The sequence below is a fragment of the Amblyomma mixtum genome, chromosome 1 (genome assembly GCF_055824585.1).
Source record: "Amblyomma mixtum isolate Tamu chromosome 1, ASM5582458v1, whole genome shotgun sequence".
NCBI classification, from domain to species: domain Eukaryota; kingdom Metazoa; phylum Arthropoda; class Arachnida; order Ixodida; family Ixodidae; genus Amblyomma; species Amblyomma mixtum.
The window spans coordinates 67,646,746-67,934,564 of NC_143012.1; the positions used below are offsets into that span (position 1 = coordinate 67,646,746).

Here is a 287,819-nt window from a genome sequence, read left to right on the forward strand (position 1 = left end):
GGGGCCAGCTTCTCTTGCCGTTCGTACGAGATGCAGTATTAAACCTTGTTCTTGTTAGACGATGCCATCGTCCTCTGCCGGAACCTGCCGATGCTCTCCGCGGGACACCGGACCGCCAGGTCAACGCCTACCTTTGGGGCTAGCGTGCGACAGCGGTGGGATGTCGCAGGCGAGCCCCATGTAACAACCGGTATAAGTCTACGTTTGGTACGTCTATGTGCTTAGACCGAAGCGGCGAGCACCGCCGATCGGGCGAACCGCATCAGCTATCGGGAAAGATCTGTTGAGGTATTTTGCGGGGTCGCAGCGAAGCACCAGAAAGAGACGACCAGCGTGGCAGGCTTCTAGTTCCGGACTGCCCGTGCCGGGCGTGCGCGCCCAGCACGCGCTGTTCATCTTTATTTTCCTCTAGCGCGGGAACGCCGATCTCAGCGCCAGCGCCGCCGGGCGCTACAGGGCCCCCCGCCTAGACGGAACGTCGGAATGTGCGCTCGGTAAAAGAAAAGAGAGTAGAAGTGTCCAGTAAGTTCATGTCAGGAGCCGGGAAGAGCTGTCGGGTGGAGTGCGCGGGCTCAGGTGGACGAGCCTGGCTGCTGCGCAATGGGCGAATGATGCAGGGTGTCCAGCTGACAATGGACATCGGGGCAGGAGAGGCCATGATTGGGCCGGCACCGACTGTAGTGCTGCCCGCTGGCACAAGTGTCATCAGTGTCGGAACGTTGCAGCAGATGCCGATGGGAATCTGACGCGCCGAGTACACGATCACAAGCACAGGAGCGGGCGAAACAGCTCCATGGACTGAATGCAGCTGTGCTGCGACAGCAGCAGCTGTAACAGTATTTGGCACAGGTGTGACTGTTGACACAACGGTGAGAGCCGTGACGAAGGTGGAGGAAGTTGCGGGGCTCATTGTCAGGTGCTTGGGTGAAGCGGGATCGACAGTCTGGAGCGGTTGGCCAGGGATGATGCGCGTGTGAGCATGGTCGGCGGTAGGTGGCTGCAAAAAGGTTGTTGCAGTGACAGGCCGTGCAGCTGAGACTGCGACATCAGATGGCTGGCTGGCAGCAAAAGACACAGGTGGTGGTTCGACAGTGGCTGCACTACTCGGTGTGGGTAGTTCGACCATTTGCTGCTGAAGGTGGCTCAAGTCAGGCCCCAAAGCAGACGCTTGCTGCAGCGGTGTCGAGCTGCCAGGGTCAGAATCCGAGAGGCAGTTGATCGTACTGAGGGCTTGGGGTGGGGCCTCTTGGGCAGGCGGTGTGGTCGCCAGGGTAGTGGGGCTGGTATGTGGCATATGCTGCGGTGGCGGCGGCACCCTCACAGCAGAGGTCTGCAGAGCTGTTGGCGGTAGTGACGAGGTAGATGGGGATGCCGGAAGCCTCGGCACGGCTGCTGCCGCAGAGTCGTCTTTGGCTGCAGGAGGCTCTGGCGACAACGCCACTGAAGCGCAAAGAGGCAGGGCCAGATACGCGGGTCGGATAGTAGTGGGAGCAGGACGCGAGGCGGAGCTCGTGCGGATCCCACCTGGTGTGGCGTCGAGAGAGACAGCCGGGCTGGAGACGCTGGACGGGAGTGGCGGCGAGGCGGCGAGGGGCTGCTGAGGCGGGCCGGGTTCTGATGAAGGCTGCGTGGGCGCGAGCGAGGCCAGTCCAGGGACAGAGGCTGGCGGCGGCGAAAACGGGTCCGCTGCGTCGCAGAGCGGCGGCGGAATGTAGTAGGCGCCGAAGTACGCCAAGACGGCCGCACGCAGCTCATCGTATGGCCGGCCGCCGAAAGCAGAGTAGGTGAGCCGACGCAGGAGGTCGGCCGGGAGGATGTCACAAAGGACTTCGTGTTTGAACGGCTGGATGGTGATGCCGTTCAGGTACATCGCAGCCTCCAGTTGGGCGAACCACCCGCCGACGCCTGCAGGCCGGAACGCCGGGAGCGGCGGGTCGAAACTTGGGTGCTGCCAGTACGCCATGCTAGGACGCCGCTGGGTAGAAGGCACGGTTCGCCGGGTCACCACTGTTGAGGGTTTGCGGGGTCGCAGCGAAGCACCAGACAGAGACGACCAGCGTGGCAGGCTTCTAGTTCCGGACTGCCCGTGCCGGGTGTGCGCGCCCAGCACGCGCTGTTCATCTTTATTTTCCTCTAGCGCGGGAACGCCGATCTCAGCGCCAGCGCCGCCGGGCGCTACAGATCCAAGGGAGGGAGGGCGCTGCCCCCCCCCCCCCCCCCGGAAAAAAGTTGGGGCCGCCCCCTCTGCCCCCCCCCCCCCTGTTCCGGAGTCCCTGGGCGCTGATCAAGCGAACGGTCGATGCTCGCGTGATACCGTGAAAAATTTGGAAAATTTGGAAGCCCTAATCCTTACGTAATACCCCTGAATAGGGGCCTTAAAAGAAAAAAAAAAGTTTAAAAAATCTAATGTGTGACTAACCCTCTCCTAGCAATCGTCCAAGCTTTCCGCGGAAAGCTGTGATACTCTTAGATAAAAGGCACTTCTTTATATGACTTCTGGGTAAATGAAACATCAGCCAGTTCTTTAGTGGTGTTCGCTCTCCAGGAACCGTAACTGCCGTAAATGTCTTAAAAGCAGTTTCAGACTTCTGTTTCTGGTGTTTACCGAGGTTCGAGAACAAATCCGGAGGAAGATGTTGCCGATTGAAGGGTTATTTCAAATACACAAAGTCCGAACAGCTAACAGATAAAGACAGCAGTCGTAATGGATTATCTCACGTCATTTCCGTAGATGTTTGCGATGAGGTGCAGGTTGGGGACGAAGCCGTCTTCCTTGGCACGGTTGCTGATTATCAGCTGCCATATCCGACGTCCTGGAAAGCAAAAATAACATTCCAGGCATTGTTTTCTTCCGCTAATTTCAGACATGTAACGACTTTGAACCCACTTCCTGCTCGTCAAAATTGAGACGGTGTGCGGTAGTATATCGAAAATATTTGGCGAACCTTAAAAAGCTAATTAAATATTGTGCACGCACTAGGTTCAAACAGAGGATGCCGAGAGATAGAGATCATGAGTGTTTTAATGAAAATGACGCTTGTAGTGCACTCTAAACGAATTTTCACCAAATATGCACTGTCGTTGCCCTAACGTGCTTCATCGTTGTTCGCGGCACCGACAGTTTCGTGGAATACATCCGAGGCGAGGCACATGCATTGCTGCCTCACTACCAATACGTAATTACGTGTCCGGCTCACATATGACCGAATCTGAGCGTCGGTCATACGCATCAGGGCACACAGTTGTCAGGAATTCGGTACAGCTGCTAGCTCAGCAACTCTTCCCCACCCTATTCAACGAAAAAGTAGTTTTTTTATGGTTTTTGTGGAATTAACGGCCCAAAGCGACTCAGGCTATGAGGGACGCCGTAGTGGAGGGCCCCGGAAATTTCGACCACCTAAGGATCTTTAACGTGCACCGACATCGCACAGTACACGGGCACCTTTTGAGTTTCGCCTCCATCGAAATTCGACCGCTCGGCCGGGATCGAGCCCGCGTCTTTCGGGTTCAATCCCGAAACGAAACCAGGTGGTTGCGATTTCCGGAGCCCTTCACTACGGCGTCCTTCATAGCCTGAGTCACTTTGGGACGTTAAACCCCAAAAAACCAATAAAATAACCAAACCAAAGAGACAGAGATAGCCATTGAAATATGTGAAGTCAACAATCGCGTAGCAGAATGCAGCACTCAGGCTTTCGCCTTTCAGCACTTTAGCCGCTAAAGTTCCTCGTAATTTTTTTAAGGAACAATTTCCCAGTTGATTCCAGATGGCTCCCAGCTGAATTCCAGTTGCATCCAACTGGTATCCAACTGGAATCAACTGGGAAATTGTTCCTTAAACCAGTTAGACCAGTTGCGATTTTCACAGAACGCACGGCAAATTGTAGGCCTCCCACAGATGACTACAACGCGATACCACCGCGAGGATTGCGAACGGGATGTGCTCCGCACCCTTGACGGTGTTCCCCAGGTACTGCAGGGTGGCCAGCGACGCGTGTTCCGAGGCCACGTGGTGGACGTACGAGTTGACCTCCTCCAGGCTGTGGTACTTGAACTCCATGCCCGCGACTGCGGCCACAGCAGCTCCCCACAGCACCAGTATGTGGGCCATGGCACTGAACATGCTAGATCAGGCTGCGGTCAACGGCGCCGCTGACGATGTTGGTGTTATGCATATAAAGAAGTCAGCGAAGTCCTACTTCTTTGAACAGCAGAGTACCCAGCCAGGCACAAATGCGAAAGCGACATCATCAAGAAGTTCAGATGGCTGTCGAACTGTAATTTTGAGTTCAGAGGGGACGAAAAACTGGTTGGTTTGGTTTATGGGGTTTAACGTCCCAAAGCGACTGAGGCTATGAGAGACGCCGTAGTGGAGGGCTCCGGGAATTTCTACCACCTGGGGTTCTTTAACGTGCACTGACATCGCACAGTACACGGGCCTCTAGAATTTCTCCTCCACAGAAATTCAACCGCCGCGACCGGGATCGAACCCGCGTCTTTCGGGTCAGCAGCCGAGCACCTTAACTACTGAGCCACCGCGGCGGACGAAAAACTGTGGGGACGCTTAAATCACCTGAAGTGTGGAATGCGACAGCATGATTTCACACGTTGCATCTTGTGTTGGAACTTTTGCACGCGTTTTAGTCAGTTTTTTCGCAATTTTCAGTCCATCGACCGACATATTCGGACTGATAGCTGCAGTAGCAGGTATACGTTATGCTTTGACGGTGCAGACACGTGCATATTTCACTTTTTTTCTTCTTATTCTTCACTTCGACTCTCCATCTAGGTTGCTGTCTAGGAACTAGATTCCAGTGGGCAGATTACGACAACGTAAGAAGATCACGTGATTGCTCGAACTAATCAATAATTCAAAGGCCACCTGCCACGGTGGACAGATTGTGATGGCGTCACGATGTCATGTGACCTATCTCGACCAAACAAGGTGGCTCATTAGAACACGTCACCTCACTAGACCAATCAGCGAATTTCGCTCGGACATCGGGGGCGATTCTGGCGTGACAACTATATGCTACCGCATTAAAAGTGAGTACCTCAAATATGCCCAGAGAAGATGCGCGATGAAGATATTCTGGCGTGCCTAGCGCAGAGTCAGATCTGAAGTTCAACGGAAAATAGCACTGTATATGAAAGGCTGCACGAAGTGCACGGCAAGTATGCCTTAAGCGGCGTCATGTGCGCTACTGCGTCGAAATGAGCCGCGTACGATGTGCGGCAACGCATGTTGTCTTAAACTAAGTTCAATATGATTCGCTTGCACTAAAATTTGTTAGAACTAGACTCAATTTCACTCATTTGCGTACTAAATTTTATGCACAAGCACCGGTGGAACAGGCTGAATTCAATGCAGTCAGTTCAGAGTATTTCAGTTATACTAAGTTCAAATTAAGTTGAGTGCAAATTTCCAAATGCTGCAAGTGCCGCTTCACGGGGCAAACCCCGTCGATGCAGTCGGTGATGGCAAACTTGCCTCAGTAAGCAACACATGGAAATGCAGAGAAAAAATCAAGCGCTGAATTCTGACCGCCAAAAGAATGGGAGCATTGAGATTCTGTAAATAACTATCCCGAAATACAACATTAAAATGAGCAGCTCGATGTCGTCAGAACGTATAGCCCGCAAACTACCCATCTTATGTGAGGGAAGGATGTAGAGACACGCAGGTTTAAGAGCTACAGCCATGGAGGCAAATCAAAAAAGCGGTGGTTATTTTCCCCAACTATCCCGAGTTAAGCCTCCCTCTCGCGCCGAGATCGCAAAGCGCGTTATAGGAAATAGCGAGAGTTTCCTCAGTGCACAAAGCCTACGACTGGAATGTCCAACCCACTAAGTGCTACAGTTTCTAATTAGGGGACCTGAGAGAAGTTCGAGTCTCCAATTACAAGACCAGTGCTCACCGAAACGTCTTTAGCGAGTCAAGGTTCAGTGGCCTCGCAGGAGAGATCTCCCTTTCTTCTTCCTCCAAACTAGAGCGTGATCGTTGCCGGTGGTTTCAGTACTTGCAAGGGGCCACCCCAAAAAAGAATTGTTCATGAATTCTCGAAAGGAATTGAGACTGGTCGAATTCATCCATAAGACCGCAGTAAGGTTGTAGGGAGTGTAATATTGGGCAATTGAAAGTATCACAGTTGTAGAAAGGTTAAAACTAATTTAGCTTCCAAGGACCGCATTTTTTCACTCCAGCATGTGTGGCACCTATATATTTCAAATCTGTCCTGAGCACGCGGCAAATATTGGCCCAATTTGAGATAGTCTTTTTTTTTTGTGGAGCGGGCGGACAAAAATGGCTGTGGCTCAACTCGACTGCAGGTTATAAGGAGCGGCACGCAACCTTATCAGTGATCGATGTCGACGCGGAGACGTTGGCAGCATCCGCTGCCCTTTTCCGCTCGAGATACTCTCGTTGCCCGAGTCGCTGCTTCTCCGGACATACCTCCTGTTCTTCATCGGTTTTAATTCAATGAGCCCGCTTTCGCGACTTATTTCTGGCCATCGCGGTTTCGTTACGTTCTCTGTAGCAGGGATCGCTAGAAGCAGACCGCGGCGCCTCCAATGCGCAGTCAAAGAACCAGTCCCGGTTGCCGGTTCTAGCCCCATGTCCCTGCGGTGTCCAGGCGGCGAGAGCTGCTTTTTATTCAGCAAGGTCGCAAGTGACGTGGTATGGACTCACAGCCACACCTGTGGCGAGCCTCCAGTCAGATGTCAAATCTAAGCGCCATTTGACCTTAAGCTATGCATGCAAGAAATGGAGCTTTTTCGCTCCAAAAAAAGCGCGGATAAAGAGAGTTGCGGACAAAGAGGTTAGGCTACAATTTTTATCGCGTAAGCAATAATGCGCCAAATTTCGAGCCGTCGCGTAGCTCCCGGCGGTGGCCACAGTTGACCTTTAGCGGCAGCGAGGTCAAACAGATGGAGCGCCGTTGCCATAGCAACCGTTTCAGCCATGCTCCACCAGGCGGCAGGACCGTCACTGCGCCGCTAGGGTGCCTCGATGCCAGCGCCGCCGTACAGGGTGGAGACAACATCGCGGGCGCCGCCATATTGAATCACACGGGATCAGCTGCGCTAGCGTGTGTAACGGCGCCACTCTTACTTTCGGCGGGCGTGAGAGTGCTTTTGACTGGAACTGTCTTTTTCATCAACATCGCACTGCGTATCTTTTCACTCATAATAGCCATTTTAACATCCGAGGGTCGAAGACGTAATGCATGACTTAATTTTACAGCCCCAGGTGGTCGAGGTTGAGCATTTACTGTTCCGTCTGTTGGTTTGAAAAACGCGCTAATATTTTAAAGATCTGTTGCCGGGCAGGTGCTGCTGCTCTATGCGGATAGAAGAAATCGCTGCCTCTTTTTTTTTCACGATATTTTGGATTTTAATTCCCACGTTCTGTTAACGCCCGCGTGTTGTCAGCCGCTCGAGCGCTGCGGGTGGTTTCGCTATCGTCGTGCGGGCTGTTTCCGCTTCTTCTGCTCGCAAAAACTGGTGTCAGTTTGCTTTCTAATCTTTCAAAGGGTAACTGCGAGTTGCTCGCCGTTTATGGCTCACAAGGGCGCAATTACATCTGCTTATGGGGCGGGCGCTGGTATATACAAATGATGCCGCCGTACACCGACGTGAGGGGCGCACAACCACCGAATGTTCTTGCGTGCGCACGCATGCACACTTCGCTTGCGCCCTCGACATACCCACCGGTTGCTCTCCTGCGATTCCTCAGTTTGTGAAACACAATTCTACATATATTTTTATATTTATTTTATTCAAGCCAATCGGTATTCATTAATGAACCATGCATGTAAACCTGCTCAAAAAAGATCGGATTTTAGCCATTAAAAAAACTGGAGTAATTCTGAAAATTTTACATTCGAAATCGAATTAATCGACATGACATTGAAAAGTCACGCTTTTCGGAAAAATCTACCATAGAGGGTTTTGTTAAAAAAAAACAACGCGGTTTTTAACGTTCGCTATCCGTGTATTTCCTATTCTGTCTACAAAATTGTGTGCTGATGGGTTAGGCTGTTCGAAAAATAACTCCTACCTAAAAGTTGATCTTTATTACTGAGGAAGACAAATATGTAACATAGCCTTTCAGCCTACCCTCTTACAGAGTGTACAAAGAACAAAACAAAAGATAACGCAAATTAATCATTTAATGCCAACTGTAATTGCAGGTCATGAAAAAAACACGAACTACAATATAAGCAAGCAAGACATTGGGACAGAAAAGTGAGGCATATACCGTGGGGTGTAACCTTAAAGGGAAACAAAAGCAAAGCATGAAAAAAGGTTCAAACCACGAAATCAGTCAACAAGATTTAAGGGAAAAATGTTGTTGTGCACAGTGTGGTGCAACCTTCGCCGCAAACATGAAAACAAAGTATGAAAAAAAAATGGTGCAAACCACGAAATAGCAGAACGAGACAGAGTGGTAAAAAAGCACAGTGAGGTGTAACATTTAAAACAATGTACTCTAGAGCTGATCCCGCTTTACTTGAGCTTCCCATTTTTTCCTTCGCTCGGAGTCTCGGGGAAAGCGAAAACAGCGTAGGCCTTTACGCGTTGACCCGGCGCACAGTGGCACACAGCAACCCGTCATGCTGCCACCACCGATCGTCCGCAGCCACTGGGCCTCGAAAAACGGAAGCTCAGCTGCTTGCACCAAGCAACTGAGACCAGCCCGACCGAACGCTGTGATTCAAAATGGCGCCGCAGGGAGAGAGAGGCGGCGTTGGAGCGGTCAAAGGATGGCACCACCCTGAACGGCGGCGCTGGCATCGAGGCACCCTATGCGCCGCCGCCGCTGTGTCGGAATGTGGAGAGAGGAAGCGGGAGGGAAACGGGGAATAAATACGCGCGTTCGCCTCGGGCAAAACAGTTGCTGCTTGCTTATGCAACTTGCCCAGTTTACCAGAGGTAAACCTCAGCTCATTTTTTTTTAATCTGTAGAGATTTTTTTCGAAAATCTGTAAAAGACAATGAGGTCTATGCAGACATTGTACAGCGCGGTATACTTTACGTCTGTGAAAGTATTAGAGATTGTACGGCATGGTATACACCGTGACAGTATTTAAAATTGGATTACTTCGTTAAGTAATCAACATTTAATTTTTGGTTTTGGGCGGAATATCATACGGCGGAATCGGAGGCATTCAAGATCTATGGGAACTCACTTCTTAAAAATTTCTAAATGGACGCTGTGGTTCGCGATATTGAACCTGGAATTACGCGCAAAAAAAACGACCCCGCACTGCCCCCAACGCGCGACATGCAGTAGTAGTAGTATAACGCATCACGCGAGGAAGAAGCTCTGCTTAAAGTGCAGTAACGACAGGCTAAGCTAGGCTTATGTCTTAGCCTGTTTTACAGACAGTTGCGCAAATCAGAGAAAATCGAAGAAAAATTCTCTCGGCTTAACCGCGCGTTTGTTTGGGCTCAAATTTTGCACAGAGGTTGCATTTGGTGGTCAGTTTTGTTTTATACTACATTTAGGTGGGGTACTTGCCTGATTCAGTCAGAATTTTTTGGAAATCCCCATCGTATGTGGCGACGACGATCCAAAACTGAAAGACATCGCAGCAATGGTACCCGTAGCGCCATCTCGCACCCACCGGAGAAACCCAGCTGTGCTAAGTGGAGAGCTCGTTTCTCCGATGGCTGCGAGATGGCGCCACGCGTACCATTGCTGCGAAGTCTTTCGATTTTGGTTCTCCGTCGCCACAGACGATGGGGATTTCCAAATAATTCTGACTGAATCAGGCAAGTACCCCACCTAAATGTAGTATAAAACAAAACTGACCACCAAATGCAACCTCTGTGCAAAATTTGAGCCCAAACAAACGCGCGGTTAAGCCGAGAGAATTTTTCTTCGATTTTCTCTGATTTGCGCAACTGTCTGTAGATTTGAGCGGCAGTCATCCACAGAGTACCAAGCCGGCACTCCGACCGACTGTCCGAACGACCACCCGCGGCAAGTGCATGACAGCACCGCCGCTCTGACCACAGACACCAAATTGGACAGCCTCCAGTGTTTTGAGGAGATAGGAATGAAAATCGAGGAAACAAAGACTTGAGGGTTTAAATAAATAAGTTAAAAAGTGTATTAGCAATAAATAAGTAAATTTTGACACGGAAAGAAAAAGTGTTAACACAAAAACCTCCGGGTCTTGATAACATACCTGGGAAAAAGCTCACACACCAGCATGCGTGTTAGCTTCTTCAGGTCTGAAGACTCTTTCTTTGCTTCTTCACTTGTACTGCTCGCAAGAAAAAAATACAAGGAACAAAGAAGAAATATGGACTCTATTGAGCTTCCAATATCGCCTCATAATCTGGATTGGATTTAAAACCTTTTATTATTGGCTTGAGTAACAAGTGAATTAGTTTATCTTGCTAGGTGGACATCAGTGGAGACTTCTTGGGCTCTTGTCACAAACTCCACTTCCGTTTCCAGGTCGGAGCTGAGCAGCAAGGTCTCCCATGGGCCCGGGTGCGCGAGCCTCTGAAGCGATATTGATGGGGGATATCTGTCTGACAGTCCCAGAAGATGTGGTCTATGGTGCCTGTAAAACTCTCCCTAACGGCGGGGTTAGGGAGAGTTTTACTTTGGCGTTGTCTCCACACTACCTCCTGTTCTTTGGTTAGGTTTTTATGCAGAGGTTGGAAGATTAGCCTTTCTAGCCTGTAATGCTGGGTGATCTCGCGATAGGTATTAAGGCCGTCTCTTGTCATTCTGAAGTCCGGGTAAGCATCCACAGCTCGGCCGATAGATCCTCGAGCTTTATCGTGGCCTGCCTCATTCCCCGGGGTTGGCGAGTGAGACGGTGCGTACCAATTCCACGTCTTTCCTGTCTATCGGGTAATTCTTGAGAATTCCCAATGAGGTGTGAGATATTCTGCCCCCGGGCAAAATTTTCAGTGGCTGCTTTTGGATCTGTGACAATCACTTCCGCTCGAGGGTTTCCTGCTTTTTACCTACCTTTGCATTAAAGTCGCCCATCAGTACAGTGTACTGTGATTTTACTTTGGTCATTGCCGATTCCACATCCTCATAGAAGCTTTCAACTATCTGGTCATCATGGCTTGATGTAGGCGCGTAGGCCTGCACCACCTTCAGCTTGTACCTCTTATTAAGCCTAATTACGATAGCTGCCACTCTCTCGTTAATACTGTAAAACTCCTCGATGTTGCCAGCTATATCCTGATTAACCCAGTAGGGACCAAGAAAAATCTAACAGAGGGATTTTCTTCATTTTTAGCACATAATACTCTCATATAAAGAAAAAGAGATTCCTGAAATTTCGTCACGATTGCTTTATTCCTTCCAGAGGTTACACAGGTGTACTTTTTATAGTACACTGGGTCTTCCCCATAGCACATGTGGCTACTTCACTGCATTCCTACTGGCGGCGTGAATTTTGTTGTCTGCGATTTTTACGCAGGGTGATATAACACTTCTTGCAGGCCCTCATGAATATTTTCTGGCTATACTGGCACCGCAGTTATCCTACTTTGCACGGAAAGCTTTCTCCTTTTCAAAGAAGCATCAGATACGATCGAGCCAGAGTGTCTGCGAACCGCTGGTTACTGCATGTCAAGGTGTAGATAATAATGAGTAACGTTCTTACCAAAGTAAAAATAGTCAGCAGGCTCGTCTCTAGCAATTTGGCAGATTGTTCAGGCTTTCACAATTGCAAAGTTGAGCATTGGTGTCAACAACCACTATCACTTTTTGTCCCTGATGCTGATATACTGGCAGTAGATGGCTTGATGCGAAAGGTCAACACCTGTCATACAACTGTTGTAAAAGGAAAGGAGTTTTGGCTTAAAAAAAATCTGTTTTTCTTGTGCTATAGGCAACCACCACTCTACAAAACACGTAGGCTCACTGCTGTTATAGTTGAAAGCCATAGTTACTATACTGTTGATCGTAGACTTCAATAAAGGTATGTAACCTATACTACTGAAGCAAGAATCGATGTTTCATGGCTGCTTCCATTGCATCGCTCTCTTTGGCCCGAGTGAACACTTCCTAAACCCGTTTTGGCGAACGGTTCCTCTAGCCCTAAATTCCTCCCAGTGGAGCGTTACAAGAATGTCTTGAGAGGTAAAAAAATTACAAAAAAAAGATGAAATGGTCACTAAGCGTTGAAAGCACCTCACAGGACAACACACGCTTCCAAAAGTTTCATTTCTGAACTCAAGTACTTTCCGCAGACGGTGTGAATGGCATAACAGTAACTGTCTTCTCTGCAGAACCTTCAGTTCTTATAACCAAACTTTATTACAACCAATTAAAATCATACCATCATCATACTCAAGACCGCTAGCGGCAAGTACAGCAGCCTCCGAGGCCTTGCTGAGCAGACAAAGTGATTTTTCCGAAAAAATGGCAGGAACTATAAGATCTATGAACTGGAATAAATAGGCGCCGTTCTGCACACAGGAAGACCCAGTGTACTATAGAAAGTACAGCAGTATATAAATCATCACAGAGCAAAAAACGCCAAAGGTGAGGGGCATTCAAAGCATCCATTTTTACTTTCGTCTTTCGTGCTGCTCTATACTTGAAACTAGCGTAATATGTACATAAATACGGCCGTGAGAATATTATAAGCAAGCAACTACCGGTGCAGTTCGTGGGAAACAAACATCCTGAAATTCACCACGGAAAGCTGACATACTGGGCAGAGGAAGTGCGCCAAATTAGTTAAGGGTGGTTGGCCAATCCCCTGTTGACAAAAGCATGCCCTACTTGAAAAGAAAATTGCAGTCTTTGGTGGTGAACTTATAAAATTAACTGTACTTTTAAAAGTACGCTGGGTGCTAATGGGTTAATGAGGAATCCCACACCTAGTTCTCGCCTATCTGCTAATCCACGATAGCACAGTACATGGCTGTTTATTATAATAAAAAAATGAAGGGAACAGATGTTGCTAGCCGCGGCATCTGCCATCGAAACCTGAAGCACCTGAGCTGCGGCTATCAGAAATAAACGGACAGAGAGAAGACAGAGAGAGGAAAAAAGGGGGCAACGATAGAAGAAAGGGTAGAAGGGCGGCAATATAAACTATGTAGAAATGCAGAATATATGTTTATTAGTGCGAATGACACTTCCGACATCTTGCTGTTCAATTCTTTGCACTTGAACACGGATGTTCCATTGGAGCAGTCGCGGTAGTAGCGAATTATACTCCGCTCGGGTCGCTTAACGGGCCTTTCTCGCTGGGTCTGGAAGGTGCTGGCGATGAATCAGACTTCTCACACGCCGAACAGTGTTCCTCGACGTACGCCGTCCTCACCACTCGGACGTGCCCGAGGAAGGCACGCTGACGAAGAAGCGCTTCGTAGTTGTGTAGGCGGTCGTTTCTGGACTCCTGAAGGCTTCGGTGCCTCTCTTTCACGACCTAAAAATGGGCACCAATGAAAGACAGAGTATGCATGTTAGTCAGATACAGGATACACTGTCATGTGCTTGTGAGCTTGCCTAACCGCAGAAGGGAGCAGCTATCTATGGCTGATTCTATAGCTGTCACCCACGCAGTGCTGCAGCACTGAACACCCTAGACCTCCTGCATAGCCTCAATAAAGATGAATCAGCTTCACATTGCCGTTATGGGCCACAGTGGCTGACGATCACATCGTCCGTGCCGCCATTAGACATGTATGCCTCGAGTCCAATAATCCAATACCTTACTTCAAATATCGAATTCAGTATTAGATACTGAAGCGAAGACGCATTATTCTAAATGGCATTCTTATTTACCTATGCTGGAACATTTACTTCGTTCATAAACAGCCCCCTCGCTGAGGTGGCTCAGTGGTTAAGCGCTCGGCTACTGAGCCGGAATACTCGTGTTCAATCCCGGCTGCGGCTGCCGCATTTAGATGGAGGCGATGGATGTGCTCTTCGTGTTCTTCACGCTATACCTATACACACACGCACGCCTTGTGTTGTGTGCTTATTCCCATCGGTGCTCCAGCACAGTGGGCTCCTATCGTGAAAGTGTACGACATGGGGTCTGCCTCCTGACTAAATGCACTGCATCCTAGAAGGCGTAACAAAGCAGCTGGCAGATATGTGGCTCTCAGCAACTGGGTCGCCATACTATATTGGGCGCCAGCTGACACTTTCAGAACGTTCATTTTGGAAGGCTACAGAATGGAGGCACTGGTTGCTATTTTATAGCGTTCCTTGCCTTTCTGGTGTGTTGCCCAGGGTTTTTTTGACACATTTTTCTCTATTTGTTCGAGCAGTCTTTTTGCTGTTGTATGGCACTGTCTCTATGACATTCAATGTTCACCAGTTGGTGCACGTCGCAAGAGCTCCAAGTATGTTCGGGCCCATATGGACCTTCTCAACCTTCCCTTTTGAGGATGGGAATGGGCATGCACTGGAGCTGATTTCAGCCACTAAGCTTGTGCCGGTGCAAGTAGCAGAGAGGTGCATCATGCGCCAAACATACCACGATCTGGAGAAGCATGTGCAGCTCACAGGCCATCTTGCAACAGCAACAAAAGTAAACATTGAAATGAAGTACAAAAGTCCATTCCAGACGTGTTCTTGGAGTAGCACAACCAGCCATGTGCATGTCGCCTCAGCTTTCAGGACTGTTCAGGAAAAAGTATGGCTGTGTGCCCCCATTATCCAAATATTTTAGAGCCCCGATTGGCAGCATTATTCTTCATTCCGTTCATTATTCTGTGCCAAAGAAAACTTGCTCCTCGTATGTGAAAATGGGTAATGGCATTTACTGTTCTGTGCTTGGAATTTATGGTTTTGAAGGGTGCATCGCACTTCATTGTCAGGAGCTACTGATTACAGAAAATGTGTTTGACCTGCCACATGTTTTTCAGTGTCAGCATCCACCGCCTATTGAAAATCACTGTATATACTCCTCTGATGATGTAGCTATGCAGTGTGTTTATTTAACTGTGGGCAGTGTGTCATACATTTGTGAGCTGCCAAACCTGAAAGAGAGAGATTGAGCTTTTTGTCCACATTCTGTGCACTATGTCTAGGGGCTTGACTTTTTGATTTAAACAGAAAAACTCCGATAAAAGTGGTCAGTATTCTTGGCGTGCAAGGCATAGCTAGCTGGCTGTCGAGTATGAGTTGTACTCAATCATAGTTAACGATTAATAAAGAAATGATTTTCTTGGTTTCTTAGGGTTTAACGTCCCAAAGCGACTGAGGCTACGAGGGACAGTGTAGTGAAGGGCTCCGGAAATTTCGACCACCTGGGTATCTTTACCGTGCATTGACATTGCACAGTACACGAGCCTCTAGAATTTTACCTTCATCGAAATTCGACTGCCACGGCCAGGATCGAACCCGCGAACAAAGTAATGAAGTCGGGGGCATGATGCACTGGTGGCATTGTTGAAGTAGCAGTGTAGTTGTTTGATTATAGGTATTGCTTTGCTATCGTACACTCCTCTGCAGACCAGGGAACACCACCTCCTCACCACCATTTATAGCTAAGTGCTGTTCCCTGTCATCACCTGCTTAGGGCAATTAGTCTGCTAAGTAGGTTTATTAGGTGCACATACAACACTGGCATAAAACCATGCATGGCCGCCACGAAAAATATCATGTTCTGGCTACTGTGATGATTTAGCGGCACTTCCATCACTATCATCCACACGTAGACCACGCGATTCTCTGTCCTCTTGCTTAACCCAGCGGTGCAATCTGGCAATAACACGTCAACCTAGCTCTTAGAAGTAGACTGCCACTTGTGTTTTTGTCTGCTGGGGATCTCGTTTATGTGGGTGACTTTTTGATGATGGAAGCAATTCCATCTACACGCAACTCCAGATACTACCATTTGCACGTCAAGTAATATTCACCGAAAAAACCTAAACTTGCATTCTGAAATAAGATCTGAAAAGTCCAACCCCTAAATATGTCCAATGTGTGTTGACAGGTTAGATTTGTTGTGACGGTGTGCTGCCATAAAGAATATTGAATAGTTTGCAAGGGCAACCAGCTCACTTGAAATTCCATGTATTAGCTGTGGCTTATTTATATGCTGTGATGAATACATACTGCAATTTGCTCCGTGGATAACACTGTCTATATATAGTATGTATATGTGGAGCTAGAGCGGAAGCTTTGGTTTTGTGGAATTTCATTTGCTTTTTTACTAATGTATTAGGACAGTGCAAATACAAATATCACAATGAAATTGGAACTGTGCTACCTAATTGTATGTGAGGAAAGGAAATGGCCTAATGAACCCTTAGAATGGCAACTACTTAATCAGTGCTCACCTCAACAAAACACTGATTGCTTTGGTAGCTTGGCCCTTCATGTCTTGTTGCACAATATAAAATTTCTTAGTCAAAAGTTTAGGGGTGGATGTCAATGAGTAATTACTCTTACTATAAAATTTCTTAATGTTTTGATTTCTAGCAGCAGTAAATTTTCTTTTCAGTATGCTAGCCTTTCAATATAACCAGGCTAGCAGGCTGTGTCACATTGAATACGACATCTAGAGTTCATTTTGAATGACTTGGTTGCAAAAATCACAATAAATAGAAATTGAGTACTGATGGTATACATGCCAGGTGTCTCCATAATGCTGGAACATAATACATATTGTAACTATTAACTATATGGCCCAGACAGTTGTGAACCAAGTTGAATAATGGCAGTTTTTCTGGTTATTTCTAGCCATACAGTACCACATATCACACTATAACACAGCCAAAAATACTCTAAATTTAACTTGTTTCTTGCAGCCTAAGAGTGCAAATTAAGTTGCCATGTACATACCGTTTTAAGATCTCCGGCTCATTGCTGTTATGGGAATCAACTACTTAAAATTAAGAAATGTTTCCAGCTGTATTTTCACATTATACCTGCTTTGTGTTTGGAATGGACGTGATTTAGAAATTGCTGACCAATAAACCAACCAACCGCTACTTGTATCAGTGCATGAAAGCATATATGGCAAGAAAGATTTTATGGGCTATATGCAAGTTGGCCTATGTGTTACCTTCAATATGATGACATGACTTGTACGTCGCTAAATGGTATTCTTGTGCTGATGGTTTGCTCCCTTTCTCGCACATCTGTTAACTGTCTGATGAAGCAATGCCCTTTTATATGCTGGCATATTCAACGGTGAGCAGCAGCACTTGAAAATTACTGTGCCTCGCTCGTTTATGAACCTTGTGTGTATTTAAATGTTTATGCAACCATATACAGAGAATTCCGTTTTTATGTGCGGGAATTAAAAAAATTCCTGTGAGCAAACTACTGGCCTAATCGAGAACAAACTTCGCTCACGGGGTAGCATATTATGGTCTACGTTATCTGAGATGTAATTAAACGTCGGTACTTGCCTGCATTTCCTGAAATTAAGAAGAAACTGCTGTCAACTGCGAGTAAAGCTGTCGCAGACGAGAGCCGAGCAGCTGGTTTGACGCGTTTGCCTCGCCTTCCGGCAGATGGCGTGCCCTGTCAAACCAGTTGTTTGGCTCGCGTATAGCTCTCGTCTGCGACAGCTTTACTCGCAGTTGACAGCAGTTTCTTCTTCATTTCAGGAAATGCAGGCAAGTACCGACGTTTAATTACATCTCAAATAACGTAGACCATAATATGCTACCCCGTGAGCGAAGTTTGCTCTCGATTAGGCCAGTAGTTTGCTCACAGGAATTTTTTAAATTCCCGCACATAAAAACGGAATTCTCTGTATGTTTTCTGTTTGTGATGAGGGTCCCCGCAGGGGGGCGTCTGCAGCATGCAGACGCTGGTGAGTGGCGACACCACGGGGTTAACCCGAGCATCCGCAGGGACGTCCCCGCAGGGGGATGATGGTGAACAATGCGTCACCACGGACCCGAGCATCCGCGCTTAGCCGTGCGTGGCATCGCCGTGTCCGGGGAAAAGGGGATCCTGGTGGTTGAGCCGATGCCGAGTGTTTGGAACCTTAAGGCCCCTCGGCGGAGGCAACACACCACTTTGGCCCCAGCTTCCTGCAGACGGCACCTCCGGCCTGACCCAACCGGAGGAAATCGGCAGTCGCCTTTTCCTGTCCGCCCCTCTATCTTTCACTTTCCTATTTCCTTTCTTACAACTTTCCTGTATCCTCCTCTCTTCTTCGTTTTTTCCTCTTCTTCCTGGCGGCGAGAGTTAACCGTGTGTGACCAACTAACTACCCTGAGTTGAGTCATATTAGGTTATATTTAAGGTGTACAGCTGGCGTGGGCAGGACTTTCTTTCAAGTTCCTGCCGCGTCCCCTTGTTGGGTTCCATGGTGGGTGGCTGGCACCATGACCGAAAAACCTTAAATTTTTATGGCTCCCCCCTTTCAAAATCTGATCACTCTCTCAAGAGAGGGCGGAACGAAGCAGAGTACTTTTTTTCCAAAAAGAGACCAACATTCGCCAAATTCCATGTCGTCCACGGTTCAGTTCAAGATAAACAGGCCAGAATTCTATCCCCCTTCATGGTATCGAAATGCTTAACAGAAGCTTTGGGCCCCGGCTACAAAGTATCGAAAATGACCAGTAGCGATTTATAGCTGGAACTCCGAGAAAATGTCCAAACCACCAAACTGTAACATAGTGTCTATTGGGGACACACCGATCACTCAATACTGTCCGTGGCGTCATCTCAGAAAATGATTTTCTACACCTTACCGAGAAAGAAATGCTGGAAGGGCTTTCCGAGCAAAATGTCACTGATGTATATCGAATCAAGATCCGCAAGGACAACAAGGAAATAGATACCAAACATCTGGTTCTGACTTTCAACACATGCACATTGCCTGAAACAGTCGACGTTGGATACCTTAAAGTAAATGTAAGGCACTCCATCCCTAACCCCCGAAGGTGCTTTAACTGTCAGAGGTTTGGCCACGGCTCACAGAGTTGCCGCGGCCGCAAAACTTGCGCGAAATGCGCGTCAAAGGACCACCATTCTGAGGAATGCGACGCAGCTCTACGCTGCGCTAACTGCGAAGGCGACCACGCTGCGTACTCCAGGGCGTGTCCGTCCTGGAAAAAGGAGAAAGAAATCATCACCATTAAGACCAAAGAAAACATTTCATTCAAAGAAGCCAGAAGGCGTTTTGCACTGACAAATACATTCTCTTTCACAGCCAAACCAAACTATGCTGATGTGGTGCGCGGGGGCGTAGCACCCCACAGCGCACCGGCACCTGCCGCGGCCACTCCCACCGCGCCTGCGGCAGTGCCATCAACGCCCCAGGCAGAGACAGCCAAGGGTGCTCTGCCAACTACAAGCCAAGGAGTGCCAGCCCACGGGTCAGCAACCCGCAGGACTTCCCCCCGTCGGGGGAGGCCCGACACCAACACATCCGCGGCTTCGCGGTCCTCCAGCACCTCTGGTGAGGTGATGGATACAACTACCACTCCGCCCGCTTTGCAGCGGCGGACCGGCTCTCACGAGCGAAGATAGAACCCCGGTAACGGGCCCAGAACAGTAAACTTCTTCCGTTCCATTCCCACCCAAAAAAACAAACATGACATTTGTGGTTCAATGGAACTGTAGAGGAATGTTGAGGAACTACAGTGATATAACTCATATTCTAGGGTCAGTGATGCCTCTAGCTCTATGTCTTGTCACGCCTCAGCAGTGACAGAACCGCACCACTCCCAAACACACGGGCGCCACGCCAACAACAACCTTTATTGCCTTCTCCTATCTCCCATCTCCCCGTCTACCACCGCCGCCGCTCTCCCTCCTGATGATGATCACTAGGCGATCCGCTAGCGCCCTCTCGTTGCATCCCCCGGAACTAGTCCCTCCGCCACCACACTGTCCTAACAGTCTCCAGGAGACCAATCTTGGTCCACAACATTCAAATATCTTAAAACATTATACAACTTTTAGGCGTGATCACGAACATGCAAATAGACTGTCGGGAGGCGTCGCAATCATCATCCAAAGCGGCGTCCCGGCTCAAGAAATCAAACTGAAAACAAAACTTGAGGTGGTTGCGGTTAGCGTCATCAGCTACAAAACCATAACAATATGTTCTGTATATCTTCCCCCACACATCACATTAACATGCCAAGATCTAGAAGGCCTGATCGATGAACTGCCGGAGCCATTTCTGGTAGTTGGCGATTTTAACGCTCACTCTCCGTTTTGGGGAAGCGAACGCTGTGACTCTAGAGGCCAAACAATCGAAGATTTTATACTTTCGAATAATATCTGTCTTTTAAATACGGGAAAAGCCACATATTGCTGTCCAAGCTCAGCAAAAATGAGCTCTCTCGATTTAGCTTTCGCATCACCATTACTTTTTAACGATTTTAAATGGGATGTTTTAAATGGGCAGCGATCACTTAACTACCGTCATCAGGCTCTCATCATCCACTCCAATCATCCCCACAAGGCCACGGCGCTGGAAAATTCAGCTTGCATATTGGTCACTTTTTACAAAAAGAGCTACTCTGGAAAAGGAATTTTGTGACAACCTTAGCACAGATGAAATTAATGAGAAGTTTACTGAATGCATAATATCGGCCGCAACACTCGCTATACCACAAACAACAGGACTTGCACAAAAGAAACACATAAAAAGCGTGGCAGTCATGGAGATCCTGTTCATTTTATCTAAGGTTCGCAACAACTGCAATGTCCTTATTGCAGCCAAAACTGCAAAGTCGGGCAAAACTGACGTTTAGTTTTTGCAAGGTGTGTTTTGCCCATACGTTTCTTTATGCAGGCTCTATCACGCACTTTCAGAGATCTCCACACTGTTTGTGTGGCTCTAGATAAGATCTTTTCTGCCAGTAACCTGATTTATCTATTTGGTTGTGAAATTAGCGTTCTCAGCGACTGGTGGCAAGTCATTGTGCGCTTGCTGCGACAAAGCTAGTGCAATTGACATATCTGCACAGAATGTATATATAGCATTGCCCGTTGTTTCGAGCAATCACTGTCTTTGGTTTTCATGCAAGCATCTCAATGCATCCAACAACACACAGCAGACGCGGAGTGGGTAGGCCCATGTGTCGTCAGCAATCAGAGGTTGCCAGACAGTCAGTTCGCAAAGGAAACAAAAATCGTTTTAAAGATATCTACCGCACGGAATCAACTGAAAGTTGGGGGTATTGTAATTTAATGTGTTGGGAATTAAATGCTACAACAAGGGTATGCACGAAAGTAGGCTTCATGGCCCCTTTAATGGTGAACATTTGTTTATGTATTCCTGACAATGAGAGTGGTAATTCTGAATCTCACTTTTGCATTTATCATGCATCTAGTTGTGTTCAAATGTGGCCTATTTTTTGTTCTATTGTACCGCTCTGTTTCATATCTACATGGGAGACGTACCACAGGAGCTTGCAGAGAAGAGACTCAAAGCTGTTCGCAAGCACCTCGCACAGAAGCTGGGGGACCTACAAAGAAAAATTGGAGGTCGTGATTGAGTTTTTTTCAGTTTATCATCCAGTTGCATTTCTCTGTATAAATTCATTTTTGTCAGTATACATAGGTTTCTTTATTTTATAATAAAGCTTTCGTTTGCGCTAAATCCGGTTGTCAGTATATATATCGTAGGGCATTACAGACCCTTTTGGCCAGCTTAATTGGAAAATCTTATCAGTAGAAAGCGCTGCCTTTTTGCAACAGCTTGCAATGCACTAATCGAAGAAGCTAAGTTATCATGCGCAATGTGCAGCACACATTTCTGAGTGATGAAAAACTTACCTATGGTGTGCCATAAGGACTGGCGTCCCTCATTAGGCCTAACACTATCCCGATACCTGCAAGCAGGATCTGTGCCAGCATGCTGAACCAACAGGTCTGACACCGACAGGCCCATCACCATCAGGCCCATCACTAACAGGCCCATCACTAACAGGCCCATCACCAACAGGCCCAAATTACGGGTTCCTTCAGCCTTCAGACCGGTAGGCTGAAGGAATTTTTGACTGGGTAGCATTTCTCTTGATACGTGCGGAACAGCAGGACGTTAGGGAACAAAATATAAGTTGGTGAATATATTTGAAACTTAAATATAGACGAAACCGGGTCCTCTGAAATTGAGGTATCTTAAGACATCATTTGTGTTACTCCAAAGGCTCCTATGACAACTTGAGCACAGTCAGCCACTCAGACGTGATAGGCTCAAAGGCCTGCAACAACACAGGATGACAGGAGACACAGCACTGTAGTACTCACTGCTTCTAACCTCACTGTTGTGTCTGCTTCTGCAGTCCTGTATTGTTGTTCTTCGTGTCTGTCGTATCATACCACGCGGCCTAAACTACCCCCCCCCCCCCCCCGCCAGGCTACTACAGACCGCAGTAAACGTATATCAGTTGCCTGTTTTCTTTCTTTCTAATCAAATGACCAGTGGCCGGCGACTATTAAATGAGACGGTGACAAAGCTTGGTTAAAGGGACCCTGCAACAACTCTGTAGGGGTGGTCTCAGGACTAAATGTGAGGAATGCCTCAATCTCCTATTGATTAGCAAAGAAAAGTCGGAGGTATTAAATTTAGCTCAATTCACTCTCCTTAAGGAAACGGGGGCCTTTTGTACCCTGCAAGTGTGCTGTATCAGTTTGTGGCTGACCTTTAGAATGCCTTTACAGCATGTTTCAGCTTAAACGAGCTGCATTCAGACAGCATTTTGGATGTTCTGAGTACATTAACAGCAAAGAAGGAGGAGGAGGGGTGGATAACCAAGAAACCCCGCAGGCCCCAACATCGGCCGCTCCGACCTCCCCTCCCACCAGAGACAGTGGACAACTTGGTGGGGACCGTGCTCTTTTGTCCATGTAATAAGGACACCTCCTTCCGAAAGTGCAACAAGTTCAGCATTGCTGCGGAGCTGTCCTCCACAGAAGGCATCGCCTCCGTGAGGATCAATCCCTCGTGGAACAACGTGGCCGTGGATGCTGTCACCCTGAGGCCATGGCAGCTCTCCTAGCCCTCCACACCCTGGCTGGCATGGCTGTACAAGCGAGACCCGCTGCGGACAAGGGCACCTCTACAGGCTTCATACACAGCATTCCCTGCTGAACTGGAGGATGCCGAGGTCCTAGCAGCCCTGGAGGCATCAGTACCCATGTTGGGTATCAGGCGTGGCCAGGGCAACACCCTGCAGCTACGCTTCAGAGCGCCACAGCCACCATCTCATGTGGTGCTCTTCAAGCTCAGGATGCCACTGCGGCCAGCCCTCCCACGCCCCATCCAATTTGGTCGTTGCGGCCGCTTAGATCACGTGACAGCCAGCTGCACCCAACCAACGCGCTGTCACCGCTGTGGCCGCCACCACGAGACCAGCACCTGTGATGCCAAATCACCACGGTGCATGAACTGCGGTGGAGGCCATTCCGCAGACTCCTCCACCTGCAGCGGTGGAAGCCGCCACTGAACCTGTCTCTCGGAGAGCGGTCAGGACTAGCCTCCGTACCGATGAGCGCACCTACGCACAAGTTGCAAAGTCATCACCACAGGCACTCCAGCCTGTGCAGGTGTCCACCGACCTAGGCTCTTCTCATCCCCAGAGGGCTGCAATACCTGCCCCCCTGGGAGGACAACTGGAGCAGCTCACGGCGAGCCTGGCTGGATCCCCTACCCCCAGATGTCCTGGCCCTGCAGGAGGCCTACCTCCATCCAGACGAGACTCGGCTGCCGGGCTATGTAGGATACTACAGCAGGACCTGATGCTTCCTGAACACCTGCATGGCGGACCCCTGCCGTGACCACCTCCATCCACCTGGAAGATCCTGAGCGGTCCTCTTCGTCTGCTCGGCCCTCCCCCAGGCAGAAATCCTGGTGAGTGATGGGGTAGTGGCCCCCATGGAGTGTGTCTGCGTTAGAGTCAGGCTAGGGGGGGTTGACACGGCAGTCGCAAGTGTTTATGTGCGTCCCGTAATCCAATGGGATGCTCAAGCCTTGCCACAGCTAGTAAGCCTTATAGGCGGCGACTGTGCTGTGCGGGGACTTCAACGTGGCCCATCCGCGGTGGGGCTCCCGCAGAGCAGATCGCCGAGACCTGATCCCCGCTCTGCACGGTACATCTCTTCATGTATTGAACACTGGGATTCCCACGTTTGTCCGGAAGGGTGGTGTCCGCTCGTGCATAGACCTCAGCATTGTGACGCAACGGTGTGTCTATGAGTGGACGCCCTCGCAGGACACGTGGGGTTCGGACCACTACCCAACGCGACTGAACATTCGAAACGGTTGGTAGCTTCTCGCTGTTCGTTCGCAGGTCAGCGCGCGGTTGAAGTGTACTGCTGTGCCATGGACTCAGATGCGAACTCGATGGATTTAGACGTGATAGACCAAGACTGGATGGACGACATTTGGGAACTGTCTCAAGCTAATGAGGACGAGAACGAGCCAGGGCCAAGCAACAGCGTGCCTCTAGACTTGCGTCCGCTAGCTTTACATTACGGCGATTCAAAGGCCGAGGAGTTTGAGAGCGATGAAAACAACGAGCCCGTTCACGGTGCCTGCTCAGACTGTCGACATTGGCACACTCTTTATGCCAGAGGACAATGACGTCAATGACGCTGAAGAGGACAACGACGCCGAAGATGCTGAAGATGAGTCTCCTCTTGGTAAGTATTTACATTGATGCGTCGTCAAAAGAAAAGTTATGAGCAGTTGTAAGGAGTGTGAATTAAGCGAGCCCCAGTGAATGCAGCTTTCGGATAGCTCTTTGTTGAATACACATACGTGGACGGTGAGTTCGACAGCGATGAAGATGAGCCCGTTCACGATGCCTGCTGAGACTATGTCGACATTGGCACACTCTTTATGCCAGAGGACAACAACGTCAACGACGCTGAAGAGGACAACGACGGAAACGACGCCGAAAATGCTGAAGACGAGTCTCCTCTTGGTAAGTATTTACACTGATGCGCCGTCAAAAGAAAAGTTATGAGCAGTTGTAAGAAGTGTGAATTAAGCGAGACCCAGTGAATGCAGCTTTCGGATAGCTCTTTGTTGAATACACATACGTGGACGGCGAGTTCGACAGCGATGAAGACGAGCCCGTTCACGATGCCTGCTGAGACTATGTCGACATTGGCACACTCTTTATGCCAGAGGACAACAACGTCAACGACGCTGAAGAGGACAACGACGTAAACGACGCCGAAAATGCTGAAGACGAGTCTCCTCTTGGTAAGTATTTACATTGATGTGTCGTCAAAAGAAAAGTTATGAACAGTTGTAAGAAGTGTGAATTAAGCGAGCCCCAGTGAATGCAGCTTTCGGATAGCTCTTTGTTGAATACACATGCGTGGACGGTACCGTTCTCGGGAGCCTAAAAAACCCCGTCATGTCTCTTAGCACCAGCACCGTGGAAAGACGGGGTGGTGGCAGGCATTCATTACGCGTATTATGATACTGTGATGCACGCATTGGGATGTGCGGCTGCTTATTGAATAACTTCACTACACTGCGCGATTTTTAAATGAGCACTGAAACAATATATGCTGCGAGCCAGCGGTGGTCTGTACCCCATCACTTGGCGTCCGAACGCGAACGCGTGTTGCCGCTGGAGGATGGGGTTTGAATGTGATCGCACACACTGAGTTGTTGGGTGCTGGTTTGTATTCTGGATTTGTTCTTGTTTTTTAAACTTGGGAAACAAATGCACATAATTTTTCCCCTTTGCTCAGGCTCTAGCAATACGGAAGCACCTTCTTAAAATGTCAAGACCAGGGACAGGCAGTGATAGCACTGGGTAGCTGCAGCAGCTCACTAAACAGAATTGAGACTGCTAGGAAGCTTGCACTACCCAGGGGAAAGCCCACCAGACGAATGCCAGGAGGCGGCCAACTGGATGGCCACAAAGCTGCGAAAGCTTCCGGCAAGAAAACACTCAGAGATACTGTTTAAGATTCATTCGCTTATAGCACAGATTCAGCCTTGCTATATGGTGATAAAGAGTTGCTCTCACAAAAAGACATCAAAAACTTTAACATGGCCCTTATGACTTGTACACAGAGGGAAATGTTGCTCCGCTATGGCAGCAAGGCTGTCTATATTGACTCAACTCACGGCACCAACACCTACGGGTTACAACTTACAACTGTGCTTGTAATTGCAGATGACGGCACAGGCATTTCCTTGTGCCTATCTTCTCTCTCAAAGCACATCGAAGCAAACTGCGGTTCGGTTTTTTCAGAAAGTTAAGCAGAGTATTGGTCAGGCACTTTGCTGCGAGGTCTTCATGTCTGACGACGCACCAGCGTACTGCAGTACTTGGCAAAAGGTAATGGGGATCCCTCAGGGACGCTTGCTCTGCACCTGGCATGTTAAGCGTAGTTGGAACATGAACCTCAACAAAGTCAGTGGCAGAGAAAACCAGAAACAGGTGAGCCACACTCTGCACACTTTGATGGCCTGCCCAACCATACCGGAATATGAGGCCCTTCTTCAAAAATTTCTGGTGGCTAAGTCTGAGGACGAGTGTAGAGCTTTCGCAGAGTACTTCGAAAGGGTTTATGCAAAGCGTCCTGAACAGTGGGCACTTTGCTATAGAGAAGGCACTCGGCTCAGAACGAACAACCACATAGAAAGTATGCACAATGAGCTTAAGACTGTTTATTTGAGAAGAAAGCAGTGTCAGCGCCTGGACAAATTGCTGCATACTTTGCTGGAATTTACGAACGACCGCCTCATCAAACAGCTCATTTCGCATGTGAGGCCCATGGCAGGCCACCGGACAACAGAGTGCTACAAGAAGCACTGTGCAGGTGTCGAGATCGCTCAATCTGGCGTGAGCAAATCACCCAGATGGATGGCGGTTGTTGCAGTCTCAGTGTAGCTGCAAAAAGTCTAGACGAGTGTAGAGCTTTCGCAGAGTACTTTGAAAGGGTTTATGCAAAGCGCCCTGAACAGTGGGCACTTTGCTATAGAGAAGGCACTCGGCTCACAACGAACAACCACATAGAAAGTATGCGCAATGAGCTTAAGACTGTTTATTTGAGAAGAAAGTGTCAGTGCCTAGACAAATTGCTGCATACTTTGCGGGAATTTACGAATGACCGCCTCATAAAACAGCTCATTTTGCATGTGAGGCCCATGGCAACCAACCAGACAACACAGTGCTACAAGAAGCACTGTGCAGGTGTCGAGATCGCTCAATCTGGCGTGAGCAAATCACCCAGATGGATGGCGGTTGTTGCAGTCTCAGTGTAGCTGCAAAAAGTCAGTGGACAAGTGTAGAGCTTTCGCAGAGTACTTCGAAAGGGTTTATGCAAAGCGCCCTGAACAGTGGGCACTTTGCTATAGAGAAGGCACTCGGCTCACAACGAACAACCACATAGAAAGTATGCACAATGAGCTTAAGACTGTTTATTTGAGAAGAAAGCAGTGTCAGCACCTGGACAAATTGCTGCATACTTTGCGGGAATTTACGAACGACTGCCTCATCAAACAGCTCATTTCGCATGTGAGGCCCATGGCAGGCCACCGGACAACAGAGTGCTACAAGAAGCACTGTGCAGGTGTCGAGATCGCTCAATCTGGCGTGATCAAATCACCCAGATGGATGGTGGTTGGTGCAGTCTCAGTGTAGCTCCAAACAATGCTAAATATGTATCCACATGTTCCAGTGTGTGTGCTTGGATACAAGCAGCACTTGAGTTTGTGCAAACATATCCATGCAGTTCCTCAATTTGAGTGTCAAAAAAGTTACCATGAAATGCTGCAAAAAGGTGCACAGTTCGAATAGTCATAACAGTGCTGCATTTGCTTATCAGGCATAGTGCACTAAATGTGGTGTTGGCCGCCACTGTGCTTCAATTGGATGTAGCCACCTCCAGGGCTTCCCGAGAATGCTGCCTAGAGTTGTGTAGAGTGTTACCTAGTGGTTTCTATGCTAGGCTGGAAAATGGATGATGCGTGAGTGGGCGTACCTCCATTGTTTGCTGTGTGGGCTGCCTGGGTATAGTTTATTTTCCTGGCTGTTCCGGCTGCTGCGGTTCGGCGAGAAAACAAACCATCTACGTAGGCAGAAGGCAGGAAATTGTCACCCTAGATCGCGTAAAGCCAGCGCATTTGGAAACGGTTATCCTGTCCCCTTAACCGTTTTCATTTTTTTATGCCTATGCCTAGTCTTTCCTCTTCTTTGCTTTGCACTCTAGAGGCGGACCAACACCCCCCTGACTTCCAGGCCAAAGCGCTCCAGCTAATCACGTGATGCGCGTTATCATCTGGAAGTGGCTGCGGGAGGTTGAGGAAGCGATAACCGCCGCTATGCTGCCGCCGCTCGAGTCCAGACATGGCCGAGATCATTGACATGTTTGATAGCTTTTGCAGGTGCACGGGAGGCAAGTGAATGGAGAAACACGGGTTACCCGAAAAGCCGCGTTCGCGGGATATTCATTTGCATCCGAGTTACATGGCAAACCTGCATTCTTATTTCGAAAATAACGTATGCTAAATGCCAGGATTGTCCGAAATCGCAAGCCAGTGCATCGCACCTCTCTCAATCTCACAACTGAACTTTTACTTGATGAAAGATGATCGAGTCAGTTGTCTTCATGTGCTGGAGACGCGCTGTCAGTGTGCTGCCCATACAACACCTTGGGTGCATGAATTATACCAATGGCAAGGGGCTGGTCTTGCTTGTTCTGTTGGGCAGCAGAAGAGTTGAGCACAAGCAGGACTTTCCTATTTTTTTCAACAAAATGATCGGACTCAACAAGCCACTTGGTGGATGCGTCACCTCTTGTCCCGATACCTTGTCTAGACTTGTGCTTAGTGCACAGTTCTCAAACAAACAAACAGACAAACAGAAGAGCACCGTACAGGGCTTTGTGTCATGCCTGTAGCATATGCAACCACAGCTCCCAGAGCACTGCTCCTTGTGAGACTTACCAATGAAAAGCGGCAGCTACCAGTTAGTTCATTGCTAATGAACAAAAGGATGGTGAAGTGAAACTAATGTCGTTTACTCCAGTACTGTGCACTGCCTTTCATGGCATGTATTTTTGATGGCTGCATCAGATAAAAAGTTTTGCACATATCTCCGTTATTTTTTAAGACTTCCTTAGGTAATGACATTCGTTTCGTAGAACGGGGGGAAGGGGTTGTCGTAAAGCCTTGGAGGCATTTGTCGCTCTTGGCTCCTGCAAGGCTGCAGGGCTGAGTTTGTGCAGCGCTTCCTCATTCGCGTTAACCAATTTGTGGGGGACACTGTTGTTCATTGCATCTATTACATGAATGATGGTGAGGTAGGATTGTGGCTTGTTCATGGCATGTGCTTATGGTATACAGGATGTTTCACCTAAGACTTTCTGCTATTTTTAAAAATGGTCTTTTTGAGCGAGAAGAGTGCTTTTGTCAACATAACACTGTCAGCAGTGTAGTACATCAGAATACAGCTTAGACGTGCTGACTACCAGGCTGGTTTACTAACTTTAAATAGTTAAGATTTTAATTATTACTGTTGAGCTCCTTAATTATTGACAGCCATGTAGCCCACCATAAGTAATATCCATATCACTTTTTAGAATTTTGAAAAATGCAGTTGCCTCAGCGCTGTGGCCTTACAGGTTTTGGCTGAATCACACCAAAATACATGTGGTTTTGAGAAGCTTTGAAGCAAAGCAAGCTCTCTATTGCATGTAACATGTTGAAGTAGCCAAAATTTGTTATGCCACAGCATCAAGGATAACCACATTTTCTAAAAAGTGATATGGATATTACCTGTGGTGGGCTACATGCGTCTCAGTATTGAGGAGCCTAATAGTAATAGTTAAAAGGCTAACTATTCAATATTATTTAACCAGCCTGCTACTTAGTACTTGTTAGTTGTATTCAAAGGACTGCACTGCTCACATTGCTCTGCAGAAAAAGCGCTCTTCTAACTCAAAAAACCTATTTTTAAAAATAGCAGAAAGTCTTAGGGTGCTTACATGAGGTGCCCTCTACAATGAGTCGTTCTGATTTAATACTTTCAAGGAGCCAACCTAGAAAACATGTAAATGGACTGCAGTGGCATGTTGCAATGTGAAATTATAGTTGCTTTCGATAAATGTCAAATTACAGGTACCACAGTCAACAAAGAAGGTCCGGAAGGAAGTGCAGCAGAAGCATGAACAAGAGCTGCTGCACGACCTGCAACAGGACCTGCAGCATTAAAAGAGAAGCTGCGTGCCATGCAGATAGAGCTCACTGAGCTCAAAGATCGCATGGCAGAAAGAGGTACCATTGATGCTCCCCCTCATGACTCCTGTGCATGTACAGAGGAGATGGAAGAACTGAGGAAAGAAGTGGAGCTGCGGGCTCTGAATGTAGGCCTGCAGAAGTCTCACACAAAAAATATTTGCATGTGGTAAGTGCATTATTTGGTTATATGTTTTGGTTACCAATGTTAGCCATTTTGCAATGTGGACAAAATGTGCATTTACATAGTATGTAAATGCATGCAAAAAATGCAGTTCAGTGTGCTGAAGAACAACTTACTTCAAAGTTCCCACCACTGTTTCCATTTGGCATCTGTTAAGAACTGCACAGTAGTGGTGGCATGTTGCAATTAGGGGTAGGGTAACGGATTGGAGATAATGGTGGTAGGGTGTTCAGCATCAATTTTAGGCTCTTGTTGCATCAGATGTGGCCTATTTTGTGATGTTTCAGAAAGCAGAGTTATCTACGCTGCGTCACTTGATGTTCGGGTCAACTCTGGAACACATGGGCCGACTCAAAGGCAGAAAGGCAAGTGTGCTTTCTTGGAAAACATTCATGATCTTGTGCTGTTCAAACCTAATTCCAATTGCTAATTGCAGTCAGGCACCTACAATAAGTAAAAAGGGTAACGACTAGAATTTAGTAAATCACTTAAGTGCCTAAGTCATCGACTATGCTTATAAAACGACTATGCAAGCAGCTATGTGAAATTGCATTTGCTGTAGCACCTGAGACAGTTTGCTTTTTAGGGATCCTTAACACGCTGTATGAAGTCCAAAAGTGTATCTTAATTCTACCTCTCTCACAGCACTGCTCCTAGCAATGCGATCTACTAGGAGCCAGAGTGGCTCACTGGGTTGGGCTAAATGCAGTGAAAATATAAATGGAAAATAGAATGGAAAAACTCCATAATGCAGTAAAGGCAGTTCTGAATTGTGACTCCTTGTTTAGTGGGCTAAAGCATTCGTCATGTTGGTAACGGCAAAAGAGGAGGAGGAGGGGTGGATAACCAAGAAACCCCGCAGGCCCCGACATCGGCCGCTCTGACCTCCTCTCCCACCAGAGACAGTGGACAACTTGGTGGGGACCGTGCTCTTTCGTCAATGTAATAAGGACATCTCCTTCCGAAAGTGCAACAAGTTCAGCATTGCTGCGGAGCTGTCCTCCACAGAAGGCTTAGCCTCCGTGAGGATCAATCCCTCGTGGAACAACGTGGCCGTGGATGCTGTCACCCTGAGGCCATGGCAGCTCTCCTAGCCCTCCACACCCTGGCTGGCATGGCTGTACAAGCGAGACCCGCTGCGGACAAGGGCACCTCTACAGGCTTCGTACACGGCATCCCTGCTGAACTGGAGGATGCCGAGCTCCTAGCAGCCCTGGAGGCATCAGTACCCATGTTGGGTATCAGGCGTGGCCAGGGCAACACCCTGCAGCTACGCTTCAGAGCGCCACAGCCACCATCTCATGTGGTGCTCTTCAAGCTCAGGATGCCACTGCGGCCAGCCCTCCCACGCCCCATCCAATGTGGTCGTTGCGGCCGCTTAGATCACGTGACAGCCAGCTGCACCCAACCAACGCGCTGTCACCGCTGTGGCCGCCACCACGAGACCAGCGCCTGTGATCCCAAATCACCACGGTGCACGAACTGCGGTGGAGGCCATTCCGCAGACACCCCCACCTGCAGCGGTGACAGCCGCCACTGAACCTGTCTCTCGGACAGCGGTCAGGACTAGCCTCCGTACCGATGAGCGCACCTACGCACAAGTTGCAAAGTCATCACCACAGGCACTCCAGCCTGTGCAGGTGTCCACCGACCTAGGCTCTTCTCATCCCCAGAGGGCTGCAATACCTTCCCCCCTGGGAGGACAACTGGAGCAGCTCACGGCGAGCCTGGCTGCAACCCTTGAAGCCCTGAAACTGCTCCTCCCAGCAGCTACCCAGCCATCACCAAGCGCGGGGCACGGACCGCAGCAGACCAACCAACATGGCTAGCCTACCACAGGCGACCCCTCGTCCATGGGTCCTCCAGTGGAACTGTTGCGCCCTGCGCCCAAGAAGAGCGGAGAATTTTTTCCATAATCCAGATGAAATTGAAAAAAATTTCATCTCAAAGAGAAGCATTTCTAGTTTAATATTCCAGCTGCAAATGCGAATATTCCGGCTGGAAAAGTCACTCAGATGACAGCTTTCTTAGCTAGAACTGCTTATTGAATAACTTCACTACACTGTGTGATTTTTAAATGAGCATTAAAACGATATATGCTGCGGGCCAGCGGTGGTCTGTACCGCATCACTTGGGCGTCCGAACGCGAACGCGTCTTGCCGCTGGAGGATGGGGTTTTGATTGCCTTGAATGTGATCGCACACACTGAGTTGTTGGGTGCTGGTTTGTATTCTGGATTTGTTGTTGTTTTTTAAACTTGGGAAACAAATGCACATAATTTTTCCCCTTTGCTGAGGCTCTAGCAATACGGAAGCACCTTCTTAAAATGTCAAGACCAGGGACAGGCAGTGATAATAAAAGAAAATAAAGTAAACTGAAACGCCACAAGCAATCAAAGAATAACGCTCCTTTAGAGAGCCGCGCTAGTATGCGTAGGCACGCGCCGACACCAGGCTAGGCAGACCTTTTTTACATACACTTCTTGTTAGTTTTAAGAACGCCTGGATCACTAAACGATCTCATAAAAGGAGAATGCTTATCGGTTTTTTTTTTTGTGTTTCAAGAAAGACCGGAAAAAGAAAAAGTCCGCTGTACTACACATTAGGAATGGACGCATGGGAGAGTGCAAAAACCACGAGGTATTTCCTCAAAGCGAGCAATTATATGCTTGGACGATTGACGCCATGTTGTGGAACAAGAAATACCTATAAGACCCCTAGGATTTCTCTTGATACGTGCGGAACGGCAGGACGTTAGGGAACAAAATATAAGTTGGTAAATATATTTGCAACTTAAATATAGAAGAAACCTTCTGATATTGAGGTATCTTAAGACATCACCTTTGTTACTCCAAAGGCAACTTGAGCACAGCAAGACAGCCACTCAGATGTAATAGTTAGACACTTCAGCTATGCAGAAAGCTCTTGCGGAATCTGTTGAGACATTTCATGAAGAGGAAGACGCAGAGGAAGACAGCTAAAGATCTCGTTCTGGCACACTATTGAGTGGCAATGAGCAGATTATTCTCATCCACATCATTGAAGATGAGGCCCCATGGATTAAGTATTCTGTGCCCATCAAAGCGGACTTGGCCGTTATGTTAAACTTCATGAAGAGCTTGACGACGAAGCTTGGATCTTGCTTAGTCGTTCCAGCGACCGCAAAGAGCAAGAGGGAGCTAGAAGGATTTCTCAACAGCGTCCAAACATGGTACAGCAAACTGGACTCGGCCTCCGAGAGATCCATCCTTTTCCTGCTCAATAAGCTGTGTGACACAGAAACAAAGGTCATGCCGTCCGATTCATTCACGAGCAGTTGAAGTTGCTCCTAGTGAACAAGATTCGGGGGCGTTATTCAGCTGAATTTATGGTGTTTTGCTGACTTTTATTCACAATTTCGCGCCATGCCTACAAAAATATGCGCAGCTACAGGAACGTCATCTTGCCACACCCAATGACAATTAGGTCTATATGCTCATCCTACAGCACGAACCCTCTGCTAGAACACGAAGATTCTGCGTTCCTGAAATACATGGCCACACCGATTTCCGACTTGGATTAATACCAATGCCGTGTCACCCTGACGGTAGATGAAATCCATATTAAACCTTTCTTTGATTGTAAAGGCAGTGGTATAACTGGCGTCGCCCACAATTCGGCTGAAGCTGTTAGCAGTGCCCTGGTTTTTATTATGCAGAGACTAACATGCAAATTCAAAGTGGCCCACATGGTGCCCGTACGTGGCGCCGACGGTAACTTCTTGCACAGATTACTGAAGCCATAATATGTGGACTTGAGAAGATCAGTTACAAAATAATATGTGTTGTAGCCGACAACAACAAGATTAAAGGGAAGGCAATGGAAAATTTCAGGAACTCTGCTCCTTGCCTAGGCAGCGATCACCCCACTTTTCTTTACCCGCATCCATGCTCAGCCAAGGCCACTGTTCATCATTATCGACACTATGCACTTACTAAAATGCATCTGAAACAACTGGATTCGGCAACGCAATGACCAACATTGCTTCTCATTCCCGGAATTCGATGAAGGGATGTTTGCAAGAACAGCGCATGCTCTCTGCATCTTTCGACACCTTAAGGGACGTCACAAAATCGAGCTCGGCCAGCTCTTTAGGCATGTGTATACATTGTCCAGAAAAGGCCTTTTTCCATCTGACATCGAGAAACAAAATGTGAAGCTTGCTTTGCAAGTATTTAATGACACCCTGCCCCCGGCCCTCCGAGTCATTTCAGAGAAAAATAATTTGAACCACGTTGAAGGCACCGCCAGTTTCATAGCAATAATTGTGAAGTGGTGGAAGATTGTAAATGTGAAAACTCCGTGCAAAGCCACTAGACCAAGGGATCCGTTTCAAGGGCCAGTGTTTTCTATGGACGATACAAAGATAGTTTTTCTTTCCAACCTGCTCAACTGGATAGACGAATGGAAAGAAAAAGCAAAACATTACAACTCCGGCAAGCTTACCAAAGAAACTCACGGAGGCCTTTATCAGACTACCTACGGCCTCATCGAACTTTCCAGGTACTGCCTTGATGAGCTCAAACTGTCTTACGGACTGCTCGGGAAAATACAGACGGATGGCCTGGAGGACCGCTTTGGGAAGTACAGGCAGCTTGCAGGTGCTCAGTATCATGTGTCCATTCGGCAAGTGTACGAATGCGAAAACAAGCTCCACCTTCAGAACACTCTGCCTCTGGTGGCCACAAGATCTAGAGACTGCACCGACGAGGACCAGCAGTGAGATGGACTTCATAAGGAAAATGAAAGATCGCGGCCAATATGTGCAACGTGGTAGTCTCTGATCACACTGACCAAAATCAAAGACCTTATTCCAGTACTGGTGTACGTTGCAGGATATGCCGTTTACGCCATGCAAAAAAGCTCAAGTGTGAGAGTTGCCAGGCCGCATTGACTGTGAACAAGGAATTAACAGTCAGCATGGAGGAAAAGCACTATGAACTTATTAGAGAGATGAATTGAGGCGGTCTGGTACATGCAGCGATGTTTGTGGTTAATGCTGTTAACTATGCAGTAGTTGAGCAGCTGTCAAAGAACAGAGACTTCCTCAGTATGCCATGCCAGTGCAAAGTTGTCACAGACCTGACAGTGGAGCTCCTCACAAGTGAAGACAGCCAATAGTTCGACACTTCTGACAGCGGACACACTAGTGAACTGGTACTGAAGCACGTGCTATGGTATAGCATCAATATCCTGCTAAAAATGTTTGCTCCAGGTTGAATGACAAGATTGCTGATGGCAGCGCCAAATCTAAAGAGAGAAAACTGAAAACACTCACTAGCAAGTAAGTGGGCGGGCCCCGTAATGAAATGAAATTTTGTTCTTGGATTACTCAAAGTGTCTCTTTTGTGTTATAAATTATCGTTGCTTAAACAGTAACAAAAACCAACTCCAAAAACAAACGCGTCTGCTCAGCTACATCAACCTTAAAAGTGCCCAAAGACCTCAACAAAGCCTTCGCAGTCATTGGCTCGTAGCGGTGTTATTCGTAGCGCTTTCACTTCTTACAGAATCGGGCCTACGAGACCCGCTCAGGTCACCCTTCCCGCTCGCATACCGGTAACAGGCCACGCACCCGCCTACACATCGTGACATTACGGAGGGAGCACTACGGCGTTAGCAGAGGCCTGTGGGGGCGCGAGGAGAGAGAGCCGAGCTGGCGCCGCAGGTGCTGCGAGGAGGGGTCGCTGGCTCACCGGATATGTGCCTCGCACGTGTGCTCGTTGGCGTCTTTAGCCGCTCGCTCCCCTTCTCCCCGCGGCAGGAACAAATGGCTAGCCACTCTGCACTATCACCGCTTTCTCTCTGTCTATTCCCCTCTATCCTGTTGTTCACTTTCTTCCCGCTGGCGTTTGTTGGACGGAAAATAAACCAGTCTGCACGGAATCTCTACGCAGTCGACACGTCTCTTCTTTTGCCTCTCGGACGAACCTGGCGTGCGCTACAGCATCACTGCCAACTGAGAGAAGACTGAAGCCATCACAAAGATGCCACTGCCAGAGAACACACCAGAACACAGGTGGTTTCTCGACATGGTCAATCAACTAGTGAAGTTTCTCCAAAAGTCGGCAGCGAAGACCCAGCCACTACGAGAACTGCTACGCAATGAAGCGAGTTGGTGTTGAAGCCAGGTTCAACAGAGCGCATTTGAAGCAATCAAGAAAGACGATATCGACTCAAGCACTGTCATGCTACGATCCACAGAAGCCTTTTAAAATATCAGAGGATGCATCGTCTTAAGGCATAGAAGCGGGACTCCTGCAAACAAACAGTGAAGGCAGGTAGTAGCCTGTGACCTATGCTTCACAAGCAATGATGCCAACAGAATGATGGTCCAGTCAAGTGCATTGAGCTTGACAGCCTGCTTAACAACACACCATTGGTCCAATACAACCTTGCCCCATTCGATGAGGGTGCCAAGCAGGAGGAAAAATAATAATAATACTGGAAAAAATAAATAAATAATAAAAATAAAGTTAAATAAAAAAGATGACATGATTATGACACGAAAAAAAAGAAGAGAAAAGAAAAGGAAAAGAGAAAGTGGTATAATGTGTATGAGGTAACGTGAATCATGAAAAAAAATAAAAAAAAATAAATACAAATCGATGACACAGGAATGAAGTCAGCAGGAGGCAGAAGATCTTGAAGACCCTTGAAAAAGTCAATAGGAAAGCGGTTAGGTTTTCTACACTAGAAAGCGGTGGATTTTTACACTAGAAATCCACCGAAAGATTAATAGAATGGTATTCTTGTTTAATAGTTTAACAGGTAAAAATAAACTGAAGCTTCCGGAGTGCATTAAGCGTCCTCTAGTGAGAAGGACTCGGAACGTTCGTGAACATTCACTTACTCCCCTTTTCGCCAAAACTAAGTTTTAAATACAGTTTTTTTCCTAGAACAGTGCAAGATTGGAATTCGTTACCGGAATCTGTTTTTTCCTCGCAAAATTTTTCTGAGGCATTAAATCGTCTACTTACCTGCTAATATTGTTTATATGTATGTTTTGTATCCGTGTGCTGCTAATATTGTATAAGTTTATCCTTTTGGTTTTATTCTTTTGGTATCCGTGCGCTGCTAACATTGTATAAGTTTATTCTTTTGGTTTTATTCTTTTGGTTTCCGTGTGCTGCCAATATTGAATAACTTTATTCTTTTGGTTATGTAAGATTGTATGTTCACTCCTGCTTGGGCCAAGCGGTGGCCTGCAGTATTATGAAATAAAAATAAAATAAAAAGAAAGAGGAAATCTGAAGAGAAAAGCGATAGAAGAGTAGCGGAGAAAAGTGTGCCAATTCACATTAATGTGAGTGTGCCTTTGCTGTATGAATATGATGAAAGAGCGAAAGAATAGTGGCCGGGAAGAAGAGGAAAAGGAAAAGAAAAGTATACGTAAGGAGGAAGAAAGTGCAATATTGGTCGATAGCATTTGCAGTGTAAAATTGGAAAAGGATAAGATGTAAGGTATGTGTAAGTGTAGTGTAGGAGCATTGAAAGTGATGTCGATTAAAAGAAAAAATGTATTGTGTAAATGTGATGGGTGACTGCAACTCGCCGCCACAGGAAGGGAGGACACATCAGCATCCACCCATAATTGGGCCAAATGTCCCCCCTGAGGAAGCGGTACACAGTTGTGTGCGTGTGTGTGGCTGGGATATGTGTAATGTTTTAATTGTGGCGTGAATAATCTGGGAGCGACTGACTGACTGAAGCGACTATTCGAAGTAGTAAAGCGACGCTGTGACGATCATCCAACCATGACCGCCACACCGCACTGGTATTTGTTTGTGTGTTGGGGTGTGGTAGGCAGTTGGCAATGTTTTGTGTAATAGGACAATGTGTAGATAAGGAATGGGAAACATCACCGTTGGGGTGACCGCAGGGGCACGATGATGATGATGCCAGGCCGAAACAGTGAAAGTATGATGGGAATATGCCATGTCGTGTGAGTAGTGTTGTGGGAGGCTTCGGTGGAGGAAATGTGTCAGGAATGTTGTGTACACTGGGTATCCAGGAATAAATTCCTGTACCTTCGTTGTGTACACCACTGGTCCAGTACAACCTTGCCCGCCGCAGTTATCCTGTTTTCGTTTCGAAGCATGGATTAACAGATGAAGTTTGCACTGTGTTTCAGAAAGCTACAATAGAGTTGGAACAACGAATTTCCAACTGGTTGCCAACCCTGGAGAAGGCAAGATAACTTAAGGGTAACGGAGTGGATTCCAAGAGAAGGCAAACGTAGCAGGGGGCGGCAGAGAGTTAGGTGGGCGGATGAGATTAAGAAATTTGCGGGAATATGGTGGCCGCGGCTGGCGAAGGACAGGGTTAATTGGAGAGACATGGGAGAGGCCTATGCCCTGCAGTGGGCGTAGTCAGGCTGATGATCATGATGATACAAGGAAGCACATCCTAATGAATATTTTTTGCACTCTCCTGGAACAAATTACATGAAAAAAATGCAATACATACACGAGTGAAAAGTTCTGATTTGGCTATTTACATTAGGGCAGTGCAACATAGAGTCACATTAGTCTATAGACACTGGCTACTGATAGTGCTCCAAGCATTCCATTTATAACTTGGCTCGCTAGAACGTACAGAGTACTTGACGTATCTGTTAATGCCTCTGTAAAGTTGAACACCCCACTTCAGTCTAGATAAGCCAACGTATTCACATTTCAGTCGAGTGAGCTTTCATTTGAAGAATCCTCATTGCCTTTTTCTTTGCAGTATATTTAGCTCTTATTAAATGGTAATATGCTGGTTTTTACATTATTTCCGAAGTGCTATGACTTTTTCTTGTTCCTTAGGCTTTGGAGATTTCCTGCGAGGAAGCTGTAGCTTTGATCCATGCATGATCCATGCATGGAAAGCAGCACGCCGTCACCATGTGACAGCTTCATCATTCGGAGTTGTCATAGAGCGTACAACCTGGTCAGAGAAAGGCTTGCACAACTTCACATCTCAAAAAGACTATCACGAGTGCGATCAGTACAGTAAGCATGCTTGAATATTTCATTTAAACCTTCACGGCAGTAACAAGAGTCGCGGATACATTTTAGTTCATTGTTATGCATGAGCATATTTGGGCTGCAAGCCTCATCGTCCAAAAAAATTTTAAATGTCTCTCGCCTAGTTTGTGTCCAATAGAGGTGAAAATAATAGCAGCGGCTAACTGTATTGTGTTAATCTCTGAACATGAGTTACTGTTTCACTTCCCATGGCCCTTGTTAGCATTAATTAACTTAATGATAGTACTTGCCGACAACGACATTCAGCTTAATTACCAGTGAAAATTTCATAGATGTAGCAGCTTGCTAGACATTTGGATGCAGCAGGACTAACCGAACCTTCTAGCCAGAAAAAAGTGCAATTCCATGTGAGGTCTACGCTCATATTTCTTAGCACCTATTGTGCATTACACTGTTTGTAAACATTGTAAAATTTGTTAGGTACCGCAACTATTAGTTTTGGAGGAGTTGCTTACTTATGTAAGCAACCCCCAGTTTGCTTACTTATGTGATATGCTCGAGTGCGTCCAAAATAATGCTGCGAGATTTGTGTCCAATAATTACAGCTTCTCAACTAGTGTCACGTCTCTTAAAAACCACCTAGGCTGGGGATCTTTAGCTAACCGTAGGAAACATTTGAGATTACAATTCATGCATCGCATCTATTTTGGAAAGCTGAGCATTGACAAAGACCGGTATCTGCTTCAACCTCATTTTTTTTCTAGACGAGTTGATCATCAGTGGAAGATCCGAGAGATTAAGTGTCGCACAGATGTTTACAAAACCTCGTTCTTTCCACGGACGATCAATGAGTGGAATAGGCTACCAGCCGGCGTCACTGAGTGCTGCACAGAAGGTCAATTCCGCGCATTTTTATCTGATGTGTGACGTGGCGCGCAGTTGTCTTGCGCGTGTCTTTTTCATTTCATTAGTGTTATTTTATTTCTGGAGCATGGCTGTCTTCCTTCAGTGCATGTTTTTTCTCATCTATTAGTTGTGTGATTATATTTCTGTTATTACGTGTATCTTTCGGCCAAATGAGCAGACGTTATTGTGTTTCCCCCCCTGCAATAATGCCCTTGGGTGCTGCAGGTATCTGTAATAAATAAATAAAGAAATAAGTTCTGTCCTGGTCACCTTCAGCGGGCTTGTTGTAGTTTGTTCAACTTTCCCAGTAAACTTTTAGCACCCCTTCTCCCACTTCCACCCGTGTGTTCAAAGCATAAAATTATGTGCCAATTGCCAGTTTTGTTAATTTTTCACAGGTACGGAGTTGGCAATGAGCAGCCAGCAGTGCACAGATACATCTACACTATGAGGACAAGAAGCCGCGACACTGAGGCTTTTAGGTGTGGACTACTCGTGGACCCATCCTGTCCATGGTTGGGAGTGTCACCTGACTGCTACATCTTTGATCCGTGTGATGAACCAAAGCATGGCCTTTTGGAAGTGCAAATACAGCTTAAAAGGCAAGGCACTAGAAGAAATAGGAGACTCGCACTATATGAAAAAGGATGAGCAAGGTGTATTCAGGTTGGACCGTAGCCATTACCAAGTACTTGGGCAAATGGCTGTGTCAGGACTGAGCTGGATTGATTTTGTTGTATTTTCAGAAAAGTTTATGATTGTGGAGCGTATCAGGTTTTTTGAAGTAGACTGGGCTGATGCTATGGCTAAGATTAACCCCTTCTTTTTTTCTGTACTGTTGCCATAATTGGCATCAAAACAGCACCGATATCTAAACCGAGGCACAATCATCGAATCAACATTAAGTAATAATTATTGGAAAGCCAAGCTCTATAGCAGCAACGACGGTCCCCCCCTGCAGGGGGTCTCTCACGCCCCAAGTTCATCTATATGGATTGTCGTACATTGAAAGCGCGGACGAATACTTCGCACTCAATAGCTTACCGGAAGAGAAGAAATTGCGGCCATAATTACAAGCATGAGAGCGAAAACTTACGCTATTCTTCGCAAGCTGACCACGCCGAACAAAACTTCAGAGAAAACGCACGCAGACATAACAAAGTACTTGGAAGACTACTTTTCACCTGTGCCACTTGAAATGTCTGAGCGACATCGGTTCTACAAGAGGCTCCAGAGAGAAGGTGAGTCTGCTAAGGAGTATATGGCAGAATTGCGGCGGCTTTCACAGGACTGCAACTTCGAGTATTTTTGGACCAGGCACTGTGGGATAAATTTGTGTGCAGTCTTCGCTACGTGCAAGTCCAGCAGAGATCACTAACCGCAAAAAAAGATTGCACTAAGGCACGCCCTTGAAGCAGTAGCACATGAACTTGCCATCAAGGACATCGCCGAATTCAACAGCAGGGAAGAAGTGCCAGCTTCTTCGACTATGAAAGATATATATAACATAAAGGACAAGTACAAAATTGGAAATGAGGAGCAGAGAGACCCCGATGACTTTGTCAGTATGCAGATGTGGATCCATGACCTGGAGGAAAGCACAGATTCAGCCTTGCTATATGCTGATAAAGAGTTGCTCTCACAAAAAGACATCAAGAACTTTAACATGGCCCTTATGACTGTATTGGTCAGGCACTTCGATGCGAGGTCTTCATGTCTGATGACATGCCAGCGTACTGCAATACTTGGCAAAAGGTAATGGGGATCCCTCAGAGATGCTTGCTCTGCACCTGGCTAGTTAGTTAGTTACTCATATGGGGTTTTATGGCACATAAGCAACTATGGCTATCATGCGCCAAACACAAGGTTAGATGATGTTATGATAAGTGTATAGAGGTTACATTATATTAAATTTAAAACATTGGCTTTCGTTAGAAACTTACAAACAAGTGAACACTCAACAAGTGTCTGCTCGCCTAAAAGCAATGCGGGATGCAATGGAATGTGTTCATTGTAAAATACTCTGCACCTGCACCTGGCATGGTAAGCGTAGTTGGAACAAGAACCTCAACAAAGTCAGTGGCAGAGAAAACCAGAAACAGGTGAGCCACACTGCACACTTTGATGGCCTGCCCAACCATACCGGAATTTGAGGTTCTGGTGGCTAAGTCTATGGACGAGTGTAGAGCTTTCGTAGAGTACTTCAAAAGGGTTTATGCAAAGCGCCCTGAACAGTGGGCACTTTGCTATAGAGAAGGCACTCGGCTCACAACGAACAACCACATAGAAAGTATGCACAATGAGCTTAAGACAAGAAAGCAGTATCAGCGCCTGGAGAAATTGCTGCATACTTTGCTGGAATTTACGAACGACCACCTCATCAAACAGCTCATTTCGCATGTGAGGCCCATGGCAGGCCACCGGACAACAGAGTGCTACAAGAAGCACTTTTCAGGTGTCGAGATCGCTCAATCTGGCGTGAGCAAATCACCCAGATGGATGGCGGTTGTTGCAGTCTCAGTGTAGCTGCAAAAAGTCTGTGGACAAGTGTAGAGCTTTCGCAGAGTACTTCGAAAGGGTTTATGCAAAGCGCCCTGACCAGTGGGCACTTTGCTATAGAGAAGGCACTCGGCTCACAAAGAACAACCACATAGAAAGTATGCACAATGAGCTTAAGACTGTTTATTTGAGAAGAAGAAGAAAGGCTTCGATCTTGTTTGGGGTCTGCCTCCTGACTATATGCACTACATCCTAGAAGGTGTAACAAAGCAGCTGGCAGATATGTGGCTCTCAGCAAATGGGTCGCCATACTATATTGGGTGCCAGCTGAAGCATTTAGATGTGAGGCTATGTGTCTTTAAACCACCTATAACATTTTCAAGAACAGGCCGACCTCTTTCAGAACGTTCATTTTGGAAGGCTACAGAATGGAGGTACTGGTTGCTATTTTATAGCGTTCCTTGCCTTTCTGGTGTGTTGCCCAGGGTTTTTTTGACACATTTTTCTCTATTTGTTCGAGCAGTCTTTTTGCTGTTGAAAGATGTTGTCTCAGCAGATGATGTGTCGGAAGCCAAAGCCTTGTTCTTGAATTTTGTGAAGCAGATGAACAAGTTGTATGGCACTGTCTCTATGACATTCAATGTTCACCAGTTGGTGCATGTCGCAAGAACTCCACGTATGTTCGGGCCCATATGGACCTTCTCAACCTTCCCTTTTGAGGATGGGAATGGGCATGCACTGGAGCTGATTTCAGCCAGTAAGCTTGTGCCGGTGCAAGTAGCGGAGAGGTGCATCATGCGCCAAACATACCACGATCTGGAGAAGCATGTGCAGCTCACAGGCCATCTTGCAACAGCAAAAGTAAACATTGAAATGAAGTACAAAAGTCCATTCCAGACTTGTGTTCTTGGAGTAGCACAACCAGCCATGTGCATGTCGCCTCAGCTTTCAGGACTGTTCAGGGAAAAGTATGGCTGTGTGCCCCCATTATCCAAATATTTTAGAGCCCAGACTGGCGGCATTATTCTTCATTCCATTGATTATTCTGTGCCAAAGAAAACTTGCTCCTCGTATGTGAAAATGTGGATTTAGACGCGATAGACCAAGACTGGATGGACGACATTTGGGAATTGTTTCAAGCTAATGAGGACGAGAACGAGCCAGGGCCAAGCAACGGTGCGCCTCTAGACTTGCGTCCGCTAGCTTTACATTACGACGATTCAAACGTCGAGGAATTCGAGAGTGATGAAAACGACGAGCCCGTTCACGGTGCCTGCTCAGACTATGTCGACATTGGCACACTCATAATTTATGCCATAGGACAACGACGTCAACGACGCCGAAGATGAGTCTCCTCTTGGTAAGTATTTACATTGATGCGTCGTCAAAAGAATAGTTATGAGCAGTTGTAAGAAGTGTGAATTAAGCGAGCCCCAGTGAATGCAGCTTTCGGATAGCTCTTTGTTGAATACACATGCATGGACGGTACCGTTCTCGGGAGCCTAAAAAACCCCGTCATGTTTCTTAGCACCAGCACCGTGGGAAGACGGGGTGGTGGCAGGCATTCATTACGCGTATTATGCCACTGTGATGCACGCATTGGGATGCGCGGCTGCTTATTGAATAACTTCATACACTGTGCGATTTTTAAATGAGCATTAAAACGATATATGCTGCGAGCCAGCGGTGGTCTGTACCGCATCACTTGGCGTCCGAACGCGAACGCGTCTTGCCGCTGGAGGATGGGGTTTTGATTGCCCTTGAATGTGATCGCACACACTGAGTTGTTGGGTGCTGGTTTGTATTCTGGATTTGCTCTTGTTTTTTAACTCGGGAAACAAATGCACATAATTTTTCCCCTTTGCTCAGGCTCTAGCAATAGGGAAGCACCTTCTTAAAATGTCAAGACCAGGGACAGGCAGTGATAATAAAAGAAAATATAGTAAACTAAAACGCCCCAAGCAATCAAAGAATAACGCTCCTCTAGAGAGCCGCTCTAGTATGCGTAGGCACGCGCCGACACCAGGCTAGGCAGACCTTTTTTACATACACGTCTTGTTAGGTTTAAGAACGCCTGGATCACTAAACGATCTCATAAAAGGAGAATGCTTATCGCTTGTTTTTTGTGTTTCAAGAAAGACCGGAAAAAGAAAAAGTCCGCTGTACTACACATTAGGAATGGACGCAGGGGAGAGTGCAAAAACCACGGGGTATTTCCTCAAAGCGAGCAATTATATGCTTGGACGATTGACGCCATGTTGCGGAACAAGAAATACCTATAGGACCCCTAGGATTTCTCTTGATATGTGCGGAACAGCAGGACGTTAGGGAACAAAATATAAGTTGGTGAATATATTTTCAACTTAAATATAGAAGAAACCCTCTGATATTGAGGTATCCTAAGACATCACCTTTGTTACTCCAAAGGCTCTTATCGCAACTAGAGCACAGCTAGACAGCCACTCAGATGTAATAGGCTCAAAGGCCTGCAACAACACAGGATGGCAGGAAACACAACAGAGTTACACACACACTTAACCAGGTGAGGGAAGTCTGACAAAAAGTGCAAACTTCTCTTGTCATCTGCAGGGTGCCGGACCTTGCAGATCGTTTTGCCTCCTGTTCCTGTGATCTCAAACGACCGCCACATGCTGCGGTTCTAGGATGCAGCATCCGTGGTGACAAAGTTCACAAACAAGCCGGACTTTTCCGCTTCCGTGGCGTCAACAATGATTTTGGAAAGCACGTCTGCCTTCACATTACTGTGGGACCCGAAGACGCCAAGGATCTGCTGAAAGTTGCCAGAAAATGGCTGGAACAATACTACCACACCATGGTCGCAGGTGTCCATGTTCTGATCCGGGGAGGTGTACGCATCCAGGTCCACAAAGCCCTCAATAAGCCCACTGCCTGCTACTTTCAGGCACTCCAACAACTTCATCTCATCAATTAAGATGCCTCCGTGTCTCTCAAACTCGTCCATGTCCTTGGTTTTTCTGCGATTGCCGGAAAAACATTTTCATGCAGACCGAAAGAGCTCTTATACCCCTTCATGTAGCTGTGCAGGCAGCTCTTGCCGGGAAGCACCATTATATTGTGCCTGCGAATGTGTTCATAAAGCTTGTGGCTTTTTATCTTCATTAAAATGCACTCTAACATTGACCCCTGACTGTACTTCATTCCCTGCATTCCTTTTCTTTTGTAAGCTTGAAAGCACGCTTGCACTTGCTGTCGCTGCTTTTCAGATAGTCCAGTGAGGCTCTGTTCAAGCTTCCCTTCGGACATTTGTCTTGCTTCATCCTTGCAATTGTGGTTTGAAGCTTACCAACCTTCGCCTTTTCGCGACGCAGTTGTAGGTGCCGTTTGATTAGTTTTTTCGACACACTTGCTGCAGAAGCTACTGTCATCTTCTTTTTGTAACAGGATTGGTTCACCAACAGCTTCCTAAGGTATCTGCACTGCACATACAGCCTATCCTCTTGTGATACCCCGGGACAGTCTGCTGTGCAGCTTGTTTCCATGCAGCCTAGTTAGCTTGGCTGCAGCTACCACGTTGTTCACCGGGCGCCAAGCTCTGCTCAAGCCCAGGGCACACAGGCATTTGTCAACAGAGCGAAGAATATTTTCGACAGCTTCGGTGTCAAGCACATCAACTTTCTTTAGAGTTGCGCCTTGCACGAAAACGGAGCATTGATAGTGCTATCTTCTGCCGAACACAACACTAGCTTCCTGAAACAAACACTAAATGCGAGTGTTTTTGGTGCTTCTGCAACTAAGTTTCTGGACCAGTTTGAACTTGGAAGCTTTTCACTTTTCAAGTGGTCTAAATTTTCCACGGTGCAGGTGCCATGAAGCTCTGTTGGCTTGTCTGTGGCCACGGTTTTGTCGGCGCTGTCAGCCCCGAGAACAGCAGATGCACAGGACGTACCGTACATGGGTTCATGGACGTACATGGGTGTAATGACGCTGGATGAATGTCTGCTCAAAGCACATGAAACACACTCGCTAAATGAAATAGTTTATTACTTACAAAGATGGATAATAATGCATTGCATAAATTGTCTTGCTGGCAGTAAAATGCTGTGCACCACATACTGGACGTTTCATATCCTATTGTCTCATCGAAACACATTCTCTATGTATTTCAGCCTGCTCAGTCCAACCCCGACTGACGCTGAAGCATCTTCCGGGTGAGCTTGTCTCAAAGCATGTTACATTGCACCTCTCTTAACAGATATTTTTCTATTCATGCGTCACCAAGGTCCAACAGTGGCACAAACAGAACCCAGCCGCCAGTGCAGCCTTCCCAAGTGCGACTTTCCTCGACACCACAGTCTCGGTAGCTCTGCTGTTCATTTTTCCTGCAAAACATTTTGTGTGTGTGTAACTGCCCATGAAAACTGCGGCATTGTCATTACAGTAAAAGAAGAAAGAATGACACAATCGAAGAAGCTGTGCAGGAAGCACTGGGTAGCTGCAGCAGCACACTAAACAGAATTGAGACTGCTAGGAAGCTTGCAGTACCCAGGGCCGAAAGCCCACCAGACGAATGCCAGGAGGCGGCCAACTGGATGGCCACAAAGCTGCGAAAGCTTCCGGCAAGAAAACACTCAGAGATACTGTTTAAGATTCATTCGCTTATAGCACAGATTCAGCCTTGCTATATGGTGATACTCACAAACAGACATCAAAAACTTTAACATGGCCCTTATGACTTGTACCCAGAGGGAAATGTTGCTCCGCTATGGCAGCAAGGCTGTCTATATTGACTCAACTCACGGCACCAACACCTACGGGTTACAACTTACAACTGTGCTTGTAATTGCAGATGACGGCACAGGCATTTCCTTGTGCCTATCTTCTCTCTCAAAGCACATCGGAGGAAACTGCGGTTCGGTTTTTTCAGAAAGTTAAGCAGAGTATTGGTCAGGCACTTTGCTGCGAGGTCTTCATGTCTGAGGACGCACCAGCATACTGCAGTACTTGGCAAAAGGTAATGGGGATCCCTCAGGGACGCTTGCTCTGCACCTGGCATGTTAAGCATAGTTGGAACATGAACCTCAACAAAGTCAGTGGAAGAGAAAACCAGAAACAGGTGAGCCACACTCTGCACACTTTGATGGCCTGCCCAACCATACCGGAATATGAGGCCCTTCTTCAATAGCGCCAGTACTGACAGCAGTTTTTAACGAAGCCTACAAAGAAAATGAATTGCCCCCGTCTTATGGTAAATCCCATACAGCGCTAATCCCTAAATCCGATGACACAGAAAAGTTAAAGCAGGTCACAGCATATCGTCCTATCGCCCTCACAAACGTGGATTATAAAGTTTTCATGAAGATTTTAGCCTGTAGACTACAGTCAGTAATTCAGGATGTAGTCGGTCCCCACCAGACGTGTGGGATCAAGGGACGCTCTATTGTTTCCAATATTCATAAAGCGAGGTGTGTGCTGGAATGTTGTGATTACACAAATAGCTGTGTAGCCATCCTTCAGCTAGATCTTGAGAAGGCATTCGATTGTGTTTCGCACGATATCCTGTTCTGCATACTCGACCATGTGAATTTAGGGTCCATTATTTGTGAGGGAGTGGCCTTGGCGTACCGGAGCTGCACAACAAGATTAATTGTAAATAAGAGTTTGGGGGCCCCCATTAGCCTGCAGCGTTCGGTGCACCAGGGTTGTCCCCTCAGCCCTCTTCTATTCTGCATTTACATTGAAGCGTTGTGTTTGAATATCATGGAAAGTGAAAAAATTCGAGGATTCCAGCTACAGGCAGCAGAAGTTAAGCTGCTGGCTTATGCGGATGATGTCGCGGTGTTCACAGTGAACCGGGAGGGTATAACCGAGGCCGTGGCATGCGTAAAAGAATTCACCAAGATCACCGGTAGTAAAGTGAATTGGTCAAAGTCCCTGGGGCTTTGGCACGGAGAATGGCCAACGAAGCCCGGCAATTTTGCAAACGTGTCCTGGGTGACGACCCCAGTAAAGTACTTAGGCGTTCCACTGGACGGTTATCGCGATAGCGATTCGTACTGGAAAGCACAGACGCAAGCCACGCGTGAAAAGGTGGAAAGGGCGACACCTTTCAATTTTCGCAAGGGCCACAGTGTGCAATCTGTTTTTTATGTCTAGGCTGTGGTACGTGATGCAAGTGTTGCATTGTGCAAGGATGAACGTACAGAGACTGCACCGGAACTTTGCCGTTTTTGTGTGGGCTGCGGACTGGGAACGCTGTAGCCGGACCAATTTGTTTAGGCGGGTGAAGGATGGCGGCCTGAGTCTGGGACACTTATTTCTGCGGCAGATTGTAAGCAGATTTTGTTTTGTGCGCGATGTAAGCGATCCGTTTTTGCGCACTGTGTGCCAATTAAGGCTCGGAAATGCACTGCCGGACTTTGTTGTCACAACCGAAAGGTTCTCGGGACGTATTTTTGGTTACTTTAGAGAGGTTGTCGTGAGTGTTCGATTCCTGTCTGTTCGATTTTCGTATGAATATTTATCTTCTGTTAGCAGGAAGAAGTTGTATAAAGATTTGTGCGATGTAGTTCTTCCACAACCTATGTACAGGGCCTTATACAATGGAGGCCAGGGACGCGACGTACTTAAGCGTGTGAAGGCGATGCAGGTGCCGCCAAGTGCAAAAACTTTTTTCTTTAAATTACATACCGGAACACTACCAGTAAAGGAATTCTTGGAAAGGAAGCAGTTATTTCTACCTTGGGGATCACATTGTTTAATTTGTAAACAACCAGAAACAATAGACCACGTTTTTTTGCACTGTTGGGAGGGGGTATACTTTTGGGACATTTTGCAACGGACTTTAAAAAAGGAATTTCCGCTCGACGCTCATGGTATTCGGTACTTGCCTGTAGAGAGTGAGGATGGGACACCATTCGACCTCATTATGCTAATGGGCCTCCATTGTATTTGGCGCTCCAGAATGGCAGGATATCATTGCGATCCTGATGCACGGCCAGCACGGATCTATTTTCGGGAGTGCATGCATAAGTATATTGAAGTTCAGAAACTTGCTCCTGAAGCTCCCGAGTGGCTCGAAAGAGTCGAGCCTTTGGTGACGCTTAAGGAGTTTTAATATGATGAAGCCACGCACCCCCGGGCGGATAGTGTTGTTAATTATTGCTCATTGCGCTCTGTAAGTGTATTTGTGTACTGTGGTTCTTGCCGAAGTCAGGCAATAAATAAAAAAAAAGGCTAGCAAGAACCTTTTTTCCTTTTTATTATTATTTAATAAACTACTCCTACTACTCAATAAATATGTGCGAACGAAGTGGTCGTATTTGGGAGTACTTTTAGTTCACTGCAACGTCGAGCGATGCTGGCCCATACCCTCTATCCAGGGAGCTGCCACTGCTAAGTCAAAACCAAATTAAATCTGAGGCGGAAGTTTCTGAGTGTGCAACTTCCCCATCCAGGTTTAACAAGTTTGAACTCGACCTACGGCAAACTGCATGCACCTCATTGTTGTCATGTAAACTGACTAAAAACGACTCTGTTGGGTTTAGAAACTTATTTTTGGCAACTGTGTCGGATATAAGTCGCACATTCTTTGCCAGGACCATCTTTGATCTTTTATACTTTGTTTGTACATAACCATCTCTTCAATATATACGGTGGGTTATATGTGACACTGAAATGTTCATTTAGTGTTCAGAAGTTATGCACATAAAGTGGTGTACAATGAAGTGCCATAGCTTCTTCCAAGTGTCTGATAGGGAGGTGTTACCTGAAATGTTTTCATACTCGCGAAGCGCCAAGACAGTGTGTGCAACGTATTATAATTTGACTCATTGCAGCCCTGGGAACATTCACATGAAATGCATCTGCTACAGGAGCCAGAAAACGTCGTCTCGGCCATATGAGGTAGAGCTTACATTACAAGCCTGTGGATCCATTGCGACGTCGAAATGCCAGTGTGCAGCTGGTACAAGTGGTGTTTCCAGCCATACCATGGCAGCTCTCAAAACTCCTGGTCCTTCTCAAGAGCAACGGGTACCAGGAGCCACCCCGAGCTTGTGCCATCAGAAGTTTGTGCCACCAGATTTCGGTCGAAAAAAGAGGTCTGCTTGATTTAGATAGATGGAATGCCACAGTTTCGGTCCTTTGTGTTGTACAGTGGACCACTTTTTTGCTCACAGCGCACAATTTATGTGGGTGAAGCTGTGCCAGGCTGTGCCCTGGACTGCTACGAATGTGGTCGGCCATGTGGATCACCTGCCATGGCAGATGCACCCTTTTTTGTCCTTTTAAATCTTCCATCACAATTATGCAAAATTTTAGAAAAATCCACCTTTCTTGATTTGACAAAGCCGCTGAAGTTCAATAGCACCTTGTCTAACATTTATGATGGCAGTATGTATCGCAACTTTGTTGATGCTAAGAGTCAAGCTGGCCACAGAATCAGCTTTACACTGAATGCAGATGGCAGTCCTGTATTCAAGTCGAGTGGCACATCGATTTGGCCTATCCAACTTATGATTAATGAGCTGCCCCCAACAGAAAGAATGAAAAATTTGGTGTTGGCAGGTGTCTGGTTTGGAAAAGACAAACCCCACATGGGCATCTTTGAGGGCGCCTTTGTGGAGGTCATGAACAAATTATCGCACAAAGGATTTGACCTTAACTATAAAGGCAAAAAACAAAACTTCAAGGCCTTCTGCATTTGCCGTGCTGTTGATTCTGTGGCCAGAGCCCCCATGCAGGGTGTAACTGAGTGTAATGGACACCATGGCTGCAATTGGTGTCTACAGAAAGGAAAGAGGGTTGGGAGAGCAACAAAATACCCAGTTGAAGATAAAAACGGTGCCGAGAGGGGTGGGGAGCAGATAGTGTCAGATATGGAAAGGGCAATGATAGAGGGGGGACCTGTTAATGGTGTAAAATCTTTCTCCTCACTCATCAACATGCAACAGTTTAATATAGTCTGGAGCTTTGTTCCAGACTATATGCACTGCGTGCTGTTGGGAGCGAGGCGGCAGTTTCTGGACTTGTGGGGTTCTCTATTCTATTTGGGTCGCTCTCAGGCTGCAATTGACAAATGCCTAATGACCACTGCACCTCCCAGAGATGCGAAATACACCTAGACCTACCAAGGAGAGAAGATGGTGGAAGGCGAAGGAGTATGAAAATTGGTTGCTGTTCTACAGTGTGCCTGTGCTGGAAGGCATTTTGAACAGTCAGTACTTGTAGCACTGGGCATGTCTGGTGGAGGCTGCACACATTATGCTGGAACCCAAGGTGTCATTTCCTGGCCTTACTATCGCAGAGAGCCTTCTTTTGGACTTCTATGTCCATGCTCAGATCCTCTATGGAAAAGAGTGCATCAACTTCTTCATATTGGAAAGAGTGCGACACTGGGGTCCATTGTGGGCTCATTCTGCATTTCCTTTCCATTTCCTTTCCTTTTAAGCATTTGAGGCGGGAAACGGAACCTTGAAGGAGGCTGTGAAGGCTGTGAAGGTATGCAGATTGAGGGAGTGGAAAGTGCATTAAAATTACTACTCATCAAGGTGCCATCCAGTACTATGCTTCACTAGACAGAGCGCCAACCCAGAAAAGTGCGCCCATCTCTGGGGGGTTGCACTTCTTTGGTCGAGGTAGGTCATATATCCCTTCAAGCAGCATAACAAACAAGGAGCTTGTGGCAAAAGACAGTATTGAGTATCCTCGTTTGTGCCACAGTGGCCGTATATTTACTGGTGAAGGCTATGCCAGGAATAAAAAAACAAATAACTGAGTGGTACAGCTGTCAGGTGGCACTTTCGCAATGACTGTGCACGTTGTCAGCAGTAGTCAGACATTTGCAGTTGTGCAGCCACTGAAATGCAGGGTGTTGAAGTATAGCACTGTTGAGATGAGGCAGTTGTTTAAAGTTGTTTCATTCTCCAAGAAACGTGAAATTGTGCCATTTTCTTCAGTCAACAATATTTGCGTCTTCGCGAACATAGGAAATGTATTTATTTCTCCTGTTCCTTGTTCTACGCCCTTTAGACGATTAACTTTTGCTTAGGTTTCGCCTGAAACTGTACCCGGGCTTATGACAAGGCCATAGTGTAATGCTCAGGATTTCACACAGAAGGGCACCTGCCTATAGAAACTTAGTTGATAAGGAAGGGGGCATATGCTGCAGCCGGAGGGGGAGGGGGTTTGTGATGATGTTGCTAATGGTAGTGGGTTCTCTGCCCCCCCTGTGAAAAGTGCGAGGGATGAGTTGGTGGATGAACTCGGTAGACTGACACCTAAACAATGCCCACAGGCATTTAACGCTCCTGAACTCTGGAACATAGCGAAAATGTACCTAGACAATGTCAACATAGAAATGCAACTCAACAACTACGTCCGAGAATATTTCTTTAAAGACAAGCCACCCCCATCTCGGGTTACGGCTAGAAACCTACAACATCCCAAACCGATGGGACGCCGCAAGAGGAGGAGAAGAGAGTACGCAAAGATGCAATCGCTATTCAAGACGAACCAGAGTGCATGCATAAGAAGTATCCTAGATGGTGAAATGGTCACCAAGGTGACAGATCCTGCCTCTTTCCTGGCTTCCTGGGCAGAGATCATGAAAAGGCCAAGCCGGGTGTCGCCTCTACGTGTTGACAACTTCCGTCCTGACCCTGAGAAGACTCCACTGCGCCCGGTCTCATCGAGGGAACTGAAAAAGTGTCTACCGCCTCTCAGCACTGCTGCAGGGCCAGATGGCGTCAGTCCTGGAGATCTACGGGCCGTCCCGACATCGGTAATCAAGGTTCTTCTCACCTTATTCATGCTCCACTGTCGGCTACCTGTCTGCCTCTCTGGAGCTTGTACAATCTTCATCCCAAAGAGAAATGATGTGCCCGAACTGGGCGACTTTAGACCCATCACAGTATCCTCTGTGCTAGTCCGACTCTTCCATAAAATCCTGGCTACCACAGACCTAGATTTTAGACAGCGTGCCTTTCTGCCCGTAGACGGGTGCGCTGAAAATGTTTTTTCTCTGCCTGGAGTCCGCTACGGAGACGAAGATATCGAAACTTGCACATAGCCACACTGGATGCGGCAAAGGCCTTCGAGAGCATCACTCTAGATGCTATTCTGGAAGGCCTTCGACGAAAGGTGATCGCCGACGACTTCATCTAGTGTGTAGAGAACTTCTACAGATCAATACAGTCCTCAACTTTGGTGAAAAAACCTGTACAGTTCGTCCTTCTTGGGGTGTGAAGCAGGGTGACCCCCCACCTCCACTCCTCTTCAAGTTGGTCCTTGACTACTGGCTGCGGAATTGTTCCGGGGGGGTCGCCTTTAGGAGTGGAGAGCTGAAGGTCAGCGCCATGGCTTTTGCGGATGACCTCGTGTTGTTCGCTACTTCTCAGCATGGTCTTCAAGCACAGTTGCACAGTTTGGAAACGTATCTTGCGGATCGGGGGTTGCGTTTCAACCCAAAAAAGTGCCTGGCTGTGTCGGTGGTTGCAGATGCCAAGAACAAGATAACTAAGATCTAAGATCTAAGAGAGAAAGCAGCACCAACAGCACACTGAAGAGGGACGCTCCAAACAAGGAAGAAGATCGCACGTCAACATCAACACCGTACCTGAAGAGGGAAACCTCCAAGAGAAGAACCTGGGCAACATCACACCACAAGGAGGGAAACTCCAGAAGAAAGCTGTGGCAACATCACAACAGGAAGAAAACTCCTAAGAGGAAGAAACCCTGTTATCGTAACACCAGAAACTCCAGCCAGAAGAAGGAAGACAAGCCAACAACACGCCAGAAGGAAGAAAGCTCCAAAGAAGGAAGCTGCATCAACACCCCATCAGAGGAAGAAAACCCAACTAAGGAAGAAGCCTGCGTCAACATCACAACAACAGGAAGAGAACTCCCAAGAAGAAAAACCTACGTAAACATCACACCAGAAAGGAAACTCCAACCAAGAAAACGAAACTAGGTCAGCATTGTACCAGAGGGAAAGAACTCCAGAGAAAGCAGCGCCAACAGCGCACTGAAGAGGGACGCTCCAAACAAGGTAGAAGATCGCTACGTCAACATCAACACCATACCGAAGAGCGAAACCTCCAAAGAGAAGAACCTGTCAACATCACACCAGAAGGAGGAAAACTCCAGAAGGAAGCTACACTAACATCCCACGAGAGGAAAGAAAACCCCAGACGAAAAAGCCGTGGTAACACTGCACCGAAAAAAGAAGATACTGCAAAGAAGAGGAGGCAGTCAACTTCTACCAGGAAGAAGAAAACTCCAATCAAAGAAGAAGGAAGATGTCCAACAGCACATCAGAAGAAGGAAAATTTGAAGACAGCGTTAAGGAAAAAAAAAAAAACTTTTTTGGATCAATAAACGCCGCTGTGTCAGGCTGTCCCCTTGGCTGTGGGGACGCTGATGGTAGATCAAACTTTTTTTTTCTTTCCTCTTTTCTAATCCTTTCAATACTTTCTTCCGGTACTGGTCCGTTTTAATTTATTTCTCCCATTTCCATTTCTTCCTTTCCCTCTACCCGTGGTACTTGTGTGGAGCGGGGAGTCCTCCCTAAAGGACTCATCTACCATCTGCGCTTTATACAGTAGGAATCCGTTCCTTCTATTTCCTGTGTGTCACAAGTGGCGAAATTGCATTCGGCCAACGCCAATTGAAATAGTTGCACGAGCCATGGTGCTGAATGTGCACCAGTTCAATGGAGAACACGGGTGTGCTTGGTGCACACAAAAAGGAGAAGATGTCCGCAAAGAGGAAGGCCACATCAGATCATACCCTGTCAAGCCACTGAAGGGAACAATGAGGACGGACAGTTCGATAAGACTGCACGCTAGTAAAGCAGATAGAAAAGGGCTATCAGTAAAGGGTATCAAGGGGAGCACCATCCTCATGATGCTCTCTCACTTCAAATTTCCTTTTAGTTTTGTGGTTGACTACATCCATGCAGTGTGCTCGGGCTTTGCAAAAACCACTGTATGTATGTGGTTAGAGCACAAAGCATCATTTCCCTACAGACTGGGGGCCCGCATAGGAGAACTAGACAGGCGTCTAAAAAGGCTGCAGCCTGTAAGCGAAATGTCGCGCTTACCCAGATCGCTGACCCTCAGCAGGTATTGGAAGTCGTCTGAGTGGCGCAATTGGCTTCGCTACTTCTCGCCAGTTGTTCTGTATGGTATCCTTCCATCAGTGTAATTCAAAAACGGGCTCAAGTTAGTTTACTGTGGATAAATTTGTGTGTTATGACTGATAAAAGTGAGGTGGCTGCTGTAAACTAGCATGTATTTATTTTTTTTTACTGCAGTTTTACACAGGAGACACAGACAGAAGTGACAAGCACGTCGAGCAAGAATTTCACGGTGTTCATGTGCCTCATCAATGCATCAGGGGCATCAACCCAAGTGACACATCCTGAGACAATCGACAGCAGTGTGCAACACAAGCAAGAGGTCTGTAAGCAGGCACAGTGGCTCTGACTACAGAACCAGCTTCTCCTCTGGCTATGACAGTGTCGCTAAATCCACAAACGCATTGCAAGACCTATGTAATATAAGCAAAATAGTGTTTGCAATGCTTCTGAGCACACTTCCACCTTCGTCAGAGCAAAAATGTGATGTCACTGCTGAAAATAGGCTTCTTTTATTTCTTACGAAATAAAAGCTTGGAATCAGCTGCTCATCACTCGCTATTCTTCTCGCTGTAAGCGAAACGTCAGCATCACGGAACTTCAAGAGTGTTCTAAACACAGTCGCTGTGGCAACCAAACAATGGATTTTTTGCCGCCCATCAAGAGTGATTGAGGCCACGATGCCTGACAGTTTTAAGATGCATTATCCTGGATGTACTATGATTATTGATTGCACTGAAATACATACAGAGCAGCCGCCAACTGTTTAACAAAAACGAGTCTTGTACTCGAATTACAAAGGGTCATATATACTGTAGTTTTTAGTGGCTATAACACCAGGAGGGATGATCTGCTTTTGTTCAAAAGCCTATGGTGCTAGACTGCCCGATGCCCACATTACAGTTGATTCTGGGTTCCTAGACCTTGTTCAACCAGGGGGATACCATTCTTGCCGATAAGGAATTCCCAGGCATCCAACCAGCTCTAGGAAACCAGAATGCTGTCCTAGTTATGCCTCAATTTCTCCATGCCTCTCTCTCAGATTTCACCAGAGGAGGCTTGGGACACATACAATATCGTGCAAGTGTGGATACATGTTGAACGAATGATTCAGAGGATCTAACTCTATAACGCCTTGAACAAGGTACCATCCAAACTTATCACATGTATGACTGATGTCTTTCATGTCTGCTGTGTGCTAGCTAACCTGCAGCTCCCAATAATAATCGCAAAGAACAGCCACAGTCATCTGCCATATCCGCATCATGAGCTATTCACTGGCCTCGCTCAGGGTTACATGAAACAAAACTAACAATAGTTAGGGGGAGCCTCAGTCCGCTATCCAATGTTTCAACAAGAGTACTTGTCTTGATCTGGACTCACTGGGGTTGCAAAGGTTTGGTTTATTGGGGTTTAACCCTGCAGTAGGTAGCAACAATGCTGCGACCATGATTTTGCATTCAGCAAATACTACACATTAACTAGCAAGATAATAAAAACATAAAATTCATTGTTTCTTATTATTTTTGTTATTAAAAAATGACTAAGTTTTTAAGAAATACGTTATAAAACACTTGCTTTCCTTAAACCGCACTTACTACTTCAGCGCTCTTCGCGTTTTACAGCAGTTGGCTTACTTCACTATATATTTCATGACCGCGGATGTGTTTTGTTGACATTTCTGCGTGGGCAATATGGGTGATCACATTGTGGTGAAGTGGGTGACGGCTCAGAAATGGGATGTGTACCCCATTAGACGCATTCAATGTGTACATCTCCAAACAAAATTGGTCGATGACCGCAAGCACTGGCGCAAAATTCAGTATACTCCCGTGGAGGTTGAATGGGAGGACGCATCATACGCACCAGCGTATATTCTTGGAGTGGGTAAGTAGTCAAACGCTCCCTGGTTCCTTTTCATTTTCTCGTTTGCATAGCGTTTATTTGTAAATTTAGACACCTTCCTTTGCTACTTGCGGTGAGGTTTTTGTGTTGTGAAGTGCTTTGCATGCCCGCGATCATTATACGACCGCAGTCGGTAAACCAGGAGGTCATAGCAATGCACGTGGTGCTGGAGGCGGTCCTGTTGACTTGACAGTTGATACTGGCAGTGCAAAATAATATGCTTAATGAAAACGATTCAAGGAAACAAGGAATCGATGATATGTGGCTGCTGCACTGCTACCGAATGCTTCCACGGCAAAGGGCATTTTTGGACTGCGGCTTCCAAGGACCTTTGTTTTGACAACGAACTTCATGCGCTAACAGTTCCATAAGTTGCATGGCATTGTGATTGCAAGTATTTTGTTTGAATCTTGTTTGCGTCTTCTGTTAAAAACTGCATAACAATGCAGCACTGAACTTTCGTAGTAGCCACTGTGGTTATGTGCTTCTTTGGCTCTGCAGCATTAAAACCCAGTACTCGCCACATCGTGGCCACATTACAGGCGTTGCCATTTCCTAATAAATGTCAGTATGACCACAGAATGGACATCTGTCAATGGAGCCTACACTGCATGTTGCACAAACAGGTTATCAACAGCTAATGTAAGAAACGCCACAATACAGTAGAACATTCCCGCATGATACGTCGCAACCTGGCACGCCGAACCCGGCCGGGCAACGCACGCCAACCGCCATTTTGATGAGTCTTGGCAAGGCTTGGCTACGAGACCATGGCCTCCGAGATCACCCCCTTGCACGCGCGTGGGTAATCTCTGAGGCCATAAAAAGCCGCACTCGAGTTGGAGAGATCGCCACTAAATGGCCACTGCCTCGTCAGCCGAAGCGAGTAAAATCCGCGGGCCCGCGGCAATCTAGTCTTCCTTGTTTGTGCGGTTCAACCCATCCGAGTAGTCCGTGTCCTCCCGTCAACACCTACGCTGCCTACGCCTCGTCGGGCCTCGCTAACACCGCGAGCGATTTGTCGTCCTTTGATGGCGCCGCGCAAGGCGCTTTCCCTCGAGGAAAAGCTGGATGTTCTCAACGCAGTCGACAGGCAGCCAGCGCGGAAAAGAGTCGACATCGCCAAGGATCTTGGTCTGCCACCCTCGACGCTTAACAGCATCGTCTTGAAGCGTGCCGAGATACAAGGAAATGCCGCCTCGACGAGTCGCTTCTTATTTGGTTTAAACAAGCTCGCGCTGCCGGTGTTAACTTAGACGGCAGCATTTTGCGCAAGAATGCGATTGAAATAGCCGACCGACTGGGCATCAGTGACTTTGCGGCGTCAAATGGCTGGATCGACCGTTTCCGGAAGAGGCACGGCATCGCTTATAAGACTGTATCCGGGCAAGCAGCAAGTGTAAACTTGGAAACAGTCGACGATTGGAAGGCCACACTATCTGCCATAATTTACAATGTCGACGAAACGGGTCTTTTCTTTCGGGTGCAGCCATCCAAGTCATTAAGCCTGGATGGGCTCCCAGTGCAGGAGTGTTGTCCTTTTTCTGGACAATTGTGCTGCCCACCCGAGAGACCCATCGTTTCTTCGTAATGTTAAGCTTGTTTTTTTTCCTGCAAACACTACAAGCCACTTGCAGCCGTTGGATGCCGGCGTTATAAATAACTTGAAGCACTCGCACAGGAAGTCCATCGTGAAGCGCTTGGCGCGTATTGATCGCGGACAGCAGCCTACGATCATTTCTATATTGGACGCTATGCACTACGTCGCTTCAGCGTGGACTGCAGTGAGTGCGTCAACTGCACAGCACTGCTTCGCGCGGTGCGGCTTTCGCATGGACGGCGAAGAGGGAAACTGCCACGGAAGCTGAAGAGACAGAAGCAGCCTCTTATGATCAAGAGCTGAGTGAAGCTTTGAATGCGCTGGGTGCCACGGGAGTCACATATGACGACTACGTCGCCGTGGATGCTGCTGTCGTGACGTCCGAGTGTCAGAGTATCGCTGAGATCGTTGCGAACTCGGTCGCGAGTGAAGCCTCAGACTGTGATGACGACGAGGAGCACGAGCCGCAGGATTCCGGGGAGTTGGCGGACCCGAGCTTTGGAGAAGCCGTCGCGGCTCTGGACCTCCTCCGCAGGTACGTCGCACCGCAAAGCGACGCTGAGAGCAATGCGGCTTTCCAGGCCATCGAGAAACGCGTGTTTTCAAGCGAGCGGAAAAAACGGCAATCGACCATTCTCGATTTCTTTAAGACCTAAGCTCACTTGATGTGGAAATAAATTGTTTCAAGGCAAAGCTGCACTGTTTTCATAAATTTTCGGACCTTCCCTCACTGTTGCGTTTTCCCGGCTGTTACGTTTTTTTTTCGTGGTCCGGTGAAAAACGTATGAACGGGGTTCCACTGTATATGGCAGACTAACTGCAGGTTTATTTGGTATTTATATTCCAGGCTCTACAATTGACATGGAAAAAAAGAGGACAGCTCTGGCTGCTGAATGTCCATTGGAGACCGAAGAGATGGCAGAAAAAAGAAAGGTAATGTGCAATGCATGAATAATTTGCACAGATGTACAGGGCCAGGAAAAATTGCAGGAATATGCTGACACCCGTAACCATGGCAGCATAAAAGATAGATGACAAGGATGTTCATAGTTAAGATCGGTTGCGATTTCAATAGATTCCAAGAGAACGCAAGCGTAAGAGCAGAGCGGCAAAGTTAGGTATGCAGAGAAGATTAGTTTCTGAAGTTTACTGCAGTGAACTGGCTACAGCTGGCACAGGACAGGTTCACTAGAGCCATCAGGTTCACTCAGGCCAAACTCAAAAAGAGAAGATCACCGGAAGCTATCACAGGGCCATCAAAGGCTGGTTTCCTGTTGCCTGGCATGGCGGAGGGTCTTAGAGTAAGTTTAAAAGCCACGTTGGCGCTCCCGGCCTACCTCAACCAAAAAATTGGCTACAAGTACCTTCCAACTTCAGGACTTAGCCAAGATCCAATTGAAAAGCTTTTTCGCATAATATGCAAATTTTCTGGCTGCAACGAACACCCAACATTGACCCAGTTTCCAACAGCAGTGAACTGCCTTAGCTTTTATAATTTGGTAAAAGCTCAAAGTACTGGTGCAGGCAGAACATTTGAGGTGCTAGTTGGGACAGCTGAGCTAGCACCCGATCATATAAACCCACAGCAGACAAGCGATGCCAAACTGGTTTTTTTGCCCAGCAGGGTATGTTGCACAAAAAAAGATCCTCACAACGAAATGTGCAGATTGTTTCGATGCTCTCACATCAGAGAACGCAGTCAAGGACCTTTCATCAGTTACAACATTCTGTGATCAAGGCGGGCTGCTATATATCCTACACGAGAACTCTCTACTTTTGCTGAAGCGCTGGCGGATTCTTTTAAAATTTGGTTTAGCTGGAACAAGCTGCATAAAGACAGCATCGCAGAGATTATGCAGCAAATCACACGTTACCTGCATTGCCAATAAGGAAACACTTACAAGCAGCACTGTAGTTTTTTTGTTGTCATGACACAGCTTCACTTTTTCACAAAGTCTCTCAACAAAGACCGCACTTCGACCACGGGGTAGAAAAAGCATCAAAAACTTAGGAGGACAACTTGAGGACCATGTGCAAAACTGCTTTCCACTGTGTGTAGTTTACTTTTGCCGAGAGTACATTTTGTATGTTTTGACCTGTGTGAGTAAAAGAATGTGAAATTACCAAAAATTCTGTTGTGATCGTGAATTCTTATTCACAGTGTAAAAGTGATATATAAGGACATTAAAGTGGAGAGCTTATGTTTTCGGCTCTCATCTGCATGAAGCCATTAGAAACAATTTAGATGAGTCAAGCACACTGCTTATTCTACAATGAAATATAATTATCAGCACTCACAGAACTTCGAGTAATGGTATAATGATAGAGTGCAGCGAGTGCAGGTGCAGCCGTGACACTAGCACACGACAGCTACGTCAATAACGAAGACGTAAGTGTAGGCCTGAAACCTGTAGCGCATGTAGGCCTAGAAGCTCTGTCAGCTCTGTGTTTACATTCGTGATGTGCGCGGTGTTATCGCAAGTACTGCTTGTCAGAATGCGGCCGTGATGGCACTCCGAAGCTGCCATAGCACTGCTAGAGTCTGACAGCGACGACGGTTTGGACTTCGACGACCCTCACAGTGACTCGGACAAGGAGTTCGACGACATCTGCATTTTGGTCGCCTGCACGTTGGTTCGTGAAGATGCAATCGTGGGCCTGGGTACGATTGCATTACCATGAGTACGAGTTTAAGAGGCTGTTCAGGCTATCCAGAGAGACGTTTGACTGGTGTAGTGGCAAATTCAGGTTTCCGGCCATCAACAAATATCAGCCACCGTGGTACCGCTGCCTCCAGTGTTGTCGGTCGTCTATTACCTGCGGTAGCGTCGTCTTGGTCTGTGTCATCGGAAATTGCTGCCGTCCTTTTTTAACTGCCGTCTTCCCTTGAGGGCACCTTGCTGCGCACGGACGGAGGCTTAGACCTCGGGAGACCCCCGTCAGCAGCTCACCCTTTGCTGTCCACTTTCGTGGATGCCGTTTCGCTCAACACGAAATCAAGAGCATGGGAGCGCTCATGCATGGTCTACAACTTCGAGAAGTCAAGTGGGAAAAGCTGTGGGACAATTTGAAACAAAAGCTTAAAAAGGAGAAGGAGAGGCAAACAAGTGTTTATGAACCCACATATATACTGATATATCCAGCATAATACAAATCTTATTGTTCACGTCCTCGCTGAGTTTTGAAAATGTTGCACAAGCTCCTCTGGCAACAAGTACTTGCCGCGTGCACCATGTGCGGTCGGAAGTCGTGGTGCCATGCCCAGCAAAGCATACTTTACCGAAGAGGAGAAAGACCTCCTTATCAAGATTGTAAGGAAATATCAAAATATAGTGGAATGCAAGAAGACTGATGCCGTTTCGCTCAACACGAAATCAAGAGCATGCTTCGAGAAGTCAAGTGGGAAAAGCTGTGGGACAATTTGAAACAAAAGCTTAAAAAGGAGAAGGCGAGGCAAACAAGAGAAGTGATGGCGACGGGTAAGTTCCTCTTTCTTCTTTAAGTGATGTTACAAATTTTAAAGCGTAGCATATTTTAGGTGGGGGTCCACCATCGAAGCCTTTGGACCCTAGGCTCGCAGAAAGATTTTCTGCCACATATCGTGGTGAGGGTGCCCAACCCGTTGAAGCTGCAGCTGGGCTGCAGATGCCAGTCAGCCAGACAGTCAGCAGTCTGAATGACAGCATGATCCGCAAAGAGAGACAGCACGATGAAAGTGATGGTGGTGAGCATAACATTCTCTACTCGCAGTGTTGCAGTGGCCAGTGCAGACCTTGCTGCTTGAAGTTGAGACCAAAATATTTTAATATTTTGCAAGCTACAAGCAAGGAGCGTTTGGTGCAATTTTTCACTGCTGCTATCGCCATACCATGCATTTTGCTTTTTAGTAGAACTTGCATAAAGCCACGTTCAGACTATAGTCGCAACCGCCATAAATGTCACACATATCACATTCTGTGTAACTACTGGATCGTCAGTTTACGCAACTAAAAACCCCCATGTTCAGATGAGCCCTTTAATAAGATACATTTTTTACGACCGGCCGACCACCGCTCTCAGAAAACTGCGCTCGCATTCTTCAACATGACGCCGGTTAGCAAGCGTCTGTTAGTGGAGGTCGAGGCACTTCAAGCTCAAAATGAGCTCATTGTCTATGCGCTGAACCGACGCAAACGAAGGCGGTATAGAAGAATGTGGGTGCGTCAAATCTTCCTCGATAGAGCCGGTGACAGAGATTTCAACTATCATTGCAAGAATCTCTATCATCTGCTGAGCGTTTGGCTATAACGTTGAGGTAAGCATTATCTGGAGGTTTCTATGTCACTTTCTCTGCTTCAGATGGCAGATGCGGATGCAAGCGATCTGCTTAGCTCTGCAGAGGGCTGTTGGAGAAATGTTTTTTGCAGACATAAAGAGGCCGTATCATGAATAATAAGAGGTTTCGTTTTCTGCTCACAGTGATGCGCATATTTTAAAGACATTGTCAAGTGCTCTGAAGCCCATATCGAGTACAGGGTCGTCCACTCTTAGTTAGAACCCGCTAGCGCATGGCCGCACTCTTCAGAGGGCCACCGCGTGCGACACAGTCGCTCATCGCAGCAAAGTGGCGCAGGAGAAGGTATACCTGGACGTGGTGCTTCACGTCATCTGCCACATCGCTTCGATGCGCAGCCGTTTCGGACGCAGTGACCCTCCAAAGAACACGGCCATGCGCTAACGCATTCTAACTAAGAGTGGACGACCCTGTACATATCTGGAGTATCCAGGGGTGCAATGTGCTGTTGATATAGTGAATTCATGCTGCTGTTCTACTTTCTTCAGGTGTTATGTACAGCAATGATCAAAAACCTGACGGCAATGACTGGAATTTTTGCCTGCAATCACAACCGTGATACTCCAACCGATGGATCAGGGCATCATTGAGACTACCCGGAAGCAGGACCGCAAGCTCTTTTGCAGCGCATGCTTGGTGCGATCCATATGCTAAACTTTTCATGGAAAGAACTCACACGTTCGCAGGTCACCAACTGCTTTGCGCACGCTGGCTTTTCCCGCACTATCGTCAGTGGCCCTGACAATGACCGCACTTGCAGCGATCTGTATGAGGCTGTTTATAAAACTGCTGGCCAAGATGTAGAGGGAGATTTCGAGACATTCGCGTTGTCTGGCGCTGCTGCTCCCGTGGTTGCCCAAGCGACGGATGCGAATATAATTGACACTGTTGGTGGTCCAGACGAGGACCAAGAGCATTACAATCAGTTTTAAAAGAACACAAAACTGCTCTGATGGAAGTATATCAGTTTGCTAGCTAGTGCGAAACACTGCAACCACAGTTCATGCACGTCACTCTAAGCACTGAAACTAGTAAAACGATGACACCTGTACATGCCACAATTTCAGTATCATTCATGACAGTACCAAGCCTGGTATGCTCAGGTTTCGTATGGAGGAGGAAAAGCAACCAAAGAATTGTTCTGTGCAGATGCACTTTCAAGGCTTTAGTGCCTAGGCTAGGAAGTGGAAGTCACTCTTTCATCCTTTCATAATTCTTTTTAGGGAAGCTAACATTTGACTCAATGATTACCACACAAATGAACTGTTTTATCTGTTCTTTTTTTGTTGTTTTAGGTCAAGTGTGGCTCCATCATCATTCCAGCAATAAGAATGGTGAGATTAGAGAATTCGCAGCCTTCAGTATACACCAAAGAACTTGCTGCCATGGTATTTGGGAATGATGTACTGGCGAAATCCGGCCTCAAGGGGTCTGGGACGAGCAAAACAGGCCCCTGAGAAGGAAGCTGTGGGTGACATTATTATCGCGTATAAATGTGTGTGTGTTCTTTTTGAGCTATTATGGGCACTCTTTAAAATGGTACCCTGTGTATTAGTGGCGGCGAGCTTGGAGCAAGTTCTTGTGCTTCAAAACTGAAGAACTTTGGTTGATTCCCTGTCCCCGTCTAGTGCAACCCGGATAGGCATTTCACTTGGGTTCTGTTTGGTAATCATCATTGTGCAGTGTGCGTTAAGTATTCCGTATTAGCAGTCGTACAGCACTGCTAACAGTGGTTACCTACATTGTAGGCCAGTAGCACTATTGCTAATCAGACCAACATAGGGCTGTTTCAGTATTGTACAGTCTTATTCACTTCTTTATTGTTCAGATAAATGAAGCTGAAACATTTGCCACGGTATTATTTGACTGTGTTAAAAATTGAAAGCCTCATTTAATTACTTTGCGGTTGTTTTCTTCTTTTCCAGTCCACGTCATGTCCAGGTTTCCCAACCTTTCAGAAACCGCGGTGGGGGCATTTTTGCACAGAAAATGCAATAAGGCGGTATCCGCATTGAAAAATTCCAAAGAAATAAGAAATTTGGTGAAGTCAATAAATAACTGCGGTTCTTTGAAAGTGCTACAAAATTGGTGTGCAACCTGTGCGCTTTGAAAGACCTCCTGAAGCACTTGAAGTTGTTCTGAAGATATTGGATGTTGTGTTGTGCCTTGCACCACAGCTTGAAAACGCCGCCAGCAGCGTTTTCTGCAAATGAGCAAACGCAAACGAGCGAATAAGCCTCACTGCATCAAGAGAGGCAGACCTGACCAAGCTGGCCAAGCTCGCCGACAAATTGGTGGCTGTCGCCATGCCGAATGTTGTGTAAGTTCATGAAAATGCACCGTTCGTCACAGTAAACTCCCTGCTAAAGATGAGAGATGAAATTCCTCGCCTCACCGACACCATCGCGTGGCTGCGTTACGAGAGGCAATCAGCGTCCACTGCAGCACACCTCACCACGACCACAACAACGCAGAGTGTGCTGGTACCACCGCAAGTTTGGCAGTGCTGCATGGAACTGTATAGCACCCTGCAAAAGTTCAGGAAAAGCCCCTGGCCATCACTTGTAACTACTTGCTTATAGAGCCAGCATAGGAGCAAGTAAAAAGGCAGCGTCTTTATTTTTAAGGCCCAAACACTGAAGGCAGGCGCAATTGTCCAGGGCGTTTTGGACAGCGTCCTGCAACGGCGGCCCCCGCTCAACACTGAGGCTGTCAGACAGGGTGCAGATAATAAATAGGTGGCCAAGGAGGAGTGACTACGCTCTGTATCGCATGCATTGTATTTTGTTAGCCGTTTACTTCTTGCATCTCATGTATAAAACCCTGACATTGCCATCTATATATATCCTGTAGAATACTTGTTGCTGCATTGAGTGTTTTCTGTATATTTTTTGAATGCTGCTGAACTGTATTCAAGGGGGCCGAGCTTCGTCAAGCTGCGCATACGCACCTTTTTCCGTCGAACCTTTTCTTCATCTAGGACAGAAAATAAATTTGACTTGAGTACCTAGATTTCATGAAAGCCCGTCATCTCAACTTCAAACAACCACAAAATCGGCTTAGTGATAGATCCAGATGTATGTTTCAACTTCAAACTCCACGAAATCGGCTTTGTGATTGATCCAGATGTATGTTTCTGTTCAATTCACATTCAGTTAGTGGCTCTGAAAGGAACTTGTTTATCGTCATGTTCATTTTATGTGGTGCATGAATTTACCTTAACTTTAAGCTCACCCGTGTGAGTATGAAGGTTTGCTACCACGTTTCACCGCACAGCAAAGCTGCTCTCACAGTGGTCACATTTGTATGGACGCTCGCCCGTGTGAGTACGACGGCGCTCCACCAGGGTTCTCCTCAGAGCAAAGCTGCTTTCACAGTGGTCAAACTTGTATGGACGCTCACCAGTGTGGGTACAGATATGTCTCACAAAGCCATACTTTCTTGCAAAACTCATTCCACAGTGGTCACACTTGTATGGATGCTCACCAGTGTAGGTACGGATGTGTCTCACAAAGCCATACTTTCTTGCAGAACTCTTTCCACAGTGGTCACACTTGTATGGACATTCACCAGTGTGGGTACAGATGTGTCTCACAAAGCCATACTTTCTTGCAGAACTCTTTCCACAGTGGTCACACTGGAAAGAATGGTCAGCCGTTCGGGTACGAAGGTGAGGCTGTACAGGGTTTTTCTTCATGAGGCTCCAACTGCAGTGGGAGGACTGGTGCAGCTGTTTACTGGTGTTTTCCTCAGGCGGCACTTTGAGCTTGGGATCAGCTGTGACCAGGCCTGCGCAGATGCCACCGAATTGCGCGATCCCTACCACTGGCACATCCTCATCCGGAGGAAAAGAGAGCAAGAAGCATGCCACGGCGCTTTTTGTTGCCAATGCAACAGGCGAGGACAAGCTTCCCTTGTTGATACTGGGGAAGGGAGAGAAGCCGCAATGCTTCCGAAATGCAGTAATTCCCAAGGAACGCATCTACAGAAGCAACAAGCGAGCATGGATGACTGCAGCCATTTTCGAATAGACTGTTCCGCACAAACAATCGGCAAGTGCTTTCGTAACTGACAATTGTCCGAGCCACAGAAAGATCAACAACCTGACGGCAATCACTGGAATTTCTGCCTGCAAACAACACCGCAGTACTGCAACCGATGGATCAGGGCATCACTGAGACTACCCGGAAACTGGACCACAAGGCTCCTTTGCAGCGCATGCTTACAGCATATGACGCCTGTAAGAGGTACAACATTTATTTGCTTGGTGCGATCCATTTGCTAAACTTTTCTTGGAAAGAACTCGCACCATTGAAGGTCACCAACTGCTTTGCGAATGCCGACTTTTCCCGCACTGTCGTCAGCGGTTCTGACGATGACCGCACTTGCAGCGATCTGTACGAGGCTGTTTATAAAACTGCTGGCCAAGATGTAGAGGGAGATTTCAAGACATTCGCGTTAGTGGCGCTGCTGATCCCGTGGTTGCCCCAGCGACGGATGCGAATATATTTGACACTGTTGGTGGTCCTGACGAGGACAAAGAGCATTACATTCAGTTTTAAAAGAACACAAAACCGCTCTGACGTGAGTATATCGGTTTGCTAGCCAGTGCCAAACACTGCAACCACAGTTCACGCACGTCACTCAAAGCACTACAACTAGAAAATGATGACATCTGCACATGCCATGATTTCAGTCCCATTCATGACAGTACCAGCCTGCTATGTTCTGGTTTCATAAGGAGGAGGAAATGCAACCAAAGAATTGCTCTGCGCCAATGTACTTTGAAGGCTTCAGTGCCTAGGCTGGGAACTGGAAGTCACTGTCTCACCCTTTCATAATTCTTTTTAGGGAAGCTAACATTTGACTCAACGACTACCAAACAAATGAGCTGTTTTATCTCTCCTTTTTTTTTTTGTCTGTTTGTTTTAGGTCCAGTGTGGCTCCATCACCATCCCAGCAATAAGAATGGTAAGACTAGAGAATTCGCAGCCTTCAGTATACACCCAAGAACTTGCTGCAATGGTATTTGGAAATGATGTACCGGCGAAATCCTGCTTCAAGGGCTCTGGAACGAGCAAACAGCCCCTGAGAAGGAAGCCGTGGATGACATTATTGGTGCATACAAGTGTGTGTGTTCTTTCTGAGATATTATGGGCACACTTTACAACTGTACGCTGCATATTAGTGGTGGCGAGCTTGGAGCAAGTTCTTGTGCTTCAAAACTGAAGAACTTTGGTTGATTCCCTGTCCCCGTCTAGTGCAACCCGGATAGGCATTTCACTTGTGTTCTGTTTGGTAATCATCATTGTGCAGTGTGCGTTAAGTATTCCGTATTAGCAGTCATACAGCACTGCTAACAGTGGTTACCTACATTGTAGGCCAGTAGCACTATTGCTAATCAGACCAACATAGGGCTGTTTCAGTATTGTACAGTCTTATTCACTTCTTTATTGTTCAGATAAATGAAGCTGAAACATTTGCCACGGTATTATTTGACTGTGTTAAAAATTGAAAGCCTCATTTAATTACTTTGCGGTTGTTTTCTTCTTTTTCAGTCCACGTCATGTTCAGGTTTCCCAACCTTTCAGAAACCACGGTGGGGGCATTTTTGCACAGAAAATGCAATAAGGCGGTATCCGCTTCGAAAAAGTCAAAAGAAATAAGAAATTTGGTGAAGTCAATAAATAACTGTGGTTCTTTGAATGTGCTACAAAATTGGTGTGCGACCTGTGCGCTTTGAAAGACCTTCTGAAGCACTTGAAGTTGTTCTGAAGATATTGGATGTTGTGTTGTGCCCTGCACCACAGCGTGAAAACGCCGCCAGCAGCGTTTTCTGCAAATGAGCAAACGCAAACGAGCGGATAAGCCTCACTGCATCAAGAGAGGCAGACCTGACCAAGCTGGCCAAGCTCGCCGACAAATTGGTGGCTGTCGCCATGCCGACTGTTGTGTCAGTTCACGCAAACGCACCGTTCGTCACAGTAAACTCCCTGCTAAAGATGAGAGATGAAATTTCTCGCCTCGCCGACACCATCGCGTGGCTGCGTTACGGGAGGCAATCAGCGTCCACTGCAGCACACCTCACCACGACCACAACAACGCAGAGTGTGCTGGTACCACCGCAAGTTCGGCAGTGCTGCATGGAACTGTATACCACCCTGCGAAAGTTCAGGAAACGCCCCTGGCCATCACTTGTAACTACTTGCTTATAGTGCTAGCATAGGAGCAAGTAAAAGGGCAGTCTTTTTTTTTAGACCCGAACACTGAAGCCAGGCACAAATGTCCAGGGCGTTTTGGACAGCGTCCTGCAACGGCGGCCCCCGCTCAACACTGAGGCTGTCAGACAGGGTGCAGATAATAAATAGGTGGCCAAGGAGGAGTGACTACGCTCTGTATCGCATGCATTGTATTTTGTTAGCCGTTTACTTCTTGCATCTCATGTATAAAACCCTGACATTGCCATCTATATATATCCTGTAGAATACTTGTTGCTGCATTGAGTGTTTTCTGTATATTTTTTTAATGCTGCTGAACTGTATTCAAGGGGGCCGAGCTTCGTCAAGCTGCGCATGCGCACCTTTTTCCGTCGACCCTTTTCTTCATCTAGGACAGAAAATAATTTGACTTGAGTACCTAGATTTCATGAAAGCCCGTCATCTCAACTTCAAACAACCACAAAATCGGCTTAGTTATAGACCCAGATGTATGTTTCAACTTCAAACTCCACGAAATCGGCTTTGTGATTCATCCAGATGCATGTTTCTGTTCAATTCACATTCAGTTAGTGGCTCTGAAAGGAACTTGCTTATCGTCATGTTCATTTTATGTGGTGCATGAATTTACCTTAACTTTAAGCTCACCCGTGTGAGTATGAAGGTTTGCTACCACGTTTCACCGCACTGCAAAGCTGCTCTCACAATGGTGATACTTGTATGGACGCTCGCCCGTGTGAGTACGATGGCGCTCCACCAGGGTTCTCCTCAGAGCAAAGCTGCTTTCACAGTGGTCAAACTTGTATGGACGCTCACCAGTGTGGGTACAGATATGTCTCACAAAGCCATACTTTCTTGCAAAACTCATTCCACAGTGGTCACACTTGTATGGATGCTCACCAGTGTAGGTACGGATGTGTCTCACAAAGCCATACTTTCTTGCAGAACTCTTTCCACAGTGGTCACACTTGTATGGACGCTCACCAGTGTGGGTACAGATGTGTCTCACAAAGCCATACTTTCTTGCAAAACTCTTTCCACAGTGGTCACACTTGAAAGAATGGTCAGCCGTTCGGGTACGAAGGAAAGGCTCTACAGGGTTTTTCTTCATGAGACTCCAACTGCAGTGGGAGGACTGGTGCAGCTGTTTACTGGTGTTTTCCTCAGGCGGCACTTTGAGCTTGGGATCAGCTGTGACCAGGCCTGCGCAGATGCCACCGAATTGCGCGATCCCTACCACTGGCACATCCTCATCCGGAGGAAAAGAGAGCAAGAAGCATGCCACGGCGCTTTTTGTTGCCAATGCAACAGGCGAGGACAAGCTTCCCTTGTTGATACTGGGGAAGGGAGAGAAGCCGCAATGCTTTCGAAATGCAGTAATTCCCAAGGAACGCATCTACAGAAGCAACAAGCGAGCATGGATGACTGCAGCCATTTTCGAATAGACTGTTCCGCACAAACAATCGGCAAGTGCTTTCATAACTGACAATTGTCCGAGCCAAAGAAAGATCAACAACCTGACGGCAATCACTGTGGAATTTTTGCCTGCAAACAGAACCGCAGTACCGCAACCGATGGATTAGGGCATCACTGAGACTACCCGGAAACTGGACCACAAGGCTCCTTTGCAGCGCATGCTTACAGCATATCACGCCAGTAAGAGGTACAACATTTATTTGCTTGGTGCGATCCATTTGCTAAACTTTTCTTGGAAAGAACTCGCACCATTGAAGGTCGCCAACTGCTTTGCGAATGCCGGCTTTTCCCGCACTGTCGTCAGCGGCCCTGACGATGACCGCACTTGCAGCGATCTGTACGAGGCTGTTTATAAAACTGCTGGCCAAGATGTAGAGGGAGATTTCGAGACATTCGCGCTGCCTGGCGCTGCTGATCCCGTGGTTGCCCCAGCGACGGATGCGAATATAGTTGACACTGTTGGTGGTCCCGACGAGGACAAAGAGCATTACATTCAGTTTTAAAAGAACACAAAACAGCTCTGACGTGAGTATATCAGTTTGCTAGCTAGTGCGAAACACTGCAACCGCAGTTCACGCACGTCACTCAAAGCACTGGAACTAGTAAAGTGATGACATCTGCACATGCCACGATTTTAGTACCACTCACGACAGTACCAGCCTGGTATGTTCAGGTTTCATATGGTGGAGGAAAAGCAACCAAAGAATTGCTCTGCGCAGATGCACTTTGAAGATATGTAAATTCGCATATTTTTTCACCAACATGGCAAATTAAACAGTGAGACAGGTTAGCTAACAATGGTTTTGCTAGCATGGAACACAAGAATGGAAGGAACAATAAAACAGCATGCTTCTCTGGTGGCATTACATTACGTTTTAAAAGAACACAAAACCACTCAGACGTGAGTATATCAGTTTTGCTAGCTAGTGCGAAACACTGCAACCGCAGTTCATGCACATCACTCAAAGCGCTGAAACTAGTAAAATGATGACACCTGCACATGCCATGATTTCAGTCCCATTCATGACAGTACCAGCCTGCTATGTTCAGGTTTCATATGGAGGAGGAAAAGAAACCAAAGAATTGCTCTGCGCCAATGTACTTTCAAGGCTTTAGTGCCTAGGCTAGGAAGTGGAAGTCACTGTTTCATCCTTTCATAACTCTTTTTAGGGAAGCTAACATTTGAATCAATGATTACCAAATAAATGAACTGTTTTATCTGTTCTTTTTTGTTGTTTTAGGTCAAGTGTGGCTCCATCACCATTCCAGCAATAAGAATGGTGAGATTAGAGAATTCGCAGCCTTCAGTATGCACCAAAGAACTTGCTGCTATGGTTTTTGGGAATGATGCACTGGCAAAATCCGGCCTCAAGGGGTCTGGGACGAACAAACAGGCGCCTGAGAAGGAAACCGTGGATGATATTATTGGTGCGTATAAGTGTGTGTTCTTTTTGAGCTATTATGGGCACACTTTAAAATGGTACCCTGTGTATTAGTGGCGGCGAGCTTGGAGCAAGTTCTTGTGCTTCAAAACAGAAGAACTTTGGTTGATCCCTGTCCCCGTCTATTGCAACCCGGATAGGCATTTCACTTGTGTTCTGTTTGGCAATCATCATTGTGCAGTGTGTGTGTTAAATATCCAGTATTAGCAGTCGTACTCCACTGCTAACAGTTTTCATTTACATCTTAGGCCAGTAGCACCATTGCTAATCAGGCCAACATAGGGCTGTTTAAGTATTGTACAGTCTTATTCACTTCTTATATTGTTCAGGTAAATGATGCTTCCACGGTATTATCTGACTGTGTTAAAAATTGAAAGCCTCATTTAATTACTTTGTGGTTGTTTTCTTCTTTTTCAGTCCACGTCATGTCCAGGTTTCCCAACCTTTCAGAATCCGCGGTGCGGGAATTTTTACACAGAAAGTGCAATAATGCGGCATCCACTCTGAAAAAGTCGAAAGAAGTATGAAATTTGGTGAAATCAATAAATAACTGTTGGGGTGTGCGAATATTCGAAATTTTCGAATATAATTCGAACATTCGATTTTTGAGATTCGTATTCGATTCGAAATCCAAGTATTCGTGTTGTTTCGATTATTCGATCTCATGTGAATATTCGTATTTAGCCGAGTATTTTATTGCGAGCACCGGCGTACATTTCGGTGCGCAAGTCCAATCGACATAGACATAAAAATATGGCGGCGTCCAGAGCCATGCGTAATTTTGGGCCATGCCGTAGCTGACTGTGCTTGTGAGCTTCCTTGTGGCTATACCTGCGAAGCTGGTATAGCCAAAGCTGTGCACGAAGTACCACGCAATACCTGCCACTTCAGTGTCAAGTGAGAGGGAATTACCTGTCTCTGGAGAAGTCGTCTCAGCTAGAAGGGAACGACTTCTGCCGGACCATGTGGAGCAGCTGGTTTTCCTTCACAACAATCTTTAATGTTCATCCCAGCAACGCGCTTTTGCGCTGATGGCATGCTAGATTCAATCAGTGCTGTGTATTAGCTGTGAAAATTGCACTCTTCTAAGAATAATGTTCTAGACCTTGATACTTTCTGTGCAGCCACACACACCTTTTGTGTTCATTTACTTATTGATAGTTGAGCGGTGACGTTCTTGGATGCTCAAATAAATGTTTTTGCAGTGGTTAAATGCGTCTTTCCTTGATTATTCGATATTCGATTCGATATTCGGAACTAAGTATTCGTATTCGATTTGTATTTGAAAGATTTGATATTCGCACACCTATAAATAACTGTGGTTCTTTGAATGTGCTACAAAATTGGTGTGCAACCTGTGCACTTTGAAAGACCTTCTGAAGCACTTGAAGTTGTTCTGAAGATATTGGATGTTGTGTTGTGCCTTGCACCACAGCGTGAAAACGCCGCCAGCAGCGTTTTCTGCAAATGAGCAAACGCAAACGAGCGGATAAGCCTCACTGCATCAAGAGAGGCAGACCTGACCATGCTGGCCAAGCTCGCCGACAAATTGGTGGCTGTCGCCATGCCGACTGTTGTGTCAGTTTATGAAAATGCACCGTTCGTCACAGTAAACTCCCTGCTAGAGATGAGAGATGAAATTTCTCGCCTCGCCGACACCATCGCGTGGCTGCGTTACGAGAGGACATTAGCGTCCACTGCAGCACACCTCACCACGACCACAACAACGCAGAGTGTGCTGGTACCACCGCAAGTTCGGCAGTGCTGCATGGAACTGTATACCACCCTGCGAAAGTTCAGGAAACGCCCCTGGCCATCACTTGTAACTACTTGCTTATAGTGCTAGCATAGGAGCATGTAAAAGGGCAGAGTCTTTTTTTTTAGACCCGAACACTGAAGCCAGGCACAAATGTCCAGGGCGTTTTGGACAGCGTCCTGCAACGGCGGCCCCCGCTCAAAACTTAGGCTGTCAGACGGGGTGAAGATAAGTAGGTGGCCAAGGAGGAGTGACTATGCTCTGTATCACAGGCATTGTATTTTGTTAGCCATTTACTTTTTGCATCTCATGTATAAAACCTTGACATTGCCATATATATATATGTATATATATCCTGTAATATACTTGTTGCTGCATTGAGTGTTTTCTGTATATTTTCTGAATGCTGCTGAACTGTATTCAAGGGGGCCGAGCTTTGTCAAGCAACGCATGCGCAGCTTTTTTCCGTCGCCCCTTTTCTTCATCTTGGAGAGAAAATAAATTTGACTTGACTTGAGTTCTTAGATTTCATGAAAGCACGTCATCTCAACTTCAAACTCCACGAAATCACCTTTGTGATTGACACAGATGTATCTTTCTGTTCAATTCACATTCACTTAGTGGCTTTGAAAGGAACTTGTTTATGGTCATGTTCATTTTATGTGGTCCATGAATTTACAATCACTTTACGCTCACCCGTGTGAGCATGAAGGTGTGCTACAACGCTTCGCCGCACAGCAAAGCTGCTCTCACAGTGGGCACAATTGTATGGACACTCGCCCGTGTGAGTACGAAGGTGCTCCACCAGGGTTCTCCTCAGAGCAAAGCTGCTTTCACAGTGGTCACACTTGTATGGACGCTGTGGGGTACCATGTTGCCCCTCGCCTGCCGGATGCACCCTTCTCTCTCTCTGGCCTACCGCGGCTCTTCCTCCGGCGGCCCCCACTAGGCGCAGCAGCGGAGGGAACGGAGGGGAGGCGCCCGCGACTACGCGTCGTCACGTGGGCAGCCCTCCTTACCCGCCCCTCTCGGCTTCGGCGGCCGCACGGGCCGCGCGCGCGGGCACAGTCTGATGGGGAGTTGACAGCGAGCCTTGAGAGAGAGCGGACGCGACATCAGCGGCGGCCCAGGTGATCAGAACTGTTATGTGCCTGTCTCCCGTGCCTGTGACCTGTGCCTGTTGCCTGCCGCTGCTGCCTGCGCGCGACCGAGGAAAGACATTGGGAGATCCCAATTAAAGGTTTTGCCCGCGGGCTTATTCCTCGGAGGTGTGTTCTTCACGGCCACAGGTGTGGTCGAGCTAGCGGAGTGGCGTTGGCCCTGAGTTCAGGGTCCGAACCGTGCCAGTAACCCCACAACGCTCACCAGTGTGGGTACGGATGTGTCATACAAAGCCACTGGCACATCCTCATCCGGAGGAAAAGAGAGCATGAAGCGTGTCACGGTGATGTTTGTTGCCAATGCAACAGGCGAGGACAAGCTTCCCTTGTTGATACTGGGGAAGGCAGAGAAGCCGCGGTGCTTTCGAAATGCAGTAATTCGCAAGGAATGCATCTACAAAAGCAACAAGCGAGCGTGGATGACTGCAGCTATTTTGGAATAGACGAATCCACGCAAACAATCGGCGTAATTGATAACTGTCCCAGCCACAGAAAGAACAACCTGACGGCAATCACTGTGGAATTTTTGCCTGCAAACACAATCGCGATACTGCAACCGATGGATTGGCATCATTGAGACTACCCGGAAGCTGGACTGCAAGGCTCTTTTGCAGCACATGCTTACAGAATATGACGCCAGCAAACGACACAACATTCATTTGCTTGGTGCGATCCATTTGCTAAACTTTTCATGGAAAGAACTCGCACCTTTGAAGGTCGCCAACTGCTTTGCGCACGCCAGCTTTTCCCGCACTATCGTCAGTGGCCCTGATGATGACCGCACTTGCAGCGATCTGTATGAGGCTGTTTATAAAATTGTCGGCGAAGATGTAGAGGGAGATTTCGAGACATTCGCGCTGGCTGGCGCTTCTGATCCCGTGGTTGCCCCAGCGACGGATGCGAATATAATTGACACTGTTGGTGGTCCTGACGAGGACAAAGAGCATTACATTCAGTTTTAAAAGAACACAAAACTGCTCTGATGTGAGTATATCAGTTTTCTAGCTAGTGCGAAACACTGCAACCACAGTTCACGCACATCACTCAAAGCCCTGAAACTAGTAAAATGATGACATCTGCACATGCCACGATTTCAGTGCCATTCATGACAGTACCACGGCCGCTCAATGGAGAGCGCACTGGGTGCGGCCCGTCGCGTCGCCCGAAAGAGCCGTATCGCGCCTAGTTCTCATCGCCACCGCTGCGGCGCCACCGCTCCGGGACGAGTCCGGGCGGAGAGCTGCGCGCAGCGGCCGAGGCAGTGCTTTCGTTTAGGCGTCCGCGCGGTAGGCGCTTTATAATTTTAGCATTTACAAGCTGCGTTTCACAGATTATGGTGGTGCCACGTGCAAGTTTGCTATTGATAGCGTGACATCGGCATGTCACCATCACTGCGCTTTTCCGAATCGCCCGTGCGTTTACAGCGAGAATCGAGGCAGAAGTGCGCTTCGCCGAGCGGTCACCCATTCGGTGACAGGCGTTTCAACCACTGTAATAACTTATTACATATTATAATCTTGAACTCGGGACAAGGTTTCGGGCCACTTATTGAACATGCACTTTTTGTAAACTTACGTTTGAGGTCATAACATTCTGCATTATAGTTCAGCCTGTTGCTCCGTTTTCGCTGGAAATAGTTTCAAGTGGGTACCACCCCGTACGAGGGTCATCCCAAAATTAAGGACTGCAGTTTTTTTATAAATCGAAAGACATTTTTATTTTAAGCAAATTACAAATCACTTAAAAGGGACACACACCGACGCGGTGGCTCAGCAGTTACGGCGCTCGGCTGCTGACCCGAAAGACGCGGGTTCGATCCCGGCCGCGGCGGCTGAATTTCGATGAAGGCGAAATTCTAGAGGCCCGTGTGCTGTGCGTTGTCAGTGCACGTTAAAGAATCCCAGGTGAAATTTCCGGAGCCCTTCACTACGGCGTCCCTCATAGCCTCAGTCGCTTTGGGACGTTAAATATCCATAAACCAAACCTTAAAAGGGACACCATTATTCTACTTTTCCACATAATCGCCGTTGGAGTCTATGCATTTTTACAGATGCTGCGGCAGTTTTTGTATGCCCATGTCATACCAGCTCGCCGCTATGCCGTTAAGGAAGCGTTTGACCGCATCTTTCACTTCGTCATCATCAGTGAAGCGCCTTCCAGCGTGGTGTTCTTTTAGCTTTGGAAAGAAGTGGTAGTCAATTAGTGCCAAGTCCGGACTGTAGGGTGAGTGGCTGATGACGTCCTATACAAACTGTTCTAGGAGAGCGATGGTTTGACAGGCAACGTGGGGGCGAGCGTTGTTCCTCTTCTGCGATTTTGAATCGCCCCTCTGAGTTTTTTAAGGGTCTCACAATATCTATCCGCGTTTACTGTGGTGCAAGGAGCCAACAAGTCTACCAACAATACCCATTTTCGATCCCAAAACACAGTTGCCATGACTTTGCCGGCAGACTGTGTTCGCTTGAATTTTCGCGGCTTGGGCGAAGATGAGTGCCGCCACTCACGTGATTCTTGTTTGGTCTCAGGCGTGAAGTGGAATGTCTAGGTTTCATCACCCGTAACAACAGAATGCAAATATCTCCATTTAATCTCCAGAACGCGGAAGAAATTCGCAGGAGGAGTCAACGCATTGTTGTTGATGGTCGTCTGTGAGCATTCGCGCAACCTGTCTTGCGCACACCTTCCGATATTTCAACTTTGCTGTTAAACTCCTATGAATAGTGCTTCTAGAAACGCCAAGAACCATAATGCAGAGTTCGTCAAGTGTGATCCTCCGTTATTACTGCATCATTTCTTCGACCTTTGCGACTGTTTCATCAAAGATTGACGGTCTCCCGCTTCCTTCTTCGTCGTAAATTTAAGTGCGACCAGCTGCGAACTTCCTACACCACTTGGGGAAGTTTTTAACATCCATGCAAGACTCTCCGTACACTTCCGTCAACTGGCGATAATTTTCGATTGGTTGAACGCCATTTGCGTGAACTTCGCTCCTGGCTGTAGTGACAAACGGGAGCTCCATTTCAAATGGTTGCCGGGCCAAAACTGACAGTCCCTTTCGCGCTGAGTCATGGCTTGTTTGGAAGACGAGGATCAATGAACACAGCAGTATAGCGAGCAGCCACGCATATAGTTTCCCGGCGGCCGCAGCCCTTTGGAGACCTCACTTTTAAGATTACCCTCGTAAATATACTGCTGTCACAAACAGTTGCAAAAGAAACAACAAAAGACAGCCAGTTCAACCAGACGCCAGCAGGCTCAGCCAATGTTTTTCGTTTTATTTTGAAGCCACGTGATGCACCGAAGGAATTCAAGCCTATTTTACAAGCGAAGAACTTTCCTCGAAAGCGGTTTATGAGCAAGTATGATTTTTTCCACCGTAAGACTGATGTTTTCTACCAAATCGGTCAGCAGTGGTCGCATTAGTTTTGCTTATAGTGAACTAGAATATATTCTAGTTCACTATAGTTTTGCTAGAAAGGCTTTGCAGAGGTCCTCGGTGTGACTGCGGTCTTCTCTCTCGCAAATCAACTCCGGACATTGCTTCTGCGGGAACTCGTGGTAACCGATCTTCGGATCTTTTCTTGCGTTTGAGATGCACAGCGGCACGCAGCAGTTGCGTGGCATGGTTTCGCATGCGCTTAGGACGCTGTTGACACAGGCACCGATGAAAAGCACGCAGAACTAGCAGAACCACGCGGTCATGCAGAGTAGTTACAGCGAAAACACGCGCCAGCACAGCCAGCGCACTCCTTGCGCGTCGGCGGCTTGTCCCGGAGTGGTGGCGCCCCCGCGGGGAATAGCGGCGGAAACTTGAACTTCTCCCAATACGCGCTTCCCCAGCCATTGAGGCGCGACGCGGCGGGCCGCACCAAGTGCGCCTCCATTGAGCGGCCGTGACAGTACCAAGCCTGGTAAGTTCATGTTTCATATGGAGGAGGAAAAGCAACAAAAGAATTGTTCTGCGCAGATGCACTTTCAAGGCATGTGAATTCGCATACTTTTCCCCAACATGGCAAATTACAAAGGGAGACAGGTTAGCTAGCAATGGTATTGCTAGCATGGAACACAAGCATGGAAGAAACAAAACAACATGCTTCTCTGGTTTCATTACATTCAGTTTTAAAAGAACACAAAACCACTCTGACATGAGTATATCAATTTGCTAGCTAGTTCAAACACTGCAACCACAGTTCATGCATATCAAAGCGCGGAAACTAGTAAAGTGATGACATCTGCAAATGCCACGATTTCAGTCTCATTCATGACAGTACCAGCCAGCTATGTTCAGGTTTCATATGGAGGAAAAGCAACCAAAGAATTTCTCTGAGTCAACGTACTTTGAAGGCTTTAGTGGCTAGGCTAGGAAGTGGAAGTTACTGTTTCACCCTTTCATATTTCTTTTCAGGGAAGCTAACATTTGACTCAATCAGTACCATGTAAATGAGCTGTTTTATTTTTTTGTTGTTTTAGGTCCACTGTGGCTCCATCACCATCCCAGCGATTAGAATGGTGAGATTAGAGAATTCGCAGCCTTCAGTATACACCAAAGAACTTGCTGCTATGGTATTTGGGAATGATGCACTGGCAAAATCCGGCCTCAACGGGTCTGGGACGAGCAAAGAGGCCCCTGAGAAGGAAACCGTGGATGATATTATTGGTGCGTATAAGTTGTGTTCTTTTTGAGCTATTATGGGCACTCTTTAAAATGGTACCCTGCGTATTAGTGGCGGTGAGCTTGGAGCAAGTTCTTGTGCTTCAAAACAGAAGAACTTTGGTTGATCCCTGTCCCCGTCTATTGCAACCCGGATAGGCATTTCACTTGTGTTCTGTTTGGCAATCATCATTGTGCAGTGTGTGTGTTAAATATCCCGTATTAGCAGTCGTACTCCACTGCTAACAGTGGTCATTTACATCTTAGGCCAGTAGCACCATTGCTAATCAGGCCAACATAGGGCTGTTTAAGTATTGTACAGTCTTATTCACTTCTTATATTGTTCAGGTAAATGATGCTTCCACGGTATTATCTGACTGTGTTAAAAATTGAAAGCCTCATTTAATTACTTTGTGGTTGTTTTCTTCTTTTTCAGTCCACGTCATGTCCAGGTTTCCCAACCTTTCAGAATCCGCGGTGCGGGAATTTTTACACAGAAAGTGCAATAATGCGGCATCCACTCTGAAAAAGTCGAAAGAAGTATGAAATTTGGTGAAATCAATAAATAACTGTGGTTCTTTGAATGTGCTACAAAATTGGTGTGCAACCTGTGCGCTTTGAAAGACCTTCTGAAGCACTTGAAGTTGTTCTGAAGATATTGGATGTTGTGTTGTGCCTTGTACCACAGCGTGAAAACGCCGCCAGCAGCGTTTTCTGCAAATGAGCAAACGCAAACGAGCGGATAAGCCTCACTGCATCAAGAGAGGCAGACCTGACCATGCTGGCCAAGCTCGCCGACAAATTGGTGGCTGTCGACATGCCGACTGTTGTGTCAGTTTATGAAAATGCTCCGTTCGTCACAGTAAACTCCCTGCTAGAGATGAGAGATGAAATTTCTCGCCTCGCCGACACCATCGCGTGGCTGCGTTACGAGAGGCAATCAGCTTCCACTGCAGCACACCTCACCACGACCACAACAACGCAGAGTGTGCTGGTACCACCGCAAGTTCGGCAGTGCTGCATGGAACTGTATACCACCCTGCGAAAGTTCAGGAAACGCCCCTGGCCATCACTTGTAACTACTTGCTTATAGTGCCAGCATAGGAGCAAGTAAAAGGGCAGTCTTTTTTTTTAGACCCGAACACTGAAGCCAGGAACAAATGTCCAGGGCGTTTTGGACAGCGTCCTGCAACGGCGGCCCCCGCTCAGCACTGAGGCTGTCAGACGGGGTGCAAATAAATAGGTGGACAAGGAGTGACTACGTTCTGTATCGCATACATTGTATTTTGTTAGCCGTTTGCTTTTTGCATCTCATGTATAAAACCCTGACATTGCCATCTATATATATGTATATATATCCTGTAATATACTTGTTGCTGCATTGAGTGTTTTCTGTATATTTTCTGAATGCTGCTGAACTGTATTCAAGGGGGCCGAGCTTCGTCAAGCAACGCATGCGCAGCTTTTTTCCGTCGCCCCTTTTCTTCACCTTGGAGAGAAAATAAATTTGACTTGAGTTCTTAGATTTCATGAAAGCCCGTCATCTCAACTTCAAACTCCACGAAATCGGCTTTGTGATTGATCCAGATGTATGTTTCTGTTCAATTCACATTCAGTTAGTGGCTCTGAAAGGAACTTGTTTATGGTCATGTTCATTTTATGTGGTGCATGAATTTACCTTAACTTTAAGCTCACCCGTGTGAGTACGCAGGTTTGCTACCACGTTTCACCGCACACCAAAGCTGCTCTCACAATGGTCACACTTGTATGGACGCTCGCCCGTGTGAGTACGATGGCGCTCCACCAGGGTTCTCCTCAGAGCAAAGCTGCTTTCACAGTGGTCACACTTGTATGGATGCTCACCAGTGTGGGTACGATGTGCCTCACAAAGCCAAACTTTCTTGCAGAACTCTTTCCACAGTGGTCACACTTGTATGGACACTCACCAGTGTGGGTACAGATGTGTCTCACAAAGCCATACTTTCTTGCAAAACTCTTTCCACAGTGGTCACACTTGTATGGATGCTCCCCAGTGTGGGTACGGATGTGTCTCACAAAGCCATACTTTCTTCCAGAACTCGTTCCACAGTGGTCACACTTGTATGGACGCTCACCAGTGTGGGTACAGATAAGAACGGAAGATTGGGCGAGTTGGTGTTCCATGGCGAAAGTACATAAAAACAGCGCTAAACGACAGGACGAGATAGAGGAGTAGACAATAAATTCAGTTGTAAGTTCAGCGCCGTGTTTGTCTACTCCTCTATCTCGTCCTGTCGTTTAGCGCTATTTTTATGTACTTTCGCCATGGGTACGGATGTGTCTCACAATGCCATACTTTCTTGCAAAGCCCTTTCCACAGTGGTCACACTGGAACGGATGGTCAGTCGTTTGGGTACGAAGGTGAGGCTCTACAGGGTTTTTCTTCAAGAGGCTCCAACTGCAGAAGGAGGACCGGTGCAGCTGCTTACTGGTGTTTTCCCCAGGCGGCACTTTGAGCTTCGGAGCAGCTGTGACCAGGCCTGCGCAGATGCCACCGAATTGCGCGATCCCTACCACTGGCACATCCTCATCCGGAGGAAAAGAGAGCAAGAAGCATGTCACGGCGCTTTTTGTTGCCAATGCAACAGGCGAGGACAAGCTTCCCTTGTTGATACTGGGGAAGGCAGAGAAGCCACAGTGCTTCCGAAATGCAGAAATTCCTAAGGAATGCATCTACAGAAGCAACAAGAAAGCATGGATGACGGCAGCTGTTTTCAAATAAACAGTTCTGCGCAAACAATCAGCAAGTGCTTTTCGTAATTGACAACTGTCCGAGCCACAGAAGGATCAACAACCTGACGGCAATCACTGTGGAATTTTTGCCTGCAAACACAACGACGATACTGCAACCGATGGACCAGGGCATCACTGAGACTACCCGGAAGTTGGTTCACAAGGCTCTCTTGCAGCGCATGCTTACAGCATATGACGCCAGCAAGAGGCACAACATTCATTTGCTTGGTGCGAAACTTTTAATGGAACGAACCTTCGAACGTCGCCAACTGCTTTGTGCACGCCGGCTTTTCCCGCGCAGTGGTCAGCGTCACTGACGATGACTTTATGAAACTGCTGGCCAAGAGGTAGAGGGAGATTTCGAGACATTCGCGTTGACTGGCGCTGCTGCTCCTGTGGTTGCCCCAGCGACGGATGCGAATATAGTTGACACTGTTCGTGGTCCTGACGAGGACAAAGAGCCGGTGGACGAAGAGTTACATGAAGTGCCAACTATGGTGCAGACGCATGAGTACCTACGCCTCTTGCGAAATCAGGTTGAATACACGGGCGGCCACCATGGCCTGTTGCAGTCACGGCCGTTTTCAGTGCCACCCAAGTCCTGTCTGGCGAGAGATCGCGCAGCATCGCTGGTCCACACCCTACCCTCTACAAGTAAACTAAAACTAAACATTAACAACACAGATGGTGTGGCACAGCAAATGCTTGATGTCTCATTTTCAGGTACCATGGACATTTATTGCATTTAATGCATGACGCAGAATTGACAGCAGTGGACACTATCTCCACAGTGTGCTCACCGACTAGCTCAACACCAGCGGTGGCCGCAGTCAAGGACACACGATGCGCCGACGATGCGCCGACGATGCGCAAGGCTTCACTCGTGTGGTGCGGCGCAAGCGCCAGTGCCCGAAGCAGACAAGATGGTAGTGCCCTTTTGAAATGGAGCAGTGGCAGTAGTGGCTTGGAAGCTAATAGAACCCCCCCCCCCCCCCAATGATGTATAATTTGTGACTTCCTCTACCTAATTCTGAACCTAACACCTAGCGTTGTTTTGTTAACAGAGGCAGTCCACATCCCACACAGCCCGTGTGCAAGGTGTGCTGGCCCTTCAAGCCCCAAGGTATTTTACCGTGTGTGCCTACGACACTCCCTCTTTGACGAGTACTGAGTGCGTCTGGGAAACAACCAGACTCATATGGGCGCCTTTCGGAGGTTACCCCACCCCCTCGACATCCAGTCGGAGCAATGCAGTGATGTTCAAACCTTGCAACTGAACTGACGCATTGTCTGTGTCTGTAAGCCTTCCAAACGAACACCGTTTGGTAACTAAGTTTTCCTGTTACGAGGCAGGGCAATCAATCTGCATGGTGTTATGCCTTCTTTAAAACTGCTGCGTCGTCAGCACACGTAAATGCATACTTTCCAGCTCTGCCTTGCTTTGCATGAGGTTGCCGCCAACTGTCCTTCTCTGGACCCACACTGCAGTGGCATTGTTTCTTTCTGCTTGTGCACAAAAATAAATTGGTCTTTTGAGACTTCTACAGTGGTGTAGTTCCTTGCCCAGAAAGCGAAGGCTCACGAACCCTGTTGGTACGAAGTTCAAGACCTACAGTGCATGCAAGGAGGTGGTTAGCCAGGAAATTGAGAGACCCAAGTGGTTGCCATCTTGGGTAAGCGCGTTTGCTCTGGCATTGCTCTCAATTTCCTTACGAGCCGAACACCCACCCAGGAGACACATACATGTAGCAGTTTGATCTCATATGCTCCTCACAAGCATTGAAAGTGCCATTTGTGATAAGCAAGCAGCTAAATGAGGTTGGGGCTGTTCCGGCAAGTTGCGCCACTTCTCATGCATACAGACACCAAGATATTTTCACTCTGCAGGACTCAGAAAATTGAACAGTCCAAAAAATCAATTAACATAAAAAAAAAACCCTTTGATGCGAAAAAAACAGCTTTAAAAATCGCAAATTTTATCAGTGCCTGTTTGCAAATTTGCATGTGAGGTGTTTAACCACCTTCCATGACGATACCAGAAAGTGTGATGTAGCAACAGGTCATGACGTGAGCGAATGCAAGCAATACACGAAGCAGTGTTTCAAAATGGCCAACTATACTTGTGACGACAGAGAGATAACAATCGGGAAGAAGAGTTGAATCGAGCGCCTCCGAATACTACACAGGACTTTATCAAGTTTCTTTGTGTGTCACCACCAAGGTCCTTGTGCTATGTTATTTAGCGGAATAGAGGCCCTTGGTAAGCATCCTAAAGCTTCAGACTCTGAACATCAATCTGCTGTATATTAATGCAAAACAGAAACAGATATTGATATTTCAAGGTTTTTGTCATTGCAGCAGTGCGCAATCTAAACCAATTTTTGTACCAGTATGATATATATGAGTGCAGAAGAAAGTTGCTATGCCTATACAGTTTTTTCAATTCAAAACCTTGTCGTCACCAGCTATGAAAGGTGTGCCTCTAGTGAAGTGAACCCAGCACAACCATTCCTCTCGACCAACCTCTCCAGAAAACTGGAACGTTCTTGGCAGACCGTAAAATACCGAGCATCCGCCCATGCTCGAATACGCACACACCCTGCCTTTTTCTTGAGATTTTGAATTTTTAGAAAAAATCGAGCAAGTGCCCATGCGATTATGTACCATTTACGGAAGATGTTCAAAAACATGGCATAGACATACCAAGCGCCCATTGTTCGGTATCTCCATGACACTTATCACTGAGAAAGGGAAGGGGGGATGAGCGCGGCAATGAGATCATTCAGACAATACAGCGAAGCTCAAAGTCAAGCAGTTTTGAAAGAAAATTTGATGGGGTTGAAGAACCAGAAAGATCGAGGAACTCCGTGAATATGAAGAAAGGAGCATAGGAAAGCGAAGCCGACGAATTGTAAGCCGCATGTAGTGGCATCTCCAACCACATGGTCACATTACTGTCGGTTCACTTACTCCCCCGCCCATTCGCCTTCGTTCGTGTTCATTTCACAATCGTCGTTCAATCAGATTCAGTCACACTGTGGATTGCTCTGCGGTTCTTGCAAACTCTCTTACATTTTTATAACACACTCGTATAGTCATGAAAGTACAGGAAAGTGCAGCACCCTCATGTCCGGTGGCCGCGATCTTGAATTTAATGACTGGACACAGTGCGGTTCTTGCAAACTCTCTTGCATTTTGACAACGCATCCGTACAGTGTTGTCACGAAAGTACAGGAAAGTGCAGCCACCTCACCTCCGGTGGCCGCGATCTTGGATTTAATGATTGAACGTCGGTCCAAACAAGGGATCACTCCATCACGTGCCCGTTTTCAATACGCCTAGCGTACGTCCCCTAGCAAGCGTACGCCCCCTAATTTTTCATAATGATCTTCCAGTTTTAGGGGGGTGCTTGCTCGGTACTTTACAGTACACTTATTCCACCTCAACAACCAAACATTCACAATTATGGTGGATTACTATTCCCAAAGGTTGTGACAATAGACATACTACAAGCCTGCTTGCCTGTCCAATGATCCTTGCAACGCGTAAGGCCCGACACTGCTCTACCCCTGTCTTCATGAAAGCTTGCAAACTTTAATGCCTCCTATTACTCTAGCCACCCCACATCACAAGTGGCCCTCATTACGCACTGCGTAATAAGGAGGCAGAAAGGGTGATCCGTACCGTAAAATATCTCCACCGCAATGCAAAGGACCTTCACTTGGCACTTAGCTACTGGAATAGACAACGAGCGAGTGGTTTTAGCCCAGCCCACATTTTTATCGGAAGGCGATCGCAAAGTCTAATTCCAAAAGCTGAGAGGTAGCTTCATCCACACTGGCTGCAAGAGGAGGAAGTGGCAACGACAGATGAGGCCTACAAGCAAGCAAAAGAAGGATAAGGACTTTAACCGTTGCCAGCGGGCCGGAAATCTGCCTTCACTCAAAGATTGAGAACAGGTCTGGATTTGACTAGACTGGGCACATGCTACAGTTCTTAACCCTGTTCAGCGTCCAAGGTCCTTTGTCGGTGAGACAAAGCATGCAACAACTCTACAGCGCCATTGCAGGCACCTGCTTCCCTTTTTAATAAAGCCACCACGTCCACACTTCTCCAACCTCAGAGCTGAACAAGTGCGGCAGCACCCCATAAGCACTTCTGTTTTGCCCTTAGCCATGCAGCAATCTGTCCCTACTGGTCCCTATTTGCATCCGTGGCAGCCGAAAGAAAGACCAAGCTAAGCAAGTCTACTCATGGTTTGGCAAAACACTTGCATTCTGGGTGAGGTTAATATGGCCACGGTGATGCACAGCGGAAAGACAGGCAGGCCAGAAGATTGGCCAAAGATGCTCAAGCCTTGCTCTATCCAGCCAGAAATGAGGTCACGCACCGCCATCCCCATCAATATTTTTGGCAACACTGGCTTCCAGTACATACCGCTGGTGGACTTTCTATTGAGTTGGACCTGCGACTTCACCACTGCGGATGTCAACTCTATGCACAACATGCTCCTTCGCCAGGACTGTAGGACTAGGTAAGCCACCGACGGCCTGGTGTGTTTTTCGAATCATGCCGGCATTACGGTGGTACAGGCTGCAAACCCCGGCATCGAGCCACCTCTGCCTGTTGTACACTAACCAAACTTCGATGGACGTAATGAAGACCAGGTGCCGGCGTTCTTCAACGCATGGAGAGACTCCGGTGACAGGCAGATGCACTGAACCTCAATCCAAGTGCTCAAAGTGGCAAGCATATGGTTCACAAATACCTGTGCAGAAACAGAGCGTCAGCACTCAAGCGTGCATTTAGAGAGAATATGCAGCAGGCCTTGAAAACGATACACAGCTGACTGCTGTTAACAACGCTTCATCATCACTTACGAATATTACATGAGGCATACCAGGCCCCTTACATTTTCTAGCCTTCATAAATGACCTGATACTGTAGTGCCACTGCTTAGGCTCGCGGAGATGAGGAAGCGGCGGGAGCAAGCACGTGTGCGGTAGAACGCATCTTAGCTACCGGCCTTAGCGGGAGTCTTAATGAATTTTCACAGCAATTATGCATTTCTATTTCGTGTACCTCACTGCATTCAGTGCTGCAGCCGCACCAATTGCATCATATTCGTTCAAAGGCCACACTGAAATCTAACTGGAACATTTCTTTGTGTTTTCGTTATTCCACGTTCGGGGACTCCTTGGCTATGGCAATCCTAGGCCAGGTCACCGAATACGATCCCACCTCCCTAAGGATCGTAAACATGGAAACTGCACAAATTGAGAAGCCTCTTCCCACAGAAGAATATCTTCAAGACATGGTTTGTGTATAGCGCGGACGGAAGAAGACGAAGGTCTCCAGGGCCACCAATGCGGACACTGGCCAGCAACGGCTGGCGAGCCGCTCTGCGCATGCACAGAGCGAGAAAGCGCCGCACGCGCCCGTGCAACAAGCCGAAAAAGCCCTTGTGGCAGCAATCTAGCCCACACCCCACCCTTATTGCTCTGATAAGCCACTCCTAACAAGTTCGGCTTTTTCTGCTGAAGTGGAAACCTATTGGTGGACCCGAGATTAAATCTCGTCACCAGGTACCCTTCTCGCACCCGTGAAGAAATAAACATTTGAACGTGTTACACAGGTGTTCGAGCCGACCCAGCTTGGTCGCACTTTCCGTGCGCTGCGTTGTTGTTTGCGGTATTTTTAAGCTGAGTCCTGTCGTGTTCAACATGCCGATGAGCGTGGAGCAGCGTCTGGTTTTAGCCAAGGAGAAGTTAGAAGAAATGCAGCAGAGCCGCCGAGACCCCTGCATTCGCAAACGCATGATGCTGCGACTGCTTACTCAAGATTGGTCCTGGCTCAGATGCAGAGACCCAGTGGAGGACGAAGAAGGCAGCGACGACCAATCCGAGAAGCCCCGTCCATCCATATCGAGAGCAAGGAGACACAAACGGACGCGAGAGGTATCTGCAGCCATAGCACATGCCCCGCATCGGGAAAGAAGACATTATCGTGGTGCTCAAGCCACGAGACGCCATCAACCTGAAAGCTACCTTAGGTCCTGGTCAAGCCAGAGCTGCCATTCACAGCATCCTTAGGGACGCGGCAAGTGTGGGACTTACAGTATAGCCAGTGTGAGACCAAAATGTTCTCGTGTGCACACTGCAATCACTTGAAGCTGCGGAGAAGCTGCTCCGGGACATCATGCTGCCAGTCGGAGGCCGCAAGCTACTATTCCGGAGCCACCCTAAGCTCTCCGGAGACTTCTGCAAGGGTGTCAGTACTGTCTCTCCGGACGAGACGTCTGAAAGTGTGAAGCAAACACTCAGCGAGGACCCCAACATGGCGTGTGTGCACAAACTGGGAGAAACCCAGATTGCCGTGACCCCCTTTGTTGGGCCAGTTCCCATTCAGACAGTTCTCAAGCGCGCAAGGCACGCCAGCAGCCGAGTCCTCGATTTCGGAGGGCGGCGACGTGAACGACTCTTCGAGTGCTGAGATGCTCTGTGCGCGTTGCGGCGTTCACGCTGGTGGTTCACGTCTGCAGTGGACTCCGCAGGCGAAACACGTGCGTCCGCTGCCATAGCCGCGAAGTGATATCCGGATTTATCAGGAGTATACCTGCTTCCGTGGCCGTGCCTGGTCCTCACTGGCGATGCTTGGCGTGCCTGCGGTCTTTTTGAAGACACATTTTTGAGGCGGCGGAGTGTCCTGGACTTCAAGCGGCATCACTTCCATTTCAACGTGTACTTCCTGGACGAACCTGGTGCAAAGACTCGTTTTCCTGGACCACGCAACTGTCGAGCGCTGACCGGCGGCCCCCTTTCGCATTCATCGCCATCTGTCTGCACGGGCTACAACTATATCAACGGTTATCTATTGTCTACATCATGGGGGCGGATGCACTTTGAGTGCGACACATTTTGGCAGCAGCGGCAACAGGATACGGACACCAAATAATTCTGCTCTGCATTTTACAGGTTGGTGCTGTTTTTTAACATTTATAAAACCCGAGCTAGGTTGCTTGCGTTGCCGTTACTGCCAGAAAAGTGTCTTTTTGTCTTGCATATTGTTGTTCTGGAGTAGTTGTGTTGCACCTACCATTAGGATATGGCATGCTGCCTGTAACCATGCAACGATCGAACTGAGCCGAAGTTTGGCGTCGTTCATAAGGCCTTCCACTGCTAGACTTTCATTTAACTTTGTTTACGGTGGTATAGTGTGAACGAGTATAAATTGGTAACTGGGTAGCATTCAAAACAGTGTAGTTTGCCATGAATGAAGGATCGCTAAGTGAGGGGCTGAACGAGAAGCCCCCTGGCACCGTAAAAGAGCTTGCGAAGACTCCTGTCGACCTTGTGCAGAAACTTGAGTCTGCAACCACTTTCATTAGAGCCGACATCAGAGCCATTGCAGCTGGTAACAAGGTAGCGCTCAGCGAACTGCAAGAAGTTAAGGATTCCATGACACATATGAACTCGGTTTTTGAAGGCTTGCGTGTAGACGTACAGAATGTTGTGCAGGACCTGACAGCTGTCAAGAATGAGCAGGCAGAGCAACGGAATGAGACTTTGCGACTGCGTAAAGAACTAAGTGAGACCCGGCGGGAGGTTAATCTCAGAAGCAACCCTAATGCTGTACAACCATAGCAACACTTACTATAACCACTTACTGTATCACTTACTGTTTTTGTACGCAATAGGCTTTCTCGGTGAGCAAGGTTATAGTAATGCATAGGTAGAGGCTGGGCATAGGAATAAGATAGGAATGAATTTACGCCTATAATGAGAATATAAAGACAGCAGCTTTTTTATAATTCATTCTGAATCGTATGTTTTGCCTCAACTGTCCATTCTGAGGCCGGTTATGCAGGCAATACAGCAGTCCAATACCTGTATACCTGCACACAGCGACGTGCACGACACTTTTTTTGTGTGTGTTTAGTACTTGCATTGTGTTCTTCAGGCACTAATTACTATTCAGTTAGGTTGAAATTTTAAAAATTATCCGATATTTGTCAGGAGCCTACCAGATAAGCACAGAAAAGATTCCCACCCTCCCAGATGATTGTAATTTAATTTTGGGCCTCATGTGCCAACGTCATGACTCAGCACTGCTTTCAGGGTCTCAGTCATACTTGTTTCAGAATCAGAATCAAAATTTTTTATTAGTCAATTATTTGAACAATGTACATTGATATGCCCATGTACAATGATATGCCCATTTCAACCCATTCTTGTCATGAGGAGTTGTTAAGCGATCAGATCGGCACATTTTAGGCCTTTTAAAGTGCTCATGCCTGAAAAACAAGTGAACACACTCTCTCCGGAGGAGTACCGTAGCTACCAAAAAAAAAGCAGAGGCATCTTTTGCTGAAAAATGACTTTCTGCAGTCGTTTTGCCTGCCTGGATGGAGACGTGCAAGATTCCGCAAATTTCAGCACATTTTATTGCTGAAATTTTTTTTTATGCGACAAAACGTTTCTTCTGACCCAACATTCCAATGCTGAACATTCTGTACCTGTACAAAGTGTAAGTAGGCGAATAAAGAAATGACGAATGCAGATGTCGTCCATGGAACTTGCTTAACTGAGTGTCGAGATGTGAAATTTTGCGTATTCTGGTGTTTGGTCCAAATAAAGCATTGCTGAACTATCACACATTGTGCAAGAGAAGTTCACTAATGGTAGAGCTGACATGCAGACCATTAAAACAACCTGTATCAATAAATACTAGTTCTTTCTAGCGACGAATTAAACTCGAACAAGACAGCTGAAATGGAAACAGCAATACAGGAAGACATTAGATAACTGAGACTGAATGTAAACTCTGAGTTGTACGAACGCCGGTTTATCGAATATTTCAGAATAACGAACTTTTTAAAAATCCCCGGCAGTTTTCTTATAGATTCTATGCACAAATGTTTCACTTAAACGAATTTCGGAATAGTGAATATTTCAGTTTAACGAACTCGCTCAGAGGACCCAGGCTTATTTTTCCGATCAGTTCAACGAAGTTTTGAGCCCTCCACTGCAGGCGCAACCGATGCCCGCCCTCATCGAACCGCCGCTTCTGCGGCAGTGTAACATCGCTCGTGCTACAGCGCCCATGGGGCAAAGCGGCGGTGCGGAAGAAAAACGGCAAGTAGGCATGGCCTCCGAGATCAACAGTCAAACGTGCAAGTGATCTCAGAGGCCATGAACAAAATAACATCGCTGACGTTTACAGCACCGCCGGAGCAACGCGGCAATGTGTCACACCACAAACCACGTGGTGTGCCTGTTCTTTTCCGATCGGCTAGTCGTGAACGTCGCTTTTTTCTTTCCAGTCTCGTCGCTTCCGCGTGTCCACACAAACGACCCACGTGGTGTGTTTTTCATCGGCTCCGTTCAGCCTAAACATTGACTCTTTCGACAGTTTTGTTACTTCCTGTGCTTTAAATGTACAAGTGCAGAAGAAAATTACTGAATTTTTTAAGTGAGAAAGGCAGCGTTTTAACTGCTATGCACCTTGTATAAGGTGATATGTATAAATTTCACACTTTTGACACTATGGATGCCATGTCTTATGCTCCTTGAATTGCACTTCAAACTTTTGACTCTGTATGCCATGTCTTATGTTAGTCTAGTGAATATTCAGTTTAGTGAACTTTCAGTTAAGTGAACTATTTCCTTCGGTCCCTTGAAGTTCACTCAAGTGAGAGTTCACTGTACTAACGCATTTGATCTTCATTTCAGTGGCGCAAAGACAGCTTCATGACAGAGTTAACGCACCTCGCCTGTATTTCTTTTCCAGCAGCTAATATTGTTCTATTGCGTACAAGCATTCCGTTCACATTCAGTTTGCTGATAAAAACTGTCTCCGTTACATCTGAAGGTCTTGAAGGCTACAAAGGTTGATGCAAACTTCATGCTCAAAATACTTGCTTCATAGCCTTGGCTGTGAAAATTCGTTATCCACTTTTTCATACGAACTGACCTGGCACAATGCCACAGTGACTGTTTTTTTTTTATTATTGAAAATGGTGCCAAAATGGTCATTTAGTACCCGTGCTGCCATCAGTCAGCAAACCAAACAAGTTCTTTGGGCGATCTCTACTCGCCGGACACAGCAGGAAAACAAGCAACAAGCTCAACCAGTCATGAGCCAGAAATTAGTCTGCTTATGACGAGACTGGGTAGCTCAAACCCACTAGGGGATTGAACAAATTCTATGAGTACTGACGTTGCAATCGCAGATCACTTCTTGGATCAAGGCATGAAAGTTTATTTTCATTTTAACTTTATAACTGCTGAACTAAGCGCATTTAAAAGCGTCTTCCATCTGAGCAACTTTTTTCAAACTACAATCTGCTGTGAGAGGCTATCCTTGGTTACGCTGCCAACACTTGTGCTCATGTCGAAGAACTGCGTGCATACTGGCCTGTTGTGCACGCACAGCGCTTGTAGCAGGTCTTCCTCTTCGGCCAGGAGTTCCTTTATCTCATCTCTCGACATTTTCGGTGCCATGTTCCGGACCATTCGTGTCGCTTCCTCTCGGAGGACGGCCACTGTTCTTGGCAAGCGACAAGTGGCCACAGTTGGAGTCTGGTGCGACGAGACCAACTTCAGAATTTGCACCAGTTCGGACAGCGCTTGGTCTTTGGGCAGCTGCGTGATTTCAGCCTTGCAGCCTGGAAGCAAAAACGGACATCATCGAGAGTAGGTACGTCGCAAAGACTTGCGCTGAAGTGCCACATACGGACACGATGCTCTGCAGTCGCAACCACAATCAGCCTTGCAAATCAAAAACTTTCCTAATCGGTCATTCAAAAAGCATTTGTTGAATTGCTCACCCACAAATGCAATAGTACAACAATGTTTTGCAAGCTCCTCACCAATGCCGCTTCCTCAGGGTGACAGACCCAGCTATGCGCTCTCGCCAGTTTTCATAGATTATCTTTGCCACCTAAATAGTCTGCGTAAGCATGAAGAAAGCCAACTCGTCTAATCTGCAATGCAAAACAACTAATACTAACTTTACAAGTTTTTACAAAGCTTTATACAAATTATCACAGTGGTTACAAAGTAACAGAGAAACACAGAGATTTGTAAAAAATCTCTACGGATCATGGTATCTCATTTTTTTCCCGACAATGCACAACGAAGCAAGGAACCTAGAATAAAATGCTATTACAGGCAACTAAATAGAGTAAAAGCTCGATAATTTGAACTTTGTTAATTCTAAGAACTTATGCAGTCCTCTCACTTCTAATGTAAATTCGACCGGCTAATTCGAACTGGTGATCTGTGCCAGCCCAGTTAGTTTGAAGATCTGGGTTGCTATGCAGGAATGCCTGATCCGGATTTAGCTGCAAACCGGACGGAACAATCCCTCTTCGGCACCGCACAGCGATGCTGAAGGTTTGATTCGCAAAAAAAAGAACAGCCTCCGCTACTCCCAGCAGAAAACCACTTCATGGTATGCCTGCAGAGGAGAAGACTCACTGGTACCAAAGTGTCTCCCACGCCAGCAGCGTCAATGCGTGTCTCTAGACACAACGGGTTGAAAGTCGCCATGTCAGTTTGTGCCATTTCTCTGTGCCAGTAATCGGAAAGTTGATCCAAAAGAGGTAGCGCATTCTCGCAACCAATTTATTTTGCTGTGCTCGGTTAACTCGAAAGCTCACTAAATGTGAATATTTTTCGCAGTCCCAGTGACTCTGAATTACCGAGGTTTTACTGTATGTCCACAGGACTATGTCAAAGGACACTGCTCTACTCACTCTCCTAAAAATCGCTGCGTTTGCTAGCAAACAAGAAAAGGCCCCCCCCTCAGTTGTGTGCCAAGAGAAAGTGTGGCTACCTGTTGCGCACACTCTGAAAAATCAGTTTGTTCATTGTAATCGTGAAACAATACTTCTACGCTGACTAGGCTCTGCAGCAAACTTACTGCACTCCAGCTCGTTTAAAACGCTCTTCACGTAATCCTAACGTGGATCCTGAGACCAAGGTCATTCCACACACCTGCCACGATCCTGACGTGGAAACCATTGCAGGTGAGAAGCGGATCCGTCACGTACAGGATTCCAGATGTGTCTCGGGACTCCTTCTTCATGCTTAGGAGTCTGTTCCATAACGGGTCACCACCCAGAATGCTGGTGCAAGAGAGAGATTTAGCAGGTGTTTTGAATAATGCACACAAATATGTACACAACATGTTCACGTCACAGCAGAGAACCGGTGCATAAGTCATGGCTTTTTTTTGTCATGGCATGGCAAGTGTCATAAGACAAAGTATGATCATTGCACTTCGTAAATTTTTTCAAGTACAAGCATGAATTGCGCAACCTGGGCCTCTCTTTGGTTCCTACTGCTGCTGAACTTTGCTTATAACAAACTCGAAGGGACCCTGCAATCCGTTTGTTATATTCGTTGCTTCATTGTAGCCATATGGTGACCTTGGCTGCAGCTGTTTCATGCGAACAAGCTTACATGCCACCATGTAGACTGAGGGAAATATGGCTAGCATTCAGTATGCCACCGATGTTTCTTAACGGACCAATCAATACAAGTACCAAGTGCCCCTTTCAATGCACGTCCGTACTTTTCGTGGTACACATACTCTGGGCCTAGAAAATAAGCCTTGGAAAAATAATGTCTTAGATGTCTCAGATGACAGTTTCATCCTGCAAGGCGTGACTGAAATTTATGTAAAAAGAGATGTCAGCAGGGTGGTGCAATTTACATGATAGCACAACGTATACCTCAGAAAATAAAGTACATGTGCAGAAAAAATTTGTCATACAGTGTTGCAGTATACAAAGTGGCTCAATTCAGCAGTGCAATGTCATCAATAAACCTTTGGTTGCTTTAGAATGAAAGGCTTTTAACAAATGTTGACAGAGCACCCTAGTCCTGAGTTCTTTTAACATTAAGGCACACAACAGTAAGGAGAAAGAAAGTGTGTCAGTTACTCAACAGTTCATCAAATACAAGCACAAATACAAGCACAGTTCATCAAATACAAGTGAGACCCGGCGGGAGGTAGTCGAATTCTCGCAGAAACAACATTGAAATCAAAGGTGTGCTGCAGTCCGCTGAAGGATCGCTACCTGACATGATGCTTCAGATAGCGAGTCACTTAAACGCTGATCATAAAGCTCAGGACATCGATGTCATTCATCGCGTTCCTACCAAAAAGAAAGATGATGAACTTTCCATTCCTGGATACAATGCTACACGTGGAAGAAGACATCATTTCAACAGCCTGGAACCTGCTTCAAAAATGATTTCCCTTTGCCTCCGTCTGAGCCTCTCACAGCAAAGCAGCTTTTTGACTTGTTTGTATCTAGAACGATGCTGACACACGTCGTTGAAGAAACAAACAAGTACAACTTGCAAAAAAATGGAACTTCTCTGAACATGACACTTGAAGAACTCACATCTGTGCTCGGAATGTCTTTCCGCATGGGCCTAGTGGACATGCACAGAGTGCGTGCGTACTGGGAACAAGGAAGCAAATATGAGCGTGTGGCACAAATCATGTCCCGGAACCGATTCGAGAAAATCACGAATCACTTGCACTTCGTTGACAATGATGCTGCAACAGAAGCGACGATGGAAGACAAATGCTGGAAAGTGCGCCCCTGGCTTTCAGACCTGCGTGAAAACATGTTGAAAATTACGCAGGAAAACAAGTCTTGTGTTGATGAGGTTCTGATCCCTTTCCGCGGGAGGTCGCCTATACGGCAGTACCTGCCAAATAAGCCAAAGTGCAAGTGGGGACTCAAGCTTTGGGCCCGAGCAGGAGAGTCCGGGCTTTGCTATGACTTTGACGTGTATCCAGCATGTAGCAAGGGTTTTTATGGAGATCAAGGTGGTTATGAACTTGGTCATGGGGCAGGAGTTGTGATCCAGCTATGTTCAAGTCTCCCTGACCGCGACAACAACCTCATTGTTGCTGATCACTTTTTTTCGGGTCCTCACCTGGTAAGCGAGCTAACGCGCAGAAAAATTTCGTACATCGGCACTGTGAGAGAGAATATACTACAATCGTGCAAGCTGATGAACGAAAAAGAAATGAAAAAGAAAGGCCGTCGCACACTTGACTTCTGCGTTGCATCATGCGGCGATCGAGACATCGTTGCCGTGAAGTGGTTCGACAACAGGTCAGTGACGCTCGTCTCCAATTGTATTGGCGTTGAACCAACAACAAGCGTAAAAAGGTGGGACAAGAAGCAAAAGTCACACATTACTGTTGAGTGCCCCGCTATTGTGCCTCAGTACAATATGTCAATGGGCGGCGTTGACCTTCTAGACAAGATGTGCTACAGTTATCGCTTTCCAATGCGGGCAAAGCATTGGTACATGTACATATTCTGGCACACTGTAAAAATGGCTGCAGTGAATTCATGGTTTCTGCATAAACGTCATGCCCAACAGCAAGGCAACAGGACAATGCCTTTGCGTACTTTTCTCTCCGAGCTCGCGACTGGATTGGTACTTTACAGAAAACGGGCACCAGGACGACCATCTGAGAACAATCTTCCAGTCATAAGGAAGGTCTTCAGTGCAATTCCCCGAGACGTGAGGAAAGACGGAACAGAGCATTGGCCTATTTGGAACGAGCGCAGAAACAGGTGTAAGGCATGCAACGGGGGATACACCTTCATTTCTTGTGCCAAGTGCCAGACGTACCTCTGCCTCAATAATGCCCGAAATTGTTTTACCCATTTCCACCAGGCTTAATCCAACCACCGACAAGCCCGTTCTAACCATTGTACCACTGCCTGGCTTCTTGCAGTGGAAAAAAAAACCTTGTAAATGCAGCTATGGTTTAGCTCCCCTTGTGTGTTCTGTTTCATTATTGCCCAGTGTTGCATATATGCAACAAGCTGTAGTTGCTAATAAAAAATTATTCTTGAATATTTTTATGGTGTTTGTGTCGCTATTTGTGTTCTAAATGCAGGTAAAAAACTTGTTTTCCAGCTTTCCTTGCGTTTTCTAGAACTGGGAATTATTGGGTTAAATACCTCGGCGTAACCTTAGATAAGAACCTTAATTAGCACAAACATATTGATACCCTGTGCTCCAGGCTTGCTTCAGCTTGCTACATTCTATATATCGCGTGTTGCGGAAATAAACGCGCGCCGTAGAACGCTTCTCCCAGCTAAACGGGCGCATTGTTCGAGCTCAAATTTCGCACAGAAATGGTATTTGGTCCGCAGAATTGTTTTATACCAAGTTTGCTTGGGGTACTTACCGGATTCGAACAGAATAAGTCAGATATTCACATCATCTGCGGCGACGACGAAAGAAATTAAGCCGCTCTGTTAGCGATCGCACTGGTGGCGCCATCTCGTTTGTTCGCCGTGAAGATTAAGCAAATGTGGGAGATGTTTGCGGGAGGTTTGAAGACTCTCTTTCAAATGCTTTTTAATTGGTCACAAAAAACGTAGTTTGGCAAAAACTGCGCGAAATTCGCAGCCTTTCCAATGCCTTTAGCAATAAATCTTTTCGAGCTTCGAGTGTCGTCTGCTTTCGTCTGCTCGCTACCGACTGCAGCTTCCGAGTCTGTGCTTTCAGTCTTGCCTTCTTTCCTAAAGTACGGAAGCTTACTAAAGAGAAATGAGACCGTACACTGACAAAGAGAAGGCCATGGCCGTGTCTTGGATGTGCACATCCAATTCCATGCGCTTCGTGCGTAAGAAGTTTCTTGCGGAGTTCCTTCGCCGACCGTCGCATCGAGAATCTCTGAAAAGGTGGGTCGACAAGTTTCTCTCAACTGCAACTGTCGCAAAACCGAAAAGATGCGATGTTGGAAGCTCCAGGAGTTTTATTGCTGATGCAATTGAGGGCGCTTTCGACTCCAACCCACGGCTTTCCTGCCGACGCACAGGTTCGCTATTCGGCACCACAGCGTCAACAGTGAGCCGACACCTTAGGAAGAAAGGGCTGCGTCCTTTCAAAGTTCGCGTGCTCCACAATTGCAGTTCTGTCGCGCAGAACAGAGAAGAATTGCTGCAGACCCTGGACATTTGCAGTTCATACTGTTCACTGATGAATCTATTTTCCATCTTGGCGGCGCAGTGAACAGACAAAACACGAGAAAGTGGTCCCGGGAAAATTCCAGGTTTTCAACAACACGTCCTGTTCACTCTCCAGGTGTGGCAGTTTGGTGTGGGATTTGGAGAGAAGGGGTCGTAGGACCATTTTTTTTTCAGTGATACTGTCACTGCCGACTCTTACCTGTCGCTGTACGTACCTCTGCAGAACGATGTTCTGCCTGAGCTGAACAAAAGACATATGCAGCAAGAGGTCTGCATTTTTCAGCACGACGGTGCCTCAGCGCACTACGCCTCAAAGGTTCAGCGTTTTCTGGATGAAAATTTCACACGCAAGTGGATGTGCCGCGGGTCAGAAAACATGCCCTGGCCTCCGAGGTCACCTGATCTCACCCCGTGCGATTTTTTTTGTTGGGGCTTCATAAAATTGCTTGTATACAGCGCCAGCACACTGACGAGCATCGCTGCGCTCAAGGCCCGCATTGAGGACGTGTTTGACCCGATCACGGATGAAATGCGGGCAAACGTGTTCAGAAGCTATGAAGAACTCCTGGAGAGGTGCATCCAAGCCAACGGCGGCCACTTTGACGTCTGAGCTGCACAGGATCTCAAGAACACGTCGTGAAACGGCCCTTATCAGGGCCACCAAAATCCTGCCTGGTGGGAGCTAATGCACCACCGCTACTCCTTACCCGACCCTCTGCAAGTAAAGGAGAACCAAATGGCATCCACACAGACAGCATAGTGCAGAAATGCTTTCAGGAGGGTGTCAGAGCGCTCATAGCGTTTATTCTATGGCAGTGTACGACATCAAACCGTACCGGTAGCGAACAGACGAAAGCAGACGACACTTGAAGCTCGAAAAGATCTATTGCTAAATGCATTCGAAAGGCTGCAAATTTCGCGTATTTTTTGCCGAACTACGTTTTCTGTGTCCAATTAAAAAGCATGTGAAAGAGAGTCTTCAAACCTCCCGCAAACATCCCCCACATTTGCTTAATCTTCACGGCGAACAAATGAGATGGCGCCACCAGTGCGATCGCTGACAGAGCGGCTTAATTTCCTTCGTTGTCGCCTCAGACGATGTGAAACTCCGACTTATTCTGTTCGAATCAAGTAAGTACCCCAAACAAACGTGGTATTAAAGAATTCTGCCGACCAAGTACCATTTCTGGGCGAAATTTGAGCTCGAACAATGCGCCTGCTTAGCTGAGAGAAGCATTCGACGGCGCGCGTTTATTTCCGCAACACACGATAGAACAAGGGGGTTGCTGGACATATCTGTGCTGAAGATCCTTTTTTTTCTCTTTTTCACTGTCATTTGACGTACTGCTGCGAGTCATGGGCTAGTACATACAGATCTTACATTCATCAAGTTATCTCTTGCAGAAAAGAGCGCTGCAAATAATAACATACTCGAACAGCTACCAGTCTAGTGCTCCTTTGTTCAATAGGTTACAGATTTTGCAGTTTCCTTTGTTATATGAAATGAGAATAGCGATGGTTGTAAATAAAATTATACAAAATATTTACCCGCTTTCAATTAATATTTTTGTGTTGCCTAATAGAAGCACTAGAGATGCAAGAAATATTAATTTTAATTACCCTGTAACCCGAAACGCCTAGGGTCAGCGCCTAATTCAATATTGTGGGGCGAAAGTATGGAATAGTGTACCACTTGAAATTAAAATGGCTAACAATTTCTTGTTTTCAGTTAAGCGCTTCTACTTTTCGAAGACTGAGGGTTACGTTTGTTAATATTTTTGTCTGCTGTTGAGCGTTGCTCGCTATTACTTTTTGCACTGATCAATTATAACCGAGTTTCCTGTCGGTACCTTCTGTTGGTGCAATAACAAATGTGTACATTGGGCCTATACTAGCTTCGGCTATTGGCCCAGCAGTTTTTTGCAGACGTTTTGTATATCTGATGTGAAAATAAAGAAGGAAGGAAGGACCATGCTCTATAGTTACGAGCATCTCCCTGTCCGCTTCTACAAGAAGACGCCTGGACCCAAAAAGGCCCCAACGCCTAAGGCTTGATCCAAAAAGGCTCCGGCACCCAAGCCCACACCCAAGAAGCACACCCAAGCGGCACACCCACCTTGGGCGGCCCAGTCCGGGCCGCCCAAGTTTGTAAAGTCCGGGAACCCGACGAGGTCACCAGTCTTCAAGCCGGCGATTTCCCGCCCCTGGTACAAGGTCAAACTCAGGTGAGCAGTTGGAGTGGGTTAGTATCTGGACAGCGTAGTAGTCGGACAGCGACCAAGAGGTAAGCTTTTACCTATTATTATATCTTTTTTCTTACTCCTTGCGAAAACAGTCATTCGGTAATGAAGTTTAGAACTCCCGAAGGCGTCATGAATTATTTCTCGGCCAAAAAAACACAACGCCTGATTTCAAGCGCATCTTTTTACAATGTGTCACATTTGTGGACAAAAGTTGTCAACATGGGCGCTGCTCTCTCTCGCTTGTTCTCAACAGCCAGATTCCTGACCGACGAAAAGATCGCTGCCATGCTGGAAGAGAGCGATGCGGACCTTTCAGAGTCTGATAATGATGATCGCGCTTCGCCGCCTCCGGCAAGTGTTCATGACATCCGAAGATGAGGATGAACCTGAACCGAAGGTCGTCAACCTGCCCAAAAAGCAGAAAAGAAGCTGCTGGAAGCCAGGAGTAAGTTCTTGCACTTTGTTGCGCTAAATTTTCTTGCGCGTTTATTCACAGCCTCTTTCTGTTAAAATATTTCTAGTTTGATGTATGGTTAACCTAGATAATATTTGGCTTTCCAGATTCACAAACCCTGACATGACAGAGACAGTCACGATCAAGTGGACGTCGGTTTTCGGGAGCTTCTGTCCCCTCATGAGTATTTCGCCAAATATTTTCCAATGGATTTTTGGAGGGAACTCGCTGAACAAACGAATTTGTATTCCGTTCAGAAACGGAATCATCGATCAGTGAGAACAGACGTACTTGAGGTGAGGAAGCTCGCAGGAATACACCTAGTGATGGGAATTATGAGCCTTCCTCAAGCCCAGCTGTACTGGTCACGAGCAACACGTACCCCTTTTGTTGCTGACCACATGACCCGGAACAGGTTTTATGAGCTGCGTAATAACCTGCACTTTGTGGACCTCTCCGCAGTTACAGCACAGCAGAGAGAAGACAGGTTACACCTTGAGCGGCCAATAGTTAGCAGCTTTCAAAGTGCTTGCCGCTCATTGCCGCGCACAAGAGAATGCTCAATAGATGAGCAAATGATACCTTTTTCAGGAAGGTGTGCATTTAGGCAATATCTTCCTTCTAAGCCAAATCCACTTGGTTTAAAGAATTTTGTGTTGGCTTCCCCCGATGGCCTTGTTTTAGACTTCCTTGTTTGCACCGGCAAAAATACAGTGAATCCTGAAGACATGAAATTCTATGGCCTGGGTGGCGCAGTCGTGAAGCATCTTTCAACAACCTTAAGCGACCAAAAGGCACATCTGTTCACTGACAGGTTTTTCACCGGGCTGTCAATTGTCGACTACCTCACTGGAAAGCAAATGTTTTTGACTGGCACTGTGAACGCTAACCGCACGCAAGGGGCAGTCGGAAATTTGCCGAGTGACCGCTCAATGATCCGTGGTGAAAATGCTTGCCTCGTGCACGAGGACGGAAAAGTCTGTCTTGTGAAATGGAAAGATAACAAAGGAGCCCTTTTCTTGTCGAGCGCGGTTGGGTGTGACCCAATTGGTATCTGCAAGCGGTGGTCGAAGGAAGACAAAAAGAAAATACCTGTTCCTCAGCCAGCTATTGTATCCCTCTACTACAGGTGCATGGGTGGTGTGGACTTGGCTGATAGGTATGCGTCATACTAGAGAATTAAGATAAAAACGAGAAAAAGGACAATTAGATTTTTCACACACTTCCTTGATCTTGCAGTGTCCAATGCCTGGATTGAATACCGGCGGGACGCCCAACAACTGGGCATTCCAAAGAAAGAAATCCTTCCCCTGCTTCAGTTCAAGCAAGACTTAGCAGAGACATTAATCAAGGCCAATCCAACAACAAACAGCAGGACTGAAAGAGCAAGCAACGAGCCCACAATCAACCAAACAACAACTGCCCAACCATGATACCCGTAGCGACCACTTTGATCACTTTCCAGAATATTGCCAGCTCGAAAATGCAATGCGATGCAGGAAGAAGAACTGTAAGGGAAGGACAAGGGTGAGGTGCATGAAGTGCAATATTTTTCTGTGCCTTCAGAAGCAAAACTGCTTCGCTGAATTTCATAACACTGGGCACCGATTCCAACATTTGCGGTCGACCCGTCCATGGTGTACACAACTTATGTCCACGTTTGTGTACATACTTGTTTCAGCTAAAATAAATCAAATTTCTTGGCTATTTTTTTTCTATGCATCGTTAAGAGGATGCTTAATAAAAATAGCAAAAAAAATTCAGTTGTTTTCAATTGCTTCTTAGGTCGGTAGTGAAGAGGTAAGGCGGAGTAACCCTGGGTCAGCTCCCAAATCAGAAATACTGTCTGCTGCCACCCCACCCCAGCTAAAACGTAAAACGGAGCGAACTCTGCGACACCTGCAGAAAGGAACTCTTTTCTGTCCTGCCATAGCCAAATACTTTGATCCAAACATAGATGGGCGCTGCCCGCACTGTGGAGAGATCTGCGAAATCTTTCACATGGTCTGGGCATATACTCGGAATCCTCACCTTCCCCCTTCCCCCACCCCCACCCGAGAGGCATGGGAGGCTGCCCTCCTCAACTGCTCCACAGTGGAGTCCCAAAGGCCTGGAGGATCCAGGGACACCTGGAATCTATTCATAGTGGCTGCCCTTGCATCCCTGGATGTGCATTCAAGGAGGCCTAGAGGATCCAGGGACACCTGGAATCTCTTCATAGTGGCTGCCCTTGCACTATTGGCCTCGGACACCAAGGGAATTGAGAAGCATTGCCTTGCAATGCTTTGGGCTGTAGATGGTCGCCCCCAACTGCTTCCAGAAAGTTCAGGAAGACCAGCTTCCATTGCTGCCAAGGTAGTGCAGGTTCGCCTCACATAGGCAGGAACAGTGGGGGCGGCAGAAATGCACCGACATGCATGATTCCGAAAGCACGGTTCTCAGAACGCGAGCTACGCTGGAGTCCCCACCGCCATTCTGTGGTGTCCAGTACCTGGACGGAGGAAACGAACCGGTGCAGACGGCAGCTCAGGGTAGACCGTTCATTTCCAGCAGAGAGTGCGCGTTTCAGAGAAGCGAGAGAAGTGCTGATGATAGTACAGGCCATAGGAAAAACGAAACTGAAACTCAGGCAGGATACAACACTCGCCTTCCTAGCCAGCTGCATACGAGTGACCTTCCCAATCCATACCACCTAGACAGAACTGCAGTGGCTGTCACTATTCCAACCAGACATTTTTGTTATGCCTTGACAATACTCAAAGAGCAGCAGTCATTACGTCTGGATGGAAGTCTAGTGGCAGTTGCCATGTGTGAACAGAACTGTAGCGACAGATTGTGATTCCAACCGGATGGAGGAAATTGTAGTAGCAGTTGAGGTTCCACGTGGATGGAAAAGGCAAATTGTTGCTTCAACGACCAGGTCCGCATCTGCAAAAGGTAGACGCATGAACACCTTACCTGTCTTGTCATCGCACCGTTAGCCCCTAGAGACGCCCATCACTGGCACACCAACGCTGTCAAAGCTCTTGCCACCAGACAAGCCTCCATAGCTCGTGCCACCCCATCAGCTTCAGCACTACACAGTTTTTGGCACATGCTGTTGTAGCACACAGGCCCATTATGCATGGCATCATGTCCCACCAGAAGCTTTGGAATCCAGTCCTGGTTCACTTCTTCCCGTTGCTCGAACAGTCAACCTACAAATTAAAGATGCAGATTAGGTGAAGTGCTGCAGCGAAAGCTCGGTCGGGGCAAGCAGGTTAGTCTGGGAGAAAGTACTAAAGTACCAACCTCCTTTGCACAGATATGAGCTGGTTAGCACCTGTTCCATCCATGTCTGTCTCTTTGTGTCTCTTTCGCATTGCTTTTACATTGAAAAAGTGCTCCCTCGCGATTTTTTTTAAATTAGCAATAGATAGGCTGCAGGTTCACATGTTAAATTTCTAGGTGGCAAAATAAACTGATTTGGTTTGATTTGAAAACGTGGGTGTCGCAGACTCAAGGATACCTGCACTCCATACCTGACACCTGGTGGCATGGGTAATGGTTTCCAAGCAATGGATAATAGGCGCGGCTTGACAACGTGGGGCTACCTCATGAGAGCCAGAGAAGGCACGAAGTTTTGCATATTTTACAAACAACTGCTAACGCCTAGTGCAACACTGAGGATTAAGTGCTGTGGGTATGCCAGCCACTAAAATGCATGACGTTGTATGCTTAAAGGGGCCCAGAAACACAATATTGACTGTTTTGCCTATTGACCGCATACAGTGAGTAACAATGGTGCTATTAATGTCGGTAATACCACATATATTCCGTTTTTTAATATTTTAATGTCCTCCCAAAAACAAATTCATGGCTCTGATGGTGTCCCCACACAGTGTCGGGTTTTAGCAGCGGATATGACATCACCTAACACGAGCTTGATGATTGGACAAACAGTAAATATACTGCAAATGTGTGAATAAATAGAGACACATTTTGTCACCTGTCTGCGTTTTATATTAGGTCAACAAAAACAACTTGTTTGTCTTAGATAAAAGCCCTGCAAAGCAAGTAAAATAAAAATACACCACCGGGGGCTCTGGCATGGAAACGAAGCTGCCAGACTCAGCAAGAACGAGTTACAGAGAGCAGGCAACCATGGAGTACAAACTTCCGCAACGTGCTCTGGCTGGCTGTTTTGATTGGTTGCGCCAGGTGCCATCATTGGGAGAGCAAAATAGGAGTGGGAAGCACCGCCAAAATCGAGTTGAGGGCAGCGTTTTGTTTGCTTGTATTTTGAAATTTCTGCATTGAATAACTCCCGTTCCTGTGCATCGATTCCTGTAATTCTTTTTAAGTCAGCATCTGTGTGATATAAAGAATCCACCTGAAGTATAGCCGGAATCCCCCCGAGCAGTGTTTCACAGCCCCTTTAAGGGCAACAATGACATCCGGTTGGCTGTGAAGAGATTACAGGAATGGGAGCAGAATTGCACATTAGCGCTATCTGCCAGTGTGTGCCTGTTGTAGAGATAGTGCGCAGTGCACTCTACCTAATATACTGACCTTTTCACACAGGCATTTTGGTTGTACACAGCTTTTTCCGACAGAAAAGCCGCAAGGAACTTCTCTTTGCTTCTGCAGGGGCAGGCTGTCTGGGCGAACGAGTTACTGCCTGCGAGCCGTTTCTTTAAATTTCTATCGCAGCACTAGTTTGTCTATAAGTTCTGCATTCTGTGCAGAGTAACACACGGCTTCCACTCAACATGACCATGCTGCACAGTGAAAGCTAGAGTAGGCGGTTTCTTGCGCCAAGCTGTCTCCAGCGAAAGTGTCGCTGCTTATGCTAGTCAACGAAAAACAACCGATCCTTATTATTCATGCAAATCCACATGCAGAACCTATGCACCAAATTGTGCTGTGATAACGACTTGTGATAGAGCTTGTGATAGAGCTAACTCACTCAGCCAGACAGCCTGCCACTGCTGAAGCGAAGAGCAGTCTCTTACTGTTCTCAGTAAAAACTGGTTCTCTGGCTAGTTCAAAAGATGCATTTATCGGCATGAAAATTGGATTTAAATATCTTCTCGCCAGACTCCCGACGTGCTTACCGAAAAAGATAGGTTGCCATTGAAACGGGTTGCTATTGCCCGGCCCTTGTTTCTTGGAGTTTGGCCCGCCGGCCACCGCTCAGCGCAACCACACCCTCCACGCAGGGTAACTTTTTTTTTTTTTTTTTTGGCAACGCGGGCAAAAGACCTGAAGCGCAGTGACGAACGCAAACAGGCGGTGACGCGTTTCTATATTCAGCCTGGCCTGTATGGAATGATTTTTTTTTTTTTTAGCACGCGAGAATGCGCCGCGTGTGATACCAGTGCCTTCTTCAGTGGTGACACGTATGTGACGTTCAGCCACACTTGCACCATCATTGGCGCGTGAAGGGTGCACGATAAACGCCCATTGTGCAAGTTACGCATCACACATATCGTGGACAGGAGAAGGCGACAGAACACACGCTATGTTCTGTCGCCTTCTCTTGTCCTGTATGTCTGAATTTCGCTAGTCAAAATGTGTGATACCGACTACCAACTAGCCCAACCTAAAGCATTAGCAAGTTACGCAGCGGAGCCTCACATGTGGCTCGTTTTCAGTTGCTAGTTTTCCGCGTGCAAAACGCGCTCCATGCGGGCCAGGCTTTGCTTTGTCATCAAGGCGCCGGCGCTTAGGTTCAAATTACGCTCTAAATAGCTGCAAACACATGACACGGAACTGCGGTGTGTCGATGTGAAAGTTGTCGCTTACAATGGTGACAATGAACGTCTGAGCACGTGCTAGAAGGTACGATAAAAAAAAATCCCACGAACTCGGACGTTCGGCTCGTGCTACCCTTTCATTACTCGAGCTAACAGATACAAAACACGTCATTCAAAAGAAGACAACGTAAACGCTTACTTGAGAGCCGACAGATGCAAAAACGACGCCAGGACGCATAGGACGCGGTGAAGAATACACACCCCAACAGTCATTTCGCGGAAGTTTTTCGCATGCCAAAGCACAACGCAGCTGCGGGTACCGCGGGAACGCGGGAAAAAAAGCAGCTAAATATAAGACTTGACAGTTGGATTGGATTGGCCTGATTCCTTCTTCTGAATAGAATGAGAATCGAAACTGTTCGTTTGCCCGATAGTTTTCACCAAGAAGGCTGCATAATTTTTTACTGAATCAAAAAACAAGTAGATAACATCTATGAGCGGGCCACCGAAATGCATGCATGGGCAAGGAGCAGGGTGTCGGTTATTGTAGATTCATAAACAGGTCGAAGCATGGGAGCCTAGGACACTATTCTCGAGGGCATGGGTCGAAGGGTGCCGACAGGCTGGACAGAATAGGAAAGAGTTGAGCATTTTTCCTCGGGTTCTACCCTACGCACCTCTCACAGTCCAACAACCCGGTTCATCCGAGGGTCTCGAACCTTCGAACTCTTTTGAAAGTACTCGACATGAAACTGCCTGTGGAGCTCGAAGTGCACTTCCACCCTGGTGGCTCCAACTGCATGCCCTCAAGCTCAGTACTCGTGGTAGCGCGTAGTTTTCCCTTGACTGGCCCCAGCTACCTACTAAAAAACGACCACTTGGAATCTCAAAAATAAAGGAAAATTGAGCTCCAAAACCAACGGCCAGATCCCAAGCATGTCCCAGTCTTTGCAGTTGGAGAAAACGAGTACACACTGCGCGAACAAAACGAGACGTAAGGCACAAAAAAGGACAGACAAAGCGCGGTCCCTTCCCGTCTTGTTCGCGCAGTTTGTTGATTGTAAAACATTTTATTCGCCAGACTTTGTCAGCCCACTCCACCGCCAAAACTTGCGTTCTGGGGTCAGAGCTAGCCAGCACGTACGGTCTCCCACCGCTCGAGAGAAGGAGCTGTAACTAGGTCACCCAGAGGTGGCTCTATTTTGCAGTCCCACAGGATGTGATCGTAGGTAGCACGTTGGTCACGCGGTGTTTGCAGTTTGGGTTGTACTCGTTCTCTTCATTATGAACCAACTAGCCCGCCAGAGCGTCCTTTTGCAGTTCAGTTAGGAAGGAATGCACCGGCGCATCGTCACCTATTTGTGCACATGCCCAGATAGGTTGATTTCTGTCGCAAAAATTGGTTTTTGAGGAAATTTGGACTGTCGCACATATCTCGGTGGACACCTAAACCGTGTCGCAAATACTTGCTTTCCTCTTTTGCTTTCATTTATGAGGCTCAGCTGTTTATCAGCTGGGACATGTGCTTCTTATATGTTTCTATTGTCCTGTGTAACAAAACTCTATCCTCCCAGGCCTGCTCGTCTTTACTCTTTTTATTCTGCGTTTTCCCGGATTTCACCGGTTCGCGAGCATGGATGAAGCGAATTTACCCTCCGCGGGCGGTGGCTCAATGGTTACGGCGCTCGGCTGCTGGCCCGAAAGACGCGGGTTCAATCCCGGCCGCGGCGGCTGAATTTCGATGGAGGCGAAATCCGTCCCTCATAGACTGAGTCGCTTTGGGACGTTAAACCCCAATAAATCAAATCAAAATGAAGCGAATTTTCGCACGTACAGGAAAAATGTAGATATCGGGCGCTTGACGAAACCACTCCCTAGGGAGCGCGACAATCGGTATTTGTTTTTTTGTTTTTTTTTAAAGATGTATTTCTGCAATGGCGCGTTTAGTATTCCGCGATGATGCCTCGATTTGTACAAGCAGCACCCATTCGTTATCGTAACGAGGCCACAACCGAAGAATCCTCACGACGGCGCCGTCCTAGAAGAACAACCAGCACAGCGGTGCGACCGCGTTTCGAGGCGGCCGCGCTCGGCTCGCCTCGAACCAATCGCGACCGCGCAGTTCCCAGCTCGGCTGGTTTCTGAACTCGAACAACCATCCATCCACTGTGCGCTGTTTGTTTCGTTGCCCGCTTAGTTGCTTTTCACCCATCGCCGTCGGGCTGTTCGGACAGCTGTCAGCGGTGATAAAGGGAAAAAAAGAAGTGTCGCCGGCGAGAATTTCCATTTGCGACTGGAATGCGCCTGGTCCGAACGTAGTCGTCAGCCGTGCATTGAAGGGAAACCGACGCGATGGAGCCCGGCTGTGTTGTGAAGGCCCTGTACGATTTCGACTCCGGTCTCGAGGGGGAGCTTTCCATCAAGAACGGCGATTTGATTCAGGTGAGCGTCTTTAGCCCCTCTCCCTCTGCTGGCTGTCCCTGCGCAGTCAGCTGATCGCAGTTTGGGCTTCAGAAGTTGCTCATTTCGGACGCGTCGCAAAGTCAAAAAGGTAACCGCGCGCTCTCAAAAGTGGTTTCGGCTTGCAGGAAGCGTGCTCGCGAGTTATTTCATTCTCCCTTTTTATCTCATAACTGCATTTTTGTCTCTTTCGCTCTGCTACGAAGATTTTCCTGTATGCTAAGTAGTTCGCAGGGTGGCACTAACAAGGTTATAGTAGTGTTTGTGAATGCCGCTGGCCGCCTTCTGATGCTTTTCGAATCGAAACGGAGCGTGTTCTGGGTCTTCTTTCTCGGCTTGTGACCCGGAACCAGGAATAAACTGACGACTTGAATGATGTTAGCCGTTTTCGTGGTTTCGCATGTGTAGTGCGCTCTGAGCGGTACAAATAAAACAAACTTTAGGCGGGCGTACAGGCCAACGCTGGATGTAAGTGCGCACTTGTTTTGCTCGTTTATAGTCTGCGCCAGCCCCTCCCTCTGCCCTGTAATGTGGCAGCTCCGATGTTTTACGTCGGAAAGGACCCTTTTTTTTTTCCGGTCTAGTGCGTCCTTCGCACCCTGGCACTAATCTTGGCTAAACGACCTGAACCGTGCAGCGGAGACGTTGAATTTGTAAGAAGTACTTGGGTTTCGCGTCGTCTGAATACTCTCTTGGAATTCGGGTATGCTCGTCTGAGCGGTGGTTGACACCAGGCCCCTAGAGTATTAGTTTTTCTTTCTCGCTCGGGAGCATTTTCCTGTCTGTTTTTTTTTTGTTCTTTTCTCGAGGAAAACAAAAGGTCCATTGTTTGCTCGACGGGTTTTATGAGCCCAAGGCCGCGAAGTGAGTTGACTCCTTAAAAACCATTGCCAACGCAGACGATAGTAGCTGCTCGCGGCAAGACAAGCTATAGCGCCAACTGGACTAGTGTCAGTATGGAATTATTTATTACCGGAACACAGCAGGAAATGTGCAGTCTCCCGCTAAACCGACCATTTGTACCAAGGAACATTCGAGCAGTTCTAGTACATGAGGTTTGCAGGCATGCAGTTGCATTAACAAGAATGGAAAAACATTTTATAGACCAGATGATTTAGCAATTAGGGACTTTGCAATAAGTACAAGGATTGTGCCGAAAGTAATGCAAAAGTTTCTTATTATTAACTGTTACATTAACAAGAGTAGAGAAGCATTTTTAAATGATTTAGCAATTAGGGACTTCGCAGTAAGTAAAAGGATTGTACGAAAAGTAGTGCAAAAGCTGGCATAACCTGATTATTAATTGACATACGTCGTTGAAGTTCGACATGCTTGCAAAGCAACTCATTTTCTACATGCGAAGGTTCTACTAAGTATGGTTTCCATCGCTGGCACTCAATTTGTGCTAGCATCAATTTATTTGCTTGCTGACAATTCATGTCAGGGATCACAGTTCATGTTCTTCCACTGCCTCATTTGTCTTCAGCGATGGTGTTCCTAGTTTAAACTTCTTAATCCATCTAAGCACATTGCTTTTGTCTGACGTGTAATCTCCGTAAACATTCATAGCCTTTCTTCGATGTCAGACAACCTTCCTTCTTCATTCTTTAAAAACACTATGGCTGGCAGTTGTTTCTCCTTGAAAAATTAGTTACATGCAGTGAAAAGGATTGATTACCTACCCGAAAAAAACAATTAAGTTATTTGCAAGAAAACAAATGGTTATTACAAGGGAAGAGTTACTGTACAAACACATAGAATTTGAACAATATATACATAGGGTAATGAAGACATTGTGTCAACTTTTGCATTACTTTGGTACAACCCTTGTATCATGCTCCTGTATTTCAAGGAGTGTGGCTATACCATATTGTCACACGCACTTGTAACCTGCATTTGTTCCTGCTTAATTCTTGCTGATGGCATTACAATTGAGGCATATTGTTCTTTATTATAACAATTGTAAACAGGCAACATATGGTGGCACATGAGCCTAACCTGCTTCATGCGCAGAAATTTCAGCTGTATGAATGCATTTATCATTATTTTGTTTCACTTGATTACTAAATCAAATTCGAAACCTAGTTGTCACCTGTCACGCAGGGGCAGACTGAATACCGGAGTTTTGGCAAGCCTTTGTAAAAAACTTAGCAAGTATGCTTGTGAAATTTTTCACAATGTCAGGGCCAAAACTGATAACAGTATTTGCAGAAATAGATTGCAAGAATTGTGCCTGCGAAACTATGCCCAATGTCAGGGCCAAAACTGATAACAGTATTTGCAGAAATGGATTACACTTCAGCAGCATTGGTTACACAGTGAGAAAGCGCTCGGCAACCTTATTGTCTTTGTCTGGTTGGAGCGAAACCATGTTGAGAATTAAAACAGCATGCACATAGGATGATGGAAGATTCTCTTGTGCCCATTTCTTCTTGTCTAGTCTTGGCCTCTTGACATCAATAAGTACATGTGGCTAACAGAAGGAAGTGAGGTAGGAAGCACGGCACGCATATATTTTTCCATTTCCACAAAAAATCGTGTGACCATTTTTGGTCACGTCAAATGACCGTTAGGTCACACTGATGGGTCATTTGACTCAGTCATATGACTCATGATTTATGAATGACGATTGTGTGATTCTTCACAGGTGGCACTGAATCTCATATCACGTATCTTACGTGACTGCCCCGTCAATTGTCTTTTTTTATTCTTTCTCTGTACAAGATAATTCACTGACTGATAGTGGGTGTTTGTTGTTTGCAGCGTTATTTATAGTTGTACAAATAATTTCCACCTGCCTTTGGTTGTGTTTCTGCCAAAGCTTAGTTTTTTGAGGAGACAGTGACTGCGTAGCTCGCATTCTATTTTTTCGTTGCTCATACTGGAAAGAAAGCATTGCATGCTAGTTTAGTTCATCTTTTGGGGACCTGTTGTATATAATTTAAATGTGCCTATAGTCTGATACAACTCAAGAACAAAGCGGAAAATTCCTCTCAAGGGAGTGAGCCCCTGCATCCAGTGGCGTCAATCGATAGTCCCCCTTGATTGATTCCCCCTTGACCGATTGTCCCCCCCTTGACCGATTGTCCCCGCCTTGACCGATTGTCCCCCTTGACCAATTGTCCCCGCTTGACCGATTGTCCCCCCTTGACCGATTCTCCCCTTGACCAATCCCCTTAGACCTGCCATTGTGAAATCACGGGGTGGCAAATGAATGGGGAACAAGCACTGTTTAATAAGATTAGCTGCACTGTCATGGAAATCAGTCGATGCCTATTGGTTGGAGGACCACCTTTGGGGGCATCTGCCACTTTGTTCTTGAGTTGTGCCTGACTATAGCTATTCTGCAGATTTGTTCTGTCACTCCAGCAAGAAGTAGCTGCACCAGTATGAAAATGTTTTGCTCTGCCTGTGTGCTTAATTCGGGCTCAGGGTCGACGGTTTTCAGGGTGTCGCACCAGTCGGTGTCCCCTGAGAACTGTCGAAGCCACTGTGGTGCTGCATCTTACCACTGTCTTCATGATTTCTTGTGGATGAGTGTGTTGCCTCGATGTTGTGTAGGCTGTGGCAGCCTTTCAGTAGTATACTATTTTACGTTATGGATGGTAAAGTCAGAGCAGTTGATCATGCGAGTGTTTGCCTCTTGTTCACAACAATCCAGAGAGCATGCATGTTTCTCATGCAGCTGAATATCGTCGTTTTTGAGCACATGCATCTTGGCTGTTTTCTGCAAATAATGCAAAAGTGTCCAGGAGCATTGCAAAGTTCTTTATCATACGCTGTACGCACTTAAAATAGGTGGCACCTAACCATGGCCATGGTCTTTTGATGCTTTGTTCTTTGTCATGCAGCTTTTGTGTTACGCTTTTGAGAGAGCTTTGTACACTGCCTAGAGTGACTGTGGCACGGTGCTGTGTCAATTGCAGGGCACAACTTTCTAATAGGGAGGAATTGTCCAACTTCAGAGTGCACTAAATTCTTGTCTTGTAAAGCGCACACACCCAGATACAGAAAAAAAAAAAAAGCACTGGGGAAGCATAGAACTTGCATCTAATAATGTCTTTTATGTTTCAAAAACAAAAACTGTACTGCCTAATTGTATGGCTCTCTGTGGTTAACGTTTTTACTCTTATACTTCCTTCGTGACATGCCTAACAGAGCAATCCCTTCACATGTGCAGGCACTATTTTGTGGCACAACGACAGTTTGCCACCCTTTATTAGACACTAATAAAGGGTGGCAAACCGTCACCGAAAGACGCGGGTTCGATCCCGGCCGCGGCGGCTGAATTTTGGTGGAGGCGAAATTCTAGAGGCCCGTGTACTGTGCGATGTCAGTGCACGGGAAAGAACCCCAGGTGGTCTAAATTTCCAGAGCCCTTCACTACGGCGTCTCTCGTAGCCTGAGTTGCTTCGGGACGTTAAACCCCAACAAACTAAACCAAACCTTTATTAGACACTGGTGCCTCTCTAGTGGCTGGTTTTGTCTCTGCATCTCTGTATATGAAAACCCTGTCGTGGGTGGCACCTTCAGATATGTGGATCTTTTCTAAGCATCTTGCGCTATCCAGCGTATTGTAGCTTATGTTTGTTTTTATTTTTACTCACACTTACCTTGTAGACACAAGGAGAGAGATGCTGCTGTGTGCATTATCTGCCAGGCTTTGCCTGCTATGACACAGGGTTACTTTATGCGCCGTTCAGCACCAATAAACAGGCGAGAGGTTGCAAGCCATGTCGGCATTCGGTCTGCAGCTCACACCTAGCATTGCACCAGAACAGTGACTGCAGTATGGGATGAGTTATGATTTTCATTTGTAATAGGTGTATCTTTTTTTTCTCCTTCGGGACAAAGTGCAGCTTTTGCACTAAGCAGGCTTGTGGCTGCTTGCTAAAAACATATACTGCACCGTGACTTCCACCTATAATATGGTAACCACCGAGGAGCCACTAGGAAGGCATTTATTCAATACTCTTTATCGCTTCCACTGTCCATCCCTTTGCAGGGTGATGTCATTGGTGTCCTTCCAAAAAAATGTTGTGTTCATGCTGTTCTTTGTTCATCAAAGAGTATGGATGGTAGCCAGGATTGTTGGCATTATTCAAAGAATTGATCGAATATATGTAGGTATCTATTGGTAATTTCACAAAACCAGCACCACCCTGTGGTGGTACCACAAACTAGTCCAAGAAGGATCGGATTGAGCAGAACAGCGCCGATTGCTCCATTGCCTGAGTGGCACACGGGCTTATTGAGATGTTATGGAAGTTTTGCAGTAAAATATATCTCAAGAGTGGTCTTACGTGGATGTTTGCACGCTAACAAGACCAAAGAGCCGCTAAGCGTCATTGCTTGGTGTGAGTTTTCTGGTGCCAATAATGCAGAGAGAACATAGTAGGGAGCAGCAATTTTTTACGCTGTAGTGGAACGATTGCAGGACCGTGACAGTGCAGTAGTTATTGTGCACCCGGGCTATACTTGTGAAGAACTGAGGATTGGGCGAGTTGGTGATGATCCATCATATTAAAAAGCAGCGCTTACGAACACAGACAGAGGACGAGACAAGACAAACTGAAGGTGCTGAACTTACAACTGAATTTTAATTCTAAAGTAAGCAGTCATTTTATACACTTACACATACGCGCGTAAAGGCGTCTGGTCTAACACAGATGCCCTGCAACCACCCACATGCGAAAAAAAGCCAATAAAAACTGATGAAGAAAGAAAGAAAGAACAGGAAAACCCCTTCCAAGGTGTGCGCACAATTATCTCAACCCCGCTGCCCACAGTGAAGCATGCTCATTTCCCTGCATGACAAGCTAATCGAGGTTTTGCTCATGCATCCCTCACCCTTTCTGACAATGTGGAGTGCTGAAATTCAGGAATCTCTCTTGTGCACTGGTCGTCATGTACAAACAGCACTGTGGTGTCAACAAAAAACGGAGAACATTTACAGGTGAGGCAGTGTTGTGCTACATTTCAGTTTTCTTTGCTGCTGACGGAATTGGCATGTTCTGCGAGGCGAACATTGATACAACCCCCGGTCTTCGATATATGTATATACGCCCGCAAGACAAAGGGATAAGATACACAGTGCCCTTCTTACAGGCAACATATTTGTTCCCATGCTTAATATTGCATAGCTTCTTACTATTATTCCCCTCGTGTTTCCTCTGTACTGCAGCCCCTACCGTTCCCAGTTTATTGGGAGCAGAAAAAAAGCATGCTTACTCTGTATCGGGCCCCTACTCTTTGAAGTCGGTGAAACAGGGCATGAATGTACGGCATAACTGCCAACTTCCTTTCTTTTGGGCCAGAACAGAGTTCTGAGGGGAGTCATCCTGAACAGATGATTTCACTGAAGTTGAAGGGTCTACGTGTATATATGGCACTGTTTATTACGAAGCATCACTGAGCACACATGACTAATGGGCAGATTTGTGAAGAGTTTTGTGCATGATTGTCTCTGTGATTACGGGCCTTATTATGGCATGCGTGTATGATGGTGTGGTGCATTGTTATCCACAGTGAGTAGGGGCATGGTGATGTAATCCCTGTATTGGAATTCCATTTCATTGTGATCCTATTTGTGCTTTAACTGCCCCATGCCCTCACTGTCGCTAAAATTGAACAAACGGGTGGATGGCGAAATGAGAATAGAATTGGACGAAAAGAATCCTTTCATTCATCGCTTACGAGCGAACTGAAAGCACTAGGGGTGCGCGGGAAAATGCGACCTCAATGTTATTTCCTTCCACCTGCGCACACAATTATAGATCTGTACTGCTATGTAAAGCGGCACATGGTTAATGAAATTTGTAACCATGGAAAACTGCAGCAGGGCCCAAGCCTTCTAAGCTGAAACTCTAGTGACAGTGACTGGCAACTTTGTCTAGCTTGTTTTCTGTGAGCCAGCATGAAAGTTCCACAGTCACTGGGTCGTTTTTGCATGACCTGGTTTTGTCATTCACCCATTGTGTTAGAGCCTTCATCGCCAATGTCAGCATTTTCAGTTCTCTGCAAAGAGCACGTCTGCTGCTGGCAGGTTTCTGCTTTCACGTAGGCCCTTTTTCAAACTCCGGAGAGTGAATATTTCCTTGTCTCTCGTTTATTTCTTCTATGCCTTCTACAAAGGAGGCTGTTTCGCTCACACAAGGTTTCCATCATCAACAAACAAGCACTAGTTTGTCATGAAAGTTTTTAAGACGTGTGATTGTACCTGGACTGACCCCGGAAACAGTCCTTTGTAATTGTGCTATATTGGATCAATTGTGGTGCTCCCCCTCTGGGTTGTGGTGAAAATCGGTAACAAGGGAGGAAAGGTGTGCTATCTGGGAGAAAGCTATGAGGAGGAAAAAGGCACTGTAGCACTCGGGCACTTAGCTTGCTTGTACTTTGCAGGCAAGCTTGAGTGAGGAAAGGGTTTTGATTATGAAGAGAAGATTGGTGCATGCCAGCAGTGCTGAATGTGCTCCAAGTGTGTTGACGTACAGGTTCAGTCACACTTAGAGGGAACACGGCTCCACGTGGCCACGTGCCTGCGGAGTGCCATTGCATCTAACCCGTTAGTGAATCAATGCAGAGTAGCGCACTAGAAGAGGGACCTCGACGTGGTGCTTCGTGTCATCTGCCCCTCTGCACGGGTTTGCTACTGACTTGGTCGCAATAGTGCTCCGTGTGTGCGCAGCCACGCGGAATCATATTCCCTCTAAGTGTGATTGACCCTGTACACACACAAACGCCATGTTGAAACTTGCTAGTCCAGCTGACAACAGTTCATTAATTCGCAAATAATGCAAGGAATGCGATTTTTTTGTTTTGTTTCGCAAACCTTCTGTTCAGGTCCTGGCTACAGTGGACAAGCACTGGACCCTGGGAAACCTTCACGGCCAGCGGGGCAAGTTTCCCTCAGCATTTGTGGTCGAGGTCAAGGCGCCCCAGTTGCTGCCCGGCCAGGAACTCTTTGCGGCCACAGCGGATTTCTCGTCCAATGTGCCGGGTGATCTGAGCTTTCGGAGTGGTGAGTATGCTGCTGAAAAGGAAATGGATGCTGCAAATTGTATGTCAACAATTTAAACGGTCTTAGCAGTTAAAAAAAAAAAAATTCAGGGGGCACTTTGGCTCTCTAAAGTGCTGCAAGGCGAAAGCGTTTCCTGGCGCGCTGTTTGTTTTTATTTACTTTTTTATTTTTCATATTTTATTTTATTTTTTGCTCCTTTTCTTATTTTATTGTTTTTGTTTTTATTTTCACATCTTATTTTTGTTTACTTTATTTTTATTTTTCTTGACTTTATTCCTTTTATTTTATGAAACCCATGCATTCACTAGATGCGCCTTTATTCATGCTCGAACTTTGAGCCTTCATGACGGAGTGGTAGCGTCTCCGCTTCAAATGCCAAAGGCTCTGGTTCGATTCCCACCCTCGGCGCAGCTTCTTTTTAAGCAGTGACGCCGAAAGGCGGACAAATCTGCCAACGCGTCTGTCGACACGGCTGCCGATGCGTCTGTTGACACGGCTGCCGATGCATCTGTTGACACGGCTGCCGACGCGTCTGCTAACGACGGCATGAGGCATTAAAGGCTTTCACCTTAAAAGAAAGTGGTAGGGTTTTAACCTAGTTAAACCGAGTAGATGTGCGAAAGCTTGTGTTTAACCTGGTTGGTTCATGGTTTTGCTTTGTTGGGTTGTCGGCACGTCTGGCGACGATATTAGTTCAGTAGTTGCATTAGTTGATGAAGACGATGTGCAATGCACAGCGTGCGAGAATGTGCTGCAGTTTAACACAAGGCGTGACTGACTTGCAGCGGTAGTATGGTGCTGACATGCAGTGGCCAACAAAGCTAATCTGTTCGCACCGCCATGGGTTCAAATCCGAGCCACGGCAATACTTATTTAATTAATTTATTTATTAATGGTTTGGCCTAGGTCATCATGAAGGTCAAGCTTCACACAAACTCGGCAAGCCCGTTTATGCCTGGTGAAGTAGTTATTTTGAACCAAAACATGGGAAGCTATGAAGAAGCACTTTCAGATAAAAAAAGGTATGCGAAACGGAAATATTAAACGTGCACTGAAGAGGAATCTGAACTCGTCTTTTTGCCGTGGGGCGTTCCTAGCGTTCTTAGAAACTGCGACTTATTGCCCTCTGTGGCCGATTTCCCTAATTAAATCGAATTAACGCCCGGCTCCCGCCTTTTTTTTTTTAATTCTCCCTGGTACGGTGGGCGGAGTCGACCAACGCGGGGAGTGCCTTTCAGCCAGCTCCGTGGAGGCTTTGCTTTCACTTCATTTTGTTTTATGGGTTTCTGCGAATAAATAGTTTCATGTACGGATAATATAACCACGAAATAAGCCCACAGAAATAAAAAGACGCGCGGACTATTTGCTTCTACGACTACTACGTATTACTCCGCCGAAAACAGAGCGGCAAGCCGCCACGAGACTGGGTTAAAGGCACTCCCCGTGTTGGTCGAATCCGCCCACCGTACGAGGGAGAATTTAAAAAAAAAGGTGGGAGCCGGGCGTTAATTCGATTTAATTAGGGAAATCGGCCACACAGGGCAATAAATCAATGTTTCTAAGAATGCTCGGAACGTGTAGATTGAGTTCCCGCGGCAGAAAGACAAGTTCAGATTCCTCTTCAGTGCACCTTTAATGAAGTATGGACACCAAAATTTTGGTTGAGTGTTTTTTTTCCTTTGTAATCATGCTTAAGAAAATAGTATGCATGGATCACCACGTGACATTCACCTACAACTGCTAAGTAATTTATAATTTAAGTTATAATTTAATTTCCTCTCTCTAGCTGTTTCAGTTTTTGGCTTCAACAGCCAAACGATGGCTGTAATGTTGAAGTTCAGTATAGGTGACATTGGGCATGAAAAACTGCAATATAATCATTGCTTCATCGTTTTAATTTGCTACAGTGATAATGCCAGCCTGAGAGCTGGAATGACGAAGAAGGTTTAGGCTACATAGCCCCGATCTTGGCCCGCTGTCATATAACTCTAATGTTCCCCTTCCCCCGAACTCTTTCCATAGCAAGCCCTTGAGGCTCAACTCATAGACATTCATTCATATGGTGCCCGCTGACTTTTCTGCAACAGCTGTATCCTACCGGTACTCACCTATGGGGCAGAAACGTGGAGGCTGACAAAGAGGGTTCAGCTTAGGTTAAGGACAACGCAGCGAGCTATGGAAAGAAAAACGGTAGGTGTAACGTTAAGAGATCGAAAGCGGGCGGAGTGGGTGAGGGAACAAACGCGGGTTAATGACATCTTAGTTGAAATCAAGAGGAAGAAATGGGCTTGGGCAGGGCATGTAATGCGAAGGCAAGATAACCGCTGGTCCTTAAGGGTAACGGAGTGGATTCCAAGAGAAAGCAAACGTAGCAGGGGACGGCAGAAAGTTAGGTGGGCGGATGAGATTAAGAAGTTTGCGGGGATACAGTGGCGGCAACTGGCGAAGGACAGGGTTAATTGGAGAGACATGGGAGAGGCCTTTGCCCTGCAGTGGTTGTAGTCAGGCTGATGATGATGATGATGATGATGTCTTTTCTGCAAGACTTGCTTGCCTTCCATGTCCTCAAGCTCCAAGCATTTTTTGTTGTTGTTGTTGTTAGTGGCTATTTATTAGTAATAAGAAAATAAAATATGAAGGCAAAAGATGTTGCCGGCCGTGGCATCTGCCATCAAAGCCTGAAACACCTGAGCTGCGGCTAGCGGGAATAAAATGACACGGAGAGGACAGGGAGAAGAAAAGGGGGAGCGATAGAAGAACGGATAGGGGTAGGGCGGCAATACACTATTCAATTCAATTCTTTTTATTATCATTTCTTCAGCACAGTACATAACATCACTGTCTGGATCCTTAGCCAAAGGCTAGTTATGGATCCATGCAATAAAAGCAAAGAGATTAGTGAGGACAAATGCTTTCTACTGCATGCCAAAATAATACACATAAGAATGGTGGAAAAATGCAAAGCGTACAAGCAAGATGGTTCAAATTACAGAAATACAAGAGGGCTCACGACAAAAAAATAGAAGAGTGTGGAAAAAAACATGAAGGCAGGAACAGCATTCTTTATACAAAATAAACGCAGTTGCCTTAGAAGTGATTATTCAATGACATATGAATGGCAAACCCAACATAGACACTACAGAGAATAATAAGAGACAATCACTAAGCGATCTGCATTGTAAATCAGGTAATTATTTGTGACAGAAAAAAGGTCTTCAGTGAAATATAAGGATTAGACGTTGCAAGGACTGCACAGGGGATTTTATTCCAAGTTTTTACCCCTTGATACTCGAAGCGGTGCTGGCCATAGTCATTGCGAGATGTAGGAACCAGAAATCTTCCAGAAATGTACACCAGAAATGTACAAATACAGGGAATTTAAATTAAATTAATGTGGGGTGCTGCCCGCGCAACGTTGAGAGTGCGCGGGCGTGCAAATTGCGTGGTGGAGGGGGAGCGGCCGGCTGCAGCCCCCGCGATGACCGTTTTCTGCCCCCTTCACTCATTTAAATAATTTAAGAAAGAGAACATGAATTTTTTAAACTGCAAGAACTGTCAAGAAGTTGTGTAGCTTTCATTTGTAGCCATGTTCCTGTTGTTATGATTATTACGAAAAGGCACCAAAAATAAATGGCAAACAGAACCGACTTGCCCACTTCTAGGTGCTTAGCATATGACTGTGCTCAGTCGGACAGTGATAAGTGCTAATTACCCTGGTAAGTATTTTCTTTGCGAGAGGTCAGTTGTCAGTATGATTCAGCCTCTGTGGACATAGCTACCACAAGGAAAAAATATATGAAAATGTCACTGATTTGAGATTTAGATATATCATTACCACAATGCATATTGATAAAAATGAATGGGGGTAAATACCCTCTGGGCAGATTGAGGTGGTAAAGGAATGCGGAAATTAACCTGTAATTGACTCTGTGCCTCACACCCTTCCTTCTAGCACCGCCACGATAGCTCAGTGGTTATGGCACTCGGCTGTTGGCCCGAAAGACGAGGGTTCGATCCCGGCCGCTGTGGTCCAGTTTCGATGGAGGCGAAATTCTAGAGGCTTGTGTGCTGTACGATGTCAGTGCACGTTAAAGAACCCCCAGGTGGTCAAAATTTGCGGAGCCCTTCACTGCGGCATTCCTCAAAGCCTGAGTCGCTTTGGGACGTTAAACCTTAATAAACCAAAGCAAACCTTTTTTCTAGCTCCAACCTCCCTTCCTTGGCACACTGTTGTTGCCATTACACCGACTGGTTAAAAGGTGGCTCTGCTTGGCCTGATTCTGTCTTCAGGATCCATGGTTGCTTTGTGTGCAATGCTGGAGTGGTATGGTGTGTTTGCACACCTAGAGGCATGCAAGCAAATAAGTAGTGGCATTCAAGTTGCATTATCTTATCTCCTGGTATGTGTTGTTTGTCTCCCACTGTGCGATAAAGAGAGACGCGCTTGTGCCCGCATGCAGGGTGGCAGTCTTGCGGGGTGTTATTTTGAACCCGCATTTATTGTTTTAGCTGTGGAGTAAAGGGAAACAAGTGGAGAAAATATAAAAATGACATCAAAACATAAGCTAGCGCACTTTGTAGCGTGGGTAGTTTGATATGTGCAGAGGAATTGTCAAGGAAAAAAAAAATTCACAGAAAGAAAGATTCACAGCTGTCTTTGGAATACAACAGAATGGTTCACTGGCCTGACTCTATGCTGCCTGTACTGGTAGTTTTGCGAGTGATTGGAAACTGTCACGCTGCGCTGCTGTTTTTCAGTGGCAGGCCGCGAGGATTAGAGGCAGTGTTGCAAGCGTGCGTGTTACGAACAATGCATGAGCATGGTAGACCAGGAAGGCTGTGTTGTTCAAGCATTTTGGTTGTTGATTTTAGTAGTAGTAGTAGTAGGGATTTATTTAAAAATAATAATAAAAGGAAGGAAATTATTTTTGCTAGCCCCGGCATCTGCTATCGCTATGGGAAGCGCCTGAGCTGGGGCAGCAGAAATAAAGGAATAGCAGGCAGACTGGAGAAATGAAATGAAAGAGTTGAGGGGACAGCCAGAAAGGATAGGGGGGGATAGAGGCACTGCATACAAGTACTCTATTTACAAATTAATCTATATACAGGTCGGGCGTGTTTGATGTTCATAATCGAAAAGGAAGGAGAGCGCGCGTGCACTACACGCTGTACACTACAACTGGAGTGGTGCGCCCAGCTGATAATCGTCTTCTTCAGTTTGGGCTTTGAATTCTCCGGGGCCTTTCGGCAGTGTCTAATTTTGGGGGCCAAGTTTTGAGGTGCGGAAGGTTTCTTTGTTGTGAAGGAGACTACCATGCAAAGTGGCACGCATTTAAAATAACTGAAGTGTGTGCCGAAAACGCCGCAGTTTGGGCATCTTCTTTCCTCTCTTTTTCCTGTTGGCAGATCAGTGTGATTCTCGCATCTTTTCCTATCAGGACGCAGGGTCGATTGGGCATCATTCGTGAGAGTTCCAACCATAGTGCCTTGCTTATTTTAATGTGCTCCTGATTCTGGTGCGCATCCAGATTGTTGCAGCGAAGAGTGGGAATGGAAGGTTTTATGCAGCTGCACTTTTAGTTCTAACTATTCCGCTTTATAATCAGTTATCATTCAGCCATAAAATGGTGGCACTGTTAATTTCCTATTGATCAACACCACAGATTAACAAGAAAAGCAACATTCCCCTATGCTCTCCTTGGTTTCGGTGACTTCTGGCTTTCTTCTTCTGTAAACTATTCTTAGGTGTGCTAAGGGTGATAGTAAACTTGATCTGTTCTAAGTGCAATGTGTGGCATTTTGATGTTTAGTCTGTCAACTTTTGCATCTCCCATGTTGGTGGCTGTGGAAGATTATTAGTTAGCTTACATTCCAACATCCTGTTGTTTGGCTCTGGACTGTGTAACGGTAGCCTATGCATTCCTGTTGTGTTCTCAGTTTAGGACTAAATGGAAAATAGGAAAATCCAGCAAGCTGTGAACAAGGAAGTGACCGAGGTAACTTTAAGAGACGGAAAGAGAGCCAAGCGGGTTAGGGAACAAGTGTGAGTTGATATCCTAGCTGAAATCTTGAAGAAATTTATTTATTTATTTATTTTTTATTTATTTTACCCTCAGGGCTTACAAAAGCATTGTAGAGGGGAGGGGCAGAAACACAAGGGACACTATGCAATTTGGTTAATAAAAGGAAACAGAAAAAAAAAATATAAAGGCAACAACAACAACGAAAAAAGAACAAAAACGGCACGTATTCAAAGCACACGGGTCGGTTACAAATGTGCAATAGTTTGGTTGAACAAAATGCAGCAGAGTACAGCATCAACGTAAAAAAAAATAAAAATAAAATGAAGGAACAGTCATACAGATCGTGATAAGCGCCAGTGCAAGTTTTAAAAAGAAAATAAAAAAGGGCTTCAAAATATGTTAGTAAGGCAAGTACGAAATTGGTGGTTGTCGGTGATAGCGACCAGGTCAGCAGGTAGATGGTTCCAGTCACGGGATGTTTTTGGTAGAAATGAATGTGCATATGTCATGGAATGTGCATATGTCAGAAATGGACATGGGCACGGCACATAGTGGGAAGGAAAGATTATCATTGGTACCTTAGTGCAATGGAGTGGTTCACAAGGGAAAGTAAACATATCAGGAGCGGCAGACAAGCTTTTAAGCATGAAATGCATTTAGCTCTTCAGGTAAAAGCCGCAGTGGGACTGAGACAGGACGAAAGAAGTGGACAGGCTCATCACGGTGTGCCTGTACCTGTTGAGCATGTGCCAACTGGCTTGCTAGACTTCTTAATCTCATCTGCTCTCTTGGAATCCACTCCGTTACCCTTAAGGACCAGCCATTCTAGATTACAGTATGCTTTTTCAGCAGTGCATTTCATCCTTATATCTAATCTCGATGACAAGATAGTGTGTGAATTTTTTTTTATAAACACCAGTAATAAATTAGAGGTACGCAGATTACGCGAGGGCACAAGCGAGTGAAAACGGTAAGTAGGTAGGAAGAAGCTAGGAAACCGCAAAAAAAAATTGGAAGGGACACTTAGGCTCCTTCTTAAGAGTATGACACAATAGAGTAATGGGTTAATTCCCACATATTCAGAAGGTCATTCATTCTCCACTTGACATTCATAGATCGCTGGGAGTCCCCATACCCCCCCCCTGGGGCAGTGGTGCGGCGGTTAAGCGATGCGCCACTGCCGTGCGATGGCAGGTCCTCCCAGCGGTGGGCCTTGTGCGCCCCAGGTTGCTTTTCCCTAGCGACCGATCCTTAATTTAACTGCCACCTGCCACGGTGGGCAGTTTGATCACCATCCTATAGGCAGGTTGTGAAGACTCCGCAAGGTCACGTGACCAAGGCGGCCCATCTGCCTCCTAGGTTGCTCTCTGGGGACCACCTGCCAAAGCCATGCTAGGGATTTTTCACTCACAACGCTGATGCCGACAGCGAATTTTCTGGATGACGGGGTCTTTAATGCAATCGCCTTAATATATTACAGCCACAGATGGCATAGGACAGAGTTAATTGGAGATAAGTGAGTGAGGCCTTATATGGGCTGACGATAATGGCAGTAGTGCATTCCTGTAGCTTGCTTGCTCTGACCAAAGTCTGCTTTCGATCAAACTGCTTTCTAGCTTCACTCCTTTGCTTTGCCATGCTGTGCATGCACCATTCATTCCAGCTGCAGGCCGTTGGAATGAGATATCGTGTTTTGGCTGCAGGGGACCTGATAGTCGGCTTGGCCGCGGTGGACACCAACTGGTGGCGAGGCCAACTGGACGGACGGGAGGGTATCTTCCCTCTCACGCACGCCTGGATGCTGGACGGCGCTGGTCTCCGAGCGACCCAGGGGTCACGGAATGTTGACCTCCTGGGAAAGGTGCTTCAGGACATGACTGCACAGCTGGATGACGAGATGAACCTGCGCAGTGGAGACATTGTGCACATCCGGCGTATTGACAAGGACTGGTTCTGGTGTGTAGTAGTACCTCAGTTCTGACCGTTACTGCTGCATCTATTGTGGTATGTACTACTGTAGATGGTGGCTGATGTGCTATATATAGCGCATACATTCGGGGACAAAAGTGGTACACTTCATGCAGCGGGAACCGGAGCAACGGAAAACTACGGCATTTTGGCGAGCTAAAGCACGAAACATTGAAACAAGCCAAGCGACATGCCTGCTGATAATAAAGGTCACGCATTGGCTGTCTCGATCCCAGATGCCGCCTGTAGATGGCATTGCAACGCAGTTCTCCGTTGCTCCGGCTCCCACCGCATGGAGTATAGTACCACTTTTGTCCACGATAGTACATTCATGTCTTGTCAAGAAACACTGGTTCCTGAGTAAAACTGTCAATAAAACAGGTCATCAGTAAGAATGAATCATGAATATAAACAATATAAAACATTTTTGAAAGAAAAACTACGTGAATGAGCTGCTTTTGTACAAAGCAGTGTGTATGAAGTCAAACTAAGACGAAATTTTTAAACCTTTAAGTTAATTACCTTATATTTAAAAATATGGAGTCTCTTGCGGGCCCAGAGATGTGTGATGGCATCACTTGAACTGAGGCTATTCACTCTTGGAAACTGCTAGCATGTGTCTGCACCCAGATGGCTAATAGCTGCTGAACATGGTTTCCGAAGTAGCAAAAGCTGCACAGGGAATTTCCTTCGTGGACAATCTGTGCAATACACTGTTTCGAACAGTCACCTAGACACTGTAAAACACGGCACCACAAAACAACAACAAAAAATGCATTCAGCAAGTCACTTTTGTTTTTGCACTGCCTTTTACAGATGTCCTGTACAAAAAATTCAGAAAAGCAAGTGTTCAGTTACAACAGTTGAGGTTTTGATAACATTGGAAGTTTCATTGGAGAAAAAAAACGACGTCGTGTGTCGTAAAAATTGCTGATTAGTCGATGAGGTGTGACTTCACAATGACATCACCAGACTGGAAATGTCACCAGACCAGAAGGGACATATCTAGATGTGACGTGGCCGAGTTGGCAGGTGCAGTGGTAATGTGACATGGCTATATCACCAGACTGGAAGTGATGTCACCCACCACACCAGAAGTGACGTATCTAGATGTGTCATGGCCGAGTTGGCAGGTGCAGTGGTCATGTGACATGGCTATATCACCAGACTGGAAGTGATGTCACCACACCAAAAGGGACATATCTAGATGTGTCATGGCCGAGTTGGCAGGTGCAGTGGTCACGTGACATGGCTATATCACCAGACTGGAAGTGATGTCACCACACCAAAAGGGACATATCTAGATGTGACATGGCCGAGTTGGCAGGTGCAGTGGTCACATGACATGGCTATATCACCAGACTGGAAGTGATGTCACCACACCAAAAGGGACATATCTAGACGCGCCATGGCAGAGTTGGCAGATGCAGTGGTGACTTGACATGACTATCACCAGACTGGAAGTCATGTCACCACACCAAAAGTGACTTATATCGAGATGTGACATGGCCGAGTTGGCAGGTGCAGTGGTCACTTGACATGGCTATATCACCAGACTGGAAGTGATGTCACCAGACCAGAAGGGATGTATCTAGATGTGACATGGCCGAGTTGGCAGGTGCAGTGGTGACTTGACATGGCTCTATCACCAGACTGGAAGTTATGTCACCACACCAAAAGGGATGTATCCAGACGCGACATGGCTGAATTGGCAGGTGCAGTGGTGACTTGACATGACCAACCATGGTGGCAGGCTCGGTATCAGTTGGCAGGTGCACTTGGTTTTGCACAGACATGTCTAGACTGCTCCGCATATCAGGTTGGAATGAAGCCAGAATCAACGCCGCATAGTGGTCTACTGTAGTGGAAAATCTATGCAAGGGGCACCCATGGAAGTATGTCGCTGAAGATGGAGTATGAATGGCTACGCGCAGACTCTGTGTATGCAGCGAGCAGCTCTGACTGACCACTTAATGTAATTGTCTCCCCTGAGTTTTTTACCCTCTCCATTATTTGAACAGCGAGCTTCCATTTTTGCAAGGCATCAGTGTATTTAAAAAAAAAAATGTGAGCAATTCGAGATTTTCATATTAACGGGATTCATATTAACTCTTTCCTTACTGCGCCCATTGAGCAGCATTAGCCCGCTAACGATGACTTCGCGCAATGATTTCAAAACCGTCCGCATTGCTTATGGGCTTGCTGCACATCTGGCTTGCAGTCAGAGAACCAACGTTTCGTTTCCTATGTAGTTTTCTTTTTTCCCTTCGTGTGGTATCTTTTTTTCTACCACATTACTTTGTTGCCTTTTCAGAGCTGAACCTTGGTGTTTTGTTTGTTCTTCCATCTCTGAACCAGGGGCGAGTGCAATGGTAGGTCTGGCAAGTTTCCCCGAAACTTCGTCACCCTCCTCTCCGACGAGGAAAAGACCTCCATCTTGGCGAAAATGTCCCAGCCACCCGTGTCTCGGCTCAACGGACACCTGCCCGAAAGCACCTCGGCACCCCCGAAGCCACAGCACACTTCTACTTCAAGCCAAGGGGACGGTGCTGAGAGCCTCAACGGAGTCATGATGAATGGCGTGACATCGTCCTCGGACGTCAGCGGTTATCACAGCCTCAACTCGGGTCTTCTGCCATACGCACGGTCCAAGTTTGCCTTCGTCGCCCAATACCCCAACGAGCTATCATTTCAAGAGGGGGAGCTTGTAACCCTTATTCGTCACGTTGACGACGAGTGGACCGAAGGAGAACTCAATGGTCGGGTGGGCCTGTTTCCAACGGAATACGTTGATATCATCGTCGACTGTGCTGACGCGGCGGCAGCTACTTCATCGGCGGCTCAGAGCGGCATGGTTGCAGAGGTAGCCAGTCCGTCGGGGGCGTGCTTTGGCCGAGCCTTGTTCGACTTCCCGGCGAGCGTTGAAGGTGACCTTGCACTGTCTGCCGGGGAGGTCATTGTTCTGCTTGGCAAGGTCAACGATGACTGGTACCAGGTTAGCATAGTTTCATGTAACTGGTACTGTTGCATGACTCATGATCTCATTCATGTGTAGATTTTCTCTTATCATCATGTCATACTCAGTGAAACTGTTACCAGTTTATGCCTTTTATGAGTATTCTCAGTAAAGGAGAGGCTAACTTCTTTCATGTAGACTCTTTCAGGAGGCTGTTTTCTTAGGCTTCACAGGCTTGACTTTTTGATAACCACTTGCCAATGACGACTGTGATCTGATAACCATTAAGTCCTTAGTTTACTCCTCCCATAGCAACATTAATTGGTCCCCTCTAGGGAATCGCTGGAGATTGTCTTCTTAGCCGTTTTGTTATTAGACACATGTGGAAGGTGGTACAGCTGTAGGAAATTTTTGTGGAAGGTGGTACTTCTTGGTTCTGGGAAATTCTCTGAGGGACATGCTTAAGGGGGGACACTGGTCTTGAAAAAAAAATTTTTATTAATGAAGTCACAGTTACGAAATCTTCAGGGGATATGTATTTTTGTGTGCTGATTCTAAATATGTCATTTAATTTCATGTAAAACAATTCCTTGAGCACTTATGCACTTTTCATGCTAGTATTTTGCAGAAAGTTTCGAAGAAAATTTGCTGCAGGAAACTTGTTGAAATGTACACCATTGGGTTCTCTTGACATCAAGGAATACAATAAGGGTGAAATTATCTTCCTGCCTATCATAGAACCTAAGCTATAAGGCTTTGAAGTTGTCGCTTCAGAAATGAGAAGGAAAGTGTGTATTCCTGTTTCTGAAGTCGCAGCTTCAGTACCCTATTACTCAAGTTCTCTGATAGCGAGGATGATAATTTTACCCTTATTGTATTCCTTGGTGTCAAGAGAACCCAATGGCATACATTTCAGCAAGTTTCCTGCAGCAAATTTTCTTGAAAACTCTTCGCAAAATACTTGCATAAAAGTTGCATAAGTGCTCAAGGAATTGTTTTACATGAAATTAAATGACATATCTAGAATCAGTGCACAAAAATACATGTGCCCTGAAAATTTCATAACTATGACTAAATTAATAAAATATTCTTTTCAAGACCAGTGTCCCCCCTTAAGGAAATACGACGGTATCAATGAAGTGAAGTTGTAGACATTGTCGAAGTATTTACATTATTTGAAAAGACAGTAATTTGCTGTTGAGAAACAACAGCAAACTACTGAGTTGCAGGATCGAACACATGTGCCAAGCTTGAAGTGTACAGAGCATGCTTAGGGAGGCACTTGGCCATCTGTTGGTGCATTCTCTGGTACGTGACAGTATTGTTTGTCATTTTGGCTGCTCTGTTGGATTGATTCATTGCACAGCTCTGGCAATTACAGAAAGTAATGCATAGAGGGTAACTATATGGTATTTACTGCTGTTGTGTGGAAACACGTTTTGGCGCTGTGTCGTCTGTTTCCTTGTCTCTTGTGCTTGTCGTCGTTCGCGCTGTTTATTCAAAATGTTGTGTGTAAAAGTTGCTTTCCGCTCTCTAAGATTTTGACTTGGGACTGGCGTTACTGGTGCTGTCATTGTGGTGCGTAGCAGGGGAAACGTATGGAGGGGAAATGTGTACCCACAACTGTGGATTGCTTGAGAGCGGTGCTCTAAACCGCATGCCACTTTTCTCTGCAGGCAAGGTCGCGCGATGGACGCACCGGGATCTGCCCGACCTCCTTCGTTGAGGAGATGGTGAGGCCCTCTTCGTTGGAGACCGTCGACGTGGGACTGCGGAAGATGGGGCGTTTCAACTCTGCCCCCATATGCCGGGCTGGGGAACAGCCGCGGAGGAAGACCCTTCCGCCTTGGCACAGCCTTGCGGAAGAGGCATCACCGCCCGCATCGGCTGGCCCCGTTGGGAACGATCCTCCGCAAAGTCTGCCCCCTCCTGATGTCACCAGAGGAGGCTCCACAGGCAGAGAGGCCAGTGTTTCCGACACCACGCTGCCGCCCCTGCGGCGAGCCAACACCCTCACCAGTTCCGACAGTGCGGCTTTTAAGAGGTGACCCTTCTTTTAATCTTCTCGGGGCATATTGAATTTGGCCTAGGTAGAGGGATTCATCATCATCATCAGCCTGACTACACCCACTGCAGGGCAAAGGCCTCCCCCGAGTCTCTCCAATTAGCCTGGTACTCACCTATGGGGCAGAAACGTGGAGGCTAACAAAGAGGGTCTAGCTTAAGTTAAGGACAACGCAGCGAGCTATGGAAAGAAAAATGATAGGTGGAACGATAAGAGATCGGAAGTGGGCGAAGTGGGGGAGGGAACGAACGCGGTTTAATGACATCTTAGTCCAAATCAAGGGGAAGAAATGGGCTTAGGCAGGGCATGTAATGCAAAGGCAAGATAACCGCTGGTCCTTAAGGGTAACGGAGTGGATTCCAAGAGAAGGCAAGCGTAGCAGGGGACGCCAGAAAGTTAGGTGGGCGGATGAGATTAACAAATTTGCGGGGTTACAGTGGCAGCAGCTGGCAAAGGACAAGGTAGAGGGATTACTGCTTTCTAATGACAAAGAGGCTTGTTTCAGTGAAAGTGGGGCTCTTTTATAAGGTAAAAAAAATGCAAAAAGTGAAATCACACAGAAAACGCTGTACGCAGTGTGAGTACTGCTTGAAAGTTGTTCGGATTTGGGCCACAATGGCCTCAGGACTGAGAAAAGAGACGCACACTACATTTCTAAGAACTAAAAATCCAGTTTCGGTCGTTAGTAGTATGTGAAAGGCGAGTGTCGCCACACGGTGTTTCCGCAACTGAGCTTACAGGGATGTCAGATGATGATTTTTGTCAAATTGAACTGAAAGTTAAGGATATCAAACCTGGATATTTTTGTAACCTTTGTTTAGTTCCCACTATATGAGAAGAAAGAAAGTATTTATTTAGCATAACACATGAAATACAAACACAGAACTTCAGGGACCCAACAAAATTTGTTTAAGGGTCCCGACCACTGTAAGCTATTACATGTGATACAGACGACAGCAACAAATAACGCAACTATATAGCAATAAGCATGTTACAGCAGTAGGCACTGGATACTAGTGAAAACATCAAATAAACATGTTATAATTACAGTGGAACCTCGATTATACAACGTTCAGGGGACCGCGCGAAACCGTCGTATAATCCGGGTGTCGTATAATCGAAAATCAAAAAATCCCCCCCCCCCTCCCCGGGCCCCTCTTTTCGCGGCGAAATCTCGATGAAACGGGGCGAGAAAAAACATTTTATTTAGGAAACATTCAAAAGAAAAATAGCTGCAGACAGTTCTGTGCCGTCAGTGTTGGAAAGCAACAACACAAAAAGCGCCGTGGACGCCGCTGTCCTCGCTTCGGCGAGCCCGCTGTCCTCGCTTCGGCGAGCCCGGCCTCGCCCGCTTATCTGTGTTTTCAGCAGTGTCTGCTCGCGTCTCATCTTTTCTCTTTATCTTTCCTCTGATCTTTTAACTCTCCTCTATCTGCACTTGGCAGCGGTGGTGGCTCGGCTGGAGCCAGTAGGCAGGGGCCCCTGCACTTTCCTTTTCATCCTTCTCTCTCAGTCGCAACAACAACAACGCGCAGGCCGGGCCTCCTCGGGACTGCACAGGCTCAACGAAAAAGAGAGCGAGTGCACTTGGCGGCCTCGGCAACGCTATCTTCAGCCGCAAAAAAGGGGGTGCTTAGATTCGCACGCAAAGTTTTTTTTTAGAAATTTTTTCCCGGCCTGCGTTTGCTGACGACCTTTTTTGACCGACGTAGAGCCAGCCGTCGTACGAAGCGGGGTCCTTCTAAAATTTGCGTCGTATAACTGAGGTTTTTAATTCATTGTCTCTATGGGGGTTTTGCCGGGACCGCACAAATTCGTCGTAAAATGCGGGTCGTCGCATGACCGGGGGACGTATAATCGAGGTTCCACTGTAGAAAAACAAACACAAACCAAAGCACTAAAGAATGTAGACTAGGTTGAATTTAGTAGAAAATGTTTTAATTGTTTTTGAAAGGCATGAAGTGGAGGTGAAATTTGAACATTATAATCAAGACTATTCCACAAGTAAGGACCCGTAAATTGCAACGTTTGTCGACCATAATTTGTGTGTATTGTAGGAAGCAAGAGCCGATGTCTTGCCGATGTCTTGTGTGTATTGTAGGAAGCAAGAGCCGAGACGAGTTGGTGCGTAGTGAGTGATGAAGACATACTGTAGTTAAATTGAGTGTGTTGTGAATTATCTGATAAATTAAGGAAGCGGTATTATAAGTTACTAGGTCGTATACATTTAGGATACCAAGAACAGCAAATAATTCATCCGGATGAGTATGCTGAATGTTTTGCGCAACAATTCGAAGAGCTCTTTTTTGAAAAGCATATAAGGGGGCGATGTAAGGGAGCATATAAGGAGGCGACACTTCTATTACGTAAGAAAGGTGAAAATGGAACTAAGTATGGGGAATTAAGCAAAGCAAACTCAAATTGCTCATCACTATCACCAACGTCAGGAGCTTGAATTGCAACTCTGAATTTATCTGCAGTGAAAGCACCGTTTGTCGTCAAACATCAGCGGAGTCATGAAAGGTTCTGCTATCAGATCTTACCATTAACTAAAACCTGACGGAATTATCCTGAGCGTCCCTTCACGGTAACCTTCCAGTGCATTCCAAGTCCTTGCAGGAATGAAGTGAAGCCACTGCTGTGGTTCGGTGGTTAAGGTGGTCAGCTGCTTACCCAAAAGATATGTGTTTGACTAAGTGGTACGTACATACAAAGTGATGTCATGGCAGTCTGCCAGATAAGAAGACAAATAATAATGAATGAACAGTATTATAGTCCCCATTACTAACGGCTGCCGCTGAATGTCTCATCACAAAGTAGTACCTAGCTGCCCTGTTAATTTTTTTTTTCGTTTTCTTTTTGCAGGGAAGTGGCCAGTTTTCATGAGGTCAAACCAGGTGAGCAGAGGAGTTTATGCATTTATTTGAACTCTCTGAGCAGTGAACTGGGTAGAAATAAATTTGGTGAAATAAAATTAATGGAGGGGGAGGGGGTAGGGGCGGTCATGAGAGTACACTTTTTGTCAGCAGGAAGGTTGTATTGTGTATGGACCAAGTGCATCTACAAGGATTCAAGGTGAAAAGTTATTCCTCAGCTGAGCTGGCAAGCAGCTGCCTTCTGAAAAACCATTCTATATTGTGGCCTTGGCCTCAGTACTAGCCGAGGGTGACGCTGGGATTGGTGATGTGGCATGTCCGCTACCCTGACCCCACATTCAAGGCTGTGGTTGATGGTTTACGAGTTTTATACAGTTATCTAGAGGGAATAGTCACACAGAGATTATTCGTTCGCTGCAGGAAAGCCAAGAAGTGTAAACTTTGTGTTTGGCTTGGATAATAATTGGCCAGAAATGTAGATTTAGTGGCAGAAGAGCAGATTTTTTTCTGAGGCAAACCTCCAACAAGTGGCTTTCAGAAATCCCGAAGCCTGTACGAATGACGACCTTTGGAGTTTTGGGACTTCAAGAACACTGTCATTTTGCATTTGAATTGATGCTGTTTGGGATACGTGATTTCCTGAATTCTTTAGGCACCGTTCTGCAGCCAAATCCATGTTTTAGACCAGACACCAGCCAAGCTAAATACGAAGTTTACAGTTCCAGGCGTTCTCTTCTGGATGAAACTCTCCTAGACTGTGGCGTCTCCTTGCCTTCTAGCTAATCTTGGGAAACCCTGTGATGGCTGGAAATCAGTGCATCGTTTTTAATGCAGTTTCAGGTCAGCTAGAACACGATCAACATCATCTAAAACTTGTTGCGGCTGCAGAAAACTGTGGAAAGCATTGTGTTGTTAAAGAGTTCAAAGTATTGTCGAGAAGTAAGATTCTATTGTGCAGCCCTGACAGAGCAGCTTCATTTGGGTCGTTCCTTGTTATTTTGCCTTTCCACCTTTTCCACCTTGCAGTGATGAGAAAAGCTCCTGTGCCTACCCGGCCACCACCCGCCGTGCCCACATCATCGTCCACGAGCATTGCTTCCCTGCCGAACAGGTCCGCACCGCCCGTTCCACTGGCCTCGGCAGATCCGTGGGCAACATCTGGTGAGTTGTCGTGATATCGGTTACTTGAGTTGTCAACAGATGGCGCTACTTACCCGACAGACAGAGCAGTGCTGTCAGGCGCATCTGCCCAGGGTCCTGGCCTCCACCTCACCCACAACTTGTTTCAAGTAGACAACTCCTGTTTCATGCTCTCTACCCGGAAGAGACTCTGGACAGACTCCTATTAGGCTCTTCCCTGTCCTTTTATTTCGGTGTAGTTTTATGGGATGGAAAGTCCGAAAGCAACTCAAGCTATGAAGGCCCCGCCGCGGTGGCTCAGTGGTTACGGCGCTCGGCTGCTGATCCGAAAGATGCGGGTTCGATCCCGGCCGTGGCGGCTGAATTTCGATGAAGGCGAAATTCTAGAGGCCCGTGTGCTGTGCGATGTGTGCTGTGTGAGAACCCCATGTGCCCGTGTGCTGTGCGAGAACCCCAGATGGTCGAAATTTGCGGAGCACTTCACTACGGCGTCCCTCATAGCCTGAGTTGCTTCGGGACGTTAAACCCCAATAAACCAAACCAATCAAGCTATGAGGGATGTCGTAGTGGAGGGCTCGGGATAATTTCGGCCACCTGGGGGTTCTTTAACTTTAGCCCTGACATTGCAAAGTACATGGGCCTCTAGCATCTCACCTCCATCGAAATGCGGTAGCCAAGATCGAACCTGCGACTTTCGGGTCAGCAGCCGAGCACCATAACCACTGAGCCACCGCGGCGGCTGTCCTTTTATTTAACCACATCTATGTAGCCCAGCGCTAAATGAACCCAGTTAATCACCAGTTATAATTAGCCCACTGTCTACTGTGCCTTCAACATGTACTAACATGCACCAATTACAGGAAACAGGCAATTCATTTCTCATCAATTGCTGTTTGGAACACTATACCGATATAACTAAAAAATGCTCCTTCAATTTTCAACTTTAAAGCACACTTTAAACGATCAATACTTAGCAATGAGCCCTAATTTTGATTAATTTGTTTTCATTTCTTCCTACATGCATTTTGCACTGCTTCATGATCTTCATTATAATTCAGTATGACATCAGCTTGCTTAGTTATGTACAACTTTATATGTTTCGGTGGTCCTTTTTAATAGCTTTTATTTCTCTCCCATGTGTCTGCTTTAATTGTATCTCATACGTGTATATTCTGTTTTGTATATTTATCTGATCTGTCGTATGCTGTTAAATGTTTTACTAGATGTATTTAATCAGGAGGTCCCATTACAGTCTCTGACTTCGGGCCCTCCTTCTGCATAATATGCTGTACTCTCTAAATGTATCAACAAATAAAGACTGATTCTGATTCTAACTGAACAAAACAATGTACTAGATTGAACAGAAACTGCAGCTGAGGAGTTCCTGCTATGTAGTAGTGAGGCCGGAGGCTCAATTCCTATAGTTTTGGTGGAGTGAGAGGTACAAGGCTTGTCTATGTTCTGTGATTCCAAGAAACTTTACGAGCAGCTTCCAGAGTGGTATCTTTAATATGTGCGGGGTGGCATTTACCGTGCAACTCTCGCTGATTTGAACTTTTTAGTTCAAGCTTGTGTTTAGCTTCAACTGATGCATTGAGTTGGATATTGATGCTCACCAATTTCAGGCATGTGGAAAAGGTTGCCCGTTGTATGGAACTTCGCGTGATTCGAACAAATTTCAGTCCTTTTGCAGTTCAAATTATCGAGAGTTGGCCTTGTAAACAAAATTCTTGCCACAGTTTGCACTTGGTTTATAATTTCCAGACACATCATCTGGAGTGGCCCAAACCACGGCTCGTGGCCACGTAGACGGAGGGTCATCACAGGAAGCCTCCACAAGTCGGGCTGGAACAGGAAACGACTCTGCAGCCAAGGATGAGGAAAGGCGGTCAGTGCTTTGTTTTTTTGTTTGTTACCCATAGACTGCATGAGTGTATCGTATAGATATTCGTATAGGAAACCTAATAGATGATAAGAGTGATAGTGGCTCTTGATGTGAAATTAGTTCATCATCATCATCATTTATTTTACCTTATTGAAGACCCCTATTGGGGCATTACATTGGGGGGGGGTTAAGAACAAAATGAATACACTGTAAAGTGAATTAAAAATTCTAATACAACACTGTGTAATATGTTACAGTAGGATCTGGTACAATAAGCACAATGTGAAATGTTGCAGTACTAGATGGTGAAAAAATTGACTATTCGTAGTGGCAGGTCAGTCTGGTCTAACACTGGAAGGTTATTAGTCAGCTGTACTGAAGCATTGAGATCGAATAAAAGACTGAGCAGCGGGTGGAAAGTCTGAAGGAACTGCTAGCAACGTGAGTGGCTGAGAGCTGTGGTAGAAATCAGGATCCCGATGAGATTGCAAGCACACATGTTGTTTGGCATGTGGGGACAACTGCTTGTATAGAGGGGGATACTGACAACTTTCTCTCTCAATTGCTTGCAGCTCAAAGCTGTTAGCAGCACCAACCTGTGGTTCGTAGAGATGGGGGAAGCTTCATTTTGATGGGAAGTCTCTGTTGTGAAGCAAAAAGCTTCACTAGGCTCGTCAACAACGCTTCGCGTGAGCCACCCCTTGGCACCGCCGCAGCGCACCCTTCCTCCTCCTCGCCACCCCCTCCCTTCTCCTACTCGCCACCGGTTTACCCTTCGCCGCTGCTAGCTGTTATTATCGCGTCATCGCAAGGCGTTGTGATAACGCCCGAGTGGCAGCGGCGGACATAAGAGGCCGTGCGCCACGGCGCGCGCTCCGTCGTTACTTCTCCTCCTCGCCATCGGTTAACCGCTTGGGACGGTTGGGATGGCGGTCTCCGTCCCAAGAGAAGGTTCTTTCGCAAGGCGTTGTGAAAACGCACGCGTGAGCGGCGGCGGCGGCTGTAAAAGAGGCGCACACATTCACCATGGAAGGAAGAAAAGAAGACCCAGATGTGGTAGCGAGGGAGTTTGCTCAAAATCTACACCGCTACCGTGGTGCTCCCAGTGCATTGTGCGTGAACTGCGACAGCCATGACGTCAAACAAAGCATAACACCAGCTTTTCGCTTGTATATCCAGGCTTAACCAGAGCTAAGCCACTGCCAATTTTTTTGCAGTGCCTTTGTTACCCCGTCCATCATAGCACCCTTGTAAGAAGGAGCATGTTAGGCTCCTTAGCTCTGTTTCCTTGTTTCCCACTTTAGGCTAGCCTAAGTGAGCGCGTTCCCTGTGGTTTAGTACAACTTGCCCTGTCCTCTTTGTCTGTCTCACTCTTGTCCTTCTGTGCGCATTGTTGTGGATGCAACCTAACCTGACTGGAAGCGTGAATGTAGTTAATGAAGAGGGGTGATGTGCAGGCGCAAGCTTCGTGACCACCGGCAGTGTGTGCTGACGGAGCTGCTGCAGACTGAGCGTGACTACATCAAGGCCCTGCAGGTGTGCTGCGAGGTGTACCTCAACGACCACTCCAGGAGCAGGGTAGGCTGCGTTTCACTCAATGGGCTTTGTTAGCAAGGCAGGTGGGTTTTGAGAGAGAGGAAAGGCCTCATCATGGCTAGTGGCACAACGCCTGATGACTTGCTGCTTACTTTCGATAATTAGAACTCTAAGGTAATTAAAATTTTTTTGGAATTAAAGGGGGCATTTTCATAATGCCAAAGCTTCAGTTTGAATAAAGGGGAAGCTTAGATTTTTTTTTATTTTAAATGCCTTACAGGCCCGAAGGGCATTGTTTAAGGGGGGCGTCATGTTTTGAACACTTTCAAACAGAATAGGCTGAACAATATGAAAAGAAGAATGTGGTACAAAGCAAAATTACATGAACACATGGAAAAAGAATGAGGGATAAACGTAACAACGGGGAAATAAGAAAAACAAATATGCAATGAATGTTAAAGCACAACAACAAAATAGCATAAAATGTTTGTACCTCATGCTGTCAGCGTGTAATCAAACATGTCATGATAGGTAGAGTTTGAATTGGTGAGGTTTCACATATATACTGCCCACTACTGGAAGTGCTTTCAATTTCTGATCTCCCTCCTGCATTGATTTTGATCAGCTCTGGCACTGTTTGTAATGCTTGCGTCATCTGTCTTGACATCACTGAAAACAAAACTGCCATAGATAAGCCTAAATGCAGTTTTCATTGCACTGACCCAGACAGGTTAGAGTTTTTTTTGTTTTTTTTCAGATGGTGTTGCCATTAAGTTTTGATGCATGAACAGCTGGCGGTCGAAGAAAGCTCAGAAAGGCGTGCTTTGCTGTTCTGGTCTTTCTTGTGTTCTGAAGCTCGTTCAGCTTTGTGCGTTTGTGGTGTTTTCTGATCGCTGTTGTCACTGTGGCTGTTGCTTCTCCGTCCTCAGATGCAAAGCTTGGACATTGATGCCGTGACGCTGTTTGGCAACATTGACGAGGTGATCACTGTGTCGTCCCAACTGCTTGCGGCCCTGGAGAAGGAACTTGTGAAGCCGGAATGCTCGCAGCTGATTGGTGAATAACACGTGAGCACGAGTTGTGCTCATTTTTTTTTTATTTATCTTTTACCCACAGTGCCTATTTGGCATTACAGGGGGGGGGGGGGGGGGGGGGGTTGATACAGTAACACAGCGCATAAATGCAGGTAAATACAAAAAAAAAAAAGAAACAGCAGCCCAAGCATTCACAAAGTAAGCAAAGAATAACAACATTGACGCAATGCGCATCTATGTACAGAATTTGGGGCACAAGAAAGTCAACTGTGTTGTTCACCCAATAAACGTGCATTTTAGGAGAAGGCACCAACGCAGTAGACATGCATATATAAAAAGACAAACAAACGTGTATTTCACGCAGGTATGCTGCGCATTGACAGGAAGACACAGGTATGCACAGTGGAACGCATGAAACGAGGAAGCAGCGCACAGATAACGACGCACCGTCTAGCTATGAAATGACGTGACACTGTTCAAAGCAGAATAAAAGGATTCATTTGATGAGACAGAAGTAACAACACCCGGCAAACGGTTCCATTGACGAATGGTCTTCGGAAAAAAAGAGTCGCTGTATGCTGCCGTCCTGCACTTGTATTCACGCACTTTTTGATCATGGTCAAGGCGTGTGGATACGTAATGTGGTTTGAAGATGTATGTTTCGCGTGGAATGCCAATGTGGGAGTAGTATATGTTATGGAAGAGTTTGAGCCTCAGCTTAGTTCTCCGCTGTTCTAGCGTTTCCCAAACGAGGACTTTTTTTTGCTATTGATGCACTGAAGTTGCGTTTACATGACTTGCCAAGTACGTATCGAGCCGCCAAGGACTGAACTTTCTCAAGTTTTTCTTTGTCACCTATGGTAGGAGGATCCCACACCGTGCTAGCATACTCTAACACTGACCGCACATAAGTTTTGTAAAGGAGGTCTTTGGTAGCTTGCGGGAAGTGAAAAGCTGGACGCCTGTCGCGTTATCTGTGTTATTGTGTGTGTTGTCGCGTTATTTTGATCTGTGCAGAATGCAGCTTATTAAGGCAGCTTTTCCTCCGCAGGCACCTGTTTTGTCAACGTTGCTGACGAGCTGAAGGAGGTGTACGGCCACTACTGCCGGAACCATGACGACGTCACCGCTCTTTGGCCAAAGGTGCGATCCGCCAAGTGCAGTTTGCAAGCTCTGCACTTTTTTTAAGGCGGAAGCCTTTAATGCCTGATCGTTGTAAGCAGGAGTTGTCGACAGAAATGTCACGCTTTTCAATTGGTCGAAATGGCCGTGACGTCACAGTGCGCGAATTTCAAACGGGGCCAATTGTACTTTGGCTAGTAACCATGCAACCAATTAAAGGGATCGTATAGTGATGCTCCTAGTAAGTGGGAATGAGTTTAGTTAATTGCTTAATTAACCAATTAGCCCAAATAACCTTTCTAGTCAGACCAGATAAATAAATAAAACCGAGTAGGAAATTGGCCGAGCTCGGGAATCGAACCAGGGTCTCCGAAGTGCGAGACGAGCATGCTATCCACTCCACCATGCCAGCTCGATGGTTCGGAATGAACAAAGCGTCTAGCTAATACAGGGTCTTCGTTCACTCCCATCTTCCTCCCTTCCCGTTAACGCGAGGTTCATGGAGATATGCGAGACAGATACATTTCCTTTCCTCCAAAGCCAATTTACAGACGAGCAAGGCGTACAGCCGAACGGGCGATGGCGTTCTGTGGACTCCCTGGCAGCGTTGCAAGACGCTGTCGCGTTCCACTCTTGGAGGCGAAGCTTAACATCTTAACCACACATCAGTGACACAAGCACCAGCACTGCACTTAAGGCTTCCGCCTGACCGCACTTTAGGTCAACAAAGCGCCCCCCTGAATTTTTCTTTTCCGTGGCTTGAGGCATGTTGCAGTTACAGCACAAAAAGAGGACACGTGCACATATGCACACATAGTTGTCCGCACGCATGTGTACACATGGGCTTTATTTGCTCACTTATTAGTTGACTTTCTTCTTCAAAATCACTTGATCAAGAGGCAGGGGTGGGGTGCAGGGGTTATGCAGGTCATGGCTTACAGTGTCCTCTGCCGTTTGCTTCGCCGTGCCTAAAAAAAAAAACTTCAGATAAGCCTCGTCAACAAATGAAATTGGTCCGTAATGCTCACTGACATGGCTAGCCTTGCCTCTTTGAACTCCCAATGACTGTTTATTTATTTATTTATTTATTACCTCAAAGGCCCCGGTTGTGGGGCATTACATGAGGGATGGGCGGATTACATGCAGATTATATAAAGATTACAGAGTACATAAAGATCAGGATACATAAAGATTACAAGATACATAAAGATTACTGATTACATAAGGATGGCCTCAATCTTTTTCTTGAAGTCGATGCAGTTGACGATGAGTACGGCTTCCGGCGGCAGATCGTTCCAGTCCCGAGATGATATGACAAAAAAAGAACGGAAATGAGCTGTAGTTCTTGCAGCGGGTGGGTATACGGTCTTGATGTGGTTGTTGCGGCTAGAAGGACGATGAGCTGTTGATATGATAGATGATCCTAAAGGTGAATGATAGAACTTGTGGAATAGGCATAGTCGAGATATTTTTCTTTTAGTTTCAAGGTTAGGCAAGGATGCTCTGGATTTTAAAGAGGACACGCTAGTATAGTAAGAGTAGTCACAATAAATAAAACGGATAGCGCGGTTTTGAAATTTTTCAAGGATTATAGAAAGGTTAGATTGGTGAGGATCCCATACTGCTGATGCGAATTCTAGTTTAGGTCGGACGAATGTTTTATAAGCTAATAATTTGATAGAAGGGGTAGTAAAACGAAGATTTCGAAGATTTCTCATAGCTTTTAAGCAAGCTGCCAGCTTATGCACAGTGACATTAACAATTGCATGGCAAGACATGCATTCAGTGGGAGTGATTAGTTTGCCAGATGCTGGAGAAAGTAGTGAGAGCACCTTTTTGCATGTGGTAACAAGTGCTTAGCAGTCTTGAGACAATTGCAGAGTGCAGAAACACTCCTGCACAGAAGCACAGACTGCACGTGACACACAAGTGCTTATTACCTCCTGTCTCAACTTGTTTGATCACTGAATGGCCCAGGTGCTTTCATTTTTCTAGCAGTGAGATCATTGGTTTGCTGTTCGATCAATTCCTGCTGTTGACTTATGATATCCATGACACTGTGGGTGTTAAAGGTGCACTGAAGAGGAATCTGAACTTGTCTTTTTGCCGCGGGAACTCGATCTACACGTTCCGAGCTTTCTTAGAAACTGCGATTTACTGCCCTGTGTGGCCGATTTCCCTAATTAAATCGAATTAACGCCCGGCTCCCGCCTTTTCTTTTTTTTTAATTCTCCCTCGTACGGTGGGCGGAGTCGACCAACGCGTGGAGTGCCTTTCACCCAGTCCCGTGGCGGCTTGCCACTCTGCCATCGGCGGAGTAATACGTAGTAGTCCATGGTAGCAAATAGTCTGCGCGTATTTTTATTTCTGCGGGCTTATTTTGCGGCTGTATTATCTGCGAATGAAACTATTTATTCACGGAAACCTAAAAAACAAAATAAAGCGAAAGCAAAGCCTCCACGGGACTGGGTGAAAGGCACTCCACGCGCTGGTCGACTCCACCCACCGTACGAGGCAGAATTCGAAAAAAAAAGGCGGGAGCCGGACGTTAATTCGTTTTAATTGGTGAAATTGGCCACACAGGGCAAGAAGTCACTATTTCTAAGAATGCTAGGAACGTGTAGATTGAGTTCCCGCGGCAAAAAGACATGTTCAGAATCCTCTTCAGTGCACCTTTAAGGTCGTCTCCCAAAATCAAATAAAACAGAATGAAGGTGCTTCATGTCTTGTCTTCGCATGCTTCTTGGAATGAAGCTTGTCAGTAGTGCCCAGTGCACAATGTGTTTTCAGCGATGACAAGTTTCTCGCGGCACCTCCGCAGCTCTATATGTGCTACAATGTGCCGCTCACCTTAATTGCATGTTAGCAGTTTGGAGCTTGTGTTGTTTAACCTCCATGACATTTGTTTTTTTTTTTACGGCTCCTCACTGTGGGGCTGACCAGTATTATACTATGTATCGAACGGTGTGTGAGTAAGTATAACATTCATGTATGTGTGTGAACAGGTGTGGACAGAAGTAGGTGGATCATGCCATGACTTTCAAATCCTACTTACACATGGCCTGTGGAAATAGGGAGACATGGCACATGCGGGCCGCTGGTCGTGATCGCAAGGTGGTTTCTGATTGGTATGGAAGCTATGATTTCAATTGGAACCGAATCGTGCGTTCTGTTTACTTGTGTCCCAACCTGTACATGCGTGCAATGGCGTTATGTGGAGGTTTTCGGCTTGGACAAGTAGCTGGAGCTTTATGTTATCCGCTGGTGCTTCCGTAAACATATCGACCCAAAGTTTGTTGCTGGTTAGCACTGGCAAGAACTGACAGGCAGATGTTTGTTCCTATGCATGGGTGGCACTTTGCCCATTCTTGTCATCTGGAAGGAGTTTGAAAAAGGTGCGTGTTTTCTTTGCTGGGTCATTTTTTCTTCCCTGTCTTTTCTTTCCAATAACACCTGCAGTACATGGAGAACCCACGAGCGGCCCAGTTCCTGCAGGCGGGAGTAGAGCGCATGCAGCACGAGACCAACTGCTTCGACCTGCCCTCGGTGCTCATTCGTCCAGTGCAACGCATACTCAAGTATCCGCTGCTCATCAACGAGCTCGACAAGGTACGTAGATATCCATCTATGCTACACAGTGGTTGCGCTTCAGCTTGATGTAGTCAATGCAATCAGTGCTATCTTTGCTTGCAGAGTGTGTTCTTAACACTACTAGCAATTCTAATTCTTTCACTTTTGTCCATTTGTTTTTATTTCTGAAAGAAAGCGTGCTCCAACATGCCTTTGTACTGGATATTCTTTGAGATGATGTTCTCACAACATAGAGTACATATCTTTCGTACTGCATGTTGTTCACAACTATTTCATGTTTGTCAACTGCACTGTTGTCACAATTTTCACGCATGGTATTACTGATGTGTGGTTTATTCTGCACGAATGGTGGTTTGAAGAACATCAAGTGTGAAGCCATTTTAAAATGCTCTTACTTTTTAGAAACAAACGAACCATGTTCTGTGTCTTCCAAGTCTTGTAAAGCTTGCGGCCACAAAAACGTCGCGAATGATTGAAAAGTGCTAGTAATGTCGAGGGCAAATTGGGCTCATAATTATTACCACGCTACTAGGCGTCACTTTCACATATGCCTCTTCACTGACCACTTAGCCATTCTTTCTTTGTCTACTGGAGCTTCTGCTGCGTTTTGGGGTAGGGACAGAACTTGTGAAAATGTTTGTCAGCACATGCACAGTTGCTTTCTAAAAGTGCTTTCTGAGCCTATCCCTGTGCACATTCCATTGAGTTGGCTCCTTTACCAGTGGTACTTCTACAAGGGTAAACCCCTGGCTGGAAGCAGGTTGAAGGAATAAGTGTTTACCTGGCAAACTTGAGCCTTCGTCGATTGTGAACTGTGTGGCAAGATGTTATTAATATCCCGGACAAACTCAGTGTCACATTCTATAATTGCACTTCAATGGCATGCTGCCACATGGCAGAATGGGAGTGTCATTCAAAAGTGCTGCGGACAGTAGCCAGTAAAGGAGATATGTGCTCAGGGTCTTCAATGGCTCCAAAAAACCATTTTGAGCTGCATAATTCTTATGATAAGGGAGTAATTACTCATTGACGTCCACCCGAGCGCAGCCATACGGCTACAAAGGAAAGCTATACAGCTTTCTCAGAAACTTCGTAGTTAAAGAAAAATTCGTCCTGGTCCGGGGTTCGAACCCGGGACCACCGCTTCACCGGAGCAGTCGCTCTACCAATTGAGCTAACCGGGACAGCAAGCTTAGGGTAGGGTAGCCGTATGGCTGCGCTCGGGTGGAGTCAATGAGTAATTACTCCCTTATTAGAAATCTACTCCACCTTGGGGGATTCCCCTAAAACATTTGGTCAATAATTCTTATGAAGCCAGTCACTGTTGCATTTATTTTTGCACTGCATTTAAATGGGTCACATGTGATCATTTGATGATGTGGTTGGTTCATTTAAACCCCCTTCCGTAGGTCCTGTATAACTCGATCACACATGACCTCCCTTATCAGCTGTCTCTGAATCTTGTTTCACATTATATGTGAATGCTCCCTCAATTTTTCTAGCTATAGTTGTTGCTCATGACATCTGTAAAGCCTCCGTGGTGGCTCAGGGGTTACGGCGCTCGGCTGCTGACCCGAAAGACGCGGGTTCGATCCCGACCGCAGCAGTCGAATTTCGATGGAGGCAAAATTCTAGAGGTCCGTGTGCTGTGCGATGTCAGTGCACGCTAAAGAACCCCAGGTGGTCGAAATTTCCGGAGCCCTTCACTATGGTGTCTCTCATAGCCTGAGTCGCTTTGGCCGTTAAACCCCCATAAGCCAAACCAAACCAGACATCTCATAAAGCTCATGTTTGTTTTGCTGTTTGTCTCTCCCATCTTCTCTAATGCTGAAAACAGTCGACAGAGGCTGGCCACCCCGACAAGGCAATGCTGGCACAGGCCATGGCGAAGATGTCCGACGTCGCTACTTCCATCAACGAGTTCAAGCGGAGAAAAGACCTTGGTGAGGAAACCTCGTTGTCTCACACTCGTTGCATGCATCCACTTATTGCCAGTGTTTGTCTGCCAGGTTTTTCAGTGCGACTTTTCTGTTTCAGCTGCGACGAGAGGTAAGCGTAAGCCACGTGGCATTTTTCATGTGCTGTATTGTATTCTCGCATTGTGTTCTCGGTGTTAATATGTTAATGGAGGGCGTGCTGTACAGATGTATGATAGTTAGGAAGCTGTTCACCGTGAGTTTGTTGCTTGTTTTCCCTCTGCTCAATACAGATTTGTCACGTCATTGAAGTGAGTGCACTTGTACCTTGGCCTTTCCTCATTTTCCTCTCTCCTGCGGGTTCTCAAATCAGGTTCCACAGAACCCTTGGTTCTTGAAGTGCTTTATTACCTGAATCTGTGCATTGCTCATCCTGCACCTTTTTTCTGCCCACTTGTTTGTGGAACTAATCGGACTGTAACTGCACGCAACAGACTATATTGCTCTACAGCCGGTCATTAACAATTGAATTGGAGCAATTTTTTTCAGGGGCTACACACATATGCATACTCTTTTTTTTGCGTATATGTTAGACAAGAATAGACAGAAAACGAGACTCAGGGTTCCGTAGCAGCTTTTGAAAGCTGTTGGGGTTCCCCAGCATTGCAAACATTGAGAACCACTGCTCGAGCCCTTTCCAGTTATCACTAGCTTCAGGAAGATTGAAAATTAAGCTATGAAGAGTGCGCATCTCACAAAAAAAAAAAATCGTATATATAATAAGACTAGAGAAACAAAAAAATTACCTTCGGTACCTCACAGCGTGGACACATTACTTAGTTTCCTCAGACGTCGCTGTAGTGCCCCCGCGGTGGCTCAGTGGTTTTGGCGCTCGGCTGCTGACCCGAAATACGTGGGTTTGATCCTGGCCGCGGCGTTCGAATTTCAGTGGAGGCGAAATTCTTGAGGCCCGTGTGCTGTGCAATGTCGATGCACGTTGAAGAACCCCAGGTGGTCGAAATTTCCGGAGCTCTCCTTTACGGCGTCCCTCATAGCCTGAGTCGCTTTGGGACGTTAAACTTCCATAAACCAAACCAATCAGATGTCGTTGTAGAGCTCTTTACATTGAAGTTTCTCTGGGACCTGCATTACATGTTGACGAAGTTGCTTCGTACCTGTGCATAAACGAATGGCCAAGCTCTGTTCTCTTACATGGACACCCGTGTGACTGGTTTCGTACTCGTGTGTGCAGTGTCCAAGTACAAGAAGGACCCCTCGGAGTCGACGCTGTCTCGGAAGCTGGCCAAGCTGAACCTGCACTCGGTCCTCAAGAAGTCATCGAGGTTTGGTGTGCGCCTCTCCTCCACGTTTGGCCTCACATCAGTGGTAAGTGTCAGAATCATCACTGCGCAGTCGGGCACAATTGATTTGACAGCCTCGACGTCATTGAGCCAGTTTCATTGCGATGCTTTCCATGCTATCGCCGCTTGCGTAGAAGATGCTGACTGGTGTAATTTGTTGTGGATTGCTGAATGGCCAGTGCCTTTGGAACTGAATTTGTTAAGCAAGTGGTGTGTTTCTGTCGCTTCCAACGTATCGCGGCATTCCCTGTGTCACTGGAACTTCGGACTCAAGGAGATTTTAGGGAAAGGCTTTTGCTCTTATGTCATCTCAGCAAATTTAAATGGTTTGCCCGTGAAAAGTTTGCTTCTTTCTGAAGGGAAATTCTGTGGAATGTGGCATGATGTCTCCATCAGGAAAAACACCGGAGCTCAGTGGTATAGACGAAAATGTGGTCATAGATTTGGTCGCAAGTCTGTGGTTATTGGTGAGAGTTTCTGTCTTCGAATTCGAACGGGTGGGTTTGTTCAGTCCCTAAGCAGTGGTATTTTAGCAGGCCTATTTGGACGTTACTTGGCTTCCTTTAGAAATCCAGCATCCATCCTTGCCTTTAGTTAGTTTTCTTTATGCTGAAAGATTTTGTAATAAAAAAAAAAGAATGAACAAAAGTGAGTGATTATCAATATCGAGCTGAATCCAGCTATCGTACATGTAAAGTTTGATACATTCAGCACAGGTCTTAGTGTTGGCCTGTAGATTAGAGGCAGTTGCACACAGAACCAGTTGCAAGGGAAGAAGCATTATATGAGAGCTGCATTGCTTTGATTAACATATATGCAAAGAAAGGAATAATGCTGACCAAAAGGGAGTTGCTAAGAGTTGTAATTGACATTTCAGCTTCCGTACAGAGGCCTTGTTCACTTGCTCACTTCCGTACAGAAGCCTAAACGTCAGTTACACCTTTTAACAACTCCTTTTTGGTCGGCGTAATTCCTTTCTTTTCAGATATGAACCTACTACTCAACCAGACGAGATTTCGTCAAACCTTAGATTTCAGAGGGTTAAGGGGGGAAGCTGGTCTTAGGAAAAAAAATTTTTGTCAATGAAGTTACAATAATAAAATCTTCAAGAAACATGTATTTTTGCATGCTGATTCTAAATATGCAATTTAATTTTATATAAAGCAAATCCTTGTGCACTTATATAATATGTAACTTTTTTGCCGAGAGCCTTCAATAAATTTTGCTGCAGGAAACTCGCTAGGACGCATGCCATTGGCTTATCTTGACATCAGACTACGCAATAAGGGCAAAATTATTATCCTGCCTATCATAGAAGTTGAGTTACAGGGTTCTGAATTTGCCCCTTAAAGAACGGGAAGAAATGGATGATTTCAAAATCTTATAACTCTCCTTCTATAACAGGCACAATGATAATTTTACCCTTATTGCATAGCTTGATGTCAAGGGAAATCAATGGCATGCAATCCAACAAGTTTCCCGCAGTAGAATTTCTTTCAAACTCTCGGCAAAAGTAACCTAAGATATTGCATAAGTGCACAAGTATTTATTGTACATAAAATTAAATTAAGTTCAAAATGGTTGAGAATTGGGCGAGTTAGTACGAATTCGAGTTGGTTGCAAGTTGGTTAATTACGTATTTAGAATCGGCACACAAAAATGCATGTTCCCAAAAGATCTCATGGTTGTGACTTCATTGGTAAAAATTTATTTCTAAGACCCTCTTCCCCCTTAACTAGGACACAGTTAACAAAAACCGACAAGAACATACAGTGCTGTTCAAACTAGCCCAGTCCTAAGCACTTCTGAATAAGCATTGTTTGCTTTCCTCTTCTGTCCCGACGCAGGAGAAGGACGAGTCGTTTGAGCGTGCAGAGCGAGAATTCCGCGTCCTGGAGAAGGCACTGAAGCTTTTCCTCAAGAACTTGGCGGTGTTCTGCGACCAGATGAAGGTGTGTGTGTTTGTTTGTTGGTTGCTTATGCAGGAGCATTGTGCTTTTGGTTGCAATCATGGTTTTAAATGCAGAGCTAGGCAGCCTGCTAGAATGCATGTATTCGGACTTTCACGATATCTTGGACCTCGCTGCAGAACCATTACGCACATCATAGGGACGTTTACATTTTCACGGCCAGTATTTCGGACTTCGTGGAGGCCAAAGGTTCAATTTTTCAGACTAATGCCAACAATACTGTGGTGGTTTCTCAACTGAAAATTTGTTGTTTTCAGATTAGTATAGATGCGAGTGGGCATCGCCGTTGCAGCCAACCGGTTCTCTGCTGCTGTGAAAGGCACCAGCTTCGACTTAAACGGAGTCAATGAGATGGGTTGGCCTGGATAGGCTTGACTATTTTTTCTTCATGGCTGCCACTTGAGATAATGGTGCGCTCTTCGTTGCCATCGAGATGGCCTACAAAGCTGTGTGATTGCGTTGAAAACTGGACAGCCGCAGGGTCTCCTGTGGCTTGGATGGCGCAACCCACGGTCTGGGAAAGGGAGGGGTGGGGGGGTGTGCATTCAGAGGCGCTCAATTCCGCACGCGTCTTCCGATGTATTACCCCTCGGTCTTTGTGAATGTTGTTGCCCATGTATTTGTTTGCGGCATGACCTGTGACCATGACACACTCTCTGGTATCGTCACACTGTCTGGTATCGTCACGCGAGGTGGTGTGGACGTGACAAAAGCATAACTGTGGCCCAGATCAAGTCTAATATCACCTGCAAGCAGAGTGCGGCTAGCAGCGAAGCCCGTGATTTTTATAGCCTGTTTTTCGCAGGGAGGTTATCTTTGTGAAGTCCACGGATTTGTCGGACTGTTTTCATATTCAAACCATTTTAGAGGTCCCGCCGAGTCCGAAAAATCGGTCAACGACTGTAGTGTTAAGGATCCCGTGTCGCCATAAAGCCGGCATCAGCTTCGGCGTCTTTGACCATGGGCAAAAAATCCCCAGGGGAAGTAACGTAGTTGGGACACCTAGGTTACGTTATCTTGTGGCGTCAACGCAACCTGCCCACCGGATTGTGTGCAGGCTGACCACCGTGGCAAGTGGTGGTTAAATTAATGATTGAGCAAGAGGTTGCCCAGGAAGACCAACCTGGGTCGCAGAAGCCCCACCGGTGGCAGCACCTGCCATCGCAGGGCAGTGGCGCATTTCGCTTAACCGCTGCACCACTGCGCCAGGAGTGGTATGCGGGCTCCCAGGCACCTATGAATGTAAAGTCCAGAATGACTAATTCCACATATATGGGCATTCCCAAGCAGCACATGTAATCGGCGCAATATTGGAAATGTATTGGCAAATACTGGTTGTACAAAGGGCCAATGTGAAACCATCTATTACCAATATTGGGCCGATTACCAGTGTTGCTAGGGTTATTAACCTATTAACGCTATTGCGTCATATCTTTGAAGGTGTAATGAAGAGGAATTTGCACTCGTCTTTTTGCCATGGGAACTCAACCTACACGTTCCGAGCATTCTTAGAAACTTCGATTCATTGCCCTGTGTGGCCGATTTCCCTAATTAAATCGAATTAATGTCCGTCTCCCGCCTTTTCTTTTTTTGAATTCTCCGCGTACGGTGGGAGGAGTCGACCAACGCGTGGAGTGCTTTTCATCCAGTCCTGTGGTGGCTTGCCGCTCTGCTATCGGCGGAGTAATACGTAGTGATCCGCAGAAGCAAATAGTCCGCGCGTATTTTTATTTCTTTGGGCTTATTTTGCGGCTACATCATCTGCGAATGAAATTATTTATTCACGGAAACCTAAAAAAAAACAAAATAAAGTGAAAGCAAAGCCTCCACGGAGCTGGCTGAAAGGCACTCCACGCGTTGGTCGACTCCGCCCACCGTACGAGGGAGAATTAAAAAAATAAAGGCGGAAGCCGGACGTTAATCCGATTCAATTAGGGAAATCGGCCACATAGGGCAATAATTCGAAGTTTCTAAGAATGTTGGGAACGTGTAGATCGAGTTCCCGCGGCAAAAAGACGAGTTCAGATTCCTCTTCAGTGCACCTTTAAGGCGGAGCTAAGTGTCCCCTCAAATTTTTTGATCTTGTCACAGGTTGCCTTTCAAGAAGCATGTCAGTAGGGAAGTGCTCAGCAAGGCATGCAGTGCATTGGTTTTCCCTCCCTTCTCTGTGCACATGCAGCAAACGGTGCACGTGTCCCTGCAACTGTCGGAGGACCTGGTGCAGTACTACCACGACCGCAAGTCCCTGCCGGAGGTGGAGCGCTTCCGAGCCGTCCAGCACACCATCTGCTCCCAGCACTGGCACGAGTTTGTGAGTGCCCGTCCAGATTATAAGGGGGAACCAGCGTCGGGGACTGCATGGCCAGAGTAGTTTGTTTGTAGAGGCAGATTAGGTACGTCGCTGTTACTGGGAGGACATTAGGCTAGTAGGGGGGAAATCAAGCTTACCAAAGGGCTTATCGAAAGGCTTATCAAATACGTAAGCACTTTCAAGGATCGGTTCCTCAGTGGGTTGACGTAAGACTACAGGCCCTGATTTATGTGGCAAGCTTTGTCTCTATTGTGCCAAACTGTACTCTGAGTCGTCATCATCATCATCATCAGCCCAACTATGCCCACTGCAGGGCAAAGGCCTCTCCCATGTCTCTCCAATTAACCCTGTCCTTTGCCAGTTGTGGCCACCGTATTCCCGCAAATTTCTTAATCTCATCCGCCCACCTAACTTTCTGCCACCCCCTGCTGCATTTGCCTTCTCTTGGAATCCATTCCGTTACCCTTAAGGACCTCCGGTTATATTGCCTTCGCATCACATTCCCTGCCCAGGCCCACTTCTTCCTCTTGATTTCGACCAAGACGTCATTAACCCGCGTTTGTTCCCTCACCCACTACGCCCGCTTCCGATCTCTTAATGTTACACCTGTCATTTTTCTTTCCATAGCTTGTTGCGTTGTCCTTAACTTAAGCTGAACCCTTTTCGTTAGCCTCCACATTTCTGCCCTATAAGGGAATACCGGTAAGATACAGCTGTTGTAGACTTTCCTCTCTCTGAGAAATGACATCAGCTCAACCGTGCTCTGAGTATGGTTGAGCTGATGTCATTCTTCTGTGTGGTGAGAATAACCAGTTACTGCTTTGGCGGGAAGAAAGATCTGTCACTCCCTTCAACGGAGGAACAAAAGTCGAGGAGCACAGTGGCGCTCACACACTGCTGATGCCAGCGCGGTCGTGCTTGTGTGTGCCTGTTGCAGGCGACGGCAGTGGAGCGTGACGTGGAGAGCGTGCTCAAGCAGCTGCTGCAAATGTTTGTGGGGCCAAACAAGCTGATCACCAAGCGGCAGCACAAGCTCCTCGACTACGTGGCCAGCAAGACGCGCCTGGAGAAGAACCGGGACTTCACCAAGCAGAAGGCGGTACGCCCTCTATACTCTCTCTCCACTTATTGCATTGGTATGAATTTTCCCCGACTATGTCTTCGGTGTCGGAGAAAGTTGCCACTGATGAATGCTTATTTCTGTTTTGAGTTGAAAAGCCTCTCGTTGATTTTCTTTGAGATGGTGTGGAGGCAAAGGATATTGACAGTATGTGATGACGTCTTGCAGGTTCTTGGTTGCAGAGTCACGTTACTCGAGGACAGCTTTTACTTTGCACTGATTTTGTTTCACCTGCCCACTTTTCCCAAGTTCACGTTTCATTATCAGTGGACTGGTAATGAATGTTTATTTCTCTGTTGGGTTGTGAAGCCATTCTTTGAAAAGTGCTTTCACGTGGACCATGCTTCGTGGACCATACTTCTGCATTCCAACTTGCCTCGTGTTATGCAACAGAGGTTTGCTGCCTTTATGCGCAAGCACACAAGTGGCATTTATTCACTAAAGCGTCGAAGAGCCATTAATTTTCTCTGGGTAATGCGGCAAAAGTATTTTATTTTATTTTATTTAGAAATACTGCAGACTCCTTCTGGAGTCAAGCAGGAGTGGGAAACACATGAATAATACCAAAAATACATGAATAATACCAAGAAAACACATGAATAATACCAAAAATACAAAATGAAGTCAAAGAAAAAAGTCATACATTCAAACTTTTCAAAGCAGCAATGAATTCCACTTCGTCAGGAGAATCTACAACATTCTGAGGCAGCTTATTCCAGTCTGACACAGTCATAGGAAAATAGGAATAATTAAATGAATCGATGCAAGCCTGGTATTCTTTTAAGATTTTTCCGTGGTTAAACCGTGTGTTAGCTCGAGGTGCAGGGGTAAGGTAGAGAGTCTTGTTTATCTGCGTCTTATTATTGTACAGAAGGTACAAGAACTTAAGCCTGTATTCTGTGCGTCTGGATTTGAGGGTCTGAAGATCCAAGAGATAAATCAACTGTGTTACGCTATCTGTTCGTCTGTAGCGGTTGCAAATAAAAGGGACGGCCATTCTCTGTACCTTTTCCAACTTATCTATATTTGTTTTGGTGTAGGGGTCCCATATGCATGACGCATACTCCAAACTCGGTCTAACCAGGGATTTGTATGCAGTGAGCTTCACCTGTGTTGGGGCTGTCGCCAATTTTCTTCGAATCCCCCATAAGGCCTTACGTGCGGTACAACATATGTTGTCAATATGTTTGTTCCAGGTTAAAGTTGATGTTATTGTGACTCCTAGATATTTTACAGCTGATACTTCGTTAATTACATCCCCGCCAATATTGTATGTGTGAGCTAATGTTTGCTTCTTGTTAGAGACACGAAGAACAGAGCATTTTTTTATGTTCAGAGCCATTTCCCACTTTTCGCACCAGGTGTAAATATTGCCAAGATTCGCGTTCAGGAGTTCTTGATCATGTGGTGACCTGACCGTTATGTACACAACACAATCGTCCTCAAAAAGTTTAACTACTATTCCAGGGTCTATCTCGGTAACAATATTATTGATATAAATAAGGAACAAAACCGGGCCCAGGACAGACCCCTGGGGTACACTTGATGTCACTGGAAGGCTATCTGAAGAACTATTATTTACATTAACATACTGTGCACGGTTGTCAAGATAGGCTTTTATAAAGTCAATAAGTATTCTGTTTATTCCAAAGTTATAAAGCTTTTGTATCAGTTTATTGTGTGGCACCTTATCAAACGCCTTGGCAAAGTCCAGGAACACTGCATCGATTTGGCCTCTATCATTAATTGCAAGAAAAAAGTCATGGCGGGTAGTAATTAACTGTGTGATGGTGGAGAGCCCGCGCCGAAACCCATGCTGGGCATCTGACAATAAGCGGTTTTCTTCCAAGTATTGAACTAGTTCTCTGCAAATTGTTCCAATAGCTTCGAACTAACTGAAGTTAAGGAAATGGGGCGGTAATTGGATACCGTTGTACGATCACTGGATTTGAAAATAGAGACAACATGCGCATTTTTCCAGTTGGCAGGCAGTGCTGAGCTTGACAACGAAGCAGTAAAGATTGCGTGCAAGTAGTGCGATATCCACTCTGCGTAACGGTGCAGAAATGCTGTAGGAATATTGTCTGGCCCCACTGCTCTTTTCACGTCCAAGTTTAAGAGTAAATTAAAAATACCTTCTCGAGTCACAACTACGTCGCGCATTGTCGACTGGAACTCCTCGGGTGCAAAACCAATGCTCTGGTCTTTAGGCACGAACACTGAGTGGAAATACTTGTTAAATTCATTGGCTACATATGTAGAATCTGTAACTTGTATGCCATTAACACATAAAGAAATTTCATTTGACCTGTTGTCATTTATAAATCTCCAAAATTTTAATATCACCGAAGTGCGATCTGTGTTATTCTGTCCGCGACTATACCTTCATGGCTTGCTGGAAGGTATTTGGGAACCATTATCTTCAGCAGAGGCCTCTTTCTCGGGATATTAAGTTTTGTAGCTTTCTTGCCACTTCTTGGTGAGCTTCTTGTCATGCACGGACTCTGTTTTGTTTATTTGCCAGAAGCTTCCTTTGTATGTGCATTAATACCTTTACTAACCTTACTTCGCCTATTCTGTTCAGCCTTGTACTTTTGACACGGATTGCATTAGCTATTCCATAAGGAGAATGGCGTGTAACAGAGAGCTGTCAACGGACTGAATAGTGCATCTCACATGGATATTAATTTCTTTTTTTCTGGTGTTGTTGGTGGCACAGAAGTGTAGTGACTAAAGCATTAACGTGCACTGACATCGCACAGTGCACGGGCGTCTAGAATTTCTCCTCGATCGCAATTCAACCGCCATGGCCGGGGTTCGATCCCTGCCGCAGCGGTCGAATTTCGGTGGAGGCGAAATTCTAGAGGCCCGTGTACTGTGCGATGTCAGTGCACGTTAAAGAAGCCCAGGTTCTGGAAATTTCCGCAGCCCTTCACTACGGCGTCCCTCATAGCCTGAGTCGCTTTGGGACGTTAAACCCCATAAACCAAATCAAACCATACCAGTTTGCTGTCTTGACCATTCTTCTGTGCTCAGTCGTTGTTTTAGCATTGCACGACCTATCGTTGAGGTTTCCCGGACTGTGTTAGGGAGCTGTAACCTGGAGTAGTGTCCGTCTGAGAGAGAATTGAGAGCTTCTTCCGCGCTCGCCTGTCGTCAGCGGAGGAGGGTGTCCTGATGGCGATGTACTTGTCTGCAGCTGTCGGACGAGCAGCAGTTGGCCAAGAACACGTACAGTGCGCTCAACGCGCAGCTGCTCGACGAGCTGCCCAAGCTGTGCGGCATCGTGCGGGAGGTGTTGCAGCTGTGCGTGCAGGAGTTCCTGCGCGCCCGCAAGACCTTCATCGGCCGCACGACGCACGAGCTGCTCAACCTCATGGAGGTGAGGGTCACCCATAGAAGCAGCAGAGGGAGGTTGCGCCTTGTTACTGTCTATCTTGATTGCAGGGCTCGACAAAACAGCGTCAGAGTGCAGCTTGTTAGCAGAAGCCACAGTGCTCATTCTCTGTCATAGGAGGAGACCTACCACAGCTAATCAGCCAAATATTGGAAATGTGTCTGCAAAGGCCGGTCCCTACATAGGACCATCGTGAAGCCATTCATGTCCATTATTGGCCAATTACTTGCGCTACTTGGGTAGTTTATGCTGCTGATTTGCCACTGTTCTGTTAGTCAAGTATTCGACTAAAGCGCTTTACCAGTGCCACCAGTGTAGTGCTCTAAATGGGGACTAGAATGAAGAACCAGACAAGTTGTTATGGCTTTGTATCCTTCATCTTTGACTGATGAGCCAAGCTGGGAGTGGCCATATTCGAAGTATAAGGTGATGTTTGCCTGGAGAGCTTTGAGTTTTCCCACAAAAACTTTTCACAGCTTGGCCACTTGTCTTTGCAGGTTGGAGAAAATTACTGAAAACAAAGTGTAGTATGGGATGGTGACAGATGTTTGGAGGAACCTGTGTAATGTCTCGATGCTTTGTTGCGGTGCACTTAGCATGTGAGGTGCCCTTTGCTTTGAGAGACCGTTTCATGATTTTTAGCGCTGAAGTCCAGGCCTAGTCTGGTGTGATTGGCCACTGTTGTACGTATTTGTTCAGGGGAATGTCAGTGGCATGACTGTAGCCCATGTCTCTGTCAATTTTACTCTTTCTTTTTTTTTCCCTACCGTCTTCTCCTGTGGTACGCCTGTCGCTGTGGTGTGGTAGTTGAGCGATGCCGACTGGTTGTTTTGAATTGGGTAAAGTTTTGGGCAGGCCAGTGGAAAAGTGCACAGCACGCCACTAAGGTCGCAGCGTGTGCCGCAAAAGGCACGGCCTTACTGGCGGCGAGGAGTACGCAGATAAATGTCACCGCACCAGTCACGTCAAAGCTTTCTCGATGAGAAGCCACTCAAGGTCCACACTTCCGGAGGAGTGTCCACAGTTCCGCCGTCGCCGCTGGAAGGCCAGCGGAAGGTGACTTCAGTAAGAACCGAGAGATGTGTGGTGCTGACTCTTTCCACCTGGCTAAGTTGGACGCCTCTCATTGGTGTCCCCGCTACGTGCCATGTGGCAAGCCACAAAAAATGGCCCTGCGACCCATTCGCCACGCAGCAGAAAAACCTCCCGTTTGGAAGCTTTCGCAGTGCATATTTTGGTGTTGGCTGTGTGCTGCGTGCATTTTTTCCGGTGGTGTGTTCATGCCTTGAAGGTCTCTGACGTTGGCACTGCTTGGTACTGCTCCTTCCCACTTGTCTGAGTGCTGTTTGACTATCTGATAATAATAATAATTAATAATCATGACAGGGTGACTAGCACAGTGCTCATGAATGAACCTAGCCTGGTCTTCTTGATCAGGCTACATGCATAGTATAGGGCTCACGAATAATTTCAACCACTCATTGTTTCTTACCATGCTGCCAGTACTCAATGTCAGCGTTTTCTTTTTCTTTTTTCGTTTTGCCTCGATAGAAATGTGGCCACCAGGGTTGGGATCAAACCCTCAACCATGCTCTGAGTAGAAGAGCAAACCGTCAATAAACAAATGTAGAAGATGAGCCGGCGCAGATAGTGAATGCTGGCATCTTCTTGGTCTGCGTCCCTACTCTGGGATGCCGCAAGATTCCGCCGCCTCACGAGCCCGGTGTGCGAGGGCAGCTTGCGCCGTCGCACTCGAGGAGGAAGGTCTCCCAAGCCGCTTTTTTTATTGTTTATTTATTTTTTATTTACTTTACCCTCAGGCAAAGCATTGCAGAGGGGAGGGGGTAATACATAATAACACTGAAAATACACATAACAGCAGAGAACAATAAATTGCCAAAACATAAATAAGTCAGAATAAGTATTAAACTCAATATATCATTTAATAGAAGCAGTAACAGCAGTCCGAAACAATACAGGGTCAGGAATTGTGGCAACTGAAGAAGGAAGGTGGTTCCAGTCATATTTCCAGTCATATGATGTGTGAGGAATAAATAAAATAGGAATGAAATGGGAAGAAAATAGGAATAAAATAGGAATAAAAGTGGGGGTGGGGAGGGAAGAGAGGACTGTGTTGTAGAGTGCCATAACCACTGGGTCACCACAGCGTCATTTACACGTGCCACTCCCTCCTCCCCCGTTCCCCCCCCCCCCCCCCCCCCCCCCAGCTTCCCATGATGCTGAGCGCCAAGGGCAGCAGCAACGTGTTGGAGAACTTCCGCATCAAGCACAGCCTGGTGTTGAAGACCCTCGCGGCGGAGCCCAGCGCCAGTGAGAACAACCTCTTTGCTGCGCTGCTGGCCAAGGTCGATGGGGGAGGGGGAACCCTGACCAGGGGTGCTGGGGCCAAGATGGCCGCCCGCCTGGGCCTGGGCCCGGCCGTCTCGTCCATCCCCAGCAAAGCGGTGAGCTGACGAAAGCGCTTCAGGCCACTCGGGGGTTGCTTGTGCTCCTGAAAATGGTCACCTTTGCATGGCAGTTCTAACCTGTGGCTTAAGGGGGGACGAGGGTCTTAAAACTGACCTTTTTATTTGTGGCTAGAATCTGATGAAGTTTTGCACACAGATGTGTTTCTCTCTTGTGATTTCAAAAATGTAGTCATAATTGAGCTGGTGGTCTTAGATCAAAAGTTATCTTAAATTTTAGAGTGTAATTAGGTAATTTCTTTCGCAGCTTTAATGAGCTTTCTCATTACATTTTGCTGCTTTTAATTACATGAATCGATAGCCAGAGAGTTCCCATACCCGGTGACATTCTTACTTTTTTTGTTTAAGCCACGTATAACTAGCAATTTGCAATTAGCTTAACGAGTTGCAGTGTAAAATACTGGAACCTCTCACTCTCGACATAGTATGTCAGGATGACATGCCTTTAGAGAAAAACGAAGAATGTCATCGGGCATGAGAACTCTCTGGCTATCAATTCATATAAATAAAAGCAATAAAATGCAATGAGAACATGCATTAAAGCTGCATAAGCAATTACCTAATTACATTCTAGACTTCGTGAGATCTAAAACCACCAGCTCAATTATGACTACGTTTTTTGGAATCAGAAGAGAAAGACACATATGTGTGCAAAATTTCTTGAGATTCTAGCCATAAATAAAAAAGTTAGTTTTAAGACCCTCGTCCCCCCCTTAAAGGCATGATGACTGGCACTAATTTATTCTGTCTCACTCATTCAATTGCACTCATGTGACCTAATAATTTCAAGTGGTTCATGTTGGCCATTATAGTTACGTATGGTGGAGCCGCCGCAGTGGCTCAGTGGTTACGGCGCTCGGCTGCTGACCCGAAAGACGCGGGTTCGATCCCGGCCGCGGCGGCTGAATTTCGATGGAGGCGAAATTCTAGAGGCGCGTGTGCTGTGCGATGTCAGTGCACGTTAAAGATCCCCAGGCAGTCGAAATTTCCAGAGCCCTTCACTACGGCACCTCTCATAGCCTGAGTTGCTTTGGGACGTTAAACCCCCATAAACCTAAGTTACGCATGACCATGACCATTCAGCAGCTGACAATGAAGCTTTTGTAAGGCTTCATGAATGCCCTATCATCTTTTTTTTTTTTGCTAGTCTTTGGGAACTTTTTTTTATTGGCTGTGGCCATTAGGAGTGCTTGGGATGGATATAAAATGAAACCAGTATTTGTCCTTGGAAAGAAATTGTGTGTGTGTGTCCTTTGTACACTACACAATTGTGGCGCCCACATCTGCTAATGTATTTTCTTGACCTTAGGCACCCATCGAGTGTTGGTGCACCTCCAAGATGTGCACTAGATCTTTGCCTCCATTCCTTATTCTGCTGCTGTTGCTGTGCACAGCATTTTTAATTTGATTCAGAGAACAGACCGGTGTGGCAGTTTTGTCTACGTGCCAGGCAATCTGTCTACGCAAAACCACTGCTCAGACTTTTATTGGACTTATTTCTCTGCAGACAATAATAAGCCACACGAAGGCTTCTGTGCACGTGGGGTGTTTGAGATATTGCATCGCATGTGGCAAAACTTTCTGCCCCTTTCTTCCGCTTCCTGCAGGAGCCCCAGACGGAGATGCAGCGGACGTTCATACGCTCCAGCTATCCCATGGAGTTCACCTTCACGGTGGCTGAGGACTACGCCTCCTCTGACATCCTGGACATCAACCTCCGCGCTGGCGATGTGGTCGGCGTGGTCAAGCAGCAGGACCCCATGGGGAACACCGAGCGGTGGTTCGTCGACAACGGAGGTGAGCGCCGTTCCGGCAGAGTCACTGTGCACTCAGTCCAGATATTAGCACGCGAGGTGGTAGTACCTTACAAATTAGGCCGCACCTTGTGTGACGCAATGCTGTGCAGCACCAGAAGGTGTGAAAAGGAGCTGAAGAAGAAAATGGTAACAGTCATTGGCGAGGAGCTGAAACCCCGTTTGTGCTTAGCTGTGCGGCATACAGTACAAAGGGATGCTGATGAGTTCAGAGTTTTTAAGGTGAAAGACTTAATGGCTCATACTCGCGGCCATGACTCAGTCTGTCAGTCCGTTACATCTGAAGTGAAAAGCATAACTAGTCATTACTAGTCACAAGTCAGGACTAACTAGTCGTAAACTAGTCAACTAAGTAGTCATGAACAACTAGTCATTAATGAGTCATCAACTGATTAGTCGTTAATTAATCATGACTAATTAGATCATTAATTAACTAGTCATTACTAACCAGTCATTAACCAGTCATGACTAACTAGTCATTAACCAGTCATGACTAGTCAGTCATGGCTAGTTAGTCATCAGATGCATCAACAGTAGCAGCCAAAGCTGCAAGGAAAGGCTTTTGCCTCACGCACTTTAGATCATCAAAGTGCCCCCTGAATTTTTTACCGAGAAGATGTAATGGTACAGGAATGAAACTCTCCAGTTATTGAGCATATTCGCCTCGAAGGTGAACGCACTTTCTACATCTGCCCTGCAACTTCTCTAGGCACTTCAGGAAAAAGGACTGTGGTTGTGCATCGAACCGCCCCTTTGCAGCCGCTATGACATCTTCGCGGGCAGGAAAAACTTGAGGAGACATTGAAGCTCCTCCTTAAGGGTATGGCGCGATAGCATTAATGGGCTAATGCCCATATATGTGGAAGTGGTCATTCTCTACATTCATAGATCTCTGGCATTCCTCACACCACTCCTTCCGCAGTGGTGCAGTGGTTAAGCGATGCGCCACTGCCCTGCGATGGCAGGTGCTTCCAGCGGTGGGGCCTGTGCGACCCATGTCGCTCTTCATGAGCAGCCCCTCACGACCAATCATTAATTGAACTGACAGCTGCCACGGTGATGGTTTCTCGCTTTGGCACCGCTGAGCCATTTCCTTCTTCCAGTGCACTGAACCTGTACACTCGCGCCTGTTACTGTTACGGGCCGTCCGCTGTTTGTGCTGTGACGCCTCCTCATATGAGATGCTTGTGGGGTGTGTGACGCAGTAGCGATGGAGCTCCACCTCGTTGCATTGTGAACGATTCCGGGGAGGCCTTTGCGATTTTGGAGCAGTGGTTTTTCAGTACTCCTGACAAAATGAACACAATAAAGCATGGATTGGAGCGCAAAAAATTTGACACTGCCGTGCTGTTCTCATCTCATAATTCGGCAACCATCGACCAATCTTTCTCTGAATAAATTTACCGTGATGCAAGGAGATCTTGACAGATATTTTTCGGGGTCATTCGATAATTCGAGCTTTCAGAAAACTCGAACATTTTTTCCGATCGTTGAAGTTAGAACTGACAAGCTCTTATCCCTGATCAAGCAAATCGTCTTTGCAGCAACGAAGGGCTTTGTGGCTGCCAAGTTCCTGCGACCACTGCACAGGCCACAAGGGCGCCCAGTCTCGCAGCATCTCCGCGTTTCGCCTCAGCCACCAGTGGTCGGGTACGACCCGCCGCCACCTTACAGCGCCACCGACCCCCTACGACCCCGGACTCCGACCCCAGCAACGGAGCCTGCGGAAGAGAGGTCGGTGTCTCACTGGAACTTGGAGAGGCTGAAAGCCTGCCTGCAGGCTGCATGCTTCATAAATACACCCTGTACATATTGAACCGCGATTTAGAGCTCCACAGGCTGTGAGATTGCCTCCGAGTAACTGATTCGACTCGGAGTTCTCTAATCCTGCCAGTTGGGAAACTCCGGTTCAGGCTCCTTCGAGAACCTGTGACCAGCTTCTGAAGGTTCGCAGATTGTAGCATTGCCTGTGAGCGTACCTAGCGGCTATTGGCATTGTCCTGTACTTGTTCTTTCTTTGCTGTATCAATGTGTTGAACAACTTTGGGCAGTTTATTGAAATGCTGCCTGTGGTGTGATGGCCCACCAATTGGATTAGAGCACAGGATTTCGACGCTTGAGGTTTGTGGGGAATGTTGCAACTGGTGCAATCAAAGGGCTGTGGATTTTACTGTAGCCAGATACAACTCGAGAATAAGACTGTAATTGCCCCCTCAAAAAAGGCCCTCCAACCAGTGGTGTCAGCTAGCTGTTACGATGTCACGCTGAACCGCCGTGCATTTTCTAGCATGCACCTGCCATGGCCACTAGCCAGTGCGTGCATGTTAGCTGGTGTGCTGCGGATGCTGCTTCATGACGGTGGATCAATGTCTTCAATTGGAGGCCCTTTTTTGGAGGGGCTACGGCCACTTCATTCTGGAGTCGCATTAGAATATTGGAGCTACCAGTAAGCTGCTTATTGCTCCGTTGAATACGTAGCACGCAATGCTGCCAAAGCTAGCATGCCTCTTCACGCTGGCCACATGTGCACCTGAGAAGTAGTTCATTATATGTTCTAAGTAAAGGCAGGCATCTTTCTTTTGGACAGAGCTTAAATGTCGGGACTGACAACATCCTGAACTTCATCTTACCTTGCGCAATATTTTCATCCTGCCTCTCACTGAGATTTCGAGGAGTAAGAGTGACATTCAACGGAGCGATGCATACCTGGCTTGTCTATTTGCTCCGACTCCATCCGCGCCTGAAAAAGTAGTTCGTTATCCGTGCAAATTGTAATCAGAGGGTTCAGCAGCTGAACGTCTGACAGCCTTGTCCATGATTTGCAGTGGCAAGCCTATCGTCTTATACCGCCCCATGATTTTGTCAAAACCCTCACTGAAGCTTGGAGAAGTACAAGCGATTCTCGGCGAAGTGATGCGCTTTTTGAGGCACACCACTTATGTGTGTAGTTCCTAACATGATGCGTGCTTCGTGTGAAACAGAATGGGCATGCCCATCTGTTGTGCGCGTGCAGTGTTTGGGTCAGAGCTGATACCCAAGTTGTGACTCTGACTCAGTGCTGCGCTTGCTTTTTGTAGTTTTTTTGAGAGAAAGGGTGAGCAAAGCGTATGTGTAGTTTTTTTTCCAGGTGTGTTATAACACCAGTACATACATTACAGTGCATTTTAGAAGGCCGCCATTCAAAGAAATATAACTAGTTTAGCTTATACCTCCCATGCAGCACAGGTAATTGGCCCAATATTGGAAACGTATTGGCAAAGGATCGGAGTGAGACCATCCATTTGCAATATTGGGCCAATTACCTGCGTTGCCTGAGTATTGTGTTTTATTGTGTTGACATTGGGTTTGAGATGACAACTAAAGGCTTTATACTGGTCAGTCTTTGTGCCATACTTAAACTTCCCAGACACCTGCATGCTTTTACAATGTGCACCTCTGTTGTAAACCGTTGCAGGAAACCGTACACATATGCCGAGATTTCACGGCCGCTGGCACCCACCGGAGGCACGGCGCGCCAGCCTACTGCTTCAGCACAGAACCTGGTTCCAGCCCAAGCTGTAAACACAAGCTACAATCCGAGCTATGCAAATACTTTGGTGCCAACACCAGCTCCTTCTTCCGCTGCGCCGACAGCTGCTCAGTCTTCATCTTCCGTTCCTCCGTCTGCGACATTGCCAACTGTTTCTGCGGATTCCGGTGACCCCGGTCAGGGCTTTCAAGGGCAGCTGACGGCGAGTCACGGCAAGCCTGCGAATAACACGGCGGGGAGTGTCTCGGGAACTGCCATGAAAAGTGGCGTGTCGGCTTACAACTACACCTTTGCATCCGGCGATGCACAACGTCATACCTACGAAGAGATTCCGGAAGAGAGTGGTCCGTCCATCGGCTCGCCGATCCAGGAGCCGGAGACGACTGGCTCCAGGTACGCGAACCTCGAGTTCGACCCACTCTCCTCGGGCGGGAGTAAGGTCGGTGGCACGGTGGCAGCGCCGCAGAAGCGGACGGAGGCCGAGACGGGTGGCGAGGGGGGCTCCCGCTACGGAAACCTGGATGCCCTGGGAATGTCTGCAGCTGGCAACCCTCCTCTTGTCAACGAGGTGAGACTGTTTTTTTGGCATGCATGTAAAGCACAGAGACAGTGATGTAGGCAGTCGTAAGTCTTGATACCAACCACTTCTTTATTGCCGCCACAGTGGCTCAGTGGTTATGGTGCTCGGCTGCTGATCCGAAAGACACGGGTTCGATCCCGGCCGCGGCGGTTGAATTTCGATGGAGGCAAAATTCTAGAGACCCGTGTACTGTACGCTGCCAGTGCTCCTCAGGTGGTCGAAATTTCCGGAGCCCTTCACTACGGAGTCCCTCATAGCCTGAGTCGCTTTGGGACGTTAAGCACCCATAAACCATAAACCAAACCTTTATTTCACCGGTTCCTTCTTGTGGATTGCTTTCCTGCTCTTTTGTTTTTGTCTCCTTCTCTTTCACGGCGCAGAAGAGAGGTGATTGATGGGTTTGCCATGATGGCAGCACCAGTGTGTCTTCTTAGTTCACTGCAGTCTGGTTGCAGTAGCAGAGGATACTGCAGCAAGTAGAACGGAATATGATGGAGGTAGCACTAAAAAATAGCAGCAGACCAAAGCAGATGAAGGAATAAGCACGAATTTAAGATATAGCCTGGCTGAGAACAAGAAGAAATGGGCATGGACAGAACTTGTAGGGCAAAGGGAACATAGCCAGTGGGTCCTTAGGGCAACCGAGTGAATTCCAAAAGAAGGCAAGTGTAGCATGGGGTGTTGTCAAGCTTCTTCAAGTTGAAACTTCGTTTGGTTTGAATTGTGAGAATGTTAGTTGCTGGTGTAGTAATTATTGTTCTTGTCTAGCTACTAACATACTAGTTTAACCGTTAGCTAAATTTTCTTTGCAAGGTCTTTAAAGGTGCACTGAAGAGGAATCTGAACTTGTCTTTTTGCCGCGGGAACTCGATCTGCACGTTCCTAGCATTCTTAGAAACTGCGACTTATTGCCCTTGTGGCCGATTTCCCAAATAAAATCGAATTAACGTCCGGCTCCCGCCCTTTTTTTTTAATTCTCCCTCGTACGGTGGGCGGAGTCGACCAACGCGTGGAGTGCCTTTCAGCCAGTCCCGTGGCGGCTTGCCGCTCTGCCATCGGCGGAGTAATACGTAGTAGTCCGTAGTAGCAAATAGTCCGCGCGTATTTTTATTTCTGCGGGCTTATTTTGCGGCTATATTATCTGCGAATGAAACTATTTATTCATGGAAACCTAAAAAACAAAATAAAGCGAAAGCAAAGCCTCCACGGAGCTGGCTGAAAGGAACTTCACGCGTTGGTCGACTCCGCCCATCGTACGAGGCAGAATTAAAAAAAAAGGGCGGGAGCCGGACGTTAATTCGATTTAATTCGGGAAATCGGCCATACAGCGCAATAAGTTGCAGTTTCTAAGAATGCTAGGAACGTGTAGATCGAGTTCCCGCAGCAAAAAGACAAGTTCAGAATCCTCTTCAGTGCACCTTTAAGACGTCCATCTATTTTTACCGCCATACATTCATCCTTGTGTGATTCATGGAAAAAAATGGATCTTGGCAGGATATGTAATGCTGAGTAGAAGTAACCAATGTTCTGTTGGAGTGGCAGGGTGGATTCGAAGGGAGGCAGTGTGTAGGCGGGGGGCGCACCTGAAAGCTGGCACAGAGATGAGATTAGGAAGCTTGGTGGTAAGCGGTAGTTGCATCTAGCGCAAGACAGAATCAGTTGAATCTAGAATCAATTGAAGAGCTTTGGGAGAGACATAATCCAGCCAGTGATGATGATGGTGATGATTGCACCGCTTTACATGGTGCGAAAAAGTGCTTGTGTTTCTCGCACGAAATGGAAACCCAAAAGTGCTCCGTTTTCCCTACACGCAGTACTACTACGCGGTGTACCCATTCTCGGCAGCCGGTCCCCACCAGCTGAGCGTTGCCCAGGGACAGGTGCTGCTCGTGATCCACCGGTGCGACCTGCACGCCAACCCCGAGTGGTGGTTTGTCCAGGATCGCCATGGCAACCAGGGCTACGTGCCTGGAAACTACCTGCACCGCTACGCACTGTAACATCACTGCCACACGACGCCCTCTTCTACAGCCTCCCCCTTGTCGAGAAGGAGCCGGTAACAGGAGCCAGTGACAGGAGCGGAATATTCGGTGACAGAAGCGGAATATTCGGTGACAGAAGCGGAATGTCTGGTGACAGAAGCGGAATATCCGGTGACAGGAGCCAGTAACAGGAACCAGTGGAGCCAGCGACGTAGAGCTCCGGTGTTGCGCTTTGTTCCAGGCTGTGATAGGAGCCAAGTTTCCAGAATTTCTGGTCGAAGGACGTGAGAATTGAAACCGGTTGTAGACACTCGTTGAACTGGCGATTCGTGCCGCGGTTTTAATCTTGGTGGCAGCCGTCACTGCGTCGGTCTCCAACGGTTTGAGCCTCGCTCTCTTGTGCTGATAGCATGCGTAGATGCTTGCCACATCACATTGTTGAACCAAGCTACCACATCCGCTGAGCGCCGGTGTTGACTGGCGCCACTTTCAGGACTTTGGTTGGAACCTCCCTGGGCCACTAACCCACCGTTTCAACTACCGGTGGTGTCCGAAGATTTTTTTACACTCCATTCGTCCTACCTGTGTGTTGCTGTCACTGCCAAAGTATGCCCTGTGGTTCTTTTGCTGCCAGCGTCTGTGCCGCTCGGAGCGTTTAGAGTTGCATTCAATGTTTCCGCTCCTGTAATCATTGCTGGTGCTGTACGGCCGGAGTAACTCTGCTTGTTTAAAAATTTTTTTCTGCCTCTAATGGTGTTTGGAGCCAAATTCACCAAGTGCTGCCCCAAAACTTGCTTTGCCTTCGTCTCGTGCAGCTCACTTTGTTCTTGGCCGAGCGCGAGAAATATTTCGCTCGCGTCATTGTTTCTGAGCCATGCCATCTACTCGTCAACCCGTGTTTGACACTGAGGATCTGCAAGCTGCCAATTAATTGGTCCTATTGGTGAGATGCAAACTAATGACTACACTAACGCCATTCTTGCTTTGCTTACATTGGCACAAAATTGTTGCATCAGCTGCACCACTGTTGACAAGCGATACTGAAGCAGAAGCGAAACTCTACTGAACTCTCTTACATGCGATGTGCACTTGCACATCATTTAGACTTGTACCTTTGTGAATTGGTTGATAACTCATTCGTAAGGGAGGCGCTTTCAACATTTTCCTGCAGCAGTGTGTATTTTGGGATTTGTGATCCGTGAACTAATTTCTCTTCGTGTAAAAAAAAAAAATTCAGCATCTTCCATCATTGAAAGGTGTATTTGTGCTTAATATTTACTACATGTCACTCTCATAGGTTTCGTAAGGATCTGTAGAACATGCAAGTCAAATTCAAAGTATTGTACGTTTTGAAGAGGCTCAAGCAAGAAGAGTTATGCAAGCTAAATGTGCTTTGAAAGAGTTAGATGTTGGGCTGGTTGGTTTTCTGACAAAGTATTCATCATTATAGCGCAAACACGACAGGACATAGAAAGAAAGACAGAGGCGTTCATGTTTGTATTCCTTTCTTTCTGTGTCCCGTCGTGTTTGCGCTAAAATGATGAATGAGCTAAATGCGGCAGCTAAATCGAGTCTCGCTTGCAGTGTCGATGGAAGCTGGCACCCACAAACTTCCACTTGTATCATTGACGTATTCCAAGGTTGTTGATATCGACAGCTAATGCACTTTCCTCACTCAAAACAAAGAAAGCGGAGTGTGGAATTTGGAACCCGACATTCACCATCGCGCAATCTTTTGTTCTGTCCATGCACAAAAATGCAGTATTTGTGAGAACTGGCAGGAGCACAACTAAAAGCAGCCATTTCCATCGCTCTTGCAGTGCTATGGATCAGCATTGTGTTTTTGAATGCGTAAGGCAGCTGCTCGAGTCCACCTTTTACCGATACTTTTTCATGCCTTTCTTCTTAAAGAACAAAGCAGTAACAGGACACATAAATCTTTATCATTTACATCTGGGGTTGTTGTTTTTTTTTTAGGTTGCATTCTGAGATGCTTTTGAGCCAAGACCACCATTTAAACCACTCACTGAATATCGGTTTCTCCTTTGTCCTTTTTTTTTTCCCTTAGCCTACGGTTATCTGCATGAAAATCATTCACCATTCTCTTCGGGATGTGTATTACCTTTTAGGTTGCACTCTGAGATGTTTTTGGAGCCCAATTCACCGTTTAAAAAACGTCGAGACGAGCCAGGAGGCTCAGCTAGAAGTTTGTGCACTCTATCGTTGCATGTGTGCAGAACATGAGATTGTGTATAGGCGAATGTCAGGTAAATTTGAAAACTGTTTGTAAAAGTTCTGAAGGAGAAGGAATCAAGAGTTTCTCAGTTTTTTTGGATACTGTGGCACCACGAAGTGTCACCAGGGCTACCCACTTGGGCTACTCACGTCACTGTGACAACTGTGCTAAAGGTTCTCTCGCCAAATGCTTATTGCGTGGTGCTGACCGAATTTGGTGCTGTAGGCTTTACCGTGAATTTGCCTATTCTTTAATGATTTTTTGGCGGGCCTTGCAGGGTCGGGCAGCTGAAGAATGTTACAGGTCATTTAATGAGAAGTTTAAGAACAAGATTGGAAAGTAGGCCCGCAAGGTCGCTTATTCTGTTTAAGCAGTTAATAATGGCAGCACTATTGATACTATGTACCAGTTACATTCGGTTGGCATTTTGCCTATCACAAACTGATTGAAAAGGTTCCGTTCTGTTGTCGGAAAACTCGGATTGTTTTGCGTGTTTAAATGCCCACTTGTTTATTACTTGTTTTTTTTTAGTTACATTGTCTCTTCTTTGGAGCTGAATCATAAATCATGTTGTGGGGCTAGTTGGCTATGCATTTTCTTTTCTTGAAATTTAAACAGCGCTACATATTTAGACGAATACGCAGAAAGACGTGACGGGACGGGCGCTGTCGCCCGTCCTATCATGTGTTTCTGCGTATCTGTCGAAATATGTTGTGCTGTTTAAATTTCCAGAACTGAATCATAAGTCTTTGAAGGAATTTTGCAGCCAAGAAAGTGGATTCCTGGTAACATGTTCATGTCTTGTATACAGGGTGAAACGTGTTTGTCATGGTGCTCTTACTGTGTTCATTTCTTTGTCGCGCAGTACCTCAAAGTGTTTAGATGTAGGCAGGAACAAAGGGTAGTTATCAACACACATCTATGCTAAGCCCAAAACTTGCATGAAGTAAATTTTAGAAGAGTGGAAAGTTGAGCAGGTTCATGCGCATTGCCAAAACATAGTGAACACATTGCAAGCTCGATGACCATGGAGAGGACCAACGCAGGTGTTGTTGGCTAAGAACTGAATGGTAAAGGATGTCGCATTTATGCGTCTTAACCATGGAAACTCTGCAAATAAGTTGAAGTAATTTCAAGAAATGGTGGCAAAGCATACAGAAAAATAAAGGATTCTGGAGTCAAGCTGATCTTACTATATTGGAGTGTGCTAACTTCAGAGCAAGGAACAGGACAAGATGAACATTATGCCACTGAAGTGTGGAGCACGGGCTGCTAGGTACGTGACTTTATACAGATTCAGTATGATAGGCGGCGTCAAGGCTCACCATTCTTGAAATTCAAATGCTTCCCGGCAGTCGGCTTCTCTTTTGTCATCCTGTTTGCTTGAAATGTTTGGTTCAGAAGATGCGCACAGGTGTTTCGTGGTGTTTTGCTCAGCCGTAATTGCTTGTAAAGCTGCTGTGTGTTCGTCTTTGAAGATGCTTTTCAAGAGACGAATCGCGTATTTGCATGGGCTACAGGGTGACATGCATGACCGTTCCCTCAAACACTAGCTCCAATATGAAGTGACCATATGCGGTTTCCATACTTTCCCATACAGTCATTGCACTGCTACCAAGAGATTTCTGTTGTCAAACTCTGTCTTTGGCATTGTAGGGACTGCACTCTTCATTGGCTGCTAATTGAGCCTTAAAATCAAAGCTGTCTTAAGTCATCTCATGCACCAATCGCACGTGTCACAGCCAGCCAAAAAATTGCTAAACTGTATTGTGTTTATTCCAATCCACCAATGGCTCCAACTTGTGTTGTTAGCTTTAGATCAGCTGGTGAATAGGGCAAGGTGAACTTGTATGCAAAGTTTACTCACAGAATTTGTACATTGCCTACCAATTTCACTTAGTCCTTGCCCTCTGGGCGTGCCTGTACTTGAGGAACAGGACGCTTGCAATTTTTATTTATCTTTTTCTATGCAGTTACATTCTGAGGACTATAGCCAGCGACACGAAATGTCATCAGTGCATATGCTTTGACTGATATTGGGAGAAACACAGTTATTCCCATATGGCTTCTTCGTGTGGTTGCCACCTTTTTTTGTGTGGTCACCTGACAGCTTACTTTGAGTTGCTATCTAGGATCACATTCTTTCTGTCATATCATTGTCTGATAGCTTTCAGTCCACTTGAAGAAAGCTCGCAGGAGTCGGAGACAGTTGTGTGAAATGCGATGCATTGAGTTTCAGCAACTGAACAGTAGCCAGGCTGCTAAGTTGAGAGCATAAAGTCATAAGAAGCTCTACATCCATGCGATGACTTTTTCATCTTGTTTCCAGAAACGCTTTATTTGCCCAGTTTTTTATTCACTACTCTGGGATAACCCAAGTTATTTCAGTCTCTTGCATGTTGGATCACCGTTTTCCGTTCCGCTGCACTATGTGTAAGGCAGCTAGTTTTGATGTCACTGGTGCGAAAAAGACGATGAATGAAACTTCATAGAAGGATCCATAGCCCTCAGAACTTGGCCATCGTCAGATGTAAGAGTTAGTTTTTTTATCATTTTTTTTACAGTGACCTTTATACCCAGCATCTCGCATGTCACACTTGAATGTATGTTATAACACATGCAGAGGCTATGTGCTGCTTTTACTGTCTACATGTGTGGGCGGTATTACCCTGGCGAAAATCTTTCCCAGCCCAACTGGTTTATGGAACAATTTCCACTTGGTTCCAGTTGGAACTAGCTGGGTCCCAGTTGTTCCAATTGGAACCAACTGGAAATTGTTCCATAAACCAGTTGGGCTGGGACAGATTTTCGCCAGGGTATGTTATTAACAGGATCTGGGATTGTCACGTACTGAAACAAAAGGAAAATATTTACATTCAGATGTTGCAAAAGTTATTTTACATGTTATGTAATCTCAGTTACCTGTGTCCTTCAAAGTGGACTTGTTTGATAACGTGTTTTCTGTAGCACGGGTCATTTATCATTCCACAATCAATATTCTTGAGCCTTAATGTGTTATGTGTGCGCTGAATTTCGCACGCACCCTAGGGGAATGCACCTGCAGGCAGCTTTTTTCTTGTTGCTGTGTTACAGATTATTTTGTTTTTGTTATTTAACACAATACTCATCTTTATTTTTCTTTGAGTGCCGAATTTTTTGTTTTGAAGCTACCTGCCCTACCAACAGTTAGCGTGCTCGTTTTAGGTGCGCATTTTGGTTTGAATTTCTAACCAGCCTATAGTTGGTGCAGCATAGGAAAATTTCGTATCTTGTAAGCCATGTGTGAAATGGTCAAGGATGTGCAAATTTTTGATGCCAGGAAAAGTATTGTTCTGTGCGCTTTGCAGACTGTCATGTTACATTTACTTTTATTCAGCTCTGCTGTTCTTTTCGGATTCTGATTTGACCATTAGGGGAGTAGGGTACAAATCTACTCCGTAGTAAAAAAAATAATGGCACTTTGAATAGGCTAGACCAGTCAGTCATTTTGCATAGGGAATTTGTATACTGTATTCTGTAGTCTCTTGTTAAACTCTTGGTAATAACGAATCTCATCACTTACTGAAAATTAAAGCGAGAGTGCTTCTTGTAGGCAATGAAGTGGCATTAAAGCAGAGGACTGTGACCATTGTGCTTTCCATATTTGTATGTCTGACAGGCTGATAGTATTGACACTCCACCCTTTGTAGGTTGAAACGAAAATATTACTTTTTTTGTGTGTTAACACTGTGATACTGCGAGTCTACGAGTTCTGTACGCTAATGCACGAGTGGGGCATTACATGGCTTCAAGGTAGCTATATAGTGGTTCATAAATATATACATATATCTATATATATATGCATTCATGAATGTACCTGTATGGCTGATGCGTCTTGTAAACGAAAAGCAAATGAGCTCACTTTTCAACTTGTAGGCGATTTAACACATTGTGCTCATGTGTGCGACACTTATCGCAACTTTCGGTACATGTGCATTGTCGCGCATTTTCCTCACAAGTGAAAGTCACAAGCCAGTCAAGAGTCTGATGTACTTATAGCGTTGTACCTCTAGATAACCTAAGTAGACCTAGTTTTTGGATGTATTTGACGCTGCCCTTAGTAACGTTCACATGGACGTTTGAACGCGTCTCAGCTGACTCATTACTTTTGGTTTCACTTTCACTTCGTTGCGTTGTTAGGTTGATGCTGTTTTGTTTTGTTGTTTTCTTTCCGCGGTTGCTCAGTACGCGCCAGCAAACTTGTGAATATTTGTTCACACTTGGAATATCTGTGTTGATCTGACAAACTGGTATTTAATAAACGAGCATTTCGAAAAAACAGCGACACCAGAGTTCGTCTGCTATTCTGCCCCATCGAAAGCGAGCCACATTAGAAAGGCTTGCCGTCGATTACGCGCTCCATATCGCGGTAAGCTTAAGTGCACGTTTTTAATTACTGTTTGGACCAGTGGTAATGTTCTAAGATGGTAGTACATGTTACTTGCAAGAAAAGTTCCAACGACTAGTTTGCGAAGCGCCAGTCCGAACTTCGCCCCGAATAAGTGTCAATGCGCCGCGCACTGTTTTCCCAGGTGTGTATGGATAAATGAAAAAAAAAAAAACGAATTTGATAAGGAAGCTTTAGGCGACGTTAGACTTGTTGCGTCTTTGAGAAAAAACAGCACAGAACTCTTAGTACTTGTTGTTTGTCTGCGAAAGGCCGAACTAGATTAGGACCTATTTCTCGAGACGCGCAATATTTTGAAGGCGTACGGCGTACGGCGTTCGTTCCAACATGGTCGTATTTCGCTGGCGGTCGTGTGGTGCTGACAAGCGGAGTTTCATGTCGCAAGGCGGATATTTCCCCGTTTTTGAGAAGCAGTCGCCCGAGTGAACTGCGGGAGGATAACAAGCGGGCAGCGACGTCCATCTAAAAGTAAGTTACCATCGCCGACGTTTGCGGTTCGCTGCGGTGTCTTCGGAGCTATCCGGTGGAGTCCCATTGCTTAGGCTTAGCGCTTATTTCCTATGCACAGGCAGTGCACAGACACACACACACGGCTTCGTTCTAACTTGGATGCGGCCTGCTGATCGCCCGTAACTTGCGGGCCTAACCGCGTGTGTGGAAAGCTGCGTTACGCTAAGCAGGTTCGAGTCTTTCCCGATCCGCTTTCGATGAGCGCCACGTTGAAAAAAAGCACGGAGATTTTTTTCTGTTTGTCCCGAAGGATCCGACCAGCTTGACGATTTCGGCTGAACCGGCGGCGATGCCGTTTCGCCTGTTGTCGCCTTCGAGTTTAGACGATTTCACCGAAATTCTTGCTAAAGCAACAACTGTTTTAGAGAACTCTGCTCGCTTTCTTAAGCGCGTGACGCGTTGTTGTGAGTATAAGCGCAGCCAACAGCTGAGACGATCGCGGCGATCTCCGGAGAGAGCAATGTGATACAGCGTCTGTACGCGTACTACGGTGTGTTCGGTTTCGGCGTCGCACGCCCCGATCTGCCCCAACCACCATCGGCGTGGCCTTTACGGAGGCGTTCTTTGAGATCGCAGCTGTGTCCGAGCCTCGCGAGTGCTGGGTAGCGTCTACAGCGACCGAGGCAGTCGCTACGGGACGAAATAACCGTCCTGCCCCAGTGAAACCGAGGTGGTGGCAGTCGTCATGAGGGGGAGAAGGCTGTCGTGGTGGGGGATGGGGGGGTCTACTGCACGCTTGGCTTCGTTCGGCCATTTTGCCTGTGTTTGTGATGTGAACTTTTTTTGTATTGTTGTTGTTTGTCTTCCCCGTTCGGTTTTGGGAGCCCTTCTTATTTTGTGTCTATTGCGCGCGTTCTCCCACGCGCGTTAATCCACGTGCGCTTTTTATTTCTTTTCGCGTGGATTAGCTAATCGTGTGTGTGTGTGCGTGCGTCCGAACGTTCGGCTTGGTCAGGCTTGCCTGTCGAGGAGGAGGGGCCTTCGGTATCCCCCGTTTTTTTTTTTTTTTATTGACTTCATTTGCTCCGCAGGCTTTTAAGTGCGTTTGGAAGCCGGGGCTTGTTGGGGAGCGGGGGTACATTCTTTTTTTTTTTGCGCCTCTCGTATTGTTAGGTGTGAGGAGCAGCGGTCTAGGTGGTAGGGGAGGGAGGTCGTTTTTTTGTTTGATCGCTTTTATTGTCTTTTTTATTACCCTCGCTGTCCGTTCTTTTGACTAACGAAGTGCCTTCTTATTTAGGATAGGTTCGTCTCTTTTGTGCGTTGCTTAGGAGGAGGTCGGGAAGGCTTTTCTTTGTGTGCGTGTTTGGAGAAGGCGTGTTCATTTACGGAGGTGCTTCTTGAGCGGCTAGCAACGGCCTTGCGCGTTCCGGGTTTTTTTTTTTTTTTTCTCGTTTTGTGTTTGCTGTGACGATTTTGCACTGAACGCAGTGTTGATTTTTTTTTTTTTTACTTCCGAGTTGGAGACAGCATCGGGTAAGTCTCTGAGAAAAGAGAAAGGTTGAGTGTATAATTTATACGGGAAGCTGGAAATCTTAAACTTCCGGGCGCTGTGTGGTGGAGAAAAAGATATGCGCGCAGACGAATCTTGAGCGCGTCGCTTTCGGCGCATCGTGGAATTGGGTTAGGAGGTTCGCATCTGGACGATATGAATATTGCAGGTTTTTAAAGTTCTAACTAGCTGCTGAAGCATTGGAGGCGGTTATCGGGCGTCTCTATGCGAACGGTACCGAACAGTCGTCTGCGTAGTATTTCAGTGCTCTACCGAACAGTCGTCTGCGTAGTATTTCAGTGTTCTCCTCGTAGAATTAACGGCGCAACCTCCGTTTCTTCTGTGAAACTTTGTGCGTGCCTCTCTTAATTGGTTCCGCGTACTTTTTTTAAAACTAAAATAGTCTTACCGCAGGAACATGAAACGACACACGTATTTCTGCGACCGATTGTCTCAGGACTGTTTTAGCTTTAAAAAAAAAGTAACGAAGCCTCAATGACGCCGCGAACGCGTTCCGTGTGGCTGTGCCGAAGAAATGCACGCGATTGTATCTGAAGCCAGGTTGTTCTGCTAACAGCGACGTTGGCTTTCCTTTCGTTCTTGACGCGCTGTTCGGAAGATAACGCCTCGCTTTCGGTTGATTCCGAGCTTTCGGCCGGTCGATACGGCTTTTAGAGCGATAGATAATGTGCGCGCCTTCGCATCTTTTTCTGCAGCTGGCAGTTGGTATTTTGAGAGGGGGGGGGGGGGGGGGGGGTGCGTTTGACCCTTGGCGTCTTATCTTCGACCTCTGTGTTCAAACTGCGTCGCTGGTGAATTTGCGATCTTGTGAGCGCGCCGAGATGAGAAATGACGGAAACGCGTGGGGCCGCTGTGTCGTCTCCGTACGCCGTTATTGATCTCTCTTAGTTTGATACCAATAGCGTTTAGTTACCTTTGACTTGAGCTGCATTGTAGGTACAGAGGGCAAAACGCATGTCTAGAACGAGCGAACTGTCTGTTCCGCACCTCCCAAAGCCGCTGCGACCGGGAAGTCAAAAAATGACAACGAAATCCTATAAGTTTAACTGCACATGCTTACGTCCAGACTCCAGACCATTTTTAGCCGAATGTTATCTATAGATACCCCGTGTTCAGCCCGAAAAATGCCCAGAACGTGTTCTAGACTAGCGTTTTGCCCTCTATACTCTTATCAGTGAAGGGAGCAGTAGTAAATAGAAATGATGCGTTCACGCAACTGAATACTGCTGTAAAGAAAAAAGCAATGGCCTATGGACGCACCGTAGAAGTTCTTAATCCTGCTTAATGACATTCGTAGTATCAGGACAATGACTCTGGTAGTACAAAAGCCGGTCATGGCTGTTAAGGGTAGATAGCTGGCCTCCTTGGATTAGGAGGAAGTGCACAGCTTATTATTATTTCATTTGTTTCTGCCTCGCTGATGGAACAGACTTCAATGTATCCTCGTTCCAGCAGTTTCAGTATTAGTTGAAGCCTTGTGTGATGTGCACAGTAGCCTGTCAGCCACCCGTCGCGCCTCATGTATGCGATATTTCAGTGTTAATCCAAAGGCTGTTTTGTTTTACTGTTCATCAATGCAATCCTTTAAGCTGAGCCTCTGTGCAGCTTGTGTTCAATAGGCGGTAATGTGTGGGAGTATTGACATATTGCTCGTTCTTGTATACAGTTCGTATTGTAGCTGGAGAGTTAATGAAATATCGTTGAATTTTTTTTTCCCTGGGATGCGTTGTGCGAGAAGCTTGTTGGGTAAAGGTAGATTGAGGGAGGGGGGTTGGTAGTTGAAATGCTGGCTCTCGGTAATCATTGCCAGTAGGTAGCTGTGTATTAAAACTGTTTGCAGTGTTGTGAGCAACCCACATGAAGTATTTCACCATTTCCTGATTAGTTCACCTTGATAGGTGAAATGCACAGCACACCCATGTGCTGCGCAATGTCAGCACATGTTAAGAACCCCAGATGGTTGATATTAATCCATGTCACTCCACCACGGCATCCCAATTGCCTGCATCCAGCTCTAGGACTTTGCTTTTTGGTGCCATTGCTCTGAGAGTCAAAAGAAATGGCTAGCAGGTCTAAATGTTCTAAAGAAAGGGTTTGATCCCAGCTGCGGCGGTCTTATTCGATGGAGACAAAATGCTAGAGGCATGTGTACTGTGTGATGTCAGTGCACATTAAAAAACCTCAGGAGGTTGAAATTAACCGGCGCCGTCTACTACGGCATCCTTCATAGCTAGAGTTGCTTTGGGACGTTAAACTCTGTAAACGGACCGTAAACAAACTGCTCTTCTAATGACAGTAACATTATCCTTCTTGGTATTGAGCTTAAGGGACGCGTTGTTTGTTTATGTTTAGTGGCTTTCGCTTGGCCCCAATAATTCGTGCAGGCGTGGAAGAGGATATTTATAATTAAGTATTGTTTTGCATTCCAGTGTGTCAAGCACAGTCACGCGAGATGCAAGCGTGTCTCCGAACTGCTGTCGATTGTGTTTGGTGCTTGTGGAGATAGCGTGAAGAAAGTGCAGTGAAATTGCAGAGTAGCGCACAATGGCAGGGATAGCGGCAAAGCTGCTTATCGCAAAATGCACTCGTGGGTAGGAGATAGCATGGCGGACAGCCTCCATTCATGCTTTCTCTCTTATGGATTGCGCGTGTTTGTCGTGTAGAAATGCAAGGACATCCTTGCAACTGTGCAGCCAGTGTTTGGTCTTGGTAAAATTCGATTGTTTGGCCCTCTGTGGCTATGCTGGTGGTCGTTTGGCAGCGAAAGGTGCACTTAGTGGAGGGAAAAAGGGATTTTAAAAAATGGGAAGGGCATTTTTTTCCCCCCATCACTTGAATCAAACTCTTAACCTCAGTGATGACAAGTGCTCTATTGTCACCCGTTGTCAGTGTGGTCTGAGGACTACGCAGCGAGTTATGGAAAGGAAAATGATAGATTAACATTAAGAGCCCGAAAGAGTGCAGAGTGGGTGAGGGAACAAACGCGGGTTAATGGTATCCTAGTTGAAATCAGGAGGAAGAAAGGGGCTTGGGCAGGGCATGCAGTGCGAAGGCAAGATAACCGCTGGTCCTGAAGGGTAACGGAGTGGATTCCAAGAGAAGGCAAGCGCAGCAGGGGGCGGCAGAAAGTTAGGTGGGCAGATGAGATCAATAAGTTTGCGTGGATAGGGTGGCCGCAACTGGCAAAGGACAGGGTTAATGGGGGAGACACGGGAGAGGCGTTGGCCCTGCAGTGGGCGTAGTCAGACTTATGATTATGGCCTAGCCTCGGAGATCCACATGCAGAAGACTGACCTGACTTCGCTGTGTATCACCACGGCCAGTGGTGGGTTTGGTAATGCCTGTGCTTCATTTCTTAAGCTTTAAATTCTAGAGGCCCGTGTACCGTGCGATGTCAGGGCATGTTAAAGAACCCCAGGTGGTCGAAATTTCCGGAGCCCTCCACTACGGCCATAGCCTGGGTCACTTTGGGGCGTTAAGCCTCCATAAACTAAACTAACTTAAGCTTGTCTAGCTTATAAAGTTGGCGTTTTCAATGAATGCAACCTCCTTGCCACTGCCAGGTTCAATTTGAGCTTAAATGTTCCTTTAAGGTTAGAGGCTATGCATCTGGATATTTTTGCTAGTGGCAGTTATAGGGACTTCAGTAGGAGCGAGGTGGTCAGTTTTAGTTGTTCAAAGCCAGTGTGTTCGATTTTTTCTTAACTTTCTTCTCCTCTTTGCTGCATTAAGGGGCGCAGAACTCAAGTGCCGAAGTGTGCAGTTTGTCCTTCGCCTGACAGATGCACTCCATCTTTCCGCTTCTCATCTTACAGCGTAATGAGGCCAAGCGAGGAGAGGTGGTGGGCTTTGCACGACAGTCGTCCCTTTCTCTACTGCTCACGCATTCTAAACTTGCTAGCCTAGCTCCCACCAGCAGATTTACGAAGTGGGGCAAGAAATCTTGTGTGATTTTTTTTTAACCTTTAAGCGGAGTGCCAGCAGACAGACAGCTGTCTACCTATGTCTCTCGTATTTTTGTGTGCTGATAATTACTGAACAATCAGACAAACCACTGAGCCTGTCCTTATCTTTCTTTGATGGGCAAGATAGGCAAGTCCTTGGTTTTTCTACAAGTTTTTACAAGCACAGGTGAAGAATTCGACGCAGCTGATTTTGGTGGGGGAAAAAAAAAATGACAAATTTCTGAGCTTTTTCATTCAGTCAACTGTTTCGTAGTACTTCTTGAAGCAGTATTCAGTTCTAGTGCAATTTTTCTTATGCGTCAAAAAGACTTCGTAAGGCCTCAGGCCTTATGAAGTCATTCACGTTAATTTTTTCAAGTCATTTTTTTCTATGAAACCTGTGGCCCGAATGGCATGAAAGGGATGGCATTCAATTTCTAGAGTCATTCTGAGTGCAATCTTGCCACTTGTATGCATGGGAGACATTCATACAGCTTGCAACTTTTTTTGTTTGTTTTGACACCTATGCAGATAGGCATAATCATTTAAATAAGGGCCCTTATCTTGATGTAGCTGTAGGCCCTTTTTTTTTTTTTGGAAGGGTGGCCAGAAAATTTAACTGTGGCATGCATAAAATATAGAGAACTGTTTAAAGTAAAGGAAGCCGTTTGACAGATGTTGTGCGGGACTTAATTTCTACAAAGCGGCAGATATAGTGGATGACAGGGTGTTGGCGGACATTACTGGTGTTGAAACATAACGAAGTTATTTGCTACTAACAGCATGAAATGGCGTTTAATAACAAAGGTATTTTAGCACGCCCACTGCTTCAGTGTAAGCAGCTTTAGCCCTCACTACATTTTCCAGCTTTGGATGGAATCGGGTCCATTGTGAGAATGGGTTGATCTTGAAGGTGTTAAAAGCTTTCCAGTTTTTGGTTCAAGGGGTTGGGGGCTTCTTCTTGTTAGTACATGGGGGGAATGCTGGGCTTCTGCCACCCTCATAAGGGGGTGGTGGGATGGTGGGGCAGACAGGAAATGTGATGGCAGTTTTGAAGCAAAAGCTTTCTTCGGGGCGCTTGTGGTTTTCACCTTCAAGCAATTTAGAGGTCAAACCACAGTAGAGGCATGGTGTATTGCTGTGGTGCTACACCAAGGTGGCCCATAAGGTCATAGGTCAGGTCAAGGTCAAACAAAAAATTGCTGGTGGCTGATCTTTAGTTAAACCTGGTGTGTAAGTGAAAGCTTCATTCCCCTGGCTACTCTAAGAGTGCTGCTTGTGGTTTAAGCAGTGACGAGACTCATAGTTTGGCTTAGGGGAAGGAAGCTTTCGCTTACGTAAACACCAGATTTAACAAAAGATAAACCATCAGCAATTTTTTGCTGTGCCGTTACCTTGAGGTGCGCTATGCTCCTGCAAGTCAGGTTTGTTTTCAGTTTAAAGACAGCAGCAGTTGATGGTTACAGCATGAAGGTTTTATCCTGATCATCTGAAATTATTTTGGGAAGTGAAGATCAAAATAAAAGGCTTGTAGCATAAATTTTGGCAACCACTGTCATTTCTCAGCTGCTATAGTGTTTGTCTGCTTAGCATGATCCTGACTGGCCGTGAAAAGCCACACTTTTGGTGGTGGGAAAGTGCAGAACCTGTGTGCTGGGCTTCCAGTGCACTGTGATGTAGAACCTTTGGTGATAAAGGTTGAATGGACACCAAGGACAAGTTGATTGTTGTTGGTAAATTACCTGTGTTGGTAAATTACATTTTCTAGCTACGGAGACACGACTTGAACTGAAAATGTAGCTTTTACAAGCATTAAAAGGTTAAAAAAAATTATCTTAGGTTTAGCTCTGGTTAAACCAGGCAGGTTGCGTAAGCAGCGTGGAGCCTGGTGGAGCGCGGCTGAAACGGTTGCTATGGCAACGGCTTGAAACCTGGCGCAATATTTTTATTCTGTATTTTTTTTTTATTCTATTTATGAGACCTATGCATTCACTAGATGAGCCTTTATTCATGCTCAAACCCTGAGCCTTCGTGGCGGAGTGGTAGCGTCTCCGCCTCAAATGCCAAAGGCCGTGGTTCGATTCCCAGCCTCGACACAGTTTTTTTTTTTTAGTGGTGACGCCGTCAACCGTGGCCACCGCCAGGAGATATGCGATGGCTCGAAACCTGGCGCAGTATTGCTTATGCAATAAAAAATGTGGGCATTGTCGGCACTGTTTTTTGGGTGCGGATCCGTGAGGCTACCCCAGCAGCACAGATAACTGGCCCAATATCGGATTTATCATCAAAGGCCAGCCTTACATATGACCACAGTTAAGCCATCAATTTCCAATATTGGGCCGATTACCTGTGTTGCTTGGGTAATCTATACTGCCATTCACTTCAGAACTGTTACAATGGAGTCCTCTTTGGTGTCATCTCACTGGTTTGAATCTGGTGGCAGATAGATTCCTAAATTAAATTCTGTCAGCAGTAAAGTCATCTTTTCCTGCTGGACCAACATCAACCCACCCAGATGGAGGCATGGAGTTGATTTTTACTCAGAATGATAAATTTATGTTGTTTTCCAATCTGGAGCCTCCATCTACACTGTGTCCTGTGTGCTTTGCTTTGGCACGTCAAAGTCCACTGGTCATTGATCCTTGAAACTCTAGTCCTCTTTGAGGTCGATGACTCTGGTGGCAGATTCTTCAGTTAAACTTTTTCGGCAGTAAAGTCATCTTTTCCCAGCATCTTTTCCTGCTGGACCAACATCAATGTACCCAGATGGAGGCCCAGAGTTGATTTTACTCAGAGCCATAAATTTGTTTTCCTTTGTGTTTTTCAATCTGGAGCCTCCGTCTACACTGTGTCCTGTGTGCTTTTGCTGCTCATTGACCACTGCTCATTGACCCTTGAAACTCTTGCGTGTGTGTCTTGTCCAGGAGAGGGAGGCAGGTGAGGCCCTCCGTCATGGAGAGGCCCATGGGTGGTGGCACCACCACTGGTGGTGGTGGCAACTCGAGCGTGCCCAAGATCATGGTCTTCCGGCCCACGCTGGACGACATGCAGGACTTCTCCAGGTACCTCGAGTACATGGAGTCCCAGGGGGCCCACAAGGCGGGTCTGGCCAAGGTACTGTATCCTCAGATCCTTGTGTGGCCACAGAACACGGCACACGTTGGCACAGGAACACGCTTTTTTTTTCTTAATGCCTTTCCCGCGCAAACTGCTGTACGATTTTATTATAACCTATCACTTTGTCCTCTGTGCAAATTTCTCTTCAGAAGAGTTCTTGGGCTAGTTGGCATTCTTGATTTAAACTCATAGTAGTTTTTCAGCGCAATGGCACATGGCCAAAGAAAAGAAGTAGGAAGAGAAGAAGGACGAACACAAAAGGACGAACAGAGCGCTGTGTTCATCTTTCTCTTCAGAATTCTCTTCAGAGTTTATACATATGCAGTCTACCTCCCTTATTTTTCTTTTCCCTTGTGTAATGACCAAAAGCAAAAGGGCCTTAGGGTATATAAGTGCATAAATGCAACAAGCACTGCGGCCCACCAGCAACTTTTAATTTCATAGCTTAAGCTGGTGAGAACAAACAAATGACCATGTGCTAGTAGCTGCAGTGTGAAAGGGAACGCATGACCTGCATGGATTACACACCGAGTATGAGTGGGAAGCACACTTTTTCCATTGACCTAAATAGTTTTCTTCGGGAAGGTATTTTCAAAATCAGTGTAGGACTAACAGGATTTGTTCCTGTGTGCCAACTGACTGTTCCCTTTACTATTGGAAATACCTATACCTTCACATGTTTGTTCTTCACTTTTATACATCCCCTGTATTCTTTAGCTGTGCAAGCACTTTATGCTTCAAGTGTTGTGCCAACTATCCTGCGGCCACCAGTTGTTGGACTGTAGCTCGGTTTTGTTTGGAGCTCGAGTAGGCTAATAGTTTCAGCTTGCCTTCACTGCCCTTGACCCACGGGTGGATATCTGAAAGAAGTGCTGGTCAGAAGTGCTCATTTTTTCCAAGCAATAAATGCTGCACGGTTTCGTTGCTTGTGTTTCAATGTGAAAATAGAAGGCAACGTACCTGAGATGTGTCAAGAAAGTTGCACAAGGAACACTGCTAGAGAACAAAGTGCATTTCAGTGGCTGCCAGCATTATAGCAGTGGCTAGCCTCTGCAGAGGCTACACACATGCACCAGTGGAAGCTTACTCTTGAACCACTGGGTAGTTTGACAAAGGCAGAGTTGTAGTTTGTGTTCCGGTTCTGCCATGCTGCTTTTGCGGAAGCCTGCCCATTGTCCATTCTTTGTGTTTTGTACTGAACGATCGACCCGGGGTTTGTTTCTTTTTTTACGCGTCCAGATCATCCCACCCAAGGAGTGGATCCCGCGGAAAGGGGGCTACGACGACATCGTCATGACGATCCCCTCGCCCATCTCGCAAGTGGTGTCGGGTGGCCAGGGCCTGTACCAGCAGTACAACATCCAGAAGAAGGCCATGACAGTCAAGGAGTTCAGGCGGCTGGCCCAGAGTGACCGCTACAAGACGCCCTCCCACTTTGACTACGAGGACCTGGAGCGCAAGTACTGGAAGAACATCGCCTTCAACCCTCCCATCTACGGTGCTGATGTGTCCGGATCGCTGTACGACCCGGGTGTCAAGGTGAGCCAGGCCTAATGTACTGTTTCTTTAAGAGCGTTAGCTCTTACTCATTGCGTTTCGAGATTTCGTGGTGTCTGCTACCACTCGAGATCACAGCGCCATCTGGGGCAGCAACTAGAAAACAGCACATCTCGCATTGAGACTTGTAGCACCATCTACATTAGCATTGTAGAAACAACCACCCGCCGCGTGCATATCAATTCTAGTAAGCCAAACACCTAACGCTCATTACTTCAACGGCTTCCAGACGGTGGCGGCCTTTTTTTACAGTGATACCTGCTACCGTATTTACTCGAATCTGGGCCAGTCTCAGTTTCAAGCAGACACCCAAAAATTAAAAGGACAGAGGAGAAAAAAAAATTCTGTCGTCAAATGTAAGCTGGTCAAAAGAAAGAATTGACACTGCAAAACATAAATGGCATTTATTTGCCACAAAACTGCCTTGGTTCCCTAAGTGCCTTTCTGTGGGTCCGTTCAGGCCTTTCGACTTGGAGCGCAAACAAAAAGTGTGGTCAGGCTACCACATCCAATGATGAACATTGTTATCGGTGCCACAGCCGTGCCCGGCTTGGATTCTGCTCTGCTATGAGCACAACTTTCTAATTGAAGGCAGAGTTAGGACAAGCGATGAATGTGCTCATGCTTCCCATCGAGACATTGCACGAACAGTGAGCGTGCTCAAAATGGTGGACAGTCACCCTTGCTTCTCTTGGCTACTGCTTCGAGTAGCAATGGCTACAGTGCTGTCATCTGATGGAGACTCATGGCAGCACTGCCTGCTCGCTATTTTTACAGTTTTGAGGCTTTGTCGTCGTGTTTTATGAATTAGCTATAAATCCTCGAATCTAGGCCGACCTAAGGATTTCATACCTTATGTTCTTAGAAGAACTGTCGGCCTAGATTAGATTAAATACGGTAATGGCACAAACCTCTGAGTCCTTGTTGTTGGTGTAGATGTCTGTAGTACGGTGAAGTGTGAGGATGAGCAAGAGGGGAGGGGCAGTTTGATAGGATAGCTGGTACTGTGTACTTTGTGTGTGATGGTGCCTCCTTTACTGGCGTGTGCAGTAGCTATTGTTGGGCTGTTGCTTTGTGCGGCTGTGTGTAAACGTTTGTCAGTCTTTTCTTTGTACTGTTTGGCCAGCTTCACCACAACACCATGTTCCCATCAAATGTCAGAACACTCATCTTTGAAGCAAAGGATGCAGATGCACTGTGTGTGCTTTGTGATGTAGATAATGTTTTTGTGGTTGTGCTGCGGAGCACCTGCCAGGCACTGACATGATCGTTCTGTACCATATTGGTCAGGCTAGTATCCAGTGATGCCTTTAGGTGTGGACAGTATGCGGCATGATGATACCGACATTACTTTGAGAGGAGGATCTATTCAGGGCAACATTTGGCTTGAGTGGTTGTAGCGGTTTGTCAGATTTGGAGTAAACACTAAATACCGATGCACTTCTCAGATTTCCATTTGGTCTGTTCAGAACATTGTGACCGAGAGTCCCATAAGAATTCTTACTGCTAGAAGCACTTTTATCTGGCACTTTCTTATTATTTTCCTTTATCAAAATGCAACCAGTGTTTCTGTAAACTGAACCTGCGGTCGAGCACCTGACTGCAGAATTTCCTAGCCACTAGTGTACCATGGTGGGTGCAAGAGCCAGGCCGTAAGGCACTTCGGTGGAACAGCGCTTTACAGAACACAGGTGCTCAGGACTGAAGGAATTTGATCTAATATCTAACAATTTTTAGAGATATGATCTGGTATCATCCTTTCTCGTTTTTATGTTCGTGTCGTTTCTTTGGGTCTTGCACAGGTTGTGCTGAATCTAACTTGTTGCTTGAACTAGGCGAGCACCTGATGCATTGAAATTTTTGGCTACTAGAATCTCAGCCTTGCACGATGTTTAGGACAAGTGAAAAAAAAAGGAGCGTCAGGGGTGTACTGTATTCACAAAGTTAAATTCTACACGAGAAGAATGTCTGTTTAAGCCGTGCTCTCTGCCGTGGCTGTGCACCTTGTGAACGGCTATGTTGTCTTTGATGTCGATTCCTTCAGGAGTTCAACATCAACCACCTGAACACCATCCTGGACCTGGTGGGCCAGGACTATGGCATCAAGATCGAGGGGGTCAACACGGCCTACCTCTACTTTGGCATGTGGAAGACGACCTTTGCGTGGCACACGGAGGACATGGACCTCTACTCCATCAACTACCTGCACTTTGGGGCGCCCAAGTCGTGGTACTGCGTCCCTCCGGAGCACGGCCGCCGGCTGGAGCGCCTGGCCGCGGGCTTCTTCCACTCCACGGCCCAGGAGTGCTCCGCCTTCCTGCGCCACAAGATGACCGTCATCTCCCCCCAGATCCTGCGGCAGTACTCCATCCCCTACAACAAGGTGGGTGCACCCTTGGTCGTCCGCAAAACTTCTTGGGGAAGCTGTCTTGCGCAACAGGGAAGAAGCTAACTCCACTCTTGCTAATGCAGTGTGTGCCAGAAATTTCTTCTAGTTGTGTGCAGTTTGATTTATGATGTTTGGCTTTATCAAACCTGAGTGATAGGGCCACAGTAGACAACTGTGTCCCTCCAGTGATGAGGACTACACTGAATGTCAGTGCATGTGGTGACTGGGGTATTGCTTGCATTGTTTGTTTCAGATCACCCAGGAGCCTGGGGAATTCATGATCACCTTCCCGTACGGGTATCATGCGGGCTTCAACCATGGCTTCAACTGTGCAGAGTCCACCAACTTCGCTCTGCCCCGCTGGATCGAGTACGGCAAACGGGCCTCTCAGGTGAGGCTGATGCTTTTACTGGCTGGGTTCATTTCGGGTTTTCCTTTTTCTCTTTAATGCTAGGTTACACTAGATCCTTCAACTGAGATCGGAGTTCAGTTATGCATCTCATACCTGCGGGCTTCAAAAAGCAGATCCTTGGTCAGATTTCTTCCTGCAGTTCCTGATGTCGGCAAAGATCTCCCACTTTTTGTCACCTTTGCTTGCAAAATGTCCTGAGCATCATTCCTGCTGCTGTTTTGATAGCGTGTGCAGTGTTTTTATTTGTGTGGGTTTGTAGTTGTACCCCATTGAAACAAAACATACTGCAATGAACAACAGATGTAAAAGTGCCCATGCTTGTTGGCCTCTCATATCTGAGATCAAAATGTGCTGCCTGCATTGGGCCTGCGCTATGGAGTCCAGTGGCATTTTCCTATGTGCCTTTAACTCCCTGCGGTGACCCGGAAACGTTGAGGACTCGGGATCAAATCCAGGCACTAGCAGCTGCATTTCAGTGGTGGCTAAATGCAATTACAGTCGACGACCGATCTTTCGGACTCTCTAGGGGCCGCGAAAACGACCGAAAAATCGGGCAGTCCGGAAAATCAAATTTCACCGAAAAAATCACGAACTTATTACCGTATTTACACGATTGTAAGTCAACTCGAATGTAAGTCGACCCCCCCACATCACAATTGTGAAAAAAAAAAAAACTTGAGGTCATTTAAACTTGGCCTTTATTAGTAGAACTAGAACGCGACAGTACTATCCTGTGGCCTCCGCTGATCACCAGCCGCTATCGTCTGCCGCACGCGGGAGTGCCCGTGGGCACATTCCAAAACAAAAATGTCTTAGTCACTGGGCTACTCGTCCACACTTGCGCCATCGTCCTCGCTAGCGCTGCCGTCGTCATGTCATCATCGCTGCTGCAGTCCCACAGCTCGTCGTTCTAGCATCGTCATGCAGTGAAATCCTGCACTTCGCAAAAAGCCACATCATGACATCGCGAGGAACAGCTGAAAATTTTGCCTCATTGTAGCTGCCACTCCTGTATCACTCGGTGCGAAGGTCGAACTTGCGGCCCGGCGCGCAGTTCGTTTCTTCGGCATAAAGAATGACAGACATCTTGAATGCAGCCGCGAACCAGCGCCGGTCGCTTAAGGCCGATTCACACGACGGACCGTTCGCCCGCGGCCCGCGCACTACGTGTGCATACGTCAGCACTTTGAGGGGCGCGCTGTCGGCCGCCATCCATCCATGCATCCAGCGCGCCTCTCAAAGTGCTGACGTATGCACACGTAGTGCGCGGGCCGCGGGCGAACGGTCCGTCGTGTGAATCGGCCTTTATCAGACCTGGAGCACAAATGACGAATGACGAAGCACTACATTAAAAACTTGTGAAACGCGCCCGGCAGTAGTCGAATGCGTCAGAGCCAGAGAGAAATTACGCGTGAGCGGCGTCGGCTCTTCCGTCGGCTACCGACACTCCCTGGTGCCGCTGTGGTTCGGAGGGGGGGTGCCGCCACGATTGGAACAGCAGCCTTTCCATCAACTACCGACGCTCCCTTCGGCGCCGAGTGCGCGGTTGAAAGTAAACAAAAAAAATTAAGAGACCGCGAAGGCGTTATCGGGCCGCCGCCGCTTATCAGCATACGCAATCTGCGGCCACGTGTGGGGAGTGGGTTGGTGCTGGTTTGCTTCTTATCGACAGCCACCATCAGCGGGCCGCCTCGCGCGGGGCGGGGATGCCGGTTCTGCGCGTTGACATAGCTGCTCAAGGCAAGAACGATGCGACGGAGCCGCGCAGCAAAAAATGCAACCACGCTTGTCTCGTTTGTCTCGCCTTTATTTATAGTGTGATGCTTTGGTTTCGATTGTAAGTCGACCCCCCCACTTCGGATTTTCAAATTTTGAAAAATGGGTCGACTTACAATCGTGTAAATACGGTACCACTATGCCGGAGAAAGCGGCCAATTGTATTGCACACATTCTAAAGCTCCTCATGACTATATTTCGCCGTGCGAAACACCGTATAAACACGTATAAGGGCCGCACTTTTTTTTTTCCAGATTCGAGGGCCAATTTTCGGGGTGCGGCCCATACGCGCGATATGCGAAAAAAAAAAAAAATTTTAAGTAAAAACACACCAACCATGGAATGAGCGACATTTATTCTACATTCAATCGTCACTCGCGAAGTATTTAGACTCCTGAGCTGGTGCTGCGCTCTGGTGCACGCTCATGCCAAAAGAAGCCGCGCAGCATGTCCGCTGTCAACGCGTAGCCGTTGTTCCAAAATTCCATCACATAGAGGAGCAGCTCTTCTTCCAGTTCAGGAAACTCGCACGGCTTGACTCGGAAAGCGCGCTTTTTGCAGCTTGTGTTTCTCTTTTGGTTGCACCATCATCGGACGCACTTCTCGGCCACGTCGAATTTCCCGCCCGCCGCACGCTTACCGACCGCGTTCGAGAGCTAACTCCCAGCCGTGTAGCTTAAGGTGCTTGCCCATCGTGCTAAAACTGTGAAGCTCGGCAGCAGCACACGAAAGCCACTATCACGGCGAACGCGCTAACACGCATGCTGACACGCCACGAAAGGCTGGAGCTGGCGATACTGATGCCGATGTGAACAGCGGAAAATCGCGACCGAGAAAAATGTTGATGATAATGATCACGGCACCATCCATAGACGGCACTTGGAAGCTCCGGTGCGCGCGCGTGGCCTCCGCGAACGGCGCAGCGCCGGAGCAGATCGCGGCCGCGATAAGATCTGGCGGCGCACCGCGCGCTTCGATCGCGGAAGCCACGGCGTGCGCGTAGCCTCCGCGATCGTATTCGCGTTCCGTGTTCGGGACTAAAGACTCGGCACAGATGAGTTCCGTGAACTCAGACTACGGTTCAAGTTCGTGCGGCGGAAGACATTCAAGGACAGTACGAATTCGAAAACATGCGAGCGCAATGTGCCGACTCGCGCAGAATTTCAGCATCGCAAGAGGCTCCCTTTAAGCTTGAATTTCGTTTTGTTTGATCAAGTTTTCGATATCTCCTGCAGTCTGAATTAATGAGGTTCCACTGTACACATTATATGGCGGCTTGGGTACTGGCGGCGAGTGCGAATGAGGTCCGAAAAATCGAGTGGTCAGTTGCGGTGCGTCCGAAATTTCAAGCGCTCTTACACATTGGCTCTATGGGCCATGTCGCGGTGCCGCGAAAAAGTCCGAATAATCAAGCATGTCCGAAAAATCAGGCGTCCGAATTTTCGGTCGTCGACTGTAATTTCTGCGGGCCGTGTGATGTCAATGCACACTACAGGAACCTGTGTAGTTGAAACTCTGTAGCAGTAACTTTTCATACCCCATGTGCAGCCTTGGTGGATCAAGCCTCACATATCACTTTGCACTCATTGCAAGTTACTTTAGTTGATTGAGACTGGAAAGCCAACACTTCTTCTTACATGGCTGACTTCGTGGTTTGCTGAATGGGACTGATACGGCATGCTACTGTAACAAACACCCATTGTTCATTTGAGTCTACCGTAACAAGACTGGCATGCACATTGGCTGGTCTGGCTTGTTCGCTGTGCCCCGTGGCATAGCACCGGGGTGGGTTGAGTTTGTGTCTGTGTTTGTGGCGGCGGATTTCGCACCGCGACTGGGCTGGACTTTGCCCTCGGCAATCCGTGGAAGACTTGTGGACTAACCCTTCCTCCTTCCCCCTCCGTGCAGTGCCTGTGCCGCCAGGACTGTGTCAAGATCAGCATGGACCTCTTTGTGAAGAAGTTCCAGCCCGAGCGGTATGAGCTGTGGCTGGCCGGCCAGGACGTCGGGTGCCACCCGGAGGACCCCACGAGCAAGGTGGCTGCCCGGGCGCCCACCCACCTCGAGATGGCCATGCTGCGCTCCCTGTGAGTGACCTGCCGTGCTTTGCTTAGGGTGCGGTCGGTGGGCGACTGTGCTGCGAGGTTGGCTGTGCACCACTGGGCGTCTCGTTGCTGGGGGAGCTGGAATAAGTGTTAGCGGAATTGGTTTTCTAATGGCCAAGAAGTCTTTCCTGGTTCTTCGGTAAAAGTGGCTGTGAAGAATAGAGGACAAGAAAGGGCCCAGCTGTGGTCACGTGCTATCTTTGGTGGTTTTGCAGTACAGTAGCACCCCCGTATCGTACGTATAACGTATAACGCTCCTCAAGCACTACGTACTGACACGCAGCCCGCACATCACTGATGTTGCAACTGCCAGTCGTGCAGTACGCAGCGCGAGCGGTGAGCTGTGGTGCTCTGACATAAACAAGTTCTGTCAGCTGTAAACAGATATGTGCGAATGCCAATCCATATGCCTTTGCATACGGATTTTGTCGATTTTGGGTGATAGGAATATTTTTCACGGCTCCATGAAATTGATATTGAAATTCATATTGAAATTCTGCTGTATTCATGGAGGTTAAGCCTAAAGTGATAACCTTCATATTGATTCTGAACGCACACTCCGCTTGAGGCCAGGTTGCTCTGCATATTCTGTGGTGCAGCTTTAGGGGAGACTATCAGAGGGTAGCCCAAGATCCTTCGATAGGCTACGAAAAAAAAAAAAAGCTCACTGTCAGTAACATTGTGTTGCTGACAGCTTTCAGAGTCCAGAGTGTTTTGCCTTAAGCATCTTTGGACCTTTTGCATCCTTTGCAATGGCAACATATTCTTCATCCCATCTGACTACATCTTCTCACGTGCATAACTTCCAGAGGCCCATGTTCTGTGCGATGTCAGTGCACGTTGAAGAACCCCAGGTGGTCGAAATTTCCGGAGCCCTTCACTCCGGCGTCCCTCATAGCCTGAGTTGCTTTGGGACGTTGAGCACCCAGAAACAAACCAATCAATCACGTGCATAACTGTTTTTACGACCTCTTTCGCCAGCATCGGTGTGAGTGTTCCTGTTTGGTTTGCCTTGTCTCGGGGTTGGTGGCAGGATCAAGTCCAAGTCCAAGCGGCACCCCATTCTGGACAAGGGCTGCCTCATACCGGAAGAGGACACCGTGGGTGGGGGTGGGGACACGGACGGCACAGAGATCTACGACCCGGAGGATGAGGAGGGCGACGAGGAGCCCAAGAAGGCACGGCGACCCTCCAAGGGGTCGCTGGCCAAGCGCAAGGGTCCCCTCAAGGGGGGACAGGGTGGCAGCGAGAAGGCCAAGCGGCCCCGCCGGCCCCGCACCAGCAGCACCAACAGCAGCGATGCTTCCCCCACCAAGGGGGCCGGCAACCCTAGCCAGTACAGCAGCTTGGTGCAGGTGAGCTGGGGGCTGTGGGCTAGGGTGTTGGGGGTTGGGGAGCTGGGGTGTTGGGGGCTGGGGTGTTGGGGGGGTTGGGGTGGGAAATGACCAGTTCCCATAAAGAACTTCCCATATGGAAGCCCTGTCAAAATTTGGTGCTGTGGTTGGCTGGAAATTTGGATGCTAACAGACGGTCGTGCTACATGGGGCATTAATTAACCTCTGCGAAGTAACCTCGGGTGAATAGCAAAGTCTTGAGGCAGTTTTGCGACTGGTACTATCCTAGAGCTTTGTGAGAACGCGAGAAGCCGACTGAAAACTTCCTCCATCCCTGTCATCCTGTCTTGTTGGTTTCATTTTGTGTTAATAATGGCTTCTTCTGAGCACCTAAAAGTGTGCAGGGCCGTCACAGGCCAGCTATTTTCTATTTCAGAGGAGGGAAAAAAAAGTGCATTCGCAAGTGGATTGATAATTAAAGAATGCGGAACAAAGGTGCCTCATGGTCAGTGAAAATGTAGGGCGTCGCGTGGGTGCATTGCACTGAGCCTGTGTGTACTACATCCTGCAGGATGCCAGGAATTGCGACGAGGGCAATCTTGGAGATAGCGAGACAGCAGATGTGAGTAAAGATACTTGGATGGGTGGTGATGGATGAATGGAGAAGGCCAGCGGTTTACTATTTGAGCTGGTGGTACAGTCGAGCCCACTTATGACGGCCGCAGATATAACAAACACTCGCTTATTACAAACGGGCGCGATGCTACCGTCAAAAATATGTATAAGGGCAATGGCAGTCGACCCGCGCGAGGAAGGGGCATCATCAAAAGTGAAGCTATTGATGCATGCTCGTGGATCTACTAAGAGCAGACAGAGATTTGAGAATTCTGAATTCTTTGCTGGCCATGCTGGTCATGTGGTATGCATTGCTTGCCCAGTCGGCTCCATCTTTTACTACAGTGTACAGGCAGCGTCGGACGGTGCAAGTGACGCACTCTGTGCCACGAGCGTTGCGCTACTTTCGTTTCTGCATGAACCCATGAACAACAGATGAAGCTCGAGAACACGTGACCAGACGCATGTAGATTTGGGGCAACACTTCTTTGATACATAGCTGGCCAGACGTTTCCTTCGGATGGCTGCGTTCCTGTGGACCACAAAACCGCAGAGGCACGTGCACTGATGAAGTGAACACCAGTTATGAGCACTGCCCTACTGCCAGGCCAACCTGCCACGATGTGCCGTGGACGCTTAAACCAGGATTAGTTATATCGCATCCCTAAATTTGATAGTTGGCTGCAGGGGCCTCAGCGAGGATTAAATGACCGCCCTAGAGAGCCTGGAAAGAGCCATGGCAGGCTATGCTTTGCACATGTAGGCACGTATAGCACGGTTTTGTAAGAAATAAAGGCCACTTTTGAGGGCCTTAGCATCTTTGGCTGCTATATGGACAGTTCACTTACTTCAAACTTTGGATATAACGAACGCAATCGCATGACCGTCAGGTTTGTTATAAGTGGGCTCGACTGTATAAGAAAAGGCATTGTTGTCTTCTTGGTTAGTGTTGGAGTTTGCAATTTTTCGATGCAGCACATGTTTCTGTCACCTTTCTGTCTGGAAGAAAAAAAAAGTGCTTGTTCTCTTTGTTGAAGAGCAACCTTTGGTGAATGGGATATGGTGCTTGTGGAAGGCACATTCACACTTGGGAATTCGGTGGCGAGAGCAAGTGGAATCCGCTGCCGCGACAGAGATTCTGCTGGAATACCCAGCGGAAAGCCCGATCGGTCCAGGACCGAATTCTGCCGTCTGAAGAAATTCCGCTGATTCTCATCGGCCAATAGGGCGTCGAGTACGAAGTTGCGTTCCCATGGCAACAAACATGGCGGCGCCCTTCAATGGATGACTCCTCGCTTCGGACTGGATTCGTCGTCGTTGCTGCCTTCTTCAGCGCGTTCACTGGCCGTAAATGAGCCACCGGTCTTTCGCTTCATCTCCTATTGCCCATAGAAAAACGTACGATTAGTAAATTTGCTTCACTTTTTTTTATTTACAGTTACAATTCTGCCCCTAGTCTTAAGAGGGGTGTTGGTTTGTTGACAGTAACGGTTCCCGTCCTAACCACCAGATGCGCCACTAGGCTAAATGTCGTCGTACTTCTGTTTTAAAAGTGAAAATGTTAGAAATGGCTTAACGTCCAGCAAAATGGCTGCATTTTAGCATACGTAAGCACGCACACGGTTATGGCATATAGACAGCATCGATTAACCTCTCTTATCTCAGTATGCCTTGAGCAGACGACACACAGATGGCGAGTGGAGACGTGGTGGCCAGCAAGTGTGAACGAGGCAGCATTTCGGCGGCGGCGGATTTCGCTGGCCCTCGCCGCCGAAATGCCCAGGTGTGAACGCGCCAGTAGAAGTGCCCATTTAAAAGCCACGGTGTGGTTGAAACATGTTCCATGTTTGGCACTAGCATGAGCGCCAGAGGTGGTTCGGAAACGGTTGTCTGGGTGCTGTGAGCAGTGTGGGAATTGGTCCATTTTCACGTCCGTTCGTGTGTGCTGCGCTGCGAGCTCATCCCAGAGACCGGTGACAGAGACCCTCTCTCCTTTGCAGGAGCTGAGTGTTGTGGTTGAGCCCCTGACACACGCGGGACCCCCCAAGCTGGAGCCACTCAAGGCGTCCCCAGCCGTGGCTCCCGCCTCGTCTTCGGAGGAGGCCCCCCAGCCACCCCCTGAGGGCGACAGCACGTTCAACCGCGGCACTGAGCTGCCCGCTCTGGTGAGTCTCGCCTCTAGGGGTGGCAGCAGAACGACAGTTGTTGCGTGATTGTCTTTTCCCGTGGCCACGATTACGGACAGTTGTTTACGGAATTATTCGATTACGGAACAGTTGTTTACGGAATTCTTCGTTTTGCTTCCTTGGCCCCTGTGTTGCTCAGCTGGCGATTTGCATTGCATGTGCAGCTGTCATGAATGCCTTGCCGAGTCACAGCCCACAGAACCCGAGAAACCAAGACGGGAACATTTCTCGTGATTCAGTGCTGCGGAACTTGAAATAACCCTCATCCTTTGAAAACCATGGTTGAGCCTATAGCGGAGTGACAAGGGTTGTCAGTGTGCACTGGGGTGTGCTGCTCATGGCTTGGGTGCTCAGGGCCTCAGGGACTAACAGGTATGGACAGGATAGGCTCATTATACCTCGCAGAGCGGCGTCCTGTGTTACTTGTGTTCATAGAAGCCTTGGGTTGCTGGGTGGCCTCAGTTTGGCATAGGAGCAGGCAGGCACGACGAAACGTGGCACAGCTCTGAGGACAGTGTGATGGGGTGGCAAATGTTGTGCATGCCTCTTTGCCGTACCTGCTTTGTTGGTTGCTGCTCAAGCTGGTTTGCTCACCCTTAACCCTTTGCGGTCGAGGAGTTGTACCACCCCTTTTGTGGCTGCTGAGCGGGGAACCATTTCACAAATTTCAGGCACCGTGAAGAAGCCCCCCCCCTCCCCCTGCGGAGTACAGATGCTTAGCGGAAGATCTGCTCGGGCTGCATTCCCACAGCTGTCGACCTTTCAGCGTTGATCTGACTTTTTGTTTGAGTGCCCAGAGCATTTCCTTGGGCAGAGGCCGTGGTGTTTGCTACGTGCTTTGTGGTGAAACCTTCCTTTTCACCCTTTGCTTCCATTTTTCACCCTTTGATTCCAAAGGGACTCCATTGTTCATCCTCACAGGAATCACTTTTACTGTCACTGAACCTCATCCGAGGTGATTCCGCAAAGCATGAGTTTTTGAAGATGCCACATGGCTGTGCCATGATACTTATTTATGTTCTCTAGTCGACCCTGTGTTTTTCCCTGGGGCACAAATAAAAACCGAGGGAAGAAAGTGTTCAGTGAGCTGTTATGTACAGGTGCAATAAAACTTATATGTGGGCATATTATAAACGTTGCCATTTTCTTTTTATTGTTAGACTAATGCAGGTAATTAGTAAGCATGGATCACTGCATGAAATCTCCGTGTGCCTAGTAAACGAATAGCAGAACTACTCTGGTGTAGTTTCGGTTTCAGCGGGTAAGCAGTAGCTATGACGTCACATGTAGTAAGGTCACATGACGGTTGCAAAACTGCAATATAAGGTCCGTTCGATTCGCCTGCACTACGTGAGGTGGTTCTCGCGGTGCTGCACTTCGCCATTCGTTTCAGTGGCGCAAGATGGCGCCGTCTGCACGACGCCATTCGTTTCAAAAAAAGTGCAGACGTTGTGGAAGTCTAGGTCGGGAAAGTTTAGCAAAACTGTGCACCTCCTGAGCGGTCAGTGCCGAAATGGTGCAGCTGCAGCCGCCATGGAAGCGGACGACGACTTGCACGACGATGGCTTGCTTGCGCTTTGCGATAAACTGCGGAGATACTCAAATGATTCCACTCCTCGATGAGAACGGTGACCCTGATGGAAAGTGATTGGCCAACCGAGAAGGCGGCGATGGAGGTGAGGACTGCGGCCCTCGCTGGCACGTACCTTGCATCTCTTGCCCACCGTGCTTGTCGACGGACCTGTAAAGTTATAACAGTACTCGAAGCCGGTTATGTTAACTAAAAAGTACACACGTGCATGCATCATTATGCACGTTGTTGCAACAATCGCTCGACATGCAAGTCGGCGCGCGCACCTCAGTCGTGTTGAGTAAAAGAACACACGTGCGTTTCGCTTAGCTGCCGCGAGGTTGCATCGAGGCTGACACATGGCAACACCTCGCTGCTATGATGTGCTGTTTGAAAATTCTTCACTCAGTTCGGGATGTTCGCGGCTGTTGGTGGGCGCCACGCTGGTGGCTACAATTTGGTGGCGACGCCAAGGATAGCAGACGACGCACTCGACCATTCGTTTTGGAAGCAGCCAGTGCCAAGCTGCACTTGAAATGCAGGAACTGGTGGCACCGCCTTGGAACTTTACAGAACTGGTGCAGGGAGTGCAGGCGAATCGAACGGACCTATAATTGCTGTTTGCTCACTCGCCATCTATCTGGCTTCTTGGGTTGACAAGCATAAGGGTTGGAGCAGATTAAAATGCCGAAACAGCAGTTGTGTCTATGTTTACTAATGAAAGTAAACAAATCTGCTGTCTCCACCCCTTTAAGGGCGAGAAAAGCAAGCCAGAGACGGGTGTTTTTAACTGGGGCATCTCGTCTTATGACTGCAAAGGGTTAATTAAAGTCCCCAAAGTTGGGCCGCGCGCCATCTTTCCGGGCGGTGGCGTTGTTTCCTAAGCGGCCATGCCTCGCCGCCGCTGCTGTTGTGGCTTCCCAGAGCCTGGGCGACCAGTGGTCCCTGATGACGCCCGTGGGAACGCTCTCCGCACCCCCCACCCATTCGGCACAGTACCCCTCGTCGGAGAGCGTGCTTCCCTCCCTGAAGGTGGGCCTTCACGTGACTTGCGAGACTCGACCGAGTCAATACTGTCCACTGCAGCCAGCTGCTTGGCCTCTCTCGGCATCCTGTTCCTGCGGGGACTGCCGTCGAGAGTAAAGGTTAAACTGCGTGAAAGGCCCACGAAATTGTGGTACAGAAAAGAAATTGCTTGGGAATGATGGGAAGAGAGGCAGCGGCTTCTGCAACCTTTAATGGCTGACGGTCTTGGGCTGCGATGGCATTTCTAGGAAACTTGGTTGCGGTGCTCGGCTGCTGACCCGAAAGACACGGGTTCGATCCCGGCCGCGGCGGACAAATTTCGATGCAGGCGAAATTCTAGAGGCCCGTGTACTGTGCGATGTCAGTACACGTTAAAGAACCCCAGGTGGTCGAAATTTCCGTAGCTCTTCACTACGGCGTGTGTCGTAGCCTGAGTCGCTTTGGGACGTTAAACCCCATAAACCTAGACCAACTGTTTTTAGGAAACTGGGATGTAACATGTCGTAGTGATTCTCTTGTTGCCCGGTGAAGTTTGCATCAGAAGCTGCTCCCCTGTATCACCTTTCGTTAGCATTGTGCAATGATTTGACTATTGCAAAAGCAGTTGAAATCTTTGTTATGTGTAGCTTAGTTAAAAACTAGTTGGTATAATCATTACTTGGATGAGTCTGTTTGAACTAGACTAATGTTTGAACTAGACTAATTCCCTAATCTGATTAGGTAACCAAAGCCTTGTGTGGAGGGTGCACGTCTCTAGAAGAAAATCTTAATGTTGCCTAGAAATGCTATCGCACATAAACCTGCACTTAGCGAATATTAACGCAAAATGTAGCAGCGAGCGTTTGAAACACCATAATGTTGCATGCGTGGCTGTCGATGCCCCGAGTTGAAAACGCGTGCATGCCAAGCTGGCTGCAGTGGTCACCGCATGGGATAGTGCTGTGTGGGTCTGTGTCAACCAAATCCTTGCATAAAGCTCCTTTTGGATTTTCCAGCTTTCAGTGCTCTGCAGTATTTGCCCAGGCAGGGACACTCGTGCATGTTTCGTCAGCGAATACGGCACCAGTTTAATGAAAGGCTTGCACGTTGCGATCGGATCACAGCAGCGGTGTTTCGGGTCTAGGTTGACCACTCAGTGGGATAGGAGTTGTATTGAATGAATTTGTTTGCAACACCCTGTTACCTCTTCGCCTGCGGGGTGAATTCATTAGGTTCCCCAAGTCCCCCGACACCTTCGCATCACGGTTTTCCCAGCATGATGAGGTTGTTCTTGACAACTGGTGTCTCTCCGCTTTTAAAAGGCCAAGCTTTTTTTCAGTGATGGGAGAGAAATAATGGAGTCGCGGCAGATGAGTGTAGGAAGCAGATGCTCGGGATATGCTTATAGTCCTTGCTCGTGTTTTGAGTAGCAGCAACATTCTAAAGTATGTCAGTCCTTGCAGCATCTTTTAGAGCCACCGCTTTTCGCTCGTAGAAAGCATGTGACATACAGCACTAAGCAGTAATTGAACAGGGCAGTGAGACTTACCTGCATCTGTCTCATGAGGTAACTGCCAATGTGTTGAGGGACTGAACAAGAAAGAAAGCCTGTGGTAAGAAAACATTGAGAATAGATGCTTGAGGCATAGCTTGAGGGAGATAGTAAAAAACAATAGCATCCCTGCCCCATGCAACTGCCCTGGCCATAAGTTTTCAGACTACAAGAGGAGCTGGGGTGTGATGACCAAAAAGGCCGAATTGTAGGGGCCCGCGTGTCCTTGAGCTCCCCATCACGTCTGTCCTTGTCACATGCCTCTTGTGTGGCGGGGGCTAGGTGGCTGGGTGAGCTTGGCAGCGACCTCGATGCACACAAATCGGGAAGCGAACTTGCAACAAGTTAGGTCTGACCCTGGCGTCCTCACATTAGCAGTTGCAACCTGTCGATGGCAGACGTGATAGGCGTAAGGCGATTGACTGCAGTGTGGTAACAAAAGGCTGACGCCACTGGATGGAGGGCCTTCTTCGAGTTTACTTGCCACTTTGTTCTCGGGTTTTTACCCAACTCTAGCTCTGGATGTATGTTGACCTCCCGACACTAGAGAGCCCCCCTAGTTTTGCATCTCCTCGCCCTTGTTGTGTGAAACAACACGCATTGCGGTGAGGCTGACCTCACGTTGGCGGACTCGTTCAGGTGGCCCACAAGTACCAGGTAGGAGGGGAGGAGGAGGTCACCACCACCCCCGGCCTGCCACACAAGATCTGCTTCGGCACGGCCGTCCGACGCCAGCCCTTGCACCCGGCACCCAAGAAGGCCAAGGCGTCACACCCAGCCGACATCAAGGGCGAGGGTGAGGACAGCAGCGATGAGGGTGAGCTGATCGTTTCTCTCTCTTTGCTTGGGGGAAAGGGCATTTCTTGACCATTTGTGTGCTTCACTTTGACAGTTGACGCCCACGCGACCCGTGTGTGAAGTTGACGCGGGGCGTTATCAAAACATTAATATCGCCATAAAGCATGGTGATCGGTCTAACAGTTTGAAGGCAAGAAAATTAGGCTTTGTACTGCCGTCCTGTTGACTTCCACTACACATCCCACAAATTCACTTGCGAGTCACAGGGGTTGCGCGACTGTTTCGTTCGAAAAGCAGCAGTCGCAGGATTGTCTTGCGCTGCTTAAGATCAGGGTGTCGAACCGGCATTTTTTCGGGTTCGGTTCGGGTTCGGGTTCACGCCTTTCGGGTTCAGTTCCGGGTTCGGCTCCAAAGGGCCATTCCGTTCCGGTTCGAACCGGTTCGGACTGTCCCGAACCGGTTCAAACGGGTTCAAACGGGTTCAGGACAAAAAAAAAATTAAAACGCAGATGAGTTTCAGTCAACCCTGCTATGCGTTTTCATTTTTCTGGCACATCGATATACAAAATAAAAAATGCAAAGATTTGTTTACGAGAACATAAAACTGTGATAGTTGGTAAGAGTTCATGCTTAAGCAGCGCAGTAAACAGGACAAAAGGAAGACTGGAGGCGACACAGACGCTGACTAACAACTTGTTATTACATTTTTGGAAAAGTGTATGAAGGCGCAGGACACAGTGAACAATCCAGAAAACAGAAGAACAAAGATTAAAACTAAAAAACCGTACTGCGCATGCACATCATAGTCGAGTCATTACATCTTTTTCAACGAAATATGAAGACTATATTCCATAGTAGACAGCACTCCGCTATCTACTGGACCTCACGCAGTTGCCAGGAAAGCCTGACTCCTTCTCTACCAAATTGATGGATGGTGAAGCAGCACGCCCATCTGCTTTCTTCCTGATCATAAAGGCCTCCACCATCTCTCTACAAATTCTATCTGAGTGAATAAACAGGAGACTTGTCTTTCTAAGTGGGGAAGCAATGAGCATTTGTTCGAACATCACTGATGGGTGAAAAAAGTAGCGGTGTCGTACAACTTGGCTTAGCATTGCAGCGAGTGCAACGATTGCTTCCCCCAGTAGATAAGACAAGTGTCGTGTTTAATAACCATTTTTGCATATGTAGGGAGTTGGTCGAGGCCTATGTGATCAGGAAGGAAGTAGATGAGTGTGTTGCTTCACCATCTATCAGTTTGGCAGACAAGGAGTAAGGCTTTCTTGGCAGTTGTGTGAGGTCCAGGAGATAGGGGAGTGCCGTCTACTATGGAAGGTAGTCTTCGAATTTCGTTGAAAAAGACGTCATGACTCGACTGTGATGTGCATGCGTAGTATGGTTTTTAAATTTCAACTTTTGTTCTTCTGTTTTTGGGGTTGTTCCCTGCGTCCAACGCCTTGATATACTTTTCCTAGAATAAAATAACCAGCTGTTAGTCAGCGCTCGTGTCATCTCCCGTCTTCCTTTTGTCGTGTTTACTGCGTGACTTAAGCATGAAAAAATTGTTTAATGCGAGGTGTTCTCACTTTACCCATTTTACTTATTGTCCGCAGCAAAGACGAATTTGCGGCAAGAGCCGTAAAATGAAATGAACTCGAAATTAATGAAAATCGGCTATGTGTACGCTGTAATCCACCTTGTGGGGTGTAAGGCGAAAAGCCGGTGGATTTTGCATCTACAAGACCCTCCTGATTGAGCAGTTCGGGAGACCCCGTCGCGCGATTAATAGGCCTCCCTTGAAGCTGGAGTCAGTTGGGACTTTCTCGTGCACAGTGTACTTACGGGGCCCCAAGACTGCCGCCGCACGCGCCCTCTACGTTCCCGCGCACCACTGAGAAACGAAACTGCCATGTATCGGTACCTACCTACAGACGGACACCTTTCCGTAGCCTCAAAACCGACTTGCCAGTCCCCCCTCCTTTACTAAATGGTAAGAAAATGTGCGAGAATCCCTCGACCGCCCATCTGCCGCCCAACGAGAGCCTCGTGGGATCACAGGTTCTCCCTAACATCCAGAACTTACGAAACATATTTTATTTAAATCACCTATTCGACATCGCCTTTGTGACTCCCGTTATGTATCCCGAACCCCTATAGCTCAGTATCTTCAAAAACACAGCTAATCGTGGCTTCTCACTACAGTACAGTAAGAAATTACGATATTGTCTTATTATGATGACGTCAACCTCCTGTCTTCTGATAAAAATAGTATCATGAAAAACGCGCGCTTGGATGGGTTGAGAACGCTTCGTTTTTGCACGGACACGAATTGTCAACAGCCCCGACGCGGTGGCTCAGTGGTTACGGCGCTCGGCTGCTGACCCGAAAGACGTGGGTTCGATCCCAGCCGCGGCGAACGAATTTCGATGAAGGCGAAATTCTAAAGGCTTGTGTACTGTGCGATGTCAGTGCTCGTTAAAGGACCCCACGTGGTCGAAAATTCCGCAGCCCTTCACTACGGCGTCTCTCATAGCCTGAGTTGCTTTGGGACGTTAAAATCCAATAAACCAAAACAAACAAACCAAATTGGCAAATGCGACTTTTCATGGGGCGCTATCAAAGGGAACCTTTGAGTTAACAAAATTTTTTGCGCCCTTGATAGAGTGATAAAAAGTGGTTAATCTGGCGTGCGCCATTTGTCCACCAACTTGTTTCAGGCATTTATTTTCAAAACTACAAATGGCCTCTTTCTGGCATCTATGCTTAATAGGCGACTAAGTGCTCGCCTGTCTTTTCTGGACATGCTCGCGAGGAAAACCGCGTCGATGGCCTACGAGGGCAATCATTGCCTACGCGTTCGCCGGCTCGGCAAGGCATCCCGAATGGAAGAAGCGCGGTGCGCGTGAGACGGGGGCATCGTCGAGAACGAAGCTACTGACCATGGTCGAAGATCAACTAACAGCAGCGATTTGATACTTTTGAAATCCTTGCTGGCCATGCCGGTCACGTGGTAAGCATAGCCTGCCCGGTCGTCTCCATCTTTTGCGCCGCTACCATGTGCACGCATTGTCATACAGCGGACAGTGCAACGGATGCATTCTGCTCCACAAGCGCTGCGCTACTTCGTCGCTGCATCAGCCCAGGAACGACAGAAGAAGCTTGAAACACACGTATGCAGATTTCTGGCAACGCATCGTTGATCCATAGCCGACCAGATGTTTCCTCGGATAACTACATTCCTGCGGACCACAAAATCGCAGAAGCACCTGCTCTGACGGAGACGTTGAACACCAAGTGCGAGCTCTCCCTACTGCCAGGAATCATTTATGTGACCGACCTGCCACCAGTTGCTATGCACACTTCATCCATGATTAGTTATACCCGTCCCTAAATTTGATAGTTGGCAGCAAGGTCTCGGCGACGATTAAATGACCGCCCTAGATAGCCTGGAAAGAGCAGCGACAGGCTCTGCTTTGCACAAGTAGGCACGCATAACGCAGTTTTATAATAAACGCCAATTTTAGCGGCCTTAGTATTTTTGGCTGTTGTACGAAGAATCCACTTGCTACGAACATCAGATATAACGAACGGAAGCCGCGTGACCGTCAGGTTCGTTATAAGTGGGCTCGACTGTAATTTCAATCGGTCACAAAAACCTTTTCCACGCTTCAGACATGGACCCTGCATGTTAGGATGAACCTTCGGGCCAAATGGAAGTTTGTGCCGTGGTCAGTGCATTTCTTCCTGTGCGAGCAACGAGAGATAATTTGAGAAATAATTTGATATTTTTGTCGTAATGCTGTGTTGTTTTGGGACATACTTAAGCAGTATCTTAAAAAACCCATTGACATCATATACATTTCTTTAAAACATTTATATCTGAAATGAAAAACTCCGGAACTCCATGCGAACTCTTCTTGTTGATAGGACCGCTTAGCGTGTGGAAAACACGCATGATGGATGAACACGCAGAACCGCCGCGTTCAACGAGGTTCCTGTTCAGACAACAGGGCACTTTAGCGCAGGAGGAATACGCTGCGCAAGTTCGACCTCCTGACTGGTTCCCCTTTCTTGACGTGTGCACCGTCTGGAATTTTCATGTGCGGGCGGAGAAAGGGAGTTATGGTGGCATGAGGCCTTATGCCGAGTTCGCTGTATTCGACGCTGTCAAGTAAGGCATGAGGAGGATCAGAGAGGTTCCAAATATTCCATGCAACAACCATAAAAAGAAGCCCCGAAGACAGCCGAGTAGCCTAAGGCATCTGTAAAGAGAGTTTTCTGTTGCGCCGCCATGGGTACAAATCGCACTCGGAGTCAGAGAATAGAGTATGAGTACTCTTATAGTTGTTGTTCTTTTTACTGCGTTAATAGTATAGCTTGCTTTCCCAAAAATAACCGCACTATGTGTGTGTGTGCGGGGGCGGGGGGGGGGGTGCGTGCGTGCAGCCTCTATCCTTGATGCACACTCCGGTGGGTGCACATCCGGGCATTCACTGGTAAAAATGCACCTTAAAAAACTTTCACCCATCTCCCCACCCCCCATCACCCACCTGTACGCGATATAGCCGAGGCAGATTGTTGTCAAGGCTCAAAGTATCGAGTCGCCCAAGCGTTGTACGCGAAAAAAACGCCAAGAATCATAAGCCTGTCATGTCAGACACTAAGAACCGGAAGTATGACAGCAAGAAGTAGATATGAGTCGCCAGACAGAGAATTCAAGGTCGAGCACTGCGATAACAGCGGATGGAGCCGCGCGCTGGCGACTGGCAGCAATTTTTTCTCAGAAGCAGAACGATTTCAGCGAATGGGCGTAATGAAATCACTTCATCGCCGTTACATTTAATCGCAGTAGCATCTTTCTGGGCGTAATCACTATCGCATCCCAGCGAGCGCATATATTTCCTCATTGCCCTTCTGATTATCCGGTATTTAATTTTTTGCTTATTAGATCATCTCCACCATTGCCAAGAACCCGCGTTTCGTTGCTTATTTCCGTCACGTGCAAACAAGAATGTTCTAAAAAAAAAGAAGCTGCACCAATTTATACACCCTTCCTTTGGTAATACTAGTAGTAATATCGCGGGTTTAAAGTGTCCAGTAGACATTGAGGCTATAGGATATACGGTGTAGTGGAGGGCTCCAGATTAACGGAGATCAGCTGAGGATTTGCGGCATGCGACAGAGCACACTGGTTTTTGTATTTTTGAAATCAGCAGCAGAGCTCCGCAGCCATTGAGCCATTTTTTTCTTTGTTGCCCTACATCATGAGGGGTTTTATTTAGAACCTGCTGTCTGAGACAATGAGCGCCTACAAAAGTAAATGTTGCGCTAAATCTATGCGCTAGATCATCTCATTTTGTCCGGAAACAAGTATGCCGAAATGCAAAAAAAAAAAGTGGGGCTGAACCGGGTCCCGAACCGGTTCGGAGCGGTTCCTTTGAATCGTTCCGGTTCGGGTTCAGTTCCAAGATGGCGAAAAAATTATGGGTTCGGTTCGGTTCCGGTTCCGGGCGAAAATTCGGGTTCGGTTCCGGTTTCGGGTTCGGGTTCGGTTCCGGTTCGACACCCTGCTTAAGATCCAGCCTTCTGACCATGCCCACAGGCGGTCGCTTACCCTGCGAGATTCTGGTGCAGCCCTATGCTGCTGCTTCTTGTGGTCACTGATCTCGAAGGCCAGCTTTTGTTGTTAAGTAATGGATGACATGGCCAAACCAGGTACTTTGAATCCGAAACCACAGTCTTGCGCTGGGCCTTTTTCTCTCGAGATTTCCAGGCCTGTGTACTGTGCGATGTCAGTACACGTTAAAGAACTTACCTGCATCTCTTCCATGAGGTAACTGCCACTGTGTTGAAGGACTGAACAAGAAAGAAAGCCAATGCAAAAAATAAAAACGATTGAGAATAGGTGGTTAAGGCATAGTAGCTTGAAGGAAATGTTAAAAAACAATAGCTTCCCTCTCCCGTGCAACTGTGCTGGTCTTAAGTTTTCTAACTGCAGGAGTAGCTGGGGTGTGATGACCAAAAAGGCCGAATTGTAGGGGCCCGTCTGTCCTGGAGCTCCCCATCATGCCTCTCCTTGTAGCAGCCTCTCATGCAGCGGGGGCCAGGTGGATGGGTGAGCTCGGCAGCGACCTCGATGCACACAAATCGGGAAGCGAACTTGCAACAAGTTAGGTCTGACCCTGGCATCCTCACATTAGCAGTTGCAACCTGTCAGTGGCAGACGTGGTAGCTTTTTTTTTTCTTTTGTCAACGCAGCCGCCGGGTCACTGTGGTTTGTGGTCGCTGCAAAACAGCTCGTCTTAACCAGATCTTTTTTTTACATTGTATCATGTGAGAAACCAAATTGTCTCACATTGCTCATCTTAACCAAGAATTTGTCTTCACCGAAGCCTACTGTATTTGAAACACTTACCATAGCAGGACAGGTATTGATTAATGGCATTGTTACTCTACATCATCCTTTCATGTTACATATCGTGGTATGGTGATCACGTACACATGGTACAAGAATACAGACCTGACGTTTATTGTCTTCAGTCGTTCTTTATTTTTCCCCCAAGATTGGAGTTCATTGCCTTCAGCTGTGGTTGCTGTTGATGCCACTGTTGCAGATCCCAAAGTCTTGACGTGCTGCAGTTCTGGCAGCCTGTGTTGTTTGTGTCGTGATTGCACGTGTACTCCTCTTCGTACTGCAAATCCGCACTTCAACCCCCCACAGGCTGGTCGTCGGGAGGGGACGCAGCATCCACGTCGAAGGGCAGCAACAGCGAGCCCTCCGCGGCGGTCAACAGCAGCAGCAGTGGTGGGGGGGCCAGCCTCGGGGCGAGGGAGCCCGGCAGCTGGGCGGCGGCGTACATGGACCTGTGGAGCTTCCGGCCGGCCAGCCTGTACGCCGAGCGCCAACTCAACCGATACTCCTCCACCCTCGAGCCACACTGCTCCCTCTGCCTGCTCTTCCGCCCACTGCAGGTGAGGGAGTCATACGTGTAGCGTGCCACCGCAACTTGCATGTGTGTGAGTGTAGAGGGTCAGTCACACTTAGGGGGAACACGGCTCCAGCCACTTAGGGGGAGCACGGCTCCAGCCACTTAGGGGGAACACGGCTCCAGCCACTTAGGGGGAACACGGTTATAGCCACTTAGGGGACGGCTCCAGCCACTTGGGGGGGAACACGGCTCCATAGGGGGAACACTGTTATAGCCACTTAGGGGGAACACGGCTCCAGCCACTTGGGGGGAACACTGTTATAGCCACTTAGGGGGAGCACGGCTCCAGCCACTTGGGGGGAACACGGCTCCATAGGGGGAACACTGTTATAGCCACTTAGGGGGAACACGGCTCCAGCCACTTAGGGGGAACACTGCTCCGCATGGCTGCGCACATGCGGAGCTCCATTGCGACCAAGCCGGTGGCAAGCTCGTGCGAAGGGGCAGATGACACGAAGCACCACGTCGAGGCCCCTCTTCTCGTGCGCCACTCTGCGTTGATTCATGAACGGGTTAGAGGCAATGGCACTCACGTGGCCACGCGGAGCCATGTTCCCTCTAAGTGTGATTGACCCTGTACATGTTGTTGACATCTTCAAGAAGGTCATCTACATGCGTGTGCCTCTGTAGTGTCAGTTTCAAACTTCCTTGGGGCAGGATTCGTTTGCTGCACAAGCCATGTGTGCTTAGGATCTCACGGCATGGCGTGTTATAAGGTAGAATCTCGATGATACAATGATAGCAGATGTGAATATTTGTATGATGTGAATTCACAAAGTTCCCTTGCTGAAGTGCATTGTGTACATTTGTAGAATTTTGGGTGTTTCAGAACAATTTCCCACACCTTTATGGGTGACATGAAACGTGGAGCCATGACGTCGTCATGAGTACTTAGTACTGCCCTGGCATCACCAGTGCTGCTATACAATCCCCATTGAGTGATGCGTGGCCCACACATCACCAACACTGCTGTCACCGGTCGCCCAGTATGCGTAGCAAACGCTGACCATAACTCCTGTCTGTCATAAACAGATGTATATGAACGCAAATCCTGGGCTTCACTCTGTGGATATGGTTCATTTTTTGATCCGGATTTCAGATGGTATTTCGACTATACAGTGAAATTTGTATAGAGATTCTGCTGTAGTTATAAAACCTTGAATATATCCTGTATTCATTGAAGCCAGGGCTCTTTGATTCCTAAGATCAATGAAACATATGTATCTAGTAACGAAAAGGGAAGCAGAGGGGAAAGTTAGGGAAATCCGAACGTTACTCCTGGTAGTAAAATTTGTAAATAAACCATTGGCTGTGCTTATCCAAACGTTACAATAAACACTCATAAACTTGACAGTGAACCGCAGCGGTGGCCTAGTGGTTGAGCATCCGCCTCGCTTGCGATTGGTTCGAGGTTCGATCAGCAGCACCCACCGATGATACAATGGGTACAAGCTTTCCCTTGGCCTGGTGCTCGGCTTACTGTACTTATTCGCATAATAGGCGCACTTTTTTTTTTTTTTTTTCAAAAAATCCGGCTCAAAGTTTGGGGTGCGCCTATTACGTGGGATAAAATTTCTGGAGATTTTTCGACCCATAGAATTAAACATACTGCATAAATGCACCCGTGTATGAGCCGCACCCTGTTTTCCTTAAGGAAATATTAAAAAAAGATAAAAAATCTGGGTAAGGGCTCCACTCAAACTTCCCACAACCCGCGCGGGAATTGCCTTCGAAATTCATACGTCGGTTTGCAATTGTGTAAATACAGTATTTATTTATTTATTTATTTATTTATTTATTTATTTACCCTCAAGGCCTAGGAGGCGTTACAGAGGGGGTGGGTACAGGGGTTGAACAAAATTTCAACAAAGCAATTTGGAGAAAAAAAAGAGAAAGCACACGCGTACAGGCACTCCTGCTTGGGCAGCACTGCTGCCCGCAGTATTTGGAAATAAATAAAAACTGAAACATATGTTGCAGGGCTTAAGAAAAGAAACAAAATCACAGTGCCAAGTTCGAGGTGTGCCTATTGTGTGCAAAAATATAAAAGTCTGGTTTTTTGCGACCAAACTGGGGGTGTGCCTATTATGCGAGTAAATACGGTATGTGGGGTGAAGTGCTTGGAAAATGGGTCTTTGAGTAGTCGAAAAAACACCTTGTGCATGTGGCGCTCTATGGCCACAGATGCCCTAACGCCATAAAAGTTCACAATCATCATCATAAACTTGACAGACAGATCAGCGGCAATAAGCACTTGGTAGCTGTCAAACAAGAAAAACTTAAACTTTCTGCATAACTGACATTTAGAGGTGCACTAAATGTACAAGATGCAGGTGTTGAGGGCACTCTGCTGTGCATGCATTCCCCCGCAGTACTCACGCGAGGAGATGCCCCGAGAGCAGCCCATCGTGCCCGAGTCGAGTGCAGTGTGGATGCCCGCCCTGTGCTTTGTCAACGGGGGCCTGGACGTCATGCGGAGTGCGGAGGTGACCATGCCGGAGATACCCAACGCGGATGTCACCTCGAGCGAGCTGCTCGTCTGCTCCTCCTGCTCAGTCTGCGTCCATGCACGTAAGTTGGGACATCTCCCATACGTGCGCTTATTGAACCTCAGCCGCCGCGGTGGCTCGGTGGTTGTGGCGCTCAACTGCTAACCCAAAAGACGTCGGTTCGATCCCGGCCGCAGCGGTCGAATTTTGGTGCGGGTGAAATTCTAGAGGCCCGTGTACTGCGCGATGTCTGTGCACGAAGAACCCCAGGTGGTCAAAATTTCCGGAGCCCTCCACTACGGTGTCCCTCATAGCCTGAGTCGCTTTGGGGCTTTAAGGGGGGACCCTGGTCTTGAAAATAAAATTTTATTAATATAGATATAGTAATGAAATTTTCAGGCCACATGTATTCTTGTGTGCTGATTTTAGATATGTCATTTAGTTTCGTGTAAAACAATTCCTTGAGCACTTGTGCAATTTTTATGCAAGTATTTTGGAGAGAGCATATAAGAAAATTTGCTGCAGGAAACTCGCTGAAATGCATGCCATTGGGCTCTCTTGACACCAAGGAATGCAATAAGGGTAAAATTATCATCCTGGCTATCATAGAACTTGAGTTATAGGGTACTGAAGCTGCCACTTCACAAACAGGAATACACACTTTTCTTCTCACTTCTGAAGCAACAACTTCAAAACTCTATAACTCAAGTTCTATGATAGCCAGGAAGACAATTTTACCCTTACTGCATTCCTTGGTGTCAAGAGAGCCCAATGGCATACATTTCATCGAGTTTCCTGCAGCAAATTTTCTGCAAAACTTTTCCCAAAATACTTGCATAAAGATTGCACAAGTTCTCAAGGAATTGTTTTACACGAAATTAAATGACATATCCAGAATGAGCGCACAAAACTACATGTGGCCTGGAAATTTCATAACAGTGACTTCATTAATAAAATTTTTTTTTTCAAAGACCAGGGTCCCCCCTTAAACAACAGTAAACCTATAAACCATTATAGAGTCTCATCAGTGCCAGGTGTGAACAGAACAGTAATTTGCCCTTTGCAGGGTTAGCTCTGTTTAGGTTATTTATTACCAAATACCGGTAGCCCCATCTCAGGGGCCATGTAGAAGTGACTCCACAAGCTCAAAAACGAAGGGAGCCAATGCTGTGGAACATTTAAAGATACTAAGTCATAAGAACAGATGCTACGGCAGTGGTTATTTACATCAAATTGCGGTTAACACGTTGTACAAAGAATACTGCTGAATTACGGGTAACCGTCAACATGTCAGTCAGAAATGGTTGCTGCTGATGAGTGATGATGTGGCTGATAGATTAGTGTAATCCAGGCTTCCTAATCTTGTTAGCCTCGGGGATTCCCAGCCACGTGTCTTGGCTTCCATTCTTTCCTGCCCGCTATTCATGCAAAAAAGAGCATGAAGTTCAAGGAATGCCGATCTGAAATTCGTAACGATTGGCTTTAGAGTTAAGGGGGGACGAGGGTCTTAAAAGTGACCGTTTTATTTGTGGCTAGAATCTGATGAAATTTTGCACACACGTGTGTTTTTTCTCTTCTGATATCAGAAATGTAGTCATAAATGAGCTGATTGTCTTGGATCAAGTTATCTCAAATTCTAGAGTGTAATGAGGTAATTTCTTACAGAGCTTTAATGAACTTTCTCATTGCACTTTGTTGCGTTTAATTACATGACATTCTTACATTTTGTTTAGGCCACGTATAAATAGCAATTTACAATCAGCCTAACGAGTTGCAATGTCAAATACTGCGACCTCTTACTCTCGACATAGTGTGTCAGGATGACATGCATTTAGAGAAAAACGAAGAATGTCATCGGGTATGGGAACTCTCTGGCTATCAATTCATGTAAATAAAAGCAACAAAATGCAATGAGAAAGTTCATTAAAGCTGCGTAAGAAATTACCTAATTACATTCTAGACTTTGTAAGATCTAAGACTACCAGCTCAATTATGATTACATATTTGGAATCAGAAGAGAAAAATACATCTGTGTGCAATATTTCATGAGATTCTAGCCATCAATAAAAAAGTTAGTTTTAAGACCCTCGTCCCCCCTTAAAACAGTTTGCTCTCTTGTCTGTATGGACTATTGTAAAAATGGAAGGCGGGAATCTCAGTAGTGCAGTCATTGCCGTCGCTTGTTCACCTCTGAGGAGAGCAAGACGTCTGCATGGCGCTTGTCTTGTTGTGAGTGAGTGTGCCTCTTTCTTTCTCGTCTTCTTTCGATCCTGCAGACTGCTACGGTGTCACCCTGCCTGTCTGCAAGGAAACCTGGAGGTGTGACCGGTGTGCCGTGCAGCCCCTCAGTGTGGTGAGGGAGCCTTGATTCTTTAGTGGGGCTGATTTGTTGGATGGTCGGAGACTGGTCATCTTTTTTTCTTGCATTTCCCACGGCAATTACAGTAGCTGACCGATTTTTCGGACTCCAGTAATTCGGACTTGCGTGATATTTCGCACTTCGCTGAGGAACTGTCGCGCATCTCACAGGAACGTGTACATTTTCACGACCGATATTTCGGACTTTGAGGAGTCTGAAAGTTTGAATTTTCGGACTAAAATAGATGCCAGCAGTATTGTGGAGATCATTTTTCAACCTAAAGTTCATTATTTCAGCCTAATGTAAATGCGAGCAGGCATTGCTGTTGCAACCAACCTGTTCTCCGCCACCATGAAGGGCGCCATCTAGGATTTAAACGGAATTGGTGGGTGCAATTGGGCTCGCTTGGATTGGCTCGGCTGTTTGTTCTTTATCGTTGCCATCGAGATGGCCTACAAAAAGCGTACGATCGCTCCTGTTTCTCGAGTGACTACTTCAATACCCTGTAACTCAGGTTTTATGATAGGCAGGGTGATAATCTTGCCATAACAACACTCCTTGATGCCACAAAAAAGCAAGGGCATGCATTATAGCAAGTTCCTTGCAACAATATTTCTGGAAAGCTCCTGGCAAAAAGTTACGTAACACATTACATTAGTGCACAAGCACTAGTTGTAAAATTAAATGGCATATTTGGAATAAGCACACAAAAACATCTGATTCCTGAAAATGTCATAGTTGTGACTTCGATATTAAAAGGATGTTTTTCTAAGACCACCTTCTCCCCCTAAAGGGAAATATCAAAAGAAAAGCTTTCCTCCCCCGTGCAACTGCACCCTGGTCTTTAAGGTGCACTGAAGAGGATTCTGAACATGTCTTTTTGCCGCGGGAACTCGATCCACACGTTCCTAGCATTCTTAGAAACAGTGACTTATTGCCCTGTGTGGCCGATTTCCCCAATTAAAACGAATTAATGTCGGGCTCCCGCCTTTATTTTTTAATTCTCCCTCGTACGGTGGGCGGAGTCGACCAACGCGGGGAGTGCCTTTCAGCCAGCTCCGTGGAGGCTTTGCTTTCGCTTCATTTTGTTTTTTAGGTTTCCGTGAATAAATAGTTTCATTCGCAGATAATATAACCGCAAAATAAGCCCGCAGAAATAAACATACGCGCGGACTATTTGCTTCTACGGATTACTACGTATTACTCCGCCGATGGCAGAGCGGCAAGCCGCCGCGGGACTGGGTGAAAGGCACTCCCCGCGTTGGTCGACTCCGCCCACCGTACGAGGCAGAATTAAAAAAAAGGGGCGGGAGCCGGCCGTTAATTCGATTTAATTTGGGAAATCGGCCATACAGGGCAATAAGTTGCAGTTTCTAAGAATGCTAGGAACGTGTAGATTGAGTTCCCGCGGCAAAAAGACAAGTTCAGATTCCTCTTCAGTGCACCTTTAAGTTTCTCCGACCACAGGAAGAGCTGGGGTGTGATGACCAAAAAGGCCGAATTGTAGGGGCCCGCGTGTCCTTGAGCTCCCCATCAAGTCTTTCCTTGTCACACGCCTCTCGTGTGGCGGGGGTTAGGTGGGTTGGGTGAGCTCGGCAGCGACCTCGATGCACACAAATCGGGAAGCGAACTTGCAACAAGTTTGGTCTGACCCTGGCGTCCTCACATTGGCACTTGCATGGCTGTGGCAAGCACAGAGCGATTGATTGCAACGTCCTGACAATACCCTGGCACCGCTGGTTGGAGATTCCTTTAGGGCCCATTTACTCCTTTATGCTTGAGTTTTATTGGGCGTGCGCGAATATTGGGAATCTTGAATATGAATCGGGTATGTGCAATGTATTCGGTTCATATTCGTATTCGAGAAATGGGCATTCAAGAATTTCCGGATGCTCAAATTCCTGAGTGTTCGAAAATTTTCAAATATTCTCCAGCAATCATATACTGCGCTGACTTTCATAAATTCGACCATGGCTAATGTACAATCTCTTTTATCTGATAATCGAGTTTAAAATTCCGGGAAAGCAGTACAGTTGAACCTCGTTATAACAAAGTTGAAGGGACCCGGCGATGACTTCATTATAGCCAGTGTTCACCGACCTTCCGAGGGGAATTGTTATCCCTGCATTATGTTCATTATTTCGTTATAACGAGGTTTGACTGTACAAATGCATCCTTGTTGCTTTTTGCTCCGATGTTTCTCGCGTGGACCGTTCGCATTGAGACGCTGCTAGGCTTGATGTTGAGCGAAATTCCGGAAGTGCGCTTTCCCGCGTGTGACTCCTGGTGTGAACAAGATGGCTGTGCACCGGCTTCAAACAAGCACAATGAGAAAGCTCAGTTTTTTCTTTGATCCTTCCATAATGTGTTTCATACTTAACGTCCGCAGCTATGGCATTTATCCTGTAGTCTTCAGAGCTCTCCTAGCATGAGCTCTTCCATCTCCTTTTGGTCAACTGTGATGTACATGAAAGCCTGCTTGCGGAACTTGCGATATGCAGGAAAGCCGCTTGTGACTGCTTGTGGAGAGCAAGCGATCATTTAAAAGTCCCGCCTATTGCATGGGGTGTTGTAACTTGCGCAGTAAGGGGGGAGCCTGGTCTTGAAAACAAAATTTTATTAATCTAGTCATAGTCATGAAATTTTTCAGGGCACATGGATTTTTGTGCGCTGATTCTAGATATGCCACTTAATTTCGTGTAAAACAGTTCCTTGAGCACTTATACAGTTTTTGTGCAAGTATTTTGCAAAGAGTTTTGAAGAAAATTTGCTGCAGGAAACTCGCTGAAATGTGTGCCATTGGGTTCTCTTGACTCCAAGGAACGCAATAAGGGTGAAATTACCAACCTGGCTATCATATAGGGTACTGAAGCTGCCACTTCGGAAACAGGTAAACACATTTTCCTTCTCATTTCTGAAGCAACAACTTCAAAACCCTATAACACAAGTTCTATGATAGCCAGGATGATAATGTTACCCTTATTGTATTCCTTGGTGTCAAGAGAACCCAATGGCATACATTTCAGCGAGTTTTGCGCTAGAGATGTTTTCCAAAGCTCTTCACAAAATACTTGCATAAAAAGTGCATAAGTGCTCAAGGAATTGGTTTACGTGAAATTAAATGACATATCTAAAATCGGCACACAAAAATACATGTTCCCTGAAGATTTCTCAACTGTGACTTCATTAATAGATATTTTTTTTCAAGACCAGGCTCCCCCCCTTAAGTGTGCGTAACAGTAGGTGTGACCACGATAGGAGGGCCCCTGTTGCCAGGCCCAAAAAATTCATTGGCCGTGTAGTTTCGTTTTGCGAGCTTCACTGCTACCTGCGGCATTGGCAGGTGTCGGCCTTTGCATTCGCCGGTCACGGCTCCATGCCGCTTTTGGACACCAACTGGGGTACGTGCCTGCGGTTGTGCTGTGGCTGTGTTGTACTGAGCTGGTGTCCTTCCTCTCTTCCTCAGGAGTGCTGCCTGTGCTCCTTGCGGGGTGGCGCCCTGAAGCAGACCACCCACGGCCGCTGGGTGCACCTGCTGTGCGCCCTGCTGGTGCCTGAGGTGCACCTGGTGGACCCCCGCACCCGCTCGCCCATCGACGTGCTCCGGGTGACACCCCAGAGGGCCCGCCTGGTGAGTTGCGAAGTCCCTCCTCCAAGAGGTCATCAGTGCCAGTGTTTGTTTGTTTCATTTTGTTTCTTTTTTTTGTACACAAGCAGTATGCACAAGGCCAACTTCACACCTTCTACCCTTATAGGAGGAGTATAGACACCGTACTTTTGGGTGTGTGTTTTCTCCTTCGTAATGATGCATAAGGCATTATTATGCATGAATCACCATGTGGAATCCTTCGGCAAATGCTAAATTTATAATCGAATTCCTTTCTCGTGCTGTTTCGGTTTCAACAGCTGACTGATGACTGTGACGTCAAAGTGTGGTTAGAGGTCACGTGAGGCATGAAAAAGCAGCAATATATAGCATTCATTGTCATTCCAGCTCTTGAGGAAGGCTGGCTTCTGCACTGTAGTGAGTTAAACCAATGAAGCAGAGATTATATCGGCGTTTTTTCATGCGTGACGTGACGTATAACCATACTTTGATGTCACAGCCGTCTATTGAGACTATTGAAACTGAAACAGCCTGACAGAAAAATGGGATTATAAATTATTTAGCGGCCGTAGGCAAATACCACAGATGGATTCGCACATTGTAGTGTCTTCCGCACCATTGTAGGGAATAAAACTTTCCACCAAAATTAGGTGTCTATACTCCTTTTTGAGGTCGCTGCAATGGAGAGATATGTGCAGAACAAGCAGCAAGGCTAACCGAGCAGTGCCTAGTTGGCTACCCTACGTGTAGGGAGGTTGATAAAGGGAGCAAGCAAAAGAGGGAGAGAGAGTTGAGCCCATCTAGTTTTTTAAATGGATTGTGTCCATGTTGACTTGGAATGGCAGTTTGTGGAGAAGCACCTGTGTTCTAGTTACTGAGCTTTTGTCAAGCCGCAGATGCTTCATAGGCTTTTGACCTGATGTGCGGGGCTCTTCAAGAGTATACAAAGCTGCCATTCATTCAGCCAGCGAGGTAACAGTTGTCGCTTCCTTTTCGCCCAGCGCTGCACTTTCTGCCACAAGTTGCGTGACCGCCTGGGCTGCCCCCTGGAGTCGGGTGCGTGCATCCAGTGCGCGTCGGGCAAGTGCACGACGGCCTTCCACGTGACGTGCGCCCACGCTGCTGGCGTCACCTTCGTCACCTCCGACTGGCCCCTGCCCATCTTCATCAAGTGCACCAAGCACGTGGCACCCACGCAGGGCGACATCAAGGTGAGGAGACTGCAGTCCCATCACTACTGTGGAAGCCTTGGGCACCACTTGCCTGCTTTGGACATGCATCGCATGTTCATCCCCTTTTGGCTTTACATTTTCTGGAGCCAGTTCCACTCTGTCTTGCATAGAAAGACACAAGTGCAAACTGCACTGAATCGCAGCTGTGGAAGTGTTCCTGCCTGGTATGTCGCGAATTTCATTCACCTCACAGTAGTGGTTGTCACGAGTGCCAGCATATTGGCAGCCCAAGTTTAGCACGCCAAAGTTTAGAGGTCAACCTGGATAGCAGCACCCAACCCACCCCCTAACCGCCATCCCCACGCAAATTGACAGCTTACTGCGGCTGGCTACTCCAGCACTCCTACACCTTTTTCTTAGCATCCTAGATGGATTATAGCAACTCATGGTCACACACGTGACTCAGAATCGTAAGCACGACACTCTCATGCCCAGCACTTTTACCTCGCAACACAGACTCCCCCTTAACCGAGAACTGCTAAACACTGAGTGGCATATCAGCATTTTACACCACCCCATCTGTGACTGAATTTCTCATTACCACATTCGTTTTTCCCCCGGGACCAACTGGAAGGGACTGAGTGCACCCTTGTGTTTGTTGGTCAGGTGGTTGTGGTGTGCATGCAACTTGACATCGTTGCAGCGTCCCCCGTCCGAGCCCCTGCCACCCCTGGAGCCCGGCACCCGGGTGGTGGCCAAGCACAAGAATGGCCGCTACTACTGGGGCCGGGTGACAGGGAGCCGCACCCAGGACCTGTACTCGGTCGACTTCGAGGACAACTCCTCCAGCAACAACCTGCTGCCCGAGGACATTGTGGTGAGCATTTCTGAGTCCTGCAGTGAACCTTTCGGTTATCATTAATTAAAAGCATTGCACATGTTACAAGGACATAGACGTGGAAGAAGACAGGATGAGCCAGGACAGAACAGGACGAAGTTATGAGTCGGGAACTGCTGTGTAGCGCATGTCCTGCGCTAACACAATTGAATAGAAGAGATGTGCAAATGTTCAAAAGTTGAATATGTTTGTCATTCAGATTTCGTTTGATTTGAGAAATGTGTGCAGGAAAAACTGGTTAATTCGAACTGCAGAGGGGCACCAATGCAGTTCGAATTATCCGAAGTTCGACCTAACGAAAGTGAACAGAAAATGCGGTACACTGAGATCAGGAAGCAGTCTGGTAGTGAGACCAACTACCCTACTCTAGTTTTCTAAAAAGTTAACGTGATCACCTGGTGCATTTTAAACTTCCCCCAACTGGCACATTGCTGGGCATTTTTTTGTCTTAGGAAGTTTTGCCATTCTGATGCCGATATGCAGTCCCCTCGCTTATGTCCGCTTTGTTTTAGCATGCCAAGACGATGCCCTCATCACAGGCCATTTGGTGTTCATGCAGTGGAGCATGAACACCAAATGGCCTCTCTTTTTTTAAGGGGTAGAGTTTGTCTTGTTTAGTTCAATTTTGGTCGCAAAGTGTATACTCTGCTTTACGGGCAACAATGTGTGCCTTTTTTTTCCGAAATTTTTTCTTCATAAGACAAATATTTGATATTCGAAGGCGTTTTTTTTTATTATTATTCAATTTGTAATGAAAAATTTTAATTTGTGCGCATTTTTAGTGAACAGAGATCCAATAGTGTAGCTAATGGCATTCTTTGGACGAAAAGGCACCTCTGTTGCTCAGTACGGTGGCCCTGTCATTGTAGTTGACCGCAGGATGTGTCGTTGAATTTTGCAGGACCGGGACTGTGTGCAACTAGGACCTCCCAACCTTGGCGACGTCGTGTCGGTGCACTGGACGGATGGCAAGGTGTACAGCGCTGTCTTCAAAGGGTTCAGAACAACCAACTTCTACACGGTAAGGGGCCTCTGCAGTCATCGTGTCGCACATCATTCCTGATGTTAGTTGGGGGTCATTCCTGATGTGTGACATCCAAACTGTCGCTTTGTGGGTTGCAATCGATCCTGACATGTGACACCTAAATTATCACTTTGTGGGTTACATTTGATCCTGATGTGTGACACGTAAAGTGTCACTTCGAGGATTGCATTCTATCCTGATGTGTGACACCTAAACAGTCACTTTGTGGGTTGCATTCGATCTTGTTGTGTAACACCTAAACTGTCACTTTGTGGGTTGCATTTGATCCTGATGTGTGACACCTAAACAGTCACTTTGTGGGTTGCATTCGATCTTGTTGTGTAACACCTAAACTGTCACTTTGTGGGTTGCATTCGATCCTGATGCGTGACACCTAAACAGTCACTTTGTGGGTTGCATTCGATCTTGTGTAACACCTAAACTGTCACTTTGTGGGTTGCATTTGATCCTGATGTGTGACACCTAAACAGTCACTTTGTGGGTTGCATTCGATCTTGGTGTGTAACACCTAAACTGTCACTTTGTGGGTTGCATTCGATCTTGTTGTGTAACACCTAAACTGTCACTTTGAGGGTTGCATTTGATCCTGATGTGTGACACCTAAACAGTCACTTTGTGGGTTGCATTCGATCTTGTTGTGTAACACCTAAACTGTCACTTTGTGGGTTGCATTTGATCCTGATGTGTGACACCTAAACAGTCACTTTGTGGGTTGCATTCGATCTTGTTGTGTAACACCTAAACTGTCACTTTGTGGGTTGCATTTGATCCTGATGTGTGACACCTAAACAGTCACTTTGTGGGTTGCATTCGATCTTGTTGTGTAACACCTAAACTGTCACTTTGTGGGTTGCATTTGATCCTGATGTGTGACACCTAAACAGTCACTTTGTGGGTTGCATTTGATCCTGATGTGTGACACCTAAACAGTCACTTTGTGGGTTGCATTCGATCTTGTTGTGTAACACCTAAACTGTCACTTTGTGGGTTGCATTCGATCCTGATGCGTGACGCCTAAGCTGCCACTGTGTGGGTTACATTTAGTCGTGTTGTGTGACACCTAAACTGTCACTTTGTGGGTTGCATTTGATCCTGATGTGTGACACCTAAACTGTCACTTTGTGGGTTGCATTCAGTCCTGATGTGTGATGCTTAAACTGTCACTTTGTGGGTTGCATTCGACCCTGATGTGTGAGGCCTAAGCTGTCACTGTGTGGGTTACATTTAGTCGTGTTGTGTGACACCTAAGCTGTCACTTTGTGGGTTGCATTCGACCCTGACGTGTGCCGCTCGCCTTGGGCCCGACTCATGTTGCTGCGTCCACTCTTTTGCCAGGTGGTGTTTGAAGATGAGTCTGAGCGCACGGCCAAGCGGGAGGACATCTACGCGGAGGGAGAGGAGCTCCCGAAGCGGGTCAAGTCTAGGTTGGTACGTACTTGGGCTGCGGAACGCTACCCCACCACTGAGGCTACACCCCCCCGCCACCACCACGGTTACTCCTTCCTCCGTCCTCCCCTTACGCGTGCAACCGCTCGCCGGGATGGGGGGTGTCCGCCTGGAACACGCTCCGCCGCACCAGCCTTCTCCTCTTGACTGGCCACTGCGGGGGTTTCCGTGGGGAAGAGCTTATGTTGCCTGCGTTCTGGCTTTTCTGTTTCAGCACGGCTCTGACCACCTCATTTATGGCTCTTGAGGGTTTATTGGGTGAGGAACGGCGGAATCGCTTACGGGGCGCAAAATTGCTGGGAGCTGAGGGAGGCTTTTGCTGGTTAGGCTTGTCTTGCAGTCTTTGCGGCTCTGTCGTTCTTCCGCCTATCCCTTCCCTCACAGATAACCGTATTTAATCGACTACTGCTGGAAACAAAGGTGAAAAGTCACCCCTCGCGTTTTCTGCAGAGATGAAGGCAAGGAGAGGGCTGAGTCGGACTGGTTGATTCATGTTGAATGGTACGGCAAAACAGCGCTGACGGACGGGACGGAAGAAGAGACAAACACATCAGCGCATGTGTTTGTCTCTTCTTCCGTCCCGTCCGTCAGCGCTGTTTTGCCGTACCATTCAACATGAAGGCACTCCACGTAGAGTGTAAATTATACAGACCCGACGGTTTCATGAAAAATGTGCATCATCCGAAGCGAGCTATGCAGAAACACGAGGAATGGATTCACATTGGTCTGCTTATGACTGATGGAATTAGTTTACAGCTAAGTATTGCGGCTTGCTGCGCTGCTTGTGGTCTGTGCAGTGCAGAGAGATTAGACATTGCGATGTCTTGGCACTGTCTGTGTTGCCTGCAGCAGACTCGAAGGCGCCTGCTTGTGGAGTTGGTAGTAGCATTGTGGCTGGAGAGAGATAGATTGGTCGTTTATTATCGGAGGCTTTCCTGCTTAGCTACCTTGCTGGTAGTAGCTGCACTGGTACTAGCCACGCTGTAGAATTGAGTAAGGTGAGCAAGCATTAATTAGCGCTATCATATAATTGCTTAGCCTTTGCCATTTGGCTCCCCAGGAGATGGCGCACATTGGTATTATCGAGGCTGTAGATCGAGTGAGGTAAGCAGACATTAGGAGGATCAGTGCCTTGTAACACCTATTTCCATACCTGCAGCAAGCTCGTACAGTGGAACCTCGATTATACGACGTTCAGGGGACCGCGCGAAACCGTCGTATAATCCGGGTGTCGTATAATCGAAAATCAAAGAATGCGGCCAGTGGCGCTTGGCCTTGCGCCGAAAACTGTTGACCGGCTTCAAGCCCGCGGCAAGTACGCCAATCAGATTAAAAAAGGCAAAACCCAGCATTTATCTGAAACAGATTTGCAAAAAAATCTTTATTACCGTTTAAAAAAAATCGGTAATTTTTTTTTTTGCACCTTTGCCCAACCTCGGCGCATCAACTTTCTTTCAAGGGCTGCCACGTCCGGCAGTAGGTCGCCAACATGTTGTCGACGCTCTGCAACACATCCGCGTAACTAGGAATGGGAGCGCAAACCTCTGCATCGTTGTCCACTTCCTCTTCGTCGGAAGTTTTATCGTGGGGCACAAGCATCCATTACTTCCATTGCAAAAAGCGCCGTGGACGCCGCTGTCCTCGCTTGGGCGAGCGCGGCCTCGCCCGCTTATCTGTTTTTTCATCAGCGTCGGCTCCTGCGGACGCATCTGTTGCTGCGACCGACGCGCGTCTTATCTTTTCTCTTTATCTTTCCTCTGATCTTTTAACTCTCCTCTCGGCAGCGGTGGTGGCTTGGCTCACGCCAGTAGGCGGGCCCGTGCGCTTTCCTTTTCATCCTTCTCTCAGTCGCAACAACAACACGCAGGCCGCGCCTCCTTGGGACTCCGACTGCACAGGCTCGACGAAAAAGAGAGCAAGTGCTCGACGAAAAAGAGAGCAAGTGCACTTGGCGGCCTCGGCAACGCTCTCTTCCGCGCAAAAACGGGGGTGCTTAGATTCGCATGCAGTCTTTTTTTTTTTTTCAGAAATTTTTTTCCGAAAATAGGGGGGTGCTTAGAATCGCGAAAATACGGCACATCCCGGCCTGCGTTTGCTGACGACCTTTTTTGACGGACGGTACGAGCCAGCCGTCGTACGAAGCGGGGTCCTTCTAAAATTGCGTCGTATAACCAAGGTTTTTAATGCATTGTTTCTATGGGGGTTTTGCCGGGACCGCACAAATTCGTCGTAAAATGCGGGTCGTCGCATGACCGGGGGACGTATAATCGAGGTTCCACTGTATATGCTTTCTAGTGGCACTCGTGATAAGATGAGCAAGATTTCAGAACCCCCCCCCCCCCCCTCATCCTTCTGTGAGATAGAAGATGAAACAAGTTTAACTTCATTTTTAATGTATTCAACGCCCCATTCAAAATATTGTAACTTGCGGTAATTATAATTCGCAGTACAGGTGACTGCAAGGCTGTGTTCGTCGACACGCCACCGTGGTCATTGCTAACATGCACCAGCACATATTTACAAAGAATGTGCACTGTATTGGATGCCGCCAACCTCCAGACACTATTCTCGCGAGGGGGCCGATGGCGCTTTCGACATTCTCGCAGACTGTGATCAGTGCATGTGCAAGCATCCGCTGAGTACGTGGGGGGCAGAAATTTCAACTTTGTCACACCGAGTAAGTTTTTCTTTCCCATGAACTTCTAATACCCCTGTCAAGGGCGCAAAATAAAGCGCACTTACGAAGAGCGTCACTTGCTTGCTAAAAGCGCACTCTAGCGCAGTTAGACGGGGTAATGAAAGTGCAATCGCAGAAGTGCGCACTCAGGTCTGAGTGTGCGCGCGCTTACGAAGAGCGTCACTTGCTAAAAGTGCACCCTAGCACAGCTGAACTACGTAATGAAAGTGCATTCGCAGAAGTGCGCACTCAGGTCTGAGTGTGAGCGCGCTTACGAAGAGCGTCACTTGCTAAAAGTGCACCCTAGCACAGCTGAACTACGTAATGAAAGTGCATTCGCAGAAGTGCGCACTCAGGTCTGAGTGTGAGCGCGCTTACGAAGAGCGTCACTTGCTAAAAGTGCACCCTAGCACAGCTGAACTACGTAATGAAAGTGCATTCGCAGAAGTGCACACTCAGGTCCGAGTGTGAGCGCGCTTACGAAGAGCGTCACTTGCTAAAAGTGCACCCTAGCACAGCTGAACTACGTAATGAAAGTGCATTCGCAGAAGTGCGCACTCAGGTCTGAGTGTGAGCGCGCTTACGAAGAGCGTCACTTGCTAAAAGTGCACCCTAGCACAGCTGAACTACGTAATGAAAGTGCATTCGCAGAAGTGCGCACTCAGGTCGGAGTGTGTTCTCAGAACACACTTTGAGGTGGTCAAGAGGTGGTCCTGTCTCGGGAAGGGTTGGCTTGCACACTGAGGAGCGCAGCATGCACGCACACGTTGCTTGCAGCATTCGTGTCTCGTTTATTCCCTGCACCAGTCTCTTGGATGGGGTGGCCTGGGAGCACTTGGCCTCTTTGCCATGCTGGGCACAATTGTGGGGGCGGCTTCTCTCGAGACTGCACTGGGCGGTGGTGGCAGGGAGCGGCGCACTTTTTGCCCCGTGTCTTTTTAACGTTGGACCCTGTTGGGGGAGGATGCCGAAGTGGTGGGGTGTCCCGCGTGTTATTCTTTGGGTGTGCTTGCATATGCTGTCTTCTGTTGTGGGGGGAAGTAGCGCATGCTGTTGAGCGGTGGGCTTTTGATTTTTGCTCTCTCTCTCTCTCTCGCTGCAGTTCACTCGGTAATTTTATCTTAAGGGGGGACCCTGGTCTTGGAAAGAAAATTTTATTAATCTAGATAAAGTAATGAAATTTTCAGGCCACATGTATTTTTGTGTGCTGATTTTAGAGATGTCATTTAATTTCGTGGAAAACAATTCCTTGAGCACTTCTGCAATTTTTATGCTAGTATTTTGCGGAGAGTTTCGCAGAAAATTTGCCGCAGGAAACTCGCTGAAATGCATGCCATTGGGTTCTCTTGACACCAAGGAATGCAGTAAGGGTAACATTATCATCCTGGCTATCATAGAAGTTGAGTTATAGGGTACTGACGCTGCCACTTCAGAAACAGGAATACACACTTTTCTTCTCATTTCTGAAGCGACAATTTGAAAACTCTATAACTCATGTTCTATGATAGCCAGGATGATAATTTTACCCTTATTGCATTCCTTAGTGGCAAGAGAACCCAATGGCATGCATTTCAGCGAGTTTCATGGAGCAAATTTTCTGCAAAACTTTTCCCAAAATACTTGCATAAAAATTGCACAAGTGCTCAAGGAATTGTTTCACACGAAATTAAGTGGCATATCTAGAATCAGCGCGCAAAAATACATGTGGCCTGAAAATTTTATAACTGTGACTTCATTAATAAAATTTTTTTATTTTTTTTTCAAAACCCTGTTGTGCTGCACGCATATAGCAAGCTTTGGAAGGACTGCATGAACGTAACGTTGGAATTGAGAGCAGGTGTAACGGACACAAACGGCTCAAACGACACTGTGCAGAACTGATAAGCTATGCTAGATGATGATAGCACTTCGTTTGAATGAGTTGATTCAATTCTTCAAAGGTACGTACTTGCGCAAGACAGGCAGGGACAAACCAAGTAGCACAAATGACATGTAGAGAGTGCTCTGTATCTGTGTCGCTTTTTTTTTTTCTTCGTTCATCCCTGCCTTTCTTGCACAGGTATTTACCCTTGAAGATGTGTAAGCGTCAATTCCGGTTAGCGGTGCTAATTTGTACTGGACACACTTTGATGACTTCTTCTTAGAGACTTACTTCCCTTTTGCTGAAGTATGAGTCTGTATTCTGCCCAAATTCATTCACGGGAACAATTTTGCATGATTTGTGGCATTGGCAAAAATGAGGTTCTCTCAGAAATTACGCTATTTTCAGTAACGGGTAGGAAAGGGTAGGAAGGGGTAGCTTGTAGTGCATTGTGCTTTTGGTGGTCATTCAAAAATCGTACTCTGTGGGCTTTGTTATGCTAATGCAGTGTGGCTAAAAATACCGACAGCTTACCGCTAGTTCAGCACCACAGAAGGCGCTGTTATGTCGTTCCCTCGATTTACCCAATCCGCTCTCTCGCACAACACCGCTGCCGACTCCCGCCGCCCGTGCAGTCTGAAGCGACAGAGATGCAGCACATCGATCTCTTCGAAGAGCAGCCGGTGGAAGGTCGTCGCCGCCGGGCCCTCAACATGCGCTACATCGACGATGACATCCTGCTGCTCTGAGGAAGGCGGTAGCAGCAGCTCATCCCCATCATCCGCCGCCTCGCCCGAGCAGCCGCCCCTGCGCTGCCCTCCCCTCTACCTGCGGAGAGAGAGCCGACCCCAGCCCGCATCTCCGCCGCCACTGCCCACCATCGCTGTGGCACTCGTGCCAGAGCTGGCTTCGTGCCGGTGATGACGCCATGCAGGTTTTTCAACTGCCTCAGGACGTTGTGATGATTCGGGTCTGGACAAACAACTGTGCAGTTGTGGGGCGTGAATGTGAAGTGTGCGTGTCGATGCGACAAACATAAGTGCAGGTTGTAGTGTGGTGCTGGACTTCAAAAGCAAGAGCTTGACGCTGCAAGTCCTCGGCGAATGAAGGCACGGGCCCCCGCTTCGTGACTTCCCGAGACGCTTGTGAATGAATTTGCCGCTTGGGCCAGGACTGCTGCTCTGTGCGGGGAAGCCGGACTGTACAGTACGGACTGTACGGAACTTTTACAGTGCGCCGCTTGCCTGCACGCGTGCGACGACTGTCTTGCAATATTGAGAGTGGTGCATTGTACAGATTGGACTGTTTCACAAAGCTAGCATAGGCAGGACTGGAAGCTCTCCTTAGGTGTGCCAATCTGCGTGAAGAACCGGGCATTGAATGCCTAGGCATGAACAAAGGCACTGGTATTCGGTGCTGCGGAAGAGAGGCTTCCTGGTTGTCATGGTAGCCCGTAGGTAGGATGGTTTTATTCTTGGCTACCAGATGTCTCCAACGGGAGTGGCTCTGTGTTAAGCGTAGTATTTTCGCATCGCACCGTGGAGCCAGCTTCCAGCTCCTGTGCATACTTGCTCTGTGGTATGTTCATGCGACACATAAAGGTCCCTTCGCCATTGATGACAGCTTCGTAATAGAGTGTATCGCGTGGAGTTGTCACATTTCCTCCTTCGGTATGTCGATGAACAAGGGCGCTGGTGTAAGCATGGTGCAGGCAAAGAAATGCAGTGCTTGCTATGTACAGTGAGATTATCAACTAGGAGTGAGAGAGTTCAGCTCTTCTGATTTCTCTTTTGTCTCTTTCATTGGCATTACAAATCAGCCTGTTAATCACACATTTTCATTTACTTGAATGTACCTGTTGATGTGTGGCAGCCAGGTATGTCTGGCTTCAGCATGGAATTCAGATGTCGGGGATAGCGGCCATGTAGTCCGGAAGTATGAACAATACCTACTGATCATGTTTATTGCGGGAGTGTGGCCCTATGATTTAGTTCCTTATTTAAATGTGCGAAGGCTTTGTATTTCAGATTTGCAGGGTTGCAGTCCTGCTGGCGGCATTATCCGCAGCATAATTATTTGAGAACAAAGGAGTGTCTGGTTGCCTGACATTGCGTCTCAAGTGTCACAAGTCATGCCCTCACTAGAAAGGTCTGAAGCAACTCTAGTTGCTCGACCAATTTGCTTGCCTGCCTCGCTTAGCCGCCCCTCGATGTGTGAAGTTAGATGCGGCGTTTTCTAAAACTGTGGCCTGTTGTTCTGGTAGCCAAGAGCTCAAGGTTTTTGTGGCTTCACAGTGAGCCTGATAATTCAAGGGGTATATTCACAGGACCGTTTGTTTCGGAACCAATTCGCTTTTCCTCTGTTCGCCGTGCGCGCGATGGGCTGCTTTGCCGCGTGACATCAGCCTGGCTGCCGTCACACGGCAAAGCGGCCACTCAGATGCAGCGCATCGCGGGGAAGTGAACTGTCTCGTGGATATGCCCCGCAGTTCTTCTGATTGCTGATGGGTGTGTGTGTGTAGAGACATTGTTGTTGCTCGATTCACCTTTGCATGCTTGTTCTCTTAATTGTGGTGAAGAGTGGCCTGGTCTGGTTAATTTGGTGCCCAACTGTCGCCAGTGCAGAGAATTGAGTTGGATGAAATGAGTTGGAGTGAAGTTGGGTGACCATTAAAAAAAAAATTCGAGCAGCGACATTTTGGCAATTGCCTGTCGCATTACACCTCAATTGAACTGAATTGTGGCTGTGGTAAGAACCACAAGGTTATTCATTGAACCTTTCAAATGTTGCATCTTAGAATGGTGAGCTCTATGGAAGATATGAATTTTGTCAACAGAATCATTGTTGATGCTGAAACATTAGGATGCATTGCTTTTAGGGAGGAGGGCATTTACTATGCTGTTTACTGATTTTCTGAATCAGAGATATTGAGGTTTCATTTCACGCAAGATCAGCTCTGTTCAGAGATACCCAAATTGCCAGCGCTGATCGGGCCATCCACACCTTATTGCAATGGCATTCAAGCCACGCCCATGCCAATGCAGCAATTGGTAAAGAGCGCTAACAGAGCAACCATGCTTAGAGTTGGCGAATTGTGTTTGTTTGTTTGCATTGTTTTTCGTGTTGGTTTCCTTGTCTTGTCTCATCTGGTCGATCTCACCGGAGCAGTAGTGGGCATACTGGCACTAGAAGTCAGTTCGTTTTTTTTTTTATGTGTGCGTGTGTTTTTCGTCACTTCCTCACCTGCAATTCGCATTCTGTGTTACTCTGCCTGAAGTTAGTCGTACACAGTAATGCATTTTCTTGCTGTATGTATTGTGCTTCGCATAAAGCGTTGAGCTCAAGTCATGGAATTTTTCTGCACCTGGTGCATAATTTATGATTTTCTAATTGTGTTTTGCATAATTGCAATGAAATAGCTCTTTGTAAAAACTTGGTTCCCCCCCCCCACCTGCTTAACTTGCTCTGTCTTCTAAGAAACAGCAAAAAGTGCATGTGTGAAGATAAATGTACTTATCTTTTGTCTGTCTGCCTTTAAAGGAGTTGCTTATTGAGGTCTTCTGTTCTTACTTTTTCTTTGCCAAGAAATCAGCTTTTTTGTTATCAGCTCAGAGCTGCTTCGGCCTCTCAACGGGAGCTTTTCTCTCGTGTCGTTTCAGCCATCCTTGAAGACTCTGCCAGCTGAATCCCAGTGAATACTTTATGTAAGGCTGCTGAAATGCAGAGTGCATGTCGTAGTTTATATCTGGGGATTAGAGAATTATCTGGCGTTTTAAAACGCTCCGTTTTTCTTTCACGCGTCTCTCTTGTTCCCCCCCCCCCCCCCCCAAAAATAGTGCAGCCTAAGTCCGCACTGCCTTGTGGATAAACGTTCACCCGCTTGAAACTTTGGAGTCTGTGTTAGTTTCGGTTCTGCCTTGCACATTTGTGGATTGAAGGTAATTTTTTTGTTGTTGGCAACAAAATGTTAGTGTGTTCAGAGAGTCGCCATATTTGAAGTTCCGTTCTGTCTGAAATCGTGAGCGCGGTATTTCATAAACTGTTTGGTCAACAAGCGGAAAGCACCTGTATAAAAGCATATCTCACATATTATTAAAGAAGATCCTTTTCATGAGCCATCGTTTGTGGCAAACGCCGTGTGTCATTGCAAAGCGGTAGATTCACATTTCATCAGCAGGCCATGATATTGCATACAGGACATTTTATTGTTTGTGCAGCAGTGTTCATATACAGTGTTCCACATCCTTCATTTCTAGGATTTGCAGTGAATACCCATGTTATCACAGTTCTTGAGAGAGTGTTTATTTATATGCATCTACCCACTCTAGCCTGTATCACTGCTTGCCAGCCAAATAAAAGTCGTGTTGTGTACATAGTACTGCTTTCTGCGTTTTTTGAAGTATTTCTCAGACATGTCTCAGACCAGCTGAGCATTGTTCTACATTTTTGATGTTGAGTTGAAAATGCATGTTTGCTGCCAAAAAAATTACCTAAAAATTCTATTTAAAATATTACAGTTCAGATTCAGGGTATCGAAAGCTGTTGTGTAACTCATATTCTTTTTGCTCATCGACTGTTAATGCTGACATTGATACCAGTGCTGTGCCAATGATTACTGTTTGCAGAGGGATTGTTTATCTCGGAACTTACTTGCAGTGGAGTTGCTGTAAATTTTGTGATTGTTTTCTACATCCTATTGAAGCACCTTTTTGCCTGCCTGTACTTGCAGTTGACTTGCGGGGAATTTTGATCCTTTTCCGCACGCCGCGGTGGCTCAGTGGTTATGGTGCTCGGCTGCTGACCCGAAAGACGCGGGTTCGATCCCGGCCGCGGCAGCTAGAATTTCTTTGGAGGAGAAATTCTAGAGGCCCGTGTACTGTGCGATGTCAGTGCACGTTAAAGAACCCCAGGTGGTCAAAATTTCCGGAGCCCTCCACTACGGCGTCTCTCATAGCCTTAGTCGCTTTGGGACGTTAAACCCCATAAACCAAACCTAAACCAGTAATTCCTTACAGCCGCCGTGGTGGCTCAGTAGTTATGGTGCTCGGCTGCTGACCCGAAAGACGCGGGTTCGATCCCGGCCGCGGCGGCCGAATTTCTTTGGAGGAGAAATTCTAGAGGCCCGTGTACTGTGCGATGTGAGTGCACGTTAAAGAACCCCAGGTGGTCGAAATTTCCGGAGACCTCCACTACGGCGTCTCTCACAGCCCGAGTTGCTTCAGGACATTAAACCCCATAAACCAAACCAAACCAGTAGTTCCTTACAGCATTACCAAAGCTACGGTGAGTGTACAGGGCAACGTTCTGATGCTGCGGAATGTAGTGCCAGTGTAAAATAGGCATACGAGCATATGGGACAGTGTGCTTTACAGAAGTGCGCATGTGCCAAACACTGTTTCACTTCGAACCTTAACGTATGCTCTCAGTATGTGCGTCATTTCTGGAGTTTATCGTGCAGGACTCATGTGCTGTAAAATATGTTTTCCAAAAAAAGGTGGTACCCTTTGAAGCAGGAGCCCTTGACTGAATTCGTCATCCTCTCCGCCCATCCTTTAACATGTTCCCTCCTTTCCTCTTTGTCTCGTGCTAGAGCTAGTGGAAAATAACGGAAGTGTAAAATATTTGCGAAGTGTGTTCAGGTCACGTACAAGGCTACGAGGCATGAGAAAAACTGCAATCACCGATATGCTGTGTTCTTGGGATTCAAGAGCTCAATAACAAACTGACGTACCAGAGGTTTTATCGTTTTTCATGCCTTGCGTCACATATATATGCACACCATGCATGTCACACCAGTCGTTCAGCTGTTGAAATTCCCGCAAGAGCATGAGAAGAAATTGAGTTATACATTACTTAGCGGTCATAGGCAAATGCCACGGGGTTATCCATGTCTTATGCAATGTTGCAGAGAGATAGCATACAGCGATTGCATGGCTTCAGAAACCTCTTAGTTCGTGTGCTAGCGCTTGCACTTAATGTCCAATCAGCTTTGCTTAAAAAGGCTCATAGAATGGGGCCGTGAGCAATTTTAAAACTCATTTTTGCTTTTTGGACCATGATGCTTTGAGTGCCCATGGTGGCTGAAGTCATAGTTTCTTTTACTATTACCTAGAGGGAAAGCTGCCGCTCCGTCTATGGGAGTTTGCATGGAGCCCCCTCAAGAGCACTTTAGCTCAAAGCATCATGGGCCGGTGAGCTACCGACTGCAGAACTATAGTCTTATACAACTTAAGTCTGCAGTGAAGCTCCGCCCACATTCAGCCTCCGTGCACAGAAGTCCTCCACGACAAAAAAGTAGTCCGTTGCTTAAACGTTTCTTGTTACCTAAACAAGAAGCTTATCGCAAGAAAAAAATTATGAGCTCTAGAATTTTGGTACCTGGATTGTTTGATGTAGTCAAACTTTAAAAAGCTGGTTTCGTTTACACTTGCGATTGACCAGCGGAGTAATACAGGACACCGCGGCCAAGTATTAGCAACTGCTGTTTGTTTTTTTTAAGTTGTAACCAACTATACAAATTTTGGCCAGAAAAACAATACAAAAATGAACGCTGTTCGAAAATCAAGAATGTCCTAACATTCGATATCCTACCCAATGATTGCAACAAATGAGCACAAAAGCATGTAAATTCAAAGTTTGTTCAATATAAGAGATGGCTAGCTCTCCTATTGGCCAAGTATTGAACACTACAAAAACTAATATTTCATACTTAAGGTATGAGGGTACTGTTCAGAAGGAAAGTTTTGGTATCGAATGCAAAGAGGAAATTAGTGATCTATATTTAAAGATTGCCTTTTGTATTCTAATCAGAGTGTTGAAATACACAAAAAAAAATTTTTCTCAAAAAATGTATTAATACATCCCACACTAGCAGTCATGACTCGCATATACCTCTACACATCTACAGCGAAAAAGAAGAAAATTCCTCTTGCAGTTATGTACATAAAGCCATCAGCTGTGCAATTAACTAAAATAATTACGATATCATCAATTGTAGTTTCTTATTTACAGTATTACCAAAAACAGCTGTTTTTGGTAATATCAATCAGGTGATAGAGAAATGCGCAGAATATAACCAGCCCCTATATATAGCGTTCATTGATTACAAGAAAGCATTCGACTCAGTAGAAACCTCAGCAGTCATGGAGGCATTGTGGAATCGGGGTGTAGAAGAGTGTTATGTGAAAATATTGGAAGATATTTATAACGGTTGCACAACTACCATAGTTCTCCATAAAGTCAGCAATAAAATTCCAATAAGGAAAGGTGTCGGGCAGGGAGACACAATCTCGCCTATGCTATTCACTGCCTGTTTACAGGAGGTATTCCAGGGCCTGAAATGGGAACAGTTGGGGATAAGAGTTAATGGAGAATACCTAAGTAATCTGCGATTCGCTGATGACATTGCCTTGCTAAGTCACTCAGGACATGAACTGCAAAGCATGATCAATGAATTAGACAGGCAGAGCAGAACGGTCGGGCTAAAAATTAACATGCAGACTTCAATGCGAAGGTAGGCAAGAAGCAAGCTGGAGACCAGGCGGTAGGTGACTATGGCATAGGTTCTAGGAATAGCAGGGAAGAGTTATTAGTAGAGTTCGCAGATAGAAATAATTTACGGATCATGAATACCTTCTTCCGCAAACAAGCCAACAGGAAGTAGACGTGGAAGAGCCCCAATGTTGAGACTAAAAATGAGAAACACTTCATACTGTGCGCTCAGCCTGGCATCGTAGAGGATGTGGAGGTCCTCCGAAAGGTCCGTTGTAGCGACCACAGAATGGTCAGGTCTCGCATTAGCTTAGATTTGAAAAGGGAGCGCAGGAAATTAGTGAAGCGGAAGTCTATTAACGAGTTAGCATTAAGAGGGAAAGTAGAGGAATTCAGGATCTTGCTGCAGAACAGATTTTCCGCTTTAATTGAAGATGGCGACTGTAATGTTGAAACGACGAACAATCGTCTCTCAGATATCATAACGGAGTGCGCCGTAGAAGTAGGCGGTAGGATGGTTCGACAGGATACCGAGAAGCTATCTCAGGAGACTAAGGATCTGATTAAGAAACGGCAAAGCATCAGGACGTCTGACTCTATAGATAGAATAGAGCTAGTAGAGCTGTCGAAGTTAATAAATAAGCGCAAGGTAGCCAACATCAGGAAGTTTAACATGGAGAAAATCGAGCATGCTCTAAAGAGCGGAGGTAGCCTAAAAGCAGCGAAGAAAAAACTAGGCATTGGTAAAAACCAGAGACAAAGAGGGCAATGTCATTAGCAATATGGATAAGATAGTTAAAGTAGCTGAAGAATTTTACACAGATCTATACAGTAGCGATAGCAATCAGAATGTTACTGAGAGTGGCAGTGGAACACAGCAATGGGGCATCCCGCCAGTAATGAAGGAAGAAGTAAAGAAAGCCTTGGGAGCAATGCAGAGGGGGAAAGCAGATGGTGAGGATCAGATAACCGCAGATTTGTTGAAGGATGGAGGAGAGATTGTGCTCGAAAAACTAGCCACCCTGTATATGCAATGCCTTATGACCTCGAGCGTACCTAGAGCTTGGAAAAACTTAGCATTATCTTAATTTATAAGAAAGGAGACGTCAAGGACTTGAATTACAGACCGATCAGCTTATTGTCTATTGCCTACAAGGTATTTACTAAGGTAATCGCTAATAGGGTCAGGACAACCTTAGACTTCAATCAACCACAACCAAATGACCAGGCAGGCTTTCGTAAAGGATACTCGACAATGGACCATATTCACGCAATCAATCAGGTGATAGAGAAATGCGCAGAATATAACCAGCCCCTATATATAGAGTTCACTGATTACAAGAAAGCATTCGACTCAGTAGAAACCTCAGCAGTCATGGAGGCATTGTGGAATCGGGGTGTAGAAGAGTGTTATGTGAAAATATTGGAAGATATTTATAACGACTGCACAGCTACCATAGTTCTCCATAAAGTCAGCAATAAAATTCCAATAAGGAAAGGTATCAGGCAGGGAGACACGATCTCGCCTATGCTATTCACTGCCTGTTTACAGGAGGTATTCCGGGGCCTGAAATGGGAACAGTTGGGGATAAGATTTAATGGAGAATACCTAAGTAATTTGCAATTCGCTGATGACATTGCCTTGCTAAATCACTCAGGACATCAACTACGAAGCATGATCAATGAATTAGACAGGCAGAGCAGAACGGTGGGGCTAAAAATTAACATAGAGAAACCAAACTAATGTTCAACAGCCTAGCAAGGGAACAGCAGTTCACAATTGGTAGCCAGGTGCTGGAAGTAGTAAAAGAATATGTCTATTTAGGGCAGGTAGTGACAGCTGATCCAGATCATGAGAGGGAAATAACTAGAAGAATAAGAATGGGGTGGAGTGCATATGGCAGGTTATCTCAGATCATGAATGGCAGTTCACCAATATCCCTCAAGAGAAAAGTCTACAACAGGTGTATCTTACCGGTACTCGCCTATGGGGCAGAAATGTGGAGGCTAACAAAGAGGGTTCAGCTTAAGTTAAGGACAACGCAGCGAGCTATGGAAAGAAAAATGATAGGTGTAACGTTAAGAGATCGGAAGCGGTCGGAGTGAGTGAGAGGACAAACGGGCGTTAATGATATCCTAGTTGAAATCAAGAGGAAGTGGGATTGGGCAGGGCATGTAATGCGAAGGCAAGATAACCTCTGGTCCTTGAGGGTAATGGAGTGGATTCCAAGAGAAGGCAAACGTAGCAGGGGGCGGCAGAAAATTAAGTGGGCGGATGAGATTAAGAAATTTGCGGGAATATGGTGGCCGCGGCTGGCGAGGGACAGGGTTAATTGGAGAGGCACGGGAGAAGCCTTTGCCCTGCAGAGGGCGTAGTCAGGCTGATGATGATGATGATGAACAAATCTTATTGCACATGCAAACATTTCTTGAGGAGCTCGTCTGAACAAAGGTCTTTGTACGAAACCTTTACCTTGTTCAGAATGTCATTTGAAAGTCCTGCCTTGTGCTTGGCCAGCCGCTTTAGCTCGGTTGAAAGCACGCCAACTGCTTGCTCCTACAGGGTGTGCACAGCCCATGCCTTGGATTATCGTCCGTGGAACTGCAGTGGAACAAACTAGCTAGCATTGCCTGTTTCACTCCTGCAAGATTTTCGACGTTAGCTCTGATGGCAATGCCATAGTAATTTTCAAGGCGGTCAATGAGCCCATCACTCAATTTTCCTTTGCCACCTAATCCACGCACTGTCTTCTTCGGCTTTCTTAGCCGGCATCCAACCCGTTTTTGGACATGGCCAATGCATACAAATTTTAAAGCGAAAAACTTCACTACTCGGGTCAGAGCCGAGCTTCGCGTGAGCCGAACTGGTGAGTTATGCGCATGCGCGAAACCGAGTGACGTCACGCGCTGCGCAGGTGGTCGCTCCTCGCCGCTGCCGACTCCGTCGCCTGACCTTTCGGCGCAGCCGCGCGCTACTGCGCATGTGCGTCGCCTCCTCGCTGTCACTACAACTGCGCGCTTCGCCTCCTCGCCCACCGTATGACCTTTCGTTGCAGCCGCGTGTTGCCCGCGTCGCAGCCGGCAACCCTCCTCTCCGCATTCCTGCGGGCAGTTTCAACCGCGCCAATTTCCGTCTCCTCCTCTGCCTCCGTACAGGCAGTGTGTGGACGGCCGTCAAACCAAGCATATAACTGAAGCTTTTCGCTTGTATATCCAGGCTTAACCAGAGCTAAGCCACTGCCTTTTTTTTTCACGCTATTTGGTCCATAAATATCCTTCACTGTCGAGTAGCTCTTCGAGTCTCCATCTCCGTAGTAGTGCACATATTTCAAGCCGCGCGGCGTTTCTGACCTCACAAACATGCGGTAAAGTCCAACCACTGGCAATGCCTGTGTGGTTGGCATGACAAGTTGTGTGATTCGCCTTCCATTACAGGAATTCGCTGCTTGTAGGACTCAGTTTGTTCTTGATCTTGCATGTGCTGGACAAACCTTTCACATAAATTATTTTTCCTGTATCCACAGATATCAAAGAAACAGCCGTTCAATGAAGAGTGGCCACGTTTTTGTCATGTGTCATCCCCTGACACTCCGCACTGGTTACTGTTGACAGCCTTCTCCACTTCAGCCGCTGCATCAACCATTGACTTCGATGCAACCTCCTTTGCAGCGTCAGACCCCTTCAAAGATATTTTATCGTAAGCGGAATGCCACGGGGGTGGAGGCATTCATAATTTTGCAAAATGTTTTCAGACCCACATGCCCACTTCCTAGTTGTCCCATTGCATATGCAAGTCGAACATTGTTCTCCACTGAATGCCCTGACTTTTTTGATGAGGAGAAATCGTTCTCATAGACACAAGCAAAGCGCATGCAGAGTAGCCAACACACAAAACACACCTGCGTAGGAGCGCTCCTCGAGTTTCAGGGGTGGTGCCATGTCAAGGTCAATTATCCTGTTTCCTTCCGGCGTAGAATCCGATATACAGTCACTGTAGTCCTCCACATCGCCGAGTTTCAAGGCACTTGCTGAAGCACTCACGTTGGCGGGATTCGGTTCGTCGCCATCTTCACCTGTCGTGTGTCTATTTCCGGCAAACTTTCGCTTTCGTCTCCTCTGCACTCTAAGCTTCCCCATGTGGGTAAAGCGCGTAAACAACGAAGTGAAATCGTTGAAGCACACGAGTCACCGAGCAAGCAGTCTGCAGGTTCTTCAATTTGCGCGGGAATGCTTCAGGGTGCACAACTCACGTGATCGAAACACCATGTGGCCCTCTTGCGAGCACTTTTGTTATTAAATGAAAGCAAAAAATAAACATACACGCTTAAAAAAGTTATGATTGTAAACTGAAAAATTATGTGCAAAAAAGGTAAGTCTGCCAAAGGAGGCAAATATTTTTTGATATATAGAAACGGAAACTCTTAGTTTCGGTTTTGCAAAATGCACAGGGGGTTGCAAATTTGGCTGTATCTTTGAAAGGATTTTAGTTGGAAGCATAATTTTTTTAGAGCGCAGCTCTTTGGCGTCCGTTCCTGGGTTTCGCGTCGTCGTCGGCGTCGGCCTCGTAACCAGCTCCGCCCCCCTTTCATCCCCCCAGCGCTATCGGCGTCAGCGGCATCAGTCAGTCGCTGCTATCTCTTCCCTCCTCCCTTTATCGTGTTGTCCGCTTGCTGCGCGCGCTTCTGCCCCCATCGTTTGCCGCTGGGTGTACACGCCGCCCCCCTCCCCCCTCTTCCTGCGAGTCTCCGGTTGTCAAAGCGCCGGCTCGAACTTAATTCCTTTCTTCGCTCCTCCTCCAATGCAACCCCTGTGCGGTGGCAATCAGAGAGCCAGATCGGTGGCGGCGGATCTGTATATGTGCACCGCCCGAGCCGAAATTGCGAATACGTGTGAAAAAAAAAAAAAATTGTGTGATAGCGCATACATGTGTTGCTCGATTTCTTTGCCTCAATCTATCGAAAAGGTGAAACAGCTTATTTGCTGCGCTCAAATTTCGCATTAGGAAGTAACGTAATCGTCGGTAATTTTTTTGCCAATCATACAGAAATTAATGTGTAATTTGATAAAAATAAGTTTTCAAAGTGGCTTATACATTAACAGACGCACTTTTAAAAGGAAATATGTTCTAAAAAAGATGTTGCTTTAACATTTTAAGAGGTTTTTATGGCATTTCGGGAAAAAATTTATTGGCGTCGTGTGCTGTTGCGGTTTCGCTTCTATGGCTTTTGCACACTGCGTTCGCGCCGAAGTCGTCTGCGCGCACACGGACAGCGTCTTCGGAATGAAACGACTTGGTAGTGACACGCCGTGTTCTAAAAAAAAATGGCCTGGCTTAGCTTATGGTTAAGCCTAGGATGCGAAGCATACCGCCGGCGGAGGCTGCGCGTCCGCAAGCGAGCGCACGAGTTGAGCCCCAGCTTTCACAGCTGTTGTGACGTCAGCGCCCCTAGCGGAAGAAGCGGGAGTTAGGCCGCCGGTGGCACGGCGCACGAGTTGAGCCCCAGCTTTCACAGCTGTTGTGACGTCAGCGCCCCTAGCGGAAGAAGCGGGAGTTAGGCCGCCGGTGGCACGGCCGGACTGAATGCAGCGGAGCGCGAGCGCGCTCCGCTGCATTCAGTCCGGCCGTGCCGGTGGAGGCTGCGCGTCCGCAAGCGAGCGCACGAGTTCAGCCCCAGCTTTCAAAGCTGTTGTGACGTCATATCACGTGGTGCGCCGATGTAGGTCAAGTGGTAGCTACGCGGCCGCGCGCGGCGCAGCAAGGAAGAGCTCGGTTGTGCGGCTAGTATGCTTCGCATAAAAATACAACTGTCCCGCAACAAGTAGCTCACCGGCCCATGATGCCTTGAGCGTCCATGGTGGCTGAAGTGCAGCGCCGCCAGCTTTCCCTGTAGGTAATGGAATAATAGTAAGAAACTCTATGGCGTCGTGTGCAGTTGCGTTTTTGCTACTACGGCTTTTGCACATTGCGTTCGCGCCAAAGTCGTCTGTGCACACAAGAACAGCGTTTTCGGAATTGAACGCTTTAATAGTGCCACTCTATGTTCCCGAAAAAAAATACGACTGTCGCGCACCAAATAGCTCACCGGCCCATGATGCTTCGAGCGTCCATGGTGGCCATGGAGGAAGGTGTCCATGGTGGCCGAAGTGCAGTGCCGCCAGCTTTTCCTCTAGGTAACAGTAAGAAACTCTTCTTTAGGTTATGTTAAACTCTATGATTTGCGCCATAGAATTTCTTACCTGGAGGAGAAGCTGGCGCCCCTTCTATGGGAGTTTGCGTGGAGCCCACCACATGTGTGCGCCATTCTTGCACACACGACTTGCGCAGATGACTTTCGCGCGAACGCAGTGTGCAAAAGCCATAGCAATGAAAACGCAACAGCAAACGATGCCAATAAAAGGTTTTACTTTTCTGAAATGCCATTAAAAACCTCTCAAAGCGTTTAAGCAACGCCATTTTTTGTAAACTTATTTATTTTTAAAAGTGCACGACGTGGTGTGCTTGGCCAATAGGAGAGCGAGTCACCTCTTATTTTGAGCAAACTTCGCACTTAAATGCTTTTCTGCTCGTTTGTTGCAATTTACAGACAGGATATTGAATGTTAGGGCATTCTTAATTATCGAACAGCATTTATTTTTGCATTATTTTTTGGGCAAAAGTTCTCAAGGATCTATGAATGTAAAGAGTCTCTAGAACGAACGTCAAGTATTGAACACTACAAAAACTAATATTCCGTACTTAACAGGCGCACTTTTAAAAGAAAATATCTTTTAACAAAATGTTGTTGCTTAAACATTTTAAGAAAGTTTTCAATGACATTTTGGACAAAAAAACTTTTATTGGCGTTGTGTGCTGTTGCGGCTTCGCTACCCTATTGAAAATACTGAACGTGGATTCTGCGTGCCTATCTTTGCGTGTTTATTGCCACGCACATTGTGACGATTGAGCGAGGTCGCAGAACGCGAGACATATTTCACACAATTTGCGCAAGCCGAGCAAGCTCGCAAATGCGACACATCTGTCACATAAAGTGCGCAAGCCGCGTAAGGCTCGTACAGCAGGAGACATCCTCGCGTGATATGCGCAAGCCGGGTGGGGCTTCCAGAATGTCCGAGAGCCAAGGGTGAGTCCCAGAATGTTCAAGAGCCTTGTCTGGCTCACAGAGCACTAGACAGTGTCAAATGGAGTCACCATCATGATACCGATAATACCTTGCATGGCTGCAAGGCTCCTACATCACTGCTCAACACGTTACGCCAATGCCCTACCTAAAGGCCTCCTCACCTGTCTGTCACTGCCTCATTCAGCATGCATGTTGTGAGATAACAAGCTTTGCAGCAATGGTGCTTCGTGGGATGACTCTCATGTGTGTAGCATGCTTGCAAAAGGACATAGATAAGGTCACCTTAACTGGCTTTATTAATGCCACATCCCTCATGACGGGTGCCACACAGTGGCTAAACAATTTCTTCAGCTTCTCCAAGTCCAGCAGGTTGGCGTCTTGATCCAGGTTCTCACTATGCAGCACCTGCAAAAAGGTAGCAGTATATGCAAAAAAATTCAGTTAATTTGTTTTCTCGAAATTCCAGAAAAGGGCACAAGTAGTTCTTCCATTAATGAACTAATGATGATTTCGAAAAGTATCAGGTTTGAAATACAGACATTGGAAAACCCGACTCAAGCACGCAGGCTGCTCAGCATCAAACCTGCACAAAATCTAATAACCGTGTCACACAGGCATTTTGAAGGCTTTCAAATGGCCATCAACTCAGTGGCACTTGAATGCAGCTAAATGGGCATTTCCAATAGCCACAGAGTCCCTAGAACAGTGTGGACATCTATCAAGATTTTGAAGGCTTTTCAGTGGTAGAAATTTGCACTCAGACATGGAGCACTCGCAACTTACACTAAGGAATAAAATCAAAGGAATTTAATCGCTGAAAGAATACTCAACATGAAATGTACAACTTATTTCACTGAAAAAAAAGAAGGCTGGCCACAAAACACTGCAGCAAGCGTATTATCACTGTTGCCAATAGCACAAAAACAATGAATACCACCTTTTCAAAACTGCGTGAGTGCTACAACAGCTTCCCAGCAAAATTATCAACTGTGACAGTGGCTCCACAGCAGTTTGGTGCGAGATGATGAAATATCTCTACGGCGATCAAGTATTCTGTGTAGCAGCGGCATAACTCCCGAGTTGAAGTGCAAATCTCAAAGCTCAATCTCCCACCTTAACTGTTATCTTTAAATACATATTTAAATTCATTGCAGCATGCTGCAGAAGTATGTGGTCAGATCATTCGAGAGGATACCTGCAAGCTATCTCAGGAGACGAAAGATCTGATGAAGAAACGCCAAAGCATCAGGACGTCTAACTTCAGAGATAGAATAGGACTAGGAGAGCTATCGAAGTTAATTATAAGTGCAAGGTAGCCAACATAAGAAAGTTTAACATGGAGAAAACCTATCATGCTCTAAAGCATGGAGGTAGCCTAAAATCAGTGAAGAGAAAACTAATCACTGGTAAAAACCAGATGTATGCGCTGAAAGACAAAGAGGGCAATGTCATAAGCAATATGGATAAGATAGTTAAAGTAGCCGAAGAGTTCTACACAAATCTCTACAGTAGTGAATGTAATCAGAAGGTTACAGAGAGAGGCAGTAGAGCACAGCAATGGGACACCAGCTAGTAACGAGGGAGGAAGTAAAGAAAGCCTCAGGAGCAATGCAAAGGGGTAAAGCAGCTGGTGAGGATCAGGTAACAGCAGATTTGTTGAAGGATGGAGGAGAGATTATGCTAGAGAAACTAGCCACCCTGCATACGCTTGCCTCGTGACCACGAGCGTATCAGGAGCTTGAAAGAATGCGAACATTATTTTAATTCATAAGAAAGAAGATGTCAAGGACTTGAAGATTTACAGACCGATCAGCTTACTATCCATTGTCTACAAGGTATTTACTAAGGTAATCACTAATAGACTCAGGACAACCTTCGAATTCAATCAATCAAATGATCAGGCAGGCTTTCATAAAGGATACTCAACAAGAGACCACATTCATGCAATCAATCAGGTGATAGAGAAATGGGCAGAATACAACCAACCCCAATATATAGTCTTTATTGACTACCAGACAGCAATTGACTCGGTGGAACCACAGCTGTCATGCAGGCATTGTGGAATCAGGGTGTAGAAGAGTGTTATGTGAAAATATTGGAAGATATTTATAACGACTGCACAGCTACCATAGTTCTCCATAAGGTCAGCAATAAAATTCCAATAAGGCAAGGTGTCAGGCAGGGAGACACGATTTCACCAATGCTATTCACTGCCTGTTTACAGGAGGTATTCCGGGGCCTGAAATGGGAACAGTCGGGGAGAAGAGTTACTGGAGAATACCTAAGTAATTTGAGATTCCCTGATGGCATTGCCTGGCTAAGCCACTCAGGATATGAACTGCAAAGCATGATGAATGAGTTAGACAGGCAGAGCAGAATTGTGGGGCTAGAAATGAACACGCAGAAAACCAAAGTAATGCTCAACAGCCTAGCAAGGGAACAGCAGTTCACAATTGGTAGCGAGGTGCTAGAAGTAGTAAGAGGATATGTATACTTAGTGCAGGTAGTGACCGCTGATCCGGATCATGAGAGGGAAATAACTAGAAGAATAAGAACGGGGTGGAGCGCATATGGCAGGTTCTCTCAGATCGTGAAAGCCAGTTGCCAATATCCCCCAAGAGAAAAGTCTAACACAGCTGTATCTTACTGGTACTCACCTATGGGGCAGAAATGTGGAGGCTAACAATGAGGGTTCAGCTTATTTCAAGGACAACGCAGCGAGCTATGGAAAGAAAAATGATAGGTGTAACGTTAAGAGATCGGAAGCGGGCGGAGTGGGTGAGGGAAAAAACGCGGGTTAATGAAATCCTATTTGAAATCAAAAGGAAGAAATGGGCTCGGGCAGGGAATGTAAGGCGAAGGCAAGACAACCGCTGGTCCTTGAGGGTAACAGAGTGGATTCCATGAGAAGGTAAATGTAGCAGGGGGTGGCAGAAAATTAGGTGGGCGGATGAGATTAAGAAGTTTGCGGGGATACGGTGGCCACAATTGGCAGAGGACAGGGTTAATTGGAGAGACATGGGAGAGGTTTTGCCCTGCAGTGCGTGTAGTCAGGCTGCTGCTGCTGCTGCTGATGATGATGATGACAGCCTGAGCACACCTACAAAGTAAAACTGTGAACTCGACCCAGCAGCACTTTACTGTGTTGAAAGAGAACAGGTACAATTGAATTACTGCATTACCTTGTTATCATTAAAAAGTACAGGGCTCTAAGGACTTCCTAATTTACATCGAAACGAATGGTTTACAGTGAACTTTCACGGATTACACTAACAGGCACTGAAAATCCAACACAGCTGCCCAAGAGAATATTAGGAAGCCGCGCTAGCCTTCTTTTGCGCTATGCTACCTGATACCAGATTAAGATTCGAGAGCAATTTACTCATACTCTAGCACTGGGATACGTTATGCCCCAGACTGATGCAGCTGTCTTACTAAAGGCAGAGAAGCTTTCAGTGTGGGTCATGTGTGCTGTGGCGTGAACACATGCACAGGATCGCCTGCTACCATTCAAGTCCTCTGTGTACACAAATGCAGGTGCAATAGAAAACCCACATCACAAATTTGGCTAGTCTGGTCGACCAAGCATGGGCCAGCTGATAGCACGAAGCAGCAGGTGCGACACATACCATCGTCATCAGCCTGACTAGGCCCACTGCAGGGCAAAGGACTCACCCATGTCTCCACATTAACCCTGTCCTTTGCTAGGTGTGGCCACCATATCCCCGTACACTTCTTAACCTCATCCGCCCATCTAAGTTTCTGCCGCCCCCTGCTATGCTTGCATTCTTTTGGAATCCACTCCATTACCCTTAAGGACCAGCGGTTATGTTGTCTTCCCATTACAAGCCCCGCCCAGGCCCATTTCTTCCTCTTAATTTCAAGTAGCATGTCATTAACCCGCGTTTGTTCCCTCACCCACTCCGCCCCCTTTTGGTCTCGTAATGTTAGACTTATCATTTTTCTTTCCATAGCACACTTTGCTGTCCTTATTGTTTGGCACGTGTTTTTTTCTTTGTAATAAGGCATAAAGTATTATACATGAATTACCACATGGCATCCTCCTATGACCGCTAAATAATTTATAATCAAATTTCTTTCTCCTGCTGTATTTGTTTCGGTTTCGACAGCTGAATGATGGCTGTGACGTCAAAGCGAGGTTATTGGTCACGTGAGGCATGAAAAACTGCAATACAATTGGTACTTCTCGCTCTTAAGGAATGCTGGTGTCAGCGCTGTAGCGAATTAAAATGATGAAGCAGCGATTATAAGTGCAGTTTTACCACGCCTCACGTGACCTATAACCTCTCTTTGATGTCATAGCCATAGTCAAATTGTTCACCGAAACAGGATGGCAGAAAAAGTTGATTATAAATTATTCAGCGGTCTCACGCGAATACCAGATGGTGATTCATGCATAGTAGTGTCTTCCGCAGCATTATAGAGAAGAAAACATGCCACCAAGATTAGGTGTCTATACTCTTTTAAGCTGAACTCTTTTAATTAGCCTCCACATTTCTGTCCCAAAAGTGAGAAACATGCAGGCTAAAGAAAAGATTTCAGCTTAAGTACCAAAGTGGCTCTAATCACACGATGAAGCGGAAAAACTCTCGACACTTGAACAGAGAACAAATAGGAATACCAACAAAATTTTAGATTCTTGTAAGGCTATCAAGCATTTCTGAATATTGTAAACTGCACTTTCACACATACAGTACGCATGTATGCCAAGCTCACATTCAGTAGCCCTGTTTTCCGGCTGTAATTATCACGGTCTGAGCTCAGTTACAGATTTAAAACCAGCCAAAAGATGCAACACAGGAAAAGAGAAGAAAACAGGTTGGACTATCAATTGAATTTTTTGTGAAGGAAAAGAAGGCTCGCATGAAGATGCGCCACACATGACCCACACCAGCGAAAGGCAGGACAACAAATAACTGTCACTGATATACAAGCACGTCATCTAAAAGAGAAAATTCTTTCCGTTGAAGATTGACTAATGGCTTCGCTACTCATACAGCCATTGCCTTGGAGATATGCATCAAATACCTTACAGATTTGTTTACCACTTCTATACACCACTGAAGTGTCACAGAAATCAGGCGTACACACTGATGGGTCATCTTATGATTTACACTCACGACATTGGCACTGTAGTGCCAGATTAGAAGCTGCCTTCCCCCTAACGAGTTAGTGCTCACTCAGGAACACATTAAAGACACCTGCACATATCCCTGAAGTAGTTTCTTGCACAAGCTAGCGGAATGTGATAAACCACTTCCTGCAAGTCCTGAACCTAGTTTTATGGGATACCATACTGCTATCCCGGGTTTTAACAGCAGCGCAAAGGCCATCAACACAATGATTGGCGCAAAAATTACATTTAAAAATTTTCCCGACACTTTGATTTGAACTCATGAAGTCTACACAAAGGACTCCATGATAACCGTTCTGAGGTGAATGGCAGTTCAGCCTAGCCTCTGGAATCTGTGCCAAAAAAAACGGAGTCAGCGCATCGCAATTTATTTCCGATATCAGCCAGTGCTGATGACAATTGTATATTTTGCTTTCTCTGGCTTATAAAGCTCCACTTTCAGAAAAAGTGTCGTCTTTGTGGTTAGGATGCGGAACTTCATCATCACAGGTCAACTTCAGCTTGCCATCAGTGTCCTTTTAATGCCTCAAAGTTGAACAATAGCTCCATTCATAGAGGAGGGCTGTGCATAAATTTCGACCACCAAAGATTCTTTAACATGCACTGACATTGCATAACACACGAGCAAATATGCATTTCGCCTTGTCGAAACGAAGCCACCACAATTCAATCCCGCGTCTTTGGGCTCAGTAGCCGAACACCAATGCAGTAGGCCACAGCAGCAGGTGAAAAACAAAAGAGAGCCCTTAATAGGCAACCTAACTTGCAAAAATCAACATAACGAGGGGTCACACAAGTAGCAGTGGACTAGGAAAATAAAAGCTACTTGTGTCGGAAGATGTCTTCAGTGCTTACCTCAAAAGCCTGCTTGCTTGCTGGGCATCCTAGCACCAAGTGAAAGGCTGGCACAGCTATACTGGAGAGCTTGGAAGAGGCATTGCTGGTAAAGCTATGTGGAGCTTGCTGCAAGGTAAAAAGACACATTTAACAGCAGCACAGTGCAAAAAATGGACTAGAATCAAGCATGTAAGGCAAAATGCAAGGCACAAAAAGGAGCCGGTCGCAGAATGGAACACGACTGTTTAACCACATTTCGAAGTGGGCCAGGCAACAAGAAATTCATAACCACGGCAGTCATTCACAAGCTAGCCTCAGACGAGACATCACTTGCATATCGATATCCAGCATCGTTTCTACAATACATGCCACCATTCAAAAGAACAGACCACAACACAGCAGAACGATATTTTCAGTAGAAGGCTGGTTTGCTTCAAATTCTGCATGCGTCCCTCAATTTGAAATCTGGCATGATTAGCACTGATTTCACATTCTCACAGGTATGATGAATTAATAGTGCCAATTGCAGAAAAACCACACTTTTTCCTTTAACATCAAATAAGGTATTGGAGAGGTACCTCAGCATATTTAAGTCAAAGTCAGATTTATTTGCGCCATTGGTTATAATCATGAAACAATTAAGTTTATTCTTCGTACATATTAAAGGCTCAATTACCCTTAAATTTCACTGCAACTTCGGGATTTAGGCCAAATGGAGCTAGGGCACCTGTGTGCATTTTGCAGTTGTTTGTACCATTTCAGCTCCGAGCCAAAGTATGAAAAAGCGAATGCCAATATAGAGGCGAAAAACTTCAGAGCAATTTGTTTTTATCTCACCGTTCTGCTATTCAAGGCTCGACTACACTGGCTCGGCTATAAGTACGAACGCAGCTGGATCATACGGAGCTTCGTACCTTAAATACACAATTTATAAAAGTACAAGTGAAATACAAGTGAAAGAGGAGGAAGCTCAATCCTAAGGCATACAGCTGAATCGCAGTCTACGTAGTTATACTGCTCGAGCGCTGTTACTTCAATTACAGCGTAACATGCGGCGAGAATGCAAAGCCCGGGCCGAAGATCTATTCGCGGGCACATATTCCATTCTCGGCGAGAGATGAATGGCAGTACGGCGGCAGTACGGCGCCGATATCGTGCACCCCGCGATCGGATCAGCTGTGCATATTTGCATGGCATACTGACCATGACCGTGTGACCACTGACACTACACGCGCATTCATGCCCGTGTGCCGCCAGCAAACAACCTTTCAGCGCTGCGTGCTGCCGCGATAGGCACTGCGTCTTCGCGTCTCTGTACTAGCTGTGTTGACGTGGCCAGTTGTGCGCAAAGGCTTTGAAATAATGAACAGGTTCGAAGAAAATTAACTTACCCCCAAGATGCGAGATGTCACCCGGGTAGTGGTCTCCCACCAGCTGCTCCGCCATGGAGGAAATGAGCCCCGCCGTCAGCATAGCGTTTCCAGTGAAGGCGCGCAAAGGACGACGCGCTATCCGTCCAGCCCGCTGACGCACGCTATAAACACAGGTTTAGCGAATTTCACTGCTGTCGGCACATCACGTATCGGAAGAGTGACAAATGCTCATTCCAGCGATGGTTCACGCCCTCGGCACCACAAAGGAGGACCACGACCGACCACGACAAACGTAGCAACGCTGTCCGCCATGCTGTCCCTTCCCAGACGCTGCGTTCGTTGGCTAGCGCTTCGGCCAGTTCCGGCTTCCTTCGGCCCGTTTAGAAAGGCATCGCCTCCAGGCATTCCTCCAGGTCGTCTCTTTCGGGCTCTATGCTTTTGGGCAGTGCGATAGCAAAGGATTAAAACCAAATGAAACTTTCGTTACAAAAATAATTAAGTTCTTGTGCACATATTAGCATTAAAAACTTGAGAAATTTGTGACGCGTGGACGCATGAATATGCGTGTCGGTACATGCGTGCGTGCGTGCGTGCGTGCGTGCGTGCGTGAGTGGGCATGGTCTAGCGCGTCAAATCCAAAGCCTATCCGACATGCTGCATGGTTTCTGAGATCACCGCCGTGAGCTTCGCTTGTTTTCTCGTGCTGCTGCTGGGCGGTCTTGTGCGCCGCTGTTACTGTGCTGGAATCGCAAAAGAAGAAGGATTACCGGTGTGTGCTGCCGGTGGGCGCGCTCTCATCCAAGAGTAGTAGCAGCTCCCAATTAAGCGATCCGTCGGGGCATATGTGTTATGGTTGTCTGGTCGACAACGATAATGAGGTCAGCAGTGCGGTGCCGTCGTTTGATGAGTCGAACCTTTCGGCCTATTGCTCTGCTAACTTCGTTGCAAAAATGCCTGGCTCATAAGCAGCGACAGTGGCCATTGTTTCTGTGGTGTGTTTCGATTACAAGACGGCGCCCTTCTACAGTGTGGCTTCCTTGGAAACTTAGTCGGCGGTGTGCCTGCAACGCCTGTCGCTGTCAGCTCAAACTGACCGCCTGCGAGCGCTGCCTTCTTTTGCGATGTGAACGGTGACGGGACACCTACTGCCTGTGGCCGGAGCTTATAGCAAAAGCGAAGAGTGTTTTCTGTGAAGGTTTGACGAAGTGCGTGTGTCAGTCTGGACCCTTAGCAAGTCATACGAGATGCGACATGCAAAAGTGGTCCACCAGTCGCTTCAGCAGAAAGGAGTGCGGATGTTTTTTACGTTACTTCAATCTAGAACTGCCCATGCAAATATTTCAACTCGTCTCTTGCCTAAACAGCATAGTAAAGAAGCTAAAGCAACAAAACTGCTGTTTCCATGCTGTATATTGATTCCGCACTCGTGCTAGAGGTGGGAAATATGTAGCAGTTATTGGCGGAGTTACAGCCTATGAAGCACGTGCAGCTTCATGTAACTGCAGGTTAGGGTATGCGCCTTACTTGGTATTGACTTTGTGACCAGACATAGCCATTTGTCAACTAAAAGAAATTTTCTTGCTATAGGATTCTGCAGCATTATGTATGCTTCTGGACACTGAATACCGGGTGCGTCACCTCTCTTGAAAGCACTCAGATTTGTGTACTTATCAGTACGTTTGAGATGAGAAAATTTTATCAGCTTCTTTTCTTTATTTTATAATTAGCTACACAGCATGTTGCAAAAAAAATGTTTTAAGGAAAAGTATTTCAGTTTAGAGTAGAACAGTTCAACAAAGTTGTTTTGGGCATTCTGGTAACTTCAAGATGGTATTTGATGGTTGCATACAGACGCGCAAGTCAAACCTCAAAGGGCATCAAACTTAACAGTACCGCTGAGCTTATCCTTTCGTGCTTTTTATGTGTGTGTAGATCACGTGGGGAAGTTCAGTATTGGATGTTGGATTTCATAGTTCTGCTACAACTTTTATCTTCCTTTCTACACATGAAACATGACTGAACTTGATTACATTCCCCAAGCAAATACCTGACGCCTTACAAGCGTTCCTTACTGTGCACAGTTGTCCCATTGCATTATATCCACTCATGTGCAGCACACTGTTGTGTTGCTCTTGGTCTCCAAATGTGACTCTCAGCAATATGATGGAATCATAGTCCATCCAGATGGTCTTTGTGGTAGTGCAAATTTCAAAACAGATTGAAGAAGAATGAAGAGTGTGATACTTCGTCATGCATCATGCAATGCTGGTGCTAATCAGGCAACATGTGTGGTATATATACTTCGCACATTTGAGATTCATTGGATTTGTTCTGGAGCCATACTGGGAATTAATTAATCGATCTGTGATTTGTCACTGAAATTGAGAGAGGGCACTAATTTCTGAACTTTTGACACCAACTGTGAATTCAAAACTGTCTTTTCATGTAGGCTTACATGGCTTTTTTACGTGTATGTAAATTTATGCTAATGACTTTGGAAATTGCTTTGGAAATGGTTTTAGAAATTGCCTCGTAACATTCCTGTTACAGCTCACAATTCGCTTTCTGCACGTCATGTTTGATTGAACCTGATTATATCCCCAAGCTTGTTTGTTGCACCTAACAGACACTGTTGCCCTTTCAGAGTTATTCCATTGATTGACTCCTTTCGAGTGCAAGCAACAAATGGTTGTGTTGCTTCTGATTTCGAAATATGGCTGTCTGCATGACGGGCGACAACATAAATGCTCTGGATGGCTTTCATCATGCATCTATAAGATATCTGTAACTTTCAGAATTGGTTAAAGGAAGAACTGAAGGATGCTGTAAGAGTCGTTAGAAGCTTGTTTTTTACATTATTTTATAATGAACTTGCAATGTTGACAAGTTCTTGCTCAGTGTGCATGTTGTCATGTACAGGTCCCTGCAGTTTCGAAGGGAACCATTTTGCACTAAAAGATAATTTTTTGGTTATTTGTTTGCTGAAGTTGAAAATGATTAATGGGTACTTACGCCAAGACGAAAATTATAAAACAGCAAAACGTGAGCTTATTGCTCATTATTGAGAAGTAATCATTAACTGAATGCTCGAACTTTGTTTGCTTTCACCCTAAATGGGCCTTTACAGTCTCGACAAGTTGCTACTAAGCAAGCAAACGCACACATGGCCACACGCAGCCTCACTGAGCTTGCTCAGTGTGCACATAAGCACGCACAGCTTCGGCAAGCCCCCTCTCAGCACGCAGATGTCCACGCACAGAGAGTTGTCCACGAGAGTCCACGATTTTTTACACACAAAGAGTGTGCGTGTACGTCTTTCAGCTCACAGTACGCGATCATGTACACACAGGACGCACAGAATGCGTACAGGTAATGCACAATTTCTGCGCATTCGTGTGCAAAATGAACGTGATCGTACAAAAATCACTGTTCTCGTGCAAACTCACGCAGAGTTTTTTCAATAGGGTACTATGGCTTTTGCACACTGCGATCGTGCCAAAGTCGTCTGCACCGTGGTCTGCACACACACGAACAGCGTTTTCGGATAATAGAACTCTATGGATAATAGAGCTCATTGGTTTTCAGAATGAAACAACTTAGTAGTGACAATCCGTGTTAAAAAAAAAAATTACGACTGTTCCGCACCAAGTAGCTCACCGGCCCATGATGCTTTGAGCGTCCATGGTGGCTGAAGTGGTCTTGAGGGGGCTCTACGCAAACTCCCATAAACAGGGTGCCAGCTTTCCCTGTATGTTATGGTAAGCTATTGACATAGAGTTAATATATTTGCGCCCCGCGCGCAGACGACTTTGGCGCGAACGTAGTGTGCAGAAGCCATAGTAGCGAAAATGCAACACACGACGCCAAAACAAGGTTTCTCTTTTTCAAAATGCCATTGGAACCTTTTAAAGTGTATAAACAACAACTTGTTTTTTTTAAACAACATATTTTTTTTTTAAAAAAGTGCGCCTGTTAAACACGAAATATTAATTTCTGTGGTGTGCAATATTTGGCCAATAAGCCATCACTTATTATGGGCAAACTTTGCATTTACATGCTTTTCTGCTCGTTTGTTGCAATTTATAGACATGATATTGAATGTTAGAGCATCCTTAATTATCGAACAGCGTTTATGCATTATTTTTTGGCCAAAATTGTCCTGCAGTCGTTAGCGGTAGCGCAACAGGGCTGATGCTTAGAGCGACCATGCTGGCTGAAGTGGTCTTAAGCTCCAGATAGGCGGGGCGCCAGCTTTCTCTCTAGGTAATAGTACGAATGCTGCTTCCGAGAAAAGCCGTCAAATCGCGCGCCTCGCGCGCAGACGACTTTGACGTCTTTGACGCGACGTAGTCTCCAAAACCCATAGTAGCGAAAACACAACACCAAACGACGCCAATAAAAGGTTTCTCTTTCTCGAAATGTCATTGAAAAACCTCTAAAAGTGTTTTGAGCAACAGTAATTTTTTAAAAAATATTTCTTTTTAAAAGTGCGCCTGTTAAGCACAAAATATTAGTTTCTGTAGGAGTGCAAGCTATCTTTTATTTTGGGCGAACTTTGCATTTACATGCTTTCCTGCTCGTTTGTTGCAATTTATAGACACGATACTGAATGTTAGGGCATTCCTAATTATCAAACAGCATTTATTTTTGCATTATTTTTGGCCAAAAGTTCTCAAGGATCTATGAATGTAAAGTAGAGAACGAACAATTCTGCATATAAGAGAATTAACTTTGGAGGAAGGAAAATTTTTTTCCTTCCTCCATGGAATTAACCCATCATGGTATCGTACATACCCTTAAGGGGAAGCTTTGGTGTCCCCTCCAGTTTTTAAACTCATTTACATGAGCCCGTAGACCTGTTTCAAGGCAAAAAAATGGACACACAAAAATTTCATTTGTGTATACCCCGTACGTGTTGTCCTTATAAATTTGCCTACGACTGCTAAATAAATTTAAATCTGCCAACGACGTCAAATGTCAGTATAGGCCACGCGAGGCAGGAAAAAAATCTGATATGGCTGCTGCGTCATTGTTTTAATTTACTACAGCGCTAAAATCAGCCTGCCTCCAGAGCAAAAACGAGTGAAGAAACGAAACCGAAACTGAAGCATGTCAGAAAAGCACCGTGACCCTCTCTATGCGTCTTAAAATGTTGCACAGGGGATTTCTACTCCTACGTCCATTTGCTGGCTAGTAATGAAAGAAACTGCAGTATTCGTTTCAGCTATTCATTTCAGGAAACTAACGGAGGATTTCGCTGCTTATGTGAATGCCGCATGCGCGCGACCTACCCATTTTCTTATTTCTCTCCCTTACTGGAGTTCCATTTTTTTGAAACAAGGCCTTTAAATGCAGCCAGGGTTTCGAACTCTAGCAGCTGCAATACTCCGAAATACAGCGTACTCCGAACCAAACCTGCAGCCAATTTCTAAAGTTAGATCAAGCGGAATCTAGCAGATTGCGGCGCCACCTATGAGTTAAATAAACAAGCTATAAAACCTGTAGTTGAATTGATGTTACGAACAATACAAATTTGAGCAGTTTATATGAAGCCCGCAGGTAGCGCGACAACTGATTAATTTCCAAATTTTGACCTGATTGGAGGAAAATATTTTGACACATAGTCCAATTGAGAGTTTTACCACTATTAGTATCAGGGATCGAGTGGCTGTGCGAGAGTGAGAGCAAAGATTGTAGCGAGAAAGCGAGACGCATTGGAGGGGAGACTGGTGGGGGCGCTGCGTATCCCACCATGCAACGCGTGGTGGTGGGGTTCTGCGTGATTATTATGAAGCTTGTGAATCATGGCTGTGATCCAACAGGAGGCTGCTCCGCTGTGCCGCCGCGGGCTGTTGTTTCTCGTTCGTCCGTCGCGCAGCTGAGTCGCGTGCGCCTGCCAAGTTTTTGCTAATCTCGTGCGTGCGTCCCCCCATTGTTTGCGTGCGAACTGCGGCGGCGACGAGAGGAGCATCGTCTGCTATTGTAGTACGCTTCGGTCCGCGATCGTCGTCTGCACCTGGATCGTGGTGCTGGAAGAAACTCGCCAACGCAAGGCGTGGGAGCGCTTATAGTGGTCGGGTAAACATGTTTCCGGCCGGTCCGTGCGTTTTTTGTGCGGTCACACCAACGTGCTTCACATTTCTAAACGGCGTGGTGTACAGCCGACCGTCGAAGTCGACGTGCTGCAGTGTGTGCCATAAACAGCGAGTGTGCTCGTTGATGTGTTTTTAGCGCCGTCGTCGAAAAGGAACTAGCCTTAGCGCAACGTTGGGCATCAGCGGAAGCGGCATTGGAAAGAAACAAAACTTGGTGCGGGCGCAGAATCAGCGGTCGCAGGATATTTTGTTTCCTTCGTGCTTCCTCGCTTCTTTTTTAGTGCTTTTGTGTCAGTAGTGTTCCGCTCGCAATTTTTTTTTTTCTTAAGCGACGACGGCTCGACCGACTTGCTTCGACGATGGCCTTCGTCGTGAACAAGTTTGCGCGCCGCCTCTCGAAGTCAGGTAAGTTTTCGTCTTTTCATTTTTTTCCCTCCCACCTGTACATTCATTTCAGCGCAGCTCGCGTTATTGCTAAAACGCATATCTGAAAGCTGCATAAATTGAACGTGTCACGCGCGTCTCCCTCTTTTCGAGTTTGCCGCGGGGTGCAATTGTCGCAGTAGATCCTTTGCGTGCGAGGCTCGCGGTGATAATGTGCTTTCCTTTTGCTTTGCGCGAGAAAATAAAGAAGGAAACTGTGCTGGCCGTATCAGAGGTGGCGAAGCCAGGTTTTCCGTACGGAGGCACTGTTCTCGCATAGATAACTACGTTTGTCCAGCGCGGAATTGTACAGTCGCTGCGGACCTGTATTCGCTGCATGTGCTTCACAGCACATTAGTTCCCACTCAGCGTCAATTAAGTCCATCCGTCCGCCCGCCCGCCCGCTCGCTCGTCCGTCCGCCCGTCTTCTCGTTGCGTGGTTGGGTAAGTCTTTAAAACGTGCAGAAGACCTTCACGCAACACATTTCGGGCCCGGAGGTTGCGCGAACTCCTTCCTGTCATTGCGCTACTGGCGCCTAGACCGAAGCTATGCACGAACCATTCATCGCGTCGCGATACAACGCACGCTGTCGTAAGTTATTTCTTTTCATCGCATATGATCAGAGCTCGAGCGCTACGCAGCATATTCCGGGTCTATGCGGACGTGTAGTACGTGATGCACTCGAGCGTTGCATGCTGTGATTAAGAGTGCTACGAACCATGCAGACGATCGACAGGGCGATGTCGTCTGCAAACGGGCTTTGTACTCCGATGCAGATGCGTATGCACCGTCGTCTGCTTAGCTGGTCAAGCGTTGCAGGCGGCAGACTGTGTGACACGTGGGGTGAAAGCCAATTATAGTCGTTTGCGAGCGGCATTTCAGTGCTAATGAATTATTGCACAATGGTGTGTGTGCTTCAAGGCTGAGCTACAGGTGTACGACCCCCCAAGGCACTGCGTTCCTCACCTGCTTGACGTCAGGTGTCATTTCGACAACTTTCACTTTTTGGATTTGTTGCATAACAGGCATCGAGGTCGGTTTGTGAACTGAGTACACCATTCCGTTAGCGATACAGTGCTTTTTGTGGTTTGATGCTCAAAGCACGAAAAAAAACAAGCTGGTGTAGTAAACGTTGCATTAAAGTGTTACAGAATTAGGCTGCAGTTGCTGTATGTAACTCAGCTGCAGGTGGCCATTGCATGGGCCATTGCATGGGCATGGCCCTGTGTATTAACTATAGCCGCCTCCCACTGCATTGTTCTTAGTATGCACTGTGTGCAAATGTCGCTAGGATGGGCTGCTTGTTGTCAACCCACTTGTCAGGTTATCTCAAGGTGAGCTGCGAGGTGAAGCGCCGGGTCGTCTTTGCTCACATCAGCCTCGCAGATTATGCAGCCGCTGTTTTTCTGGGGTGTATGTGACAGCTAGCACTTGATTGTAGTGCTGCGAATCGTCTGACAGCAGCACTTGTACAAGTTGCTAAATATATCTCGTACCTGAGTGCCTCTTGAGAAGCCACGAAGGCTCTTTTGCAAAAAACATATTCACTCGTTTTGCTGCCAAGGCACTGAATACATTTCCATAGGGACATCTCTGGAACTTTTTCTGCACACAGCATTATTTCATGGCTTATAAAGCTACCACTGTTTAATCTGATATTGCAATCTACAGTAATAAGGCAGTAATTACTCATTGACATCCACCCGAGCGCAACTATATGGCTACAAAGGAAAGCTGTATAGCTTTCCTTTGTAGCCATATAGCTGCGCTCGGGTGGATGTCAATGAGTAATTACTACCTTATTACAAATCTACTCCACCTTGGGGGATTCCCCTAAACATCTGACCAATCTACAGTAGTAAGTAGAACATGTGGCAATTCATATTTACCACATGCATGGACATTCAAATTGTGTACATGGCGCATACAGCTTGTTTATCACAGTGTAGAAGCAATGAAACTAGTAAGCCGAAAGGTAATATTCATGGCAAAAGCTTTATTTGATTATAGCGTCCCAGTAAGAAAAAAACCAATTAACTCCAATTGGGAAATTTCCAATTGCTACCAGTCGCGATTTCCAGTCATAAATTACTGCACAATTGGACCAGTCGGACCATTTGGGCCGACTGGATTGTAACCAGCAGCCCCAAGTTAGGTTCCATCCAGGCAGTTATTGCATCGAGGAAAGTTTCACAAAATATACACCCCAATTAAGCTGTGTGAAGTACATAATGTGCAACAGTACACAAGGTGCAGAAGGAAAAGGACTGCATGCTGGGAGACGTTCTACATTGTATGAAGTTTTTATAAAGGAATCGAAATTATGTCAACTGTACATGCTTTTTTGGAAATCCAACACATATCCATATGTAGACTTTTTCTCTTGCTATCCCATATGTGGGACTCTCATAATGGGGCTAGTGGTGCTTACTACTTAAATGCAGTTGATTAATTCATTTTTGACTGCAGAGATAGCACAAATGATGTATACAATTCAGCTGATTAAGCTGAGGATAGTTCATTATAACTTAATTAGTTTTGCCCCATTTGTCAAATATGCAGGTGTTCATATGAATATAATGGGTACAGTTGGTAAAACCATTTGGACGTAGTTGATAAGATCACTTGGCGAAGACTGATCCAATTGAGTATCCAATTGAAATGTGAGCTACCAATTAGATTAATGCTACGTACAACTGGCACTCTATTTGGACTGTCTAATTGAGCAACAATTCCAATTGGAACCAGTTGCAAACTCAATTGGTCCAGTTGGGAGCCATTGGAACACCGTTCTGTTTGGAATCAGTTCAGTCCCAGTGAAACCAGTTGGAAACCCAGTTGGTTCCAGTTGTTTTTTTTTTGACTGGGACGGCTTTATACTCTTCTTTGTTTTTCGGTTCCACAAGCTATAAGCCATTGCTAGCGCATGATAGCTACCACAAAATATGAGCATATGTGCTAGCATTTTAGTCTTATTTGGTTGCTAGTTTGCCAGCTTGTCAATATTTCTTACTAATTTGTTTATGTTTATTTGCGTGGTTTTACTGCCATGGAGAGACATGGGAGAGGTGTTTGCCCTGCGGTGGGTGCAGTCAGGATGATGGTGATGATGATGATGACTGCTATTTAGTGAGACCATTGCCTATTATATGTTGTGCAAGCAGAGACTAATTGTGAAGATTAGGAATTAGCAGTGTCAGTACAGCAAGACGATGACTGCTATTTAGTGAGACCATTGCCTATTATATGTTGTGCAAGCAGAGACTAATTGGGAAGATTTGGAATTCGCAGTGTCAGTACAGCAAAAACATTGATAGAATACTTTAATTGCTTTTGTGAAGAACAGTATTGCAGTTCAAAAATAGGCTGGAAAGAGGCAAACTGAAAAAATTTGACTGTGCATTGGAATGTGCAGGAGAGTTTTCACTGTGAGAGGAAAGAAGTCGAAAGTGTTTTGTGTGTCATGGAGAGGGAGAGAGAGAGAAAGTAACATCATTAAAGAGCGATGTCATAGCTGTGTTTTTGCAACTAGGGGCATTGAGCAACTGAAAGGACCTTTCCGGGGGTACTTGACTCTGCTAGACATACACAGAAAATGCCTTAAAAGGCACCATTGTGAATGTAACATGAATTGCAATGAAAAGCCGGTGCGGATTATATTGAATTTTTGCAAAAGGGCTGTAATGAAGTAATAAAAGCAATAGAAACTATTATAACTGAAATTTGTATAAGGGATTGATGGCTTTTGGAGGTGGAGTTGAGTTGAATAATATCTGGCAAGGCTTGCCTTTTCTGTATGTTGTACGCAAGGTCAAGGAGAAAACACTTGGAAAGGTGCATGCACCAGTGGGTGGTATTGTTTACGAGTGAGATGGAAAGACATACAGGAGAGGGGTCTCTTAGTCATGGCTCTAATTCTTCCCAGGAGAATGAAGCTTGCCAGCACGTCAGGATGTCTGTTTGGGGTGATCAGAAAGGCACAGAGTGCTGCAAAAAGAATTGGAGATGCATTTTTCAGCAATGCTTAGGAGTTGGCCATTTAGTTAAGCAAGCACTGAAATGGTTTGTCTTGGGGTAGTTCTTTCTCTACATTTTCTTCGCAGTTTGTGTCTGGCATACTCATTTTTATTGATGCTTTTCTCTGTTCTTCTTATACTTTTGAGAAATATGTGCCTTTGATTTGTCGTTGAAGTTCTGCTGTCTAACGTTTTCTTGAGTAGTCAAGTTTGCATTAAATCCACTCGGCTGGACATTGCTAGTAGACAGTCATTATCATTCTTTAATGATTAATGAACTTTCACATGCCCAAGCTGCAGTGTGGGCTGAGAGGCATGCTGTAGTAGAGAGTTCCAAAGTAATTTCAAGGTTCGGATGTTCTTTAAAGTGTATTGGAATCAGTAAATGGGCATTTTTGCGTTTAACCTCCATCAAAATGCAGCCCCCACAGCCAAAACCACATAGCCATTTAGCTACCATGGTGTTTTTTTTCTTTTTTCAAAAAATGTCAAGTGATGTGAATCCCTGCGACAAAATATCCTCTTGCTATTGCAGTGTGCTACCTGGACCTTAGTTGCACTTGGCTATTTCACTGGTTCTAGGAGCAGGTGCCCTTTAGGAAGGGGGAAGGGGAAGTACAATTATTACCCTCCCTCTTTTCCACCATATGAGGGTGCAAAGTTTGGAAGTATTTGCAGCGTGGAACATTTTTTGTAGCGATAATTGCGTGTGAAGTCCAGTGTCATTTACTGAAACCAAGGAAACTTGGTAGAATCTTTAGTAGCCATGAAGACGTCAATGAAATCCAAGTAAAACCACAGCTTAGCGCAGTATAAGGTGGTCGTTTGCGATAAAACTCCCACACTTTGTGCCATCTACAGATGTGAAGTGACAGTCATAGCAAAATACTCCTTTTCCTCTTCCCTTATTTTTAGGAAGTTGCCTGCTCCAAGATCCACATGGGCAGGTGCACCTTGGTCACGTGATCACACAGGGCACATTCTGTTAGCGTGTGCTACCCACCTAGTCTGGACTACTTTATCTCTAGCAAGCAGGTGAAATTTTGGCTTACAACATGCTAAGGCAGCTACGGCGAAGCCAATGTTGTTAACACCAGAGAAAGTCCTACACATTGTTCTTTGCAACATCGTCGCCATGTGCTACATGGCTTGAGACGTGAAGGGATAGCATTCTCCATGGATAGCCTGTCAAACGGCCATCGTGTTGGTGGGCCAGGACCAAGGGGAAAGCATGCATGCTTACCTGATGTACTTATCACCACCTGCTCTGATGTGCACATAGTGGGTGGTCACAGTCACTGTGTTAGCTCGTTGGGTAATTGGTCAGAACCGTGGTCAACAGACATGGATAGCTTAATGAGATGTGCTTGGTGGGCTAGTTGTGTGAACACCGCGAAGAGTGAGCGCTCAAAACTCAGGGCAGTTGCTGGTTTTTTTGTTGTCGACGGTAGCACGACAACCTAAGATGGCTTCCAATGCCGCCGCAGCAGCCGCCATTGCTGGGGAACCGATGTGCCCCATGGAACCTGTTTTTTGGCCACATGGGATTCTTGCACTGACATTGTACATCACACGGGCATTTTTTCATTTCGCCTCCGGCTAACTGCGGATGGGACCGCGTTCGCCATTTCCTGCAGCAACTGAAGACTGGTGCCCACAGCCCCGTGGAGTTTTTTGTGGTTACTTTTGCTGCACTCAATTTAAAGTCAGGGTGATTTTTGGAAACTGTTGAACCCAATGATGGGATACAGCATTGAACAGTGTTTACAAGCTTGTAGAAGGGACAGGGTGCGATCGCTTTCAGGGGGGTTAATCGCCGCATGATGGTGCAAAAAGAAACAAACAACAAATTAGTGGTTTTTAAGAAAAGGAAATGATGCAGTAACCATCTCACTTCTGGGTGGGCACCTCAACAAGGAAAGAAGATGGGAGTGAAGGAAGAAAAATTGGCAGTGGTTTAGCTCTGGTCAAACCTGGAGGATTGCGAAAGTAACGAGGAGAGAGAGAGAGGCGATGGAGAGCGCGCGGCAGCGGCGGCGGCCCCGGCACGCTAGTTATGCGCCGCTACTGTGCATGCGCAACTGGCGAACGCGGCGGCGGCACCTCTGAGTCACCCGCGCAGCGACGGCGCGCCAGCTGTGCGACTTCACTGCTTCTCGCGCATGTGCAGTATGGCCTTTCCTCAGCTAAACGAAATGGCTCGGAGACTAGCGTAGTGTTACTTTCGCAACAAAAGAGTTGCCGCACGGGAGGGCACAGGCATAATTTCCGACGACCTAGGGATCATATCGTACAGCACACGGACGCCTTTTGCGTTTCGCTTCCATCGAAACGCTGCCGCCGCGGCCCGTGTGCTGTGCCATGCCCCACGTGGTCGAAATTATTCCGGAGCCCTCCACTACGGCAACTCTTTCATGGTGCTGCATGCAAATGTTTGAGGCACCATTTGCATCCCGTTCAATATTTACATTTGCGTCAAGTCTTTTCGTCCACTACCGCGCGTGCCTCGCTGCGGAAAGTGTGGCGGGCAAAAAATAGTAAAGGAATGCACCACCTCAATCACGTGGAGGCGGTTTTGTTTTCATCGAACCCTTCGTGGCAAAGCTTCAACAACGTCACGTGGCGCTCGCTTGTGCGGTTTTATTTTTTTTCTTCCTCTCTGTCTGTAGACGTGGCACGTGTGGCCGGACGGGTCCTTTGAGTGCCGCTCGAGTGTCTTGTCGACATCCGCTGCGAAGGCGGGTGGCGTGGACGTGGGCAGCGTTCAATTGACCTTCAAGTACCGTCTTACGTCTCTCTTTAGGTCAGGTCACATGACGGCACTTGGCTGCCACAAATAGTGCTTCGCTTCGCAATAGGTAGAGGCTAATAGAAACCTGTAGCAAAGCGGAGACGTACTGGCGTTGGCGTACACTGGTTTTTACCGGGGGCCTCCCGCGCATGCGCAGTGGCCTCGCCCCTTCTACCGCGCACGCGTGGTTTCGGCCAATCAGTTGCGGTTTCCGAACCACTAGGAAAGCGGGGAGGGAGCGTATAACAAATACATTTAAACCTTTCGCGCGACCTCCGCGACTCGCCAATGTGAATCCGCTGTAAGAGTCGTTCTCGAAAAAAAAAAATGATATTACCGTTACTAACGGTCGGTTACAAGTCTGTGCTCGCAATCATGCGCCTATCGGTAATAGTTAAATAAAATTGAGTTAATCACTTTACTAGATAACACGATTCTCCTGTTTTTTGACGTCCGCCAGCACTAGTATTACTAAGCCGCAGAAGGCTGCTCTTTACCACATGAGTCCCATTTTTTTAAATTAATGCCGGGCTTCCCTGAAACACTTCGTATTTGTCTCCGCTGCGCTAAATGCCTCTAGTGTTGAAATATTGATTGTACGAAGTGTAAGTGGCTGCCCTATTTTCGATCCACATCCTTGCTAACCGTGGTGACAGCCGTTGTGGTGACGCCTCTCGATAGTCAGCCGTTACTCTGCGGACCTATACGGTCGAATACAACTTAACACTGCAGTGAAGGTTTTCCCGCATCCAGGACCGCCACTCAGAATTCCTCCGCGACAAAAAAAATAGTCCCGTTGTGAAGCTTTTCTTGCTTTCTTCCTACCATAGTCCTAAAAGCATTGAAGGACTATTTTGCTGCTCGAACAAGATGCTAACCACCAGACAAAGTTAGAAGCTCAAGAATTTTGATGCCTCTGGCTTGCTTGATATGTAAAAAATTAAAAAGCTAATTTCGTTTCCTGTTGTGACTGTTCAGCGGATTAATACAGGACATCGCGGTCCGCGGTCCACTGTATACCAACTGCTGTTTTTTGAAGTTGTGTTCTGTACTATAATGCAGGTCGTACTGTTCAGATCACTTGACTGAAACAGCGAGGTACCATGACGGCCGCTGCAGACAGCATTTCTGCAACGTTGTTTAAGTTCAGCGTCCGTAGAAGTACAAAAATGACTCATTGACTAGGTTTCAACGCATGTTGAATCGGTGAGCCGTTAATTTTGTGTATATTTGCGTGCAAGCACCACTGTGGCATCGAAAGCGGTTAGCACAACCACCTATCACATGCTTTAATCCATGGGCAGAGGGTTATGTTAGCACCGCTGAAAACGCGGATATAAGCCTGCTACGGCTGAGAAACGTATAGGCTGTTCAAGCTGTCCGGCGGAAGTTGTTCTTCGGAAGGAGTAACACCTAGAAGCGGATTGTACGAGCGAATCGTGCGCGGGACGACTTTATCGACAACCGATTTAGGGCTACTGGAGTGTGAGTATACCTCTCCTATAGATCACCTCTAGTTAACTCTGTGCTTCGCCAGTGTTCCTATCCACGTCTCCTGACCTGACCCTCTTCCGCCCTTGACAGAGCGTCCCTTCCCTTGTCCACTCTTCCATCCTTACAGGCCATCTGCTGTGTGCGTTACAATTCAGCGTAATCCCGTTTCCTCATCTTCATTTCAACCATTGTACACTCTGAATACGAATGCGCCTAAATGGGAGTAAAAAGTACGCACAAATACGACTATATGGGAGTAAAAAGGGTGTAAAAGCAGGAATGCGCCTATGTGGGAGTAAGCTGTTTAGTGTACTCCCTTTTATACAAGGGATATATGTACAATTTTACACAATTGGATTTGAAATTAGTCTCCATTTCCCACGCCATTCTGTTCAAACTAATGCCGTCAGGAGTGCAAAGAACTTCGTGGTAACCGTGTTGAGATCAATGCCGGTGTAGCTGCAGCCTCAGAGATCTGTGTACAAAAATCGGTCTTGGCGTCATCATAATTTTCTTGTTAAAACGGCCGGTGGCGGCGGCACCCATATTTTAGTTTTTAGACCTTTCTATAGATGCGGCACCCGGTTTCAGCGAAAGTAACTGTTTTCGGAATGAGGTCGTGGTAACGTATTGGTACATGCCTACTTCAGTTACCTTTAATTACTTCGGCGTTCTTTTAATTTTCCTTTCCATCGCTCGTTGTGCTGTCCTTAGCCTCGTTTCGATCTTCTTCGTTATCCCAGTTTCCGTCTCGCTGGCCACCATTACTATTATGCATCGTTTATACACTCGCCTTTTGAGAAATATTGACAAATTCGCTGCTCATCGCCTGTTATACTGCGTCTGCATAGTCAAACAAACAGGCTCTCAGCCTACTATTCGGCGTCGTTTCGATTCAGGTCACGCGCGGCTCTGTTGCACGCTCGTTGTGGTGGTGACGCAAACCTTGAGACCCGTTCGATGCAGCCTTGATTGTGAGGAAGATAGAGCCACTTCGTGAATATAGATGGCGTCGCGCGTATCCTGCTTGACTTCGCGAATGGCGGGGAAATCCCCGTGAGGCTTAGGTATCCCGCGCTTGCTCACCTCGTGTACATGGCGTTATAGCCGATGATCGAGGATCCCCGCTTTGTAAATGCAAATTTTAGATCCGACTGAGCGGAAAACGTGGCGGTTGATAACCGGTTTATGGTCAACAAAGCTTTAAGCGGGGCTGGTTGGTGCAGTTGCGCTGAAGCGTTGTCGATAGGAAAGCGAAGGAAATGACGGCCCGAATGCAGCGGGGAAGAGAGATTCGTCCCAGTGTTTGCGTCGTCCCGAGCGCAGTTCTAACATCACGCAATCAGACCAACACTAACGCCATCTGGGCCATTGCTGACCATGAACTTCTCATCCGCCGCATTGACCGCGTGTTCATATTGGCGCTTCTTCCAGTTGTACCACCGTAGATGTTTTTATGCGAAGCATACTACTTTAACTACCACTTCAGCCCTTCACCGTGGTTGTGCGCCTCCAAATCACGTGATACATGACGTCACACCACGTGACACGATGACGTCACGACAGCAGAGAAACGGGGGCCCACCTCGCGCCGTCGCTGTGGTTGTGCGCCTCCGAATCACGTGATACATGACGTCACACCACGTGACACGATGACGTCACGACAGTGGAGAAACGGGGGCCCACCTCGCGCCGTCGCTGTGGTTGTGCGCCTCCAAATCACGTGATACATGACGTCACACCACGTGACACGATGACGTCACGACAGTGGAGAAGCGGGGGCCCACCTCGCGCCGTCGCTGTGGTTGTGCGCCTCCAAATTACGCGACACGATGATGCTTCGCATTCTCCAGGCTTAACCAAGTTAAGCCTCAGCCATTTTTTTTTTGGTGTAGGAGGTTTACAGGTTCGCGGGCTGGCATAAGTGAGAATCGTAGCTAAGGTAGTTTTATTTTTCGTGGCCAAAAATTCGTGACTTATGCCCGTCCACTGCCATTGACTACCCGTTTACCCGTCTTGATCCACTGTAGCCCCTTCAGTCACGAATTTTGATCCCGTCGGAGGAAAATAAAAAGCGCCGTAGCCGTTCGTTAAGCCTAGTGCCGTAAAAACGTTGGTTAAGCCACCCGGTCATTCTCTTTCTTTCTTACGTCACGGATGATGTCAGTTCGCTTTTAAGGCGGAAGCCTTTATTGGCTCATACTGTCGTCCGTCAGCAGAGGGTGTCACACCTTTGGCAGCGTGTTAACTCGGGAACTAACAAACATACGAGAAAACGAATGGTTGCTTTAGATAGAGCAGGAAAAAAAAAGAACCTAGAAGCCACGTTTAATGACTATTGAATAATTAGTTAATTATAGTCGAAATGTAAAAATTGCGTCGATATAGCCACGGGAACGGTGTGACGTCACATCCACCGGAAGTCGTCACGGCATAGTGAAAATTGTCACAGAATGGTCGGGAAAACGTCGGATTTGTGTCAAGTTAGACGGAGAAATGTGTAATTAAGCGTTATTAACACTTAAGATCCCCGAAAGATGAATAGTTTGGGTATCGATATATCCACGGGAACGGTGTGACGTCACATTCACCGGAAGTGGTCACGGCATAGTGTCCTCGGCTTTCGCCTCTCAACACTTTAGTTGCCGAAGTGTCCTCGCAATTTTTTTTTACTGTTCTAAGCCATGCACCACGTGATGGGATCGGAGGGAACCAGAAGCGCTTGTCTCGAGTTCCTCATAATAAGTGCGGTGTGTGAAGTAGTACAGGGTGTTTGCGTCCTCTTTGGCTGTCCGCTCTATAAAGGCATTGGCCGGCCGCCACTACAGCCTGCTGTGCATGCAAACACGCGGTACGCGCCTATCTGCGCCGTTGGCCGGCGGTATTCGGCCTGGAATCGCTGCCGGTCATCTCCCTTTCCGCTCGGGTGAAGGAGAGAGATAGAGAAAGAGAGATGCGAATGAGACTGGAGAGGAAGCGAGGAGGAAGGGATGTGGCCTAATCCTTTGGTGGGATTTGCAGAGGCGGGGGTAGGGAGTGGAGCGGATTATAGACAGGCCGATGCTCGGACCGGATAATGGTGTCTACGGGGGTGAGGGAGAGGGCAGGCATAGCCCTCTGCTTCCATCCTTGCCCCTCCTCGAACCGGGCGCCTGTGCTGTCCGAGATAAGGAGGTCTTTGATAGAAGGGGGCGTGCGTGCCGGACTGCGTGCGTGGGACACATTCCGTTCAAATCTCGGTGCAGTGTTGAGGATGGTTTTGTGGCGGGGCTTCGACCTGGAAGAATGAAGTCGGAGAGCAGGCGTTCGCTATGCCTGGATTATTGTGCCCTGGGCTGACCGCAACGTGGGCTCGTTCCCTGACTTATTACTCGTAAAAGGGAACACTGTTTAAAATCGCGTTGTTCGGGAACGTCCACCGAGAAAAAAAAAAGCCCTAACGTCTGTGTAAGAACTTGAAGACGTGAGAATTAGTCACTACTTTGGATACCCACAACTTTAGAACTTCTTGTTGGGCGAGTTGGTGCATTGCATTGAAGGAACCACATTGCGCTATAAAAAAGACAGCCACAGGAAAAAGCCAAGGAGACAGACAGAGCGCAATGTCTGTCTCCTTGGCTTTTTCCTGTGGCTGTATTTTTTATAGCGCAACGTGGTTCCTTCAAAGCAACCCACAACTTCGTCAGCTTCCAAGATGAGGGCTCCTTTTTCGCTGCTTCATCTGTTAAAGGCTTCTTTTGCAGAGATCGTATCGTTTGCACCAAATAACGCCGCCGCGGTGGCTCAGTGGCTATGGTGCTCGGCTGCTGACCCAAAAGACGCGGGTTCGATCCCGGCCGCGGCGGCTAGAATTTCTTTGGAGGAGAAATTCTAGAGGCCCGTGTACTGTGCGATGTCAGTGCACGTTAAAGAACCCCAGGTGGTCGAAATTTCCGGAGCCCTTCACTACGTCGTCTCTCATAGCCTCAGTCGCTTTGGGACGTTAAACCCCATAAAACCAAGCACCAAATAACACCGTAATCATGTGACCGCCACTGGTGACGTCATCGTTGACCACACTGATGAGTCACGTGACTCATTGTGTGACCCGGTAATTGTGAGTGGCTTATGCGGAGAATTGACTGTTCGCACGAATGGCGTGGGCTTCACTGCGTCATGAGGGATGACGTCATAATTATTCGCATTAATGGGCTATGTACTCATTTTCATATGAGCTGTTCATCATAAATGGCGTCTGCGAGCGCGTGAATATCGTCAGTGACGTTATCATAGGATGTGATGGGCACACTACCCTTTGTCATCGGTCACGTATAGTCCATGGATGATGTGAACCATTGGTCACATTCATACTGTCATGTTCCGGATTCGATCCCGGCCGCGGCGGCTGATTTTCGATGAAGGCGAAATTCTAGAGGCCCGTGTACTGTGCGATGTCAGTGCACGTTAAAGAACCCCAAATGGTCGAAATTTCCGGAGCCCTTCACTACGGCGTCCCTCATAGCCTGAGTTGCTTTGGGACGTTAAACCCCAATAAACCAAACCATACTGTCATGTTCCTTGTCATATGTCATGTGACCGAGCCGCCGCAGTGACTCGGTGGTTGTGGTGCTCGGCTGCTGACCCGAAAGTAGCGGGTTCGATCCCGGCCGCGGCGGTCGCATTTCGATAGAGGCGAAATTCTAGAGGCCCGTGTACTGTGCGATGTCAGGGCACGTTAAAGAACCCCAAATGGTCGAAATTTCCGGAGCCCTTCACTACGGCGTCCCTCATAGCCTGAGTCGCTTTGGGGACGTTAAACCCCGTAAAACCGTCATGTGACCGAATAAGCCTCATGCACATGACCATGACCCTCTTATCCATATACACGACCCTTTACTGGACTCGACCCCCGTAGCATGTGACGCCCAATGTCGTGTCACATTACGTGGACGCGGACGCGTAATGTGACCTTCAGCCTTGTTCTTCCACGCTGCGTTGGCGGCGTGTAATTAGTGGCCGCGACTGGGAACCTTTCTGCACAATGGCCGAATCGACGAACACTTCGTTCGCCGCACGCAGACCGCTCCATTATGTCCCCGCCTTTGAAACCTGTCGCGTAGCTTCGCCTTCCGCGACGTAATTGGGTTTCGGCTCGAAATTTTGTTTTGCCCTCTGAACTTTATTTTTTTCGTTCGGAAGGGGCTGAATCTTCCCTAAAGTTTATTTGAGTGCTTGCTTTTGTAGCGGCGAATCTTTCATTCTCTCCTCTCTCTATTTTTTTTCTTTTTTCACTTGGGGCGTCTGGAATGCTTTACTGCTGATTGAGGCTGTTTCTCCCTGGTTGTCATTTTCTTCTTTCTATTATTACTACTTTTTTTTTGTAACTTAAAAAAAAAACGGGAAAAGGAAGGTAGTCTCCTTCCCGAAAACAGCGGAGAACGCAGGAGAGAAACGAGCCTATCAGCATTTTAGGCAGCGGATCCCGGCATGCCAACAACGCATGTGGTGGAATAGGGCTTCTTGGCGGGCTATAGTTGGTGCGTGAAGTTAACTGAAGGAAACGTCCCTGTCTTTCGCGCTGTTTCCTTCACTTAACGCGTGTGATGAAAGCTACCAAACTCGGAGTGTAGGGGAGAGGGGGGGGGGGGGGGGGCTGAAAAGTAATTTCGCTGCATGCGTCTTATCAAGTTGAGTTCCACGGATGTATAGAGAGCGTTATTGAAAGCGGCAGCAACTGTACGCAGGCTGGTAGTTTCTCTCTGTCCATTTTCTTTATTTTTCTCGCATATTTCGAGCCTTTCGCAATGGCGTCTGGTGTATATGGTAGACGTAGATGGTGTTCGCGGACCTGTACACGGCGACGGCGGTGGAGAGAGATTCTGCTTGTCGGGTGACGATGCGTTGAAACTGCGCGGTGCAAGCGGCGCGTGATGGTTTTTCTTTTTTTAATTTCTAACGTTGAACGCCTCTCGGCCAAGGCTGGAACAGGATGAGTCTGTGCATTGCGCCACCGCGGCAGAAAATGTGCAACCGCGATCCTGGAAGCGCGGCGCCGCAAATGGACCGTTGTGATGGGCGCATTTCCCTCTCTCCGTATTTCTGTCTATCTCTTCCTCACTTCTCTCTCTCTCTTTGCTCTCTTCGAGGTGTCATCAGCGTCAAATGAAACGTGAACACGGGGGAACAAAGAAAAAAGTTGAAGAATTATTGGATGCTGGAGGGGAAATGCAAATGGGTTTCATTAACGTCTTGAAAAAGCTGTTTTTGAGCCGTTTGAAGAAGAAATCCTCTGGTGGTCGTGCCTCCCTCAACCAACGTGTTCTCATATTGCTATTCGAGGTTGAGGATTGTCTCGTTCGCGTTTCGTTTGACGCGGATAGTACTAGAAGGATTTAACAGTAGGGACATTTAGAGTAGGGTGACGCCATCGGTTACGGGCATAGGGGAATGGCGGGGGATGTGCTACGCTAGATAAGGCTACACTAACCAGGGTTCGTTACTCTACAAGTGGGAGCCGGTGGGATAACGGCATTCCATCTTCGTCTCTGCGTTGGTGGGGGCTGAAGCATGTCGACTTTGACTCTGCGTTGTTTTCCCAAATGGGGACACAAGTGTAGGGCTCAGTTCCGTTAAGCCGACCGACCGGCATTTGTGTTCTCGTTGAGGAGGCGGTCGCACTATACACTCTTGGGAAAAAAAGTAGTGAGAACGTAGTAACGGCTGCTGTTACCTTTTTTTATTACTACCTATGTACTATGTTCCCTACGACCTTGTTACTACCTCAAAAGAAAATTAAGTAGTAACAAGGTAGGCACTTCTGCTGTTACTACGTTTTTTGGCAGTTACTACACTTGTACTACCTCATTATAGCCCTGGTAGTATCCATTACTACCTTTATCTGGAAATGGATGATTGTATACTAGCATTCCTGATGACATTGCTACTCAATGCCCGATGTTTTTATATGACGAAAAGGGTTCCCTAAATTGCAACAAATCTGATAAAATTCCAGTGCTGTTTTTTTTTTGTTTTCAGTACAATATATATGCAGCACCTATGCGTTCCATTATTTAGTTTGATTTCTTAGTTGCACTTTTTCACCAACCCAAAGCTATTGTTCGTGACTTGTGCTCATTTTTCCTTCTGGTTTTACTACAAGATGCATCCATGTTCAGTGTTTTCTCTTTTGGGGTGTTTTTTCGGACATACGATCTATTTTCTGTTTAATAAATCAAGAGAGCGGTCATTGTCAGCGACATGTGGGCAGTGTTCAAGCCCTTACCACAGCTTCTCGACAGTCTAGAGCAGTTTGCCTAAATAAAATAAATAAATGTTAATAAAATGCAACATGCATACAGAATTACTCTTTATTCCAGGGGCTGAAAGGAAAGAAAGACTAGACATTTTCAGCTAAACAACAGGTGGTAAACGTTACTACCTTGCAGTTACTACGTACAGTCACTACCTAGGTAGTCGTATATGTGACGCTTGTTGCTACCCCAAAATGTAGTAACCTCAACTACCTTTTTTTTTAGAGTGTAGGCTAACATACCTCTGCTTTTCAGTGCGCTAGTACTTATAGTGGCCATTTCCCGCATTTTTTCCCTCGTGTGTGTGTCTATCTGTATGAAGCCTGAAAACGATTCACAGAATCAGTAGCCCGCGGGTTCAGAAAACTTTGAAGTGTGTTTAAAGTTACTGTAATTCCTTTTTGTACTTAACGCCTATGATATTGCAAATTTCCCAGGAATGGTGTGAGCTCCAGGTTCATGGTAACAACAGCTGCCCGCATGGTACCGGTCACGGGCACTCGATCTGCATGAAAACACTGGTGGTGCATGTCAGCGCGCCCCCGTACTTTGCCTTCCGAGTAACGGCTGGCTATCAACAGGCGTTGGAACGAAAACATCTTCGACGGAGGTCCGTCTGGTTGGGTTTTTTGATAGTTGAGAGAAAAAACTGACGCCAACCAATATTTTCATTTTGCCCAACGTTTCGGGACCAACTCGGTCCCTTCTTCAGGGGTGACTAAAGTGTGCCAGCAGCAGCGGGGTGTTGCCTTCGCTCTCCCTTTGTTAGCACGTGGCGGATTCCACTAACGTATGCAGAGGGGAGCGTTCCTGGGGTTCTATTCATCGTCGCCTTTGTGAGCCGGATGTGCCATGACTCCACATGTCGTCTCTTGAACAGGTGTGGCTCCACAGCCAAGACGCTCACTTCCTCGAAGGCTATTGGGTGGTCGGCGCGCTCGCAGTGTTCGGCGAGGGGGTTGGCTTCCGAATTCATTAGCCGTTATTATAATGGTGGCAACCATTGCGAGCGAGAAGTAATTCCTGGAGTACTCACACCCGATACCGCCAGCGTATAACATTTGACTTTTGTGTGTGTGTTTCTCATTACGCCATTCCCCCCACGTCACCACGCCATTTCCAGAGTTCAGGTTTCGGCGCGATTTATCCCGTTTGTCCCCATTTGGCTAACCAGCTACATCGCGGTTAAAATACGACTAAGAAAAGGACGCACGAAGAACAGCGCCATAATTCAATGCCTAAAAATAAAACTAGAGAGGGAAAAAATTATGTCAGAGAAAGAAATTCGCCGAGATCTCTACCCCCCCCCTCGGCGGTTGGATTAAAATGCGAGGCGACCGCAACATGAATTTCCCGGGAAAGCGGGCTCCCTCCTAATCTTCGCCGTCACCGCCTCGGCCTCGACGACGGCCTGAACTTTTCCACGACGCAGCGAATCGCGTTGGCGGTGAGACGGATATATACATCGTGTGGCTTGGTTTTCAGTGGCCTGTTTGTGTCTTTCTTTCAGTCCAGGAGGGCGGTTTAAATGGCATCAAAGTCGCCCGAGAAAAGAGATTAGGAACGGAGGAAGCCAAACGAAGCACGTGGACCGCCCTCAATTAGGAAATCAATACTGCTCAACTTCATTTAGGAAATAAAATCTCCCGCCGTCGTTATAAGGATAGAGACGGCAATTTTTTGTTGCTTGTCCTTTCTTTGGAGCAATACTCAAAACACTAGTACCAGCGGATCACCGCACGGAATGCGCCGGCGCCCAGGAAATAGCGCGTAATTGAATTTCTTCCCCCATGCAGTTCCGGTTTCAGAAATAGAACGGTTTCTACACTAATCGCTGATCATAACGTACTACGACGTAATCGTAAATAGATAATTGTAAAGCGCCAGAACGGTGAGAACTGCGGGGCACACCGTAGCAGAGGGGTTAATTTCGCCTACCCAACAAAAGTAAGCCAGAAAGGACCAGAAGTGACAAAGGCTCTGCTCTCTAGAGTGCGAGTATAATTAAGACACGAACCATTACTCTCTCAGAGAGCGATCGCAAAGGGATCATCAGAGCAGTTAGCGCCCGCACAGCCTAACCGTTCAACGTGACAATAGTGTGGTGCGGTTGCAGTGTAGTGGGATGTGCTGTGGCGTGGCGTGTTGTAGTGTATACTGTAGTGTAGTGTAGTGTAACGTGGTGGGGTGTAGTGTATACTGTAGTGTAGTGTGTGATGTGTAGTGTAATGTGGTGTGGCGTGGTGTGTATACTGTAGTGTATACTGCACTGTAGTTTAACGTGGTGTAGTGTATACTGCGCTGTAATTTCACGTGGTGCAGTGTAGTGTATAATGTAGTGTAGTGTAGTGCATACTGTAGTGTAACGTGGTGTAGTGTATACTGTAGTGTAGTGTTTACTGTAGTATAGTGTAACGTGCTATGGTGTGGTGTAGTGTATACTGTAGTGTAGTGTAACATGGTATAATGTGGTGTAGTGTATACTGTAGTGCAGTGCAATGTGGTGTGGTGTTGTATGGCGTGGTGTGCTGTGGTTGTGGTGCGCTGTGAACCAACAAGCCCTGCATCAAGTACATTCAACAGGCTTGTTAGCACTTGTTAGCTCTCGCTACAGTGCAGCCTACACACGTGAGTGAATATTTGTTCTGCTAAAGTTCTAATTTTTCAATATGCCGTAGAGACTTGGTAATTTTCTCCTTGTTGGACAATGACCAGCACGCGCACAGCAAAAATTTGAAGCGGAGCAAAATTGCAGTTTTTCTCGCAGTTCCATTCCCCTCCCATGTCCTGTTCTGCCTTGCATCCTGAGCGTCCTCCCAGCTGGACTTCTGTGTTGCCGGAACGCGGTGCACTGACCGATTCCCAGTCGGGTATAGTTCGCAGTCTGGCCCTACTACGTGGCACTCGTTGTCGTCAGGAAGTGGGCGTGTCGACCCTTCGAACCCTCTTGCTTAACAAAGCCCTGGGAACGCGTTTCGCTGGCTGCGGAATGGACTTGGTTGGGAAATGGCACACGGGATAACAGACAACATAGCATAGGTTGTTATCTTGCGTGTTTGAACATTCGGACTACGCATACCGTCGTCGCTTTGTGTGCACACCGTCCAGGCTCTGGGAACCTGCCAGTCTGCGTGTCCGACTCCGTCCGTTGGCCTGTGGATGTGTATGAATTTGTTTATTCGTTTGCAATACTGCTAACTCCGAGGCTAAGAGTTCGGGCAGTCATATTTCGCTTGCCTATAAATCAGGAAATGAAAGAAAAAAGGAGAACATTGAAACTGAAACGCACACATAGCATAATAGGGTTAATATATAAGAGAGCACACTTTAGAATCAGAATTTTTATTAGTTGGTTGGTTCGTTTATAGGGTTTAACGTCCCAAAGCGACTAAGGCTATGAGAGACGCCGTAGTTGAGGGCTCCGGAAATTTCGACCACCTGGGGTTCTTTAACATGTACTGACATCGCACGCTATTTTTTTTTATTAGCCAATTGTTCAATACACATTGATATGCAGAAGGAGGTCCCACAGTCGATGACTGAAAGGGGACCTCCTGTTCATAATAACATTGGGTTAAGTAAACAATGCGCAGTATTTTAAGAATGAAAGATGGTACCGAATGGCTATGGGTCCAGCAGTTTTTGATGTATGATTTATGTGTTTTGTTGAATAAATGCCCGACTGACTGACTGAAGACAATACATAAATTTGTAGACAAAGAACTGAAACTCAAAAGAAAAAAAAGGAGAAAAGAGAAAGAAACAAAGAGAAACTAATGGTTAACTGTCTGCTATCAAGTATTGTCTTAAGGTATTTCAAATACAACAGGAAAATGATGGCTTTAGGTGACGCAGCGATCGAGAATTACAGCACAAATATGTACAAACGGGGAATTTTGAGAGGAAGGGGAGAAAACAGCAGCGGGAGAAGGCACTCGTAAAACATTTCCATAGATCAACTTGTTCTGACGGTAGGCATTTGTTGAAAAACCACGTTTTACTTTTCTTCGTGCTAAAGAAAAATACCAATGAACTGCTTGCGGGGTTCTACCATGTCCCCGAGATACTAATGACGGGGGGGTACAAACGAAAAACCGGTACCTGTCCGAGTCGACCCCTGATTTTTTGCGAGTTCAGAAGAATCGATTTGTGGGCGAGTTGGTACATGACTAGATGATACAAAGCGCAATAGGGACAGGACGAATGCTTCGACAGGACGAGTGTTGGGAATGCTACCCTTGACGCGTGAGAGGCAGTTAAACGATGCATTGAAGGGTAGACAGGAGCGGCGAGACGTTAGCCGTTTTTAGACGTTTTTTAGACGTTTTTGCGACTCTTCGGAACGCTACGCTTGACGCGTGAGAGGTAGTTAAACGATGCATTGAAAGGTAGACAGGAGCGGCGAGATGTTAGGCCTGCAGCAGCCATCATCATCATCACCGCGGTAATTGCTATCCGTGGTGAGGGCCTTCCTCCACGAAGGCCTCGTGAGTCAGGCATTAGGACCCGCTGTCTGTGGCTTCGTGATGTAGGTGGCTCAGAACGCTGAAAAATCTGGAAGCCTTCTTATCCGTCATGCTTTTTTTAATGACAAAGCCTTTGATGGCTCATACTGTCGTCCGTTAGCAAAGCGTGTCGCACGCTTTTAACTCGAGAACTAACAAAAATAGAAGATAACCAATGGTTGCTTCAGATAGAGGAGGAAAAAAATGAACCTAGTAGCCAAGTTTGATAACTGTAGAATAATTAGTTAATTAATTAAAGCCGAAAATGTCTAAATGGCGTCGAAATAGCGTGGACGTCGACATAGCCACGGGAACGGCGTGACGTCACATCCACCGGAAGTAGTCACAGCATAGTTAAAATTGTCACAGAATGGTCGGAAAAACGTCGGATTTGTGTCAAATTAGATGGAAAAATGGGTAATTAAGCGTAAGTAACACTTAAGACCACCGAAAGATGTACAATTTGGGTATCGATATAGACACGGGAACGGTGCGACTTCACATGCACCGGAAGTAGTCATGGCGTAGTGTCCTCGGCTTCCGCCTCTCAGCACTTTAGCTGCCGAAGTGTCCTCGGAATTTTACTGCAAGCATAGCTCGTGTACGTTAGAGTGGTTGGGTACATCCGCAGTTTTTGATTTTCTTATCTGTCGGAAGCAACAAATTCGTGATTCTTAGCACTTCGGACGCTCCTATTACAGCCGCGGCGATGCACATGCCATCGAGCCTTCGCCGTCAAGAGTCGGACCTTTGCAGTCTCGCCGTGAATGACGCTCTCTTCACCCCCCCCCCCTTCCCCCCTCCCCACTAGCGGCGTGTACGCGCGAATGCGTTTTACGAGTGCACCGAACCAGCACTGCAGGCACGCACACTGTACACGCTCCCTATGCGTCACGGGGCCAGAGACCTGCGTCGGGGGCTTCACCGCATGACTCACGAAGCCCGCGTCGATCGCGCCGGCGGCGACCACTTTGCGTGACTCCGGATGGAGCAACAGAGCAACGCAAGGCTGACCCCACCCCCATGTTTTCTTTTTCTCACGGGGGAAAAACAAACAAAAAAAAAACACGGGAAGGAACAGAAAAAAAGAGATAGAAAGGGGAAGAAGTGAAGGTATAAGAAAGGGAAAAAGGGAGCGAATTAAGGAAGGAAACAAATAAATAATTAAGCAAGGAGGAGGGGGGGGGCGGGGACGAATGAAGGAAGGAGAGAAAGAAGGAGAGACAGAAGAAAGGAAGGTCAAAAGAATAAAAAAATATGAAGGAGGAAAAATGAAGGAATGAGTGATTCAAAGATACAATGGAAAAGAGCGAAGGAAGGCAGGAGAAGGAAGAAGGAACGAACGAAGAAAGAAAAAGAATGAATGAATGAGAAATAAGGAAGGAGGGAAATAAAGGTCGAATGAGAGAAGGAAAGAAAGAATGGAGGAGTGAAGGAAGAAATGATGAGGAAAGAAAGAAATAGGCAGAATAACGATTGCAAGAAGGAAGGAAGAAAGAAAGAAGGGAAGGAAGGAAGTAGGTAGGGAAGGAAAGAAAGAAAGGAAGGAAGGAACAAAGGAACAAAGGAAGAAGGTAGGGAAAGAAGGAGGTAGGGAAGGAAAGAAAGAAAGAAAAAAATAAAAAAAGAAGGAAAGAAAGGAAAAAAGAAAGATGCGAGGAGACAACAGTTTGGGACGACCGCCTTGGGCGTGTCGCAGGCTGGCGAAATGCGAAACCAGCGAGTCTGAAAGCGGGGATCAATAAACGGGCGGCCGAATGCGCACGCTCTCTAAAGCTTCTCCCGGCGTCCTGTCCGGCCTCGTGTCGCCGCCGTGTGCCCTGTCTGCGTGTGCACGGAACGAAAGAAGAAGAAGGAAAAAGGAGACGGAAAGCGAACACGTCGCACGCATGGGACAGTCTCCGCGTTGCTCAATCCGTGATCGTCTTTCGAATAAGGTCCAGATGTATGCGACCCGAGAGCTCCCCTCGTCTCGGTAGACGTCACCAACGACCCTTTCGTTTTTTTTTTATTCTTACTTCTTCTAAGCGAACTTCGATTCCTTCACTTCGTCTCGTCTTTTCGACCGACCCTCGCAACGCGTGTGCATCGCGCTGTCCCAGTCACGCTTGACTCTACCGCTTCTTTTTTTTTATTTCATTGGACGCAGTGCAGTAGCCCCCGAGGGCACTCTAGTCCTCTTCGTTGCGGAGCGTTTTGATTGCGTGACGTGCTTCAACGGTCGATCGTCCGGCTTCGAGGGCGCGTTAACCGTCGACGAATAAGGTAGAAAGAAAAAAAAAAAAACTAACATCTACACCGCAGATTCTCGTTTCTTTCGACTTAACGAGCGCTTGGTTTCGACGCGTATCGCGGCTGTGTGTGGAGACAGACGCAGCTGTGTCACCCCCCCCCCCCCCCCTTCCTCCCTCAATTGCCTAATTAGTCTCCGCGAGCTCGCTGCCACTCTTGTAGTGGATAAATAATTACACTGCCAGAAAGCTTCGTTCGACCCTGAGGGTAGGTCGGTCGCACCGCTAATTCTTCTTCTCTTGTGTAAATTTTTCTGTGTAAGCAGTTGGGGGTAAACCACTAGCGATTGTCCCATGTAGAGGCACAAGGTTCAGTCACTTCGGTCATCCCTACCCGCTGCGATGCGTCGACTCGTTACGGCTCAACAGAGTTCTTTTTTATGGTTTGGTTGTACGTATCGATCGACAAGTGCTATACCACAATCAGTCAATCAATCGGTCTGTCGGTCGGTTGGTCTGCCAGTCAATCAGTCAACCAGTCAAACAATCGGCCACTCAACCAGTCAGACAATCGGTGAGTCAACGAGTCAAACAATCGGTCAGTCAACCAGTCAAACAATCGGTCAGTCAGTCAGTTAGTCAATAAGTCAAATCAATCAGTCAATCGGTCAGTATGTCAATCAGTCAGTAAGTTAAAGTCAGTCAGCCAACCAGTCAAACAATCGGCCACTCAACCAGTTAGACAATCGGTCAGTCAACGAGTCAAACAATCGGTCAGTCAACCAGTCAAACAATCGGTCAGTCAGTCAGTTAGTCAATAAGTCAAATTAATCATTCAATAAGCCAATCAGTCAATCGTGCAGTCAACCAATCAGTCAATAAGTTAATCAATCGATCACTCAGTCAATCAATCAGTAGGTCACTCGGTCAGTCAATGCTCATTTATACATCCCATTACCAGCGAGAGCCTTTGTGCTGGCGCATTTTTCTGAGCGCAAAAAGAGACTGAAATACAGTCCAAATACAGTACATGCAGATGCGTTACAGTACAAGTAATGAAGGAGAGAAATGCATGATGGAGGTCACATAAGACAAATGGGGGCATTAAATAACAGATCACAATACTAGGGCAAAGAAATTAAAGCAAAAGAATAGTAGCGATATAGGAAAAAAAAGGCAAAGCAGAGGAGTACCAAAGATGTGTCAGTATATACAAGGACAGGCAAAAACAGGCTCAGAGCTGCAGCGAGCAAAAAATTGCGAAGAACAATGGAGCAAGAAAACTGGGTTACAAAAAGAATATTTCCGAATCGGATCATTAGATACAGAGGCTGTACAATGAGTGTAGGCAGCCAAATCAGAAGCGCATTCTGAACTTCAGTCCGGAAAGAACAGAGTGAGTGTTAAACAGGTCGAGGTCATGTGAGTGCATATGCCTGTCGTAATCTCAAGAATGGGCAGTCTTTTTGCATGGTATGGATGTGTGGAAAATGGGATATTTTAATGTGGCTGTCGTCAGAGTTCTATGGCAGATTTCAGCCAGAAGGTCTGGACAAGCTTTAGGGGCACTCATAAGCTTACACAGAAAGACGAGTTCGGTCTACGCGCATCTGGCGTTCAGCTAGCAGAGAAGATTTGAAGTGGATGAGGATGGTGGGGGCGTCATCAACACTGGGGGGAAAACGGTGCTTATAGACCTACAAAAACTTCGTTTGCACATTATCGGTGATCTCTGTGCTCGATCGGAAAGTCCCGTTCCAAAGAAGCGGTGCGTATTCAAACAACTGATGCATATTCAACAAGAGTGCAACATGCAGATGGTCTTGTATACCCTCGAGAACGAACTGGAATGACCAAAGCTCTTTGGTCTGCGTTAGACAACACCCAATCTGCGGAGAGCTCGTTTTACAGGCCGAACATGGCTTGGGAACGTTAGTGTGGCGTCGAAAACCACCCCGAGGCCCATAATTTATTTATTTTTTATTTATTTGGAGATACTGTCAATCCTTTTAGGGATTTTTACAGGAGTGGATTAAGTGCCCGTATACATTTGCTCATACAGCCGTACACACGTTTGTACACTAGAGTATGCGAAGACCACTGCAACAAAAAAGAGGCAAGCACATAAAAAAACAAAAAAAAAACACTTAGGATACCTTCGTTCATGCACTGACGTTATCACAGATTTACATTTATACATAGAAAGCAAAAGAAAGACACATTAGTGATGACATCACATCCTCGTGGTTGACAGTACAGAATTGCCAGCAAGTTTAACAAATTCGTCAATTGAAGACTGCGAGACCACACTCTGATCTAAAGAATTCCACTCACGCACAGCTCGCGGGAAAAACGAAAAACTGTAGGTATTATTGGCACAAAAATATTCTTGGAGTGTGAATTGATGCTTATGACGGGTTTATCTGCAAGTATTGAAAGAAATGTAGGTATACTTTAATCATGTTATGCAAGATAAGGTACAAAAATTTCAGACGTTGTAGCAGCGCACGGCTTATTAGTGTGTGGTGGTGATGATGATAATTGGTTACGAAGAAAGCGAAGGATCAGTTACTCTCTCATGCAAGGTGGACACCCGGCACCGCGAAGAAAGGCGAGTTAAAGGAGGGAGAGAGAGAAAGGGGCGATGCTCTTGAGGGTTCCCTATTAATTTCAACCACTTTGACGCGCACAGACATCGCACAAGCCGGAACGAACAAAGGCCGAAGTATTTAGGGCCAGCGAGCCGCTCGACACGGTTCTGCCGGGCTTCCTTGAACGTCGACTAAGGGAGCTCCCCTTTCATTTCCCCCGTATTTTCGGTGGTTGATTGCGTCGACCTCTCCTGACACCGACCCCCCCCCCCCCCCCCCCCCCCCTCTACTTTTTTTTCTCGCTTCTCCCGTTTCGTACGTGACCCGGGGTTCATAGATAGTGCGAGGTCAGTGCCCCCGCATCCCTAACCGCCGACCGAGGGCGTTTTCTCTCTGCGTTCATTCTCCTGGCCGCTAGGATACCGGAAAAATAAAAGGAAAAACTGAAGTGAAGAGAAATTAACGAAACTGCTGGGCAGCGGTGCCTGGTCAAATTGCAGTGACTCATGCTCTGGTCGCATGCACTGTTGGGTTGCATGTAGAAGTACCTTGAAGTTGCATAGCAACGCTCCTCAGTTTCATGCACTCTGCGGTTGCATTGAAGCACTGTGGAGCTCCATAGGAGAGCAGTAGAGTTTTCCGTAGAAGTAGCGCAGAACTCCATAGAGGCTTTGTAGAGTCATTACACTGAGCCACTGTTGATCTGCATAGAAGAGCTCTAGAATTTTTCACGGAAGTGCTGCGACACTTCGTAAAGGCTTTCGAACCACTGTGGAGTTTTTCGTAGAAGTACTGCGACACTTCATAGAGGCTTTGCGGAGTTATACTGGACCACTGTGAAGTTGCATGGAGTTGCTTAGTCTTTCATCGAAGTACTGCGATACTTCATAGAGGCCTTGCGGAGTTACATACACTGAACCACAGTGGAGCTGCAGAGAGCTCTGTTTTTATTGCGAAAGCAATACTACTTGCACTTTCAAGCCTTCGCGGGACCCAGCCGCAGTTACGTTTGACCTTTAGCGGAGTGAATATGGGCGAGCCACTCGCTCCTTCAGATAGCCCGGCTGCAGTTACGCCGCGCCGCGCACCTGCGGCGCTAGTGCCGCTGTGACGTCATACCAGCTGTAGATTGTTTTCTTTCTCTCAGTCGCAACAACATCAAAAACAAAATATAAAAAAAATTACCGACGACGCTTTGAGTCGTCGCGCAGCGGCGGCCGGTAGCCGCGCGTGACCTGTAGACGCGGCGCACTGCGTTCCTTCAGTTGGAGGCGCTGCGCTTTTGCTTTTGCAACTTACCAGGCTTAACCAAAGCTAAGCCCCCGCCAATTTTTTTAATAGAAGTGCTGCAAAACTTCATAGTACTTGTAGACTTATTTAGGGGCGTTGTTCAGTGAAGTAGAACTGTACATCCTCTTATACGCTTTGCATGTAGAGTTGACTAGAAGCGTTGTAGAGTTACATACAGAGGGCAAAACGCTTGTCTAGAACACGTTCAGGGCGTGTTTCGGGCTAAACACGGGATATCTAGAGATAACATTTGGTTAAAAGCAGTCTGGATGGAAGCATGTGCAGTTAAACTCGCAGAATTTCGTGGTCATTTTTTGTCTTCCTGGTCGTAGTCGCTTTGGGAGCTGCCGAACACACCGTTCGGTCGTTCTGGACATGTGGTTTGCCCTCTGTACGTGCATTGGGCACTTAGATAGAAGAAAAAAAAGGAAACTTACTGTTTTAAGCTCTGTCACAGTCAATGGCATCCATTTGTCTCATACATCTAGCGTTTATGACCATCCCTTTACTAACGTATTTTGGTCTTGTAGGCATCTGAGATCATTAAATAACGCAAGTTGGCCTTGTTGGCCTTGTCTTGTTACGTACATATAATTTATGTGGAGGCTGTTTTCAGGCGGTGGTAACACAGGAACTGCTCTTGTGTTCTTTCACGCAGTTTATCCTTTTCGCATTCCAATCGTAATACTGGCATTTAAATTACTCCAAGACAGCACGCATTGTGCTGCCGTGAAATTTGAGCACCAAAACGTGGCTGACATCACTCGATCGCTTTTCAGACATCATCAGATACCGGCGACCAGAGCTAATTACTGAGCATTTTCATTAGCGTACACTGGCGCTACATGGTATAATTCACTCCGTGAAAACACTGCCTGCAAAAGAATCTATGATTATTTTACTATAGCGCTTCATCAACACCTTATAGTATAAACTAACGGTTAACGTAATGGTCTTGATTCTGTTCAGGTTTGATCTTTCTTTAAATTTAAAATATTTCTAAAATTTTGGAAGTGCGATGATATTACACTGTTTTACTGTTTTCGTACACACGTTCGTATATTCTCTTAAACTTTATTATTTCAGATTGGAACGACGCAACTTTGCTGTCTAACATTATACATATTATACATCACCTTTGTTCGTTGTAAGCGTCATGGCTTAGTGTTCCCACTCTGCTTATTTTCCCGCCTGCTGTCACCAGCGTCGCGATAGTGCGTTATGGACAGCTTGACGTCCGAGCACATTTTGGGATTACGGGGATTATGCGATCAGTGGGTATATCAGGACTGGCAGACCGCTCTCTAATCCGGGCGTTCATGCTATCAGCTTGTGTGTATAGCACCACCGCGCATCTACTGCACCGTGCTGTATCGTTACGCGTCCATGAGGCGGTGCGTCAATACATGCACCGGACACCTTAAAAAAATTGACTACAACTGCCATTACTAATGCCCTATGCTTTAATGTCATTTAGCGCTACACGGGCGAACCGAATGCCATTAACCTTGATGTCAGGAAGTGTAAATCTACTGAGTTCGCCACAACTCTTTCGTCGAAGAAGTGCGTAGTCTTGTACCCGTTGCTCCTCTTTAGAAGAGCGGGAGAATGTTCACTATGGAGACAGCATCCTATATCACGTAGCTGGTGTAATTTATTCATAATTTATTAGTGAGACGGGGGGCATCTTTACAACTTCACGAGGGTGGTGTAGCGCAAATCGACTAGGCCGTTAGGAAAGGACAGACACTTTCTGTGCATCTGCATCCGTGGTGCGAATAAAATTCGTCTGAGAGTTGAGACAGCTGGGATGGGCTTGAAATGATACCATAGCGCTGCCAATTCGTTTTTTGTTTTGTACTGTTCATTGATACACCTACCTAATACTTTTATGTAATATTAAAGCTTTGTACTAAGGAACTGTTATATGGTGCATTTATCGTGTTTGTATTGTCCTGATTTTGAAATGCACGCATTTTGTACCTTTTCTTTTGTTTGTTTAAATTCCACCGCTGTAACCTCTGGCGTCTTGTACAGGGGGCACATTTTTCGTCAAGCCTTCTCTTGGCTTTTTGAGTGCGCCCCTCAACATTACGATGTTGAAATAAAGATTGATTGATTGACTGATTGATCGATCGATCGACTGATTGATTGGTGGTTTGATTCATTGGTTGATTGACGGATGTCTTGAACGCGATGTTCTCTAGCTGTATGTTTCTAGAGTGTAAACTGTTCAGTATCCTAGGTAATGACCAGTATAATCAGGTGTCATTCTTTCACTGGCATCCGAGTCCTGTCATCGTCATCGTGGCGCATAACGGCATTATTCGTTGACGTGTAACACCGGCTCCCTAAAATGAAGGCATTAGTAAGAAACTCGAGATATTAAGTGCTTAACGTCTTTTCTGTCGCGTGCCTGGCTTGGATGTATATAATCCCTCTCGATGACGCCGCGGGAAAGTCGCCTGTCGGAAACGCTCTATAACTGGACGGCGTGCTCGAGACAGCGGCAAGTGCTCAGCGCTCGAGACAGCTTCCGACGCCGCGGCGTTCCGACGTCACGAGCGCTGGCGGCCTTTCCTTACGTCACCGCAGATGACGGCTGTTCTCCTTCTCGAGTCCCTTCACTTCCTGCTGCTTCCTTTATTTTTTTTCCTTTCTATTTTCCCCTTTTCGCCTTCCATTGCTTCTGCTTTTCGTCCATCGACTGTCTCCCCTAATGGGAGCCGCAACCTTTCGGCGTCTCGGCGGATGTCTCTGGCAGTTATGTTCCGGGTTCCGGGTATTGCTGGACTTTCTTGAAACGAGCTTGCAACTACTTCTTTTTGTTTTGTTTTTTTCGTTTTCGCTCTTGAGATGCGAGTGGATCGTTACGTCATGACCCCGTCAAAAAGTGTTCTCATTTTTTGTTGTTGTGTAAGGCTCAAGGAACGTCGATTTCGGGAAGCTTTCAAATGAGAGAAAGCCGTTGATGTATACTCCGCATTACGTGTTCTGGTGATTGTATACGGCTACGGTATTAAAGCCAGCAAAACCTGTCAGCTGGTCTGTCATGTGTGCCACTCGTTTGTCCAGATGTTACTCGTATTAATGGTGCTGACTGTTATACCGGAGTCTGTATGGCTGTCCATTACTATAGGTGTACCGTGGGCTGTTTTACCCAAGATGTTCTGCAGTTTCTAAAAATAGCCTTCTTGAGTTAGAAGAGCTCCTTTTTTCCGCCTTATCATTATCAGCGATGTAGCCCGTCAGAGCATACAGCTAAGACATGCTAACTAGTAGAGTGCTTAACTAATACTGAGGAGTTGACTGTTTAACTATTGCAGTTAGTCTCCATATTTATTAACGGGTGTTAGCCCACCGTAAGTAATATTCATATCAGCTTACAGAATTTGAAAAATACAGTTACCCTCGGCGCTGTGGCCCAATGAATTTGCCTTACACGTGCCACAATTCACGCGCTTTCGAGAAGATTGCAGGCAAAACAACCCCTCCATGCAGTGCAGATGTTGCCGAAATTTGTTGGGCCACAGGGCCGAGGGTAACTGCGTTTTCGGAATTCTAATAACTGATGTGAATATTACTAACGACGGGCCCTCTCAATAAGTAAGGTTGGTTTATGGTTTATGGGGTTTAACGTCCCAAAGCGACTAAGGCTATGAGAGACGCCGTAGTGGAGGGCTCCGGAAATTTCGACCACCTGGGGTTCTTTAACGTGCACTGACATCGCACAGTACACGGGCCTCTAGAATTTCTCCTCCAAAGAAATTCAACCGCCGCGGCCGGGATCGAACCCGCGTCTTTCGGGACAGCAGCCGAGCACCATAGCCACTGAGCCACCGCGGCGGCCAATAAGTAAGGAGACTACCAGTAATAGTTAGAGTCAATTACCCAGTATTGGTTTACTAACCTAGCACTTAGCACGTCGTAGCTGCATTCTGATGCGCTGCTCAGCTGACAATGCTATGACGCAAAAAAGCACCCTTCTAACTCAACAAGCGTACTATTAAAATAGCAGATTATTTTAGATGCATGGATCACCCGATATAAAGAATGAAAGGAGTAAAAAAAAAGTTGGAAGGAAATGCAGTACGGAGTGCCTATCCCGTTTCTGAACTTCTACGCCATATACTATTGTGCTGTCCTGTATTATTTAACACATATTTTTTTTTTCATAAAGATGTCACAACGGCTTCAGAGCACCGACCTTGAGGTTCAGTTATCTGACCAGTCGTATACTCTGTTCAAGCACATTTGTGAATAATGTTTAATTACGTGTTCGAAATAGCTTGTGTTTTAAATATTATGTTCAACGAAATGGTGACAGATGGAAAACATACACCACTGATAAACAAGCCTTCTGTGCAGAAGACAGAACGTCAAGAGCATTTCTTCAGTGGCCGGCGTTTCGCCTTCATCTTTATGCCCATCCCTGACCAGACGGGTTTCCGCCAAACCCTGTACTAAACGAAGTGGAACACCGTGAAGGTTAATTGCTCTGTCTAGCCGTCTTGGATCGCTGATGTTTCAAGAACGAAGAGGGCGTATCGACTGCGTGCAAATGACAAGAGAAAAGGCAGTCCCCTAATTACTTTGGAAGGTTGTCTATACTCATGGGCCGTTGCACCGGCAGTTATTCACCCTAACCATTTTTGTATTAATTGAAGTGAACCATCTGCGTGTTAAAGTTTCGTCAAGCCGTCTTTAATGCCAATGCATCAAGAACGTAGGCAGTGCCTATGGAGTGGCCTAAATTCTTTTTTGCGCGCCTTAAACGACAGGACCAAAAACAGTTTAACAGCTTTCTCAGATCGTCATCAGCCAGAGCCCACCGCGCCTAGCGAGAATTTTTTTCCTTGTATGCTTTCTGTATGCCTATGCCGCGCGACTTACTGCGTCGCCTACTTCGCACACTCGGCGTCCGATAACCGCTTTATCTCGCCTCCGCATGCGAAATCTAATCGCGCCCCGCGCTAATGGCGGCGTGGTGGAGATGCTCCTTCGCCAGCGTCGTCAAGCCCTTATATGTAATCAACGAGATGTGACAGGCATTAGATTCGCGGCCGTCGCCACCTTAATTGCTTTGCGTAATCGGGTTACGTGCTGGGATGTTAGTCGTTTCACTTTGCCAAGACGAGGGCCTCGGGTGGAGCCGGTAAAACGTTTTGGCCGACCCGCTTAACGCTGGAGCAACGTGTGGCGCAGGCGACAGGACGGCGCGTCGTAGTCACAGTACGTACCGGTAGGTGGCACTGACAGGTTTTGTTTGGTTTGGTATTTTGAGGAAAGGAACTGGCGCAGTAACTGCCTCACATATCTCGGTGGACACCTGAACCGCGCCGTAAGGGAAGGGAGTAACATGGGAGTGAAATAAGAGAGAAAGGTTGGTTTGGTGGGGTTTAACGTCCCACAGCGACTGAGGCTACGAGGGACGCCGTAGTGGAGGGCTCCGGAAATTTCGACCACCTGGGGGTTCTTTAACGTGCACTGACATCGCACAGTACATGTGCCTCTAGAATTTCGCCTTCATCGAAATTCAACCGCCGCTGCCGGGATCGAACCCGCGTTTTTGCGAGTCAGCAGCCGAGCGCCGTAACCACTGAGCCACCGCGGCGGCACTGAAGAAAGAGGTGCCGTAGTGGAGGACATATTTATGATACCCATTTAGACAACGATACGAAGGCCAGAGAGCTGCATATTTCTCATTTAGTTAGCGTCTTTACTTAGCGGATTTCGCAAAGATTTAGGACATTGGAGCCTCTTTTTAGAGGGCCGTCGCGGTGGCTTAGTGGTTACGGCGCTCGGCTGCTGACCCGAAAGACGCGGGTTCGATCCCGGTCGCGGCGGCCGAATTTCGATGGAGGCGAAATCCTAGAGGCCCGTGCATGCTATGCAATTTGAGTGCACGCTTAAGAACCCCAGGTTGTCGAAATTATCCGGAGCCCTCTACTACGGCTTCTCTCATAGCCGGAGTCTCTTCGGTACGTCACACTCCCATAAGCATTAAATCTTTTTTGGAGGGAGTGAAGTTCGCGGTGCTGTAGTTTGTTTGCTGCATCCGGTCGCTTTATGGGAATGCCCATTAAGTCCCTTTTCTTGGGCCCTCCGCACAGAAAGGGGTCAGTGAACCCAGCGGGAGAACGGAGGCGCCGAATGGCGGGGGATTACAGGAGACGTCAAACTCCCCTCATGGACTCAGTCGTTAGGCGGCATCCTGTGTGCACGTGTGTACGGCGAGGCTGACCCGCGCCACAGTGCGTGGCTCTTTGTACCATGTCTGCAGCGGCATGCTTTGACCTATTGTCACGCTAGCTGCAGGCATGAGGAGCGACGATGGGAAAGAGATGGATTGAAATGGCGTTCCTCGAACTTGGCGGCAACCGGACGTTGGGAAAGCGAGTGTTCGCGAAGCTCGCAGCGGGAAAGCATAATTATCCGAAATCGTGATGGTGGAAAGGGTGCATATGTGTACAGTGTCGCGATGAGTTACCTTCTTTCCCCAATCATTCACTGGTTGTGTTATTCTTTCCCCAATCATTCACTGGTTGTGTTATTCTTTCCCCAATTGCTGATTGGTGGTATTTTCCTTTCCCCAATAAGTTATTGGGTGGATGTTTGTATAGTACTTGATTGGTTATTCTCCCACCGAGGGCGGGGACATGGGATTTAAAACCCGCTGCTTTGGCAGGACCGAGGGCTGGTTTCGTCACCTAGAACTGCGAGCCAGTCAAGTGTAAATATGTTTTCTTCTTGCTTGTATCCTCCTTTGTGCTTTTAATTGTTATAAAAAGTTAACCTCTCCTAAAGTGTCCTCTTGCAATGTGATTGAGCAAAACGAATCTGCAAGACGTCAAGAATCCTACAACAATCATCATCTTTAACCCAATTTCCCTCTACGAGTTCAAGTGGGAATCCAACTGGCGCAGTCGACAGGATTTGCTACGTCTTCCTGCTCGAGGTATCTGACGGAGGGGCGGAGGATCAAGTCGGTGGACAAGCTGCAGAGCGGTACGTCCTAAAGGAGGAACGTCAGCGTCATAGAGCGACGTTGAAAGCTTCATGAGACTGCTGGTCATTGTCAACGGGACGTAGGAGGCTCAAGTCGGCGAGGAGCTGAAGAAGCCAGGCGACCGACGTGTCGTGGAGGTGCCTAGTCCGTGAGCTGCGGAAGGAACCAGGCGTCCCCGTTGAGGTTCAAGAGAAGAACCAGGAGACCAGCAAGTCAAACGAGGCAGGACAAGTCAGCGAGCTGCTGTGAGAGCCAGGGCTCAACTCAACTCATCCGCATCAAGGAGCCCGCTGTCGTCACTCAGGGCGACGAGATTACCGTGGCAGAGGAAAGCAACCTGCGAGGTAGGAGACCTTTCTGTTTCCTCCGAATTCACCATGTCGGTGTAGTGTTTTCGTGCTATAGATGATAGCACGGAAAAGGGAGATGGCTGCCGTGCGGTACGATCGGGAGGGCATGATGCGATGTTTGGAGACTGAGCAGAGCAGAAGGCAGAACAGCTGCTTGAAATTGGCAAGTTGAAACTCGAAATTGAACGAGAAAAGATAAAACTTGCACAGATGCAATCTAAATTCAACCAGGGAACGAAATCTGATAAAGGGATGTTATTGGCAGCAGTTCAATGTTTTGACTGCATGGAATTTGGGCATCTAATGATTGACTGTCCGAAATCGAAGCGAGAACAGCATGTTCCCGTATTGAGAGTGACCTGTGGGCCAATGGCTATAGGTGTGAAAGCTGCAGCGTTTAGGCAGCAGGGCCCAACCGTGTGTGCCGTGCCAGGAGAGATGGCCGAGGGCATAGGGGCGTTAGTCACGCCTTTGAAGCGCTGCTTGTCAGAGCAAGCCGAGATAGAGGAGGCTCATGAGTGTTCTGTTTGTGAACAGGAGTTCAGCATTGAGCAAGAACAGGTTGGCGCAAACTCTGGCGCAGCTGTAACGCTCGACGAAGAGCTAGAGCAGGCACGCATAACGGGAACACCCTTTGCAGGCGAAGGTAAGCTGGCTGCCAAAGATGAATCGGTTAGCCAGCCGGAGCTTACACTCTGCGCAGTGACAGCAGATGTAGCTGATGGTGTAGCGAAGTTGGTAACACTTGAGACGCACTCGCTGTTAGAGCAGACAGAAAGAGAGCGGCTACATCAAGAAAATGAGAGAGCTGATTTGGAAGAGCATTTCAAAATTCGAGACAAATCTGAGACGCCGGTAGAGCTTGAGGCCAATTCGGTAGCTGCAAAAGTTTTTGCAGCAGATTGTGAGCTAAGAACGAGCGATGAGGCTGCATTTGATACCGAGGAAGGAAGGAATGCGCGTTTGATCACTGCAATGGTTTTCGAAGCTGATAAGGAATTGCAGGATTCGGATAATGCGCCCATTCCTGTAGGCTTCAACATGGAGCAACATGCTTCATTATCAGAAGTTCGTAAGCAAGCTGGTAAAGGCAGTAGTGAGAAAAGAAAACTCGAAGGCACAATTTTCTTTGAAGCGAACGTCGGTGGGCAGTTGAACGAAGAGCTAGCGCTACTTGAATCTCGATGCAAAACTGCATGCGAAGTAGCCGATGAGAGGCCTGACCCTACTGTGAAACTCAAAGAAGGGGAGAATGCAGACGCGAGGGCAGCAGCAATCTTCGTAGCCCGCGGGGAGCAGGTGAGCTCTATTGATCCGACGGCGGCTGCAGCCTTTGGAACCGGGGTTTTGCCGGATAATCCGGAATTTTTGTCCA

General features: G+C 46.9%; 6 protein-coding genes and 3 pseudogenes across 20 annotated transcripts in view; 6 read left to right on the forward strand and 3 right to left on the reverse strand.

The window, feature by feature from the left end:
• LOC149366604 (carboxypeptidase M-like) overlaps window positions 1-6,077 on the reverse strand; it is a 19,578-nt gene extending 13,501 nt beyond the window's left edge. Inside the window, exons 1-2 of the mRNA XM_089563723.1 lie at window positions 3,952-6,077; window positions 2,719-2,813 (exon numbers count right to left, since the gene is read on the reverse strand). Of these exons, the coding sequence (XP_089419849.1) occupies window positions 2,719-2,813; window positions 3,952-4,123 (267 nt within the window). The 5' untranslated portion in view covers window positions 4,124-6,077. The remainder of the gene's footprint in view (window positions 1-2,718; window positions 2,814-3,951) is intronic.
• Window positions 6,078-13,097: 7,020 nt separating this feature from the next.
• LOC149366605 (PMS1 protein homolog 1-like) lies at window positions 13,098-107,971 on the reverse strand. Of its 7 annotated transcripts, none has more exons than XR_016283965.1 (5): window positions 107,834-107,971; window positions 105,038-105,093; window positions 21,341-21,405; window positions 18,824-19,029; window positions 13,098-13,427 (listed from the first exon to the last, which is right to left on the reverse strand). XR_016283965.1 is itself a non-coding variant. In XM_089551408.1 (5 exons), the coding sequence occupies exons 4-5, from the start codon at window positions 95,263-95,265 to the stop codon at window positions 93,507-93,509; spliced, it is 426 nt and encodes a 141-aa protein (XP_089407534.1). In that variant the 5' UTR covers window positions 95,266-95,305; window positions 96,593-96,809; window positions 104,855-105,093; window positions 107,834-107,971; the 3' UTR covers window positions 84,197-93,506. The 7 variants fall into 7 exon arrangements, 4 of the variants coding, with proteins under 4 accessions (XP_089407566.1, XP_089407534.1, XP_089407555.1 ...); XM_089551408.1 differs by lacking the exons at window positions 13,098-13,427; window positions 18,824-19,029; window positions 21,341-21,405 and adding exons at window positions 84,197-93,841; window positions 95,175-95,305; window positions 96,593-96,809 and having other exon boundaries at window positions 104,855-105,093; XR_016283966.1 differs by lacking the exon at window positions 18,824-19,029 and having other exon boundaries at window positions 104,855-105,093.
• On the forward strand, window positions 46,836-47,448 carry LOC149366606 (uncharacterized). Its single transcript, XM_089553687.1, has 2 exons — window positions 46,836-47,087; window positions 47,169-47,448. Exons 1-2 carry the CDS (start codon window positions 46,957-46,959, stop codon window positions 47,446-47,448), a joined length of 411 nt encoding a protein of 136 aa, XP_089409813.1. The 5' UTR covers window positions 46,836-46,956.
• On the forward strand, window positions 51,124-54,255 carry LOC149366607 (uncharacterized; annotated as a pseudogene).
• LOC149366608 (uncharacterized) lies at window positions 55,415-57,134 on the forward strand (annotated as a pseudogene).
• A 1,577-nt stretch (window positions 107,972-109,548) lies between the features above and the next one.
• On the forward strand, window positions 109,549-173,336 carry LOC149366609 (dynamin-binding protein-like). 2 transcript variants are annotated; one of them, XM_089551463.1, is made up of 23 exons: window positions 109,549-110,076; window positions 117,937-118,114; window positions 125,841-126,093; window positions 128,464-129,100; window positions 130,738-131,105; window positions 133,992-134,023; window positions 135,029-135,163; window positions 136,907-137,030; window positions 138,485-138,605; window positions 139,493-139,619; window positions 140,649-140,740; window positions 144,179-144,328; window positions 146,148-146,253; window positions 147,479-147,612; window positions 149,435-149,539; window positions 151,737-151,868; window positions 152,806-152,967; window positions 156,188-156,370; window positions 158,614-158,850; window positions 160,479-160,668; window positions 162,230-162,419; window positions 164,140-164,782; window positions 166,609-173,336. In XM_089551463.1, exons 1-23 carry the CDS (start codon window positions 109,987-109,989, stop codon window positions 166,792-166,794), a joined length of 4,575 nt encoding a protein of 1,524 aa, XP_089407589.1. In that variant the 5' UTR covers window positions 109,549-109,986; the 3' UTR covers window positions 166,795-173,336. The 2 variants fall into 2 exon arrangements, with proteins under 2 accessions (XP_089407589.1, XP_089407595.1); XM_089551469.1 differs by lacking the exon at window positions 109,549-110,076 and adding an exon at window positions 114,143-116,050.
• Window positions 173,337-173,762: 426 nt separating this feature from the next.
• Window positions 173,763-228,757, forward strand: LOC149366610 (lysine-specific demethylase 4A-like). Of its 6 annotated transcripts, none has more exons than XM_089551481.1 (20): window positions 173,763-173,927; window positions 182,348-182,537; window positions 183,780-184,079; window positions 186,142-186,480; window positions 186,740-186,877; window positions 190,583-190,761; window positions 191,813-192,134; window positions 192,685-192,735; window positions 194,729-194,893; window positions 197,409-197,516; window positions 199,681-199,858; window positions 206,561-206,811; window positions 209,201-209,399; window positions 211,594-211,670; window positions 215,143-215,307; window positions 216,285-216,494; window positions 217,159-217,332; window positions 218,255-218,374; window positions 219,734-219,822; window positions 225,018-228,757. In XM_089551481.1, the coding sequence occupies exons 2-20, from the start codon at window positions 182,376-182,378 to the stop codon at window positions 225,301-225,303; spliced, it is 3,513 nt and encodes a 1,170-aa protein (XP_089407607.1). In that variant the 5' UTR covers window positions 173,763-173,927; window positions 182,348-182,375; the 3' UTR covers window positions 225,304-228,757. The 6 variants fall into 6 exon arrangements, with proteins under 6 accessions (XP_089407607.1, XP_089407643.1, XP_089407634.1 ...); XM_089551517.1 differs by having other exon boundaries at window positions 219,734-219,826; window positions 225,018-225,264; XM_089551489.1 differs by lacking the exon at window positions 173,763-173,927 and adding an exon at window positions 175,136-175,442.
• A 5,523-nt stretch (window positions 228,758-234,280) lies between these two features.
• On the reverse strand, window positions 234,281-235,745 carry LOC149366611 (uncharacterized; annotated as a pseudogene).
• A 16,400-nt stretch (window positions 235,746-252,145) lies between these two features.
• The window catches only part of dop (microtubule-associated serine/threonine (MAST) protein kinase dop), a 384,316-nt gene continuing 348,642 nt past the window's right edge, over window positions 252,146-287,819 (forward strand). For 2 of the 3 annotated variants that reach the window (XM_089551572.1, XM_089551581.1), the window contains exon 1: window positions 252,147-252,859. The gene's annotated coding sequence lies outside the window, so the exon portion shown is untranslated. Of the gene's footprint in view, window positions 252,860-287,819 lie in introns of all 3 variants that reach the window. The other variant, XM_089551564.1, reaches the window with a different exon arrangement.

Coding starts and splice junctions, on each gene's coding strand:
- LOC149366606 (XM_089553687.1), top strand. CDS start 46,957: ATGTTACATTGCACCTCTCTTAACAGATATTTTTCTATTCATGCGTCA. Junction 47,088..47,168: donor TCCTCGACACCACAGTCTCG/GTAGCTCTGCTG, acceptor TTGTCATTACAG/TAAAAGAAGAAAGAATGACA.
- LOC149366605 (XM_089551429.1), bottom strand. CDS start 95,265: ATGAAGAAGGAGTCCCGAGACACATCTGGAATCCTGTACGTGACGGAT. Junction 93,842..95,174: donor CCACGTCAGGATCGTGGCAG/GTGTGTGGAATG, acceptor TTTTGCTTCCAG/GCTGCAAGGCTGAAATCACG.
- LOC149366609 (XM_089551463.1), top strand. CDS start 109,987: ATGGAGCCCGGCTGTGTTGTGAAGGCCCTGTACGATTTCGACTCCGGT. Junction 149,540..151,736: donor TGTTCTGCGACCAGATGAAG/GTGTGTGTGTTT, acceptor GTGCACATGCAG/CAAACGGTGCACGTGTCCCT. Junction 158,851..160,478: donor CGTCCATCCCCAGCAAAGCG/GTGAGCTGACGA, acceptor CGCTTCCTGCAG/GAGCCCCAGACGGAGATGCA.
- LOC149366610 (XM_089551481.1), top strand. CDS start 182,376: ATGGAGAGGCCCATGGGTGGTGGCACCACCACTGGTGGTGGTGGCAAC. Junction 197,517..199,680: donor GCGTGCTTCCCTCCCTGAAG/GTGGGCCTTCAC, acceptor GGACTCGTTCAG/GTGGCCCACAAGTACCAGGT. Junction 215,308..216,284: donor CACCCCAGAGGGCCCGCCTG/GTGAGTTGCGAA, acceptor CTTTTCGCCCAG/CGCTGCACTTTCTGCCACAA.